This window comes from Dermacentor silvarum, chromosome 1 (assembly GCF_013339745.2).
Source record: "Dermacentor silvarum isolate Dsil-2018 chromosome 1, BIME_Dsil_1.4, whole genome shotgun sequence".
NCBI classification, from domain to species: Eukaryota; Metazoa; Arthropoda; class Arachnida; order Ixodida; family Ixodidae; genus Dermacentor; species Dermacentor silvarum.
The window spans coordinates 155,572,512-155,860,869 of NC_051154.1; the positions used below are offsets into that span (position 1 = coordinate 155,572,512).

The 288,358-nt window shown below is 45.7% G+C and overlaps 3 protein-coding genes across 3 annotated transcripts in view; 1 reads left to right on the forward strand and 2 right to left on the reverse strand.

Moving 5' to 3' along the window:
- LOC119436271 (uncharacterized) overlaps window positions 1-53,442 on the reverse strand; it is an 88,651-nt gene extending 35,209 nt beyond the window's left edge. The window contains exon 1 of the mRNA XM_037703070.2: window positions 52,904-53,442. Within this exon, the coding sequence (XP_037558998.1) occupies window positions 52,904-52,921 (18 nt within the window). The 5' untranslated portion in view covers window positions 52,922-53,442. The remainder of the gene's footprint in view (window positions 1-52,903) is intronic.
- Window positions 53,443-80,916: 27,474 nt separating this feature from the next.
- Window positions 80,917-217,920, reverse strand: LOC119431674 (neuronal cell adhesion molecule-like). Its single transcript, XM_049671745.1, has 7 exons — window positions 217,911-217,920; window positions 148,855-149,166; window positions 109,393-109,677; window positions 99,117-99,404; window positions 88,627-88,992; window positions 86,923-87,051; window positions 80,917-85,252 (listed from the first exon to the last, which is right to left on the reverse strand). Exons 1-7 carry the CDS (start codon window positions 217,918-217,920, stop codon window positions 85,104-85,106), a joined length of 1,539 nt encoding a protein of 512 aa, XP_049527702.1. The 3' UTR covers window positions 80,917-85,103.
- A 169-nt stretch (window positions 217,921-218,089) lies between these two features.
- Window positions 218,090-219,169, forward strand: LOC125947320 (uncharacterized). Its single transcript, XM_049671790.1, has 2 exons — window positions 218,090-218,360; window positions 219,024-219,169. The coding sequence occupies exons 1-2, from the start codon at window positions 218,090-218,092 to the stop codon at window positions 219,167-219,169; spliced, it is 417 nt and encodes a 138-aa protein (XP_049527747.1).
- Window positions 219,170-288,358: the final 69,189 nt, after the last annotated feature.

The following is a 288,358-nucleotide window of genomic DNA, read 5'->3' on the forward strand; positions in this document are numbered from 1 at the left end:
GTGAGTTGGGACTTTTTTAACGTTTAGCAGTCAAGAATACTTTCTTTAACGCTAGCCATATGGTATTGGTGTGCTCGCTGCACTATTCCATGTGGCCAATGCGAAAGGGCGCGGAAGGTGGTGGCTGCTGCGTGGATTTCAGTTGACAGCAAGTCCAAAAGAAGGGATGGACAATATGCTCGAACCATATTCTTGCTTTATTTTTTAGTCAATGGTAAAAAAAGAAACGTCGTGCGTACAGGCGACAGCAAAATGTCGCTATAGATACTCTGTAACTGAGCGTTACCCGTAAGCAGTTGAATGAGATTAAAGCAGACGACTGCTTACACGTGAGTTAGTTGCAGACGATAGCTACTGGTTCCACTGTCGCTGCTGCAGAGTACACACATTTTCACTGTCGTCTGTACGCACGATGTCTCTTGAAATTTTTTTTCAATGACGAGTAGGTTCGGTAAAAATGCTTTTTTAAACTATTTCTTAGTGAGAAAAAAGTTAGTGCCAGCGCGGAAGGTTTAGGAAACTATTGTATAGGAACTGGGTCAGCAGACGGCCGTTGCGGCTTATGGAAAACAATATTCTCGCCCGCAGTGACGGTTTCTCAGCAAAGTGCAGCAGTAGCTTTTCATCGGCACGTGCTACCAATGCTCTTGCCGTGAATCCCGGCTCATGAACAACGTCCAGAACCTCTGCTCTGTAGCGATGGATGGGGCAAACTCCCGACGGCGTGGCCGACCCCGGAAAGGACAAGGCGAAGAGAAAGTAAGTACAGGTCAGTCTCTTCAGTAGACAGAGAGAGAATTGTTGACACCTTTAGAAGGGGAGGAAACTTGAAGCAGTTGGCAGCTACCCTCGGGATTAACATCAAAACTGTGCGCTCCATTGCAGCTACAGATAGGGATCACACAAGAAAGCGCAGAGGATCTGCAAGAAGGTTTGGGCCAGACATCGCTAGCACTGTTTGTGATATAGTGGATGAAAATCCGGCATTTCCGCTCAATCAAATAGGCACAACACTATCTGAAGTGTACGAAGGACTTCAAGTAAGCACGTCTACTATTCACCGACTGCTCGATGGTCACGGCTACACCATGAAGCTTGCCACTCCCAGACCAGCTGATCGTAACCGGAGCGACGCGAAGCATGACCGCAGAGATTACGAGCAATGGCTACAAAATCAAACTTCAAATCTATCCCGAATTTATGTCGATTAGACAAATTTCGTAACCGGAGCGACGTGAAGCGTGACCGCAGAGACTACGAGCAATGGCTCCAAAATCAAACTCCAAATCTCTCCCGAATTTATGCCGATGAGACAAATTTCGTAACCAGAGCGACGTGAAGCGTGACCGCAGAGACTACGAGCAATGGCTCCAAAATCAAACTTCAAATCTCCTCCGAATTTATGTCGATGAGACAAATTTCAATGTCTGGTGTGCCAGAAGCTTCGCCAGGGCAAAGCGCGGAACACCAGCTGTTCGAATGGTGCCTCGCACGAAGGGTGCAAACATAAACATTATAGCATGTATGTCTGCACAGGGATTAATTCTTTGGAATGCAGTAGATAAAGTTCATTGGTTAGTATTCAATGAATATCTTGCTGAACCCTCGAAGCAAGTTCAACAAAATGACCGCACCAGCCACGCCGTATTGATTTTTGACAACACACCGGCCCACCATCGCTCTGAAAACGCCACCCTCGCAAGCATGACACACTCTGTGAAGAATCTGCCACCCTACAGCCCCTTCTTCAACCCTATTGAAGAGATGTTTTCAAAGTTGAAGTGGCATATTAAAGCTTTCCTGAGCGCGCGCGCCACCAAGAATTGCTCACAACTCCACCGGGCATGACAAAGAAAGACCACCGACGGGCCATGCTCATCGAGGCAGCCGTACACTCCATGCAACGAATACAAAGTGCGGACTGTGCTTCATATGACGAGCACACGTTTTCCTTTTTGGATGCCGCACTGAACTGTTGCGACATGTGAAGGCCATCATCTTTAATCGATGACAAAGATTGCCTCAGTGAGTGCTGCTCTGGTTATAAACAAATTTCTGTAATTCAATTAACGTATTTCTTCAAACCAGCAATAGATTTTGTTATGTTTCATTTCAGTTACAGCTCCCGCAGTAGCGTCTGCGTTAGCAGGCGTTTGGTGAGTTGCGCCACCACGGACCCGAGCACACGGGGGTTGGACCCTCCCACGCGTAGCGTGCGTGGCTTAGCCGTGTCTGGGGAAAGGGGAATCCTGGAGGTTGAGCTAATGCCGGGTGTATGGACCTTTCCGGCCCCCCGGTGGAGACAACACACCTCTTTGGCCTCTGCTTCACATAGACGGCACTCCCGGACTGACCCACCCGGGGGAAATCGGCGGTCGCCTTTTCCTGTCCCCCTCTCCGATCTTTTTCTTCTATATTTTTCTGTCCTCACTGTCCTGTCGCCTCTTCTCTTCTGTTACTTCCGCACTTTTCATAGGCGGCTTGGGTTAACCTTGTGTAGGTTTCCTCTCTTGGGTTTTTATATAAGGTTATAGCGGCAATGTACGGCTGGCGCCTGCAGCCTTACACGTTAAGTGCTGCAGCGTCCCCTTGTTGGACTCCGTGGTGGGTGGCTGCCATTGCTGCCGAACAACACTAAACTGTTATGGGAACGCCAGCTTTTCCTCGACTTCTTGATCGTCTCACTCACAAGAGGGGACGCACCGATGAGATTTTGAACATGTTCACTCGACCTAAAGACATTTTCCCGCGATTTCAAGTAGTGCATAGCGAAAGAGCAGAAAAACTAGCAAGAACCATATCCCCATTTGTAGTTGCTAAAAGCTTGACCAACACGCTAGGTCCTGGCTACAAAGTCGCCAAAATAAACAGTTAGGTTAAATATGGGGCTTTTCGTGCAGCACCATGATATAGTTATTAGACATGCCGTAGTGGGCGATAATGAATGAATTGATTTGGACTACCTGGCGTTTTTCACAGTGGACTTCAATCTAAGTATACGAGCGTTGTCAAATTTCGCCCCTTCGAAATGCGGTCGCCGAGAGCGCGGTGAAACCCGCGACTTCGAGTTCAGCAGCACACCCATATTTATTGGGTGTACCGCGGCGAGTCAAAACTCACAAGCAAAGGTGTCTTCTTCTTTCTGGGGTTTTACGTGCCAAAACCAGTTCTGATTATGAGGCACGCCGTAGTGGAGGGCTCCGGATTAATTTTGACCACCTGGGGTTCTTTAACGTGCACTACAATGCAGGCACACGGGCGTTTTTGCATTTCGCCTCCATCGAGATGCGGATGATTCGGTCCCGCTACGTCGTGCACAGCAGCGCAACGCCTTAGCTGACTGAGCTACCCCGGCGGGTAAGCAAAGGTGACCTTGCACGCAGAGGTAACGATGAAGGTACAGTGCTCGCCGATTGAAAGGTAACACTCCGAGGGCATCGCTGCGAACGATTTTTGCACCATCTATGAGCCCTTGGTCCACCGAGTTGAAACATTGTTGTTAACGATGATAGCCAGAGCCTTTGTGACGAATTTGATACCCCGTGATCACACATTGTTGACTGATGGTGCAAAAAGCGCCAACCGTCATGCGGTGCGATTATGACGTTTAAGTTGCTCAGCACAGTACAGTCCGTTCCGCCGGAAAGGAAGTATACGATACAGGGTGTCGCAACTAACATGCCCCACGATTTAAAAATATGCAAATGCCACGTAGCTGGAGAGAAGCAAGGCAATCTGGCTTGCCGTCGCTTGGAGATACTGAAATTATTTTTCCATTCTGCCTAATTGCATAATTAGTATTAATTATTCAACTTATCGAACATAGAAATTAGTTGAAAAGCTTCAATGAGAAAACTGTAGAGCAACATGAAAAACTGCAAATTCAGCTTTTTGTTGCTCAATACGTGCTACATAAAAATGTTTTTCCAAGTGTGTAAGAAGCTCGCGGATAGATGCAAAGTGCCTCGAGCGGCCAGTCAGGCGGAAATTTTGCGCGTATTCGGGGGCTTCTTTGATGCTAGAAAGAACACTTTTATGTAGCATGTAGTGAGCAACAGAAAGATCCTGACTCGGCTACAAAAAAAGGTCAGGCAAGTTTGCACTCGGTCACGCAAAGCTTAGGCGCAGCGAAGCTTACTGGCTGCTACTGCTAGGTATGAACTTGCGTGCTGCTAGGTCTGAACTTGGTTTAACTTAACAACGCATGTAGGAAGGTATTCTCGAGCGATCATTTTCGGAGGTACCTTCCCTTTACCGACATTTCGCGTGACTAGCGCAGGACGCGTAGGCGCCTACGAGCGACAGTGCTCCTGGCATATACCACAAATGCAGGAAGGCTAACCAAGTTTGGTACAGTGCCAAGAACGCTATCGTTTGCCGACGCCGAACGCATTGGCGACATTTCGCGTGACTAGCGCTGGACGCGTCGGCGCCTACGAGTGACAGCGTTCCTGGCATGCCACAAACACAGGCCGGCTAACGAAGGTAGGCACAGTCCCACGAACGCTGCTGCTTGCAGCTGCCGAACGCGTTGGAGGCTAGCCGTTCGATATTAATCGGCCAGTTTATCTGTGTCCTGAGCTTTGCGCGGCCTAGTGCAAGCTTTCGCCTTTTTTTTTCTCCTGGCTCAGCGCGCCTCGGAGGGAAGAGAGACGGGAGTCGGGAAAGCAGGGAGCTGGCGAGCAGGAGACCGCCACGCGGTCTCCTCCTCTTTTGGGCTGCCATGGCTACGCACGACAAATTACGGCTGGCTAAAAAAGCTTCGCTCTTAAAAAAATAAATAAAATCATCTTTTCCAGTTCAGTCAGTGCGCACTAATTACGCGCATATCAGCACAGCATTCCGTGTAACGATAACTTCACAACAATTCGAATAGCAGCGTTAATGTGTTAAGAGCAACTAACGAAACCAGAATTCGCAAATATTTCAGTTTTCCTGTGCGTGGGCGAGGAAACAAAAAAATAATTATGCCAAGCTTTAACGATTAAGTTCTATGACTACCGCCTCCTCTCAAGGCAAATTCCTTTTGCCGTGATATCCATGTCAATCGGTTCGGCAGTCAGTCACATTCGATGCCGAGTTACGTGAAGTCGCGTTACGCGCTTTTCTTCTCGGTTTCCGTCATTTTACATGGCAACAGTAACAGTGGTTGTTTGATTTCCGTTTGTTTATATGCATATTAGTATGTTCGTGAATCACCCAATGGCTGTTGAAAGTATTGAGGTCACGTGACACGGCTTTATACGTGGTCTGACGTGCTTTGTGTGGGTACGAACGCAGACCTTCCTCGAAGCCTGTTCGTTTGATATCCATGTCAGTATGATTGGGAATGACCCATGAGGGCCTGGCGAAAGTTACCTGATGTCAAAAGTTACTTGATGGCGAAAGTTACTTGAAGCTGCGTTTCAAGACCAAGTTCAAGTCCGTGAGTGATTATTTCATCATCCCGCGCGACTTTGAAAATTCGAAGCGGCGGAAGCCCCGTTAGGCCTTGATAGGCTTAACGCGTGAGCGACCGCCTCCCCACTTGCTAATACCCGCATCGCCCCTACCGAACGTAGGAGAAGACTTCATCAGAAGATATGGATCTCCAAATAACCCCCCCCCCCCCCACACACACACACACATCCGAATAACAACGCGGACGAAAACGGGGACACAAGACGAATTTCCGAAGCGGGGACTAGCAAAAGCCAGGGGATCGCCGCCCACAACCAGGCGACGGACGGCTGGCAGTTAGTTCTATCGCGGCGACAGCGAGAGGCTGCCAAGCACAATGGCAAGGAAAAGGCTTCCAACAAGAATAGCATTAACGGAGGGCCATCAGCTGGCAGCGCCAAAGGAGACGGGCAAAACAGTGAAACGGGCATTGGTCGTCGCAACATGCCCCCGGCGAGGGGGAAGCCTCTACCACAATTACCGAAGAATGACATCAAAATAATACTGAAACCCCACAAAGGACTAATGCTCAAGGAATACCTCAAAACAGAAATACCACAAGCGATTATTCGCTCTACCGGGTCGATAATCCCAGGAAGCGGACCGAACCAACGAAAAATTACCGGAGAGGACTTCATACTCGAATATCATCATCGTCTGCACACCCTCACTAGAAATGGCTGACGTCATTCGTCGAATAACATGCATGGAGCTGCGAGGCAAACAACACCCCTTCAACGTGTACGTAGCGGATCCAGATGATAGTTACAAAGGGGTGGTGCACGGATTTCCAGCGCACACCGAATCAGCAGATCTCCACCAACACCTGCGAGTAAGGACCCAAGGAGTTACCATCGAAAGGGCCCGAATGCTTGGAAGTTCAAACACCGCTCTCCTCACCTTCTCGGGTGGCACGCGCCCCAAATGCGTGTACTACATGGGAGTAGAAATGCGGTGTACGGAGTACAGGCCGACAGTCCAAATGTGCCTGGAGTGCATGCAAGAGGGACACCGCTCAGACGTGTGTCCGAACCCCAAGAACATATGCCGGGGCTGCGGACTCGAAAATCCACCCCCACAAGGACACGAATGTGAAGTGCCCCGCCGCCCTGCACACGGCGCACGAGACCCGTCGGTGCCCGAACAAACTGATTGCCGCCAATCAGTCAGGAAGACGACTCGCCAGTCTCGATCGCGGGAGCGGTTGGAACAGAGGACCAAAAAGGCACCGGGGCGCTGGTTCGAGTCGACGGAGGAGGAGGACTTCTATCGACGCCGATCGAGATCCAGATCGCCACAAGGAGGCACGGCGAAGAGCAGTACCCCTTCGAGGGACCCCTCCAGCTCCAGGGCTTCGCAGCGGTCGAATTCGCCACTGCCTAAAAAACAGCAGGTGAACTGGGCGAGGGTTGTTTCTCCCACTGCTCCAAAACAAAACACTGGCGAAAATGATAAACGCATTCAGAAATTGGAAAATGAAAACGCACGACTTAGAGAACAACTCTTAGAAGAACGCAAACGAAAATCACTAGAGAAGCAGATGTCAGAGTTAGAGGCGCGACTAAATAACAAAATAGAACAGCTGGAAACGCCGCGTCAGACTAAAGAAATAGCCGAAACGAACGCGGCGACAGACATAACCTCGGGCTCCGCGCCGTCTCTGACAACTTCAATCGCAAATAACGGGTTTTTGGGGCTGGTCAAGCTGCTACGAGCAGCTTTTTTCCCCACTTTACCCCCGCAAGGCTGTATTTACTTTTTTGTGGAAATAAAGCATACATACATACATACATACATACATACATACATACATACATACATACATAAATACATACATACAACAGTGCAAATCCAAACAATGATAACGGAAAACCTAGCCCTTACGAAAATGGGTATTGAATGTCTGTTGTCGATCCGTTGTACTATTATTGATTCAATTGAAATTACACGGAATTTCAACACCAGTTGACCCACTACAACGAGAATTCAACGAAACTTCCATTGTGTACCGGTCAAGAATTTTTCCGTTGAATAAGTTCGTATTGATTTCTCGTATTTTCATGGAGCAGGTATTATACCGGTGCGGCAGTCACTTTTTACCGCGATCTTGCTCAATCCGGATCAAGAACTTGCGCATCGATAGAGCCTCGTTACCGTCATCGTAACCTGACGAGCATTTAGTTAATAGTTGCATATGATCAGCAGACGATAATGGCCTCAGTCAAAATAACAACATTTTCCATAAAAATGAGTCTTATATAAAAAGTTTTACAGCATATTAGACAAATTTGATAAGTGCCTTGGACCCGCGACACCTGAAACTCGACCTGGGATCGTTTGGACCGTGCTAGCAGCTATCATATCGCGGTCTTTTTAAAAAGTTCATGCAATCCCCATCAGGCTTGATCAATCGATCGCGAACGGAGAGGAAAAAGAAACCAGATGACAAACGAGCACTCATCTCATTCCTTCTGTCTGTTTTCCCCGCTCAATTCGTCAATATGTCGAAAGATCGACAAGCCCAAACAGCCACTATTCTCAAGAACGCCTTACTTTCATCATTCCGTCTAATTAATACTGGCGTCATGCAGCTACTTAAGATCGATCTTAAGTTTCACTTCCTGTTTACGACTTGCTTCAGACTTCTGGTTTCTCTTCCTCATTATTTCAAATAATAGCATCTGCTGAAGCCTGTTTATTTGAACTGCTTAAAGGAGTTTGTTCCTGCAAGGCACACACTAGAGTTTTATAAAGGGTAAACAGGTTTAGCACACCTATATATGGACAAAAAGTGTGCATGCATGAATTGTAGTTACTCTCTGAAACACAGGCACTTTAGGAAAAGCACACAGATGCTCCGAAAGTGTGCCTTTATTAAAATATTGCCAAAAGCAGACCATGCTAATATAAATAAACTACAGAGACACAGCCCCTTATTACGACAGAATGGCTAACAGTGCCCACTCATTGACTGTACAAATAAAGAATGTCCATGATATACTGTACTATACCCAAAAAGTAATTACAATTTCTGGTTTTATTCTAGTGCAAGGCAGCACAACTCAAAACTTGCAAAGACCAAAACCAACTTCTCTCGGGGCCACACTGACTGCACTTTAGTGAAAAACATTGCACATCATGCTTGCAAAAGAGCACTTTATGCTTAATGTCATCACACTTGTTGCTGTCCTCACCAAGTCTTATGCGACATTAATAAATGAATACAGAAGACGGCTTTTGTTTAGAGACATTAAACAGAATATCTGCTCACAGATGCTCTTTTTACAAAATTTTACAAAATGGCACTGATAGTTCAGAACTACTTTTGGTGAGTGCATGACTATGTGTTCAGAAAGATTTAACACTCACACAGTGGTTGGTAGCATGTATCGTTGCCTAGCAACAAAAGTCTGCTCATGGGGTTTAGGTTGCCACATGTTGGGCAGCTATGTTCTATAACAAAACATATATATACCATATAACATTTTGGTTCAGCTTTTCCAAGCATTTGTGACATCCCACTACAAACACACAGATTCTAGAGCCAAGTTTTCATGCATCGAACACAAGTAGAGACTGTTTGTCATTTAAGACAATGCACTTCTTGAGGCTTCTTGCGCTTACGATGCAATGTTCCACAGAAGGAACCACCTCCACAAAATGCAAAAATTTGGCTTCAGAAAGATTCATTAACAATTCTGACTGCACTCTCAACACCTCCACACACACTTGTACGTCATAGCTACTTGCAGCTGTTGAGCTGTTATGTTCCACAAAAATTTCAATGATGCGTCCAAAAATATTGTTAGCATGTGCATAAGAGTTATTTCTTTTGGACTTATCAAGACGGGGTGTGCAGAACGTAAATGGCCCGACCATCATTTTCTGGAATTGTTTCCTGTCCTCCTTCTCAACGCATTTGCCTATCAGCAGTACAGACCCCACAGGGCAAAAATTTTTCCGTAGGGAGTAGCCCTTCATTAGAGTCTTAAAAGAAGACCCTAAGGTGCGATGGATGTTCTGCACACACCTTGACATCAAAGCTTTACAAGAGCTTGCAAAATCCCAAACTTGTTGGCAATCTGAAATTGCGGATACCTAGTGCCATTGACATATCGTCCAAGAGTACCCATTCATTGATTCAAATGGAAAAAGGGAGTATCCCCACAAAGGACCCCAGTTTATGGCACTGTCGACAATATGCACAAGGAGGTGAGAATTATATGTCATGTACTCGACACCGTATAATTCTTCATACTCAAGAAGAAATTTCTTTATCTCTCCCTTAATTGTGGCAAGCTGCTGAAGGCAGATATGCAAGCCCCAAGAAGGTCATGCATAATCTCCACAAACTTCAACCAATGGTTATACTGCCTCTTAAGAATGCGGCCTTTTAATACGACTGGGGAATAAAACAGCAGCCAATTCCTCCAATCCGCAGCCTTTCATTCCTTTATGTCCTTTAAGGACCTTGGCAGCCGCGAGAGCTCCCACGTGGGGGTGAGGCTCAAAAGACATTCGTCCGCTTCAGCAAGATGTTTACGCAGGTGAAATCGTCGGCATTGGCTGGACTTCAGCCACGTAAACATCGTTGCCCGTACAAAACCCGAACAAACGGCATGCATGTAATCGACAACGAAGCCCTCACCAAATGTAAAAAATAAAAGAAGTGTCAGCACACTTGCACCTTTGATTCCACAACTGGGTGCCTGCATGGTCTTGGCCTTTCGAGCTTGGTACAGAAAGGACTCATGTGTTGCAGTTTCCATCTGATTCCAATGCAGGAATAATTGCACTATGACGACCAAGTTGAGATCATAATGTGATGACTTACCACAATGAAAGCGAGCAAGATTGTTTTGACACATAACATTATAATCTCATAAATAGCAAACAAGTCGGTGTCAATGTGCTGCCTGGTGCCATGTAAGGACACTGAGCCGGCCCTTAGCAGACACCGACATGCTGGTAAATGCATGTAATCTAGCAGCTCTGCTTCACCGATGAAGCCTGTAACCACCCCAGCACGGAAGGAATCAATTTTGCATCAGTTTTGACTGCCCTCTGTTTATTGGTACAGGAACAGTCGTGTTTAATGCTACAGATTTAAATATAGCAAGAGATGAAATGACGAGAGAAAAGAAAATGAACATACATCCACTCGCACAAAAATTTGGAAAGGGGCAGCGGAGAGCACCATGAAATAAACAAAATGAAAATGGCAGCTTTATGGCACGGTCAATAAACAAAATATTATCTATCTCAGTCCCTTTGACTGCACCACAGAGTTGGATAACATTTTGTTTATTGACATGCCGTAAGCTCCCATTTTCAAATTTATTTCATGGTGCTCTCTGCTACCCCTTTCCTGATTGTTTGCGCGAGTAGCTGCACGTGCATTCTTTTTTTTCTCTCATCTTTTGACCTCTTGTTATATATTAAACCTGTTGTAGCATCCTTATTTGAGTACAGGAGAGCGCAATAGATGTGACAGTGTGAGGCGAGACAGAGGGCACAAGTGCTACTGACAACGCTTCATTGGAAAATTTTGCTGCAGCAGCATAATGCGCGCATTGCACCCAAGACACCCCAAAACCAGCAACGGAGCAGGCGCAAAAACACGGATTACGACAATAATTTCGAACCACATGTGCACGATCTCTTCATGAAACATGATAACTGGGAAGAATGTGTACCTCGTCAATTGCGCACTAGAGGTACAAAAAACTATACAGAAGTAAATCAGCGGCATAGCTGCGCCTAGCCATAAATCGCGCTTCTTTGTTTAAAGGAGTACTGACACAAAAATTTGAAGTCGAGATAACTCGTGAGATCGATTTAGGTGGACACACACACATCGTCTGCAAAATATCAGCGGCGAATACAGCTTAGAACATCTTTAAAATCAATTTTAAACGTACGTATGCGCAGCCACCCGCAAAGTGCAGCACCTCGCGACATAGACATCAAGGAAAGATTGTAAATAACCGAGAAAATGCTACGTCACGAGTTTGCGCTGTCGTCGGGGCGGGGCTAGCGAGCAAGTTTCTCCCCGCTCCGATCGCCCCGGTGCTTTTTTGTTCTCCCTGGTCGATGGCCTCGTTCGCCACTGACGGCGGCACAATAATTGGCTTATTTGTTTCTGACACGAGATAACTTTTAGACTTAAGTGATCTCGAAAGTGTGTATGTTGTGAAACGTTGCGTGATTTTGGCTCGCAAGCGGTCAGTGCACCTTGCTAACGTGTTTTCTCATCGCTACCAACGCCGTTGGCAAAACTAATTGTACTGTCAGTTATGAGCGTCTTAAATGTGCAGACGTTGATTGTGTTGACGAATATAGGTGATTTATTACGAGCTGCGGACAGATCGCAAGGGCCGTCAGCCCCGGATCAGACGGCCAGCGAGCTAGGCCTACACCGTTTCCCAGCGATTGCCAGCTCGCCCGTGGCGGATCGAATCAAAAGTGGCTGGCCACGTCATATACGGTGGCGACTCCTGCCTGGAGGAAATAGTCGCCGCTGGACGACAAAAACGAGGACGGCGCGACGACGTCGCAAAGCTCGACGAACTAGCAACACGAAGCTCGCTCACAGAGCACTCGCTTGCCTGCGAGCGCGCTGGCATGAACACGTCGCAGTTTTGTGCGATCACATGCTCACTGTGTTTACAATCCCTCTTCTCCCATCTCGTTGCTCTCTGAAACGGAAACTTGGACTGGTCGCTGCAAAGAAGATTCCAAATAATTACCTGTCGCACTCTGAAGCAAACGAGGTTTTGCACCGTGATTGCTGGGTCATTAGCTACTTATTACAGCAGAAAAAAAAACAAGAATGAAACTTTTTGTATCAGTACTCCTTTAAATGTGCCACCGAAGTCACGCTAACGCACATATGAGATCCATAATTCTCTATTAAGAGCGCTTCCAAAAGCTTGCACTCCAGTTTTTCTACAGTCTACAACTCCTGCATTCTTCAATTGCAAATAGTAACTACACTTTTTGAGCGTAGAGCAAGATTCGACCCTTCTCCTTATTTCAAAACACTGGCTCTGGTTCCAGCACTGGCCAGCCTGTCCCAACTAAGCATGCCCGCAGCCTTCAGGAATTCTGTACGCAACAGAAGTATACTTTTGTTGTGCTATAGCGCATGCGACATACTGATACTCGTGTTTCTTCATGCAGTATTTCCTTACTTGACTGCCCATGTCGCGTTTGCATGGTAGTGCCAACTTGCATGGCACAGAAAACAAAATCCGCCCCATTCTTCCCTACGACTTTCCTAAGTCGTGCAAGATGTTATGCACATATGGCACAACCTCAAACAAATGCCTCTTCTGCGGGGTACCTAAAACGTCTACTGCAGGCTCTTTGCACAGCTGATTAAGCAGTGTTTTTGCGACAGCTTAAAGGAGCAGAAGCTAGAACTCAGCTTGCTACAACATTTCTGCTTGGTGACCGAAGCTTTCCGTTATCCTGTGAAGGCAGGACTTCACAAGAGCCGACCTCAAACATGATTTACGATTCCCCTCTTAATCAGTTTCGAATGTGAGGAATTGAAGGGTAGAATGGCTTTCTTGGATCTTGGCATGTAGTCCAGCAGATGTGGTCACTATCATTAAAAATTATGCAAAGCTCTAAGAACTGAATGGAATGGGCCTGCTGGAGCTCAGATGTGAACTTAGCAAGGAAGAACACTTGCTAAAAACTTCTACGACTGACATAGCCACTAACAAGAAGTGTATCGGTGCGTCTCAATTTAAAATGACTGAAAAATTGTCTTTGTGCCCAAACACCTTCACTGCACCTAGGTCGGCTGCATCGAGCTTACGTGGGTGCAGTTTGACTGTGGTGAAATCCAAAAGCGCCTGTCTGTTGTGATTTAGGTGTGCACTAAAGAACCTTACACGATTAGTTTCATAACTGATTTATTTTGCATTTCCAGAGGGAGCCAAATTGGTGAAAAGGTTGCAAAAGGCCCTGGGAAAGGTCGAAACCCAAACAGAACAAGCAGCTGAACCTGTTGTTGCTTGCCCAAAGGTAGATCCGATCCGCCGTCTTAGCTAGTGTCATAAATGCATGAAATGATACTGTGAGAAAAATGCATTTTTTGCACTACCCTTTAAGTTCTCTGCAAGCTCCAAGTCTGGCAACTGTTCCAACATCCACATTCTTTGGTATTTTGTGTGTGTAGCTCTAGGAGTGTTAGCGAGTGCCACTCAGGCCAATCCAGTGGATGCGGAAAATTCTTCTGGCCAATGGTAACACGTAGTATGTGAACTTTATGAGTAGGCAGCGGTAACGTGAACTTTATGAGTAGGCAGCTGACCAATAAACTGTCGTATGTTATTTTAAGGCATCAAACCTGCGTGATTCAAGACCCTTGCTATGAAATGAAGGAGAAAGGGAACTGAAGGCCCACTTTTGTGAAACACATTGATGTGAAACCAACAGATATGCCAAGTATAGCATAGGGGAAGTTATTGTTTTTCTTTAAGTGTAGAAATGATAAAGGAAAATGAAAGTGGACGAAAAAAGATACCGACGATTACAGTACTCCCTAATGTGAAATATGAGCGCAGCCCTATACGTGTTTTCATTTCGCGATATTTTCAGGCAAAGAATTTGAGAGAGACATGTAGTAGAGGCAATTGTCGTATATCTGATCTGCGGGTCAAACACGTCGGCTTTTATACATGACTCGTCTAAGGTTCCAGTGCAATCGGTGGTGCCGCTTGGCTTCCAGAAAGTGCTACACAATCAGAAAGAATTGCTAACCATGACAATCGAAACAAGACCAAAAAAGCGCGAGCGATGGGCTGATGTGAGCAGACGATAGTACAAATCTAGCCGTTCGGCTGAGACCAGATACAAGGCCGCATGGAGTGGACGGGCGGGTCCGCATGAAACCAGTTTCCTGCACGCACGTCACTGAAGGAGCCGCTCTCATTGGTCTGCGCCGTTCGCGGTTCACGCCTTCCATCTTTTGCTGTTTTGCTCAATCGATTGGTTACGCCGCCGCTGATGTTCACTGCAGTAACCAGGCTATTAAGAGCTGCGCTCTAAAAACTTGTCGCTGTAAGTCATGTCAGTAACTGCTGCAGGTTACCGCATCGTTTCAGTCCTTCAAACTGCTATTTGTTCCTAGATATGAAGCTGCCAGCAAATGCTCAATCTCTTGCTCTGCAGAAGTTTATGCACTAACTCCCAAATGATTTTTTTATGTTCCCAGGTCGACATAGGGGGGGGGGGGGGGGCGTCACTGTGGAAAAAGGCACGCTTGAGCAACTGAGCCGTGCCTGTGAAAGTGGCCCTGGCAAATTTGCCAGGGCTCTTTTGCGAATTGTTTTTACAGAGGATGAACTGCGGGGGAGGACACTGCTGGGTGGCAGAAGTAATTTGCACATTGACCAACCACTTAAGGAGGCCTTGGACCCTGTTCGTGTTCAAGCTGTGATTGGTATGTATGTCGATCTCATTGTAGGTGCAACTGCAAATTGCTGTCTTGAATGGCTATTTTAAAAATTGGCAGCTCCTCATGCTGTATTTTGTAAGAGATATGCAAAAGCATAGCTGGGCAGCCCTCTTGGTGTCTATGTGACTGATTTGTTTTTGTTTTTTGCAGTTTGGTTTACTTATTGTCTTTGTTCTATCTACTCATATGGTTCATTCCTTACATTTATATGAGCAGTCATTGTATGTAACACATGCCAGCTGATGTAGTGCTACGTAAGTCATGCCCAGTGCACGCAAACACATCTTTTGAAGTATTTGCACTCTTTCATTTATTGTAGTATACGGCTGCTAAACCTCGGCACTTGTCCTTTAGCTATTTCACTGCATTGACAAAAGGGTGTTCAGCCATGGCAGCGCATGCACGAAGAGTGCACAGCCACTCGTCCACAGTCTTCGCACACACCTAGTGTTGGAATTCGTGTAATATCACGTTTTTGGAAACGCATTGAATGAAGAGGCCATAGCATTCACTCTCCTTTGTTTGCAGTGTTGTGACGGCGAGTGGTTGCAGTCATCGAGTGAGATTTGTTCATGTTTGCCTGTGTGAGCACGCATGGCACGATCCTTGCTAGTTTAATTAGTAAGCGAATGTTTCTACAAACCATACTTCCTTATTAGGATTGTTTAAGCACATTGACAACAAGCACATGCGAGTGGACGCACACAAGCGCTAGCTTCAACCAATGCTTTATTAGCAACGGGCGCACAATTTTATATGCATGCAAAACACGCTTACGTGCACGGTAAAGGGCCTTGTGCACTCTAGATCACGTTCAGAAAATACAATTCTTTTCTTGACAAAGCAATTCAAAGCAAGCTCGTACACTTCTCACTTAGGCTTACTATTTCTGCTGTTTTATCATACAATCTTAAGTGTAGCTCACTAACAAGGCTTGTCAACCTTCGTGTAATTGTGCGACACTTTGCTGTCACTATCACTGCTTCCCCTTTCGTGGGAAACTGCGACTTTTTGTCACTGAAGCTTTGTTTATACCAATTGCCCGATAATTTGATCATTTTTACTCCCTCTTCCGGGTAAGAAAATTGTGTCGGTGACAATTAAATGCATAAACGGTCGAATTTACATTCAACTAAATTTCTATATAGTGAAGTCCCGATTTTACTGACTTTGCTATAACGAGGGTTAACTGTACCTGTAAGTGAATTATATAAAATTTCACTGAGTAGCTGCTATCCCATCAACCTGTGTTTCCGGCTGCAGGCAAGGAGTTTGGCGTCAATACTGAGATGTTTACCTTCATTCTGTCTCCACTCTTAACAACATTATGTGCACACCTGATAACTGCAGACTCTGGCTCAAAGTATAGCTGAATGACTGTGTGATAGGGCAATTTGAAGGCACTGTGCAAAGTTGAATTGCAGATACCTCAAAGCATGAAAGCTGCCTAGTGTATGCGCAGCCACTGAATGTTTTCTCAGGACTCAATTTCTTTTTACGAACTTACCGCTGTATTCAAGAACGCAATTTCAGTTAAACCCCATGTCTGGCTTGATCTGAGTGACGCCTGGCGTGAACGTGCCCAGGGCACTCACGACTTTTCCTCCGGTGCGTTCACGACAGGCGTCACTTAAGTCAAGCATGTGCTTCAGCTAAGTTGGGTTCTTTAATACGGACCTTACAGTAGCAGTGTAGCCTGCGTTTAAGCATATATATATAGCAAGTTCTTCTTTTATTAGACATAGTGCTTGTCACAAACAAGATTAGGTTTGCAAATTCTGATGCTTTAATGCTAGTCTAATGCTGTGTTTCTTTTTCAGACTACACATGCTCCAAGTTTCCTTCGGCCAGCATCTCCTACATAAAGAACAGCCTGTCCTCAATGCTCGCAAGGGAGTTGAAAGAATAATTGACAAATAAACTGCAGAGCCATTGTATGTACCAAAAGAACCCCGATTCATGTGCTTTTTCTTAATCACAAAGTTAGACGTTTCTTTTTGCATAACATTACAGGGAAAGAGGCCTTGTAATGGAAAGCCAAGAAATGCACCTTGAAGATGTCAGTGGAGAATATCAAGATTCATTGATTTCATGTTGCATTCCACTTTACATTTCATGGAAGTACCATAGTTCATCTATGGAAATTTCATAGAAGTACAATTGTTCATCCATGGGAATTTCGTAGAAGTACAATTGTTATTCCATAGAAATTCCATATGAAATCAACGCAATAACTCGTCAATGAAATTACAATGGTTCCACGGTGGCCACTTTTCAATACTGCTCAACAAATCTACAATGAAGGGACAATAGTATTTCAACAAAAATTTTGTTGATTGAGCAACAGAACGTCAATGGAATTTCTACTAGAATACAACAAGAATTTTCATAAGGGCTAACCCACGCAAAGTGAGCAGCCATGAACCTTTCGACACCGCATTTCGACTTTGAAGAGACTTTTGCGTCTCTTCGCCGCATTCTGCGATCCGCGACACTCGTCGGCCCGTCTAGCGCTTACGGTCGGCCTCTCGGGCACGATCTTTGGTGGTGTATTGTTCGTTGCACTATGACGAGTGCTTGTAGCCCCTTGCCTTACCGGGGGTATGAACCATTGCATTTTTTTGCTTGCTTACGGGGGTATGAGCCATTGTTTACGGGGGTATGAGCCATTGATGATGTCAGTTTTCGACGTGCTGTGCTGTAAGCTGTCTGCGTGATTCCAAAGAATGTAAGCGCTGTTCGCTTCGTTTTGTTGAGTACTTCTAGCCTCTGATTCGCGGGGCTATCAGCCATTGCATTTTTTCCTTGTTTTGGGGGGGTATGAGCCATTGATGATGATAGTTTTTGTGTGCGGGCACGAAATATCTAAGGCAGCCTAGCGACATACAGCTCCGCTGTCAAAGACTATACAGCGTGGAAGGCAGGTGGCTGATATATCTGAGAGAACACAGAAGTAATCTCGGCATTGTCATGCACCGTGAAAACAAAACGTATGTGTACCAGCCCAGCGAAAAGCGGTCAATCTTCAAGGCAACAAGTACAGCAGAGATGTTGAAGCAAGGACGCCGAAGAGCGCAGGTTCCAGTTTTTCAACTAAAAGCAGTGGCAAGAAGCTTCCGAAGAAAAAAAGATCCGACGCTCAAACAACTGGTTTTCCAGTAGATACAGCAGGAGTGGACGCCCAAGCACGATGGGGTCAACGTCAGGAAAGCTGGTCACTGAGAAAAAAGCAAAGGTAAGGCGTTAAAACACAAAAGGAAACATCACCCATGAAGTACGTCTTCGACTACCAGGTGCCACAGCGAGTGTGAGAGTCGCAGTGTCAGCAGTTGGCCTCAACACAATGGAACGAAGAGCTAGAAATCAATGCCGGTAACTTCCTCGGACAACTGACAGGCATCTGTCACCTTTTGAAGTTCTTCGCTGGAAAGACCAGGGGAATGATGACAAGCGCTATGCTGCAACTATATATAGGGTACTTTTTCTCGGCTTCTTGCGGTAGTGCTTGTCAGGATTGACTAACGCAAGTAAAACAAGCCTACGTACTATACAAAGTGTTCAGTCCCAGGTGCTCCGGATTGGTCTAGGTCTTCCTCGAAGTGCGTCAACGGCGGCAACTATTGCAATCGCCAGAGACCACCTAATCAAGACCTACATCACAACTGAATCACTAAGAGTGCACGTAAAGCACCTTGCCCGGACTCCTTGCCACCATCTAGCCTCTCTACCTGCGGAGACACCACGTGCCTCGTTTTGCCGAACGGTATCCGCACATCGTGAGGTTATACCGTTTTGATTCACACCAGCCGCGAGACCTTCGACTCCTCCTTGGTGCCTCATTCAGCCAAATATCAACCTGACACTACCTGGCGTTCGGAAAAAAGCAGAAACGTCATCGCCCGCTCTTAATCAGCTTACCTTACTCCTATTATATGAGAACTACCGAAGGGATACACTCACATATTCACCGACAGCTCTCTACCGCCGAACATCTCTACCGCAGCTGTCGTCATTCCAGCAAAAGCCACGACTATCAAGGTGAAAACGTTTCACTTGACAATGTCGAATGCAGCAGAACTCGCAGCGCTTCCAGTCGCACTACACTTTATAAATGACGAACCAACCCACAAATGGTCGATTTTCTCCGACTCGAAGACGGCAATGCAGTGTTTACTGTCAGCCTTACGGCGTCGTCCACATGCACAGTTGGTATTCGAAATCTCATAGGCCATACACCACCTGACTGAGAAAGGACATCAAATAATTTTTTTCAGGACCTAAATAAATGTTACCACCACCACCACCAGTGGCTACCAAGTCACTGGTATTATCGGCAGCGAACGTGCCGATCAAGCTGCTCGTTCAGCGTATGTAGGAGACTACCGCATATCAATCCCGTTTTCTAGGACAGATGCTGCTGGGATGTTCCGCCTACTTGCACGCCAATGCACTACATCAGAGTGGAATGAACCACATTTTATGCACGCCCATTTATACAGCCAGGATCCAACCTTAAGCCTTCGACTTACACCAAGACTTCCCCGATGAAACGCGACCCTTTTGTGTAGGCTATGGTTGGCAGTCGCGTTTACGAATGCCTATGCGTTCCGCTAGGGATGGTCGACACCGCCCGATATGGCGAGTCCGGCGACGCGGAAAAAATTCGGCATGTTCTTTGCCAGTGCCCGCAGTGCAGTGTGCAGAGACAATCGTTTGCCGTCGTGCTGATCCAGTTGGACGACCAGCCTCTGTCGGAAGAAATAATTTTACAACATCGACGCGACTTAACATCACATCGGAAGGCCGTACAAGCGATATTGTGATTGATTGATTGATTATTTCTAATTCGTCTTAGCATTCATTAAATTACAAGCAACTTTCCTGACCAATAGCCAAAGGCTAGTGAAAGGTCCGACAAAAAGTTGTCGCAGTTTCACCTGAAAGGTGAAGCATCAATTGCGATAGCAAATTTGTAGAGAGCTATACGGAGTAATGATATTAGCTTTATCAGCTGTATAAACTTGGACATGCAGCAGCACCGGCAACACGCAGAACTGTTGTCGACGCCGTCGGCGTTTTGCCCGCGTTCGCTCAAAATGCGTGCGGCGTTGGTGACTGTTGCCGGAGCCTCTGATATAAATAGGCACTTGGTGCCGCAGCTAAACGTCGCCTCCCTTCCCTCCCCCTCCCCCACGGCCTCTCGCGCTTCGGAAGAAGGCGCGTTTGCTCTACATATATGGTGATTGTAAAGGAGAAAAGAGACGCCTACTTCTGCAGCCCTTAAGCGAGCACGGCGCAGAACGCGCGTTTGTTCTCCGCCGTGCGTTCAGTCCCCGTGAAAGCGCGCGCCCCTCGCGCCCTTTCACTCGCACATACAGCGTCCGGCGCGCGGCGACGATTTCATCTCCATTGACGTCATACGGAACCTCACGGCGACGGCGACGGCGACGCTGACGGCAGAAATCTGCTTTTGAGTGTCCATATAATTGCTATCGCAATAAAAAGTATAATACAAGCAAGAAAAAAAAAGCTTACAAAAATAAAGCATGACAATGAGTGAAACTGAAGAAACTGATTATTGTGGCTTTTGCCGCATAAAACTGAAACTAAACTGAACTGCAATATGTAATAACCGAAAATAGTAGGTATGGCAAAAAGGTTTTTTTTTTCCTTTTTTTGCAAACAAGGCATACAAAAATCATTAGTGTCACAGTAAAGTTTCTTTCATGTGCGAAAAGGAACACATGGAATCCTGTGTCATGCAGTGTACAAGGAAACGAACTGATTAAGAAATACAAAAAGACTTCTGGATTCAAAATGGTACAAGAAAGCACGACATCACTTTGCGTTATGAGCAAATTGACATCTGGGACGTTGCACTGAGAGGAAACAGAAAATGTAAGTTTGGGATCTGCAATGACTGAATAATGAAAAATAAAATCACGTAAAGGAAAGTAACTGCAGATAATGTTCATTAAGTTCGTTGGAAAAGTTTTGAGAATGTTTTATTTTGGGTGGTATACTGTTCCATATTTTTAAACCAGCAAATTCTAGTACCCTTTAATCGTAAATACTGCTACGAGGAGGAAGATCAAGGTTACCTAATGTAACGTTTCTAGTGGGGCGGTCTGATGCGTGAAACAAGGCAGCCAAAAAGGGATGGCTAAACATTACCAAGTTATATACACTCTCTGCAATCCGTAAGTCGCGTAGCTGATCAAACGGTACAATTCTGACCTGAGAAAACGAAGGGTTTCTTGAAGCGGTGAAAGTAGACTTGTGTCATCATTCTAACCAAGCGTTTTTGTACTATTCTTATGGAATCAATATACGTTCCATAAGTACATCCATAAGATTCAATAAAGTATAATAAGTCACCTTGAATTAAGGCAAAGTACAGAATGTACAATATATTCATTTCAAATTAGTTCCGTGTTTGTACCAAGGCATAGCATCCAGATGTTATTTTGGTGCAAACAGCACTGATGTGCTCGTGCCAGTGCATATTATTAAAAAAAACTACTCCAAGGTATCTATATGAATTAGTGGAGTCTATATGAATTTTTGTCGAGAATAGAACACAATATATATATATATATATATATATATATATATATATACATTGTTTTTCAAGTATTGACGGTGTGCTTGTTAGCCAAAAACCATCTCGCAATTCTTTTGAGCTCAGCGTTAGCTTTATCCTCGAATTCTGCAAGATTTTCGGCTGTTAATACAATGCATGTATCATCGCCATACATGATAATTTCTGCATTGTGTAAGTGCGATGGTAGGCCACTTACGTAAATGAAAAAAGAAAGGTCCTATACAGATCCTTGCGGAACTCCTGTTACTAGTGGCTTTTTCGAAGACATAAACTCGCCAATTATTACTGTTTGTTCGCGTGCCTCCATGTAGCTTGAAAATAGCTCGAAATCCTTTCCACGAACGCTTTATGTATTTAATTTACTCATTAGTATTCGATGATCCACGGTATCGAATGCGCTTTTTAGGTCTAAAAAATTACAGCTACTAGCTTATTCTTCTCTAATACATAGTTAAGTATCTGAGAAAGGGCGAAAACTGCCGTGGATGTAGGATGTTCTGCTCTAAATTCATGTTGTTGAGGACATAACACGTTATGGCTTTTAAGATAACTTCGATACCTTTTAGCAATTATTTTCTCGAAAATTATATTTATGGCACTTAGTATCGAGATAGGTTGGTAATTCTATGGATCCGGACGGCCTGAGTCTTTAAAAATAGGAACTACTTTGGCTGTTTTCAACTCAGTCAAATATAATAAAGAATCTAAGGAATTGTTAAAAAAGTTTCCATAAAATTGTCCTCAATACATCAAACTTTTCCTTCATCAGTCTCATTGTTATTCCGTCAAGTCCAGGAGATTTATTAACTGGAAGACTTGAAACAAGGTAATGTAGCTTCCCAATTTCAACATCATACAATACAAACCTATTGACAACTGAGACGGGTAAACAAGGATTACTGTCCGTATCTGGAAGCTGTCCTGCTAAGGATGGTCCTATGCTATTAAAGTAGATGTAAAAACTCTCCGCAGTATCTTCCTCAATATTTTTCGGAAGGATATTTTCTTTCCGAGCTCTACCAATAACTTCATTCAGAGTATTCCACATCTTTTTTGTATCGCCCACTGTTTGTTGAATTTTGCGCGAGTAAATTCATCGCGGAAGGCCGTACAAGCGCTACTGTGCTTCTTAAGATCGACCGGCCTGTGTGAGCGCCTGTGATTGGAGAGCCTTTTCTGTTACCTGTTGCTGTTTTTATTGCAATAGCAGCTATATGGACACTCCAGGCGGATTTCTGCCGTGGCCGTCATCGTCGCCGCGCGCTTTATACTTTATGTGCGAGTGAAAGCGTGCGAGGGTGAGCCGACGATCGCAGCTAATTCTCCCGCACGCAAGGGAGGGGAGCGGGAAGGAAGCGTACCGTCTTCCAGTCGCGCACAACGCTACGAAGAGGGGGGAGGGGGGGGGGGCGCTGTAGTGTAGTGTGGTGATGCTATGAAGGTTTCTGTAAGCAAATATGAAATCACTACAGCTCGGCATAATTTTCGCCATTGCAAAATAGGTCCTAAAGTGGGCAATTAAAAAGTTAATCGGGTAATATGTTTCACTTGAAATTATACACGGCGACTTTTTACGCGCCTGATTTCCGCCTCTTCCAGAAATGTGCCTTAAAAGGCGAAGCAGCGTCACGGCCCATTCCTAAAAATCTGCTCCAACAAAAACACACACACACACACAAAACGGGGGTGATATATCTTCTACCATTACAACAAACGCCTTTTACAACTCGCACACACACACCATCTCTAAAAGAAAATTTCGCGCCTTGCTGTCAGTCAGACCTGGCATCACGTCTGAGCTGGTTTTCCTTAAATGCGAAAAAGCCTAACTTGTCATTTTCCTCAACGTTATTTTTCGGTTTCAAAAATGTATTTCTTTTTATTTTGGTGGGCACAATTCGTTTACACCAACTTGTGCTTTCAAAAGCTATCAAAAGCCTTAACATAGTAGGCATTAGGCGAAGCCTACAGTCGTAATATGACATGAAGCTTTTCTCTATGGGGCATATCCCAGTGGAAACAGCAACGAAAGATCCAAATGAAAAGTTCTTTCTGGCATCGGAAACGAGTTCCATCAGGCTGTCTTGACAAGTTAAATTTCTACAAAGTCCGATGAGCTCGAATAGTTAAATAACAAAAACTTGTTGAATAATGTCGTTGGAACTCAACATCGTCATCGTAGTAACCGTATAGCGCCAAGACATGAATTACAACGCCGCCTTGACAAATAGGTTCGCATGTTAAACTAACGGTCCACCTTTGAGGAAATTTAACTCTGTTCGACATTAGCTCGAGCGCCAAATCTACCGTTTCACCTTCTATCAAGGTTCTGCAGTCTCTCCTGCGATTACTCCAACATTGCTTTAGGGTCCTTTGCCAATTTAACTTCGTTTTCCGCTCGTACCCCATGCATAAGTTATGGTATATCCGCTTCCGCCTGCGTATTTGGATTCCTTTTGTTACCTATGTCGCTTTGTGTCTTAAGCCTCGAATTGTGGTGCCTATGCTTGAAGAGTGAAACTTCAAAAATTATTTGATTTTCTTGCCGATGGAGATGATAAAAAGCGTACCAATTCTGGAGTGAGTGCGAGTGTGAAATGCGAGTTCTAGGTGAGTGCATTTTCGCCGCCGCATATGTTCCCTGACTATACCTGCACTAACTTGTCAAAACAGCTACGAGCGCCAGGTAAGCTGCTCGTAGCTCTCTTAGGTAGCCTCACTGACGTCATGTTATCTGAAATTATTTACACGGTATTCTGAACAGAATTTTCGACTTCAAGTACAGCTATTGTGTGGAACATCTGTTCTTTTTATCTTAGGATAGGCAATTATATATCGTTATCACTTGTACCCCTTATTTTGTCAGCGCGTTCTTAAGGTCGTAACAGAGCCACCTAATGAAATAAATTTCGCTAAAAGCGAGCGTTTAAGAATAATACGATTTTTGTGACACGTTGAACGTTTCGTGCATCACAGCATCAAGAACATATTTGTGTACACTTAGATGATATATACAAGTGATTAAAATTAGGCTCTACAAAGGCTTCTTTTTATCTACTGCGCTACGCAAAATGCATTAGTGTATCGCTCTTATTTTTCCAAGTGGTCTAAGATTGCCTGCATATAAACTTCACGACGGGCTTAATTATAGACACACATTTAAAAACTTTTGTGAGCAAATTTCGTGGCGTAATTTTATACTAAGTTAAAATATCACCGCCCCTTCCACTCCGTGAAGTTGGTCGAACAGCGAAGCTGTGTTAGCTACACCGAGTGTTGCGTGTGTTACATGTGCATATGTTGCACGTGATGCAGATGCGTAAGCACATGTAGACACAGATCTACAACAGGAACCTATGTTGAAATGTTACGAGGCGAGAAGATGCAGCGACTTCCGACGCTACTCGACGAGTGTCTACTTCTCTGGCGGAAACCTGCCGAGCCACCCCCAGAAGGATCGGTTGCAGTCACGGACACCGCACGCGTTCGGCGCGAACGCGGGGAAACGCGGACGGCGTCTGTAGCATCTCTACGCTTTGCGCGTTATGCGAAAGGACGCGCCGCCCAGTAACACCTTCTCTTATCGCCTCTACTCCTCGCGCCGAGCGCGGCCTCTCATTGGTCGCGTCCGCCACCAGCGTGCCTCCCCTCCTGTGCTAGTCACGTGACCTACACTGCCCCGGCGCGGCTCTCATCCTCTTCTGGTCACGTGACCTGCGTGACACCGGACATACGGCGAAGGGTCGACTAAGAGCAGCCCCGCTGTTAAAGGTGTGGGGTTCCCTTAAAGGAACACTAAAGAGAAACAGGAAGTACAGCTGGAATAAAAGAGGGACCTTCAGGAATGCATGCAGTTTTTGTTGGGTGCAAAAATATGAGTTATTAGCGGAGAAATTCGTAAACAAAGACCAAATATCTCTTCCTCAATTTCCCTCACCCCAGATTTGGCGCTGAAGCAGTGCCGTCACAGATTTCATTGCTCTCAGCGAATCAGAATGCGCCATGATACGTCACCGCTGGCGTAAACGACCGAGGCGCTGGATGCATCATGGCTGCATGCATGGTCGCTGCGTTTGCGTTCGCCGCGATGGATACTGTTGCTGCCGCTGAACCTTGCAACGAAGAGCTCGCCAGGGAAGCAGGACTGCATTTCAGCGATAATCAGTGAAACGGAGCGCGAAATATCCTGCGTGCTCGAGCGGTAGGTGTTTCCGCGTGCGCTGGCGGTGAGCCGCCGGCCGCGCCGGCGAAAGCAGAGCTTCGTTTTCGTCGACGGAAGGCGAAGCGTCCGGTCCGCCAGGCGACGATGTTCCCGACAGAACAAGCGTAGAAAGTTGCGCACGTACTCGGTATGGTTATTTCGTTGCTTTATTTAATGACATTCAGCACTCACCGAGCCGCCAGTTTGCTGCTGCAGGGGCACCGGTAGGGGGTTTGATGAAGGCCGCATTGAGGGAACAGCTGCTCGAGAAAGGACTGGCCTCTTGGGCACGCTAAGATACTTTCCGAGGGCAAGATTATGCACATAATCCGAGGGCGAGAAATTCAGAGAGCACACCATCGGTTTCTCTGGCTTTTTTGCCGTTTTATCATCGGCAGAGCACTGAGCCATTGCGAACGCCCGGGAGCCGGGGCTCTCCGCGCGACACCACATGAAAGGACACAATCGAGTCAACACTGCCGCTGCCCCTGAGCAAGCGCCTTGGGCCATTTATACAGCCCTCAACACTGCACACACGAGGCATTTTCTGGCTGTTTCCCGCGAAGTCAACGTTTTTCGAGCCACGCAACACGCAACCAAACACCGTAGAGCGGAACAGGCGCGCGCAACGATGCATTCACCAAAAACGAAACTACGAAACTATCACTGCCGCATGTATCTCCATGCCATTTTTTCTTATTTATTCAATTTTATGCTAAACTTCTACTTCCTCGCTTGAAACGGTTTAAAAAGTTGGCAAATGCTGTTTATGTACGTTTAAGGTGTATTTAATTTTGCGCTTTATTAACAGCGATAAATCGCTCTCGACCAATCGCGACCGGCCTGCATTTGTAATCTCCGACGTCACGAACACGTAGTGCGGGAATTTCGAAGGGGCGTCAGCACCTATCCTTCAGTGTTTCGCTATTTTCTCGCTAATTAATCATATGTTTGCCGTAAGAATGGTATGACTGTGACTGTGAAACCGCAAGCTCCACTTGCGGTTTCTCTTTAGTGTCCTTTTAAGCAGACGGTAAGCGAAAGATCCACGCGCCTGCAAGCCGCAGCATCTGTGACAAAATGACACACCCGCCTCCGGCGTTCCTCCAAGACCACTAAAGGCTCTCCAAAGAGCCAGCCAAGTCGTGTCGACTAGTCATGACACCTAGTCCAGAAGCCATTTTTGAAGGATTCGTGGGTGCTGACAAGGGAGGGAAGGGGGGGGGGGGCACACTCTTTTGTGATTCGAAGCTATGTGATCCTAAAAAGCTGTGTTTTAACTGACCATGGCCCAACTATTACGCACTTCGCGAGTTGTGGAGTGTCCCCAGGTGGCGTTTTGAGCCTACGTTTTTTTCAACGCCGCTCTGCTTGTGCTGACGGAATCGTTACCACAGTCGTTCAATTTGTGAATTAACGCAGATGACATCTACATCTCGGCTTCAGGAGGGACAAAATGCAAAACCAAAATACACAAAAATAGAAAAGGTGGCAATGTTGACGTCGGGTTATCTTCGCATAAAAGGGCTCAGCGTTCAAAAAATAAATGTGCGTTAGTCGCCTTGACGCGTAATTATTTCATTTCTGGTAGCCATGGATAGCCCAGCCTATTTGGTACAATATAACCCCCAAATTGTTAGGCACCCTTGTTCGACCGGGACCTCTCCTGGAGTCCTCATGACGCCCTTGTAAGAAAGAGAATCATCTCAATCACCTGTTCAAAGAAATCAGTGGAAAAACATGGGGATCACAGATGCGTTTTATGCTTCAATTTTACAGACCACTATTATTGGGTTTCTTGCAATACAGCACTTCAATACGGTCAAGCACGCGGAAGTCAGATCTTCGAGTACTTTGAATAACGCAAGCCTGGGCGTTTAGAATTTCTCTCAGTCTAACACGATGTGGCTCAACAGCTGCAACAGTTGTCCTTGCCAGAGACCATCTCATCATTGACACGCTTAGAACGCAGCCTCGGAACCTTTCCTGGCTCTAGTCTTCTTTTTCGTAAAATAGGCAAGAAGCGGCGTTTTCAAGCATTGCAGTACCTTGCTGCTCCTACCTTTCACCTGGTTGCATTCCTGCCGTAATTTCACAATTTCCTTTGTGGTGTCTCCGGCAACCGCAAGGTCACCCCTTCATACCCGTCTCGTGCTACTTGCCCCCCTTTTCCTGAAGCAAGCCGCTCTGCATCAATGTCTTGATTCGTAGTCCGACAGAATTCGCATTTATACAGATGACTCCTAAACTCTGACCAGCTCCACAGACACGGTGGTTATTCCGTCGACATCAAGCTACGAGTGCAAGATCGCCACGCCAGAACATCGACAAGATACGAACTTGTCATTCTCCATAACACGGTATCTAATGTTCGTGAAAAGTCAAATGGCTGGGCTGAATCAGTTGCAAATCAAACGCAGCTCTACAATCTCACTTGTCTGCTTTGAGTCACAAACCAAATGAGCAACTTCTGTAAGAGATTACAATATATTATCACTAAGGGGTTGAAGAGGACATATCATAACTTTTCAATGGTCACTATGGCATTGTATTTGCATCGGCACTGAACGTTCCCAACAAACTGCCCATGCGGTACATAGGGAATCCGAAAACCACTTGAATTCTGTTATTCATAACAGACGTAGCGCTGCATCTTAGCGTTCTTGCCCGTATCTCACAGTAAAGGAGAAGTACACCGAGTTCACTAAAAGGCGCGCACACGCAATGGATCCCTATAAGAAACTATGACTCTTACCCGGTCTTATTCAACGTGAAGATACCTTACAGTGTCGTCAGCGAATACATGTTGTTTTGAAGAAGCCTGTTCATTCTCAGTTAGAATGGCCGACTGTACCATTTGTAGCAGATGTAGCGGAGAGTAAACTTTAAAGCACGTATTGGTCGAGTAGACAAAGTGTGCCTCTTGTACAGTGCTTTGTTTACCATTTCCTAGTTTTTGCAGGTATTTCTTGTTCTTTAGGAGGGGGGGGGGGGTGCCTCTGGCTCGGGGTGACGTTTACAAAGGCTTGCTCGTTCCTCATCGGAATGTGAGGAATGGAGTCCATCTCCGCCTTCAGTAAGTTGTAATAGGGAAGACTGTATAGGATTCTAGTGTCGATAAGACTTTTGACAAGCCGAATTGTGTCGTTTTCTCTCATGCCCATCTTTGTACTAGTGGCCCTTCTGATCATTCTAGACACCTGTTTTACGAATGTCTGAATGCGCTGGAGGTTGACGGTGCATCTTTCGTTTGACTGAACCCACATGCCAAGGTTGCGGATGGTGATTTTTTTCCCTCTATCTTTGTCCCAGCCATGTATACCTCTAATTTGGGTTGCGCATCCGCTGGGAACGATCGGTTGCCCTTGCCTTTCGATTTCGTCATTAACTCTAATTTTTGTGGGGCGCATTGCATCCCGCGTTCCATTACGTATGCATCGACGATGCTTGCGGCTTCCTGCAGTCTCTCCTTTTGCCCCAGCGAGCCTGTGGTAGTCCAGACCTTGATGTCGTCCGCATATATAGCAGACCGTATATGCGGCTGGTTCTGGAGTGTCCTAGCTAGGCCTAGTAAGGCTACGTTGAAGAGGGTTGGCACTTGTATTAATCGTGATTGTAGGGTGCCGATCTTGATTTCAGCCATGCGATGACTTAGGCCCTGACGTATTTGTAGATTCTTTCCTCGAATTTTCCTCCAATTTCTTGCGGGGCTTTGGGATTAGGATTATCTCGGCATGTTTCCACTGTTGCGGGATGGTGCAAAGTGCCCAGTGCTCGTTATTGAATTTTGTAAAGGCCGTGGTCGAGCAGGCGCTCATATTTGTGGTCATTGCGTTGGTGATTTTGTCAGCTGTCGCTGCCGTATTCTTTGTCATGCACCCGATGGCTGCGCAGACCTCGAATTCGCTAATGTAGGCGTCCAACGCATGGTTGAGCTTCCCTTGATATTCTGCGTCGTAGGGGCGTGGTGCCATGTCTCCTCCGAAAATTTTCTCCTCCACCTCGGTCAGGAATTTCTCCTCCGTGCCTGCGTACGTATGATGCAGGCGTTCTAACGCCTTATTGTTTTCGCCCTTAGTTTTGGTCAGGTCTGTCCACCATCGTGTTTGCACCAGGAACTACTTGGGACAACGTTAGGCACCTTACCCGGCAGGTCATCTCAGTAAGACTCTAGGCCCTGGTATTGAACGAAATCAAGCACATGCGAGTCAACAATTGCAAGAATATCGTAGCCATAGACATTGAACATAACGCCACTCTGAATGCTCTGCACAATTTCACGGACCTCAGTGGGATCAAGGTCCACGCCCACATCCGACTGAACAAAGACATGGTGACTGACGTAATCTACAATGTTGACGTGGCCATTCCTTGTGGCAACTTTCAGATATTGATATTACTGGCCATATTGACGTCATCTATGTTTCCCGTAAGGGCAATTTGAGTTGCGTAAAGGTTGTCTCCTGAGGTGACACTTTACCTTCACACGTGAAGGTCGGACATTTTCGTCACTCTGTTTGTCCATTTATAGCAAGAGCACTCCGCTGCCGTCAATGCCAGAAAATTGCTCATGTGAGCGAAGTTTGCGAAAACGCGGCGGTTTCCTCCTTGCGCAGAGCCACAAAAGACACCATCCTACCGAGCCACTGTTTAGCGACAGCCACCACTGCCGCCGCCACCACCACCCAACTTGTTCAACTCAGGGAGCCGAAATGAAACAGACACACTGAACGCAGCAGTGGATGTGGCTTGTTCCGCACTGCCACAACATTGCTCTCCTAGAGAGCCGGCGCAGATTTGGCACAAAATTCTGATGATTTCCATGGCCAAGATGTGCACGTTCTCACTGTGTTGAGATTAGTATTGAACGCACTACGCGCGCTCTTCAACTCCATAAGCTGGAAGCGTAATGAAAGTTCTAGATACCTGGGAACCAGTCCTTGCAAGCCTTTAGTAATATCAAGGCTTCTGGTCCATTTACACTGCAACCTTTCCAGGAAATGGTAAAGACCACTTCGATTTTTCAGTGAGAATTTCCGGTTTTCGGCAATTTATTTTTCTCAATCGTTTTATCATTCTGATCATTTCAGAATCTCACCTATCAAGCCATATCAGACTGTTTGGTTATGAATCATTCACGCCTTCGACATAGGCAAAAAGAAGCAATGATATCGTTTGTGTAAAGACACAATTGACATATGTTCGTGGCTCCACCTCGCAAAGATAAACCATACGTGTGTGTGTGTCTATGCATCAGGAAGAAGAGATTATATTCTCCATTCATTGGATCTTATTTTTCCCAATCAAGTGGGTTCGACCCCAGCAGGTTAACGAGATAATTACTACACCTGCTTCATGAATAATAATCTGTGACACTAATGCCCATCATCCGCTTTTGGGAAGTGCGAAGACAAATACTGCGGGTGCAAATATTGTATAATTTGCTTCAGACAATGTCCTTTGCGTCTTAAGCGATGTCAACATGACTTAAACCACCACGGCTCATTACACAGCAGCTGCTTGGACTTGGCTTCATCCAGTGGATAACACATATTTAAAATCAAGTTAGCAACCACGTCCAACTTTATCCCATCATAAAGGCACTCCAACAAACCTGTTCATCAGTAGCCTCTTAACAAGCGTATTGCCTCAACATCACTTGCCTCTCAGCAAGCGTATTGGCTTCTTATAGAAAAGACAAGTAAGAACATGTTGGTTCAATCAGTAGAGTACGCTATCTCGCAAGTAATGGAAGCTTCAATACACACCTTTCAGATATCAAGAAGCCGTTCGCTACTTGACGATGAACTCAAGCAGCTTCACGCGATACGCCGGCAAGCTGAAAGGTGATACACACGCACAAAGTCAATCCTAAACCTAAGGCTAGCGAGGCGCATGCAGAATAAAATGAAGCGTCGGATTGATGGACAAGCTGCAGGCCAAGCGGTGGGTAAGAGCTTCTGCCAATCCCTTGGCCCTCGAAAGCCATTGTCTTATGTGTGGAGATCTTTACAGGATACGCGTATTTGCGTCTATCCACAACACCATTACCATTTCTATTCACTGGTCTTCAATCAAAGCCGTCGAAAGTTTATTGTCACCGACGAATATGTATATAGCTGGTGAGATAGTAACCAACGATGCGGCTCTACACAATGTTCTTAAAGTACGAGATACAAATATGGCTGTGGGATTCTTTATTGAGGAGCTTCAAGCGGCTTTGGTTACCTATAGAAGGTCGTCGTTACTCGGTCCCGACGGGCTAACGTACGCTACATTATGCCACGTTGGCCAGGAAACATGACACTCAGTTCTCGATCACAACAAACAGTCCTGGCGTAATGGTAACGTTCTGAACATATGCAAATGTAGCTGTCTGTTTGTTCTAGTGAAGCCAGGAAAGTCTCCGCTTGATTTGTCCCCTATCGCACTTACCAGCTGTGTAAGTAAGGTCAGAGAAATTATGTAGTTACATAGATAGAATGGTACCTCGAACATGCATTCTGACTTCATGGCCGGTTTTAGACATGGCCGCTCGTCAATCGACCACAGCATCGATCTTGCATCTATGTCCTCTATTCAGCCAGCCAAATCGATGAAGCGTCTCTTTAGCTATTTTTCTTGACATGAAGATGAAGGGCGCTTATGACGTCACCCATGAAGTAATTCTTGATGTTCTAGAAACCGCAGAGACTGGTTGCTGTTTCTTCAATGGGTACGAAGCTACTTCACAAGGTCTGCTGTCGTTGCTGAAGATGACTCGACGAATGAAGATTATGCTTCTCGTGGCATCCCAAAGGATGCGGTTTTCGGTACCACTCTTTTCAACCTCGTCCTTGTAAGACTAGTACAAACATTGCCCCAGACGGTTAGCATCTAAATTGTCGCAGACGATAACTGTAATCGGGTGTCAGGCGAGACACATCTTCCACTGCACGGAATACCTTAGAATGCGGCCTCTCTGACAATTACATATGTCGCCGGACAAGAGCTATAGAAGCCTGAGCGGGAAAAAAATTGGCTGTGGCTTAGCTTGGTGTGTGTAGAGAGAGGTACAGTTAATCTTATTGTTTTGCTTGGCTCTCTCTACGGTTACATCTTTATCGTTTAGCTTCGTACGTACGAGTGTTTAGGTTTGGCTGGTATATGCCTCTCGTTAAGTTATGGTTACATTAGAGACCATACATTTTTAAAGTGTAACGCATTTATTTTGAAAGTCTTCATCTTGTTGTTTCTCAATTGCCACAAAGACGGCCCGATGGTCGGCGACGCGGGAGGATGAGGGGTTGTCGTACAGTGACTTGAACACGTTTCGGATGCTATCCTCATCTGAATGCACTTGCCTGGCCGCTTCGTACTTACAACGCTTCTTGAGGCGTGCGGCTCGTTCTTCCTCCGTGTCCTCGGCTCGCTGCCTCCTCTTCGTTTCGTTCCGACGAAGCCTGGCTTCTTTCAGCCTCTCGGACTCACTTTCCATATCTGCCGACAAATCCCACCGAGCCTCCCCTTCTGTATATACGGTGCAATGCCGGCTCCTCCTCTGTTGCAACGCGGTTTCACCGGCTCTTCCTCTGACGTCATGCCAGATGGCGCGGCGAGCGGCGCTGTCAGCTGCAGTGGTTGCTAGGCAACGGCTCAGCTCGCGGTGCGGCCACCGGCCACAGCGAAACAGCGAGAATATGGCCAATGTAGCTCTCGCTGCGAAACACGCAATAGTCACATTCACAGACAAATTAGTGGCACCCTACATCGTGCCTATTAATGATTATACAATCGCCTAAAAGATGACGCCGATTTTGAGCGTAATCGTTGATCGCGACCTGTCCTCACGTCCCTCACATGAAGAGAAAGCTGATTTCCATTGTGCAGCTTTTCAAGTTCATCGCTGGGGAAAGATGGGGACCATCGGTGACTTTCAGGTTGGAGCGGTACAGAGCACTTGTTTGGGGATTTCTCCTTTACAGCCACCAGATGTTGTAGAACACATGAAAAACTAACCTCCGCGCACACCAAAGCCTATAAGCCCATACACTCCGGGCTTGTCTGGCCTTCCACGACGTGCTTATACAATCGCAATGATTGTCATTGCCATGTTCGTCTGGTGACTCCACACATAGCCATCGAAGCGCTCAGAACCCACAAGCGCCACCTCACCCCCTAGCCTTTCTGCCAACGCGAAGACCACGCGCTACATTTTTGAGCATTGTAGTTACTCAACGCTCATCGCTTACCTCAGGCTTCACGTTCGTGACTGGGCCATCGACTGATTTGTGGCGCGCCAAGCAAGTGCCGTAAATTTAGGTTTTCCTAGCATTAAAAAAAGAGGGTTATTTGCCGCACGCAGCTCTGAAATAAGACCATTTGCAGCTCTTATATAAAACATTCGATTGTGTGCATGTACGTACATGAAAATGTTTCGGTAACTGCAAACAATTCCCCCACTGCGGTTGTCGTCCCCTCAATATCGGCATCGATAGAGTTCAAGTTCTCCCATGCGGGAAAATCAACGAGATCAGATGTGCAGTGGGCTACATTCATCAACACCTAGCTGACTGATGGTAAAATATTTTGTTTATTCTTAGGCAGTCTTTTAAACTCTGAAATGGAGCCTCTGTCATGGCCCTCATGAACAGCTTGTATCCAAAATCAGAGAACCTTACAACCGATCTCTTGATAATGGACACGCTCTCAAAATTCAGTGGCTATGCGGCCATTGCGGCACTATAGGCAACGAAAGTGCCAACGAAGCAGAGCATCTTGCCCACCAAGCAGCGTGCGCCCGCGCCATTCTTAAACCCTGATGGAGCTTGGCAACGTTGTCTATACTTGCTGGTCGTAGTGCATTAGAACATTAAAATGCAGCTGCACAATATGCCATTTAGCTACTGCACTCTCTTGAGCCTTCATTGCACCATCGACTACCACCTGGTCTATCTCAATGCGACGTCACTTTACGACTTTACGGCATGTGTCGCATGTGGCTGGGTGTTGCTTTTACAAATACCTACTGCTGTCACATCGGCACGATGGAAAGTGTCTTCTAGAACTTTTGCTATTACGACGAGATCATATTAAATACATACTTTATCTACTGGCCTTGTTTTGAAGATGCAAAACAGACGTCGCGTTCCGCTTTACGCCGGCCGGATAACGAAGCCTTCATGAAAAAAAAGAAAAACATTATGTCACGCACCGTGGGAATAGGTGCACATGAAGCTTTTATAAGCCAGCAAGGTAAAATGGCGCATTGCGACAAAAGATGCGCTGAAGATTCCAACGATGGACCAGCCACCATGGAGGACCTTGCAGAGAAGGAGAAACTGTTATTCCGCTTGAAATAAAACAGCACACAAAAACGAGGACGGATGGAACAAGAGACATACACGCTTGTGGTGTGTCTCTTGTTCTATCCGTCCTCGTTTTTTCGCGGTATTTTATTTCAAGATGAAGCATTACCAACTCGCTCAAGTCACAGTTTTATTACATTTTATTCAGCATTGAGTCGTGTCGAATCACAAGATACGACGTACTTGGCCTTGTAGACGCGTCACAGCGGCAAAGTACAAATAGAGAGATGCAGAGCGAATTTAGGCTACCAACGCGTGCAGTAACTTCCATCTTCATCGTCAGCTAGAATGTGCACGCGCACAGTTTTTATAAGTAAACTGTTGCTATGCGACGCACCTGATACGCTAAGCGTCTCAAAACGCTAACTTGGACGCAGAAGATTCGTAAACGTGCTTTATTCCACCTTTCTAGGGCATGCGGCCCCCGGACAAGCAGCAGTCGACGCCATCTCATCAGCTGCTGCAGGAAAGGTGGTGGGTCGTTCACTGAGGACATGCCGTTAGACGACTTCTTGTGCACGAAGTCGCAGTGCGCCTCAGCATGCCAAATTTCGAGGAATCTTCCAATGACAACTCGGTTTTGACTACTCTGAGTGAGAGAGAACTTATCTGCCCGATCTGCCGCCGATAATTCAAGATGCGTTGCAACATGGTTATCCACCTGCGGAATGACCATGACTTCAGCCCATCACCTTTCCTGCTGATGCCATACTGCCGAAAGCAGCGGGATTGAGAAAATGTCACAAGAAGGACGACGCAACCTGAATAGAACCGGCGTAGAAGCGCTGCCGCTTCTGCGCCCGTAATACCCAAACAACAAACAAAATGAGTTGTTTTGCTATCGTCTTTCGGTTGAAAATAGCTGACTTACTAGACTCGCACGTAGACATCTGCAGTAGATCTCAATGGCATAACTCACCCATGACAATGAAGTAGTCCAAGTCAGGCGCATATCGATATGTAGTAATAAATTATAAGATCTCATACAATGTGATAACTCATTGGAGGAAAGTACGAGGACCGGCGAGGATCTTTTATTTTACAGCGAAAGCTCTAAATGGCTAGGTGAAACGACAAACCGTTCACCACATGTTTCGATAAAGGTATCCATTGGCTGAGGCGTCAGTTACGTCGTTCTCTACGTCGCACCCAAGCGCGCGTGCCATTGGCATCGCCGTTAGTGACGTCGTTCTCTGCGTCGTACCCAAGCACGCGCTCTGCCCGCAACGCCGCCTCCACAGCTCACTGTTGTTGCATGCGTTCGACATCTCGAGTTAGCTCGACGTCGTGGTTAGCAGCATCCGCGCGCCATTGGCGCTTGCGTTCCACTTCGCGATTTCAACGTGGACGTTTCGTTGCAGCCGAAGCCCAAGTGCCGCTCGAGAAACTCCCGCCGAAAGCGGGCGTTGGCCCCAGCGAACGCGTTCCCGCCATTGCCACGGTGACACTGCTCTGCTCGCAACGCCGCCTCTTCGGCTCGCCATTGTCGCATGCGTTCGATATCTCTAGTTAGCTCGGCGTCGTGGTTAGCAGCATCCGCCCGCCATTGACGCTTGCGTTCCACTAGAAACACAAACATGTAACGAATAATTGAGAAACACTTCAATACAACGCCGGGATTAACCCACTGCTAAACACCGGGGCCGCACGTTTCAGCTTATGGAGTGCTTAGGCGGTGACTTTTTCGTAATGTGCTCATGGGGATACGGATGGAGATTGGGGTAACATGTGTTAAGCTTTTCTTTTAAACAACAACATTCAGGAACAAGAAGTTTTTTTGCAGATGCTGCCGTCGTCTTTAAAAGAACAAGGGAGTCTATTTCGCACAGCCTGCCTATTTACCAAGTCAGTTTTGAAGAATTCCACGAACTTCTTACGTATTCATTTACTCAGACAACATATTTCTTGTGCTCTTGTAGCGTGTACTCAGAAGGATTCCATATCTCTTGCGTACTTTAACCGGTTGTAATGGATGTCGTTTTCAGAATCGAAAGTCCTTCGACATTGGCCACGCGTGTCGCTGGCACAGAAAGCAACGAGGATGTTGCTACAGTACCTGAACATGGTAAGCATCTGTGACATTTAGTGCGCGTCATCAAATGTTCACCCAACGTCTGCTCTCTTTATTTTCTGCTTTCTCTCTTTTGGTCCCTTTGTCCCCTTCTCCCAGCGCAGGTGAGCAAACCGGAGGGGCGTCTTGTTAACCTTCCTGCCTTTCCTTTACCCTCTCTCTCTCTCTACCAGCTTCGTTTTCACAAGCCTTATTCAAAGCCCATAAAATCTACAAAATTGATGCTGCTGCTAGCTTGCGCACATGGACTATAACGCTATTAAGGGTCAATTCAACGAACAAACTCGGCATACTGATCCCAAAAAAGGCTACAGCAGTGTCCCACATGCTTTTAGTCACTAGCCTAGCCGTCACCAGCTGCGACCATAAGCGCTTTATCTAGGGAACAATTTTGCTGACTCAGAAAACATGGCTGAGACTTGGATACCCTTTAATGTGGCTGCTTCGAGGCTGGAAGGACAGCTCAAGTCAAATTGAATACACTAGAGAGAGATGCAACGTGTGCGCACTACAGATATTGTGAGAAGTTACATGTTTTTTACTTATTTTGTATTCCTCCCAAAAACATCAGTGAAGTGAATCTGGTGCTTTATGGGCTGGCTATTTGTGAACACTTTGAGCAACAACGGTAGATGGCGAAGCTCATTAGTTGATGGCAGTTGTTACAACACGCTTTTTTTTTTGAAACATTCATTTAGTCAGTTCTGTCAAACTACTTATTTATTCAGTTTTCACTGCGGGACCAGGAAGCGGGCAGTCTAATCCTCCGTCACTGTGACCTGCAAAGGTGATGTCATCTGGCAGCATGTTCTAAACGTAGCGGTATCACGAAAGAGATGGCTAACCTCGTAGCATAAATCTGGGAGCAATATTCTGCATGCATTGGGTATTTGCATAAGTTAGCATCACGGCTCCTATATTCTTGGACTTGTTCTTATGCTGTAGACGGGAGCCTGCATAATAATTATATCAATAGCGTATTTAATCTTACCTAACGCTGTACTTATAGCTAAGGTAGGGGATTATTTCAAGATATTTCAAGGATCCCGACAAACCTTTGTAAGCGTGTGTTGTCTCGGTCATACTTCGAGCACTTATTAGTCTTTCATACCCCCTTCCTTCAACCTGTTTATACCGTATCAGCGTTGGGCCTAACAAACCATCCGAACTTTGCGCCGGCCGAAATATATGTCCCACGCCTTCACGCACTGTCTGCTGTGCCCACGCTAAACAAGGGCGCCCGAGACAATGATAAGTGGGCACAAGCTAATAACCCCTCTCGTCAATTAGGTTGCATGGAACGTTTCCAAAGAGAGAGAAAGAAGAATAAAGGCGCCCTGCCGAAAGCACATATCGCAGAAATACTACAGATATTCTAATGAGCATTACAATACACTGCTTGTGAAGCCAAATATGTGAAAAGGAGCGAAAATTCGTGCTGTGTGGTTGTGGTGCGTTGCTAAGACTGCCATGCGCGGACATATGTTATATCACATTTCCGCTGATGATCGTGCTCACTTAATTGACCCACGCAGATTGAGAAACTGGCGTCTCGCGGGTCCTACAACCTCATGTAACGCCCCGTGCTTCCTGTCTGCGACACCAGCTACAGCTCCAGACCCGTACTTATCTTACATAAGAACGTTTCCTGACTGGACGGTGTTCGGGAACCCGCCACTCGTGATAGCATTAAGCAAAGTAGTTTATAATCGTCACGCCTGTGGTCTACAGCGGAGAGCACTGATGCGATATTTTTTTTAATATGGACGCTGGTGTATAGGCAGTATTTGCTGTAATATGCAACCTCTGAAGTGCTTTTACTTGCGGTCAATCGACGCCGACGCCGAAGGCCTAAAATAACAGCATCCAATATTTCTCGGAACTCTTCTTCTCTTCCAAATTTTCTCCTCGTGTGCAAAGTGTGCACGTCTTCTTTCGCACCGCTGCAGTGTCGCGAAACTTCAAGTGGCCGCCAGAGTGTGCCGATAAGCTCGGAAAATGATGAAACCAAAAATGTCCGTGGAGTTTCGCAAAGAGTGCAAAAGAGAAATAATGAAAAAAAAATGTGAACGATAGCACTACGGGAAGTGGCTGCTTTCTGACGTCCGAGCTGGCTTCCTGAGGACAAAATGGCATTTACGCCCACATGCGAAGCATTGAAAGTGGTGTAAATGTTTAGCGTTGCGCTCTACTCCTCACGTGGTGTTATAACAATACGCAGAAGCGACTAGGTGCGAAACAGCACGCGAGACCAACTGCTTCTGTGCAGTAGGAACAACGCTTGAGCAACGATGAACGCGGGCACGGCTCGTTACAGGCGCCAGACATCAATGGTGTATGAGATGAGACCTGCGGAAAAGCATCGCCCAATGAAAGCATTAGATAGATGTAGCTTTATTATTACTATATGTTCCGCTCAGACCACTCTATGCCCCATGGTGTGATGTGCACACATGCTGTTTAGCTGAAATGCTAATGTGCGTGCGCGCGACGCTCCTGCTGGCTGAGGGAGCCAGAACACCGCCCTGGCTCCGGCAGAATCGAATGCTCAGAGCTCGAGGGTGCGCCCACATGGCTTCCCCGTTTTGTTGGGAGGGGAGGGAGCGGGGCTGTGTTGTACTCCGGCTGCAACTGCATATAGGGCGGCTGCGCGCGGACGCGCGGCCGCATCTTGAGAGTGATCTGCGTTCGGGGCGGAGTCTAGGTGCTTCGGTGGCTCGTAGCTTTGCGAGTGTTGTGTGTTCTCAGCGCTCATTTTGCGTTGAAGCGATAGACAACACGAAGGCCGCTTCGCTCGCTGCTGCTGCCGCGTTTCCTCACGCCAGCGTTTTGACAGCGAGTGTCCGCGGTCATCGAGTGTGAAGTGTTCATGTTTGCTGTGCGCGCTGACACCATGCTTGTTAATTTAGTTAGCAATCGAATGTTTGCAAGTTGATAGGGCAGATAAAAATACTATCGTTACTTAATATGGCTATCTGCTAATTTGCTATCGCAATCAATGCTTCGCCTTTCGGGCGAAACTACGGTTCTTTTTTTCAACCAAACGCACTGCGCGCCTCTTGAGGCCTTCTAGCCCTCCACGCACGGACTGCGCGTGCGCCGTCGATACCCGGACAGCACAATAGTTGCGTCACCAGTTGCCATATACTATATGCTATCGCAATAAAAGAATACCAGATCATATATTGGCAACAGGATGAGGCATGTGTCTACTGCACAAATAATCCGGAGAGACTCTACACATTACAAGCTGTTTTTACACATTACATGATGCTTTCATGTCATAGTGAAAAATTCGTCCGAAGTAGATTCAAGTATATTCGAGACGCTACAAAATGACAAGGAAGTCGGCAGTAAAGTCTGATATCTCTCAGAACGAAGGAATCCCCATTAAATTTCACTTGATAAAATAAAACGTTGATAATTCCAAAACCTAGCACACAAAAAAAAAAAAACATTCCAGCTGCAAGCTGTGTCTGCCTCACCTTCAGTAGTATTTCTTATTCTGACAAAGTCTTATACTGAGTGAAGCAACATGCCTATCAGGGCGAAATCCTTAGGTGTCTATGTTGGCGGTGCCCTTTACGTGCCCTTGGCGGTGACCTTGTCGAAACTTCCCTGTGACGAAAAATGGCCGACGCCCCGAAGAATGCTCGGATTGACGTCACATTTCTCAGGGAGGTTCCTGTAAACACAGTAACGTAGTGGCTTCTGCGAGAAAATATTGGTACATTTCGGTCTGAGTGGGAATCGAACTCGGACCTCCGGGGTGAGAGACGAGCACGCTTATTCCAAATCCGAGGGAGGAGGGAACAAAGCTGATACGAGTGAACCCTTTCTAAACAATAGTCTCGACATCCAGTCACGTCTCCAGAGGAGACTACTAGCCGTAGCAATAAATAAATGAATAAATAAATACAGAAATATATAAATATATATATATTGTGCGTGTGTGTGTGTGTGTGTGTGTGTGTGTGTGTGTGTGTGTGTGTGTGTGTGTGTGTGTGTGTGTGTGTGTGTGTGTGTGTGTGTGTGTGTGCCAGCTATCACGCAGCACGATTTAAAAGAAGAGGTGCGACCTTACGCGAAGCAAACCTAGTGCGTATTGTTGCCAGTGCAGTGGAGTAGCCGCCAGTAATTTTTGCGTTGCTGAGATTTATTTAGCTAATTGCAATTATTTTCTAACTCGAGAAGTACTGGCCTAATTACCCAAGTGTGAATGAGAAAATTGTAGAGCGACATGAAAAACTACCGATACAGCTTTCTGTTGCCCAGCATATGCTACATAAAGGTGTTTTTCCGAGCGTGAAAGAAGCCCGCGAATACACACAAAGTGCCTCGAGCGACCAGTCGCGCGGCAATTCTGCGTGTATTCGCGGGCTCCTTTCACACTCGCAAAAACACATTTATGCGGCACGTATTGAGCAACACAAAGCTGTATCGGTAGTTTTTCATGTAGCTCTACAATTTTCTCATTGACACTTTGGTAATTAGGGCACTACTTCTCGAGTTAGATAATTAATTACAATTAGTTAATTAAATCTCAGCAACGAAAAAATTACTGGCGGCTACTCCACTGTACTGGAAACAATACGCACTAGATTTGCTTAGCGTAACGCCGTTCCTCTTTTTTAAAATCATGCTGCGGGATAGCTGCGACACCCTGTATATATGTATACATATGCATCTATATATATATATATATATATATATATATATGCACACTGTGCAACGACCACATACTAACCTAGTGACACATTCCTTAGCTGCATCCTTCAAAAGAATCACAACATCCTCACACAAAGCAACCGCCTCATAGACATCTTTCCTGAACCACCACGCGCAGTGTACTGGAGAATAACTCACACAACTTATAGTTATTATTGTTTGATATGAAAACAAACATGCCATACACAGTGAGAGAAATGGGGAAGGAGCGCAGACTGGTCACTGCCACCGAGAGGGACACCAAACCTGCCTATGGTTTAGAAAGGAGGGGATAAACAAGAAGTTGAAGATCAAAAACAGTGAAGTAGACAGAAAGAGCAAGATGACAGGCCACAAAGACAAAAGTAAAGCAAGGCATAGAGTGAGCAAGTTAGTAACGTCAAAAGTCGCAGTTCCGCCCGAAAGGCGAAGCATCGATTGCGATAGCAAATTAGTAGACGCTATACCAATTAAGGATATTAGTTTTATCGGCCATATAAACATGCAAACATTCGATTACAAACTACATTAACAAACAAGTTGTCACGCGCGCAGAGGTAAACATGAACACATCTCAATCGATGACCACGGAAACTCGCGGTCAAAACGCAGGAGTAGGGAAGCGTGGCAGCAGCAGCGAGGTAATTGACCTGCGTGGTGCCTCTCGCTACGCGAACTAAGTGTCGAAAGCACAGCGCATACGAAGCTACCAGCATTCAGCGCACTTTGTCCACATCACAGATCGCTTTCAAGATACGGCGCCCATGCGACCGCGCCGTTCGCAGAAGCCGCTGGAGTAGAACGCCCTCCCCCCCCCCCCCCCCCCCCCCCCCCGGTGCCTCGCACGCAACGGAAGACAGCGCGTTTCCTGCCCGCTTTCCTCCCTTGCGCACACAAGATTGAGCCGTGATCGTCGGCCGACCCTCGCAAGCTTTCACTCGCACATACAGCATACGGTGCGCGGCGACTATGTTAACGTGCTTTGACTTTATACGGAACATCACGACGACAGCGACGGTGACGGCGATGGCAAAAATGCACCTGGATTTCCCATATAATTGCTCTCGCAATAAAACTTACACGTAGAATGTTCTGTGGGAGTTATATAAATGATGCGTAAGCATTTGCCATCTAATCACCTGTTGATTCGACGTCGTACGCTGCTGCGTTTGGTATAATTGCGCGAAACACCGCGAAAGAATAGTGTAACAGCGAAACGCGATTGCAACACTGAAATGTTAACTGAGACCAGCGTGAGATGACGACGAAGAGGTGAGTAGTAGCAAGAGAGAAAGAAAGGAGGAAGGAGAGGCTGGAAGGTTAACCAGACTTTGTCCAGTTTGCTACCCTACACGTGGGGAGGGGGATGGTGGAGTGAAAGAAAGATAAAAATAAGAGACGAGTCTTAATCGCGCTTTCACATGCACTAAGGCAGGTGCAGCATATCTCAAGTCGGGCACTCAAATCTGTCACCTTCAGGTACTGCAGAAGAGCTCGAGTGGCTTTCTGGGCTGATGAGCTGTGAGGCCAGGCTCCCAAGACCTTTGCTTCTGTGAATGGCCTATCATACATTCTATTCAAGCCACACTGGAGAGTAATGTGTTGTTTATCCAAGCGAGAACAGTGGCACACAATATGATCGATGGTTTCTTCACACTTGCGTTTATCGCACATGGGTGATTCCGCCATTCCAATACGATAGTTGTAGGAGTTAGTCAAGGCTACTCCTACCCACAGCCGACACAGGAGTATTGCGCCACGTCGTGAAAGGTTTGTTGGTAATTGCTGTTAGTGATGGGTGAGTAGTAGCGATGTTCACTCATGTTATATGATGGTGCGTTTGGATGATGCCGCTGCTTCGTGGAAGATGAGCACTGTCCGATGCGTGTTGTAGTGCGGGACGTAATTGAACAATATCACGTTTGGTAGACCTTGCAAGTAGACGTGATCGATGACACTGCCTCCTGTCGATGCGAGCCATTATCAACTGTGATCAACCATACTCCGGCGGCGGCTGCCTTTGGCGTGGCCGCGGCGGCCCTATCCTGAAAGCTAACTGCGAAGGGACTGAGCACGCCGTGTGCTGGTAGCTTTTTGAGTGCTGGGTTCTCGCCGCTTAGTTCGCGTTGAAGCAAGAGGCAGCACGAAGGTGAATTCGCTTGCTGCTGCGGGCCCTATCTTGAAAGCGATCGGCTTACGGGACGGACGGATGGACGGACGGACGTATTTTCTCGTTCGGTAGGCATAGAAAAGTTTACGTATTTAATAATATCGTCACAGTGGTTGCAATAATTGTCGTAAGCACCATTGCCGGGTTGCACCCACATGACTACTACACTTACAATAAAGTGTAATGAAATTTTTATTTTAGTAAGAAAGATGACTGGTTGTAACCCAGGTAGCGCTGTGTATGTGCACAATGCTGGAATATTCGGTATCTACACATCCTATACACCGGACAGATGTAATCTCCTTTCAGGCTGCGCTTCAATAATCGCATGCCACAAGCCTTCCTAATACCCCTCTGTTCAAGCACGCTAACCTTCACGGCCACTCTTTTGATAAACTAACCCCCATTCTATTAACATCTGGTGCCACTTCGCACAGGAAAGGGAAGTTCGTGAGTAATTATTTATCCCTCAATTCAAGGCCGTATCGTCTGGCGACCACGATAGATAAGGCAAGCTAACGTTTCTGTCGACGCTCTAACAATTTGGTAGTTCAACATTCGTCACAAATCAGTGATGCCCGTTTATACACCTTTTTTGCTACACCTTTCTTTTTTGGCACCTTTTGCGTCCCCGTTTGGTTTCTTTATCATTTTAAATTACTGTAATCACACCCTTCTAACATGACGTTTCTGTGCTGACGATAGTTTCAGTCCTACTGCGCGAAGGTAATAAATGAAGGATTGTTGTGACATTTCCTGATAAATATTATTATACACAGCTGTGTTGCCCCTGTTTTTCCGTTACGCATTTTTTGTTCACACTTTTCTGTTAAAACTTCTTATTTAGGTATACCCGTCTGTAACTGTTGTGTTTTTATCCCGGACGTGTGTTTGCCTCTTGTTGTCACCTCGTTATTATAAATTCTTAGGTTCAACCTTTTGTATTTTCTTTTTGAAACCTTCCTTCCATTTTCATGAAAATGCTACCGAATTGTTCATTCATGTTGGTATTTCCTTTTGTTCCAGTTGCATACAAGCAGTCTGCAGCGCATCTATCACTGTATTGATTAGTGGCCTTGTTTGATGCACATCGTTTGGTGAAGTGCCATTTGATGGCGGTTCGGCGACTGTTCGCCCCCCCCCCCCTCTCCATCTTTTTTTTATAACATGTGTGTAATACTTTAGGGGAAGCTTTATCTCGGGAGCTCCCATGTGCATACACGTGAATGGAGAAATCGTTTTTCTCGGAACCCACTTCTCCGATTTTGATTGGATTTGTTGGATTTAAAGGAAAAAAATTAAAATTGAGTGACTGCACGCCGCAGATTTTTTGTTTATGCCGGCAGCTTTTTAGAAAAATTTATGAAAATGGTAAAATTTAAGAATACTTAACTATCACGTTTACAACTCCATAGCACTAGACTAGAAAACGTTATCACATTTTTTAAACTACGCCTTAATACATCAAAAGCGGACAAAATTGACATATTACACACCGCTCAGAAATATACTACTAATTTGTGAGTCGCACTTTTACAAAACCCATGCAAACATTGTAACAATTTCACGTAAGTCAGATACTTACATATAAAATTTGTCCGCTTTAGCTGCTCTAACAGATGCAGTTTAAACAACTGCAATATCTCGTACTTCTGCGGAGTTCCAAATTTGTAAGCTTCAGTTTTCACATCTTTTGTACTTCCAATTTATTTTCGGGCATTTTTGTAAACAAATTGAGGTCCTAAACTTTCTGTCGCTAACAAATGCAACAAATTTATGCAATTTAGTCAGACGGTTTTCTCGCAACAAAATTTCTGCGTCCCGGATTTCTGTGTGTGTGTGTGTGTGTGTGTGTGTGTGTGTGTGTGTGTGTGTGTGTGTGTGTGTGTATGTGTGTGTGTGTGTGTGTGTGTGTGTGTGTGTGTGTGTGTGCGTGCGTGCGTGCGTGCGTGTGTGTGTGTGTGTGTGTGTGTGTGTGTGTGTGTGTGTGTGTGTGTGTGCGTGTGTGTGTGTGTGTGTGTGTGTGTGTGTGTGTGTGTGTGTGTGTGTGTGTGTGTGAGTGTGTGTGTGTGTGTGTGTGTTTATTTGCATTTTTTCATAATCGCAAGTCTTAGGTGATGTCATATTTTTTTTTATTTACTTTGGTTACATTGATTTGTATTTTCCCGCTATTTTTACCTTAGTTGCTAATCGTATGCTCTACATTTTTATGCATGTACTAACAGGAGGTCCCCCTGACAGTTTTTACTTTGGGACCTCCTTCTGTATTACTATTACTTTGTAACTATATTATTGTATAATAATAAATTGATTGATTGATTGATTGATTTAAAAAAAGCGTAGTCGCACGCATGGATACAAAAAACAACGTCTCGTCTCGCAAAAATACGTGCGCCTACGCGTTTCACGATGTAGGGTGCGAGCTTTCATTCTTTAGTTGTACTTTAAAACTCGACGACCAGCTCTGTTCTTTTATTTCTCACATTTGGTTCTCCTTCCGGGTCGTGCTATGCCACACAACATTACATAGGTAAGTGACGAGACAGATGTACAACTGATTCCTGCAGCTTTTGCATCCGAAAACTGGAACATTCAAGCTAAGCTATTGCATGCGAAATGTACAGAACTCAGGGTTCCTTTAATGCTCACCGAAATCGTGTTCCACTATCATTTTCGTATTACGGTATTACAGAAACCAACCCCTAACAGAACACCATGGTGTTTGAGCCGCCGCTGTGGATAATCAAGCGCTGTACCTTCAGTATAGTTAACGCGTGACTGTAAGGAGGCACTACGCATAAGCACGTTAGTGAATGGAGATTAGTGGTGTTACAGCGCTTTTACACCCACGGATCGCAGAATATAAAAGCGTTCAATGGTTCGTTTAATCGCTTTGTGCCCTAAAGTGTTCCGAGTTCGACAGTAGTGCGGTCAAATAAAACAAAACAAAACTAAAACTGCCTGGCATCTTCAGGCGGGTGGTGACGATGCAACAAAGGCTTAAAAAATATGAAAGAGGTACTCTTCGATCGCATCAGTGTGTTCTCTCCAGGTATACACATTCTTTCTAAAGGCGCGAAAAGCAGACAACACAAAACGAACACGACAAAAACAAGCCCGTCGTGTTCTTTGGGTGGTGTCTGCTGTGAGCGTTGTAAATAACCCACCACTATATATATATATATATATAGTGTTGGTCGGAATGTTACAAATTGCGTGAACTCCCTTTTAAAAGCGGTACCAACAGCTACGACAAAGATAACGCACCACAAGAAACTGCAACTGATCTATTTAAAAGTGCTTTGCAAATCTTGTATTGACATATTTGGCTGCAGCTGTAATAATTCAAAACCTGATTACTAATCAGCGTGAATAATTTATACAAAATTATTGTGGCTGAATTCGGTGACGAGGACCGGGAGCACGGTAGACAAGTCAGTATACAAAAGGAAATTTTTCACTTTCGTGCCCTCTTTCATATATGTACAGTCGCGAACAAAAGTTTGGAGACCACAGCATTAGCAAATACTTTAAATAAATTCAAGCGCGCAGCTCCGCGGCCTCGAATTGGCTTAATACGTTGTATTGGTCAAACACGTGCACGTAGGCGTGCGCTCTTGATTTCAGCCGGAATGCCCAGGCTGCGAAGAAAAAAAAAATAAAATCGTGGAACGTTTGGTCCACAATCTTCTGCTCGCGACTGTACATATATGTATATGTGCATATACATATATGTATAAATACGGGGCTAATTGTTATGTATGTACCAATTAGCCGGTTTGCAATGTGTGAGTGTATGATGAAAGCGAAAAAAGAACGCCGAGGTGCCGTTTTTTTTAAGTCACAACCACATAAAGCGAACAGACAATAACACCAAGGAAAGGTTATATGGGGAATTAATTGCGTACGTAATTGAAATGTAGAAAGTATAAATGAAAGAAATGAACGTGGGCGAAAATACATCGAGCCGTAGGCGGACTACGAACCAACGTCTATATATATATATATATATATATATATATATATATATATAGACGTTGCAGATATCGTGCTATTGATTTTTTATATTGAGCACTTGTATGTTAAACAGCCCCTACGGTGGACTGGTATCACTATGCAGTGTGAAGAAAATAACCGGAACGAGGACAAAGCGTCCACGTCGGTGACGATTTTCGGCTGTGTCTTGTCGTCATGCAGGTCACGATGTAATTCTCTGCCGCATTTAGCGATCGGTATGCCACGGACGCAGCATGGCTTTAGAGATTTCTCCCTCGCCAGTGCGCTGGCGAAGGAGAATTATCCAAACCAGTGCGTCGGCCCGTCAAAGCATACTATTATTTTCATGTTAATGAATCATGCTACATGCGATGTAGCAATACTTGCAATGCTCGTCCACTCGCTCTGGGTAGGGGGGGGGGGGGGGGCGAAACGGAAGCGAGCTCCTGGCTCCTTTCTCCGAAAAGAGTCAACATATGAGCGAGGAAAGAAGGACATTGCGTGGAAAGCCGAGAGTTCTTTCCACATTTCTGCAAACGGTATTTGAGACGAAGAGTGAAATCCTAGGAAACAGTCAAGAATTACAACTGCGGAACATCAAAAATCATAACCTCCAGATAGAGAGCACGAAGTTGCGTGGTCCCGTAACGGCCAGCGGCTTTGGTACGGAGGCAGGAAATTTCCTGGAAGTAAGAGTCGCAGCCGGGCGTTCGCATCCGCGTACGTGCCGGGAAAAGGCAGCAGGTTATTTTGGAAGAATGGAGAGAGATCAGCCGCTATGAGGGCGTGTGCTTGGACGCTCTTCTATAGAACTACGCTCTAGGCAATTTTCCTCAAAGCTCCGCAAAGAATCGCCATCGCGGCTCTTGAAACAAAGCACACGAAGCGTTGTCGCGTCCCCCCTTGTGGTGGAGAAGACTGCCGGTCCCACCAAGGGGAGAGTGGCGCTTCCTTGTCGTTGAAGCGTCGGAACGTGCTCGCCACGATCTTCGTCGCGCGCGCCGTTTGACGTGTGGTCTTGCGCCAGTCTATTAAAGAGATGTCCAGTCGGAACTTCAGCAGACCAGTGCGTGAGGCTGGCGTCATAAAGACCTGTATTCGTTGACACAGCGTTCATAGCTTCCTACTCGTATATTGTAATTATCCCTGCCACGGCGGCCCCATTTCGATGGGGGCGAAATGCGAAAGCACCCGTGTACTTAGATTTAGGTGCACGTTAAAGAGCCCCAGGTGGTACAAATTATTCCGGAGTCCCCCACTACGGCGTGCCTCATAATCAGACCGTGGTTTTGGCACGTAAAACCCCATTATTTAATTTAACTTTGTAAATGACTCAGCGAAGTTGAGCCGCGTGATGATCTCTTGTACCTTTTGAGCTCTTCTGCTACTAGCGTAGCCTAGTAAAACTACGCTCCTTCTGCAATCAGGCTTTTCAAAACGCCGGACCAGGCGGCAGCTGCTGCGGCTGCGGTTGCCTCTCGGATACGGCTCATTGGATGAATAAACGTCGACAGGGTCTTTTCGCTCGTTAAACGTGAAAGCGAATGCATGAAATTACGGCGACAAAACACAAATTTCTTGTCGAAATGCATTACTACCTCTTAGACAACACACGTACGATCAGGGAGTCATCTCGCGGCGTCACTTCGAAATACACGACGCTTTCGGCAGTACAGACGAGCGCACTGTCAGCGCCTAAAACTTATGCCCCTTGTCCCATGGCCCGGAGCGAGGACACAGTGTTCTCTTCCTCGCATGTTAAGGAAGGACCTTTTTGTCATCTGAGCGTTGTGTAACTGTTCTACGCGACTTGCTGCACGCTCATAATTCAATACGTATCCTAACGTGCCCAAGGCACAAGAAGAACGAGGGGTAATGCTACATTCGATACATACGCAAGTGACAACAAATGAGCACAATCACTGCGAACGTTCGATTAAAGACCAGTGTCTCTGTTCACAAACCATTTCCGCTATAAAGCATTTTGTAGCAACAGTTATCCGCCAATAGTGATATTACATGCACTGTTAGTGAATGTGGTCGGCCAATGAGAAACAGTGATTACTAACTGAAAGCATTGTAAATTCCATCCTAGATTTCAGACCACTTTGCACTGTCATATAACTTAATGAAATCTTTTCCTGATATTTGTACGTGTTATTATTATACGTTAATTATTCAAGTATATACGCTAGTAAAGTCAGTCTTAGACTAAACTAGATATACTTATCGCGTCGCTAACAGTTCAGCAACTAGGTTCTATTTAGTGAGATCGAAGACCTCTGGGTTAATAGTTAAAGCCAAATCTTTTGAACATGATCCATGAAGTAGTTATGCATGAAGCAACTTTAGCCACCGTTAAGGAGAGATTTCATCGGTCCTTTTTCTCAAGCATGTTGAAATCAAGCTGAAGAACGATTCCTTCCCACCAGAATAGTTAAGTAAGAGGAAGGTGAAATTGCTCCTGTGGTTGAGACGGCGAATCAGAGCACTTACCGCCTGACGAGTCCCCAGTTTGTGGTCCAATTTTGTATGGTATTAGGACAGTGAAACAAGGAATGGTCTCCGCAAAATAGTCTGTTGATAACGCAGAAACGCTGTCTGAATTAGGTGGCAGAATACAATGATTACAATTACAGCCGGGGAAAGGAAGTGGCCAATGACTGAAAGATAAGATAAAATTCACTGCAAGCCTTCTAATTAAATGCTTCAGGCTGCGAAACTGCCTGCGATTGTCACGCTTTATGAACCGCTTAATTTCCGAGCGATGTCGTACGCTCCTTCAGAGAAAACGCTTAGTCCCGTTCTCAGCGTACATGCCGTCTGCACCTTCTTGTAACATTTACGAAGCGAAAGATGCAAAATAAAAAAAGGGGACTCTCCATCATATATAGAAAGTGCACGTCAAAATTGCTATCTAGGTGTTTAATTTAAAATGTGTGGGCTCGAATATTGTATTGAAACATGTCGTTTCATGAAAGCACCATCGACGTGACGTACTGGCCCCGCGTCCTTGCTGCGCTGTAAAGATAATTTCATAAGTTTCGCCTTTATGCACCACGATAATGTGGAATACTCTAAAATGACGTCCTAGCCCTCCCGAGTAATCGAGTCCTTACTTTTCTCTAAATGGCTTGTCCTTCATCGTGTATTTATAGAGCCACACCGAGGACTTCAGGCAGCTGAGTAATATTTTCTTTCAAAAAACATACCTTTTGTCACGTTACCTAGGTAAGCTAAAAGGGGTTCAGTTCGAGCATGTTAACTTTAACACAAAAAAATGAGAATAATTAAGACTGTCCATGTCTAGCAGCTTCCAGATATCGGATTTAGTTGTAAAAGCCAGCAAACTGTAACATAAGGACAACCTAGTTAATTAAATGATGCCCATTTAACATAGATCGACTGAGACATTCTACTAGGGTGTTCGTCAGTGCCTTTAATACGTGGTTGTCGTAAAGTGCTGTAGCCGCAAAGGTTGGCTGGAAAATTACCTGCGCTTTCCTGTGCAAATTACTTCCGTACATCAACGCGCTTTCGTTATTTGCCCTAGCCATGAAGGCTGTCTGCACAGCTTAGAGCACTGCACGGGGCGATTTTTGCGGCCCGGGCCCGGCCCGAGCCCGTTTTTACATTGGGCGGCCCGCCCGAGCCCGATCAAAACATTTATGGCGAGACCCGGGCCCGGCCCGGGCCCGGAAATAATCTACGTTACCCGCCCGGCCCGGCCCGCCACCCCTTTACCTTAAGCCCGAGCCCGGCCCGAGTCCGGCTCGAAACCGGCCAGAACCCGGCCCGAGACCGAAAAATACATGTTTTTCAGAGTTGAGAAGCCCCAGAATAACTCGCAGAAAGCCCGAGCCCAGCCCGGGCCCGCGTCAAAAAACCCGAGCCCGGCCCGGGCCCGGGTCAAAAAGCAGACGCCGTGCCCGAGCCCGGCCCGAGCCCGTGAAAAAACTGCTCTACCCGGCCCGGTCCGGCCCGTGGGCCGGGCCGGGCCCGGGCTTTCGGGTAAGCCCGAGCCCGTGCAGTGCTCTAGACAGCTACGCCTCCCACCCACATCTCTTCCGGTGGAAATACAAGATTAACTTGTCACCACTTGTATGTCCACTTGAGAAAACAGGGGGCCAAATTCACAAAATTGCTCATTGCCATTAGCCAACCGCCATCATTGCCGCACGTCGAAATAATGAATAGCTAGCATCTGCTCTTGCGAAAATTTCTAGCGCAAGAATTATTTTGTGAATAGAGGCCCAGTTTCCTACTGCATACAAACGTTTCACCACTTAGCTCTTGTGGATTTAGCATCTGTAAATCTACTTCAGCTTTCCCACGCACATAAAATTGGAGCGTGGTATTCAAATGAACTATGTCGTCAATCAGTTCAATTTAGTTTTCGTGACACAACAAAAGAAAACTATATATGATATGAAATTGTTACATTGCTACCAAGGCGTTGCACTAGATCGATCAGATAATACGGTTGCGTGAAGTTGGAGCAAGGTGTCCTTGCATTACAAAGTGTGTCCAATGCTCCTTATCTTGCAACATCGTAGCGAGAAAAGGAGCAACGCATCACAGTGTGTTTTCTGTGAAACTGAATGTCAAATCGACATTTAGCAAATCACATCAAGTGCCCTTTGATCCACTGTAAGACGTAGCGCGAACACGGGAAAAACCTGCTAGCACTCGTAGAACTAAGAAGACTGAAATGACGGAACAACGCGCTCTTTCAACAACATTCACATTACAAAATCCACGTGCCGTTCCCACTGTACGCGAACTGCATTCGCCATGCTGCCAGTTTTTTCGCTCTGTTGAGAGAGGTAACCGATCGCTACTGGAATCGCACGCACGGCCGGAGCAGTAGCAGGGCGCCTGCTGCTCCGCGCTTACCTTGATTTGAGACGTCATGTCGTCTCGCAGACGGCGCTGTGTCCCCACCTAAGCTGTCCGAAATCCAGAATGGCAAGAAACCGCGCGTGCGTTTGCAAAGGGCCATTTATAGCTTTGGCTGGGCAGTGTGGGGGATCCCTCCCCCCTTGCCGCCGGAGCCACCGCTGAGGGAGGGAGTGTACCAGGACGGAATCGGGAAGGGCGGCCTCCTCCGCACTGGACCAGGAAAGAGTGTCGCCGTCGGCTACCGTCCAGCGAGAGCCCTTCCTCTCGCGCGGCCCTTCACGCGTCATCCGCGAGCAACCCTGCAATACTCTCGCTTCGCGTTCCGCATGTTCCTGTTTTCTCTTCCTCACGGGAGCTGTACACATACACGGTACGCGATTCTGTGTGTGTCTTCGGCTCGATGCACAGTTACCAGTTATAGAAAAACCGGCCGCCCACCTCCTATACCGACGCTCGCGCCGACGAGAGACGAAAAGCTGCCTGGAGGAAGATCGCAGTGTTCTCGGCCGGCATGCATGCATATCCTCCAGCCAGCCGTGTTTTGTTTCTGGCGCCGATCCGGCAACCGCCGCCGGTGGTGGTTCCCTTTCATCCTCGCGCGCGCGCTCGCGTCGTTTGCCGCGCGCGACCTTAACCGGCAACGGCGGCGTTAGCGTGGCGCCTCTTTGAGAAGAACGAAGTGCTTGGACTATTTTTAGGACGGCCACTCTGGCGGTCTGCAGTGCGCGTAGCTGACGGAACGCGAGGCGCTTGCCCGCGTTGCCTGAATCGAGCCGCTGGCTCTCCTTGGGGAGCAGCCGGCCACTTAGGGAGCCAGCCGTTACGGACCGCTCTCTCTACGCGTTCGCCGCCCGCACGTCTCGCCGGACCGTCCGCGGCTCGCCTAGCGAACACGCTGAGGTCGTGTTATTCTTGTGCGCCTCCTTCCAGTATTTTCGGCTGCAGTAGCAAAAATTCGCCATTGAGAGAACTCAAGTTCAGCGCTGCGAATGGGTGGCCTCTAACAACGCTGCAGTTGCAAGGGTGAACGTTTAGTTTTTCTTGAATTGGTACAATAAAAACAAAACAAAACTAGATGTTAAAAATACATTGCTGGTTGCATTATTTGCAGGCTTCATGTATTTCCTCCTGTCTACGGCGGTGTTAGACTAACCCCTATTGTGGGCCGTACTTCATAAGCTGGTTTTAGAATATGTTTTCCTACTGTTTCTGCACTGAGAAAAAGTCACTGTTGCTTGGATGCAGTATTCATTCATTCCTGACCATTTGCCGTAGCGTGAGTGATGTTTACTGTGAATCAAATTTATGCACAAGGTGCAGCTTGGCAGGGCTCATTGATATAATCTGAGAGAGAACTTTAAAGTACTTTTATAGATGTATTATCGGAAAGCACCCATTTTCTGACGACGTCATCCGGCCACGTCTCAAAGAGCAATCAAACTGTGCCAGGTAATTGATGCCATTTTCGGCACCCGTTCTATTCGCTATATTTAGTTAATCGGGGGGAAATCAGCGAACACCCCGGAGCCACGCCTTGACGTTTCATCAGGATTGGCGCTATGCCTTCGAAGAGGAAGTGATTACCACAGCACTAATAATGGAATCCGAGCAGCTGAGAGGGGTTGTTTGCCACGGGCGAACTTCAGGCGAAAACCGATGCTCGGCTTAGATTGTCGTCGACTGAATTATTGCGCTGTCGCTTCGCACATTCCGCATTTAGATATGACACGAAAAAGTGACAAATGTTCCCGGAAATGTAAACATTTGTCACTTCCACTGTGCGACACGACGTCGCTATCCAAGCGTTAACGTGAAATAAATGCTGCTGGAAGGTAGACCGCATCGAACAGATCGAATACTGCGGTGGCATGCACTAAAGCAGTCTGAATGAATCAAACGCTTTTAAATGCTTCGTGCAAGTGAGCCGAGCATTTATAAAATGGAAATAATATTATCACTGCGCACAACGCCGACTGACTGCAGCAGAAAGTGATGCATCTTACACCACTGTGCTCGCAGGACCAACGTAATAATAATGAAAAAAAAAAGAAGACGTTGAGAAGAATGTATGAAAGAGCGCTCCCAAGGACGCCGTTCTTTCGCTAAAATTATCTGAGCTCAGTAAAAATCTTAAGTGCTTAAGGGGTCTGACGTAATAGTTACCCGTTTTCTCGGGAATCGTAAAATGCCATCAGGTGGCAAAATGAGCGACCATATACCAGCACAACCATGGTTTTCTGGGTATCCAACACGAGAAGCACACACTGTCCTTGCTATACTTTTAGTACTTTTAGCATCCACCTTGCGATCGCTACGAGCATCCATGCACACATAATGTTTCACACCAAAGCCAACACTGCAGATTGTTTCCCGTAGTATAGATAGTGACAGCTATGGAAGTGCGTATGGTTCAGTTTAATGCTATATGAAAGTGCCTCGCGAACTTTACTGAAAGTATGTATTGCAATTCGGCGTCGCAGCGACGAGAGCCAAATGCACGAGGCAGTATAGTAACTAATATGAGAAGCAGCGCCTAGAAACTGCTAGCTTACACTCAAGCTGACTTTAATCGTTGGGGGCTTGTCCCTCCTACTTGCACGGTCTTTTGTTTACGCTGTAACTGTCAAGGTTGTGAATATATATATATTTACCATCGTTCTCGGAATAGCGCTCATGCACTCAACCAGAAAAGTTCATACCTGATTATATCTTCGGTAAACCTATTTATCTCTCATTTTAGTATTTTTTCGATCTCTCTGAAGTATCACGTTGTGACACATTTCTGTGTGCAGCAATGTGTCAAAAGCCGAAACGTGATGCTATTCTCTAGAGAGCCAAATATTGAGGACCAAAAGAAGATGGAGACTTGAAATCATCCACTGTGGTCGAAAAGGGACGTTGCTGGAGCCAATGTTTCACTGGAGCCAACGCTTCGTTTCTTGACGAACAGAATTTACCGCTGTCGAAACGCTGGCTGCAGCGACATTCATTTTTGGACCACTGTTGACTGCTGTCGTCTAGATAATGCCCGCTGCAAAGAGCAACGAGCCTGTGTGTGATAGGCAACACATGTATCTTATTCGCTATGCTGGATTATTGGTATAGTGCCATTCTGTCACCGAGCAGCATGAAGTCCTGGGTTTGACTACTAGCCGCGATGACCGCATTTTGTCGAAGAACTCAACAAAAAAATTGCCTATTGTGAACATAGTAAAAGGAGCGGAAGAATGCTATACTGACCTGTACAGTGCCCAAAACAGCCAAGCTACTTTCATTCGAAATAGTGATGAACCGGATGCAGAGGCTCCTTCTATAACTAGCAATGAAATTAGAAGGACCTTGGAAGGCGTGACAAGGGGAAAAGCTGCTGTAGAAGATGGAATAACAGTAGATTTAATCAAAGGTGGAGGAGATATCATGCTTTAAAAGCTTGCGGCCCTTTATACGCAATGCCTAACAACTTCAAGTGTACCGGACAGCTGGAAGAACGCCAACATTATACTTATCTATAAGAAGGGAGACGTTAAAGAATTGAAGAATTGCAGACCCATTAGCTTGCTCTCAGTATTGTATAAAATATTCACCAAGGTAATTTCCAATAGAATCAGGGCAACACTTGACTTCAGCCAACTAAGAGAACAGGCTGGCTTCAGGAAGGAATATTCTACGATGGATCATATCCATGTCATGAATCAGGTAATCGAGAAATCTGTGGAGTACAATCAACCTCTCTATATGGCTTTAATAGATTATGAAAAGGTATTTGATTCAGTAGAGATACCATCAGTCACATAGACATTGCGTAATCAAGGAGTACAGGAGACATACGTGAATATCTTAGCAAATATCTACAAGGATTCCACAGCTACCTTGGTTCTCCAGAAATGTAGCAAGTTACCTATCAAGAAAGGGCTCAGGCAAGGAGACCCAATCTCTCCAATGCTATTCACTGCATGCTTAGAGGAAGTATTCAAGCTCTTAGACTGGGAAGGCTTAGGTGTGAGGATCAACGGCGAATATCTCAGAAACCTTAGGTTTGCAGATGACATTGTCCTGTTCAGCAACAATGTTGACGAATTACAATTACGGATAATCGCTACAGAAACACTTGAATAGTGTGATCTGGACCCAAACCTGAGCATAAGGCTGATTCTTTTCGGTGTCCTGACCAAGCTGCCTTTGATTACAATGATAGCTTAGCTCTCATTGTCGACGATCCTGTGACGTTATGGCAACCTTTTTTTGCTTGGTTTATTCAGTCAGAAACCGTTATTACTGCAGCAAAACCCTACGTGATAGATAAAATTATTGCTAATCATTATGGCATTCGCACATCGTCTTCCGCGGCTGAATTATAACTTGTTGTCTTCATTTTTCCGCCGCGTAACGCTCACCAGGGAAAAAACGGGAATGGTCGGCAATAGTGAAGTTCTACATTCCAGTTAATAAAATCATCTCAAAAGCTCCTAGACTTCGACTTGTTTTGAGGGACCTGAAATATAGAGAAGCTGCAGTATCTTGTACTGTTCCTTGCGGTACCGATTGGAGTAAACATTCGCAGATGCGCTTGAAAAACTTCTTTCGCGGAGAAGAAGGACACTTTATTCAGCAACGAATCTAGCTTTATACTTAAACGAAATCGCACATTTATTAGCCAGAACTTCTTTAAGTGGACCTTTGATTTCTATTTTACCGGCTATAGCTTACATCACTGCATCAAGATAGAGAAAATTTTCCCTACAAAAAGATTTCAACAAATTATCGCTGATAACATTTTCAGACTTCCAGCATCTCGGTTTGTGCTGGAATAAAGAGTGATCTCCTTCTCGACAACTGGAAGTTACATACACAAGATAACGCTGTCCGTTCCCGCAATTGAATTTTCATTTACATAGAGCTGGTCGAATGATGTCCCGTCTATGCCACAATTGTAAGGAAACTGGATCAATGGACCACTTCTTTTTATGATGCCGACTATATCCAAAGCATACTATTCAAACGATAATATTACTCGAAGCTGATTTCTGCAAAATTGGGTTAGGAATAAGTATGCCGGCAATATTATCATTTGGGGCCTCGACACAAGGCTATAGTCACAAAGACGTTTTTCACGCAGTGTTTTATATTTTAACAGAAAAAAACAATTAACGTGCTAATTATCGTAGCTTTATGCTACCAATCAGATCGGCATTCATATCACTGAAATTGGTTTCTCCAAATTCTTTATTAACATAGTATTTATTCTCTCCAAAATGATTGAATCCTCTTTAAAATTTTTGCTTCAGTTAGTCTGACTACTCATTCGCATAACAGCCTAGTTACTTTATTATCTCCTTTTGTTTTTCCTTTTAATATGCGTTTCTCTTCTTCAAATGAGAATTTTCTCGTGGTACCACCTGCCGCCTTATTCTTGGCATATCCCCCTTAGTGGGTTCGAGCCATGAAAGAGGATAATAATAATAATAATAATAATAATAATACTAATAATAATAATAATAATAATAATAATAATAATAATAATAATAATAATAATAATAATAATAATAATAATAATAATAATAATAATAATAATAATAATTTCTCCATGAACTCTAGTCCTAGTTATCTTCGTTTATGGAGGGGGTGGTCTCTGGCCTTGCAAAAAAAATATGTGGAGAGACACGTCTTTCTCTTCCTCCTCTTAGGTTCCTTTCTTGTATTTCGCTCCTTACCGCAGCCTTCATTTAAATTATTTCTCCTCGTGGCTGGTTTATGGATAAGCTGCGGAGCATAGCGTCAGCTAATGTTATAAGAGCTGGCGGTGTGACCATTCTCTCCAGGCGCAGTATTCTTCTGTGTTGTTGCATCGGTGGAGCGGCTGAGAGGCAAAATCTCCCATTGGCGTTCTATACCTCCGAGTTCGAATCATCACGGGGCCCGGCAGATCGTTAAAGCAAAGTATTCCTTGTCCCGCTTCTTCATTAAAGGGACTTGTCTTTGTCAGGGAACCATATTAATCGTACATTGATGGTTTCCTGCCATGAAATATACCCGGCTGTTAAAAATAACCCCTTCAGTCACGGCGTACACATTTGTGTACGCGACTTATTTTCGCAATTTCTCTGCAGTGGTGTCAAGGAATAGATCGCGAACATTAAGCTTATAGTAACTTGAAAATTCCGCTTACCTAACGCACCTCCATTTTATTTCTAAGTGCAATGTGTCACTATAGACGACCGCTTTGGTGAAGGCACTACCGTGTTTGACGGGCTGTTCGACGTGAAGCGGTTTGGTAGCAGCTGTGAAATAACTTTTTTTCCTTTCTAGTAATGCTTGCAGCGAATAATTAAATTGTGTATGTAATTCGAGCGGTTTACTAAATTTATTTTATGAAGAAACGTAGTATGACTGACTGATCACTAAGCAGATATTCGATAACTCTATAATTATAATGAGTCATCATAATATGCACAAGGAGTCCTTCCACTACCTAGATTTGCTTTCAATGGAGCATGCAGTACCTTGGCATAAATATTTGTAAATTTCATACATTTATCGAAAGTCTATCATAATTCGTGACTGAAGGGGATAAACAATAACGAATTTATTAGCGGCATATAGTGCTGCTGCTGTGACACCACGAAGCTAAATTTTGAAATTTTACTTGCCGGAAACACGATATGATTATGAGGCATGTCGTTGAGAGGGTTTCCGGATTAAGCTTGGTAACCTGGTGTTCTTTAACGTGCACCCAATGCATGGTATACGAGCATTTTTGCATTCTGCCCCTTTAATAATGCGACAGCCGCCACGAGGATTGAACCTGCGACATCTTGCTTAGCAGCGCTACGCCATAGTCACTGACCTACCACGAATGGGAAGGTGAACAATGTTTCTATAATTGCTGCAAGTAAGAACACCTTGCAGATATTTGTTTACTAAAAAGTGACGTTAGTCAAGCGCAAACACCCAATGTGCACAGGAAGACACGCGTGAGCAAATTTAGCGGTCTAGAGAAGCATATGAAACATCGGAGCAGACTGTACGTGTAGCAGCGTTCAAAGTGTTAACTGTAATGTTCACGACACAGCAAAAAATGTATTACACCTAAATGTTTTATTGTTCAGAATGCGTGTACAAATTTGGTATTACATCACAAAATGTCTCACTTTTTGTACCATGCGTTCCACAACTCTATAAATCAATCAATAAAGAAGCAGAATTCTATCGACGAAGCAACGAAATGTAAGAAGGCTACAACAAAGCCAGTACATGGAATGCCGCTTCCATTCTCATATTCTAACAAAGCGTGATGGAACGCAACCGTGCACAACCCTCCAGGAGCCAAACCTACATAAGGAGCGCCTACAAGCATCGTGCTCGTGAAAGCGGTCGACATGGCCGCTCTCCCATGCAGTGGCCGCTGGAATTAGAAAAAAAAATTATAACAAAATGATAACGCGGAAGAGGATACCTCAACGAGTAAATGCAACACAACATCAAACTTCCCGCGGGAACGGTACACGAGAAAGCCGGTCTCGGAGGCGTGAGCAACACACAAGGAAAACTACGAAGACGCTCTAGATAACCGCAGTATCAGCAGCAGCGGAACTACTGACGTCAACTCGGCTACGACCGCCACAACAGAGATACGTTCTCTGAAACGCGAGCAAGCAACGGAACACGGAAAGTGCGGCAGGGCTTCTCTGCATGTTTTGTCGTGACCGCGGGATGCGATCGAACAGCGGCGACAAAATAAAAATAGGCGGAAGTCCCGTTTTCGGTCATAGTGCTTATCTCGTTCCTGCCCAAGGCCGACCCCGCAGGGCCACGCGAGAGGCAAATTTCCGCACAGCGAGAAGTGGGCGCATGCCGCCGGCGGGTTTGCGATGGAGCGGCACCGCATGAACTTCGGAGGAGGTGTGTGCGGAGGCACGCGCACTGCTCCGTCGCTTCCCGGATCGGTCGCCGCCCCGGCGCGCTTCCCCGGCGGACTTGCGTGGCTCAACGAGGCATCCTCCTTTCAGGTGAGCCTCTGCCGGCGCGACCCGACGGATGGCGTGGAAAGGAATGGCTCTAGCGACAAACTCGTCCAAAGAAATGATGTCCCTCGTCACGCCACCTGAAATTAATGCCCCAAAGCAATCTCCTGCTTTATGATTTTTTGATAATTGTTGTCAGGGGCAGAAGGGGGAGGGGGAGTGAGTTTACTGCCTTTTGTGGAATATGTGACGTCACCTCTCCTGTCAGCTTCTGTGTTGCGCTGTTGAACTCCATGAAATACGCGAAGGCGTGTGCACGACAGTGTGTTTAATCTGCGATGCCGTGCCACGAAATGAAACATTGCAGACAGCTTAAAGAACTGCGGCGTCTGTGTGTCACTGTGTACGAGGTGCCAGGGACAATACCAAGTTTTCCTGGCGCAGATTCGAAGCTGATCTATTTTGTTTTCCTGCATCAGCTTTTTTTTCTTTTTTTTCCCTGCGTACCAAACTTTCCCTGCGACATAGACGTTTATTTCAATGAAAGCGTGGCGGCCTTCCCCATGCAGAAATTGCAGCTATGGTTTAGTGTATTTGCCGTTTACGTCCAACGCATACGTATATAACTGTCAGGCTGATCGGTTTGTAGCCAGATGGCTCTTAGTATCCTCACTTGAGCAGCCCTCTTTCCTGTGCAGAGCCACAACACTTGGAGAATGTCTGCAGTAGAAGCAGGAGCAGCACACTTTGTACAGTTAGCTTGATATTGAGATGTTGGGCCTCCGACATAAGTGATGTGGAAATGTGTAAAGGGTCTCCGCAGCCCGCATTCTCTGAGGCTAGACTTCCTTCACTCGAGAAAGATTACGGGGAATGGAGCAGACAGGCGGGTGCATTAAGGCGCGTGTATCTCGGCGGAAGTGATTTTTCGGGTCTACATAACGATACGTTTATGAACGTGGTAATACATAGAGGACAGCGGGTATAATTATACTTTGACTCGTTTCGTCTTCTAACTGGCACTACTACTACCAAACTTGCACGAGTTTGAGCGAACAGCTGTCTACACGTGCACTAAACATATAAGAGCGTCATGGTAGCGTACTACATGCAGCAACTACTCCAGCGAAAATACAATTACTCCTTCACAACTCTTTTGCAGCGGTGGAGTAAAGGGCCATCGAACATTCGCAGCAGATACTCTATCGAACGCGCAAGTGCTATTTGCATCGACGGCGATTACTCTGAAATAGTCTCTGGGAGTATATACATATTGTTTCACGGCAGCGAAACCATACACCGATACTGTGGCACCAAACGCGCCCTTAAATGCCACGTTTAACGCACCAGTTCACTCTATCTGGTTCACCAGCTCCGTGTAGATAACAGAAAAGCACTCGCACATTCAGGGTGTTTCAGCGAACACTTTCAAAATTATTTAAAGGTTGCCTGTGGTAGACAGCACAATTATAGTTTTTGAGCTGGTCTACTCCAAGAGGCGTACATTACTTGCACAAAAAATTCAAATGCTTAATCGACAACTTAACAAAATTCACTAATTAAGTTTTAAATTTCTGGCCTATATTGCAATTTGCAAATTCTAGCCGTGGAGTTTGTAAAGCGGGTCCACGTGGAGGAACGAATTTTCACGATGACACCAGTTTCGAGATAACAATTCCCGAACTTCGCGGAGAAATGCATTGGCGTTCCAGTTCCAGATTCCCTTTCCTTCCGCATTTCGTTCATTTCACAACAAAAGTAAAGTGAAAGCACTCTTCAGAGGAGACGTTCTGATATCTGGCGCAGGCGCTTAGAAAAGACACAGAAAAAAATGCGCGCGATGCCATCGGATCTCCGCAAAGCACCCTGTAATCACATGATTACTCCAGTTCAATCCCTCCGTTTGCTGCCTTCTCAGGATGCTTTATCTTTTTCACCGCTGATCACTTGCTATCCTAATAATAGTACTCTGTCTTTCCGGGCTTGCAGACTCGCCGCCCCGTAGTACCGCAATCTCTATAGTTGCAGATTGCGTGAAGTTGCCAGAATTTCCAGCGCCTGCAGGCGGCCGCCATGTTCTTCTTCTTATGATGATGATGGTGGTGGTGGTGAGAGAACTGCGGGAACGGCACAGGTGGCAGCGGGTCCCCAGCGCGTTTGCAGTTGGCTGTCGTCTGCGATGGCTGGTTTCCCAAAGCGCTGCGGCCGTCTTGTCATCTCTGAATGCGAGGAAGTGTGTCTTCTTTAATGTGATCACATTTCAGATGACAAAATACGCCATGGAGTAATTTGGAGAGAGCAACCCGTGGCACCGTCTGTTTCAATGGAGCTGCAGCGTCGTCTGCTTCACAGCAGTTGCCACGTCGAGTAGGTGGCTAAGCTTCTTTCTGCGAGACCAGCATAACTCTACACTTGTTTTGAGGGCTATGGGGCACTGTATGAAAAATAGCAGACGAGATATAGTACGCCTTATTTGTTTTTGTTTTTTTAAAGACGATTACCATATTTGTGCCGCACACTACCTCCATACATTGCGCTGCATTTTTACCACGCTTTGTCATCTCGATCGTAGTGTGCTCTTAGCATACGACGATCAATATGTGTACACAAAGCAAGTATGAGCAGAATTTCACATGTACAATGGAAACACTAAGCGACATAACCAATTAGTGGGTAGTACCTTCTGCGCGAGATAGAAGCTAACATTTTATATTGCGAGTGACATATTAAAAAATGTTATCCATCTCCGCGGTAGAGCCAGAAGGGCAGATGTGAACAACATTTTGTTTATTGACGGTGCCATAAAGCTCTATTTTCCAATTTGTTCATTTCAGGTTGCTCACTACTGCCCGTCTTCGAGTTTTTGTGCGAGTAGATGGGTCTGTGTTCTTTCTTTTCTCTCATATTTTGCTCTATTGTTATATATTAAACCTTAAGTAGCGAGCCAAACCTGTTACTCGGCGAAATTATCTCACCAGCGTGCCCGTATTTTTAGTACTTGTTGATATTACAGTTTTCTTGTGATACATTTTTGGTGTACAGACCCGGTGTGAATAAAGTACGATGGCCGTGCGTGTTCGAAAGACCTAAATTAGCGGTCTAGCAGAATGCAGCACCAACCGTCTGAGCAGTTTATCTCGCAGGACACAAATAAAAAATATCGTATCTTTTTGCTCACTAATATATATTGTACTGGAATTTTGAAACGGTGTTCATTGTGTCATATTGACTACTTACCTGTTTTGTTTACTTACCTTACTGACAACGTAATCAACTAATGCAGCACCCATAGGCGGTCCTCTTTCCTGACTGTTACAGTTTGGATCGACCTTCTGTAGAACTTATGCCAATATGGAACACTTGTGTATCTTTATGCTGCGTTAATTATTTAAACTTCAAGGCACTTCATGGCGCCACCAGAAAAATTACATATGCCTACCGCTCATGAACGTCATTTTTCCTCTTGATGCGTTTTTTTTTCACATGAGTTTCCACCTGGCAGGTAAGGTAATTACATAAAAACGGAGGCTCTTTTAATGTTGATAAAGCAAGAGCGACTGGTGAAATGCATTGTGTTGTCAATGAGCCATCCCTGATAGCGGCCAGTGTGGTCAGTCTTTACCAGCGCTGAGCGGCGTTTCGAGCAGGTTCCTGCGTCCTCTTGACCTCGCAACGTGTACTTTACTGGAAAAAACAGGAGACCAAGGACAAGATGGATAACACGGGGGATACTCTTAAGTAATAGGTACAAAGGATATAAAGCACCATCAGGCATGGACACGTACTTGATTTGCGGGGCTGGATGAAAAAGTGAGAGCGCGTCTTCTAAACCGGAAACAAGAATGAAGCAGCCGAACACCCTACTCAGCATCGCATCGCCTGGATATCTTGGACAACACAACCATGTTCACGTGCACTTGGTTAATTAGATTAGTAGTGGGATTAAGGAACATATATTCTTGCCGTAACGAAGTTCCTACACCACGCGATTCCTCGCGGGTGTTTTTTTTTTTTTATTTCCTCATATAAAGTGACACTTTATTGGGCGGTCTGTGTTTTTGTTTTATATTTGTAGCAAGATATAGAGGGTGAGAAATCGCCTGGTACAGGAAAGCGACAGATGAGTCCTGCATTTCGAAGTATATAAATATCAATTTTGATAATAGGCTTTACAGAAGCTTAATGCTTCGTTGTCTGCTTTTCGGCATTTTCGCACGGGACACTTCTGTGGCCACTCTTGTCACTGACGTAAATTGTTGCCGCGCACCTCCATAGCATATCGTTGTGTGTTGAATACAGGTGGACTTGAGAACCTCTCACCTTGAAGTAAACTTAAATTCTGGCGTTTTACGTGCCATAACCAAGAAACCATCAAATAGAAAATAAATTTCACGTCAACGAGGATTACTGTTTGTGGGCAGTTGACTAGGCGTGGCGCGCATGGAGCAAACTTAATTTGTTCGCTTTATCCTAGCCATTTAATTTGTTTGCATTTTGTAAAAAAGGAAAATTATATGAACAGCGTCAAGTAAAATCATCATCAACATATTGTTACAAGGCCGGAGCCGTTTATTTAGAAAGCTCGGCGGCTGAAACACTGGATGAGGCGAGGCCGCCAGACCAATATCAATTTCCTCGTCTTCCTTCTCTTGCACTGTTACTTCTCTTCTTCCTATGTAGAGACGCACCGTTATAATATTTTACACCTGCAAGATATTTTACAAAAGTGCATGCTGGATATTTTGCTGGAAATGCTATATCCCGTGAAAGTTACTGTCTCACGCTTTATGAAATGAGTGGCCTTAAGGACGCTATTACAAAGATATCGCGATCTAGATTTGTGCATAAAAAAGCGAATGAAGATATTTTTACTCACTTTTGCAATGAGCTAATAAAGTAATGCTCTTGACTTTGCATGTCTCTTCTTTTTTTGTTTATATTTTCCCGTCCACTCGCCAACGTATGTAGACGTCGTCTTCATGAGGCTATATTATGTTTTTAACAAGTTTAACAACGTTTCATTTGTGTGCACTGCAGTTTCATGATGAATAGCTACCAATTCGCCCAACTTTCAGTACTTTTACAACTATTGTATACCCAACACAAGATAACGGCTTCTCCGAGTTTCTTATTACCATTGTTGTGATTCAGCTGGCTCTGCTAATTTCCTTATCTGATCAGAACACCTTAACTTCTGCCAACCTTGATTGCATTACACTTTGATACACCACCTGCGATGTGGTTTACGCCATTACATGGCCTGCCCAACTCGACTTCCTTAATATGAACTGAAATTTTGGCTGGACTCGTTTGCTTCCTATTATATATAACATCTCTGCTGCCTCTAATATCATGCCTATCATTTTCCGGTTAATGGCTCACTGTGCGGTCCTTCGGTTATGCTAAAATTTTTTTCTCATCCACAATTCTCCGGCCTCATACATTAGTGATGGCTCAATACACTCATCGTACTCTTCTTTTCGAAGATATCGCCAAGTGGCCATTCATGACCATAATGTGTCAGTCATATGGGTTCCGACCCCTTTTTATTCCTATGGGAATTTTCTTCTCATGAACCGGGTTCTCTTCAGATAAACAAACTTCTTCACTGTTTCAAATAAGCTTAATACTGATCACGCAGATTTCTTGCCTTAGAAGGCTAGCACAAATTTTTCAAGCTTTCAGCACATTATTTCTCAAACCCAATCTTTCATGCTGGTTGAAATGCTCAATGATTTATTGAACGAGAAGAATGGGAACCAAGGGGGCCCGATTTTCGTTAATCAAAGTGACCATTAACTGTTGGCTACGTATGGTCAATGATTTATTGTTGATCATCTCCGATGCTGCGGAACAGAACGTCATCTGCCAACCTACGTTTGCTGAGAAGTTCCACGTTTACTCTTACATCTAATGTTTGTCACCCTTTAATTATGTATACCTCGTGCAAGTGTGCCGTTGATAGCATCAGAAAGATTGCGTCTCGTCTCCCGGCTAGTTTCTCACCCGTGTATTTCGGATTTTCTTATGAAAAGTTGCCATAGTTGCGGGATCTCTGGAGTTTTTTCCTGAGGCCTTCGCGTCCGCATCCTCTGATACTTCACATTACAAAGCTTCCAGTGATACTGATATCTCTACTGAATCATGCGTCTTCAGATAACCTATGAACACCGTATAATAGATACGTTAATATACGCATATAGTATACAAGGTGTTAAATTTTAAGTTTTGCAGAATTTTTTGAAATTGCCTGTGGCAGGTTGCATAATTCTTATCTTAGCTGTGTTATTCGATGAAGCGGACATTCTTAGCACGAGAAATATAAACACATATTAAACTAATAAACAAAAATTCACTAATTATTTCGTAAGTATAAACCACATGCACGCGATCTTGCGCGCGACAGCGACACGCGACGCGATGGAGATGACTGTCGCGTTCGCTCCTCGCCTACAAGTCGTACCGCATGCGAGCGACGAGACGAGCGACGACTTTGAGCGACGTCTTCGCGGTGTTGCCGGTATGACGGCAGCAAATACTCGCCGAAACTGGTGTGACGCGTGCTTTAATAATTTAATTTGATGTGTTTTAGTCTAAAGAGCAGCATAAATATTTCAAAAGGTCTTGCACCACGTTATTATCCTTGCACGTATCAAAATCTAGTCGTTTGCTCGTTCCGTGCGACAATCGGTAGTACTTGACTGATGTATATCCAGTTCCGGCTTCGGGCTATTGGCTAGTCGCTCATAGCACTTCCGGGCGACGAGCGACGAATTCTAGATTTCCAGAACCGAGCGATCAAGCGAGAAGAACGAGCGATTGGTTTTCGCGACGGCCCGTTTCATTGCAAGAAGCCGTCGCTTGTCGCCGTCACGCACAAAATAGCACTCATGCGGTTTGGGCTTTAGTAAATTACTTCACGACACATATTGAAATTTATTAATTGTAGCCGGTGAGCATGTCAGGCGTATCCAATTGGAATGAATTTCCAGAATGACACCATGCAGTTTGGAGATATGCGACATCAAACTCGCCGTAAAAATGCACTGTTGTTCCACTTACATTTTTGCGAAAATGCTGTTTTATACATTGAAGCACAAAAGTAATTGGAACGCCCATGTATTTCATCCCACACATTGGGAAATAATACCTCGAAACTGGTTTCATCCTGGAAATTTTTTCCAAGTGGATACGCCTGACAAGCTCACTGGATACAATTCGTAAATTGCAATACGGGTCATAAAATAATTAACTAAGAAGTTAATTAGTGATTTTTCTTTAATTACTTGAATATGTGTGTCGATTTATCGTGCTACTTATGTCCGCGTCACCGAATAACCCAGTCTAATAACAAGTATTATGCTACCTGCCACAGACGATTTCTAAAAATTCCGTAAAACTTGAAAATGAACACTCTGTAGTATGTAAATTGTACTACCTATTTTTTTGGACTCAAACAAATTGAAATAAAAATTGCCTTTCAGAGATAGTGCTCTTCCACCTTTCAGGTACCATTCAGCAGAGGGCGGAGATTACGTACATAAAAATCGCAATGTGCAGGCATCCAATTAAAATGATTAGTTAAATATCTATATTATTCATTTTAGCGCCCTAGTTGCACTTGGGGATTTGAAGCCAAACACTGTTGAAGTCTAGTGTGCTTACCATAAATGTTAAGGCTGGCACCACATTCATGATATCCGTCCCGAAGTTGTACTAACGTTACATAGAGTATCTAGATAAGATCGTCTCAAATTGCTAGAGGAAGGCTTTTTGGAAACTGTTTACTGCAACGGTAATTTATTAGTACTTTGGTAGCACAGATAACATGAAAGTTGTGCTAGTTTAAGGATTTATGCTATGAAGACACGACCACACTATATCTCGGCATCAATTTCACAACTTCAACGTGGATACTAAAGTGACTAATTAAAAAGGTAATTATTGAATTCCTGGAAATTTGCTATGTGCACATTGCGATTTGTCGTTCAGGTATTGTCCGTCTCTCCAGGTAATCCTTCTTAACAGGTTGAATCGTTCTATATTCGCCTTTCTATTCGTGGAAAATCTCTTAGAAGTAAAAGTAAATATATACGCACAATAAGCGTATACGTTTGCTAGATCTAGATACGTTGCCATATACTAGATCTACGATGGTCATGTAGGTACGGTTCCTGTGGAATCAAAATCCTTCAAATGTTCTTTAAATATTCATGTAAGCTTGATGGGCTCCATGCCTATACGGAATATCTACATGACTGTAATGTATGTAGTAGCAATCACATTTATCCCGATCATTACCGACCTTGGTTTTGAATATCAGATAGTCTAGCACGTGAGACACTTCAGTAGCCATATTGAACGTACCTAAAGCACGCCAACAAATTGGTCTGAAGCGTCAACCTATACGGAAGGGGGAGCGCAACCTGCTATGTGTCTTTACTAGACAATTTTTTCCCGTACTGACACCATCAAAATTACGGCCGATACTCCCTTGCCGAGGATTATTGTGGTGTGAAGCATTATCATCATCATCAGCAAATTTTTATGTTTCCTGCAGGATGAAGGCTTCTCCCTGCGATCTCCAATTTCCCCTGTCTTGCGCTAGCTGATTCCAACTTGAGCCTGCAAACTTCCTAATTTCATCGCCCCACCTGCCGAGTTTTCGGCCGTTCTCGACCGCTCTTGCCATCCCTTGGCACCCATTCTGCAACTCTAATGGTCCGCCGGTTATCGGCCCTGCGCATTACATGACCTACCCAGCTCCATTTTTTACGCTTAATGTGCACTACAATATTCGGCTATCCCCGTTTGTTCTCTGATCCACACCGCTCTCTTCCTGTCTCTTAACATTACACCAAACAATTTTCGTTTCATTGCTCTTTGCGCGTTCCTGAACTTGTTCTCGAGCTTCTTTGTTAACCTTTAAGTTTCTGCCCCATTTGTTAGCACCAGAAGAATGCAATGACTCTACACTTTTCTTTTCAACGACAATGGTAAGCTCCCAGCCAGGATTTGCTAATGCCTGCCGTATGCACTTCAACTTATTTTTATTCTTTTGTAAATTTTCTTCTCATGGTCAGTCTCGCCTGTGAATAATTGACCTAGATAACCTTACTCCTGTACCGACTCTAGAGGCTGACTGGCAATCATGAATTCTTGTTTCCTTGTACGGCTATTCAAATTTATATTTGTCTTCTGCATATCAATCTTTAACCTCACTCTTGCAATTTCGCGGTTAAGGTCCTCAATAATTTGTTGGAATTTGTCCCCCATTGTTGCTGAATAGGACAATGTTATCTGCAAACCAAAAATTGCTGAGATATTCGTCATTGATCCTCCCTCCTAAGCCTTCCCAGTGTAAGAGCTTGAAGCATGAAGTGAATAGCATTGGAGTGATTGTGTCTCCTTGCCTGACCGCTTTCTTGATAGATAAGGTTCTGCGTTTCTTGTGGAGAGCCAAGGTAGCTGTTGAATATTTGTAGATGTTTCCCAAGATGTTCACGTATGACTCCTGTATTCCTTAATTACGCCATACCTCCGTGACTGCTGGTATCTCTACTAAATCAAATGCATTTTCATAATCTATGAAAGCTATATAGTGAGCCTGACTGTACTCCGCATATTTTTTAATTACGTGATTGATGACATGCATGTGATCTATTGTAGAATATCCCATCCTGAAGCCAGCCTGTTCTCTTGGTTAATTCAAGTCAAGTGTTGGCCTGATTCTATTGGTAATTATCTTGGTGAATATTTTATGCAATACTGAAAGCAAGATCATGGGCCTATAATTCTTCAATGCTTTAACGTCTCCCTTCTCATGGATTAGTATAATGTTGAAATTCTTCCAGCTCTCTGGTACTTATTAGGTCGTGTGGTGTAGCGTATAAAGGACCGCAAGCTTTTCAAGCATATCTTCTCCATCTTTGATTAAATGGACGGCTATTCGATCTTCTTCTGCCGCTTTTCCCGAGGTCATGTCTTGCAAGGCCCTTCTAACTTCATCGATAGTTGTAGAAGGAGCCTCTGTATCCTGTTTATCACTACTTCAAATCACGGTAGCGTGGTTGCTCTGGGTAGTGTAAAATTCAATATAGAACTCTTCTGCTGCTTTTACTATGTCGTAAAAATTGCTCACGACATTACCCTGATTATCTCTCATTGCGTACATCTTGCCTTGTCCTTTGCGAAGTTTTCCTCTGACTGATTTCATTCTGCGGCCATTTTTTACTGCTTCCTGAATCTTTCCCACATAATAATTTCCAATATCCCTTGCTTTCTTCTTGACCATCAGTTCTGACGGTTCAGCAAATTCTACCTGATTTCTCGAATGACACACTTTCATGCTTTTTCGTTTCTTATTAGGTCCGTTGTTACCTGGGAAAGCTTACCTACTGGTTGCCTTGGTGCCCTACCTTCCACTTCAATCGCTGCTTTTAAATTACACTAGTCACGGTTTCATTCATTAACTTTATGTTATCTTCATCTTTCTGTTCTAAAGCTGCGTATTTGTTTGCGAGCTCCAGCCTGAATTGGTCTGCTTTTACCCTTACTGCCTCTAGGTTGGCCTGTTTCCTCTTGACTAATTTCACTCTTTATCTCTTCAAATTGAGAGAAATCTTAGGCCTCACTAAGATATGGTCACTGCACTTTACCCTTCCTAACACTTCTACATCCTGCACTATTCGTCATCATCATCATAGTCATCATCACCAGCCTATATTTTATGTCCACTGCAGGACGAAGGCCTCTCCCTGCGATCTCCAATTACCCCTGTCTTGCGCTAGCGTATTCCAACTTGAGCCTGCAAATTTCCTAACTTCATCACCCCATCTGGTTTTCAGCCAACCGATTGATTGCAGTATTGAATTGAATGATTGCACTATTCTGGGATCGGCAAATAATATGAAATCTACTTCATTCCTTGTTTCTCCATTAGGGCTTTTCCAGGTCCACTTGTTGTTACTGCGCTTCCTGAAGAAGGTATTAATTATTCGGCACCTATTCCTTTCCTTGAATTCTACCAGGATATCTCCTGTAGTGTTCCTAGAATCGACGCTGTAGTTGCCAATTGCTTGTTCACCAGCCTGCTTTTCCCCCATGTTTGCATTGAAGTCCCTCAGTACTACATTATACTTAGTTTGCACCTTTCTCATCTCTAATTCAACATCTTCATAAGACTGTTCTATTTCATCGTCATCATGACTGGAGGTTGGGGCGTAGGCTTGTACAACTTTCCTTCTATACCTCATATTCAGCTTTATTACGACGACTGCTACCCCCTCATGAATGCTGTAGAATTCATCAATGATACCTGATATGTCCTTATCGATTAGAAATTCTACCCCGTATTCTCTCTTATCTTGAACATCTCTGGAGCAGAGAACGTGGCCGTTATTCTGTACTGTATAAGCTTCATCAATTCCTCTAACCTCACTAAGGCCAAGAATAACCCAGGCAAAGGCTGTTAATTGCTCAAAGAGCCCTGATAAGCTACCCTCACTCGAGAGGGTTTGCGTGTTAAACTTTACCAGGTTCAATTGCCAGTGGCGGCCTGTATGAACCGAGAGATTCTTAGCGCCCACTGCCACGTCGCCGGTCTGACCACCGCCTTGGTTAGGTGCTCCGCAGCCGCTGGGAACTGAGCGCCATGGGTTAATGGACGAAACATTGCACAGGGTGTTTTCTTTAGACAATATAGATTGTTTATAAAAAAGGTATGACCATGAGTCACCTGTCGTCTTCCCATATGAGCTCTACGGCAAGGCGGAAATGCTATGCCGCTGCTTAAGTTATTCTGAAAAGACCAATTAACAAAATTTTGTTCATAAATTTTTGGTTAGTGCCCTAGGGGCCATTCTTTAAATGATGAATTTGATAACAGTCAAGTTTTAATGCACCCTAACGCTTTTAAATATCTTGAATAATGCACCTCATTCGAGATCATTATTATCGAAATCTACGGTAAATCCAGCCGAGCGCCGCGGGAACGCAGAAAAGGCGGCCCTGTTATATTATATCGGACTTGAACACCCCGGCACGAAAAGCGCGAGGAAGATTGAAACAAAGTATCGGCCAGTCACGGCACCTACTGATACGGCACGCTATGCCTGGCAAGGGAAAGCGTGCCTGTGTCGGGTCCTGACCTGTACATGTCTGGTCAGGATATGCCGCAGCATGCTATCATTCAAACTTTGCCCCACACTACTTCACGGGGCGTTGCCGCCTGACGCGCAGCGGGACGCACTCAGTCTCGATATTGTCTGGATTGGGCCTTCAATTTCGATGATGAATATCTCAAATCACGTGCGATTTTTTGGATTTCTAAAAACTGGGTATGAAATAAATTCAGCCGCCCTACAAGTTTTCCATATAAACAACTGCCCTCAAGTTAAAAATAAAAAAGTCAAAAATTTTTTGTTAATTACACTTTTGAGAGTAGCTTAAGCAGCGGCAAAGTATTTCCGCCTCGCCGTATAGCACTCGTATGCGAAGACGACAGGTGTCTGAAGGTTATACTTTTTTTTATAAAAAATCTGTATAGTCTAAAAAAAGCACCCTGTGTAGTGGCTCTTTATTTACGCATTTGCCGGCTAAACGTTCTGGCTTCTCTTCTATCGTTTGATTAGGGTAGCACCTATCCATGTGGTAGAAGCAATGCTCACCTTCTTTGTTCGCGGCTTGCTTGGAGTCCTCGTGACAGCAGAAGCAGCTGTGGAGAGTGGCCAATGACGCCCGGTGTCCAATAATTGCACAAATGAGCGCACACATCCGCGGTAGCTGCGCCTCTAACGCCTGAAGTGGGCGGAGATTGGAACTTTGTTGCGGCGGATTTGGCCTTCGTGCGCAGAGGACCCAGGATCCCCAAATTATCGTATGCTTACATGGCTCACCTTGAATGAACCTTTACTACATAGATAATAGAGATTAGCTATTTTCAAACTCCTACATTAGCTTACGACTTCACAGGCCGCACCACACCAAGAAATTGAGTTTTATTTAACATTTCATTATTAAGTGCGGCATATATCCTATTGATATTTCAGTATTACAGTCATTATTAGCTTAGATATTAGTGATAATTATTATTAAGACTGTATGATTATTTTGGTGCATTTGTAAGCAGGAAATTGATTGTTCAGGGGGAAGCGGCAAATTAAAAATGGCCTTGCGTCACCTTGCTGAATGATTCTTATTAAAATAAACCATAGCCTCATAACCTCGGCTGTTATGGTTCTCGTGGACGTTTAAATCACTCATTCTCCCTCCAACGGGCAATATGGGACAAAATACGCAATATAGCTGTTTCAATGACTGTTAATTAAAGCTAGACGCGTAAACGAAAAAAAAAAAATACCGGCAGAGTCCAGTCAGGGTTTGACCCGCCGCGGCGGCTAAGTGAGCTAAGGCGTTGCGCGGCTGAGCATGAGATCGCGGGATCGAATCCCGGCCGCGGCGGCCGCATTTCGATGGAGGCGAAATGCAAAAACGCCCGTGTGCTTGCGTTGTAGTGCACGTTAAAGATCCCCAGGTGGTCAAAATTAATCCGGAGCCCCGATTAATTTTGAAGAAGTCGGGGTTTGGTTTACTTAATTTGATTATTGCTAACAGCGGTTTCGCGAATACCCCGGCTGCTGTCTGCATCCTACTGCCCTTGTTTGTTGAGCGTCTTGTTTTTCCAGAGCGGCATAATGCACTGATAGCATCTCTCGCCTCACTACCAAAGGGCCAAAGCAGCTTCCTTCCTACTGCACATCGTTATTTGCTGTCCGTGAATCTGATCGGCCGGGTGGATGGACAGACACATGGAAGAGGACACAAGACACACGAAGCGCCCCCCCCCCTTTTTTTTTGATAGACAGGGAGCAGGCATGCCGATACAATCGCTACCTAACTGTGTGAACACCATGGCTTCAAGGATTTCCCTGGTGCTCTCGTCCTTACTCTGACCTGCAATTAAACTGATGTCCGGTTTCGGTTTGAAAAAGCACATTGTGCGTCCTGTGCCCGTCTTCATGTGTCTGTGTGCGCCAGTGCAAAAACAAGCTCATCAAGAATAGTTCCGAATTCTTACGAACCCATCCACACGTTCAACCTGTTGTGTGGCTCAGAATTACTATTCAGCACAAAGATTCATTCTACGCATAATTCTAGGGCAGCTACGCAATTCAAGGCCATTGAAATAGAAATTGAGAAGGCGACAAAACAACATAACTTGATAGCGAACATAAAATTATACAAAAATAACGAAGCTAGATTTAGGTTGTCCGACAAGGAGAGACTGCTATCTACACTAAATATTGACTTGAGTACCGACAGTAGCCCCGTATACCTTATGAGCAGAGACTGTGTGGAGTGACCACAAATTATTTTCGTCCTCTCAAGAAACACTTCGTCAGAAAATGGTATAACAATGCGTAAAAAAAAAAAAACTTGCACTTGCGCCTGAAAGATGAAGCTTGATAGCGACAGTGAAGTATTAGACAAGTACACGAAGTAAGCTTCGTAGTTTTATCGGCCGTATTAATTGTAGGAAACACAGGATTACTAAGTCAGATAACCAGCATGCTCTCATGCGCGCACAGGCAAACATCAACAGATCTCGCTCGATGACCGCGAACACTCGCTGTCACAACACTGGCCTGATGAAGAGCGCAAACAGAGGGGAGCGAACCATAGGCTCTGACTACGGGGGTGCTACGAGGCCTGAGCCCCTCCGAGGATCTACGGAAGCGCAGAGCCCTACCCCCTTCCCCCCCCCCCCCCCCGGGGGGGGGGGCCCGGCGATGCCGAAGCCGACTCCCTCCATCTACAGTCTCATTACCAGAGTTCTGTTACCCACATCATTCAATGTTTCTTTTGAGTTGCCTCTACCCTATCACCTAAAATTTTATTGTGGCTAAAAGGGTACTGCATCATTGTTGGCGCGCACGTGCACGGCTTCTATTAATATACTTTTGCTTTATTCCTGCAAATCCTGACAACAGGAAGACAAGCGCATTAGAAGCACCAGCGGCAGCTACCTCCTCCGTCTTTTTTCACTTCAACATTTTCTTTAAGTTTCCGCTGCGAACACCATGCACAGACGCCATATTTTTAAATGTATACACAGGACAAACTTTATTATTTTATTTTTAAGAGAAGAAGGTAGCCAACTAACAATTATTTCTAATGGTAAGGATAGCTTATGCCTAGAGAATGAATATGCTGTTGTATGTTAACCTCGCTTCAAATTGCTTTGCGTGCTTTTTTGACAATGAAAAAACCTGCGGACTTCAGTGACCACTTCGGCAGTGTCTTTTATCAACGGCGTGTGAAATGGCTGTGAATGAATGATATGGGTCTCAATATTGCTTCTATTTCCAGTAGGCAATTCTAACAGCTCATGAAAAAAAGCTCCTAGCAATCTACAACATTTATTAGGGACGGAAACATCACCATTTCAATGCAGAGGTCATATATATCTATATAATTCACTCAGTAACCAAAATGAGGCCAAGCCGGATTCACTCGAAATCAGAATCAATAGCAGTCATGCACAGCAGCACTTATACTCGCACTTACAATAAAAAAATAATAAAGAGGCTGCAGTTTCGCCGGAAAGGCTAAGCAGTATTAGTGATAGCGAAGCATAAGGCACCCATGTAAGGGCCGCACCCCCAACATGACATCCAATATTTAAAAAAATCCAACCGAGAAGCAATCGCGTTCAGCACGCTGATTCCGATCGCGTTCAACCGCGAATTTTCCCGCACAGCGTACTTTCGCGCGTAGCTACTGAATGACATGAGGAGGCGATCGCGTAAGGCGGATTTCATACGCGTAGTTGAAAAAATTATATAAAATGGCCAGGTCCCTTGTAAGGCTCGTCAAAATCGCGACAAAAAAGGGCTGTCCTTAATTACTCGAGTCTATATGTTAGTTAGATTGCTCATATGAATTGGAGTAAACATTCACTTACTAACCAAATCACAAGACGTCGTGTAATGCACGAACCTTGTAAACCTGTAAATATCTCACTGTATCACCTCGAGAACTCGCTATCACAACGCTGGCATTATGAAGAACGCCGGCAGCGTGGGCGAACGGTTCGTATACACAGTCGCGCGATTCACCGCGACTCTGTAAGTTAGATTCATCATTATCATCTTCCTATTTTATTGCGATAGCAATTATATGGAGAGTCCAAGCGGATTTCTGTCGTCGCTGTTGCCGTCGCCATCGCTGAGAGGTTCCGTATGAAGTCGAACGGCGATGAAATCGTCGCCGCGCGCCGTATGCTGTGTGTGCGACTGAAAGCGCGCCTCCCTCGGGCGCTTTCACGGTGAGCGAACGCACGGCGGAGAGCATATGCGACTTATTCCGTCGCGCAAAAGGCCGTGGGGGGACGGGAGCGAGAGAGGGGAGGAAGGGAAGGCAACGTTTAGCTGCGGCGCCAAATGCGTATCTATACAAAAAAGTTGCGAGGCGAAAAGATGTAGTAAAGATTCTGGCGCTGCTCGACGAGTGTCTCGTTATGATCTCGTCGAAAACCTCCGAGCCGCCGCCAGAGGCACCGGCAACAGTCACCTCGCCGCGCGCGTTCAGTGCGAACGCGGGCAAAACGCTGACGGCGTCGACAACAGTTCTGCGTGTTGCTGGTGCTGCTACATGTCCAAGTTCACACAGCTGAGAAAACTACTATTCTTACTCCGTATAGCTAGCTCTCTACTAATTTGCTGTCGCAATTGATGCTTCTCCTTTCGGGTGGAACTGCGAATTTTTTTATGTCCACTGCAGAACGACCTCCGTCAGAGATCTCCAATTGCCCCAGTCTCTTAACGTAGACTAGGGGATCTGTAACACTAGGGGTGCGGAAATACAGCCCGTAAAGGAAGACAGTGAGCATGAAGTCAGAAGCCATCCCTGCTCACCCTTTATCATTGCACCCACCAATGATTACCAACAATGAGATGTGCCACGCGGGCTGGGTAAGCGTCAGCCGCGCTCAGTCATTCGCAGCTACGGCAGGGCCAGAGGAGAAGACGCGCGCACTCCTTTCCACGCGCGTTTGATCACGTGACCTTCAGCTAACCCGAATATTGATCGCATGGGAAGATAATGCCCATCAAGCCGCCAGCCTTTTCGGCTCACTGTTGCGTGCTTTTTCTCGCACTCACAGTGTGTGGGTCGCTCATTCATATGGCTTTTGGACTTTATACGGAATATCACGGCGACGATGACAGTGAAAATTTGCTGGAGTGTCGATACAATTGCTATAGCAATAACACGAGAAATAGAAAACATGCGTCGAGCTCGCTTCTACCATGGCTGCGGAAGTCGCAATGTGCACCAGCTCCAAACACAGCACGAGCACCAACGACAAAGCGAACAGTGGGCACGTCGCTTATCGTTACTTCTCCAGAACCCGACTGAAGCTGAGAAGGAAGCGTATTTTCCACTGCTAAGCACCAGCGGAAACATACACTAGGCGCTTGGGGAGACAGCGTGCTTGAAGGGACCAGCCATCTAGAATTGCCCAAGCTTGAACCTGGCGCAGATTACCTCCAAAATAAAGCGCATGACCCACGTATTCTATGGCAGAGGCAGGAAAATAGCAGTTGTGGACCCGTTTGTTCTAGTTGCTAGGCAAAAGAAGACTCCACGCCGCTATCAAGAAGGTACCTCAGCTCACGTGTTTCCATCAGCGAGTGGCATGTACCGCCAGAGGTTCTATGAAGTACTTGGCACCGTGCTGTCTTCGTTAAGCAACAGGTAACCACATGAGATGTGGCAGCATAGGTCGCACATTGAGCAGTTTGTCATAGGGAAAGAAGACGAAGCATATATTACAAAGTTCTACGGTGACGCCCTTGAACCAAGACGCCTGATTTTGCACAGAGATATGCTGATTGATATTGTAAGCCAGCAAACGTCGGCACCATTGCGGACATTCAAGGAGCTCGTGCACCGGTTTTCGGGTTACAAAGGCGAACACCTGCGAAGCCTTTTGCCGGAAACGGTCAAGCTAAAAAAATTACCTGGACGATAACGGTCCCGTCGAGCACATCTGAGAGGTTCTTTTCGTATCTTTGGCGACTGAAAACGTACTTGCGGTCGACGTCTGGACAAGCGCGTTTTAACCACCTTGCAATTTTGCACGCCCATAAAGAACTCTCCCGCAAACTCAATTTGAATAATAATGGCGACGACTTCATTTCCTGATAAAGTGCCCGAATGAACACATTTTCACTGATGGTGAAACCATCGCATCAGACAATGAACTGATGTCTTTAATAGGAAAGAGGAAGGCGCCAACTCACAAGTCAAAGGAAACAACCTGGCTTCGAAAACAACGCAAAAAGATATACTAAGGAACGAAAATGGGATACATAACAGCGCAAGCAGGGTGAGGCCTTTTGGATATGCAAAGACGCTTGGTTGCGATAATTGTAAAACTCCCTAGTCTATGCTGTTATTTTTATATTCCCTAGTATATTAGTAATTTTTATTCGTCATATGCTGTATTAGCTGCTCAATAACGGAACCAACGCTATTCGTATACTTGCTCTCGAGTCCTATCGCGCTTTTGAGATGTCGCTGTGCCCTATTTATTTATAATTATACTTATTTCTGCGCCTTATCATTTATTGCTCTATAATCCGTTATTCCGCCGCCTGCAAATAAATGAACCAAAGGACATAAGGCATGTTTTTAAAAGTACTTATGCTAGTGCGTTAATGAGCCACATTGTTTTACGAAAATAGTTCTAGTCATAAGTTTTGTTTAGAAATTGCTACATATAGTGTGTAATTTTTATATATGTTATGACTTATCTTCTCAGCTGACCTCTAGTCAGGAAAATAGTTTTTGATTGTATCTTGGTGTTTTAAAACTTTCACAAGGGGGTTACATGGCTTTTTTTTATTGAGGTATATTTATGCGACTTAATACGCACAAAACACATATGTCTCCATAACGTATGTAACTGAATCCGCTTGTGCCATGGCTCATCAGAGAGGCCAGTCTGGCGGTGATGCGAGGGCACTCATGCTGTAAAACTGAACGCTCTCCTACTTTGAGGTCATGTAAATACTCATATAAGGCAATCACTTAAGTGAACAATACTTCGAGGTAAGACGAAGTTGCAAATGCAACTGCAACTGCAATAGATGCGGTTGGGGTACATAAAGCTGGTCGAACCCCAGCCCCCCCCCCCCCCCCCCCCCCCCGCCAGTCGGTACTATGAACACTTTCCGCCTACGGACCGAACGCTTCGCGCTGCCTCTCGCGTCAACGCGTATCCGAGACTTGAGATTACGTGATCTGCAGTCACTAGGCGCGCGTGGCAAGTCAACGCTCATGAAGTCAACACCGATCTAGACTGACCCAAGCTTTGCAACCGCCTGAGATTGCCTCCAAGATAGAGATAGGGCGCGTGGATAGACGTGCGCAGCAACGGCCGGGCTACAAAAAGATGCATAAGCTCACCTGCCCGCTTAGCGCGCTCTTGATAATGTGACTTTCAACAGTGGGCGCGCTATAAGATGGTGCGTATCAAGACACTAGCCTTGTTGGCACACCCTCGCAAGCTTGCCATCGCACCCACCGCATACAGCGTGCGGGGCACGATTGTATCTTAACCCACTTCGACTTGATGCGGAACATCACGGCGACTACGAAAATTCGCCTTGAGTGTAGCTTTGATTGATATCGCAATACTATACAAATAACAGGTGTGACGAATATTTACCTTTTCATTATCCATACCAAGCTTTTGAATAGCGATGAAAAGTGCTACATCTGATTTATTTCAAAAATAGAAAGCAATGAAGTTATGTAAAAAAATGCTTTATATGCATATATTTTTTATAGGTGGCAACTCATGCACAATGGTAACTCTCAGCTATTTCTGCTCTCCGGACATGAATCGTTGCTGTTCAAGCTTAAATGACGCAAGCCAAATTCAATTAACCATTAGAGCTGACACAAGCATGGCAGCAACTTCCCCAACTTGTTGAGAAACTGTGGCAAGCCTACAAGCAACTGCAAAATCGCCTTTATTATAGGTTTCTTTTGATGGTGCAATAGAACATGTAATGAATAGAGAACATCAACAATCCACGCAAGACGCATTTATCAGATAGCATATATACACTTTTTTAGTAGGTGGTACTTGTCATAGGCGGGCTAAATACTATATGCATACACAAAAAATAGCGATTCTTTCACAATTACCGAAGACCCGTTCACTTTGAGCGTTCATGAATTGAAGAGCCCGGTGCGAGAGTCGCATTTGCCACCGATGCAGAGAGACGGTGGGAAACACTGCACTGCAGAGACACTGCAGAGAGACACAGATCCACGGAATGATAGCTGGCTGAACCAGCTTTATCTCGCACTAGCTGGAACATGGTAATCCCAGGAGAAAATAGAATAGCCAGCACGCTCCCTTCATTACATGGCAGATATTTGCGAAGTTCTTCAGATTGTATGCCTTACCCTGGTGTCCACTCATCTTCTGCTGGCGCAGATGTAAAGTACTGAATTTCTTCTCGATGCATGCTGACACTGAAAGGCAGCCACTGCTCAAACTTGTTGATGATTGTGCTCACACACCTTGCGGTCCATCAGGGCTTGAACGCTGAATTGAGTTTGTTCACTAAGCACCATCACACATTGTCACTGTCGTAGTTATTCGTGTATGTGAATAAGGACTACACAACAAAAATTAAACAGCAACACTGCACAACTGTCTGCTGTTCGGAGCAGTGGTAGGAGTTGCAACAAGCGCTGATCCACGCCAATAAACACAGAAATAAAACATTTGTTTTTTTTAATTTACACAACTCTATCTCCAAGGTTATTAGTATCAGACACTTGGAATGCCATCTTCAATGTGAAAGTATTCGCACATCCCATTAATAAATCTCACTTCGATACTGGCCTTCACAGTACATGGCTACCGCTCAAGATGGCACATATGACTCGAAGAAATCAGCAGATACACAACAAAATGCCTGTCGTGTGCGCTAAGCATCCATTCTACGTGGCCTCATGTTATCAATAGAGACGGCTTTGGCGCTTCCCGGATATTAACTAACGTCGGAGAACACTGAGACAACATACGTTTCTTGGAGCATTTTCGGCAGCTAATTTGCTCAAATGATGCTTAATGACTTTATGGTTAATAATGTCAATCGAAATTATTCCACCTTGAGCAAGGTGCTAAACATAATTCTACTCTGTACCAATGATATCAGAGCAGTCTCGACAACGAAGGTGATTTCCGATGCTTTCACCCTAGGAAAACTGGTTCAAATAACTAACGTCCACGTTTATGTGTTTTCGGGAATGACTTTAGGAATGTTGTTTAGTGATGCCCACGTTTAGTTATGCACGAACATTATACCTTGCTTATGTAGCAGATATTTCGGCTTGTTGGTGCATCTCTGACGAAGAGCGCTTGAACAAGGGATTGCAATATTTTTTTGAGGCAACTATCTAAAACGGTGTTGTTTTATCAAAGGCTCGCGAATAGTTAGAAGCTACATCGCGCAGCTGCCGGCAGTATTAATTTCGAGTAAGGCAACTTGTTAATAAAACGCTTTAAGTCGATCATGCAATGTGAATGCTGGAAAAACGAAGCTGCCGCCACTATATTGTATACAAGGGAAAGTTGGTCACCTTGCTTCATTTTATGTTTTGTTAGTAGTGGAAACACGAGAACTTATATGGCAAGATCGAGCAACGGATTCACTGCAGCTTTTCTTTTGATGCGTAACAACGCCACCGAGCTGTTGACACAAGGGAAACTGCGAATGTGCAACGGTCACCCTAATTATCATGCTAAAAGTGCCACCGCTTTAGCTTCGTGCAATAAAAAAAAAAGCGCTGCAGCAGACATCCTTCACTGTATTTGTTGATGGTAGAAAAGTGAATATTGTTTGCGCAAATTTAACAATTGACCTTTTCTATAAGAATGGAAAGTGAGGAATGTTTTGCTAACGCTGCACTAAAGGCCGTCGAGGGTCGAGCTCTGTGCCAAAGCCATGCATGGGCCACAAACAACTCACAGAGACAAGTGCAGCCGGTACCGCGATGGTTGTTGACATGCGCGTCATACGCTCGGTCACTCAAACAAGTTGTTGAGAACACTCAAAATGTGGTGTTGCGAACACAAGCTCTCTTGAAACTCGGTTTCGAAAGTGCCTACTTGATAGCCTACACAGAATAGAGTAATTGGACTATAACTTATTGCCAATGCCTACAAGATATCTATGTACTTGAGGTCTGAAGCACAATACAATCCAATCATAATAGTCAAGCAAAAGTATGATTTCCATGAGATACTAATCAAGTAATACGGACTTATGTATGCTTTTTTTGAGGCTCTTATTGGCGAAAGCGTACCTGCGCTTAAGGAAGAATAAAATGTTGATGATCGAGCCGCTCGTTTCGTGAAGATGCCGCAACAATAACCACTAATTTATCAACTTTTCGACCTATGCTGCCTTGCAACTGATACAGCAGCCCAAAATCGCGAATGTCAAACTTAGATTGAGTAAAATAAAAATCCACTTGGCATTAAACCTTCACAGGTCGTCATGTGGTGAATTGTTGTTCAAGGCACCATATATAAGCCGCCTGTATTTGGAAATTATGGTGGAGCGCACACCAACGGGGTAATTATTGCCCTCCTCGTTTCAAAGCATCATTGGACAAACTAAACGTCTTCATAAAAAGTGAATAAGACAAGCCGCGCCTTACATCTATTGTAAACACTAGACGAATTTTCATTCATGTAAACATTTTCATGATCTTACGGATAGGTCTTATTAATTTTGTCAGAACTTTACGTAAGAAGTCTGTCATCTGTAGAAATAGGTCTTGCGTAAATGACACTATCAAAAATGTTCGTCAGTTCATTCAAGCGTGTTAGAGTCCATTTGGCCACTGTTACATTAGGACCCTGGTAAATATGTTCTACGCTCGGGTATGGAATTACCAAATTATACGTTACGCACGTTTACAAGGCGCATAGCCCAAAACACGAATTTAACTTTGCCAGCAATGTTAATGAAGCATACAAAATAGGAAATAAAAACATTCTGAAGAACCAACCCTGGTTCCTATCCAAGAATGCGTTTAGCATGCTTTGGGAGGTGGTCATCTGTAGCAATCTGTTGCACTGTGTGTTATGGGTGGCCTCCGCTTACCACCGTGCTTTACCTGTACATGAAAGCCAAACAGGAATTCAAAAGCCACTTCCTCAAGGACAAGTTTGGAACCCCGTGCAGTGTGTGCGACCACCTCTGGTCGCATAGGTGCACAATATTAAAATGACGGTGTCTGTGTCTTCGACCAGAGGTGCAATGTCTTAAAACAACAGCGTCTCAAAACGCTAGCTGTCGCGATGGAAGAATGCGAGAGAAGGAAAGAATACCGCGCCATGCTACTGCGTGGTACCACACAGTACCAGCAGTCACGTCACTGCCACCGGTAGCATCGCACGGTGGTACCTTACCACTTCGTGGTTTCTACCGCTGCGCTAGACTGCACTATTTTAGGAATCGGCGCGCGAAAATGGGTTAGACAGTCACAAGAAATCGCCGTTAGTTCCCAAAGAACGCTAAACGCATTAAAAATGAGAATGACATGTGACATGCTCAAGATGGAGTGACACTTCTTGTGTGATTTGACACAAATTCTCAGGGAAACGTGGCTACCAGATGGGGCATTAGATGAGGGTAATACAATTTGCACAGCGTTTTACGGAACAACACTACACGGCATCACACAGAACCTAAGCTTCGACGTAGTTATGAAAGACATTCGGCTTTCAGCCTGTTTTCACGCATGGGACTCCTTACTTCACCTGATGATAGAACGATGGCTTAAAATTGTTCCAGATTCATTACTTCTTGGAAAAATCACTGATGTTGGAAATTTGCGCCTGCTTTTGAAGCCACTGAAAGAGTGGTCTCCAAATGGAGAATCCACCTTACACTAAATTTGGGTTAACATCCTGATATCTTTAAACGTCACTGAGTAAAAGAAATGTCCAATGCCCGTACGTAAGGCGTGTCTTTGCTTCAAGGGATCCATGCCCGGTGGGTGTGCACAGATGAAAGTTCTTGTCCCGAAGGGCTTCCGCACAATGGTAGTAGACAGTGGCGCATGATGGCATCCACACAGCAGTGCCGCATTCTGCACATGGAAGCATCTGCTGACAAACGCAGGCAGGAGGATCACACGTATGTTAGTGGCCTTTCCTTTGAGCTCGAAAGTTGCTTGCCGCTATCAGTGGAAAGGACGTATTTACACTCTGGGTTCATTTCGCTCATTTCACTTCCTTCGTCGGCACTGGTTGCAGCTCTCGATTCTGGTTTACGCGAACCTGCGAACGTGAACACAATTGCATGCAAAATAAGGAAGAGTGAAATGTTTCCTAAAATTGTATGCACAAACATTCAATAGTTAACACAGCACCAGAACAATACCGTTGCCGTTAACACCAATACCATACGCCATCTGTGAACATGTGGCAAGGTGTACGGAGCGCAAGCGCGGCTGTCACATGGCTAATAGGATATGCTAAAACGCCGTCCCAAGGAGAGCTATTGATTAGCAGCTGGCGCGGTCACTTCTGGATTCGCGAGCCGCGTTGAAACCCAGACTGAAAACATTGATAGAAAGGAAAATTTGTAAAAAACACTTTAACATATTAACTAGAAAACATTAACAAGTGCGACTGCTCTCCGACAATGCCATAATCTATGTACTCATTACTTCATGTGCAATACTAATTTTTTCTTACCATTTAGCAAATCCCATATGTGAAAAACCTATGTATATGTTATAGAGCTACTACTATCGTGCTACTTTGCTAGTTCATCTCCTCTTTTATTGTACCAGCTTCTACATCTGATACTTCTGGAACATAGTTTTGATTATATATATCCTTTTTATTCCACCCAACAAATATCATAGCATACGAATAATACATGAGGTAACACACTGAAAAGCTTTACGCATGTGTCGACTTCAAACGGATGCATCTGAAAGGGTGCCTAATGGCAACGCATAACGCGCAGAACTACCAGTAAAAAGGTGTCTGCTTTACGTGGAATGATTGAAGGAAATGGTCACTATTGTGGCGACAGTTTCTTTCGTAATTTTATGCTGCCCGCAGACGGCCTGGTTTTTGATGCGACAGCGAGGGCGCTGTTTATATAGACCCATCTACCGGGCCAAGAAGATAAGTGACAACTCAGTCTCTTTCTGTTTTCTTGGTTACATTACATATATAATTTTGTGAAAACACATGCATAGACCACGGAAGACTAAGAAGTACACATTTACTATGAGAAATGGGAAACTCCTAAGTTATTGTATTTTTTTTACAAAAGGAGAAAGATTGCTAATTGTATTTATTCTGCTGTGGTCTAATTATAGAGCGAGGAGAATTGCACAATTAATTACAATTTGAGGAAGCTTTACCAGGTATCTACCCATAAAGTTTTACCCTTTGAGGCAGTAGGTAATGTAGGAGAGCACTACAAGAAATTCATGCCGAATCATCGCCTGTAACCAGTCTGTTACGCAATCAGCATATTACAGAGAATAAACTAAACTGTAACAAATTTGGAAAGTATAATTTTCGCATCACCAAACATCACGGGGTACCTCAGTTACCCGGCTGAGCCTGAGAGTATCTTCGAGCGTGAGCTATATTTAAAGCCTACAACATTTGCCGAAATCTACACATCTCACAAATAATTTACCAGAAAATCCTGCAATAGGTAGCATAGACAGTCTGCGCAATATGTTCCGTGGTTCTGTACAGTAGATTTATTTTATTGCGATAGCAATTATATGGACACTTCAACCGGATTTCTGCCGTCGTCGTCGCCGTCGCCTGTGAGGTTCCCTATAGATAAAATCTGACATGCGCGCGACTTTTGTTTTCTCTCACGATATGGCAACATAAAGTATCAATCTCTCAATTCCTATTCAACAGTATTTGTCATATTGTACCCGAACGTTATCAATAGCTTCAGAACTTACCTTTGTCAAGCTTTAATCTTGTTCTGTACTTTATAAGAAGAGCGATGACGACCAAGAGGAAAGCAAGAACGACGCCTGTTGTTACAAGTAATCCCAGAGGCGAACAGCAAGGCTTCTGTTGCTCGACACCTGCAAAAACATAATGTGCAGTATCAGCTTTCCAGTTATCTTTTTTTGACACACGTGCTCATCGTTTACATAATGAACAACCAAGTAGTGTCCACCAAAAAATAAACACCTATACCGATTCGCACCTTTATAGCTTCTTCTCTCTGAACTCTAGCTTCCTCCAGTTTCCTGATCTGTCCAGCTAGTGCACTAGCGGAAGCGGGTGTCGTAAAAGTAACGCAAGAAGCAATGCTCTTGGTTTCAGATTCCGTCAAAAGTAGCTCTTTCCCACAGTTGTACAAGCGGCTCCTAATCCTGTCCAATAGAAGAAGCTGCTCAGTTAAACAGCCTATTGCAAAGACTTCAGCGAGCGAACCATAAAGGGGAAGCTGGCATGGCGCACCGGTTATGCCAAGCTCTTAGGCATAGCGGTAGTTAGCTAGACTGCTTGTGAAACCTTGCTGTACCTGTCGTGATGTACTACATAACAGGGGACAAGCGAAACTGAGACGCTATTCGAGAACCAAGTATGAAATTGCAATATGTGCGCCTGATATCTGGTGAACCCGGACTCTCAGTTATTCTACGGGCTCTGAACGAATCTGACTTTTACCATGAAAAAAGAGTTGAGAAAAATTTATGTGCGATAGGACGTACGTGGTGTGGTTAATCCTAAGTGCGGGTCTTTTGAACACCCTAAGATTTATTATTTGTCTGTTATCAGTAAAGGCTCCAAGCCACAAGTAGGCTGCCAGAGATGACGCAGTGAGGGTGCTGCCGGTTATTTTTTGCCACCTGGACATCATTAACAGGCACTAAGAAACTAAATATATGCAGGAGGACGCTTTTCCGTTCCACTCCAACCGCGGAGGCCGATGTCACGGCCGAATATCGAACCTAAGACTACAGGTTTAGCAGTGCAATGCGACAGCCACTAAGCCATCGCTGTGGCTGACAATGCAAATTTCCAAGTCATGTGTTAGTATCTGACAGCCGCTCTTGCATGGAAATTCTTAAGAGCGTCTAAATGCTAATCAGGAATTGATTACGCACATACAGGTTCGTGCTTTTCATTAATAGTAAACGGGGACGGAGAACATGAAACATTGTAGCTCTCTCGGGTGTGTAAATATTAGAAAAGTACACAGCTTTACTGCAAAAGAAATCTAGAACATCGCCGCACGATATGACAAATAATATCAGAGATTCAGAGTTTAAAGGGACACTATAAGTAGGTATGTGAAGACCTTACTGCGTCAATTTTTATTTCCTCACGATAAAAGTTATTTCATGGTTGCGATTTTTTGACCCGACAATGCAGCGTACCATATATTATACACCATATTGTTACGGATACATCTTATGACTCCAAAGAATTGCATAATACCTTGTAAAAAGATTCCATCTATCAGAAAAGTTGACACGTTGCTGTCATAAATAAATGCAGTGTATTTTCACAGCAGCTGCTATAGTACACGCGCCTACGAAACATGATGACGTTATCCTTGATTGACTAAATGATGGCTTCAGTATCTGAGCCGCATCCCTCGAGACGCGCGTTGCATGCAACAATAACAAGCGTGCTGAGAGCCTTACCCGATCTCAGTCTCTCTTCCGAAGCAAGGAGCGTAGATGTCTTGAGCTGGACCAGCTTAAACTTGCCGTTTTGGTTGACGAGGTAGAAGGCGACCACGTACTCTGTTCCGGGTGATAAGCTGGACACAGCGAAGGAGGGCGCCTCGGAGGTGGCGTTAAACACGATCCGGTCTAGGAGGGCGTCCCGAATTTCCAGCTGAAAGGAGTTGAGCTGCCGGAAAGTGGACGCCTCTGCAGCCACCAGGTCGGGAGGAAGAGAACCGCCGTTGGCGCCAGCAGCCGTGGAACCGCGCCTTTGGCAATCCACTTGCATGCCAGCATCCGTCACGTTACTCACGATGCAGTTGTACATACTGCTCAGGGGACCTGCAAACGGTAGCGTCCGGCGGAAAATAGCATCAGCGAACTGCAGCGCGGGAGTGCGCTAATATTTGAGTCCACTGAAGAGGTTATAAACTTACACCGCACAAGGACCGTTCCCATTAAAACTATATGCTATGCAGAATATTGTCAGGTGAGCGTAATAGCAAGCAGTGATAAGATTACCACCATTTTATTTCGAACAGTATTTACAGCATAATAGAACCCCTTGATGCATCAATATTTTGATCGAGCACTACGGCTGCGGCAAAAGATCTACGATGAATCCAGAGCTCTCGAGAATTATTGGGGAAAGCTCTCTCAGTTACTCAGATAAATTACTGACCTTCAATTCTAACGACGACTTCCATTAAGTGAATTGTGGGGTGGTTTTAGAAGCACCCCGATTCACCACTAATTTATCTTGTGCAGTAATTCATCCAAGTCATAAAACAAGTCGCGAGATCTGAGAAAATCCGACGTGATGACCCAATTGCCCACCGCTATTGGAGTGCTTCATGATCGCAGTGCAGTAGAGTCCCAAGGTTTAAACATATGCACGGGGAGTGCCAGCAAACTTTAGCCAAGGTTTAAAAGATGCCGAAGCACTCTATAAGAGGCCGACCAAATGCATTTCGTTTGTTATTTTATAATTGTATGTAGCAAGTTCCGGTATTTCTTGTATTCTGCTTGATTTCATAATTAGTCAAAATCAGTTACTACACTTCGCAAGCATTATTTCCAGGGTAGAAGTTTCAATGAGAAATTGTAGAGCGTTCTAGGAAACATCTAATTCAACTTCTACCTTACCACTTCTTACTTAATACTATTTATTGCATGTTAACGAAAGCCCGCGAAATACGAAAAAAAAAAGAAAAGAACGTGACATACCCGCTTCCGGGTTGCGATTGCAGTGCTCTGAAACGTGCCGCGTTTACATAAATAGCGCATTTAGCCTGGTGTGCTACTTGTGTGCTTATCGCTGTAATGAAGTGCTGAGAGGGAAGCCAATCGCTGGCTTAAATCGTGCAGCCAATGTCTTCGTCACTGCCCTGTGACTTTTAAGCAGTAGCGCAGCAGCACACCAAGCTAAATGTGCCGTACGTTAATGCGCGCCAAGTTTTAAAGCACGGCAATCGCGGCATACAAGCGGGCATGTCACGTGATTTTTTACACCAAAGCTGTATATGCTTAGGCGAGACGGCCGTCCGTGCCCAGTCCGTCTGTGGTAGGAACCAGTGCGCATGCGTGAAAAAAAGAAAAACCGAGTTGGAAAGGAGTCAGGAGCAAGTAGAGAGGGAGTGTCCTTGCCTTTCACCTCGAAATATCACGTGTTGATGACGATATACACCCTCGCGCGTATTTCGATTTGCGCCCCCGTACAGCGCTCGACCGCTGGCGCCACGCTGCGCCGCTCGCGCGTACCGCGTTTCTAGGTGGTTGCTTTCGCCGAGGGCGCTCGAACGCAATCATATGGTTCGCATGCTTGCAAGCCTGGCAAGTATGGCTGTGTGGCTGTGTGGTTACGGCGCTCGCTTCGGGATTATACGTACGCGGGTTCGAATCCCGCCCTGGTTCGACTTTTTTTTATATCACGCTTTTTTTCTTTTGTTTTCCTGTCTGTTTGCCAGCGCGGTAGTTTGAACCCCGGCGCCACGGCGGAAGCCGTGGTGCCGGGCGCCGACGCGAAGTGGCCGTCGTTGGGGTGTTGCGGAGCGCAGCGTAGCAGCACCCCAAATAAAAAAATACTGCTCCAGTCAGGTAGACTGCTCCCTCCCTGATAGTGAGATTATATTTGGATCATCAAAACAGTGATGCGTTTATGAATACCACCGATCCCCTAACAGAGTCACCCCCAACCCAGCGTGTTCTCCGTCAACGCCTCCTCCGTTCCAACCGCGGCGGCTAGAAACATGGTACGCGCGAGCGGCGCAGCGCGGCGCCAGCGGTTGAGCGCTGTACGGAGGCTGAAATTGAAATACGCCACCCTCGCAGCGTCAGCGTGGAGTGCACACGCGCCAAGTGTGAGGGAGCAAGAGGAAAGGGAACGTCTGTTTTTTTTCGCTCCCGTTCTCCCTAGGAGCAGCTTGCGTACGAAGAACGGCGCCGCGAACAGCGCCGTGAGTCCGCCCGCCGCCGCCGTACCGCCAATGCCAAGCGTGTCCGTGTCTTCATTGCTCGGCATAAAGGGGCGCGTAAATTGACAAATAATTGTGGTGTTGAGAAACGCTTTAATATACCCGCGTGATTAAGCTTAAAAAAAAACCACCCTGGCCGCCCCTTTTTAGCTTCGCTGGTCAACCATCTTCACAGGGCGTAAGGGCCGAACAATTTGTTGTCATGTTTCGCGGGCTTTCTTTAGTTGGAAATTTATTGTGGTGTCGTATATACAAGTGTCAAAGCATAGTGTTTCCTACAATTACTAGAGGGAACTCTGGCGCGCGATCGTTCCGCCACCATGGGAATGATGGGTAGCTGCATAGATTCGTCTGATCTTCGTGCGGGGGGCTTCAGCCTTTCTTGTGCCTTCGTTTGTTGTGCTTAATCTGGGCCTAAATTGACACAAATTTTAAAGCAATTTATACTTTTTTTTGCATGAAATCTTGACCTGTCCTATGCCAAGTTTTCTTCTCACTAATTTCCATGCTGCGTCCATATTTTACGGCTTCCTCAGTCTTTCCCACGTTAAAATGTCGAATATCTCTTACTATCTTTTGTAGACCAGTTTTGACAGTTCCGCGAATTCTATTTGATCTCTTGAGTTTCACACTTTCATGCTTTTTCGTTTCTTCATTAGGTCATTTGTTACTTGGAAGGGCTTCCCTACTGTTTACCTTGGGGCATTACCTCCCACTTGAATTGCTGCTTCTGAGATCAGCCTAGTTACTGTTTCATTTATTACCTCTATGTTATCTTCATCTTTCTGTTCTAAAGCTGAATATTTGTTGGCGAGCACCAGCCTGAATTGGTCTGCTTTTACCATTACTGCGTTTAGGTTGGCCTGTTTCTTTTCGAATAATTTTACTCTTTCTCTCTTCAAATTGAGAGAAATCCTAGACCTCACTAACCTATGGTCACTGTACTTTACCCTACCTAACACTTCTACATCCTGCACTATGCTGTGATCGGCAGAGAGCGTGAAATATATTTCATTTATTGTTTCTCCATTAGGGTTTTTCCAGGTCCACTTCCTGTTGCTACGCTTCCAGAAGAATGTATTCACTATTCGGAGCCTATTTCTTTCCGTGAATTTTACCAACATCTCTCCTCTTAATTGTGTTCCTTGAATCGATGCCGTAGTTGCCAATTGCTTGTCCGCCAGCCTGCTTTCCCCCCACTTGTGCATTCAAGTCTGCCATGACTACAGTATACTGAGTTTTCACCTTTCCAATCGATAATTCAACATCTTCATACAACTGATCTGTTTATTCATCATCATGACAAGAAGTTGGGGCATAGGCTTGTACTACCTTCATTCTATACCTCCTACTCAGCTTTATTACGACTGCTACCCTCTCATTAATGCTGTTGAATACATCAATGTTGCCCCCTATGTCCTTATGGATTAGAAATCCTGCCATGTATTCTCTCTTATCTGGAAGACCTTTGTACCAGAGGACGTGGTCATTAGTCAGCACTGTATAAGCCTCACCAGTTCTTCCAAACTCTCTAAGACCAATAATATCCCAGGCAATGCCTGCTAATTCCTCAAACAGCCCTGCTTAACTAGCTTCACTCGAGAGAGCTCACGTGTTTAACGTCGCCAGGTTCAGTTTCCAGTGGTGGCTTGTCCGGATCCAGAGATTCTTAGCACGCTCTGCCGCGTCGCAGGTCTGACCACCGCCTTGGTCAAGTACACCGCAGCCGCTGGAGACTCAGGGCCATCAGTTAATTGCAGGGGCCATGAGGGAAGTAGCGTCCGAATACCGCTCCAAGGAGGCGAATTCCCGTTCTGGTGAGGGAGTGCCTTTGTTGAAGTTTAGTGGGTCTTCCTAATTTGGTTGCACCTGGACAAGTATAGCCCCTCTGGCTCTCGGCATTTTTTTTTCTAGTGGCAAGAGCTTCGAGTGACACTCTTGTTTCTTGCGCAGCACTTCCCGTTCACCTCCTTGTACGACCGGCGATGGAATTCGAAAAAATTAAAAAAATATAGTTCAGTAGAAAATTCATGGGTTTAATTAGAAATATATTAGAGCATAATTTTAGTTACAAGTTCGCATTAGATTAAGTATAGATACCAGTAGTCATACAGCCACTGCGTAATTAAGGAGTACAGGAGGCATACGTGAATATCTTAGGAAATATACACAAAGTTTCCACAGCTACATTGGTTCTCCACAAGAAAAGTATAAAGTTACCTATAAAGAAAGGGGACAGGCAAGGAGACACAATCTCTCCAATGCTATTCACTTCATGTGTAGAATAATTATTCAATCTCTTATACTGAGAAGCTTAAGAAGTGAGGATCAACGGCGAATATCTCAGCAACCTTCGGTTTCCAGATGACATTGTCCTGTTCAGCAACAATGGGGACAAATTACAACAAATGATTGAGGACTTTAACCGAGAAAGTGTAAGAGTGGGGCTGAAGATTAATATGCAGAAGACAAAGATAATGTGCAATGGCTTGGCAAGGGAACAAGAATTCGGGATCGCCAGTCAGCCTCTACAGTCTGTAAAGGAGTGAGCTTATCTAGCTGAATTACTCACAGGTGACCCTGATTATGAGAAGGAAATTTACAGAAGAATAAAATTCGGTTGCAGTGCATACGGCAGGCATTGCCAAATCCTGACCGGGAGCTTACCGCTGTCGTTGAAAAGAAAAGTGTACAACCATTGCATTCTACCGGCGCTAACATATGGGGCATGAACTTGGAGGTTAACAAAGAAGTTCGAGAACAAGTCAAGGACCGCGCAAAGAACAGGCCTGCGGGGCACACGCAGCACAGTCACAGCGTAAGCTGGCTGAGCTGCGTAAGAGTAGCTCCAATTTCGGCACCACGCACAACGGGGTCTTCGCGGCAAAGTCTCTTTGCCTCGATTTTGACGAGAACGATCTGAACTGTCCGCCCGGCGTCAACGGCGAGCTGCGGCTTGTAATTATCTCTGCACTGCAGTCTGCTGAGCCCGATGATGCCTGGTTGTAGCCGCGCACGTAGCTCTACGATTCGCTTCTTCAGCAGCGGTTCGTACCTTGCGAGGAGACGCCATAACGTGTACCGAAGAGGTACCCAGAATACGTGGCGCACATCTAACATCGGGATCGCGCCGATTGCCCGCCTCATCTGAATCGCATCTCGCCATCTGCGCCTGCGCGCGCGGTGTTTGCAGGCGCCTTAACTAGATGGCGTCACCATACTGGAGGAGGCTCGGGTCGTTTGCGCCTGCACGCCTGCCTATAGGGCGTGTTTAAGGGCATTTTTCTGCAGCCTGATAGCAAGCACTTGCGTGGCTCAGTGGTAAAGTATCCGACTCCCGCGCAGCGGGCCTGGGTTCGATCCCAGCAGAGACAGGGTACTTCTTTTCGGATTTCCGGCGATAGAGGTTACGTGGCGGCGGCGGCGGCCGACAACATCGCGAACCGAAATGGCTGTTGGAATGAACCCATAACCGCTTACGCTGTAAATTGAATAGGCATAAAGTTAAGAAACAGGAAGAGAGCGGTGTGGATCAGAGAGCAAACGAGGACAACCGATATTCTAGTTGACATTTAGAGAAGAAATGGAGCTAGGCACCCTATTTAATGTGTAGGGTAGATAACCGGTGGATAATTACAGAATGGGTGCCTAGGGTATTTTTTGCGCAGTCGAGGATGGCAGAAAACCAGGTGAGGTGATGGAATTAGGAAATTTGCAGGCGCAAGTTGGAATCAGCTAGCCCATGACAGGGGTAATTGGAGATAGCAGGGAGAGGTCTTCATCCTGCAGTTGACATATTGATAGGTTGATGATGATGACTACTTTTCCCATTTTCAGTTGCTCAAGAAAGTTTCCATTCTTGATCATCGGGTTAATGACATTCGCCAAACGAACAAAAATGTCCGAGGCAATAAGTTTTACTCTTGAGGGACGAATGTTGTCTAAGCCAGCAGCAGTACAGTTTAGTCCTTGTATAACTTGAAAAACTTCGTGTGGAGATATGGGTAGCAGATAAAAATAGTGCAGACACCGTGTGAGAGTAGACCCCAGAGCGGATGCAAATACCTTAGTTTTTGAAACATGCGAAATAAAGGCGTTTGCCATGTCAGAGGTATTTGTGAGTGCACATGTGGCGTCAGTAACTTTTGTGATCGCCGGCTCTGAAGCGTGCTGAGGTGATATAAACATTACTTTGCCAGCTGCAAGTTCTTGTGGCTGTCATTTCAATATTTACAATATGGTTCTGATAACACCTACGCGTTATGTCTCTCAGTAAAATAGACAGTGTCACGAAATTGACAAGTTAAACGGCTGCAATTCTGGTTTCTTACGCTAGTTCTTTTTCTGGATGCTGCGCAGGAGGCCATTGGCAATCCACGGATGTCTAAGAATACCATTTATGAACTGTGATGGACTGGAACATTTTTTGATTGAATCAGGGACTATATCGTATAGCCTACGGAACGGTGAAATAGCGTAATTATCATTTAACACTTCGGCCGCATCAGCGTGAAAGATGAGGCTGCGGAATTTATCCTGCATGAATTCTTGTTTATCTGCAGTCCTAGGCCAATAATACAAACAGTTTTCCAGCAGCAGAAACACGAGATAGTGGTCAGTGAATTGAACGACAATGAAAGTCCGGCAGTTTAGGTTTGTTACATTCGTTAAAATGTGGTCAATGATCGTATTAGTGCCTAAACGAACACTGCGGGTGGCAGTACTAAGTAAACATTCTTGCTGGTTTCCTTGAAAACATTTGACTTAATCAGAACACGAGCTGTCAGTAATATCTATAATGTTTATAATGATGTCACCCACGATTATTATGTTCTTGATTTCATTGTTAGTTCGACTGAGTAGTTCATCGAATTCAATGCAGAATTCAGGGTAGGCTGAAGATGGGGAAGGGCAGTTACATTTGGGCAATGTTTTTTTTTTTTTTTTACCGAAAAGACAAGAGCCATTGACTTCGAGCCAAAGGAATTCGTAGTTATCAATAGAAAAGGCTAAATCATGTCGACGAGTGAACGACAGAGCGTTGTCTACAAATATGGCACTGGACTATAAAACGCAGAAAAAAATGGTTAAGTAGCAATAAAATGTTAGCAGCTGGTGAGTTATGTTTCTAATAAAGCTCTAAAACTATCTTATTGGAAATTATGCCCTAAAGTTAATACTTGCGCAGTTGGTTTATTAATCTTCATTATTCATGCATTTAAGCAGAATGTGCCTAGCTGAATACAGTAGCCAGCAACATGCATTTAGTCGCGTCCACCTAGAGTGCTTCGATATATTTCTAAACATTTGCTAATGTTAGCTCGTACACCCTGGACATATATTTAATTCATGTAAATGACTTCCGCGAATTCTATCAGTGTTAATGTTTAAATTGGAAATAAATAAATAAATAATTCCGAAGTTTTACGTGCCAAAACTACCCTATGTTTATGAGGCACGCCATAGTGGAGGACTCTGGATTAATTTTCAGCACCTGGGGTTGTTTAAGGTGTATACCCAATGGACGGCAATCTGCCGTTTATGCCTTTCGCCCCAATAAAAAGCGGTCGCCGCGGCCGCGATTTGTTCCCGCGCCCTCAGACTTAGCAGTACAACGTCGAAGCCATTGCACCACCATGGCTGTTAAGTAAATAAGTTAGTAATGGAAAAATATGTGCACTTTATGCTCCCTATGAAACACGAAAGCCGTTTTTCAAGGTTTACCAAAGACAATAGAACATGAGAGTCTTGTAACAAATGATGATGACAAGGTAGGGAAAGCCGTGCAATGTCAACATCCCGTGGTCAAACTGTTTATCGGGCACCAGCACGTGCGCAATTTGTTTCTCGGAAGCCACATGCAAGAGTGTCCATTTTTAACGCAGATTGCGGTGGCCTACCACGCGTTCAAATTAGCAGCGTGAATAATATACTAGAGCGTTGCCTAAGATAAAGGTTCTGTACCAAGGCCTCTAAGCGATGGCGTGGTCTACAGATTCGACAACTGCTTTTAATTGCTGCAGTTCTCTCCGGCGACGATAGTAAGCACGGCAGTGCAGTGACTTACGAAATTGACGTCTGAAACTCGGCGCCCTTAAACATACTCAGTGCGGAGATGAAATCCTTCTGCGTGTTTCTAAAATGCGCATAGTATATTTCATAATAAGCCTAGTCAAGACCTGTTTGCAATACATACCGCCTCCACGAGGAGAATCGCGACCTCGCGAACCGTCAAAAATTCGCGAATTTCCCCTGCATTTTCAAGCGAAGCGAGTGTCGTTATCTTCCAGAGTTTTACATATCAGCAGAGTATCCAGACTGCTTGCATATGCTGCGAATGACTTGGGAGAACCAGCCAGCTGGGCTCAAATATTTTTTTAAAGAGGATTGAGTCAGATTACAATCACACATTGATGACAGCACTTTTTCACAATGCATCCTTTTAAAAATAGGTCATATGAAGTCTGACAAATATTGAGTGTCTTTTCTCGCCGCCTTCAATGTTCTTGCCAATGGAAGAATTACTTGAGGCCGCAAGCAAGCATTTCTCATTTTCAATTATAGCAACTTGTTAATAATCCACAACATCAGATCTAAATCGCATACTCAGCCGCTCCTTCAGAAAACTTCTCATACGCAGTGATCGCGCCCTTTTCTTTTATGTCTCTACACTGCATGTGCGCCCACTTTTTCCAAGCCTTTCTTTCTTTCGTAAGAAGTGTCTGCCATTTGTCTGCTGCCTTCGCTAATATATATTCGTTATTGTTAATAGCCGGCGCCTGTTCTGATTTATGAACCACTCCAGCGTATCAATTAGTTTGTGAATACGTCAGTAAGCTTAGAAAAGCTCGTCTGAGCCATCCGTAGGGGCGTGCAATCTACCACCACGTTTCCATAACTTTTAAGTGCGTTCTATAGGTTTGAGCAATAAGTGCTTTGCGGGCGCCTGCAAATTATACATTTATTTATTTTTTATTTTTGTTTCACATACTTTCAAGGCCCGAAGGCGTTACAGAAAGGACTGGTGTCAAAAACAAAAAACAATGCAGTAAGAATACAAACAAAAAATAATAACAAATGACATTCTGAACAGCGGTCTTGAAGTTGGTAGGGTCGGTGATGAGTGCGACTGATGCGGAAAGGCGATTCCAGTCCGTGCTTGTCCTAGGGATGAATGAGTCACTGTACCGGTTTGTGTGGCACAAAGGCACCCCGACTTTGAGGCTGTGGTCAGTGCGGGACGAAATATAAGACGGAGGGGCAAGAAGGGTTTCTTTGAAAAGGGGGTTCAAATGAAAAACTTTGTGAAAAAGGGAAAGACGGGAACATGTGCGGCGTGGCGAAGATCAGGTAATTTAAGAGTTCGTTTCAGTGAGGAGATACTTGCATAGCGAGAATAATTAGACAAGATAAAGCGTGCACTGCGGTTTTGAATGCTCTCTAGAGTGGAAACTAATGAAGACTGAGTGGGATCCCAAATTGCTGAAGCATACTCCAATTTGGAGCGAACTAAAGTTTTGTATAAAGTTAGTTTCAAGGAAGAAGGGGCAGAGCTAAAATTATGGCGCATACATGCATGCTTTTGAAGACAGAATTATCACTGGCCGGCATTAAGGTCGCGTAGCTTTACAAGTAACTTTGCATTACATTACGCAAGCTCAAGTGTGCGTACAGTCTGGTGTCAAAGCCATGTATTATTTTACTTATATTTTTCAATTCACCTTCACGTGTACAGGCTAAAGGCTCTCACACAACGGATGGCTTTCGGCACTGCACTGGTATACCCTGTGTTTACTTGTTAGTTATTGATTATCGGACGCATATTATTTTTGCGTGTTCTAATACAGAACAAAATTTTTGCTTTCATATGCGCTAAGAGACGCCATTACCCCAAAATGTATGTGTTAAGAACCAGGTCAGTGAACAAAATAAAAACAGTTTCAGCTATAGTACGCAGGGCATGTTTGCAGAAAATAGCGTTTTAAAGCTCACCTGCACGGACTATCTGAAAATAGCAGGGTGTCTTCATAGCTCCGATGGAGTTGTTGGCGAGACACTGGAAAGTCCCGTAATCAGTATCCTTCCGCGCAGTGTAGTACAGCACGCTCCGTCCACCTGAACTCGTAAATGACGACAGCTCGTGTTTGGTAGCCGAGTTGTTGAACGTCCACCGGAAGTTCACATCGTTAGGCTCAGCCGACACATCGCAGATTATGTGAACTTCTTCGTGCCGTGAAGCCGCATAGACCGTCGTCTGCGACTGGTTACAGGCAGGAGTGTCTGCAGTGCAAAAGATGGGCAAGGCATTCGGAAATGTCTCACTTGAATTAGGAGCGAGCAAAACCAAACATGCAAACAAACAAACAAAAAAACAAACTCAGAATTCACAGCGTTATTCACAACAGGAGCTATTGATTTAACTACGGGGCCAGGAGTATATCAGGATAGGTGAAGCGTGCCCGAAGTGTATCACCGCAAAGCTTTCTTCGCGGCTCTTGATTACACCACTTGATGGTGCCGTGGCCTTACACATTTAGCAGGGTGACATTTAGTAAAACTGCACTCTTGCGTATTTTTGTACAACTGTAAACCCCCAGTGATTGTATAAAGACCCCTCTGTAACTGTACAAGCTACTATAACCATATTCTTGTGTACCGTTTCATTTAGGCACACCACCTAGCACATTTTCGCCTCAGTGCCGTGTGTTTCGGCGACAAATGACTCTAATGATTAAAAGAGAGAAACTCAAGGCATCACAACAATTTTTACTGACCAGGCTTCATATAATGGACGACATCGGTATTGCCCGCTAAACGCAAATATGAAGGTTATTCACAAATGCTGACTTTAGGGAGCATCTAGTAATCATTTATTTGAAGTCATCCAGTACTCAAAACAGAATGTTTTGCGGGGAAAATATGCGCCTTGTGCCAGTTTCTAGAAATAAGCACTCAAAATCTGCAGCCAAATGATTTCCTCTTCCTCTTAATAGGTTTCCACATTCGAGAAAGATGTACAACTAACCAGTGACAACTGTAACAGCAACACATTTCATGGCACGATACGTCTCACATTACATCATCGACGGCTGCAGAACTCGCAGCTATCCGTGCTGCTCTGGAATTTATTGGTCCCAAATCACCACAGTCATGGTCCATCTTTTGTGACTCGAAGGCAGCTCTCCAGGGCCTGCTGTCCCCTTTCAACCACGGACCTAACGCACAATTAGTCGCAGACATCCGACTACTTCACCATCACGCTACCGACAAGGGGCACAACATCATCTACCAGTGGATACCGGGTCACTGCGGAATTTCAGGAAATCAAAGTGCGGATGACGCTGCCCGATCGGCCCACGATGGTGCCCCTATTGTATCGATACCACTGTCGAGAACAGACGCAGCCACAAAACTTCGTTCCCTCGCACGCGAGCTTACGCAGACTCTGTGGAACACCAGTGACTTCAGCAACGCACGCCTCCACAGACTGGATCCACATCTGCAACTCCGTCTTCCACCAGGGTTACCACGAGCGGAAGCAACACTTCTGTGCCGCCTGTGGCTCGGCGTGGCATTCACGAACGCCTATTCCTTCCGCATTGGAATGGCCGACAGCCCCGCTTGCAACAACTGTGACTGCGAGGAGACAATCAAGCACCTCCTCTGTGAATGTCCCCGCTACAATGTGGCAAGAAAAGCGCTCGCGACTGCGCTTGAAAAACTGGACAATCGCCCCTTCACAGAGGAAAAAGTTTTAGGACACTGGTCTAGACGGGCTTCGGCACTCAAGTCCTTAAGGGCTCTGCTGAAGTTCTTAAGGACTTGTGAATTGTGCGACCGGCTTTGAACGTTGTAGCGCGTAGGGTCGCGTTATTGCGCGAATTTTATTTTATTTTATTTATTTATTTTATTTTATTTCTTATTTTTTATTATTATTGTTTTTTTTGGTTTTTTTTTTTGTTTCTTCTATCACCTTTCATTCCCTTTACCCCTTTCCCCAGTACAGGGTAGCAAGCCGGTATTTACACTGGCTAACCTCCTTGTCTTTCCTTCCCTTTTTCTCTCTCTCTTCATGGCACGATATATCAAAACAAATTCTGGGACTCTACGCGCCAAAACCACAATCTGATTATGAGGCACGCCGTAGTAGGGGACTCTGGATTAATTTTGACCACCTGAGGTTCTTTAACGTGCCCCTAATGCACGGGACACGGTCGCTTTTTCATTTCGCTCGCATCGAAATGCGGCCGCCGCGGCCGGCTTTGACCCCGCGCCCTCATGCTTAGCGGCGTAACACCATATCCGCTAAGTCACCGCGGCGGGTACGGCGAGACATATTCTCAGTCCGCATTCCTCGAAAGGGGTGCCACGCATAAAGTTTCTAGAAAATGTTATGCTTTGAGGACGCACGCCGAGTTCAATTCTACAATTAAAACGTGCCATGTAAAGCCGTTCGTTAAAAGTTTACTAGTGAATTTTTGGTAAATTATTCATTATGTTTCAGATTTCCGCGCAAGTGCTGTTGCCCGCCCAAAGCTACAACGCTTGGTCAGCAAAAATGTCAATTTGTCTGCCCTCCATTGTGTTTATTTATATGAGACAGTGGTTAAAGAGGGGTAGTCGATCAAGAGGGTAGTCATTCTCTGCAACTATGTGTGTGCATTGACTATTCGTTCTCTTCCTCATTCCGACATTCTATTCTGTTATCACCATTGCTAAACAAGCAAGGCCGGAAAGTTTAAATGCGTGGGTTTACTCCCTCGCATTGTCTTATTTAAAGCGAAGCTTTCTTCGTGGAATCGGGCGGGTTTTGGTGCTGTTCACGGTGGTGGTGGTGGTTGGAAATGTGGAGGAGGGTGCGAGCGTTGAGAGGGAGCGGAGTGGCACCGTTTACAAGGTGGGAGAATGTGCGTGTTAAGGGGGAGTAATGCGCGCCGATTCATTGGCACATTCGACGACGTCATGAAACGACGACAGCAGAGTGTACACAACACAATCACAGGGTTGGCGTGATACACCGACGCTCGGTCGGCTGCGGCATTGGAGTAGACGCGAAAGCTCAGGTTACATCGATTCGAACGCGTGGGATCTCTGTCATAGGCGCCGACTACGGGAGGGCTCCGGGGCTCGAGCCCCCTCCGGAGTTTTCCCGGGGAGGCTGAGCCCCCCCCCCCCACCCCCCTAAAGCGGCATTACTGGAGTTCTGCTACCCTCATAGTTTGAGGATTCTCTTGCGTTGCCTATATACATTTGCGCTTTTTTCTGGCTAAAAGCGTACGGCCCCATTGTTGGCGCGGACCTGCACAGCTTTTAATTTATGCTTTCGCTTTATTTCGGCAAATCCTGACAATAGGAAGACAAGCGCATTAGAAGCACCAGGGGCGGCTACCTCATCCGTGTTTCCTCCCTTCAACATGTTTTTCTTAATTTCCGCTGAGAACACCATGCACAGACACAATACATTTAAATATATACACAGGACAATGATTATTATATTTTTTAAAGAGAAGGAGGTAGCCAATGAAACAGATAGCCTATACCCAGAGAATGAATATGTTAATGTATGTTCACCTCACTTCAAATTACTTTTCGTGCTTTTTTGACCCTGAAAAAAAAAAAAATTAAAGACTTCAATGACCCCTTCGGAAGAGTCTTCTATCAACGGCGTGTGAAAAGCACGTGAGTGATAAGTGTCTCAATATTGATTCTCTTTCCAGTAGGCAATGCTAACGACTGGCGACAGGAAACAAAAGTTCTAAATATTTACAACATTTACGCATTAGGGATGGAAACATCACCTCTTGCATACAGAGCCCATAAATACAGGCAGTTTCATCAAACACTTTCAAAAAAATATTAAAGGTTGCCTGTGGCAAATAGCACAATTCTAGTTCATGAGCTGGTCTACTCGAAGAGGTGGATATTACTTGCACAAAAAATTGAAATGCATAATCGAATAATTAAAAATTCACCAATCAGGTTTTTAACATATTAACTTATGGCCCTTGTTGCAATTTACAAATTCTAGCCATGGAATTCGCAAGGCGGCTGCACTAGGAACTAATTCTCAGGATGGCACCAGTTTCGAGATATTAATTCTCGAACATTCGGGAGAAATTCATTGGCGTTCCAGTTACTTTTGTGCTTACCCACCGTGGTTGCTTAGTGCTTATGGTGTTGGACTGCTAAGCATGAGGTCGCGGGATCAAATCACGGCCACGGCGGCTACATTTGGATGGGGGCGAAATGCTAGAACACTCGTATACTTAGATTTAGGTGCGCGTTAAAGAACCCCAGGTGGTCTAAATTATTCCAGAGTCCTTCACTACGGCGTGCCTTATAATCAGATCGTGGTTTTGGCACGTAAACCCCCATAATTTATATATCTATTCATACTTTTGTTCTTCGATACATAAAACGACTTTTCTTAAGAAAGTGACGGGCACGCCAATGCATTTCTCTACAAAGTTAGTTAGAGAATTAAAATCTCGACACTGGTGTCAGCCTGAGAACTAGTTTCAAGTCGATCCGAACTCCTCGGCTAGAATTTCTAAATTGTAACATGGGCCATAAGTTATTTAGCTAAAAACTTAATTGGTTAATTTTCTTAATGAGCCGTATATGCATTTCAATTTGTTGTGCAAGTAGCGTCCGCCTCTTCGAGTAGACGAGCGCATGAACTAGAATTTTGCTATCCGGCCCAGGCCTCCTTTAAAAATTTTAGAAAGTGTTCGCTGAAACACCTTGTATGTAGAATTCAATCAGTAACCGAAATTATGACTAGCCGGATTTATTCGAAATCAGAATAAATAGAAGGCTAGAAGTCGGGCGTAGCAGCGCTTATACTCGGATTCAAAGTACTAAAAAAAAAAAAAGAGTGCAGTTTGGCCGGGAAGGCGAAGCAGTATTAGTGATAGCGATGTAGAAGGCAATTACACGAAGGAAGATTCTTACCGTGTAAATTCGTGTAAGGATCGCACCCCTGTAAGGGCCGCACCCGCAACTTGAGAGTCAATATTTAAAAAAAAAATCATCCAACCGAGAAGCAATCGCGTTCCGTGCGCTGATTCTGATCGGGCTCAACAGCGAATTGTCGCGCGCAGCGTACTTTCGCGCGACGCTACTGGATGTCGAGGGGAGGTGATCGCGGAGGTTTACGGCGGATTTAATCTCGTAGTGGGAAAAATGAGGCCAAATGGCCCGGTCCCATGACAGGCCCGTCATAATCGCGACAGAAAAGTGCGGCCGTTACACGAGTCGATACGTTAGTTTTAGAGGCCACATAAATTGTAGTAAACATTCACCTAAAACTAAAATAGTAAGCATAGTGTAATGCACGGACCATGTACACCTGTAAATACCTCACTGTATGAGGTCGAGCACTCGCTTTCACAACGCAAGCATTATGAAGAACGCCGGCAGCGGAGGCGGACTGCTCGTACAGCCGCGCGATTCACCGCAACTCCGAAAATTAAATTCATTATCATTGCCTTGCTATTTTTATTTCCACTACAGAAAGCATCTGTCAATGATCAGCAATGGCCTCTGTCTCTTAACTCTGCAACACTAGGGGTACGGAAAGACAGCCCGGCAAGGAAGACGGTGCGCATGAAGTTAGCAGCCATCCCTACTCGCCCTTTATCATTGCACCCACCAATGATTACCAACAATTAGATATGCATGGCACGCGGGCCGCATAAGCGTCAGCCGCGCACAGTCATTCACAGCTATGGCAGAGCTTAAGGAGAAGACGCGTGCGGTTCTTCCCATCCGCGTGTGATTACGTGACCTACAACTAACCGGAATATTGACCGCGTGGGAATATAATGCCCATCAAGCCTCCATCATTTTTGGCTCACTGTTACGTGCTTGTTCCCGCACCCACAGGGTATGGCTCGCTCATGTATATGGCTAGTGGATTTAATACGGAACATCACGGTGACGACAACAGCGAAAATTTGCCTGAAGTGTCGATATAATTACTTTCGCCATAAAGCGAGAAACAGAAAATTGTGAGTAAAGGATATATATATATATATATATATATATATATATATTGTACTGTGACATAAGGAGCAGAGTGTATGTGGCTATGGGAACGAGAACGACGACGAGAGATAAACCTTGTTTCGGTGCTCGATCGGCTGTGCTACCTCTCGCTGCTTTATCGTTCTAGTCGCGAACGCTGACTTCCCCAAGTGTTTCGTGACATTTGGTGGAAGGTGCTGGGCCTTTTGCCAAACTGGAACTCCGAAGCCGGACGATCCCTGTCACAGCTCCCATGCCTGAGGAGACCGCAAGCGCTGCCTGGGCATGTAGCACGGTTTTGCCGCCGGCGCGGATGGTACCCCAGACACCGCCTCCGGTCGTCTGTCCTGGCGCGCCACGCCAACGCGATCCTCCCATATTCAATGGCACTGACGATCATGACGTAGAGGACTGGCTGTCACTGTACAACCGAGTGAGTGCCCACAACATATGGACTGAAGCTGACTAGCTTGGTTACGTCCCCTTCTACCTTTCCGGCGTCGCCCATCTTTGGTTCCGGAACCATGAGGCTGACTTTACCACCTGGACAGCTTTCCTAACGATACTTCAGGAGGTCTTCGGTCGCCCTGCTGTGCGCAAACTTCGAGCTGAACAACAGCTTCGCTGTCGTGCCTAACGAAAGGGCGAAACCTTTACGAGCTACATTGAAGATGTAGTGGATATTTGCCGGCGTATCAACCCAGATATGACCGAAGATGACAAGATCAAGAACATCTTGAAAGGCATAGAAGATGACGCCTTCCAAATGCTCTTGGCGAAGAATCCTCAGACAGTCAACGACCTCCGTGACGCTTTGCCAGAGCTATGAAGATCTGCGCAAACAACGGCTTTCTACCCGCCGAGCTCTCGCTCCGGACGTCGCGCTTTCAGCTCTGAATGACGGTGTCAGTGCTACTTGCAGTTCAGAGATCTTCGACCAAATCAAGCAATTTGTACGAGAAGAAGGGGCACGCCAACTCTCTCTTCTGCCAGTCAGTCAAGCGTCAGAGTCGCCCTTGTCTCCCGATCTCCGTCAGGTGATACACGAACAAGTCGCTAACACCGTCCCACTTGCTCATCAACCGCCTCCTACGCCTGTTCCACTTACGTACGCTGCCGTTGTCGCGAATCTAAGGCCCCCGTCTGCAGCTATTCAATCGCGACCAACCAGAGCCTTTCCCTCACCTCCACATTTAGCTGCAACATATGCCCCTACAAGCAGCTACTTGCCGCCGCAGCAGCCTGTGCGCCCACCTCGTCAATATCTCCATCAGTCTCAGCCTGCGGCTGTCAATCCATGGCGCACCCACGACAACCACCCTATCTGTTATTCGTGCGGCCTGCCTGGGCATGTAGCACGGTTTTGCCGCCGGCGCGGATGGTATCCTTCGGATTCTCCGAGAGTGCAAAGCAGCGGTTTCGACTCTCTGTTCCGTTCCGCTCCTGCCGCTCAGCACTTCGAAGCCTCACCTCCTGCTTCCCGCACTTTCAATACCCGTCGGTCTCCGTCACCCCGTCGGCGTACTCTGTCGCCGCTTGTCCGTCGCCCTGAAGATATCCGAGAGGAAAACTAAGGAACGCAGTTCCGGAGGCAAGAACTGCGATCTCAACGAACGCCTCAAGCCCTAATTTATTTCCTGCGAACGTCCTTCAAGTTTATGCAGAAGACATTGGCGTTCATGCGCTTGTAGACACGGGAGCAGCAATATCAGTGATTTCGTACCAGCTTCGTCTTCAACTAAGAAAAGTCGAGACGCCATATTCTGCCGTTTCATTACGCACCGCAAGCGCTGCGCCGATTGAACCCTTAGGGAAGTGTACCGTGCGTGTTGTTATAAGTGGAACTTTATACCGTGTTGAGTTCGTTGTTCTGCCTCGCTGCTCCCATGCCATGATTTTAGGATGGGACTTTGTGTCATCTCATCATGCCGTTATTGATTGTGCCCGTGCGGAACTAGCTCTGTCACCATTCGGCAACCACGCTTTTGAAGATACTGACGACGCTTCCGGTCGTGGGTTCGTCACCGCTGACACCGAGATTACTCCATACTCTGCCGCACTGGTACCCGTTTCCTGCGTTGGGTTTTCCGACTCTACTGTTCTTTTTACGCCGTCTAAACTTGTTGCTCGCCGTCACCTCTTCGTGCTTCCTTTTGCCCTTCTTGCCGTTCGACAAGGTTCCAGCGCAGTTTATGTCTCGAACCTGTTTCCTTGCCCTGCTAGCCTGCCCCACGATGAGTGTCTTGGTTATGCTGATGCAATCGAGCCAAGCTTCCTTTATGATGTGCCTGACGACCCGGCTTCTCCTCAGGTTGACGCTATGGCCCTTCAAGTTTCTCCTCCGACACTGCCGTGTGACCCAACATTTTCTCCTTGTATTGATCCCAACCTCACTCCAAGTCAGCACGCCGCTTTGACTTTGGTTGTAGGTCGAATGACCGCTTTCGCACGTCATTCGACCTACAACCATCTCGCCTATGCCGTACTTCCACTGTTGTGCATCGCATCGACACCAGCAACCATGCGCCTTTACGCCAGAGGCCGTATCGTGTATCCGCCACGGAGCGTGGCGTCATCGCTGAGAACGTTGGAGACATGCTCCAACTCGGTGTCATACAACCTTCGCACGCTCCATGGGCTTCTCCTGTAGTGCTTGTCAAAAAGAAAGATGGCACAATTCACTTTTGCGTGGACTACCGGCGCCTCAATAGATCACCAGAAAGGACGTTTATCCACTACCCCGCATTGACGACGCGCTAGACGGCCTCCAGGGCGCCGTATTCTTCTCATCTTTAGGGTTACGATCCGGGTACTGGCAAGTTCCAGTGGCTGAGTCAGACCGTCCAAAAACGGCCTTCATCACACCCGACGGTTTATTTGAATTCACCGTGATGCCATTTGACCTGTGTAACGCGTCTGCCACATTTGAAAGAATGATGGACAACATCTTGCGCGGCCTCAAATGGCATATATGCCTGTGTTATCTGGACGACATCGTTATCTTTTCACCGGACTTTCGTTCTCACTTACTTCGACTTGAACGCGTCCTCAAATGCCTCGCCGATGCTGGCCTCCAGCTTAACTTGAAAAAGTGTCGCTTCCCTGCCCGACAGCTGGTCATCCTCGGCCATGTCGTGTCGAAAGAAGGTGTACTCCCTGATTCGGCGAAACTACAAGCTGCTGCCCAGTTTCCACGACCAAAGACCTTGAAAGACCTGCGCAGCGTCATTGGGTTAGCGTCATACTTCCGCCGTTTCATCCGCAATTTCGCCACCATAATAGCACCTTTAACGCAGGTTTTTGGTGGTGACCACAACCTTTCGACCTGGTCACCAGATTGCGATGCCGCATTCACGAAGCTGCGTCGTCTCTTGACGTCTCCACCAATCCGGCGCCATTTCGACCCAAGCGCTCCAACAGAAATCCACACGGATGCCAGTTGCGTTGGTCTTGGTGCCGTTCTCGCTCAGAGAAAGGCTGGCTTCGATGATACGTCGTCGCCTTCACCAGTCGTGCATTCAGTAAACCTGAATCGAACTTCGGTAGACGAAGGCAAGCGAAGGCGTTGAATCGGCCACGTCTGGCACCATGACGAATGCTGGGTCTCGATTGTTGAGGCGGTACCGACACCGCGTATCGAGAGGAGCCGCAGTGCCACGCTTTGACCGGAGACACGCCAGTACACTCTGGCGTCACAACAACAAGTGACGTTTATTCGTGCGCCGGAATACAGGAGGGACCGCAGGTGGCACCACCAGATAGCTAGAGAAACATATGTGGGGACCATTACAGTATCCACGGTTCGTGCCATACCATAGGCTCAAGGCACTGTATTTGCGCAAACTGAGTACAGTGTCAACGTTAATATGCAATGTGAAGTGACACGAAGTTTACCGGTCGAGAGCCTACCACACCATGTACGTAAAGGCTATAGGCAATTAGCACAAGGTGTTTTCCTGTGGCACCAATCTTGGTGCTAATTCCATTTAGATTTTTGTAAAATGGAGGATTGGAGGGGAGCAGTCAAAAAGCGAGCTGCCACTAAGGCGCAGCTTCATCGTCTTCGATCAGCGGTAAGTTGAGCCGGGACAATTAAAGGTATTTCTATTATTAAAATGGCAAATTAAGAATGGCTTTAGGATATGTTTCCAAGTCGTCTTTCACTACAATAAAGAGAAAAGAATAGAACCCTGTCGGGTCTCCTTTCACATACACTCCCCAAATTCGTCGTAGCACTTACGTTTGACGGTGATCTTGAGCGGCTTGCTTTCAGTTTCAGCGATCCTGTTGGAAGCCATGCAAGTGTAGGAGCCTGAGCTGTCACGATGAACGTGCTGCAGTACCAGGGACTGGTTGCTCATGATGACGCCCCGGCCGGGAGACAGATCCTTGCCGTTGAGGCGCCACACGACGTCTCCGATTCTGGGGTTGGCGTCAACCCGGCACTCCAAGTACAGGTCGTGCCCTTCGACGATATTCCACTGCCTTGGATGGCTGCCCAATGTCAACTGCACCTTTGGTTTGTCTGGAAAGTGCCCAGGGCAACAGAAAAGAAGCGAAATGAGCGGGTAAGCGATGGGAGAGAATAAGGCTTTGTTAACTGGGTAAAGTTAGTGAATAGAACTGGTACATAGTAATACAAATAACGTCAAACTACACGTAATTTTCTTAGCGCTCATGAGAACGAAGAAAGCCTAAAAGAAGAAAGGCAGACGAGGTCGGCTGGAGCAGCCTGCTTCTGGTCCGCCATTCCAAACTGTTGCCCAAAGGTACCGGCAGAAGCAGAAAAGTAAAGGTGACAGTGGCACACCAACGGGGGGGGGGGGGGGGTTTCGGGGGTTGTAACCCCCCACTGAGGCCGACTTAACCCCCCTCTTTTGTTTAACCCCTTTTCTTTCCTTGCGCATTTGAGTACTGCAACTAAGATGTAAAACGCGCAATCGTCTGCACACTCACAAAAAGCGCATTTCTTGACAATTTCCCGCGAAGAAATTGAAATTAGTGCTATTTAGATGGTATTGGCAAACTGTCAACCCCCCCCTGGCGGAGATCCTGGGTACGCTACTGAAAGGTGATGATGCAATAGTTCCATGAGCTTAAGACTAGTTCTCCAAAGAAGAATAGGCTGAGTGTCTCTAGTAAACTTCCGTGCGTGAAGAAAAAAAATGGCAATTTCGCCCAAAGGGGTCAGCATCGACAGTGATAGCAAGGTTTAGCGCTGCGCCTGGACTTCTCGGATGGTGCTCTAACTATACGCGGGCGCGACATTTTGGCGGAACGCAGCACGCAAGGCCCCTTGCTGCTTGGCAGAAGGAATGGCGCCCTAGCTACCGGGCGTCTCACGACGCTGGCGTGATGAGGAACGTGGCCAATGGCTGTCAGGTGTCGCTCCTGAATTGTGCTTCAGGTCCGATCGACAAAAAAGTCGGCGTTAGTCAGCGCCCAGAAAAATATTCGATAATGTTGGCTTGACATTTACTGTCGGTTCCTCTCAGAGCAGTGCATGCACACTGCCGCCCAGGAGAAACGCTAGGGCACTATGACGTAAAATGATTCCAAGCTGTTTTGATGCCAAACTCCTGATGTCGAATTTACGTAACCACCGACGCAAGCATCGGGCGGTGACCCACAGCGTTCTCTGAACAACCCAATCAAACACTCTCCTCGTTTATAGGAGGTAACCTTTGTTCATTTGAAAACCAATAACATTGCCTACACTCAGCGGTTTTTATCTAATTGGCTGACAAGAGGCGAGGAGCACGCTCCAGTGGAGAGGGTTTCGATTTGGCCGAGCCAGCACAGTGAAAATAGGTAACCGCATGAAGAGAGTGGTGCCGGCTTCGCCGATCGGTCCGCTTCGCCTTACTTAGCTTGCGGTGGCTGGTCGAAAATCGGGGCGGCATGCAACGGAATGATAAGAATGCCGCTAAAACGGACCCTCAGCAAGGAAGAGCTGGCAGAGCGATGTCGTATGCATGCCGAAAGGGCTCGATAACGTTTTACTGTCACGAAAAAAGGTTTATCATGCGCAAATAAATACATGCTCACCGGCAGGTGCGAGTAGCGAGGGCCTGAGCGATCGGCCTGCAGGCATCTTCTATTCCTTTCGGAACGGGACAATCTGTGGCTATTCAGAAAATTTTTCAGTTTTATTCGGCATATTAATGCATTTTTTTCGCGTACACGTCACTTTGACGGCGTGAGTTTTCGCAGTTTTGTGAGGTCGCGTGGCAGACAGGCGAAGTGGGCGTAGCCAGAAAGCATTGGACCAATAGAAGATGGCTAATGGTGAAATGGCGTCGAATCAGGAATGCTTATTTTTATTTTGCGCGGTTTAATCATGCATAATCAGTGTGTACACGTTATATCAGATGGGGAGCTATCGCGGTTTTCGTGACGTCGCGTCACAGACAGGCGTAGTTGGGAGTGGCCCGAAAATGGTTTGACAAATCGTCGAGGCTGACTGCAGAAATTGGAATCAAAATAGTCTGGAATCATTTTACGTTATAGCGCCCCTAGTGTGCCTATATTGACGTGCGCACAACGCTCATGTCAGCACCGGAAGGCAGAACGGTGTCCTGGCTCAGCCATCAATGCGATTGAGCGTAACGTTGACAGTGCGTCCGCTTCGCTTCGTTGTTGTTGCAGCCAAACACACTCCGCGTCTCTGGAGACCCTCTAATATTCCGTGCGCGAGCGGCGCATGTGCCATCGACCGGGGCAGCACGACAACATAAAGTCCCTATATAAGAAAAGTACCGCCATCCTTTGATAAACGCCGCTTCTCTCTCTCCCGTATCTTCGATTGGACGATGATAGCCCGCGCTTTTCACTTCTTTATATTTTCTTTTTTTTCCGCCTCAGAGCCATGTTGAAAGTCCTCTGCGCAGCCGCAGTCGCTGGCAGCGGCGGCAGCGCGCGCACGGCCTGAAAGCTTCAACGTGGACATTCCAGGTGCGCCACCGTCGACTTGGCTTTCGCAAGCAAAAAGTAAAGAAAAAAGCAAGCGCTTTAGGAGAGGAGGCGGCGGAGGAAAGTGTAGATGGCGGTAATTTTCTTATATAGGGACTTTACGACAACAGCGGTGGCAGTGGCACCAACGGCACCAACAGCACTTTTGCGCCTCGAGTGTCCGTGTAATGGCTATCGCAATTAAAAACGATGGAAAATTAAAAGTTCGCACACACTAGAGCACTGTATAGTCCGAAATTTACGGCACCGCCATATAAAACCCGGGCCTGTGACTATATGAATGGGCCCGGCCCGGGCCCACCGGAGGAACCTTAGTCTGTACATGAATTAAAACGTCATTGCCTTGGCGGTGTATTCTAAGGCATTACAATAGAACTGCATGCAGTGATAATAAAACATTGCGAACAACGTTTTTCTATAAAGCGCGTGTACAGCTAACCTGAAAAGACCGGCAGAAGCACAAGCTAGGTTAAACGTTTCTAGCAAAACAGGCATTTTATTATATACATGTGTACAGAAACCCTGTGTACGCTTTATGTTGTAAACCCCGATAATTATGCCCATCTAGTGAAATATGTGACAGCGTCGCCAGAAGGCGAAGCATTGACAGCGATAACGAGGTTTAGCATTGCGCACGAGGTCCTGGCATGTTGTTCTAACAATACGTAGACACAGCACGCGTGACTACTGCTGCTGCGCAGCAGGAACAGTGCCCTGAACAGCGTAGTGACCTGGCGTGTCACTACGCTGTAGCGTGAGGAATGCTGGAAACGGCGTTACTGCAGCGTCGCACTCCGATGGTGCTCGAGATGAGACAGACGGAAAACTTTTGGCGTTTGGCAGCGCTCGATCTAGCTTCACGTCTACTGTCCGTTCCGCCCAGACCAGTACATGCACCGTGGTGTGGTAAGCACACAACTTCTTAGTGGAAACGCTAATGTGTGAGCGCACAAATTAATGCTCATGGCAGCAGTAGAAGGCAGAACGCTGCCATGGCCACGGAAGTGCTGATTAAGCGGAGTACGAGGTTGATCCTTTCTCTTACACAGCGTGAAACACGATGGAGAAATAGCTAGCCTGGTCTCATACTCTGCATGGGGGTGACTTGGCTTCGACACTTCTGCAGCTAAACTCAACCCTCCATGCCTGGGCTACGCATGCCCATCGATAATATGACAACACGATACTGTCGGTGTGAGCGCCCCTTCGCTGTCATAATTGCTATCGAAATAGAATGGCTACTGTCAATAGTCCCTACATCGAAAAAAAAGAAGTTTACGATTTATTAGGTGCAAAAGCAGCTGAATGTTCAAACACGCATATCCAAACTTAGGCACGGAAAAAATTAAAGTCGGAAATGCACTGCCATACCAACCCATCTCAGCGCAAGACGAAACAATTCTCATGCATGAATTGGAGTATCGTGAAGAATGCAGCGAATACTGTTAAGGCGGGAACTATACAGGGTGTTTCAGCTAACACATAACATTTTTAAAGGTTCCTTGGGGCAGATAGTACAATTCTAGTTCAAGAGCTGGTCTACTCGAAGAGATGAACATCACTTGCACAAAAAAATTGAAATGCATAATCGACTAACCAACAAAAACTCATTAATTAAGCTTTTAACTAATTATCTTATGGTCCACATTGCAATTTACAAATTCCAGCCATGGAATTCACAAGGCGGATCAACTTGGAACGAATTCTCAGGATGACGCCAGTTTCGAGGTATCAATTACCGAACTTTGTGGAGAAATGCATTGGCGTTCCAGTGACTTCCTTAGCAAAGCGTCATTTTGTGCATTGAAGCACGAATGTAACTGGAATATTTGTGGCATGTTCCCGGATCGCTGCTGCATAAGGACTGGACTGCCTCTGTTCTCGGCCCTTCGCAATGCACGGCCTTCCTCGATGATTAAAAATTCACTCATCCGCCAGCGTTGTATTGCTAACCTCAAAAGAATAGACTTCAACCCCGGAACGTCGGCAAGAGTGAGTGTCGTTCGTTATACACCGTGAAAAAAGGAGTAGCGCCGCTTCCTGGCGCAGTAAGCTTCTCGCACGTTATCTGTACATATCCACCCCAACTCAGACGCGAAGTTAAGCCCACTCCATCGCCAACATTTAAGAAATAATTAATGGGCGTATTCTTGGAATCAATGCGCCGAAGCATGGGTGAGGGCGACTACACCAACAGCGCACGAATATTCGAAGCTGAATGTTTCGTGACGATCTACAGAATAAGCGAGTAACTAGCCGAATACGTACGTCTTTGCTACAAACTATTACAAAGTACATAAGTTCTACGTTAAAGCCCTTGTGCGCAGCAAGAATAAATCTATCGCAAGTGAGCCCACCCGCAAGGGATCAGGCAGAAAATAATCAGATAGCGACGGCGCCAAGGAATGTTACTGAGTCAGAAGCATGACAAGCCTCTGTTTCAAAGTGTTTGCCAAATGAACAACGACGAGACAAAAACACAGTGATACTATTTTTATTCATAGGAGGCACGTTTTACAAATTTGAAACATATTTCTAGCCCCGCTTTTAGTACAAGCACCGTATACGTCACTCGCACCGTTTGGACAACACGTAATGAGCTCTGACAGTGCTTACATGTCCTCTGAAGCTGTGGCCAAAGCTTCGGGTCGTCCATCCAGTTACCGTTTGCAATATCCGTCGAAACAGAGGTTTGCTGAGGCGCACCAGTCGCATGCGCATCGACTATATATAAACACAGGGGCAGCGGAGGCAAGTAATGGACGCGTCCCCACGTGATCAAACATGGCGGCGCCCGTGGGGTCTTCATGAAAATGGTCTATAATCTTGTCAGTGAACGGGCCCGAGCGTGGCCCGGATCCACAGCTTCAAGCCCGAGCCCGGTCCAGTACTGAAAGCTTTAGGCTCTAGCCCGGCCTGGGCACGTCAAAAACTGCTTTACCGGGCCCGGCCCATGCAGCTCTTTACGACACCCTATCTACAAAGTCGAATAGTCCCTGTGGAAGCGCACCATTTGTGTAAAGCACCGAATTATTTAATTTTTTCCCTTTTTTAAAACAAATTGACAACTTGCGAAGTCTTAAGCATATTTAAAATGACGAAATATTAGCCTGCATGCCTTCATGCAAAACGTCAAGTGTTGTGAGTGTAGGTATGCTAAAAGAAGCGCTTTCCTTGATATGGCCGACCTTGAAAATTTTTCACACTTTCGTAAAAGCATCACAGAGCTTCAACGAAGCTGCTGAATTTTTCGTTAGTGTCGAAACGGGCCTTAATTAGACTGCGATAAATTGTGCTTACTAGCAACACCTTAAAATTTGCGCTGTGTGTCCGAAAACCAATATGCATTTAAGATCGCATCATGTGAAGATCACCAGTGGCCGAATTCACAAAGCTTTTTATTCGAAAGACCTGCTCATGCACATTTCTTCTGTAGGATATAATGATAATAGTCTCGCCGACATCACGATTGGCTCTCACTGGTTCTTAGGAATAGTTTTGGTGGAAGGACTTCTTTGTGAATGCGGGCGCAATTGCTGAGTTCAAGATGAAACCACAGTCTTCATGTGTGACGGCAGTTTTTAAGTGCGAAGCACTTTAGGGGCCCGGGCTGCCGGCCTGTAATGTTATGTCATGTCGTCGTGGTCACACGCCAAAACCAGGTCAAAACAATTGCAGAATTGATCAAAACCGGTTCAAAATAAACTAAAATGATCCAGAATAATGCAAAAGTTAGGAATAATCAAGCATTAAGCGCATTAATTAGCAGAAACTCGCACTTTATGGGCCCGGTCTGTCGGCGTGTAATGTGATCTCATGTCGTCGTGGTCACGCGCAAAAACAAGTTCTCAAAGTAGTGGCACAACAAGTGCAAATTGATGAAAAACTGGTTCAAAATAAAGTAACACGATTCAGAATAATTCAAAAGATAGGAATAATCAAGCATTGAACGCATTAATTAGCAGAAACTTGTTAAAATCGTTTCCAAAATGCAAGTCTGGTACCAGCGCAGCGCAAAAGAGGACGCCACCACCCCACAAGCGCTCGATTCTCCTCACTTAAGCGGTACTCCAGCAGCCGATCAGCGCGCGCCGTGTGGCAAGAGAGAAGGAACAGGGCTTTATAAGTAGTTGGCACGCTCCGGAACTTCCTTTGTGCCATGGACGCCGAGCTACAGGCGCGCATCGAGTGACCACGCTGCCGCATCAATGCTTCGGATTTCTCCAGGTTTCACGTTAGCGGAACTGCATTAGCGCTGAATTTGAACTACACAAGCGCAGGATTTTTCTCACCACGCCAGTTGAAAGACATTAAACAATGTAAAGAATAGGGTTCCACCTTGATGCCCAGCTTGATTTATATAGGTCCGCCGTGCCACTGCGGGTGCCTCCTAAATATTGCGCAGTCTTATAGGTAACATGCTATTCAGTCATGTGAAACAGCCGTAACCTCACAAGCTTCAAACGTGTTCAAAATCGCACGCAGAAAAGCCTTACCGAAAGGGCCTTTATATTGTCGCGGTACAACGCCAAGAGAGGACAGGGAGAGAGAGAGAGAGAAAATTATTTAATGAAAGGCAGGGAGGTTAACCAGGACTGAGCCCGGTTGGCTACCCTAAACTGGGGGAAGGGAAAAGGGGAGAGGGAGATTAAGAGAAGAATAGAAAGTCCGCTGTTGATATCGCCGATGTAGCAACAGATCTCTGTTTTATCACTGATGATCAATGAGTCCGGATCATAGACAGTCACTCAGTCCTGCAGTTTTCAAAAATCGCAGCAGCGCTTTTGTGGCCTTTTGCAGCTGTGATATTCGAGGCCATGGTCCCAAGATCTTGCTCAAGGTGAACGGTCTTCTATGTAGACTATTGAGAACGTTGCAGAGGACATGTCTTTCGTTTTGAAAAGATGGGCAGTAGCATAGTAGGTGTTCAGTAGTCTCATCGACACCGCAGGCATTACACTCGGCGCTATCAGCCATTCCAATCAAACACGTGTAAGCATTGGTGAATGCAACACCCAAGCGTAAGTGGCACAGCATTGTTTCCTCATTTCGCGGAAATCCAAGCAACAGCCGCAGCTGCATAGATGGGTCGAGAGAATGCAACCGATGCTGGGTGAATTCAGTTGTATGCCACTTCTCCAATGTGATACTGTGCGCTAGCTCGCTTAGGTGTTGGGCTGCGTCAGTCCTCGATAAAGGCACTAAAACAAGATTTGCTTCTTCGTGGGCTTTCCTAGCAGCTTCCTCGGCGATGTCGCTGCCGGAAATACCGCAATGACCCGTCAGCCGCTGAAACACGACGCCGTGTCCTTTTGCGATCGTATGGTGGTGCATTTCTCGTATCTCCGAGACGAGTTGTTCGCAGGACCAGCGACGAAGAGCTGAAAAAAGACATTGCAGGGCCGCCTTTGAATCACATAATATTGCCCACCGATTAGCCGCTTGGTTGCTAATATAATCAATGGCACCTCGGAGGGCAACAAGCTCCGAAGCGGTCGATGATGTCACGTGAGAAGTCTTGTATGTGCTGCTCATTGATCGTGATGGTATAACCACTGCGCCGGTCGAGCTGGTCTGAGTGGAAGAGCCATCCGTATATATGTGGATTCGGTCAGAGTAGAAAGTGTGCAAGCAATCGAGAGCTGCTTGCTTCAAGGCCAAGGTAGGCAGGTCCGTCTTTTTTCTTATTCCTGGAACGTAAAGGCGCACTTCAAGTTGTTTTAAACACCACAACGCTGAGGGTGAACGTGTCGAGGGTGTGAGCCCCGATGGTAGGGAGGCACGATGAATGCTGACCACGTTGGAGAATGACGCCTGTGGTCGTCGTTCTGGCAGGGAGGCAAGGGAGCTTGATTGCATCCGTGAAACGTGGCGTAAATGGGCCCTAAGCATGTCGATGGTCATGTAAGTCGTGATCGGATGGTCTTGAGCCGTCATAACTGTTGCTGCTGTTGAGGCGCTCCTCGGGAGGCCGAGGCAAACACGTAATGCCTGTGCTTGCACGCTCTGAAGAGCTCGAAGATTTGATTTGCATGTTTTAGTAAGCACGGGAGAGCTATAGCGTAGGAAGCCGATAAAAAGTGCTCGGTACAACAGTAGCATGGAGCCCACTGATGATCCCCACGTTTTGCCGGCGATTAATTTCAAAACGTGAACCATAGATGTGAGCTTCTTCAACTGGGCAACCTGAGGGCTCCAGGAGAGGTCTCGGTCAACAAAGACACCCAAAAACCGATGATTTCTCTCATAGGAGATACGCTGGCCATTGATGCACACTGGATAACTAGACATCGCTTTTCGCGTAAAAGCGACTAACGCACATTTTTCTGTCGAAATGGTTAGGATTTGTGTGCAAAGATAGCCAGATGCCTGTGTCGCTGCCTTCTGTAACCTTGCACGAACCTGCGGGTGAGTCACCGCTGATGCCCAGATGCAGATGTCGTCGGCGTAGATGCAGACACTCACTGTTTCCGGTAGGGAATCGGCCAGCCCAAGAAGTGTGAGGTTAAAAAGAATAGGGCTTAGAACACCGCCTTGAGGAACGCCACGGCATGTGTAGGGGTCAGTAGTCGGACCATCTACCGTACGTACAAACAAGTACAGGGAGACGTTCTTCAAGAACAGCAGGACAACCTGTTCTAGCTAAACAGATGATGATGATGATGATGATATCCTCAGCACATGGCTCGTACCCACTCCGGGGGATTGGCCAAGAATTGGGCACCTGAACTTTTAGGTACGGTTTTTGAAACTACTGTTACAGTGCAATTTAGTAATCAGAACAGACAGAATAATTTTCCTATACTGCACTTTTTATAATATAAATGTCATGCTATATCTCTAGGTGTGAAAGTATGTATTTAAAATTTTATTCGTTTAGTTGATTGAATGAAATTACAAACGGCATCAAACACGTTCCTGTGGCTAAAGCCGAATACCGAGGCACCGAAAGAGAGTACTATTTCTGATGTTAAATTAACCCCTAATTTAGCGAGCGGAATTTCAAGAAGTCTTTTTCTTTGTAATTTATACCGGCGACATATTAAAAAGTAGTGTTCTATGGTTTCTATTTCTAGACAGAATGGACACAGCGGCGATATCGCCAGACCAGCCCTGTGTAAATATAGGTTTAATGGTGGGACACGGCAGCGTAATTTTGTGATTATTACTTCCGATTGTCTTGATGGACACCAATGTATTTTCCACGGAAATTTTAGGTGTTGAAATTCAGTCCATGATGTTATTGTTTCAATTATGTCTCTACGAATTGAAAAATTCCGATATCTGATCGCGGTTATTTGTGCCACCACTGGAAGGACCGATATTATTGGTCCATTCAGGGATGCTCGCGCTAATGAATCGGCCATTTCATTTAAATGTAATCCGCAGTGTCCTGGTACCCATAATAATTTTATAAGATTCAGCTGGGGGGGAACTAATGTTAGAAACGTCTTTAGAGCCGGCGAATTTGTTGAAGCTGTAAGCGCAGAGCAGACAGAAAGGGAATCTGTTATAATTACCGCGCTGGATTCATGTAAAGGGAGTTTACGCAGTGCAAGAATCATTGCTAAGAGCTCAGCTTCAAATACGGGAGTAAAATCTGGCAGTCTCAAGGCGAATGACCAGCCAAGTGACATCGAGAAAATGCCCACACCCGCCTTATCGTCGTTCACAGAAGCGTCAGTGGCAATTATGTTAATTGTGTGTACGTGTGCAAGGTAATCTTGCAATAAATTATTTAATAACCTGACTGAATGAAACTTAGGGTTCTGTGGGAAAATTTCATCGAATTCAATCTTTAAATTCTGATTTGAGTCATACGATGGAATAACGTCTCGAATTTTTACATTTAAACTGTCTAATTGTTTTTGTACAAAAATAATCTGTGGGGTGTGAAAACGTGGCCAATGAGCTAGAAAGAAGGAGTTTGGATCGTTTATAAATACATACTCGGATCGTCTAATTGAAAAACTGTAAAATTTTAGAAATGTTTGTATCGTTAAGATGCGGAATCTGCTGGGCAATGTTGGTAGGCGCGCTTCCTGATAAAGAACATTGTTTGCTACAAACCTAGAGAGTCCCAGGCACAGGCGCAGGGCTTCACGCTCCAAAAGGACCAGAGGCTTAGTTTTATAAGCAGGGCTTCCAGAGAATAATACACAGCCGAATTCCAATATTGGACGCATGTACATTTTGTATATCATTATGAGGGCGTACCTGCGTAGCCCATACTTTCGGTTGCTCAGTCTGCGTAGTAAACCTAAAGCACGCTGTGCTTTAGATGCTACATTTTCTATATGTGGACTCCAGTTGAGTTTTGCATCATAAATGATACCTAAATATTTAAGAGTCTCAACCTGGGGAATTGGTTCTTGATTGTAAACTATAGAGACTGAAACCGGATCCGTTAGTGGGAACACCAATATTGCGCTTTTACTTACATTTAATGTCATGCAAATTGATTGAAGCCATACCTCAAGCATACTCAAGTATCTCTGCAATTTTTGGTATAAAGAATATATGTCGTTATCGGCCGCGAAGAATGCAATATCATCTGCATAAACGTAAACTTGCACGTCCTGATTGGCTGGAATGGAGCTCATTAATATGTTAAATAATATTGGAGATAAGACTGCTCCTTGGGGGACACCACGAGTCTGTTTGAATTTAGAGGAAGAGCAGCCATCCTTAAAGCAATAAAATTCTCTTGATCTCAAAAATTCTGCCAACCACGCAATAATATATTTTGGGACATTATGATTCCGTAGTACATTCAGTAAAACTGCATGTTCCACGGAGCCATATGCTTTAGCTATGTCTAATGCCACTAAAGCAGAATATTGTCTTCTTTTTCTAGCGAGTTGTATGCGGCTCTCTAAATCAGCATGGGCACACCATATAGAACAGTCAGCTCTGAAGCCTATTGGATTTGGATTCAATTTTAAATTATCCGACATCCAGACAGTAATTCTGTAATGTAGAATCCTCTCTATGATTTTGACCATATTAGAATAAACAGAACAGAGACACGTCTTCTTCGTCGTCAACCAAAACCCACTGACCCACTAGACGGAGTCCGTTAATGCCCCCATCGTCGTTGTCATCTGCTTAGAGCACACGCGTCATTTGTCCCGCGTCATTTGTCTCTCCCTAGAAGAGCATCGTCCCGATTCCATACCAGAAATGTCACTTGCGGAAGTGAGGGTCTCTCGCATAGTCATTTGCTCACATACGGCTTCATGCGTACAACATGCACAAGTTCAGGATGGTGCGAGTGGCGCCTCGTACAGTTGGGACTATCGGGGTTGACCTCGTAGGTGACATCACTCAGTCGCCGCAATACTCGATATGGGCCGAAGTATCGCCTTTCTGTGGCGATACTTCGGCCCAGAAACTTCTGTGACGATACTTCGGCTTGCTGTGCCTTTCTGGATGGCCTTTGTTTCGGCGTAACGATATCGAGAAAGAATGCATGTCTCAGTCGGCCACCGTGCCTTTCATGTATCACGGGCAAACCAAGTTATGGTTTCCTAAAATTATTTTTATACGTCCAATGATACCGTCCAGATCAATGGCGGACCTCAAGAGAACCGTCCAAATGCTTTAAGAGCATTTTTATAGTCTTCCAACGCAACTTGCTAGCACTATCTGGTTTTAACGCAACCTGCTAAAAGCCAAATTTTCTTACCTAAACAGTGCTACAGTGCGACTCTACAATAGCACCGTCAAATTGCAATTGATCCATACTAGCATAACGCTACGGATCCAGATGTCCATAAACATGATTTTTCTGTAGCACCAGAATTTGTCAAATAAAGTTCAAAGTTCAAATACGCTTACGAGAGGTTGAATAGAGCCAGGGGACTTCAGGGTCCGTATCGCAAAACAATTCGTACACACAATTAAGTAATCCGTACGAACAGGTGCCATTCAATCGTGATAGCGAGTATAATATTAGCAAACGTGGCTGGCAACAGCGACATATTCTTACGAAAGGCAAACGTTTGCGAATTTGATGAGGTATTTTGAACATCAAATTACAGTGCCGTGCAAGAGGTTCCATCGAATGCACGTTTACTAGAGTAATAGAAGTACATATTTCTCCATTAGAGTGTCGAAAAAATGTCTTACTGTGCTTTTCAAGTCAACGTACCCTTTGCCTAACCCCGAGGCGTCGACGCGTACGTGTCGACTTTCCTCAGTGTTCATGCTCTACAGGGAACCTGACATTGCATGTGCTTGTGTGAGTGCACCATGTTCAATGACACCAGATTTAGCTACATGCTCGTTATATTTGCTTATTACATCCTTTCGTGTGTTCAAAGTCGTTCCAGGCATCAGGATAGCGTGACCTGTTCTTTGTTACTCCGATGTGACGCTAACGCCTTTCATATAATGTCCGAATGAAACGCCGAAGGTCGCCAACACGTGCTATAGTTCTCAGATGTGTTCGGCGCGCAGCCAGGTAAGGCAAGGCGGTTCTCAAAAACGCTTCGCCACAGAAGAGTCTACCTTGGTGTAGTGTGCCGATACAGAACTCGCGGGACAAGCTGCTGCCGACACAGTGTATCCCAGCCAACATAGGAAGCATCCGCGGTAGACAGCAAACCTTCCACGGCCGCTGCATCAGCGTTCCTGGTGCGGATGAACTGTCGCTGTGTCCCACTTAATGACTTCATGAATTCGCAATAAATCTTAAATCTCTTGACTTATACATGTATATATTTTTTCTTTTTTTTAAGCTTGCTACTTTATTTTTCTTTAATGCCATAGCTAATTACTGCCGCCGCGGCTGTCAAGCCATTATAAAGGGAACCTTTGTTGATATTATTTGTGCATAGTAAATAACCTTTCGTGCTTTTTGAATAATACTATTTATAAGCTAGCTTTAATGCGGTATTTATATTCAAAGTCCAATTAATTCCCTGTACTGCGCAACGGTGAAAGCATGGAGTTCTTTGAGTAAGAATTGAACAGCCTGATGATCCCTCGGGGTTGTTGGTGTACATCAGATTTTACAAGCCATCAAATTGGCATCAAAAATCTTCTGAAATGCCTACGCCATACTAAATGATGCAGTTTTTTGCAAGACATCCTTAACCGCCCCCCTCCCCCCCCCCCCCAAGGTTCTATATGTTGTTAGTACTGCCCTTATATTTTTTTTAATAAATGTAGTAATTGGATAGTAACTGCAGTGGTTACCATCCAAATACATTTTACTGCTATAGCAATTATATGGACACTCCAGGCTCATTTTCGCCGTCGTCATCGCCGTGATATTCCGTATAAAATAGAACGGCGATAACACCGTCGCCACGCGCCGTATGCTGTATGTGCGAGTGAAAGCGTACAAGGGTAACCCGACGATGGTGGCTCAATCTCGCGCGTGCAAGGAAGGAATATGGGGAGGAAGCACGCCGTCTTCCTTCCCGCATAAGGCACCGGCAGGAGGGGAGGGGCAATTTACTCCGGCGACGGCAGCGCGGGCCCTATCTTGAAAGCGATCTGCGATGTGGACAGAGTGCGCCGAGTGCTGATAGCTTCATGTGCGCTGCGTTCTCGCCGCTTTGTTCGCATTGAAGTAAGAGGCCGCACGAGGGTCAATTGGCTCGCTGCTGCAAGCGCGCTTTCTCACTCCAGCATTCTTACAGCGAGTGTGCGCGATCATCGAATGAGATGCATTCATCTTTGCTTGTGCGTGCGTGGCAGTATGCTTGTTAATTTAGTTAGTAACGGAATGCTTACAGTTTTATGGCCAACAAAACTAATGTCGTTACTTCGTACATCTGTCTACTACTTTGCGATCACAATCGATGCTTCGCTTTCGGGTGAAACTGCGGCTTTTTTTCTTTCCCACCTGCATTAGAAAAAGGTTTTTGTATTAGCATTATCACTCTCATTAGCAGAAGTCCAGGACCATGCTTAGTAATCATTTTTATTGAAAGTGTAGTTGTAGCTTTAGTGCTATATAGTTGTAGTAGTAGTAGCAGTAGTAGTTGTAGTAGTAGTAGTAGAAGTCGTCGTCGTCGTCATCGTAGTAGTAGTAGTAGTAGTAGTAGTAGTAGTAGTAGTAGTAGTAGCAGTAGTAGTAGTGTAACACCAAATTATACTGAGGCGCAAAGCTAAACCTGCAATATTTGACCAACGTTGCACCACCAGATCAATGTCCTGTATTCATATTGTTTCTTGGAGGTGAGCTCGCGTTCGGGACAGTACAAATCCGAGAGCGCAAGCCTCGTTGCCATCTTGCTGCAGTGAAAACTGCAGAGCACGACAGGGCCAGGCACTCGACAACGATTGACACGTATGGAACGCACCCGTACGTTGCGTCTTGGAATATGCACTAGTGGGAATCATGTCAAACTGCAATAGCGCCCGGCTGCATCAATCCTATAATGTGTATTCATCGGATGCCGTGGGTCAGACGCTACACTGCCCCCCCCCCCCCCCGCCATCCGGATTTTATTTTTTCTTAACCTATCATTTATATCGTTCTTATCCATTGTTCTGCCCTTCCAGAGTATTGCTGTAACAATGTCATTCTTATAAGTTGCCATCGCCTTCATCCTCTTCATGCTCAAGCCGAACCAACACTTTTGTGAACAATAAGGGAGTCAAGATGAAATGCAATAACTATAGACATTGCGTTATAATGTACAACTTAACGCTGCAAAGATTATCTCTAAATACTAGGGACGGAATTCCTGAAGTTTTTTTTTCGTAAGTGCTCTTCGCTAGTGACTGGCTGCCTTTGCTAATACTATGTCCAGCATCAGGATTGGCTGGAATTTGCACTTGTGAACTGTTCCATCTTAGGAGTTTTTTTGTTGTTTTGTGTGTGCGTGTGTGAAAATTTCGTGTGTGGGAGTGTGAAGTTTTCAATCACAGTCCCGGCTCACGTAGCTACAAAATTCATCGTATAATATACACGTTTGGAGTCAGAAATCTTTATTTTCTGCCGACGATCTTTCCCAATAAAAGCGCATGCCAAAACATCTAGTCGCGTGCACTGGAGCCCGCTGGCCTGTAGTAGTGAAAAAGAACCCAAATAAGCGTAAGACCGAGCGCACGCGATTCGCGACACGAGAGCTTTTCACTGACAAGTTGAGCATACGGAACACGGGCAACTGCAAAAGTCTTTCTTCCAGGGAAACTCCACAGTGCTCGTACACCACACGAGAGAAGCCGAGGTCGCGAGGTCGGGTGTCGGCTATATACTTTGCCGAAGGCGCTGCAAGACGGCACGCTTCACCCCACGTCATTCAGTGCATAAAATGTTTGCCACAAGACCATGGCCCCGCCTGAGATGCATTTGATATTCCGCGGCGCCAGTAACTTGCAGTAAGGCAGCACGGTGGATGTTTCGCCAACCGCATTTGCACAGAAATCGAAATCGGCACCCGTAAACTTCTTTCCACGAAGTGCGCTTTTCAGTTCCGTGTTACGCCTGCCACGGCGTTGCGCCTCGAATGCGCCGCTATGCACTGCCTGCACGGGCGCTAAAACATATGCTGTTTGTGAGAGCCAACAGCCGAGAGTGCACGTCGCTGGAGCCAAGTGTTGCCTTTGATCATCGCAAATCGGACACATAGAAAGGACATGAGAGCTTTACACAAGAGAGACAAGCAAATCGATTTTCGATAAACAGCAAAAGCTGCATCATTTTGTCTTTTTTTTACCAGTATTGCTACTATGGCTTTCCGAGAAATTCTGGTTTCGTTCATAAATCTATTTGGAGCCAAAAATGACACTAGATCAAACACATTGCCGCCACGAGGACACCAAGTCATTCACAACCAAAAGAACTCCCTGTAAGGTAGTATATACTAAGTACTGGCGTCGCTTAATATATGCCGCGGCCACTTGCTGAGACTCAAGAAAAATTGGTTACAAATTGTAAGAAATATCAGAAATCCGACAGATTCTGAGACCTAGGAGTTGTCACAAAATCCCCGTCGAGACACCTCCATTAACCATGAAAATGTACGTATAGATATTGCTGAGTAAGGACTGAAGATCCAGAGTGTTTCACAAGCGGTAGTGAACTGCTCAGCCTTAGGACACCTTTTGCTCCTGCGCTTGCACGTACCGATGGTAACTTCGTTAACCCGCCGTGGTTTCTTAGTGGCTATGGTGTTGGGCTACTATAATCACGAGATCGCGGAATCAAATCCCGGCCACAGCGGCCGCATTTCGATGGCAGCGAAATGCAAAAACATCCGTGTAATTATATTTAAGTGCACGTTAAAGAACCTCCAGGTGGTCCAAATTATTGCGGAGCCCCCATTACGGCGTGCCTCATAGTGAGATCATGGTTTTGGCACATAACAAACCCATAGTTTGGTAACTTTGTTACCTAGCAAAGTTTTGACTTCCGTAACTATGGGGGCCCTCCTGACCTTCACCTTCCGGATGAAAGTACATTAGTATGCTTAGTAAGTAAGTTTGAAAGTCGTAAGACAGTAAATGGCAGCTCTTTAATTGCACTGAAGGAACACCATAATACGGGGCTTCTTCGAATCGTTTATATCAAATGATTGGACAAATAGAAGCAAAAGAAACAATGTTGGTGACGGTAAGCCGAACAAAGCATGCGGCTTCCTACGTTACAATCGGTGAAGCAGTCGGAATGACAATATGTGTGCACGCTATCTAGACTGCACAGGATGTGAACATTTGTATGGCTTTCACCTCCGCACTGTTTGCAAGGAAAACTCATCAACCATCCGAATGTAGCACCAACTTGCGTAGCTCATTTGTACGAAGCTTCCTTGTAGCTTCGTGGAACGGAACTTTGCTGATTTCAGCAGAAATCGCTTGCAATAAATACTGTCCCTTCGTTTCGAGTTGTCCATTGATTTACCTACCTCCTGAAATCTGCTATCCTCCTGGTTAGCTCAGATGATAGAGCGAGACGTTGGTTCCAGGTTCGATTACCGTGTCAGGAAGAGTTTTTATCGAACTGCGGAGCTTTCTTTCTATTAAACTGTCGTTACTATTGGTTGAAGGACAAATTTCCCTCCCGTGAAAATTTCTCCACTTTGCGGATTCCCATAGATTTCATTTGCCATCTCCCTATTGCTTATGTCCCTGCCGATGTTTGGCTTCAACGTCGGTGCCATAAGCTCTATACTTCGCTGAGCCCATAAAGGGACACAAATCAGTCTCAGTTTACTTCTTTCGTAAGTGGAATACAAGCTTACATACGTATACAGAAGGAGGTCCCAGAGGATGTGCTGAAAGGGGACCTCCTGTCAGAAAATATACATTTGTGAGAATATATAGCGTAAAACAGCAATGTAGTAATCACTAAGTGGAATATTAGGCAAAGTAAATGACGTGAAAACTCCAAAATAATACAAAGTCCATAACTATTGCTACAATTATTAGTCCTGCAAAAAGATTTAGAATTGATTACTAAAAACAAAAAAGTAGCTGAAATTTATAGAGTATCCTACTTCAGAATAAGGTTAACGAGGCATACAAATGTGCCGTGTTTGAAGACGATGAAAATTAATATATTTGTCTGTGCCATTCACGCCAGTATGGCATGACTGAGCGAATGGTTTCGACTCTAGCAACTCAGGTTGGATCCATCTTTTTTCTGTTTCTGTTTTTTTTTTTGCATTTTTTGCTCGTGCCTCCTATAATTTCATGGTTTTTAACAGCATGGTGGATATCGATTTCCGTCATCGGGAATATCACTCAGTGTCCATATTTACAAAACAACTTCCATGTCTGTGCTGTGCCTGAATTACAATTGCTGCCCGATCGCTATCATTAGTTGCAAGCACCCAATCGCCAGCCTGTATGAAAACGCCCCTACTCAAGCTATGCTTTATTGAATACGGCTACCGTAGGGGGAGGGGGGGGGGGCGTATAGACCATAGTGGCCCATACACGTTCAAAACGTTCTGCAAACAATTTAAATGAGTCCTTTGAAAGTGATCCTATCAATAAATTAGAGTGTTTCAGTGTGTCGACAAGCATCTTGCCTTTTGCGGATTACCGGTTTACTGGAAGTGTGAACTTTAGCGGCCGGGTTGGTGGCGCCATATCGTCGGGCAGAGCTCAACCACACAAACACGGAGCTATTATTGCAGTAACCAAGTGTATTCGACTTCGCTGCTGGTGTAAATTTTCGGCATCGGCGTAAACGCGAACATGTTGCCCTTTGAAATGTGTTCTTTTTTCGGCAAGAGCACTAGAGAGACACGAAAACGTGTCTATAAGGCATTGTGGTTAGATCAAGCGTAACAAAATATCACTACAAGCGTCCGCTAACCCGGTATTACGCAAACGCCACTGCGTATACCGGCATACCAGACACGCTAAAACTCGCTGACGTTCACTTGGACACAGCTGAAATTTAATTCCTCCATAGCTGGCCCCCGGTCGCAATCTCCAGATTCCCCAAGACCTTCAGCACGCTATGTTGACGGGCCATCTACCATATTAAAGCTTTATCATCATCACTTACTTCACAGTGGGCAAAAAAAGAAAGTGGGAAGCCAGCGCAAGTTATAAAGTAATGATAAAGTAGAAGGTGCCTTGCACTTTTGACCTCAAAATTTATAGTTACAAGAAAAAAACTGAATTTCATGTCTGTTTGATGTTCCAATTGCTGCCATCATCTAGGAGATTTCGCAAACAAGGTAATAACAAAACAGGCGCACGCAAAATAACACAAGTCACACAGCAGAAGCATAAAAATATAGCATTCCACTTCAGAAAACCATGCAAATAAGGATTGATTTATTAATAAATGCTTAGAAACGCCTATTCGTGCCGTTACGCACGCACAATGAAAAGTACAGGGGCATGTTAGCATTTCGCCTCCACAGAAATGGGGCCGCGGTGGCTGGCGATCAATGCCGCAACCTCATGCTCAAAGGTGCCACATGTAGGTATGCTCAAGATAACCATTCAATGGATATTTAAAGTTGGCCTCAGTGACTCAAAATGTCCTGAGAAAGCGGATTGCTCTAAATAAGCGTTACTATAATCGCGTAGCTGGATTCCGAAAAATCAGTAATCCTCCCGAAATTTCTCCAGTAATAGTCGGCATCTATTTGTACTGCGTAACTTATGAAATTCAGAAACTAACTTGTAAGCTTTTGTTTTTTCAATATATAGGCTGATGGTGTTACGTCTTTTCATCAAAGAAGTAAAAGAATAATCGCCAATGGATAAACATTGCGCTTTTTTTGGTAATTTCTCTCCCTCATTGGAAATGTCATATTAAGTAGCATGGCGAATACTCTGTATGCGTTAATAGATAAAGCATGTGCAAAGAGAACATGAAATGATCATTTATCATCTTCCGGAAAAGCTGTTGTCGTCAACGTGATCGTCGTTATTTTCTTCTCCACGAATAACGACAATTTTATCTCCTATAGGCTGCTTGGTATATAGCAAATACTGCCCATTTGAAAGAACAATTTAGGATTTTGTGCTGAGCACAAAGCTGCAAAAATGTCGCAGATAGGAAGTTAATAGAACACTTGTTTAGTGAGCGTCAAGCTGTGGGCGCACAATTGAGCTCGGTTGAAGAAACTTGAGAATCAGATGGTGTCCCTATAAAAAGTGATTCAGGTGCTATTTGTCTTCTCAGCTAACAATGAAAAACTTTTTCGCCAACTTTTTTTTCCTTTGTTCTTCCTTATTGCCCCCTACACTTTCTGTAAGCCTGTAATCACTTGACTCTCTAGTTTGTTTGGAGAATATGGAATACATCACCATGGAGGCTGGCTAAACTCTGCGATGGAGCGCTTAGAGGTCCATCGGAGCATGCACTCCTGTTCTTTTCGGAATGGAGCAGTCACCGGCTGTTGCACAAAAAAATTCCGTTCTGTTCGACATATTAGGGAGATTTAGATTTTGCGTACGCAAAATGAGGGGACGCAAACCGCCGGGCTTAGTAAAGAACCCCACAGGAGTACAAGAGAACGCAAGCCGGGCGTGGCGGTTTGCGCACGCAAAGGTCCCTTTGGGCATCCAAACACTCGTTTTCGTACGCAAAATCCAAAACTCCCTTTAATGCATCTTTAGTGCGTATACTCGTCACTTTGACGTGGGGGATATTTCACAGTTTTGTGACACCGCGTGACAAACAGGCAAAGTAGGCGAAGGCTGAATATATTTGACCGAAAGAGGAAGGCTATTGGTGAATACATTGTATAATGGAAATATTTTTCGCGGTCTGCCTAATCATGAATAATCAGTGTTTACACCAAATATCGGATGAGGTGCACACCACCTGATCTGCTAAATTTCCGCAGTGACTTTGACATCACATGACGCCGGCCGAAATATCTTGGCAAATCGTGTAGGGCTAATGGCAGAAAAGCATAAAATAGAACAGTTTGTAATATATTTAGGTTATAGCGCCCCAAGCTTCTTTCGAGCGTCAAATACAAATGTAGTACCAATGGGGCTTATTCTGCATAGCATGTGACTGGCTTGGCGGGTTATTATTTATGTTTTAAAGAAATAATGGCCGTTGTGTATCACAAGCATACACTGAAGACTGTGGGACACAAAAGACACGCTCAGGAGCCGAAACGTTTTGAAAACCATAATTTGTTCGTGTCGTATCAAACTCACAGTTTTTATTTCAAAATTGTAGGATGTGTGAACGTATAAATATTTATACTCAAAATATTTTATCGTTTCTGACTAGCTTATGTATATCAATTGATAATTTTTAGATATGTTTCTAGAATGTTCAGTGGGCTGTGTTTTGAAATAGAACTTCTTGTTCTTTCCCAAAGTGAATTATTTTCAATACCACGTACAGCTCTGTCTTGGGCTATTGAAATGTTCATTAGGTAGTTTCTATAGTTGTTCGTCATATTAGTATGCAATAATGAAAAGGCGAATGAACACTACTATAATAAAATAGCAGCTTTACTCGAAAGGGTAATACATTTTTTATAACAGGAAAATAAAGTGGGCAATAAATGCTAGAAGCGGTTATTTGCTTCTGGTATTCTTTCCACCAAGTTATAGCTTGTTCCTAATGTATTATTATCCAAAGGGCATCACAAAATTTTGGCGGCCACATCAAGTTTTGGCTTGACTGCATTTATACCTGGCCATTTGCAGTGTAGCATAGTCCCAAAAGCGTCGTAATCCATAAGGGCAGGCATGTACCGGAGTGGTCAAAAGTTTCCAGGCCACAGCTTGCGCGAACACGTTGACTTCGTGCCCTATGGCGTGTCATGTTTCGGATTATAAGAGCCCCAAGGTTTTTGTGAAGAGGGTAAGGGACCCTGTTTATCACAATGACAGCGTCCGACTGCCAAAATTACTCCAAGGTCGTGCCACCTGCTTGAGATTGAACGTGTTCGAGCAAGCTGTGACCAGGAAACTTTTGACCACCCCTGTACCTCTGTACCTCTAAGACCGGCGGGATCGGCGATATCGCAGCTAGCTACACCAGTTTGAGTAGCACTTTACAACCTGTGTTATTAGCTGCACAATGCAAATGAATGCTCGTCTCCCGCGCAGCTTACTCTGGTTCCACTCTTGGCCAGCATGCGATTTTCCTGAGCGTGAGGCTGATATTGCGCGCCCGTATAGCCACATCCCCACGTGCCAAAAAATCACGTAGGGAACATGGCGATGTGGGTCGCAGTGGCATGCGCTGAAACGGTGGGCGAAGGGCTATTATTTGCCCCCAAGACGTTTTTCAAGAACGCCAGTCGGTCGACTGGGTTCTATGCTAATATTGGTATCCGACACTGAGATCAATTGTTCTGAATACTCTTTGTAGCCACAGTGAGTTAACGGCGCTTCATATATATGTTAGAGTCACGTTTATGTTACACGGAACAGCCTTGAACGAAGGGTTGGGGGGGATAGGCAGTTTAAGACGCATCAACTCTTCTACTCCGGCAGCGGCTGTGCGCGGCGCGACTGAGCGATTTAAGCGTAGAGTTACTGTATATGCTCTGGTAGTATATACAGTAACTCTAGGGTAAGCGTGACTATGCGCGCCCTCTTGGAAGTAGTCTGCGGTGGGTGCAAAGCTTAGGCGACCCGAGATCAAGGGTGGGAGGTAGGCGCTCCATTTTCGGCAGCACGCACTAGAGTGCCTTCGCGGCGGAGTCCCTTTGCGTCGTTTTCACGAGAACCAACTGAATTGTCCGCCCGGCGTCGACGGCGAATTGCGGCTTGTGCTGCTCTCTGCACAGCGGTCTGCTCAGCCTGACGTTGTATGGTTTGCAGCCGAGCGTGTCGATCGACGATTCACTTCTACAGCAGTGGCCCCTACCTTGCCAGGAGGCGCCATAACATGTACTTCTGAAGAGTAAACAGAGGTATCGAGACTACGCGGCGTACATCGCATTGTACATGTGGTACAATGCGATGCAACTGCTACATGTCGTGACAGCTGGTGCAATATAACACAACTGCAATACAAAGTTTGCACGTATCGACGCTACGCGGCGCGCATCTCACATCGCGTGACAAGTGGCACGATACGATGCTGCTGCTGCAGATGATGCTGATGATTATGATTTATTGGCATCCCCTTTGAAACGAGGCGGTGGCAAATAGTCACCTAGCCTGCTTGATTTAATGAGGTATGTTGTACATGATTTTCATTCCAACATTTTTGTATACATATCCTTGATCTTTTTTCTTCCTCAGAACTTCTCTATCGACCTTGTACCGCTACCTACGTAACTGCAACATGGCGTGCCACCTGGTGCAATAATATGCGACTGTAATGCAAAGTATGCACGTATCAACGCTATGCGGTGCGCATGTGACATCGCGTAACTCCTCGCGCGCTAGGACACGTGTACAGGGCATGTTTGCGGAGCAGCTAGCAAGCGCTGGCATGGCGCAGTGTGGTAAAGTAGCTCGACTCCCGCGCAGACCGCCCGGGTTCAATCCCGGCGGAAACCGGGTACGTTTTTCTCATTCTTGGTGATAGCTGCGACGGACACCGGTGGCGTCAGTGGCGGACGACATCGCCAACCGAAACGGCTATTGGAATGAGCCCATAATAGCTTAGGCTGTAAAACGACTTTCAAACGACCTCCAAAATCAAAGCGGTTCCATGGCATTTTGTGTTTGTACAGAAACTGGTCTCGAAACATCGAATCAGCTGCATGTAAGCGTTAGAGAGACGAGGGTGGCGATATGGGCTTGTTGGTCGGTCATCATGGAAAGGTATCTCGATAGCGCAGCAAAACACGGACACGAGAATAAACGAAGACAAAGACAAACGCTACCTTCACTTGTCTTCGTGTTGTTTGTTCTCGTGTCCGTGTTTTGCTGTGCTATCCAGATACTATTGCGTGATGTTAGAGAGACGATTCCGAAAAGTCGAAAAAACTGTGATCTGAGCGAGCATAACCGAGAACATGGACAATGAGTGTTCATGTTTCAGCTAATCGTGAAAAATACAGCGCCTAAATTGCAGACTCCGAATATGGGCAATGACATATATTCCAACACAGAATTATAAGCCACGTCACTTAGAAAACCCTGTAAGACGAAATCAGAAAAACATAGATATTGAATTACCTATTTTCCCCTGTGTTATTTAACAACATAAACGGTGCCTTTCTGACTAAATGACACTCGCCATTGCGATCACTGATATACAGATAACAATAACAAAAGTTCTGTACCACAAAACATTGACAATCTTACATTAGAAATGCTATTCCGACACCCTACATAAAAAAAACAGTCAGAATTCAAGTTTCGAAGCTAAAAAGTGAAAATGACCGCGCACTCCTACCAAGCACAAGCTTGCCACCGAAGCACAAAGCACCATACGAACACAGTGGAAACAACCCGCAGAGGTGAGCCGCGAAGTAATGGTGTGAAATTAGTTTCTAGGGAAATAATGCAATCCGGAATGCACTTCCCACAAAGGAGATATTGTAGAGATGCAGTGGTCACTAAATAGACTAGAAAAATATGAACTAAACTCGACGTCCGAAGTTCCCGTGCATGTATTTCTTTTTCTATTTTTGTGAAACATGCACCAAACCTGTTAGTAGCATTCCCGTACTTTCGCCATGAAAATTAACAAATCATAAGCCTGTCCCAATAGCTTGTTTTCTATCAACAAGTATTTGTAACATTTTCTCGTACTTCGGTACTTGTGGCTTCAACACTGCGTTTTGAACCTTTGCGTTGATGTTATGTGCAACGAGGGTGATGCTGAGAGTGCATGCTGTAGATGACGCGAGCGCTGCGCGCCACTTACATTTTGAGACCACTATCACTACAGTAACAAGAAAGGACACGTTGGAAGGAGACGCGAGAACACACGCCGTTGACAACCAAAAGCAGACCACAATTGCGTCGCCGGATGCCGTTGTGAACCAGGCCAGACAAAGCCATGGTCGCACATAACACAAGCTGAGGAGGAACACCCCGTATTGAGAGAAAGGTGCGGTTTAACCACTCGTACGCAGATTTTTCAATACAGCACGCTGTCATAAAATCATTGTGAGAAAGCATTCCATAAGAGATACTTTATGCACCTACGCAATTATTTTACATAATGCAAAACTCGTTTCAAAGATTGTTAGCTGCATTGATGTCAATATATATAAAAAAAGGAAATGTGGTGACTTGAGCCGAGTGCACACTTCAACAACAGCGTATACATACGTATACGGACCGTGTCAAGAGTTCGGAAAGGTATAGATGCTCGACCAGCTCCCAAGCCACTCACTCGGTGTCCTACCGAGCGTGTTTCTAATCTAATGTGGACTAAGGACGAGATTTCTCGCGCTACAGAGTTTCCAAGTGACGACCACAGAAAAGGAAGATGGCTGCATGTCTCAGAGGCAGCAATGGGACATTAGAACAGGCCCTAGCGCCAAAGAAAGTATTTTCGGACGGAGGACGAGTCTCATCATAAAGTTTATTGCAATGACGCCATTCAGCGCTACCACCGCAATTGTTATGACAACCGTGGCTAAGATAAAGGATGAATAATAATTCTATGATCGCCTTCTATTTTCAGTAGGTCAAGTTTTTCTGGGTCACCTCCTCGGGTGAGAACATTGCCTGAACTCCTCTGTAATTCCACCAACTGCTACTTGTTCCTGGGCTAGTTGGTTCATACTTATAGTGGAAAAGACATGAAATCATGTGAAGAGGCATGTTTCATGTCCGGTCGTTTTGTTAAATAGTTTCGCGCCTTTTATATCGTAAGGTGCAATTCTGCCTCTCCTATCGCCAGACACAGACGTCACGAAATATTGCACTTGACACAGCATGCCTCCGTTAAAGTGACACTCAAGGTCGAAGTGCATTTGGCAGCTACAACAACACGAAAAATCATTGCAAAAAAATCAAAGCCCCTTTCTTAAAGAAAGATGGTTGAACGCGAAGCTTTCCCCTATGCAAACTGAATCAGTCAAATTCCAAAGCCAACGACCACGCAACGAACCCAAGAAATGGTGAGCGACCCGATGCGATGCATATTTGATTTGATTGCTTATTTAGTATTGTATTTTTTGAACGTTGAAGTTGAATGAAGACACATTTCGTTCAGTTCCATAGCCTTTATTTTAGGTCCTGTAGCCGTTGATTACACGCACACACTCACACTTTCACGGACTGCATGCCCTTGCCGATACACGGGATCGGCCGTGCTGGCACGATCGCGCTCGCGCTTACGTTCGCGCACGGCAGCTTCTTCTTCTGCCGTGCGCTACACCCGCGGTCTACCCAGGGTGACGGCCGGGAATGCATTGCGTGACGCGCGTAATGCAATGCAGATATGTGCAGTTCGTCTGGGTAGCGTGGCATTGCAGTTCCCATTGTTCTTCACGGTACAACTGCGAATGTAAACTGTAGTGTTCTACGATACGTATGTCGTGCACCGTTGTTCTATTGTGTGGACGAATCACGGACGACTCGCGGACGAATCAGTGAGACATAGAAAGCTTCGCTTTAAAAATTCAGTGCGTACCGATATCAGCTTGCTCCGCCTGTTGTCCGGTATAGCTGCTGAAACCTTTGCGCGCCACTGTGGCGCGTGTCCAGTTGAGTGCAGCTCTCTCTGTAAGTGTTTGTCTCTGCTTAGCTTTACAGTCCTACGAAAAAGCTCGGTACTGTTTGTGATGAAACGGCACATTCTTGCGTGAGGCACGAATGCACAAGTTCTGTATATGCGCGTGCGCGCGCAGCTTGCACCAACGGCCGTTCAATAGGAATACTTAAAGATCCCTCAAGAGCTAGGTATATAAGAGAAATCAAATGCAAAAATAAACGAAATATAATTTGCTATAACAGACCACATGGAATCAGATGGAAAATTTAATTTCATCGCAGTCGATGCTTCCAACCTCTGATCGAAATTTGAAATGGTTGCTTTCACGTACGATGACGACTCGCTCACCTAAATTCCAGGCTGAGTCGCAAAGCGACAAACAAATTTAACTTATATGTAATTTCTTGCTCCAAAAACTAATGCGATTGGCTTACCTAAATAGGCTCACATCATGGCACGGACGCAATGTCGTATATATTTTATTAATAACTCTCGCATGTATAATGTTACAATTCAATCCCTAATATATTTTCTGCTTTTAATGCCTCGTCCAAGTGTAGGCCGCTGATGAAATCACACGCATACAAAAGTTCACCGAAGACCTGCCAATAGTTTACTGTGTGCTTGTTTTAGATTACTGTAAAAAACATCCATCCATCCATTCATCTGTTCAACCGTCCGTCTGTACATATGTACGCACGTGCGAACATACATACATACATACATACATACATACATACATACATACATACATACATACATACATACATACATACATACATACATACATACATACATACATACATACATACATACATACATACATACCTGGCGTCTTTTGTTGCAGCTCAAATTACGCTTACAAGATTTCCGTTCAGTCCAGGTGCAAATCCAGAACGAAAAATATAATGGTTCGAACTGGTTTCGACTGGATCATTATGGTTCACAACAGTTCAGTAAAATTTAGCTTGATTTTTATTTGCCAGACACTTGTAAAGAGCGCATGGCGGTATTATAAGAACGAAAAGTTTTGTTTATCTGCGCAAGGTGATAACATAATTATTTGCTAGAAAGTTTTGTGTTACATGCGCAGCATTTCTTGGCGAACATTGGCTACTTTGACAGTATCTATCTATCTATCTATCTATCTATCTATCTATCTATCTATCTATCTATCTATCTATCTATCTATCTATCTATCTATCTATCTATCTATCTATCTATCTATCTATCTATCTATCTATCTATCTAGCCGCCTACGTCTTTGTGCTCTCATGGTCATTTCGTTAACTTGGTATGTACCAAAATTGGCATACTATGACAAGAGTACATCACGAACATAAGTAATAGGTCATGACATAAATGTCATAACATGTGTGTCATGTAGGTCATGACAATGACCCAGCGAAAAAGATTAACACACAAAAACCACTGAAAAGGGTTCGGACGTGGGTACTAAGTGAAGGAAACACTAAATGATGATGGTAGAAATCAGTCATGAGCGTGACTCAGCATAAATGTCAATGACTCTGCGAAAAAAGATTAACACTCAGAAGCCACGTAAATGGGATCGGACGTGGGTACTAAGTGAAGGAAACACTAAAGGATTATGGTAGAAGTCATAGTTATGACCATGACTCTGCAAAAATCCCAATGACTCAGCGAAAAAAATATTAACACTCAAAAATCATTGAATTGGGTTCGGAAGTGGGCAGTAAGTGAATCAAACACTAAAGGATTGTGGTAGAAGTCACAATCATGACCATGACGCAGCAAAAATGAGACTGACTGAGCGAAAAAAAGAATAATACTCAAAGACCAATGGAAAGGGTTCGGATGTGGTACTAAGTGACGGAAAACGCTAAAGGTTGATGGTCGAAGTCATAGTCATGAGCATGACTAAGGCTTTCGCCTTAAGGTCTCTTAGGTCTAGCTAAAGGGACTCCTGAGGACTCATGACATGAATGTCATGACATGCGTGTCATGTAGGTCATGAACGACCCGCCTACGTCTTGGTGCTCTCATGGTAGTTTCATTAACTTGGTAGGCTCCCCGCACACTGCTTCGCATAAGATCGATTCCCACGGGACGTGAGATCTGCCGGCTTTTTTTATCCTCGTTTCTCCACTAAGATCTGTACTACTGCCAAATCCGTTCGTTTGCCATATTTGTTTCTCAAGGTGCGCCATCCTATGTGACCGCTTGTGACTGACTGAATGACGAACGCATGAGCGTGCATGTGTACGCTGCTAACTTTTTTTATAATTCTTCTCATCCCCTTTGGTCCCTTTTTTCGCATGGTTTTCAGTGCAGGGTAGCTAACCGGGCTCAGTGTGGTTAACCTACATGCCTTTCTCTTATCACTCCTCTCTTTCACACGCACATTATAGCGTCCGCAAACCCAAGCTAGACTAAGCGTCCAACGCAAGACGAAGCTAGGGAGAAGCGAGAGTTACACGCTAGAATTACAAGGCCGGAAGCGTGCACCTCTGATGTACAATTATAATCTAAAAACATCTTTCGTGTACAGCCCGCGCTGACAGGCAAAAACGATCCTCAATCAAGGTGATGTGAGGGCCACTAAAATCTCGCTTGAGCATTAACGCGTCCGGCTTTCGCCGACTAGCAGGTATCACTGAACTTCTTCGTGTTTTCCCTTTCTTTAGCTCGGGTTTCTGCTTTTCTTCGCACGGAGACCGGCTGCTCTCAACCAGCGGACTCTCCCTCCCCAGGGGCCGGCCACACACCAGCAAGAAACCGTGCGCGGGGCCCGGACGCGCTAAAGGTGTGAGCGTGTTTAATCTCATGCGCGCGGCAAGCACACGCCGACAACGCCTCTTCGAATAATCCAGGCGAGGAGATGGATGGTCCTCGGCCGGTGGCGGATTATGATGCGCCCTTACTTGCGCTCTCGAGGGACTCTTCCTGGTTGTGCGTTGTCGGCGGTCCCCACTTTGACACGGGCCTGTCTTTTAGTGATTCCCGTGTACCGGTGCGCTCGGCTTCGTTTGCATGTCTCGCAGCTCTTTGGCACGCCGTGTGTTTGGTCGGTGGATCCCTGCTTCCAGCGGCCCCTGATGTGGTGCACGCGCTGGTTTCGCTATTTGATGTTTTCCTTCTCCGTTTATTTTTTACAAATGAAGCCGCATAGCAGCCGAAGCACTTGGCAGAAAAGAGAGTGCAAGCACAAGCCCAGCAGCGTGATGACCATGGCGACGGCAAAAGCCGGTGCAAAGTGGCACCGCTGTCTCAGGTTGTCGGCGCGCGATGGAGGTGCAACAGAATGTGGCGCGATGATTCGCTCGTCGAGCGCGTCCCCGAGCGCTGCCGCCGTGTGCGGTGAAGAGGATCGTCAAAGGGTCTTTTTTTTCCCCTTCTCTCTCGCTGAAATCTCGCGCGAGAGCACATCCTAACGCTAGAGCGCGTCACGTCTGGCCTTTTTTTCTTCAAGCGGCAAGGCACCCCCAGCAGATCGGCGCTAGCAAAAACTGTCCAGCGCCTCGCTCATCAAACACATGCATTTTCTTGGAAGGCGCGTGACCTGCATTCGGTTTGAAGTGGTCAAAATATATTTATATTTTGTTTTCTGTTCTGAAGAACTCAAAGCCAGACATTGTTGCTCAAGAATGAGGAAAACTGTTTAGGCCGAGTTTGAACTGCCTGACGAAGGCTATTTCGTCTTCGTGGGCACAAAAGACAGTCAGTTGAGACATTTTAACTCTATACCTAAGTGGTAAACGACATTCCGGATCATCTTCAAGCAGAGCTGTGTATATCCGCAAGGAGCTCACGTATGTTGACCAAATAGTGCAGCCTCACGACGACAATCAATATGTGTGTCTCCGTGTTAAAAAGAAGACAGTTTCATTTACGCTGACAGGCGGCTACATATCCCCATCCCGTCGACTTCATCGACAGAGACTAAACGACATACTCACAATTACTCCAGGCCCTTATATAATAATAGGTGACTTTACCGCCCACCATCCACTCTGAGGAAGCTTCACGACAAATCAACGAGGCACGAGTCGAGTGGATCTCGCTGCCGAGCATGGACTGAGAGTTTTGAACGATGGCAGCCCGACTAATCTCCGAGGAGTGACATACAGCAGCTGTTTGGACTTTACATTAGTCTCGCATAGTTTAAGATCAAAGGTGCAATGGCTCACAGACATTAAAACTCACGGCAGCGACCATTTTCCTACGTACATGACTATCAGAGGCCTTGACCGCTTTATCTCCCTTGTGTTCTTAAGACAGATAGACTGGCAAGCGTAACGCATATTGATCGAGCACAAGTGCAGATATGAACATCCCGAGCCCCTTGAACACATGACCATACAAAAGCTGCAGGCTTGTAGGCGGACGTATAGAAGATCTACAAGACGCACAAATTTCGGCGAAGAATTGTGGAGACTTCGGGTGATCCGCCGGCGGGCTGAGAGACGATATAGACGTACTAATTTACGACCTGAGAGAAGCCCGACGCATTCAGAAGAAACTTCAGCGTCAGATGAACAAACTTCAGGACGAACGATGGAAGAACGTTTGCGCGTCGCTGGTACCTCGCAAGCCGTTATCCCCGGTGTGGAGAACTCTTTAAGGTCTTCGCTTACTTCCACAACAGCGTCGTCCCTTCACAGCGCTGGCTCTACATCAAAGTCGTCCAGAGCTTGAGGTCGCAGGAGATTTTTGTGCGAAAGTTGCTGGCAACTTCGTTCTGCTAGCTGACTTCTCGATACATGACGTTCCCGTCGCGAGAGATCAGATCATGGAAGTGCCTTTCTCAATGAATGAACTGCAAGCGGCCTTGGCTGCGTGCAGGCGGTCGTCATCATCCAGTTCTGATGGGGTGACGTACGCTGCCTTAAGGCACCTAGGTTCAACAGCACAAAACTATCTTCTGGGTATCTTTAATCAATCTTGGCATGATGGCATAGTCCCCGACGATTGGAAGTGTAGCCGACTGGTGCCTCTACTGAAGCCTGGGAAGTCTCCGCTGAACTTTACATCGTACCTGCCAATTGCACTTGCGAATTGCATCGGTAAGGTCATGGAGAGGATGTTGCTGACACGTATGGAATACTATGACATTTACCCTGATGATATGGCTGGTTTTCGACGTGGATGTTCTTCAATTTTCAGCGTCGTTGATCTTGTGCCCTACGTTCAACAACAAAAAGCTATGAAGCGTCTCTCTGTGGCACTCTTAGCTGTAAAAGGTGCTTACGACCACGTAACCCATGAAGCCATTCTCCAAGCTCTTGAGACTACAGAACTTGGAGGCCACGTATTTAGGTGGATTAGGAGTTGATTATCACGGAGATCTTTTTTGTCCTAACTGAATTTGGCCCGACAAATTGATATATCTTCAGTCGTAGTGTGTGTGTGTGTGTGTGTAAAAACTTTTTATTTACAAAAGTCCTGAGGCTCGACTATTTCAAGTCGAGGCGGGCCGCTCCCACGATGGCACCGTTAGGCCCAGTCGTGGTGCCCCACAAGGCGGAGTGTTGAGCCCGACTCTTTTTAATCGTGTTCTAGTGGGGCTCGCCGAAACGCTACCACAGACGGCTAATGTATCGCTCTACGCAGCCGATATTTGCATCTGGGTGTCCGGCGTGACAAGGCCACAAGTGCGCGCCAGAGTGCAGAAAGCCGCAACCCTGACAGCAGCATACCTTCGCCGACAAGGTGTGACAACACCCACAGAAAAATGTGCACTAGCGGAATTTACACGAAGACCGATGTCTTTCTACCCGGTGTGTATCGAGGGCCAGTCAATTGTGTACAAAAAAACTCACACGTTCTTAGGCATTACTGTAGATCGCGACCTCACCTGGATTCTCCATGTCTCCTACATGAAGAAAAAACTCATTTGTATTGAGAATACGAGTAGCTGGAAAATCGTGGGGAGTATCGGCGCGCTCCATGTTACAGCTATACAAGGCGCTTTTTCTCTTGTCTTGTCCAACACACGCAAGACTCATATCCTTGTACTACAGATCATACAAGCCCAAGCACTTCGGACATGTCTTGGCCTCTCGAGATGTTCATCGACAGCTGCAACGATTGTTATTGCACAGGAGCACCCGATCACGACTCCTATTGTCGGTGAGACTCTAAGAGCGCGCATTCGACTGATTTACGGCTACCATACAATCATTTAGCCGCTTTGCCAGTGCGAAGACCACATGCTACATTCTGTGGTATCGTGACAAGACATCATGCCTCAATACCATCTGACTTCAAGCCTGCGAAACGTGCGAAACGCCCAGCATCGGCATTGTGGTGTCTCCGGCAAATTCACGTGTGACTTTCAGTTCCTAGGATTACAAAAAAAGGCAGACTTCTCACCACTAGCCCTGAAGCAATTGTCTCTGCTTGTCCTCAACGAGTCTTACTTTAACCGCATACACATTTACATGGACGGTTCCACCATTTCGAACAGCTCTACTAGAGCAGTAGTTGCTCCATCGGACGCCGTCGCTTTGCAATTTAAATATTTGCACAATACCACGTCTAAAACCGCAGAACTTGCGGCTCTTCAATATGCACTCATTTATGTGCTCCAGCAGCCCCCAAATCTTTGGGCGATTTTCAGTGATTTCAAAGCAGCCCTACAAAATATGCAGTTTGCCCTACGTCATGGGTTACATGAGCAGCTAGTGCAAGAAATAAGACATGCTCATCATCACGCGCTTGAAGAAAGACACGACATTGTATTTCAGTGGTTGCCGAGCCATTGCGGAATTGTCGGCAACGACAGCGCAGACAGCCGAGCGTGCAGCACTAGCTGCACGCTCGGCTCATCAAAAACATCAGCGGGTTCCTATAGCACTCTCAAGAACGGATGCTGCGCGGCAACTTCAATCGCTTGCTCGCCACATCACACTTCTACGATGGAATTCACCGGGTTTCACCAACTCATGCTTGCACTCTCTTGACCCTAACTTGAGACTTCTCGTACCACCTGGACTCTCCCGTCGCGAAATAACTTTACTGAGTCGCATGTGGTTGGGCATCGCATTTACCAACGCCTATTCGTTCCTAATAGGAATAGCTGACAGTGTGCCGTGCAATTTTTGCGGGTGCGACGAGACTCTCGAGCGCCTTCTGTGTCACTGTCCATCCTTTGACACTCAACTAAGTAATCTCCAAGCTAAACTCAACCTGTTAGATAACAGAACGCTCTCGGAAGAAAAGATCCTTGGGCCATGGCCTAGGCATTCTTGCATGCAAAAGGCCACAAAAGCCCTTCTCCAGTTCGTGAAGAATACTGCATTGTACGAACGCTTGTAACAGCGGAGATACTTCTATGACTGTCTCTGCGAATGACTGACTCTATTGTTTTTCTTTTCTCTCTTTGTCTGTTCTTCCCCTTTCTCCCTCCCCAAGTGTAGGGTAGCCAACCGGACTCGTCCTTGGTTAACCTCCCTACCTTTCTCTCTTCGTTTCTCCTTCTCTCTTTAAAAAATGTCACCGTTTCGCCCGAAACGCGAAGCATCGATTGCGACAGCAAATTAGTAGACAGCTATACGAAGTAAGGATCAAATAAAATCAAACTATTGCAACATTCGGGATAGTAGTTTTATCGGCCGATTAAAATTGTGAACATTCACTTACTAACTAAATAAACCAACATGATGTCACGTGCGCACAAGCAAACATGAACACATCTCGATGGCCGCGCACACGCGGTGTCAAAACGCTGAAGTCGAAAGCGCGGTAGCAGCAGTGAGCGAATTGACCTTCGTGCTGCCTATCGCTTCAACGCGAACTAATTAAGCGACGTGTACAGAACACACACGAAGCTATTAGCCCTCAGCGCTTCTAGACTCGGTACAGTGCGCAGATCGGTTTCAAGATAGGGCCCGGGCATCCGCGCGCGTCCGCACCTTACGCAGCCGCCGCTGGTGTAAAACGCCCCCCCCCCCCCCCCCCCTCACTCCCTTCTCCCCGGTGCCTTGCGCGCGGCGGAAGACGGCGCTTTTCCTCTCCGCTTCCTCCCTTGCACGCACGAGACTGAACCGCCATCATCGGTTCACCATCGCATGCTTTCACTAGCACATACAACATACGGCGCGCGGCGACGATGTTGTCGCCCTTGGACTTCATACGGAACGTCACAGTGACGCCCACGGCAGAAATGCGCCGAGAGTGCCTATATAGTGGCTAAAACAATTAGAAAATTGGGCTCCAATCCACCCTGTGAGCGTGGTAGGCCAGCAAAGCTGTGGTATCACCTGATCCGATAGACCAATGTGATGCTACATTTTCTTGCCACGCTTGGCGCTTGCGCTGAGCATTTTGTTCCCGAAGCACTGGGTCCTGCCGAGCCTAAGCACGACGCCGTTGTGCATATTGACATTGCTGTTCCCTTCGTCACTCATTGTATTCGCGCTGCTCTTCAGGCGTGCTAACTGTGCGTGGCTTGCTTTCGGCAGGAACCACTGCGTTCTGCCTAGCCTGAGAACGACACTGTTGGGCATATCGACGTTGCTGTCGCATATTGACGATCTGCATATTGACGTTGCGCTAATAATATACAGCTCTTAGAGTGGGTCACACATTCTGCATGTCGTCAAGTCGCGTAGCAAGGCGTTTAAAAGTTTCTGCGTGTAAGTCGGTCAGTACAATGACCGAGGATTCTTTCCTCCTTGAAAGGGCAATTGTCTAGTTCGTCAAGCGCAGTCGACGGCGCTTTTCCTAGCCACACTGTAACGAGGGGAGTCACAGAGGAGATGGCTGAGCTACTCTTCGCAGCTACAGTTATCGGAAGCAGGGCTATCAGCAGTTCCGACGTGAAATAAAGAGACATTCGTGAATTCCACGCCGAGCCACAGCCGGCACAGAATCGTTTCTTCAGCTCGTGGTACTTTTAGTTCAGTGGAAGAGGGAGTTGCAGATGTACATCCAAGCAGTGGAGATGTACATTGGTAATTTCTTTTAAGCTCCGCTGTACCAGTGAAAACTCGCACATGCGCGAGTGGTGCCTTCTGGCTGCATTTGTTCTCCACGGTGGTATCGTTATACAGTAGACACAATCGCGAGCCGATCAGTCGACTTCATCCGCGTTGGCGTTACCAGAAATGCGGCAGTGGTCCGGTATCCATTGATATATAATGATTTCTCCCTCGTCGTTTGCTTGATAGTGAAGAATTATGATGTCTGCGACTATAGCTGCTCGTTAGGTCCGTAATACAACGGTGACAAAAGACACTGAAGAGCTGCCTTCGAGTCAAAGATGAACCATGACTATGATCATTCCTGAACAGTGACATCCAGAGCAGCACGGATGGCCGCCAGTTTTGCAACTGTCCATGACGTGAAATGCAATGCCCTAGATTGGATTATGATGTAGTATGTGGCGCGAACTATATAACACTGCTACCCAGGTGGAGACCTAGCATAAAGAATGCCAAGAACTCAACTGTTAGGTGTTTTTCATATTACATTAGTATGCTCTTGTATAATACACCAAGAGTGTCACTCATAAGAGCTGTTGAGGACTATTAGTGTGTCCTGAAAGAGAGCTTTGTAGGCATAGGTTAACATATATGTGAACAAAACCACAACATAATTGCGATCTTTGTTGCACACAAAAAATAGGGAAGATTATGTTAAATATATCAAGCAAGCCTTTTTTTATGAACGCTATCCCATTCAGGGCACAACAGATGGCCTGTTCACTACTTCAAGCTTTGGGTCCAGCAATAGGTGTCGTAAAAAGCAGTGCGTGCAGTTAGGTGTGGTGGATAGCAACTTTATAGCACCAGGAAATCGCGGCTGCAGTTATCGCTGCAGCCAAGGTAATTGTATATCAGGGTTTTCGTTGTTGAAGCTAAATACAGCCGGGTGCAGCCCGGAAATATGGTTGCCGGCCAGTTTTATAGCGCTCTTTATTACATACGCAATTATTAATCAAACGAGAAGTGGCGCTCAGGTAGAAGCGCTACATTTCGACTAGACAACGCCAACGCCCGCCTATAGGATGTGGTTGGGGTTCATACCGCCGGAGTTGAACCCTTTATAAATGCACTCTCTTCACAACATAAGTTCATGTATCCCAACCACGTCCTAGGCGGGCGCTCGCACTGACTCGTTCAAATACATATGTATATATTAAAGCTCAGTGCAACGCTTCCGCGGTAATGTCGCAATGCATGCCACGATGTTTGAACAGACAGTTTGTAGCATAAAACGACGTAGTCAAGTTTTCCATTTTATTTATTTTATTATTTTTAATTTTTTACACGACGTTTTCCGCTGGGGAGGCCACCACGGGGGGGCCACTCGTTCAGTCACTGTGCTGTGCACGGCCTGTGTATAACGGCGGAACCTACACGCGAACAACTTCGAAACACGCGCTATTGCACAGGACGATTGTGCAAGTGTAGGTACCATTCAGCACATTTTGTGTCAAAATGCTGGGGTCAATTCAGGCATTTAATAACAAACGTCCGTAATCAACCGTGCAGGAGCACGTGCTTCTACAGCAACGTTGCTTCGGCGACTAATGTCACTATGCCAAATGCCACATACTGTGATCCTGAATGCGCGTGACATAAATATATGAAGAAAGATGAACGACTTCACTGGAGGTGAAGTGATAACGCAGTGTGGCGGTCGGCGTCGGGTTTCTATTCTGAGTAAGTTCCTCGAATGTCTTGTTTTATTTTTACTTCAGTAGCCCTCCAAAAACAAACACGTCAGCTTTAAAATCTTCCGTCCTTCTTCAGCGTGGCGCTAGCAACAACATAATCAGCGACGGTAACGCTCGGCAATTCTCGCTCGAATTTTGGTGCCGCCAAGGAAATGCGGCCGCCATTTCCCTGGTGCCACAACGCAACCCGGAAAAACTCGTTTTCGCAGCTTACGCGCTCCATTGGGCTTGACAGCCACACGAAAGAGTTCATTTGCGGCCCTTTTTCTTTGGAGGACTCCGTCCTTGCTCCCCTTGTAATAATGTGGACAAGGCTCGGGATCGAGTTTGAATTTCGTGCGGCAACGGGAAGCTGATGTGCGGAGAAACTTGGCCGTCATTTGAGAGCACATTTCTCAACAGGCCCTGAAACCACCGAGTGTAAGACTCGCATTTTCAAATTCAGTTATCTAATTTTGTCCCGTTCATGGAAGGTTTCCTTTTTTTTTCGTGCCAAGAAAAATAAGGAAAAACATCCTAATGGCGAAGCGTCCCTCGTACAATTAGCAATCCCCGTCGTATGAGCGCTAAACAAGCGCCCTAATCGAACTCGAAGGGAATGGGCGTTAAGGATATTTGAATTGAGAGATATATACTTTTGAAAAAATCACGCAGAAACTCTACTAGGAGTTGTCGAAGTATGTGTAAGCACTGTACCACTTGCTCATCTCTGCGAAGCAAGGTGTCATTATCAGTGTTATGATGTACAAAACACCACCAGTACCACCACTATAAACGATAGCGCTGCGGCGACAAGGACTGCTGCGAACGGCGGCGCAACGTGAATTGATGACGCAAGCAAACTACTGTAGGTGGCGACGCCAGGTGCGCTGATGACGTTCCCATCATGATAAGCCGTCATTGCTCTTTAGCGCCTCATCCATCCGCGTCGAACCATTATGAACCATGATCAACCGTATGTCGGCGGCTACGTATGGCACGGCCGCGCGGGCCCTACCTTGAAAGCGATCTGCGATGGGGCAGAGTGCGCCCAGCGCTGATAGCTTGGTGTGTGCTGTGTTCTCGCCGATTCGTTCGCGTTGAAGCGAGATGCAGCACGAAGGCAATTCACTCGCTGCTGCGGGACCTATTTTGAAAGCGATCGTCTTACGTGACGGACAGACGGACGGGTTTTCTCTTTGGGTAGGCATAGAAATGATTTAAAAAGCCACCGACGATTAGGATCCTCCCTAATGCGAAATTTGAGCGCAACTCTCTGGGTGTTTCGAATTCCACCGATTGCGTAGCTGATTGTTCAGATAGAAAACGTTAACACGGGAACGCATGGCTCGCGCGGAGCACATTCTCTATCGGCGGTGGCGCAAGCGAAGTAGCCAATGCGCAGTGGGTCCGAAGACCATGCCACGGCTTTGTTTCCATACATCGTATCGGTGGACGCGGTCGCCGCATGCCTTAGTAATGACGTCATCGGCGACCGGGTGACAACGCACGCTACTATGGCGACATCTCGTAGCGGGTCGCCGCCGTGGAGCCCGTGTAATGCGGCACTTTGCTTTCCTCCTTACCCTTTCGCCATACTCTCCTCTTCCGCTTTCCTCCTCATGCTTCCGATGTACCCTCCGCCTCTGTTTTCCTCCTCGCGCTCTCTTCGCTATCGCCGTCTTCCATCCTCCACTGCGCTCCGCTCGTTCTTTCTACCGGTTATGCCGACGCCGAGGCTGACGCTCAACGCAGGAACGGGCGCCTAAGAGCTGCGCTCTAAAATGACAGGGCCCCTGTGTAAATAGTATCGATCAGTCGTCACCGATCAGTGGCCAGACCCCAGTAAGTACCGGTCTGATCTTTACCAGGGGTGACAAGTTGATCGCTGTCAATACGCTGTCAAACCCGTCCATAAACCGGCAATGTTTTATTGTCATGCCTTTGACGAAGATAGGTGCTCCTATCGAAACGTTGGCCAGCCTTTCTGAGGCACCTTATCCCTGTTTATAATCCTTATTTCTCATGCTATTGATATAGTCACTCACAGTGTACGTCCAGTGTCCACGAGTCCTCAATAGCGTCATCCGGCATCTCGGGGTTAGCTGCGCGACAGCGTAGCGGTCTGCCGTTATGGCTGGGCGAAGGCGTGAACCTCACTACACTGACGCTGACGTCGTTGGCTGCCGCCTCGGGTCGACCACCCTCCTGCACGGCGCTCGATGTCAGGGGCACACCGTCGAGGTCCCATGTCAGGTTGGCCGCCGGTCTCGACCCCACTGCCTCGCACTCAACTTCGGCCGGGTAGTTGGCGGAAAGGGGACCATGGGCGCCCCTAATTGTGACACTGCGTGGTTTGACTGAAAAACAAAGAGAGCAAGAAGAACAAGTCGTTAGTATCTGGCTACCAAGCAGCTTTGGAGACACGAATATAATGATATTTTCACCGTGACGACGATTCGCTTTGTTACGAAATTAATAGTTAATGTTGAGCCTCGCATCATATTCCGGTGGTCAGATCCTTGTGTAGCGGACCACAATCTATATTAGAATAACAGGTAACGAATAAGCAGGCAGAACGGCTGAAGCAGCGCATACTTTAAATGTAGTGACACCTGTGTACTTTCTTGTACACAGGTGTCATATGAAAAAATGATCAACTCGGTGTCCCCAGTGCCCACCACTGGTACAAAAAAGTGCCGGCAGCCACGCGCTCCGAGTATCGCATTGCAAACGCTGAGCACTGCACATTTATAAAAGGTTTGTTGCCTAGGACGGTAAAGACACACTCAGTGGACTGGGCCACATTAATGAGAAAAATTGGGCTGAAACTTCTCGTATAGAGCAGATGCGAGCCAGTCATCATAACAGACATATTCTTAGCGAAAGTGGCCTGTCAATAGCAAACAGCACTTACAAATGAAACGCTTGGTGGATTCGCTTGTAGGGCTTCCATGTAGGGCAACCAAATAAACATGGAATGGAGCTCTAGGGAGCTGCGCAGGCCTCCGGTGCCACGCCACGGTTACAGCCGCATGTGACGGACATGAGGGATATCGACGCTTCGTCAACGTTGCGCTTTTGTGGCAAGTTGGTGGAATGTTGTGAAAGCTTGGTAGAAGTGCCTCGGAACATTGAGCAGGTGGACTCGAAGTTACTCGGAACTCAGAATATTAAGCAGGTTGCTTAATGTAGTGGCTGGAAGCATATGCACTTTAGTAGAGCCTTTAAGCAGATTGCTTAAGACTCTAGTTGGTCATGGCGCGAAACGGATATTTCGGCACGAGGCCAATGCGAGCCATAGAGTACCTACTGTCTGTATCTCTTCGCATTTTCTCATATTAACAGAGCTGGCATGTTTATTTTTCGTTTTTACAGCGTAAGCTGTTATGGGCTCATTGCAATACCGTTTCGGGTCGCGATGATGCCACCGCCGGCGGCCGCGTAACCGCTGTCGCCGGAAACGCGAAAAAATTACCCGATTCTCGCAGGGATCGAACCCGCGCCCGCTGCGTGGGAGCCGGATACTCTAACACTGAGCCACGCAAGCGCTTGCTATCGGGCCGCCGAAAATACCCTAAGGCAATCGCAAGGTGAGATGACTCGAGCCTCCGCCAATATGGTGGCACCATCTAGGTAAGATGCCTGAAAACGCAGCGTCCTCAGGCGCAGACGACGATATGCGATTCAGACGAGGCGCGCAATCAACGCGCTCCCGAGCTGCCGAGCATCCGCCAGTATGGTGGCGCCATCTAGTTAAGGTGCCTACAAACGCGGCGCGCCCGACATGTAAGTTGCAGTTGTAAGGCTTGATCGGGCTCAGCAGACTGCTGTGGAGAGAGCATTACAAACCGCAGCTCGCCGTCGACGCCGGGCGGACAGTTCAGATCGTTCTCGTCAAAACGAGGCGAACCGACTGCCGCGAAGACCCTGTTGTGCGTGGGGCCCAAATTGGAGCTACTCTTGAGCCGCTCCACCAGCTTACGCTGTGACTGTGTGGCGTGTGCCACGCAGGCCTGTGACTTTTTTTCTGTTTGTCGAAACTTAAGAGAAATAGAAATTTCTTGCCCCCTCCACAGTTCTCGTTTATATGCTATATTTGTGGCAAGTGTTCCACTAAACTGAGCTCAATAATCGGTTAGCCATATGACTGTCTCACAAAGGAACTAAATTCAAACACAACGATGGGTGAAGAGGGTGCTCCATTCAACAAACGAATGAGCAGTGTTTAGACTAGAGACATTTAGGGCCGTGCATTGTAGCGACAAAATGCGACTCTTGTGTCTCAGGCGATGCCTCTACGCCATACGTAACGGCCCTAATACACAAACCTTTTCATTTGTAAGCGGTATATTGGCCATTATCAGCCCACTCTCGCTAATGTATTTCCAAGTAGCGTGAATTGGGGGAGTTGGAATATGTTCATGATCTGTCAGCGCAAGAACTAGACAAAAACGAAAAAGAAGAGACGATTGTGATCGCCTCTTCTTTTTTGTTTTTCTCTAGCTTTTGCGCTGACAGATAATTAGTGTGTGCAACCTTACGATTGATTAGCGGGCACCTGCTCTTAGGAACTATTCTAACGTAAGAACTGTTTTGTGAATATGAGCTCACATGCTGGGCACCGTCGCCTCTGCCGACATAAGGTTTCCCTACGTTATCCAGACTGACTTTGAAACTTCCGAATTCACCTGCGTTATAGTCTTCGAAAGTACAAGTTTTCCTCACAAGAACAGATAACAGGCCAGCTGGAATATGCTCACGATATAGCAGCGAAAAAATAAAAGGCATGGTAAAAAAAGAAAAGACGACAGAACGCCTGTATTCAGCTGAAGATTTATTACAACACACGATAAAAATTTGGAAAGCGCCACTCATAAAAAAAGAAAAAGGAATGAAAACAACTAAAACTGAACGAAGTAAGAAAATCACATCTGCACTCAAACATGCAATGTCAAGGATAATAAAAATCTGAGCACTCATATAAACCGTTTTTCCGGCGAGGACAGACACAGTTTCGAACTAAACGCAATATTGCCGCCGCACTGCTCTCCTCCTGGCCGTGGTAAGTGCGGACCGCAAATTTTGCAGCGGTTGCTTAGTGGCATTGCGAATCAGGTGAGTCTAACGTGTTTCTCGTGTAATTACTGTGATAACAGGTGAGTGAATGTTAACAGGATACCGCAGTGTTGACACGCAGTATGACTACGACATCGATTACAACATACGACATTAATACAACATTTATTTCTTAAGCCCACAATAATGCAGGCTTGAAATAAATACATCAAAATAGAACCGCTAAAATATACATACTATCTGTTATTTTTCCTGTCTTGAGCTAAACACCACACAACTTCCCAGCTATCTGTGTGTCTTGCCTAATAGTAAGCAACCGCAGGACAGTTCTTTGCGGAAATGTGCACGGCAGAGTGGATGTCCCGCTAAGCGAAACGATTTGCGAAATAAACGCCACCAAAGGCTGTGATTTACAGCATAGTAATTACATCGGACAACAGAACCCCCACACGCACACACGCACACAAGAACATAAAAATGCATGCAAGGTAAGCAGTTATGCGGTGTGGCGAACACCTCTTCTCGAACAGCTAAGCGCCGCTGCAGCCAGCCGCACATACCAGAACGACGGCGGAGGAACGATGATGATGATACCCTTTTATTAAGGTCACGGCTTCCTAGCGAAAACTGTCTATACATTGTGAAGCAGATACAAGGCGGGCTCACACGCGACTGTGCGAGCTTATGAATAAGAAACGCCGCCAGAAGCTCACGGTTCCGCTGATCCGGATTTGTGATCTTAATAGACGGGTACAGAAAATCTAATGCGGAAGCGCACGAGTGAAAATGACTCGATAAATATAAACTATCTGTACCTTTTAATAAGTAAATAATCAATTCAGTAAATTCTGGGGTTTTACATGCCAAAATCACGATGTGATTAGGACGCACGCCGTAGTGGGAGACTCCGAATTCATTTTGACCACCTTGGCTCTTTAACATGCAGTCAATGTGCAGTTAGCGCAAAAGATACGCTGCTAGAACCGGCTACTCTCCGGCGGATCCTCTTGAAGAAGGCAAATTCGTGCAAGTATGCCGATAGATGTCAGCAGCTTCTGCATAAGGTGTATAGCAGCTCCCAACGCTAGGCATGCAAGGGAAAGTCCGACAACAGATCAACTACATCTCGCTTATGGTTTCGCCCGTGCTATATATGGTTGTGGCGGATTTTTCAGGAACAAATGAGCAAAAACCAGACAGATGGTTCGATCGCGTGCGGAGGTTCTGAAAAATAGCACGCTGTAAAAGGCAATGCCATGCTTTTTACGCTGAGTGCCGGATACCGTCATGCAAAAGCCTTCGCATCGACTGACGGAGGCTGAAAATCGAGGGAGAGCGACCTGCTTATGGTTTCGCTCGTTCTGCATATGGTTGTCACAGTCTTACAGGGACAGAAAGAGAAAAGGCAGAAAATGTTCCAATATTGCTGGGAGGTTCAGTAAGATAGCGTAAAATTCAAACCAGCTGGTGCCTCCACGTCGAAGCACCGTGAGCGCAGAAGCACCCTAACACGACCTCTCAGTGGTGAAAAACACAAATACAAGTTCAAAGAAATCCATGGTGGACGATTTGCTTATGGTTTGGATCGTGGTTGTCATATGTTCTGCAGAAGGAGATAGAGAAATGGCGTAGGGATTGTTTGATAACTCATGGAGGCTCTGCGAGAGCACATTGGAGTAAAAAGCGGTTGGATGGAAGGTGCATGTTTAATAATATTTGCAGAAACTAAGACGTTACACAGAATTAGCAGCATTGTTGGAAATTGCAAAATCATTTGGGCAGCTTGAACAAGCGAATGATCGGGGAACAACGTTTACACATTGTGGCATATAGCATTGGTGGCACAGTAGCTTCTGTTGTCGCTGTTTATGAGCACAATGACCGGAGGGGATCAGCATGGTTTGGATTTAGTTTTCACTTTGTAATTTATACACAAAAAGAAAACAAAGCAACGGGTACACAGGGGACTTAACCTAGTGCGTTGCAGTTGACTACAACGCGGGCAAGGCCGCAGCAGAACTGGCATGATGCTCAAACGCTCTGGCTTCTTTGTGCAGTTTTTTCAGCGGCTCCATTAAACTAGATACCAGTCAAACCCACCACGGTGGCTTAGGGGCTATGGCGTTTAACGTCAACAATTCACGTCAACATTATATTCATTCATCGCCAAGCTCTTTAGACGATCCAATAACTGACTAATTTTTGAGCCATCGTTGACCTACTTTTACGGCATTTTCGTCATGGAAACGAGCGAAAGTCTTCTCTTTATGGAAATCTGGCCAGAAACACTTTTTACAAAATTACAGATCTATATGTTACTAACTTCGCATGCATGCAAAATTTTACAAGAAATTATTTAAAAAAAAAACATAGGCTTTCTTGAATCGAAGAACATCTTGTGTAACGCTCAGCATGGTTTTCCTTGTGACTCTAGCCTCATCACGTCGCAAAATCCACACAAGTCATCAGTCTTACTCTCGATTTATGCCATCAAGTAGATGTCTTGTTCATGTATTTTGCAAAATCCATTGATACTGTAACCCCATCTTAGCTATTGCAGAAGCTCAATCTTTCCTTATAATAACACTTTTCTTGAAGACAGGATCAGTTGCTTTCTTTGTTATCACTCACAGTATGCTTCTTTCAATTGATGCAATTCTCCAGACGCATCAGTACCGTCCGGTGTACCATAGTGTTTTGTACTTAGGCCTTTGCTTTTCTTGCTTTATGTTAATATTTTACCGCGCTGTGTTTCTGCGAAACTTCATCTTTATGCTGATGATTCACGAACCTCTCCCTGCAACTGACATATAAAAGACTGCTTTACCATTGCCGAAAATATTCTCGCACAATTTTGGCCATTCCGCGTATCACACAAGCATTATCTCACAAGCAAATGTTTCTTAGCGTCATGGAGTCACAATAATTTCGATATTGGCAGGTCTAGCTTATGGGTAACGACATTGATATCAAACGAGAATAACTAATAGGGTTCCCCAATCTTTATGCTTGCTGAATGTCATACAATTGTAGATCCGATGATCCGATGGATGTGTGGTAATGTTCCTACAACGTAGCTCACTGTAAACAAAAATTAGCCTAGATTGGAGTTTTCACTGCTCATGTGCTTTGAAAACTGCCTTGCACTTAAAAATTACTCTGGCATGCTGGAGTAAAATGCGCTACATTACATCGTTTTACTACCACCTATAAGAAAGGTAGTAAAAGGATGTCATTGGCCGACTTTACAACGTACAGAGTTTTAGATCACGTGAATAGAAACCATCCATAGGGAGTTTAAAACCACGTGAGCTAGAACCTTGCTCAAGGTCACGTGATTAAATACTACCATTATGCTCCGCAAGCCCTCACAAGCTCCGTCCCTTCCAGTGAAGCCTATACTCGGCGAGAGGCTTGGCCACGCTATCGGAAAACATGCCATGGCGGCGCATCGGCCAAAATATGTTGACTTTAGCCGGGGTCGAAGAGAAGTACGTACGGCAGCGCGGATCCCGTAAGTGCTTGTTTGGGCGCAGAACTGAACAATTTATTATTGTCAGTTGGCTGAGTAGTGAAAGCTGTGCACGTAGCATGGCCGTATTTGTTTGTTTACGCGTGCATGCAAGCAGTACGCCTGTTTCACTTCCACCGAAGCTCCAGCTACCGTAGCAAGCCAGCCATCGCGACGTTTTGTCGTCTTTGTTTCCTACGCTACGAGGAAATATGGTTCCTCTGATTCAAGATGAGGCGACATATTCTTGAGAACACGACACTCGGTGCCATAACCGGGGGAGCTCTCAGAAATAACTCTCAGGAATACCCGCAATAACTTCGTGAAGGGGGTAAAAAATTGTCCGATTATCTTCCCCAACAATTTTTACATGGCTGAAAAAAATACTCCAGTTTTTACATACAAAAACACGGTCAGCATGGGAGTAAATCTTTAACCCGACTGGTACGTGGTATAAAAAAAACAGAAACGGGAATGCGATACGGTACGAGCGGTTCACTCCCATTTCGCGTTATTTTTGTTTACAGTGAGAAAACATGTTAGTAATTTAAAAATAAATCATGCATGCCACAAAATGTATCAGAATATATTCAGATTAACAAAGACACTGGTGTGCAAGGCAGGTCTTATGTAAACGCAGACCAGCCGCTTATCTAGGAAATCTGCATTTCTATTTCATCTGATAACGAATTGTTTTGGCAAGGCCGGTGACATAGGTGAAGGAGAAGTCAGAAACGCTCGCGTGTTTTAATTGTGGGAAATTGTTAAAATTGTGCTAAATTGCTAATTCGGAACGTCAAAGATGCACTCATGATAGTAAAATTTATTCGATAGCCCCCATTTACGGTTCGCCAGATAAAGAAATTGTGAGTTTTAACGTCGAAACGCTTTGTTATGAGGGACGCCGTACAGTTCAGGGCTCAAGATACGGCCCTTTTCCGGCGGTAACAAAAGAGCTGTACAGAGACAAAACATACGCTCACTAACAATACTGTAATGCCACTCGCATTGTGCGAGAATTCTGTGGTGCTTTTTGATGTCTCCAAGCAACGCGTAAGTGTGAGCAATGCCTGTATTGTGGGAATCAAATTAAGCGACAAATCGGGATTTTCTACACTCTTCTTAAGCTGTGGTGTTTACCGTCCCAAAACCACACAGTCGGTTATGATGCATTCCGTACCGTGTAGGGTTCCGGACTAATTTTGAAAACCTAGGGTTCTTTAATGTGCACTCGAAGCGCGGTACGCGAGTGTTTTTTGCATTCCGCCCCCCTCGGAACACGGCCGACAGGGCCAGGCATCAAAGCCGTGGCCTCGTGCTCAACAGCGCAATGCCATACCCAATGGGCCACCGCGGCAGGTGAATGGTGTCTCTTATGGCCCAGTGGGCAGCTTTCTGCAGTAAAACATCACCACTGAAGTCTTACCTTAAACTTTATACTAAGATATGGAAAGAAGGCATTGTAGGAGCGAGGAAAAAAATTAATGTCTTATGCACGCGTCTTGCACGCAAGGCCAAATGTTAAGGATGAAAGAAGGGAAATTAAGTGAAAAAAGTCACCAAGTGCAAAAGCACTTCGTTAACTCTAGGCAGGCGATAAATAGAGCGCGCCAAGGAAGATTCAAGATGCCACTTTCAGTGTCCAACACATTCTGCCATAACGCACGCGTTTATAATGCACAGCATACTTGCGCTGCGGCAGTCCCAGAGGAAGAACATTTTTCAGAGAAATGCGGCAAAATGAGCGTTCAACAAAAACGAGCAAATGCTTAAAAGAACTTCGTTATTAATTAGATCACGTACGCTTAACGTGCGGTGTTGAGTACGGTGTATGAAGTCACTCACATTTTACGCATCGCTTGAAGTTCCTACAGATTAGGTACGCCTGAGTAATTCGGCACAGCGGGATAGTTTTCTTGTCTCTAGTCCTCCGTTAACGGTTTTTGAACAACATAAAATGCGAAAAACACCCTAACCTAATGACACATAGCTGAAAGATGCCAAAGGTAAAATAGCAAAAAGCTTCAAAATGTGGACAGCCACATTATGGTTAAAATAAACGAGAACGCATGTAGTAAATTACCAAACGAAAGAAGAGCTAACAGAACATGCTTGTTTAGCGTGGCATGACGAACCATCGTGAGCTTTCTCTGGCCTTGGATGTGTCCAGTTCCGTGTAGAACTACAAGAAGATGAATAATACAATACTGCTAACTCTGTAAGAACATTACGCATAACGTACTATACAAAGACTGAAATTACATAGTGAAACAAATTATTTTTCTGCCACTGCTGGTTACCGTTTCATAGATGGTTTACACTAACGTCACCATGCCGCCTTTTTTGAGCACTAGGAGAATGAGAAACTGCGTCTTAATCCGAAGCACATGTTGTTTCCAGCTTGTCATCAGTAGCGCAGTGAAAAGTGTGAATGTGGGTCTGAATATAGCGTCTTTGACGTCACGTGAAAGCTGTTTATACTGTGTTTAGTATAAATGAACTGTTAAACAAACACAAATAGAATAAAAGAGGATGCGAAGACACTGCACTTAGTCGCAGAGGATGTATTTATTTAAAAAAAATTATGACTGATCCAACGCACATGTTGAAACCTCTCTGAAGCGGTTAGCTAAATGCTATAAAATTAAATGAGAATCGTACAATTGACTTTATTGTCATATATGCAACGTATAATATATTGCATTGTTTATGTTCATCAGCTATAAACACCGTACACAATCTAAGCCAAAATGCAAACAGCAGTTCATGCGAAAACACACTATGAGACGTCGACGCAGTGACGTCACTATGACGAAAGTGATGTTTGTCGAGCGAAAAATTGTGAGGACAGATGTAATATGAGAGACGTACGAGGCTAAAGACTGGTGCATGGTTGAGCATTATTTTTCCAGTTTTATTCCTGCGTCAGGCTGGCGCAAAACGTGCTATACGACGTTAGGCACGCGCCTATTCGGCAAGACAGCAGCAGCCGCGTTCAGGAAAGTCAAGGAGGGTTCACTAAGAAAGCATTGCTTTGAAAATTCTCTACGTAACCAGGAGAGTCGAATTGCATCATATGATGGACACCTCATAAAGAACGGAAAAACAAAGGACAATTATAATGCATTTCGGCTACCTTGATTCTTAACATAAGCGGTGTACGTACTGACACGATAACGTCGAAGGTTTCTGTGCGTCGAAATGCTTTTTAGGATAACGGTGACGCTTATTTTTGCAGTAACCAGTATTTTTCTTCGAAGTGCGCTACGGCCTCTCAATTTGGTCCGCATTTTTGCAAGGTCATTAGCTTTTGCTTGGGGTCATGGCATGTACACGCGGGAGCAAAAGTTTGGAGACCACGGCATCAGCAAAACGTTTTGATTACTTCTAGCGCAGCTCCGCAACGTGGAAATGTTTCAGTACAATACATTCCTCGAAAGCGCGCATGTAGGCTCTAACATTTAATTTCAGCCGGCATGCCCAGGTTGAGTATAAAAATATTTTTTTGCGGCAGCATTGGTCTATAAACGATTGCTCTCGCGACTGTACAAATTATTCTCCCAACGTCCGTTTGAGAGCATGTAAAGCTCAAAGACTACACATATATTCGTTACAGCTTCAACATCCGTGAGATGTGACGCATCTAGAACATCAGCTAATTTGCATGTGAAATTTGTCTTCACTGACGGCTGACCGATATGATCTGTGGATCATTGAGGCCTGACATTACTCACTTCTCATCGCCACTGAGGTATGCAGGAGTTAGGGAGCCTACATACAATTACTTGCAGGCTCCCTACCAGGATGCTGCTACGCTCACCGTAGCAATATATGCGCCCACCGCATATCGATGGCGACAAAGACGTGTTCATGAGAGTAACTGCACAGTAGGTTGCAGCAGAACTGACACCATCGCGTGTCCAATAGAACAGTTTTGGACGAGCATACACAAGGCTCTTGAGTGTCCTCAATTCTGTAACTAAGTCAACGCGTCGTGGGCTTTCATTGGCCATCGTTAACCATGAATTCTCACTCGTGAAACGTGATGGGCTGATTGTGTTCCATAATATTTGAAATCTTCGAAGCCCTTGTCACCTATACGCTCACTCTTTTGAGGAAGAAAGAAAACACGGAATGGCATGATATTACTTATATAGTAATCGTGACAACGAGGCACTAACGTATCTTTTTTTCAGGCTATAGGCAGACGGTAAACAACAGTTAGCATTGTTGAATATAGTGCCAACACTTTTGCACATTTCACGCGAAAGTCCATTTAGCAAGACATACAGTATGCAGCACAAAACCAAGTAAGCAGCAAAAAATAACATTACATCGAATGTAAATAATGCGCTTTCAACATGAAGTGATACGTGTACAACAAATGAGCTTCAGTGAACAAAAATAAACATAAAAAGGAAGCAACAATAGGCAGCAACAAAGTAAAGCAGAAACAAAATGTGTAACAAACCATTATTTTGCTAGACGTCTTGCTAGGGTAACCTAAAAAAATGATGCCAAAATTCTTAAAGCATTAATTTGTGGGGTTTTTTTCGCATCACAGTAGCTGGACCAAATTATATTTGGAATGTATTAAATGTGCTTGAGTTAACGAACGATGTGAAGTCTATGCTCATCATTCAAGTATTCCAGCGCCGTGTGCGGTTCGTGCTTTCAAAAAATAAAACGCAGCTTATAGCATAAACACTCACTTCACTAACATAGCATGCTAGTGCACTGGCGCTCTTACGCTTCCTTGACATCTAACTCATAATAATTAAACGCATTTCACGTGGCTGTCAGCGCTGAAATTGTGAATTGTGCCTTATACTACATCAACGAAAGAAATTAGCTGGCAGCGTAACGTTAGGAAGACAACCTCTGCGAGCCATGATCCCTTGTCCCTCTTTCGTTTGCGTTAACTTGGTAAATTGACGCTTTAAGCACGTATTTTGTTTTTCTGCCGCACTTTTTCTTTTATACTGTAAGCGATAACGAAGAAGAGTGCGTGCTTGGCCACGACGCCGTGCCCAGCAGCTGTGTTGCCTTGTGACAGCTCTCAATTCTTGCACGAAACGCATAACGAAAAATAAACACGCTTTATGAAATGTTCAAATAATTGAGGAGCGAATGACGTTGTCAATTGCTCGATAAACTCTCATCTGAACCGGTAGCGTATTAGTGAAAGAAGAGAGATTAGTCATGGCCGAAATCAAAATTTCATAACATTACGGAGCTAATACGGCTCCCTTGTTGACAATGCGTGGCGCAGAACGCTGTCGTCAACAAACAAGTCTGATGCAGTTTGAACTAGAAACAAGTACGGGCTACAAAATGTCATGAAATTTTGATTCTGTTGATGAAGGCGATTCCTTGCCTTGTGAATAAAATCTCCGGTTATTGTTCGAACCATCCAAGGTATATACACATTTCGGAAAAGTCAAGGGACAGAGCTCCCTACTTAGGCTAAAGAACATCGACTTTGCAACAGTTGACAGTCAGCGTTGTGTTCGTCGGGTGTTGCCCCTCGTCGGGCACCACTTTACCTAGCCGTCAAAGAGGGCATTGAGCGCTGATCCCTGTTACTATGGCAGAGGGCCAAGCGGCACAGTAGCCGCACTATTACACGAAACCCAGTAAAGCGTGACATTCACTGCAGCGTTGGTGGCTAAGACGGATGTTTGCTCTTTACTGCGTTCTGCGCTACATGAAACAAGAAATCTTCTCTTTATGCCGATGCTTCAGATGGGAAAGAACTACACAGAAAAAAATTACGATGGATGCTTACAACTTTCTAAGAATGTGAAGGCGAAGGCCTATTTGGACCCATAGCGAAGTGGAATGAAGCTCTGATCCCATGCGGCGACGTATACAAGGTGCGAGAGTGCGCTGCGAGCGTGCTGCCGCCGTTTCCAGAACGTTCTACGGGCGCCACCGCTGACATTTCCCTCCTCCTCCCCATCGCCGCCATTGCCCTTTCTCTCAACACCCTCCGGCGTTGAGCGCGAGGGGCAGAATGCGAACGCTAGCACAGCATTGCATTTACAAACGTTAGCGCTGGCCCAATTACTCCTGTCCAAATTCCACGCACGGCCTCATATTTACTGTAGCCCCAAAGTCGTCTATGTTGCATTATTGCTGCATTACGCTTCACCAAACACGTATTCTGATTTATCTCACAATCCCTGGCATAAAAAAAAAATGTGATATGCCTGTTTCGGCAATATTCAAACTGGCTCAGTCGCATATGTTCGAAAGATTTCCAGATTATCTTGAAGTATTCACAGATGCAACTACATACATCAACCGTCAAGGCACCTCTGCAGCTTTTTTCGGCCCTTCGACTCAAGTAAGACCTATATTTCATATACCCCATCCAGCCTCGTCAACAACTGCAGAGCTAGCAGCGGTTGATGTTGCACTGAAATACGTACAATAGAAGTTAACCGCATCGAAGGTTGTCATCTTACGGACTCCCGCGCTGCCCTTAGCAGATTCCAACGCAATCAGATTGGTTGTCCAGTTGTGCGCACCATTACTGACTCTGCAAACAAAATTTAATCACGTGGGGTACCTCTGGCTGCCCAATGAATACATTCACACGTAGGGATCGCCGGAAATGAAGAGGCTGATGGGCTGGCTTCAATTTGGGCTCATAACGACTGTGCCTGCCCTGAAACTTTGTGTAAGCTTTATGACGCGCTAGCCTGCTGATTTGTCGCCATCTACTCAAGCAGCAAGGGTAATGTGGGAGGGGTCTTGTCAGATGGATAACCGGTGGACCGTTAGAGTTTCAGAAGGGATACCAAGAGAAGGGAAGCGCAGTCGAGGACGGCAGAAAACTAGGTGGGGTGATGAAGTTAGGAAATTCGCTGACGCAAGTTGGAATCAGCTAGCGCAAGACAGGGGTAATTGGAGATCACAGGCAGAGGCCTTCGTTCTGCCGTGGACATAAATATAGGCTGCTTCCTGCTGCTGCTGCTGCTGCTGCTGATGATGATGATGACCCAAATAGCATCCAGACCAGTGCGTCGGAAATGGAACGTTCCCGCCCCGTGTTCGCGATCGAGACTTGCCTCGTCGCACTAGAGCGCAACTACTCAAGCTAAGGGTTGGCTGTGTGAACGTATGCGAACGTTTATACAGGCAAGGACGTGTGGCCAGTCCATCGTGTACGTCTTGCGGTTGCTGCGAGACACTTCAGGACCTGATATTGGAATGTCCCGCTTTCAGTGCGCAGCGCATGTCGCTAGTGAGGGACTATCATCTCCTTGGCCTGCGGTCTACGACACTATACGAATGTTTGTACCTCAGTGGTTGTTCGTCTCGACGCGATCAGGCTCATATCGCTCTCCGTACTTTTCTATAATTAACTAACTTAGGTTCTCGTTTGAGACTCGGAGACTATTTCTTCTATTTAACATTTTTCTTAGTAGCGTGACCTGCAGTGACTGGCCCTACTGGGCCGGTCACTGCAGGTCACGCTACTTTATTTCTTGAGATTTGGCATCTTGTTTTCCTCTTTCCTCCCCTTCTTCCTATCTTCCATTTCTATTTTTCGACCCCCTCCTTTCTGAATACTAGGCAGGCGTTGTGCCCCTTCCGGTGGCAGTTTCCAGTCTGCTACTCGCTTTCCCTTTCCTGTAAAATGTATATATATATATATATATATGCTCAAATCAAATATTAATAATAATAATAATAATAATAATAATAATAATAATAATAATAATAATAATAATTCTAGTTTATTTTGTGATGAGCGGCGTCGGACCCAGCTGCTGTAGAAGAAAACGATGAATGCGCAACCAGTGGCACGAGCGCGAGGCGCGAGGCGGGCTCGCTCACTTTTTCTGTACCTCACAGCGACCTTGAAACAAAAATTTAAGGCTTCCGCCTTAAAATCCGCCTCCATTCGACCTTGTGAAAGTGGATGTACAGCAAAGCTGTTGCGGACGTTACACAAGTACCACTACCCCTACTGACTTTAGACGACGTCAGACAAGCACCACCACGACATGAGATATTAGGCAACCACAAACTGCAGCTGTAACAATTTTATTTGGACAGTGTTTGCCATAATGTCGATTACGGTCGCAGCGCACACTGTGCGACAGATGCAACGGGCAGAGCTCCCACGCATGAAGGACAGATACATTGTGGACACACGTACATACGTCACGCGCGCACGCACGTGTGCGGAACTGCAGCATACATCCTCATTCTTCCTTATGTCTTCATTCAGTCGAATTAAGATGTATAACACTGGTTGCTAATTGAGATCGTGCGACCAAACACAAGTGGAAAATATGAAGCGACCGGCGCCGAGCAATATTCAGACATACGCGCCTTGCGAGCCGCCACCCTGAAATGTCTTTAATTATTGGGATTGGCGCCGCTCGCGTCTGCTTTCGCACCGAACAAGTGCTTGATGATCACGTTAATGACAATTTCATTGTAATCGCAGTATTTGGGGCAGATATTTGGGAAAGTTGCCATTTCGACAAAGACATGCTTCAGCGCGTAAGAAAAAAAAAACGAAGAAAATCCACCTGCATTCCACCCTCTGAAAGTGGGTGTACAGCGAAGATGCTGCCGATGTCAGACAAGCACCACCACCACCACAAGGGACCAACGTCACGCGCGCATGCACGTGTGCGGAAGTACAGCCTTCCTCTTGGCCCTCCACCAAGCGCACATGCCTTATTGACATAATTGAATTTTTCTAAGTAAACTGGGTCATAAAATTTGTAACGTACGACTTACACACAAGCTGGAGACATGATAGCTTCGGATTGTAATTCGAATATACGAGATAAAAAATAGGGGAAGCTTCACACTAGTGCTGCGAAGACTAGGCAAACAGTGAAGCTGGCGACCCCACCTAGCTTTATCTCGGTTCGGCCAAGGTTATGCTTCCAGACTCGGCCACATTTTGCGCAAGATCAACCCGGAATCATCGACGGCCCAGGGAGCAACGAACACTCGGTCATTCAAGTATCTGGACGCGTCTGGGTGCGCAAACGCTTTTGCTCGGTTTGGCGGGCTCGTAACTCCGCATCTTCTGCGACTCGCCGACGTTTCGTCGCCACTTCGGTGGCGCGATACTCGGGATCGGACCGAAGTCGTCTCACTCGCTCTCGAGTAGCGACACGGCGGCTTTTGCGCCGCACTTCCTCTGCTTCGGGAGTGACGCTCTTCTTCGGCCGCCTCATCTTCACGGCGATGTCATCGTTGCGGAGCCGGCGGGGCTTTTGTGTCGCCGCGGCGGCGACGCGGAGCTATGTATCCCGTGGGTCGGCGCAGTGACATCATCACTTAGTTTCGCCTCTGCGCAGCTGCGGCAACCACTCCGCATGGCGCGGTGACGTCATGGCTCGGCAAAGCTAAGGCGAAGCGATGCGGCGTGCGCGATTACGTCACAGTCCACGCAGCTGTGGCGAGGCTCGGCGCGGTCGGCGCAGCTGGCGCGAAGCGTTGCTAGGCGACGCATGGTGACCTCATCGCCCGGCGGAGGTTTTGCGGCGTACCCTCGTCGGACCATCCTCGAGCTTAAACAGCTTCGCTAGTTCACAGAAGTATGTGCCATTGAACTTGGACCCTTCCTGCACTACCCCCAGGATCGGCCCACATTTCGGCCGTACACCACCGGACTACCTCCAGTTTAAACAGCTTCGCTGTTAATATAATTCTGCTATGCGGAAACTGAAAGACAAAGCCCTTTTCTAGCTGCCATTTGAGGTCTGTCTTGTCAGATAAGGGATCATGGCTCACAGAGTGGCCGCGGCCGCTAGGTGGCGGTACTGTTTTTGGATGAGCACAAGCCGATGGAAAATCTCCACCAACTAGAGGCTAACAGCTTGGCTGTAAAATAAAATATGCAGATGCAACACACATGTTGGAATGTATGTCAAGTCAAGCTTTAGTCAGGTGGTGTGTAATAAATCATATACAACTAAAGGTATGTTCAGACTGCGGTCGTAACGTTAGCAAAGTGCGCATCTGTCATAAAGGCCGTATCGCGCGTTACAAGAGTTAAGATCGTTAACAATACTGGTCGTTCACATTGTCAGTTACATACGTTACGCATCTTAAGACCGGCCAATCAAAACGTGAGCTGGCCAGTTGCGTCACAGTGGATTTCAACATGGAGCCTGTAAACAGACTGCGCACACAACTACGCACACAAGCTACTACGCACACACGCAGCCATGTCCGTTGGGCCGTTGCTCTAACTGGGGATACGTCGCGTCACCGGAAATTTAAAACCGGAACTGCGGCGCTCATTGGCTCCGCCGTAACTGTCGTATCTGTATGAAATGTAAAAGTAGAGGGCCTTCCAACAATTACGCTCGCGTGCGTGACGACTGTTGCGCTCTTAACGCTTCATACGATTGTAGTCTGAACAATTTAGTTGCGCGTTTTGCGTTTGCGCTTCCGTTTCTTGCGAAATATCTGCACATTACGTACGTAGTCTGAACGTACCTTAACGCTGATGCATGCACTTTTGTTTACTTTCATACTATACATTGCCTATGTTTATCTATCACTGAGGTCACAACTTTCAATCTCGTACAATTTTTATCTTCTTGCACGGCACCAATCACAAGCTGTACTCCAATGCAAATGCCAAAAACATGCTCAAGATATTATAGCGTTGCCGAAGAGTGTACTCGCAGATTGAGCTCGTGAACCAAACTTCAAGGTGATGTTTCTTGCGCTTGGCATTGAGACAAGAGTTCTAAGTTTCTGCGCATTTCGTTTTACAAAATTAAGTTTGTTTTTTTCTTTACTGCGCAACAATACCTATGTGTTCCATTGCAGGGCACATAAGTCAAGCAAGATTGATGTGACAAATGTCGACAGGGTCTCCTGTGTTTATGCACTAGGCACAAATGGTCACTGGACCTATTGGTGTACCACAGCAGACGGCTATACATACTGGCACACGTGTGACGCAGGGTGACCGCTTTGTTTTACAGCGTAAGCTGTTATGGGCTCATTCCAATACCGTTTCGGGTCGCGATGATGCCACCACCGGCGGCCGCGTAACCGCTGTCGCCGGAAACGCGAAAAAATTACCCGATTCTCGCAGGGATCGAACCCGCGCCCGCTGCGTGGGAGCCGGACACTCTAACACTGAGCCACGCAAGCGCTTGCTATCGGGCCACCGAAATTACCCTAAGGCAAACGCAAGGTGAGATGACTCGAGCCTCCGCCCGTATGGTGGCACCATCTAGGTAAGATGCCTGCAAACGCAGCGTCCGCAGGCGCAGACGACGATATGCGATTCAGACGAGGCGTGCAATCAACGCGCTCCCGAGCTGCCGAGCCTCCGCCTGTATGGTGGCGCCATCTAGTTAAGGTGCCTGCAAACGCGGCGCGCCCGACATGTAAGTTGTAGTTGTAAGGCTTGATCGGGCTCAGCAGACTGCTGTGGAGAGAGCATTACAAGCCGCAGCTCGCCGTCGACGCCGAGCGCACAGTTCAGATCGTTCTCGTCAAAACGAGGCGAACAGACTGCCGCGAAGACCCTGTTGTGTGTGTTGACCAAATTGGAGCTACTCTTGAGCCGCTCCACCAGCTTACGCTGTGACTGTGCTGCGTGTGCCGCGCAGGCCTGTGACTTTCTCACTTTTGTTCTGCTTGCTCTTTGCAGAGTGCTTATCTGCACTTCGATCTGTTGTCATTGACATTATGCAGTGCCTGTTGTAATGAGCAAGCTCAAGCACTCGTGCTGCATTTTATGCCTTCAACATCCGAAGCTCTTGCAAGCAGTATCCGGGTGGAGAAAGAATTCTCTGCACACAAAATGGATTAACAAATTTTGCTTTTCTTTAGCACATTTTAGTTTAATAGAAAGCACACTTTGGTATTGGTAACACTCAGTATTGCACAGTATTGGCACAGTATTGGTACACTATAAGTGCAGTATTGGTAACACTCATACGACTTCGCTAAGAGTGGATAGAACGAGATTGTCCCTATTTGCTTGTTGTACTTATGGCTTCCGATATTTTTGTTCTGCCATGGGCATGGAACCCTTAAGAATAATTTCATTTTAAGATGTATAGCTAGGACAGCTTCCTTCGTGCGAAACGTTTCTCTTTCTGCCTGCAACACCTTTACAAAGGGCGTAATTGTTCATACCAATCCATTTTTCCTGGAAACGAAAGCCTCCATATGAGGTACTTTACAAACACAATTTTCTGATTTGATGGTACCCAAGGTATCACAGACGCCTCAAAGCACCCATTGTGGCGTAAATGTTTTTGCACTGTAAACATATGCTGTGGAACAGAAGGAAAGAGAAGGAAAAACAAGGAAGTTAATCAGGTTACATCTGGTTTGTTACACTACACTGAAGGAGTGGGAATAAAAGGAAGAATGAAAGTTACAAAAGGTGGTGTGCACACACACATTACAGCGTTCACCATATGCGTTCAATGGTGTTCGTACAGATAAGTCACTTTTTGGCCAAATTTCTGAAGCGCACATCTTGCCGCCGTTTCCTGGCTTTGACATTGGCTGCTGACCAATGCCTTGTAATGAAAATGGTGAGGGTTATTAAATGACCGAAGCCTATTTCCCAACGCATTCAAGGGTAAGTCAATAGAACTGTACATGCAACGCATGGAATGTTTCACCCAAGTAGTAGAAAAGTTCCCCCAAAACTTGCTTTATAGCTTTCCGCCACATCAGAAGCTGGCGCTGCTGATGTTCTAAAGCTAGTACACAGACTGGCGGGCTTGCACATTCCGATACGGCCCACTGAGTCTTTTTAATTACTATAAAGACCACTACAAACATGTTGCAAGCATTGTTATCAATGCTTACACATATAGCCAGCCAGTGAGTGCGATACATCTTAGCTTATTCATATATAGTGTATACGCCTGTTAAAAAGACTGATAAAGTCATATGATGTACATATGAGGACCGTTCTTTATATCGTCAGGAATCACATGAATTTCTTTATAGCCCCATATTAAACCACCATATGCTGCCATAAGATGTAGGACAGTTGTCAGTGGGAGGCTTGTGGCACATACAATGTTTTCTGAGAAGGGCGCCTAACTTGCTTCTCCAATACATTTTACTTGGTGCTTGTGCTAAGGTGGGCTAAACTCGTTAACAGTCCCCTTAAAGTAGTATTAGTGAATGCCATCCTTGATCCAGCCCCCGAGGTGGAAAGGGGTGTTTCGTTCTGAAGTTACATACAGCCGAGGAGAGACTCTTTTATGAATGAGTGCCGATTAAATACGCCAACCTTCGGGCCAGATTTTCTAGGTAATATTTTTTAAATGCGGAAGCATTTCTATGTCTACCCAACGAGAATCGTATCTGTCACGTAAGACGAATGCAATGGCTCATACCCCCCGTAAACAATAGCTCATACCCACGTAAGCAAGTAAAAAATGCAGTGGCTCATACCCACGTAAGGCAGAGGCTACAAGCTCTCAGGAAAGTGAAGCGAACAGTGCATACAGTCATTGAAATCACCCATACAACACACAGAAAAGCATACGTTTCAGTAAAGAACAAGCTCAAAACAAGCATCTGAGTCATCAATAAAGCATTGCATACCCCCCCCCCCCCCCCCCAGCAAATGTAGGGGTGCTTGTGCATCAGCTTCGCTGGACATCCAGGTTGATAAGTATCGGATCATGTTTGATCAGGTTGATAACGACCGATTACGGTTGATAAGGGCTCATACTGCTCGGATCAAGTTTCCTAACATTCGTAATGACACTGAGCTGCGTGGAGATGAACAAGTGGCACAATGCTTACGCATACTTAGACAGCTCCCATAGGACTTTATGCTTAAAATATTTTTTCATTCATTACTTTCTCCTTTCGCCATAGAACACTGCCCCGCCGCTGTTACTATGACAGTTGACCACTTGGCGCGACGGCCTATAAAAAAGGCACACAATCGAAGGAAAAATGTATTTACAAACACGAGCCTACTTTCCATGGGCACTAATAGTATCTTGGTTCACACTTGTATCCGCGGCAGTGGCCGGGCGCATGGCATTTTCCTAATCCCCACGAGATCGCCGGCGCCACGCCTCGCTGCGGCGGCTGCATGCCGCTGGCAGCGGAGTGGAAAAATAATAATAATAATAGAGACTTGTACGCTTATATCTAGGTGCAGATAAAAGAATCACAGGTGGGGAAATTAATCCAAGGCAGCCCACTAAGGCATCTTTCATGGCCCGAGTGCATAGCTTTGGGATATTAAACCCCACCGATAAATAAGTCATTAAAAAGGCGTAGAAAACCTGACAAAACTGCGTTAGCTGCATATGTCATGCACCGTGTCATTGCGCTCTCCTTCACTTAAGCGAGAGGTGGCACGTTATCACTAATTCTGTGACCAACTCATTGTTTATTCTGTAATAAAAGGATACGTGAGATTTCGGCCCGTCCACGCTGGTCTTTACATGTTCTTCCTCTGTTGCATTTTATTGTTCTTGTGACTGTGTCAGTCGTTCTTTACTTCACACAATAAAGCACAAGAATTTTTCTTCAGTATTAGTATCAACAAATGTGCTTTAGAAAGTCATATAGTACGTCATCAATGACAGTTTTAGACATGCCCAAAATATTGATTACGCCAAAATGAGGCCATACAAGGAGTCTGCGTGACCGCCCGGCGTCTACGAAAGTATCAAAAACTAAACGCATGCTGACCGCACTAAAAAAGACAATACATTTTGTTCGGACGGCGTCAGGCCATTCGCAACGGGACACTGCGCAGTGTTTTCGTTGCAGTCATGTTCACGGTGGACACGAGAGGGTATTCAGCAGAGAAAATTAATAGGCGCAGACCAGGAATAATGTGTTCCGTTATTTACCTCGCAGGTTACAACGCTTGCCTTGTTGTTATGCACGACGTCATTGTATCGTCACTGCTGTTCAAATCCTCCGATGTAAAATTTTGGTATACTGTGGACGCATAAGGCAGGAGAAAGCTTCTAAGAGGCGCAATAAACAAAACAGAGCAAAATAATACCTCCTGCCGGAACCCTGTGCCCAACAAAAACGAAATACAAAAGCGTGCCCAATATCAGAAAAGTACCAGGGGAGCGGAGCACGCAGCTCATCCGGCGTGGACCACGCGTGCAAGCGACGGCACAGTCAATTATTGCTACGGTCCGTGGGCGCTGGTCACACATGAATCATTGGGAGGTCGTCTGCGCCATGGTGGTGGGCGGCATGCCTCGGCCAGGTGCCCCAATCATCGGCATGCAGGACGGTCTCGACCGGGCCACCGCGGCTACCGCGGTCAGAAGACCTCGGACTATGGTCGTCATGACAGCATAAAAAACGAGAACATCAACGCGGTCACACGCGCTTCAGTCTCCCCGCCGCGAAGAGCAAGTTTCACTAGGAGCGGACGTAAGCTTGAACGAGTAGTTTCAACGACAGTAACCGCATGGAGAGGCTTTGTCTACAGGTATCGGCCTTAAAAAAAAGGCAATGTGTATAAGCTAGTAGTACTATTGTTGGTATAGTGTATGTAGCGGTCATTTTGGAATGAGCCTGGTATTGATTTACTGTACGCAGAAAGAATATAGCCGCCCACAGACACAAAGTACTCCGGTTAAGTGCTGATTTCGCGTACATTCAAATAACAGTCCGACGCCGCCATGTCTGCTGGTTGTGCTTAAGTTGTACTTGACCATTTTTCTGACGGACTTCACTGTGAGAAATTCAATTTTTGTTCAATAACACCTTGCATCACGACAAAGGGCCTGCGCGGTCGGGGTGGTTCGGAATGATTTTCTCCTGCACTAACACCTTGGCGCCACGCGGAGGGCCTGAGCGGTCGGGGTGGTTGCGGATGATTTTCTCCGCCACAGACGCCGACATCCACGCCGATGCCGGCGCCGACGCTGACGCCGGATTTTCTGCGACATGGGGCCTTTAACGCTTTCGCGTTAATATATCGTAGTCCAGAGGCTAAACACTGAAGCAAATATAGAACATTTAGATGTGTCACAATTAAAATTGTATTTATTATTAAAGCTAAATTTTGAACAGGTGCCCATTTGATTACAAAATAGACGCCAGGATTTCTTGCAGGTACGACAACTAGCATATACGGAAGGTTCCGTTTTTGAAGGAGTCACCGTATCTTGTAGATACTTTGACGTCCTGTAAATTAATCCGGGTCTTTCTGGGAATATTTGCTTAACTGCTAAGTAATAGTTTGTTATGATGCTTTTTATGTGCAGCACTAACTTGGTATGCATTGGAAGATTAAGTTAAAACGTGGTTAGATTTAGTTCACTGGGTTTTGGTAGACTAGTAGTGCTTATCTTCCCAACGAAAAAAAAATCCAAGCAAGAAAATAAAAAACTGTAAAAGTTGTTAAAATCAATATAAACATAGAAATCTGTGCCCCTACATGCTGCTAAATATAGGAAATATTCTGTATGAAGCAGCTCTAGTATAACGGTTTCAAAGCCAGGCTACCCAAATATTCACTTTCAAGAAGACTCAGCATTATTTGCATAATTATGCCCCATTGTTGTCCTCATCAAGCTATTACTAATTTAACATATTTTTATGTTCATTGTCGAACTCAAAGTTATCTAGCGACAGAAATTAGCTTTTAAAGTATAAATATGGTTTTACAGCTCACAGGTTTGTCGTCGTAGTATAGTCCTAAGCGCAAACAGTTGAACAAGCACTATCAGGGTAATAACAATGTGTATATTAAATATCTACAATAACCAGTGTAACAAGCAAGTCAGTATCAGGAATGTTGAAGTGAATATTGTACTTTTAATACGAGATTAGTGCCTTAATTGAACGAGAGGAAAGTAAGCAGAATCCCATGAATAAGTCTGTGTGTGTGTGTGTATTACGTTGGATAATATATAACCGAAAAGTAATAAATATCGGGCCGCCTGTATGTGTGTGTGTTTGTGTTTGTGTGTAAAGCAGTTCTGTGCAGAGGCCCCGGGCAGTGCCACGATGATAAACTGGTCCCCTTGGCTGCCAGCTCTGTTGCGATCTGCAGTTGCAGGGATTCTCTACGTGAAATGTCCACGGTATAATGAAAAATATAGCACGCGATGCTATTATCATATAAAGATATGAAATCCACACGATGTCACAAAAAAGAGCATTGAAGGTTGCAAACTATACATCAAAAAGCTCTAGTCATCCTCAAAGGTTATAGCCAGTAAACCTATGGGGTTTGTCGCGTTTCAAGGCGGGCGTATTTCATAGACATTGCGGTAGGATGACCATAAAGACATCCGACAATTTATTGATTTTTCTTTCCATTCTACAAGAAACGTACGACAGAAAGCTACCACGTATACCGGAAGGACAGCGGCAAAATCGACGGGGAGCACAAATGGCATCGGGACGATATGCATCTTGTGGTCAGTCAGGCAGGAATATGAAATCTGCGCAAAAGAGAATACAAAGCAGGAAATATTCCTTCCCTACCCATAATCCTGGACCCGTCATTTGGAGTTTATATCGTGGAATCTCACATGCGATGTCTTTTCGCGATGTTCAAGTCTTTCGCAGAGGCTTGCGCCACCGCGCTCAGCTGTCCATTTCAGGTCGTAAACGAGGAGTCGTAACTTTTTCTCCCTTCAGTGCCAAAAATGAAGGCAAGGGAAAAGAGGAAAGTGGAAGTAAAACTGAGCTCGATCACCTTCCCACTAGTTCTTGGAAGATTCTGTAGGCACCCTAATACCTCCGAGGAAGAAAGAGTCATCTTTTATCCTCTGGAACACCTAGCAGTAAACCGAAGTTTATATACTGGAGTATGAAAATGACGTGAAATAAAACACCGCAAAAGTCTTAAGCACCCTATTCTTTCTTTCCTTTTTTGTTGCTGTGTATTTGCTTGACTGTGGTAAATAAGAACGAAGAACTTTTAGCGTTATTAATTTCATTCAATAAATGCAAAACGCACCAGACGTCGCGCACAATGAAAAGTCTTGCGGACTTTTAGAACACCTATATTCAGCTACGTCCTCTGCCTGGAGCGATAATGAAAGCAAGAAAATATAACACTAAAATGCGAGGCACGTTGTTGAAACGCCATACGGATTTGTACGTTGAAACCGTCCGTGTAATTTTCAATTACTTTGAGTAAAGTGTACACTTTCTTAGGCAAAGCAAGGACATTAATTACAGAAAGAATTAGTGAATGGCACTAAATAGATTTTTTATTGCTGTTGACACGAAATAAATGAGATTATATGACACCTTGAATATGGTACTGGCTACTCCTTGACCCATGAACAAAGTAGAGGCGCTATAGCGTAAAACTATTCCAAACTACTTGTATTCCATTTCTGGAATAAGCCCTCCACGATGGGTCAAAATGCTTTCGGGCCACCCCCACTTAGCTTGTCTGTCACTTGACGTCCGCAAACCGTGAAAGCTCCTCATCTGATATGACGTGTACCGACTTGTTATGCACTATTAGACCAGAGAAAAGAAAAAATAATTATTTCCGATTCTACGCCTTTTTCACCATCAGCCTTCCGCAATTGGTCAAAAGTTATCGGGCCGCGCCCACATCGCCTCTGTAACGCGACGTCACAAATCCGCGAAAACTCACTGCGTCGAATTGACCTGTACGCCAAAGACGCATTAATATGATGAACAAAATAGAATTTTTTCTCAGAATAAGCCGAGACTGCCCCATTTTGAAATAAATAGAAGATGGTTGCCCGCCGATCACTCCGGAACAGGCTACTCGGAGATGCCAGGAAGAATGGATTTATTTGCATGTATTAAATATATGTCCGTAGCAGTATAACTTTGCCGAGCCCTATCGGTACACGACATCGCTCTGCGAAATTAATTTTCTTTGCTAAGGATCCGTTCTAACTGCATTTTTACCCTTCTGTTGCACGGTATCGCGATTTTCTACCAGACACCGAAGGCTAAGCAAGGGGAAGAGGACCAATCGAAGACGCCGGCACCACACTCCTAGCCCGGTTATCTACTTTCACAGCTCGGGTCCGCCAAAACCCTCTCGACTTCTGCATGCTCCTCGCCTCTGGTCAGCCAATTAGATAAGAAAATCCTGTCAACTAAGGCAATGCAAACAAAAGTGACATCCTATAAACGAGGATTGCGTTTCATTGGCTTTCAATTTGACGTCATGTAACGCACCCCGTGAACAAGGCGGCAACGCCGGGCCAAATTCTAAAGCCGACTTATCAGCTTCCGAAAATAACCCCACGAAAGCAAGGACAAATAATAAGGGGCCCTCTGGGCCGGTATTTTGTAGCGATGCCTTTGCGGTAATAATGCCTTTTCGCGCTTATCGCGCTTTGTCAGTGGTCAGAGCGACGGTCCGCTCACGTTATCAACGGGATCAGCTCACCGTGAGCATTGGATGATAATACTAGTATAGAATAAGTTATAAGGCATCGCTACAAAATACCGGCCCAGAGTTGTCAAAACACAACAATATATCTTCTTCAAATAAGGCAGTTACATACACACAAGCACACTTCGGCCAGACACATCACAATACAATTGAGATCGGTATTACCAATACACTGGAAAATAATTACCGACAAGCACTAAAGAGTACAACACGTACAATACAGAATGATTAGGTACACAAAGTGTCCAGTCGTATTCACCCGTGCTGGTCCTGAGCCGGACGATCTCGGCGTAGCTCGAGGCAAATCTCGAAGAAGCAACTTCTTCCGGAAATGCAGACACTCAAGGAATTCGTCGACTAGCGTCGACGGTCAGTCTTCACGTCACATCTCTTCACCGGCGTGGTCTGGTCCCCCTACTGATTCCCGCACAGCGCTTTTATTGCCTTCACCGATGCTTCTCGAACATTCCGACAGAGTCGTGATCCCGTAGCATGAACAAAACCTGGGAATCGTCTAGACATTTCTCGCGTTTTCGACCGCGGCCGTCGGAGCGTCCTCGAGGAGGGTGGTGACTCATCTGCAGGCGCAAGCCGGGTTGTCGTCCTGTCTCTCTCTCTTTGCTCGCCGGGTGAGAGGGTGTTACGGCGCGCTCTCTCTCTCGTTACCGTCGCCTTCGCATATCTTGTCGAAGCTTCTAGTCCCCGTTGATAGCGTCGGCTGCCTGGCGTATGCGCTGTCTCCCTCTGTTGAAGCTGCCGCGGGGACGGCTTGCATCTTCGCTGGCTTGAGCGACGCGCGACGCGAGCCTTGATTTAGCGCACTTTTATGACACGTCAGGAGATGGGACTTTAAACAGATTGAAATAGTTTTACGATATGTGGCCCTAGAAGTATATACAGGGTGTTTCAGCTAACTCATGCCAAGCTTTAAAAAATCCACGTGTGCGTGAGGACAATGCTACCAACTTGGTATTATTCCCCGTCATCTTGAGCAATTTAACCATTAGCTTAGGTAAATAATTAACAATAATTATTTAACCAACTTTTAAAGTATTGCTCTAATTGCAAAATCTTCGAAAGAGAAATTATAGAGCCCCCCTTATCGACAAATATTCACATAATTTCTTTCCGTGAAGATAGCTGCTGTTGTTTTAATTTTTCCAGGCTGCAAATAAAGTGCTCGAGATATGAAAAAGTACCACGTGACAGTTTTAGTTTAGCGTGTTAAGCGTAATAGCGGGCTTAGCGGAATAGCGTGATCGAAATGCGCATGCGGAGAACGCTAAATAACCCATAGCGTTTCGCGTACGCACGCTATTTCCCACATTTAACGTTACCGTCTTTGCGTGGTTTACATAGTTCACGTAAAACATGGCCGCGGTTCCGGCCGCCTGCTTCGAAGTGAATTCGGCGTTGCTTTTGTAGAATTCGCTTCGTTCGTAGCAAATGACTGTGTACACGGCTTTCGCTTAGTCTAAGGCCTTTTCGACGGCAGAGTATTTTGGATAACCTTGCGGAGTTTTGGAGATCTCTTCTCGTTTCCAACGTGTCGAGGCCTATCGAGCGAAACGTCCGGGGTGGCAGCGCCACTTATTAACGAAGTCGGGGGATAGATCCGATGGCGTATGGCCTCTGAGATTAGAAGATCCCGGAGGCCATGGTCGAGATCTTGCACTGCTAGTACTGATTTCGCCGCGGATAGGTAGGCATGGAAAGTACAAATACAACGCGCTCCCGGTTTTCATTGCGCTGCCTCTCGCACTTTTCGGACGCACACGCAAATATTGGGGGATAGATAGAATCACTTAGGTGCATTCTGTATGCGAAATTTAGAGCATAATAGCGTCCGCACGTAAATTGCGCTATCACGCTATACTAAAGCTCCCTTTCTGCAAAGTTCATTTGCGGAACGGTAACGTTATTTCCCTTAACCCCGCTATTACGCTAACGTGAGACTACAACTGTCTATTAGTGCCCTCAAACCTGCCACGAACGAATGATTTATACTGCACGCAAACCAAAGGCATGAACAAGCCTTGAGCAACGGAGATCGATCTTTATACAATGACCTTGGCTTGCAATATTGCCACAATATATCGTCTGTCCGTGAAAAGCCCGCGAACAGTGCCATGCGACTAGCCGCGCGGCACTTTTCATCGCACCGGCTTTCGGGGACCTTCGCGAACTTTCTTTCAGGCTTTAAGAAAATGTTTATGTAACACGTATTGAGCAACATAAAGCTGCATCGGGAATTTTTGAGCAGGTTCTACAGTGTTCTCATTGATACGTTTGTTCTGAATATAATATCTGATGAAGTTGATTAAGTAATAATGCCTAGTTATGTAATTAGGCGAAATTTAAAAAAAAGAGGCTGATTCACTCTAAGCGACGGCAAACAACACTGCCTTGGTTCTATCAAGCTACGTGGAGCTTGCATATTTTTAAATTTTGACCCGAGTTACGTGGGACACATGGTAAATGAGATGTTTGTTGTGTATCCGAAAGCCACATGCAACCTGCAGCAGAGTGTGCCGTTATAATATCATGGTTGTGAATTAATATACACATCACGGCCTGCCAATGTTTCCAGCCGAGTGCGGCTGCGAAATATGTTCTCTTGCATCCACCTTAAACTCTATTCATGTGATATATTCAAGTTTATTTTTTTCCCTTTACGCTATTCTCGCCACGTAATGTACATAGAACGAGACGTAATGGCCCTGTTTCTCTTCGAGGTGCTTGCTTCCCACGGGCAATCTGCTCGGGGCTATGTAACCGTATGTAACTTAATGTAACTTAATGTAACTTAATGTAACGCCCTCTTATCCTGCGTTCTCGAACAACAACAATGGCCATATTTATTTTACAAGCAGTGAAACAACAACACAAAATTACAAACGCCAGAGGAGTTGCAGAAGATCACAAAAGCACACGAAAGAAACATATCATAAAATAGCATAAACGCAACAAATACTCTTAATACGATATGGAACAAGAGAGACCAAATGACATTAGCATTGCCAGAGACTGGAAATATAACATAGAGTGCATATGTGTACATTGTGCACGGTGTATCTTGAACAGGCACAAACGTTATATTCCCTATACCTATGCTAATGCTGATGGACAGTATAACTGGCTTCCAAAACTGACCCTTTCCTATTACTCAGTTTTCTTTAACTTTTTTTTATGTAGGCTAGTAAATGTCGTGGTTATAATGGCGCGGGAATAAGATTTACAGAAACCAAAGAGATTTTAGAGGTAATTGAGTGTTAGTTTCTAACGTTACGTCATATAAACGACAAAGCAATGGAGTTTTCACCAAGCAAGGTTGTTTTCGTAATTATGCCTTCGTCTTATGTAAATTATGTTTCGTAATTATGTCTCAGCTCTAAGTGCAAGACATGCTAATGAGATTGCATACGTCATGACAGAACGCCTCATGTTACTTAAATTTTCAGGTTTTGACGGATATCACTACGCTTTAACGCTTAACATTTCAAAAGCCTGCGCTAAAAACGAGAAAAGTAATAAATTCCTTTAAAAATTGGTAGAATGCTGCACACGACTCATTGCACATTTCATTTTATTCTTTTAATTCGGCAGCTCTACACAATTGTTTTTTCGCAGCCTAAATTCGTGAATGTATAAGCAATTTATAAGGCAAAAGAAATAAGAAATATAATTTGCTATGCAACAAGTGAATAAATGAGCCACCAACACACTGCCTCAGCAAAAAGGGAAAAAAAAGAGAAGCAAGGACTTAGGAACAATAAGCACAAGTAAATATGTGCGCGAATTCTTTATTTATTATTTTTGCTGCATTACTACTAGACGAAACTGAAAAAGAAAAGTAAACAACTATAATGAAATTCTTCAACTTGCGAAAAAAAGTTTTATAATTGTGGTCCTGTGCAGACTTGCATTTGCGCGGATGAAAATTGCGTGACTCAACGAGACGTGCAGGCTTAATGAACGCGCATGAGGGGCAGAAAGGGAACCTTGAAGACTTCAAGTCTCTGAGAGATTGAACGAGGTGTCACAGACCCGTGGGGATGATCCACGGCCCAACGCATCCTCCCGTCTCGTCGCGTTAATCATAACTGAAGCGTCTCACGACGAGGCCGAATCGTCCCAAGCGTGATAATTAGGGAACAGCTTCTTCTCCGGAAGGAAATTACTCATGCCGAACAAACTACGGTAAAAAAACGAAAAAAAAACGGCCGGCAGCAGCGTTTACGTGGTCTCCCGGCTGCGCACTTTTAAACGACATATCTTAGCACTAGCTTCTTAATAGCTAAGCAAAGCGGCCGTAAACCCAAGTGGAAGGAATCAAAATCCACCCAAGAGTGAGGATGGACGAAGTGCGTGGGAACTGCTGTGTAGCTTCTTGCAGCTTTCTCATTACTGCTGATCATCTTATACTACAACAGCGGACGGCTTCTTCTCTGAGGAAGATGACCTGACTTTACGTGTAAACATCAGTATGACGTCTAATCGACTGATGTCTATTAGGAGCTTTGAAGGCCCAAACGACTGCAAAAACGTTTGTCGTAAGGTACACTCTCACATTTTTCGCAAACTACATCTCCGTGCGCTCACACAGGCCTGCCCGAGAGAGGTTGCACCAGTCGAATGTGCCGTAATATCGCAGACTACATAAATGGGCAAAATCTGCAATAAATTAGAGCTTAGCTGCTCATTAGTACACGAGAAAAGCATAAGTAGCTGAACCCAGCTTAAAGCGCCAATTTCGCTCTGTCTCTCTTTTTTTACGACAGAGCAAATATTACCTTTCTTCATTATTTTTGGCACCCCATGACAGCATTGTACTGCCTACATACCAAGCGGATTTTGGCACCACGTTACTGGTTCTTGGCTTTGCGAAAAAGCGATACGTTTTGCCTGCTCCTCTATTATAAAGGTCGTGCGTTGTAACGAGTTAGAAACACATATTAAGCCTGAATTGTCTGTCTAACATTTTTCTGTGCATTTCGCAGGGAAATCTATTACGAATTGCCATCGGACGCGCCGAAAAAAGAACGGTGGCAGGAGAAGGAGCTGTTAAGGCGGAGATTAATTGAGTTAACTTTGGTTCGCGTCCGCTAAATTTAGAAATTCATCCTAGCAAGTGATACCAAAGGTACTTTATTGAAAATACTACTCCTGGTGACGAACAGACGCAGGTGTGACCTATATATATATATATATATATATATATATATATATATGCTCTACAAAAATAACTTACCCAAGGTGCAGGGCTAAAGCAACATTTCGTATTCCAACGGTCTCCAAGTTACAGTGGAATGAAATAAAATAAAATAGTGGAGGCGTCGGCAAAGGCGGCTCATGACAGTTCGGAAACACGCCTTATTACCATGTCCCAGTCCTACACGCCGCGCTTTTTACGAGGCTGCTAGAGAGAACTGTGCGCGTCGAACTGTTTCACAGAAAGCATGAAGAAGCACTAACTCTTTTTAATTAGGCATGTGGCCTCTCCTACACGTTTGTGCGACTATCACGACAAGCACAAATGCCATCTACTCATCGACTGTTCCAAGCACATTAAACTTAGGCAGTTCCACGAACAAGAGCTTGACTTGCTTGATTCACATTGACCTTTCGCATTTGCCGGAGTGTAAGGTCCATGCCCATCAAAAGCAGTGCATCACAAAGCAATCAGAACACGTCAACACTTCTTTGTACTTACTTACAAATAACATTACTTATACATTTGCACGTATAAACAGTACATTCCAGAATAATTGCTCAGGCTAGCTTACATGCCAGAATATACAACAGAATTCGCGTCGCTCACGCCATTTGATTAGGCAAGATTCCTTCGCTTCAGAATCTGCAACAACATTCAAGAACCTTCAAATACAGTAGGCTCATCTTGAGCTGAGCGATAAATAGGTAACAGTGACAATCCGATTAAAAATGGTCACCATCAAAAAGCAAAATAATTTACGCATGATAATGTTGGTTTTACAGCACCGTGTGTAATTGTGTCTCATTCGTACATACTTAGTGTTCCCCTTTAAGATCGAAACATTTATTGAGATAGCAATTATATGGACACTCCATGCGGATTTCTGTCGTCGGTGTCGTCGTCACCGTCGCCGTGAGGTTCCGTATAAAGTCCAAGGGGGATAATATCGTCGCCGCGCACCGTATGCTGTGTGTGCGAGTCAAAGTGCGCGAGGGACGCGCGCTTTTATGGAGAGCGAACGCATGGCGAAGAGCAAATGCGGCGTCTTCCGTCGTGCGAAAGGCCGTGGGGGGATTGGAGGGAGGGCGGGGTGGCGACGTTTAGCTGCGGCACCAAATGCGTATCTTGCGACCGGGCTCAAGGGGTAATGGCGACTCAATAGAGAGTTTTACATTGGGGGATGCAAGCGTTGGGGCCCCCTAATCTAAAACTCTCTAATCTCCCACGCGAAAGGGGGAAAGCGGGAAGGCAGCGAGGGAGGGAGGGGGTGCGGCTTCTACTCTGCCAGCAACTACGTACTCGTACTTTGCACGGCTGCGTGCTGTCGCTCGCACCATATCTTGAAAGCGATCTCCACACGGCTCTTACCTTTGTATGCGCTGTGCTTTCGCCGCTCAGTTTCCGTTGAAGCGATAGACTGCACGAACCTTCACTCGTTGCTGAAACCGCGCTTGCTCCCGCCAGCGTTTTGACAGTGGTTGTCTGCGGTCATCGAGTATGATCTATTCATGTTTGCTTGTGCATGCTGACACCATGATTGTGAATTCACTTAGTAAGCGAATTTGCCCAAGTTTATGCAGCCGGTAAAATACTATCCTTACTCCGCATAGCTCTCTACTAATTTGCTGTCGAAATTGATGCTTCGCCTTTCGGGCGAAACTGCGACTTTTTTTGTGGGGTACTTCCATCCTTAGTACCACTCGATTTTTCTATTCTATTCAAATATGACCTAATATAACGATTAATATATTTTCTTAACTTTATATATTATATCAGTAAATAGCTAAATGAAAAGGAGCTGCCGTTACCTGGAAACAGTCTTTATTTTCATCTGAATAAAGAAAAGGTATGCCAATACCGACTCTTGTGGAACAAGTGGCATAACTTTGGTGAGGAATTTCTGTCACAATTTACTACGTAACATTATCAATTTCTTTAAAAGTGGCGGGAAAATATTGGTGCTTGTACTTTAAATTTATATTGCTCTAATTTATGCAATAGCATACCCTGACTTACAAAGTCAAACACATCAATAATATGTGTATGAATATTGATATCACGCCGTACTTTTTGTTTAGTGATTGCTTTATCATTTCAACTAATGAGCTTACGGCTGTGGTGAGAAAGACCCAGTTCAAGAAACTTTGTTCTTTCAAAGTTATATTGTATTTCTGAAGATCAGTTGTAACGTCGCTTGAAATAAGTTTTTCGAAGAGCGTATTATTAAATGATAAAATACGTATTGGATGATAGTGGTCCGGGTCTTCTGGTACATCTGATTTGTGCCTTATTACAATATTTATGATCTGGACCTGATGAGAATACGTTCACTATAGGGAATATTCATTGACCATGTTTGTAAACACATGACTCCAAATGTCAACATAAATCTTCAGTAAGCTCACAGGTATTCAGTCATGAGCCTTGGCCTTATTCGAATCTACAAGTGCTCGAGCACCTGTTATTTCTGTTATTTAAAAAATACTAGTGTGATAATTTGGGAGAGACATAAAGCAAACTAATTCCATAGCATAAGCTCATTGGTTGCATGCTTTAGTATACTACATATAATAATAAAAAGTCACTAAGTGCATCTTCAAGATCTTTGTCGGTGATTGCATAAATATCTGGAAGTACACTGCACTGTTTGGTTGACTTTGTGTCAATCACGAACTAGCCAATTTATTTTATACTTGCCGTCCACCTTTACAATTAATTCAACACATATCTCTTGTGCTTACGCATTAATGAAATGGAAATTCTTCGGGATGTTTAATAAGAAGCTCGTAAATAATTATTCTCTTTGTTATGTTTAAATTCACGCAGCTAACGTTCATTATGATTAATCGCTGTAAGTATCGCGTTCTTCTTTCAGGGAACAATTGGGGCCAAGAAGTACATTAATCTGCATGAGTTTTTATTGTGTTTTAACATCAGGTGGAAAAAAAAGCAATCTGCATTGCGTAGGTTATACGCCTGTATAATGCCGTCATGGGCTACTCTGATATGCGTGACCGTCATAGCATGTAGACCCTTCTGTTATTGCTGACGTCTTCTAAAAGAGGTCGCCGCCCAAAATATCCATTCCGTCTAGAGCCTCTGATCAAATTATACCTCCTGTCTCGTCTTAGCCAAGAAACATTTAAGGCAGGTTTAAAACAGTTTGGTAACTAGAATAAAAAAAATGCCGTCTTCCAGCTGTTCGTGTGCATTTACCGCAGCGCCTGAGAAAAGCTGCCGAATGATGCTAATGCTTTTGAGGCATAAACCATGCGCTGTGGGCAAGCTAGTAAAAACTACAAATTTTAGACCAGTGATACTCAACTCTAGAAGGTGACACGACAAAAATCACAACCGGGAGTACGAGCTTTGGTTAGAGCTGACACATGAATGAAAATCTCCAAAGTAGTGTCAGGGGACAGGTCGGTCTACTCAAAGTGCAAACGGCTAGCTTATCAAGAAAGGCACAATTTTCTGAACCCGACTTTACGCTCACAGCAGATGAATAATGCAAGTGCCTGCCACTCTGATGCACTTTATATCTAACTGTAAAATTTATTAAAACTATAGTCGCAATTTATCATTGTCACAATTTATAGATAGTCCCGAACCTGATATGAAAGTGCACCGGCTCGCCCCTGTGCGTTCCAAGCTTGAGTCGCTATCACGTGCTATTCGAACTACACCGCTATGGCATTCTCATGGCAATATTTTGTTACAAATTTTGATGCAAGAACACAGGCTATCGCTGTTCAGTTGTTCTTTCAGGCACTTAGAGCGATTCTTAGTATTTTTTAGTTAAAGACGACCTAGTAAGCATCTCCGTAAGGGATTTTTTTTTTCACTAAGGTTGATTGGCATCGCAGGGGCGTCGACAAAAAGCAGCATAGAAGATGTGAAGAGGGCTCCTTGGGATGCTACCACAGGGATGTTGCTTCGCAAAATGCGGAAAGTTCACACGAATAAACCATTTGCTTCCGGTGTATTACATGTTCTGAACACGTCATGAATTCATCATGAATCATGAATATTCGGGACATGTAGTGAGTAGCATTGGACACCAAGCTTTGTTAAAGCAATCGCCGCACTCTTTTCAGACAACGTTAATAGGCCCCATGGCAACAGAAATTCTCATTAGAACTAACTTATCTCTGCAACATTGCAGGTGCATTACTGAATGGGCCATATACCAAAACATCACTGCGTGCATCAAGTTTTGCCAATCGAGCTATGAAGCGGCGGTAGTCGTGCAGTTTATCTTGTAAAAACCGTCGATCATACGTACACAGTGGTGTACGCGGAAAAAGCATTGAATTGCTGTACATTTAGCGGTGTAACCAACAGGAGGCAACAACCAACTCCCCTCTTTTTGTTCATCTTAAAACCCTCTAAGACGGAATCTACTAAAGAGCACAACGTCAATGATGCGAGTAATATCCCCTCAATTAGATTCTATATCATATAATGGCTTGTAAGAAAAGGGTCGTTGATAGCGCTTGCTTGAGCACACAATTTAATCAAGGACAAGCTCCAGACATGTGTATACGCCTTCGCGAACGCAGATTGAGCACAACGCATACTCTCAGATAAAAAGCTATACAGTGTAGCAAGAAAAACGTCTTGCCCGTTGAAAAGCACACAACGACGATATTTGCGAAACTGGTCTGGGCTTCCTAATTAAGACAACGCGACAGAGCATAAATGTTCATTAGGGTTCTTACGGTGCAAAATCTCTTTAAAACTGTAGCCATATACTTTTTTTATCGTTTAGAGGCATCGCCTTGTCGTGGTCTCTACGCAAGAAGAGAGGTCTTATCTACGTGCAAGGTGCCTCGTGAACTACTACGGAATCATGATTATATGCATGGATGTAAGAACCTATTTGAGTGTCCCGAGAGAAAGCGAAATAGAAAGAAATCTTGTCTGGAACGGCTATGCTTGAGTAGAGATTCCAGTGCAAGGGAGCAGAACTTAGTTTCAGGAAAAATTCTGTTGGATGTCGAGAGAGAGAGGAGATTTAATGGATCCTGGAGAGGTTTGTCTGGTGGCATGCCTAGCATGTTACTGCAGATGAATAGGGTGAAAAACGAAATGTTGTGCACAGTTCACAACAAAGATACACAACATACACAGAAAATGCACAAACCATAGCAATTAACACTCAGCTGAAATGTCTCATTGAGACCAGTGTCTCCAAGAAAACACAAAAGTTACTTAGTAGCGCGAGATGCAAAATCAGAGCTAATTCATGGGCCGAAGACATGTCTTCGCTCAAAGGATGACAGCTGGGGACGGTTGAATGTGGGCATTTAGGCACTTTGTAGACATATACACGTTGTAGTGTAGATAGCTTACAACCGCAGATTAAGTGGGCTATATCTTCCCCACTATGAACGCAGGGTACAGTGGTACCCTTATCCGTTTGATTCTAAATAAGAGATTTTTTGTGTTTGCAACATTTAGACGTATACGGTGTAGACATTCCCTGTCGAGCCTGATGAGGCCACGTGGCATGTGAAAATCGCAATTAGGATTGCGTGTGCGAATAGGTCCAAACTGCTTTTCTGAATAAGTCCAGACCACACGCAGTGCTTTCCACGCAAGACACGACACCACAGCTGATCCATCACTCCTACAATATCAGCAGTATCGCTGTAGTGCTGTGTGCTGAACCAGCAGTACAGTCTGCATGCACATTGTCCGCTACAACGCAGTGCGAAAGCACTACACGGCAACGTTGGGCTGTATACTATAAGCTTCGGGGTGTAAGCAGTTGATCTCGTAGATGATCTTGATTTCCGGGATAAAAGGGCAGCACGTGAGTCTGTAAAGATGACCCAGAAGTTTACTGGCTGCGTCAAGATGTAAGTGAAAGCTGCTCGCATGCAGTGCTGCCAGCTCCATGGCAAAGGAATATGTCCTGCGGCTGACCTTTGGGGAAATAGTGAGGCTTTTTGATGGATTGTACACTTATATGGTGGATGAATCAGTTGTCACAGAGCCATCGGTGTAGATAGGGGGACGTTGTTCGTAGCAGCATTATATGTGTTCTAGCGTGAAATACTTCAATGCTGAAACGAGGGTTTTTCCTAGAACTTTGTGCTTGGTACGGTTGTAGTAATAGACCAGGCAGAGAACTTCCAAAGAGGCAAAGGCCCATAGGACCCTGGTTGAGAGGCGGAAGCAGGTCGACGACTTCACGAAGATATTGTTACGGGCCGCCTCCTTGCATTAAGCAAGAAGACGACGATCACCGGGGGACGCTGCGCGTGTTCAGCCATCTTGGCCATCTTGGCCATCTTGGCCATCTCTGTCAACAGTCCTTGTTTATAAATCCGGTCCCGCTTTTATCTATTTGACACCCCGCCACACATTGGTGGAAGGTGCGGAGTATTCTCGCCCGACAACGGAGCTCCGAAGTGGTCGGCGCTGCGGTGCGACCACCATGGCACACCAACCGGAATCTGCTTAATTCTGCGCCGCGAACACCGATTGTAGTAGTCCAACCCCGAGACCCTGGAACGTTCAACGGGACCGATGGTATCGACGTTGAGGAATGGCTCACGATATACGAACGGGTGAGCGATTCCAACCACTGGGACCTGGCAGTCATGCTGGCCAATGTGGTGTTTTATCTTAGTGGAACGGCGAAGTTGTGGTATGACAATCCCGAGGCCGACTTTGGGAGCTCGGATACATTCAAACAAAATCTCCGTGACCTGTTCGGTAAGGCGTCCAGCCGAAAAATCGCTCCGAAGCAACAGCTGTCAACTCGCGCCCAGACGTCCACGGAATCATATTTGTCGTACATACAGGATGTGCTGGCGCTGTGCCGTAAAGCTGACAGTAACATGCCAGAGTCTGACAAGGTTGGCCACGTCCTCAAAGGGATAGTGGACGACGCATTCAATTTGCTCATGTGCAGAAATTTTGCTACCGTCGATGCCATGATCGAGGAGCGTCAGCGCTTCAAGCAGGCTAAGAGCCGCCGACCAGTGAACGATCATTCGCCCGGCTTCCCAACACCGCTGAAATGTCTTCGTGTGAAGAGCGGCCGCAATCTAACCTTTCGCCGCCTTGGGCCGAATTGACGAGGATTGTCCGCCGCGAAATCGAGGCAATGTCTTCCGCTAGCCTCTTTACCAGCTCTAACGCCGGCGACTCGAGCACACCAGCGGTTCCACTCGTCCAAGCTATCGTCCGAAACGAACTTGCGAATCTCGGGGTTCACACCCACTTCCGGGGCCCCGACATCGTTCCCTCGGTATCCACGGTTCGCTCCACGATCTCGGAACCCTGCTGATTGGCGAACTGAAGACGATCGGCCTATCTGTTTTAACTGCCGCCGTGTCGGGCATGTTGCTCGCTACTGTAACAACGGCTGGTCGTTCCCGCAACGTGCTCCATCTTTTGGCCATGCTCGCCGCCTTGATCGCCGCCCTTTTGAGCCACTATCTGCGGCACAACCCTACAATCCTGACGCTGCCACGACATGGTCCAGCCGCTCACTGTCAGCTAGAGGTCACCAGTCGCGTTCGCAACTGTACCGCCGTCCGTCCTCCCGCTCCCCGCCGCCTCGCCGCGCCCCGTCGCCGTGCAACCATGGCTTCTTCACTCCGGAAAACTAAACGATGCAGTGCCCGGAGGTAACGCTGCATCTACGACTCTGCCCCAAAACGCTCTAGTTACTCTGCCGACTCGACGCTGTGTGTTGGACGTTGACGTTGATGGCGTGACGATTTCTGCACTTGTCGACACCGGGTCTTCTATTTCTGTCATGAGCTCTGGTCTTCACCGTCGCCTAAAGAAGGTGGTCACACCTACTGTTTCTCACGTTGTAAGCGTGCACCGCCCGCATCACCATCGCCAGTCACCCAACTTCTGTTTTATTTGCCGTTCTTGAGCAATGTCCTTACGACGTTATACTTAGTCTGGACTTTCTCACAACTCATTCTGCCCTAATTGGCTGTGCAACTGTCCTTACGACGTTATACTTAGTTTGGACTTTCTCGCAACTCATTCTGCCCTAATTGGTTGTGCAACTGGCCTCCTGCAGCTCGAACTACCTCACCTAGCCGATGCCCAAACCACGCCTTCGGCTCATCTCTGCTCTCTCGACTATGTGCACATAGTCGATATATGGTATCGAACCCCTATATATATATATATATATATATATATATATATATATATATATATATATATATATGGTATCGAACCCTCCTGTCGCTGATGGCAATTACATGCTGTCCCCGGTAGCAGACCTTCTCCTCGCCAAGAACGTCGCCGTGCCTAAAACCCTCGTGACTGTCACCGGCAATCGTATCGCCATGCCTATTTTAAACTTCAGCGCCTCTCCTCCACTGATTCCGGCAGGCATGTCACTCGCCGCCATCACTCGCGCCTTGGATCCTCCTCGCCGCCAAATCTGCGCCTTGGATCCCACCAGTCCCTCCAGTTCATTCTTCATTTGCACCACAAGCAGTTCGCCGCGCGATGTCTTTGTCGGAATGATCCCTGCTGACCTTCCTTCTGATCAAGCTACTGACCTTCCCCGCTTTCTGGAGACTTACCATGGACATTTTAGACTTCGACGATCGTTCTTTGAACCAAACATCTGTTGTCCAACATCGCATCGACACGGGGAACGCAAGCCCTATCCGCCGCCGTCCCTATCGTGTCTCCCTCACCGAACGTCGTGTGATCCAAGGCGAAGTTGACAAAATGCTCACAAAAGGCGTTATCGAACCTTCTTCCAGTCCGTGAGCATCCCCCGGCGATCGCCGTCTTCTTCCTTAATGCAAGGAGGCAGCCCGTAACATCTAAGCACCCGCAAGATGGTGTTCAGTGGCTGTTGCAACATGCTAGAGCCATGAAATGATGATAATAAATGAAATGTCAGCTGTCTGTAAAAAATCACGGCCGGGAATTTGTGACTGAAAACATAAGATATGTTCATTCCGTCCGCCTTCTATTTTGAGGTCATAGCGTTGGATGTCTCTCTTCGTAAATGCTATTGCAAAAATGCTAGATAAAGAACATGTATAGTATAACTGATTAAATCAAGCAGGCTAGGTGACTATTTCTCGCCGCCCCGTTTTAAAGGGGATGCCAATAAATCATCATCATCATCAACATATCGCACACAAGCGCAATTTAACTCCTGCATTTGTAAATTTGGTAGAGAAAGGCGTCTTCCTTCTGCTTGAGTTCCCGTTGTCGATCTATTCCTCAGAAGCCCAAGACATATCCGTAATATTCCCGCTTGCATTGTTTCCAAGATTCTCATATTTGTTCCCGAAAGGCCTTACAAGGCAGGAAGGCTATGTCGTAGGAGTCCTTCACAAAGCGCTTTGTACATTCTAAGGAGGCATTCAACAGAGCACCCTCCAGCATTGTTGGAAAAGATGCCGAAGATCTAAGTAAATTAGTCAAGCTTCTTTAGATATCGTACATTTGACGATCATATCTGGCATCCGCTGTCTGGCATCCATCTCAAGATTACCTAGCCGCATCATTGGAATCCGTTCAAAACCGTGCAACCCATATCATTACTTCACATTATTCACGGTACACTAGTGTCACATCCTTGAAGCAAACAATAGGTCTGGCAACACTGAAGTCACGCCGCATCATATCTCGTCTTTGTTTGCTGCACTCCTTCTTTTACAATCCATGCTCAGGGCACCACCTTCTTAAACCACCATTGCGAACTTCCTCTCGCATAAGTCACAGCTCTGCCATAGCACGTTAACCTGGCCGCTCATCTGCCATGACCACTTCCTTCTTTCCTGATGCAATCGTTTATTGGAATGTGCTCCCTGACCACAACGTTACCTGTACTGACCGCAAAAAATTTCGTGAATACCTAACAAATCACTTTGAATAACTTTCTGTTCCCAGTGTACATCGTTCATGAACCCATCATAAACCACTCGTAATAGTCTACCCTTGTCGACCCTTCCACCTAGTGTGTTTTTTTGATCGTGAACGTATTGCCGTGTTGCTTCTTTAAATTCGTAATTTTTGTTTGATTGCTTAAAGTCATGCAAAATCAGCAATGTTTCTTTTTGTTGTTGTTTTATACGTAACCACTTTTACACATGTTTTTATTGCTCCCCCCCCCCCCCCCCTTGTGTAATGCCTTCGGGCCTTCAACGTGATAATAAATGAAATGAAAGGAAATGTCAGCTGTCTGTACAAAATCATGGCCGGGAATTTGTGACTGAAAACATAAGGTATGTTCATTCCATCCGCCTTCTACTTTGAGGTCATAGCGTTGGATGTCTCTCTTCCTAAATGCTATTGCAACACACTTTTCTGGTGACCTTTCGAGCCCTCGACTACACCGGAACTTTTTGATGCAGATGATGGCTTTCTGAAGCCTTGCACGCAAGGCAAGCATGTTGCATCCATAGCTTCAGTAGCAAATGTCGTCTGCATAAAGAAAAATGTGCACGAAGGGCGGCACACATTCATACAAACCAATTAGACAGATGTTAAATAGTGTTCGGCTTAAAACTACACCTCGCGGTGCTCCACGCGTCTCCTGGCACAATGTAGTACCCCGTCCTTTAGTTCTAATGTAAAGAGGTTTGTAAGTGAGGCAATCACAAATCCAGGCGTACATGCAGCCATTAATACTAGTGTACGTCACTGCTGCCCGAATTGACTCATGAGCCACATTATTGTACGCTCCTTTGATGTCCTGGAATACGACTATTATAACATTGGTAAAGGTCTGTTTTGCTTGACGTAGTTATTAAGGGCAACAACGTTATCAATGCTGCTGCGATTATGTCGACGCTGTGCATATTCTTACGGTATAAAAAAGACAGCAAAGAGTGTAGGTAGAGCCATACGACATTCGAAAGATGGTGGACTGTGGTGAAATTAACATGTCGTGAAGGGTGTGTATGTGTGCATGCCACTTGGCACCACTTCTATTTTGAGGGCGGATGGTGAAATATGATCCGTGAGATATAATAGTACCGAGGTTAACAGTAGACTTCTCGCGCAGTGGGAAAACGCATTCCCATTAATAGATGCTATAAAGAAATAGTTACTGCGTGACGATAGCGAGCTGATGCATTTGCTCCAAGTAGAGGCTAATGCTGCAGATGAAGCTAAAAGCAACAAAGCAAACGAAAATTATTAAGCAACTACGAGAAATCGCAGAAGATAACGTAATATGGCGAGAAGAGGTATTCAGAACCGTGATCAAAATTGGTAATGGAACGGTAATCAGTGAATGAAGACCCACCACACGATTCGGAAAAGAGTTACACTGCTTGAATTGTCGCATGCAAAGCGGTGTAGATTGTCCGTTCTAAAACGTAATGTGACTGCAAGCCTCCTTCAATTTTATTCACATTCCTGCACTTATGCTGCCTTTTTGTGCTGTAGCCGGTATGGACAAGCCGATAAACACTTACCTGCACAGCACTGGCCTTTCCCTATACGCGTCTTCCAATCGCTCATGTGGTACCGGAAGTGAAGTGTTTCGACATACCTGTTGGTCAGTCTTTCGGAGGGAGTCAATTTCTAAGACGATAATCGGAAAGCAAAGTGGTAAATTTATATGCAGATGAACGGGATAAGGCACGAAATACATACGAAGAAATAAACATGGTGAAATGGATAAAAGATTTTTGACTACGTTTTCATATTTGCAATTAATGCAAGGTCATAGTTTGAGCTATCAATTTATTTTATTAGGAAGGTTGCTGCTCTTTAGTTATTACTTATATATACTTCAGTCTCGCTAAGGCTATTATAGAAGAGGGGGAATGTTACACTTGAGTTGGAGACAAAAAATCACGCTAGATGGTGGAAAGGAATGCGTGCTAGGTAGCTTACGTGGACTCTTAACGTTTTAACAGGAATAGGGTTTATGCTGCGGTAGTCAGGGGAGAAGGGGGGGGGGGGGCACTTACAATATTTAACGCCACTGACGATATTTAACACCATGACAAATCCAAAGGGCTTGAGCATGAGGGCTTTGGCCCGTGCGTAGCCTTGTTGCACGTGCACTGGTTAGTTGTAGTGCAGAAGTTTGAAAAAAAAATTATTTTATAATTGCAGCATAACAATCACTGACCTACTCTACATTTTTTTCTTGTAGTAAAAAACTTGAAATACAGACAGATACCTTAATACCGCTTTTTCGTGTATGAAACACGGCGACTCCGTGATAGTTCCATCTAAATAATGAACCTAAAATGTTGTGTGTGTCCTTTCATACGGCATTGTTTGCCCATTGATTGATACATTGTAAGGTGCCATGGCCTTTCCATAAACGCCGCGAATGTACAAACGGCGGCACAATTTTTAGTTCGTTGGGTCGTTCTGCGTTCTGCAAATGAAAAAAAAAAAACTGCACAAGTGCTCAAGTTTTTGCCAGCTCGACGGTTGCGCCGCAGTGTTCACTGTCAGATTGACAAAATGAACGATGGGGTGACGAGGTGATCCATCGTAGCTGACTCGCGCACAAGTACACAAAGGACTGAAATACGAAAGAAGAGACAGAAAGACACGAAGGGAGCGCTACTTCCAACAAACATTTTTGTACCTTCAACAAAAAGCGGTACGGCGGTATCTTCTTCGCAAATGTCATGGGCCCGTGTAGTAATCATATTTCACAATAAAAGGAGTGAAAGGTGAAAGTTTATGTACTTTTGACGCAATGGGTAAAAACCAACCCATATTCCAAACACCCCAATGCCGGCTATGCGTAAAACCTGCGTCCGTGTATCAGTTGAAGTACTTGCGATCCATTTGAAACGTCTCAGTAGAATTCGCACTAATGCATTTTTTCGCATTTCTTGCTGCATCTATCATCTCGCGCGTTGTCTAATTGATATTCTTTGCTATGACTTTACAACCCTGCAAGAGTGATTCGCAATCGCACCACTTACAGTGCGCACTAAGGTACAATGTTGTCCCATCGCCAATATACCATTGCAGCACACCCTAACTTTGCCGTTTAAACAGCCTCCCGTTGGTCCAATGCATTGACGGCCAGAGCACAGACTGAGCAGGTACACCACATTTCTTTCGCACAGCACAAAGCCGCGATTGTGAATATTGTAGTGACATTGCTCGTTTTATCATCACAGTAACTGTGCTTTTACAGTCGTGACAGTTTCTTAGGGGTCTAAAACACATCTTCGACATGCATTCTTTTCACCCAATAACTTTTTTTACATCTGTGAAATATAATTTACATTGGAAGGGAATTACATACGAATTAAGATGGGTTTTAGGGCATTATAGCTGGCACTGTTATGTCGCGAACTGCAGCCTTACCATTATTTAGTGCTAAATATATTGGGAATAAAATCGGAAGAGAAAATTCGAGGGGCACTTTGTTATCCTTACGTGCATGAATGCGAAAGCATTGAGACCACCAAATGTCGAGGGTTCGACTCCCACCAAAGGTCGAGGGTTCGAGTTCATTAATTAACTCTATCTTAATTACCTTACACCTAAAAACACCATATGTCGTAGGTTCGAGTGCCGCATTGAACTATATCGTAATTAAACCTGTCTTAATTAACTTCGCCTTAATTGACATTTATTCACTGTGCCTTAATCATCAACTACCTCGATTGGGCTCACTTGACTTTTTGGACCATCGTGATCACGCCAACGCTGACTACGCCGGATTTCCTGCCTCACGAGTCATGATGCTTTCGCATTAATAAGGGAAGTTGAGAAGAAACTATGAACGGGACAGTGAGCAAAGGAACGAAAGATTGTAGGTAGTGATGCAAAGAGACAGGATTACAACAGTGCGGCTTATAGAGGAAACGCGGGTGGCTGGTAATCAGTTGAGACTATATAGGAGAAAGATGTGGTGTTGGGCAGGTCATGTAAAACTTAGAGCAGATAACCGGTGGTCTGTTAGAGCAGCATAATGGTTGCCAACAAAAGGGGTACGCAGTCGAGGACAGTGAACCAATAGGTGGTGTGATGAGATCAGGGAAGTTGCTGGCAGAGGCATACCGACAACCAAAAGTAATAAGCATGTCCAGTTACTGAATGACGAACAATAAAAAGTCCACCGAAGCTGAAAGTAAAATTCAAAATGCGATGAATGACTTCTTTGAGCAAACCTTCTTCGATTTATTGACAACTGACAACCCCCATAACTATGGATGGTTGTGCATTTGATTGGTTGCATTGTTTTTTATTGTTCACGGCTTACTCAATATTAATATAGAAAGCAGAGTTTCTTCTACGCTATGAAAATTCATTTTACTTATAAACATTACATGTCTGTTCCATTCTGGAAGACAAGCGGTTTGCTACAAACCATGCTCGTTTTCCTTTTTTTTTTCATCTTCATCGCAGCAGTTGTGGGGTCACATATACAGCTTTAAGTTCTTACCTGCAAGAGTACCGAATATTAAGCAATGAACGTAAATTCAAAGACTCCGAGCTAAAAAGCCAGCGTTAAAAAAATAAATACAAAGATTGAATGCGAACGCGCGGCAAGTTTCTAGATATTTTCCAGCGTACTGTCAATCTGCTTTGGCCATTTAGGTAAATAATAAGCAAAACGAGTAATAGCGTATCTAAATATACTGTTGAGTCTAGACTAATGAAGGTACTGAAGCTTTCTTTACAAAAATCAGCGCCATTCTTTTGACTATTTAGAGCAGCAACAAAGCGATTCCTTTAGGTGCCCATACCCATACGTATGTTAGATGGTCCAGCAGTCACAATAAGAATCATATCTATGAAGTTTCTCGACAATGATCCCAAACCAATTTCCTCATAATAACTTGATATCCTTTTTGATGAGTGAGTGAAATAATTTTATTTAGGTCTAGAGAAGACGCAGGGGAGACCCCGTGTCACCCGGCTAGTCCCATGTATGAGACCACCAAGCCGAGCTTGACGGCCCGATCGCCGGGCACTCTGGACGGCCAGGGTTTGGTCGTTGAGTTCGGGGCTGCCCAAAAACGCAGCCCACCTATCCTCGCTGAAGGCGGAGCCGATGGCTTCACACTCCCACAACACATGGTTCAATGTTTCCGTTAGTCCACAGGCATCCGTATTGATGCCAAATTTTATAAGATACGTTCTGAAAACTTCGACGTTATCACTTTACATTCATCATTACATCATCTTACCAGGATGCGTCATAGTTAATTTAAATTGTGCAGTTTTATACGCCAAAACCACGATATGACTATGAGGTATGTCGTAGCGGAGGACTCCGGATTAATTTTAATCAAGTGTGGCTGTTCGTACACCCAATGCACGGCCATTTTTGCATTTTGCCCCCTTGCAAATGCAGTCGCCGCGGCCTGGATTTGATCCCGCTATCTCGTGCTTAGCAGCGCAATGCCAATAAGCAACCATGGCGGCTCAGAGGATCAGGCGATAGCATGGAACACAAGTTTGAACATGTTTCCAAGGAGTGGGCATGAGCGTTCAGTTGAGTAGCGCATTTAAACACCGTCATAAATGCGAATAAATTCAAACGGAAAAACGTTAGCGGTAGTGAGTTTCGAACTTACGACCCCACGCTCAGACGCCGAGTGTTACCCACCGGATTAAACCAACGCCTCATAGATGGCAGGCCTGTGCACTCTGCTTTATGATGTCATACTACTTAGACCGAAATTTCCATTGCCGAGCAAGGCGTGACGAAAGCGGTGACATCAAAATCACCGCGACTTACGTGGGAGCGTCCCCATTAGATTTCATGGTAGCATGACGTCACGGATCATCTACGCGTAGGAGGCGTTGACCAAGCGTTTCAACGCGCTCGCTTGCCCGTGAGGAGTTCATAACTCGAAGAACCGCTCAGCGGCGTTCAATTGGACATAAATGATTTCGCATTCACAACTCATAAGAAGCGGTCAGGCCTGATTTTTTCCTTCCTTTAAACACTAATACCCGTTTTTGTGCCCATTATCACAAAAATTTTGAAGTGTACTTAATTTAGAACAGCTGAATGTTACCACAAAGTCGCAGTGACTACGGTTTTAATATTGTGAACATCAGAGCTAAGCTGTCCAAATTTCTTTTCGATGTAATAATAATAATCTTTATTTTCATCAGTTCACTGACTGGAAAGCTGCGGGTAAAAGCTGCTCTTTGTCGAGGCAGCTTGACAAGAGCCCGCAGCTACCTTTGTGTAGTACATACAGCAGTGGCATGTGTTAAAAAAAAAAAGCATAGCACACTTTAGTCAAACAAAAAAAGACATACATAGCAGTAACGCAACTTAGATTCCTAACATATGTGGCTCACGTAGTTTAGGCAGTGTACACTTGTAGGGATCAACACAGGCTTTCACATATTTATTAAGTAGTTTGGGAAGAATGTACGATAGTTTACCTTCTGAGTAATTTGTTCTGGGTGTTTTTACTTTCCATGTGTCTTTACTTCGTGTGTCAAGCGATGTAACGTTTTGCTGTAGGTTGGAAAGGTCATGTAAAAAATGTCTATTTTCTTTGATTTCGCGTCTGATTGCTACAGTCAATTTAAATGCATACAGGTTATGAACGGGTAATATTCCAGCCTGCTCAAACAAGCCGCACGTGTGGGAATCATACGGCAAATTGGAAAGTATTCTTATGTATTTCTTCTGCATCAAGTATAACTTTTGTAGGTTTGTGTAAGTTGTAGTGCCCCATACCAAAAAACAATAGGTAAGGTGTGAATAAAAAAGTGATTTATATAGTAAAAGCTTTACATTATATGGTAACACTGTTTTGCAACGGTGTACCATGCCCACAACGCGCGATAACTGTTCCAACACGCTGTTGATATGTTCGTTCCAAAGCATATTACTTGAAAATGTAACTCCTACAATTTTTATATGATTTACTAACCCTATTTCGGCATCACCGTACACAAGATGTAAATTATCGTTTGCCGGTTTGTTGTTTGGTCTGAATAGTACCGCCTTTGTTTTACTTGTGTTTATACCTAAATTATTGGAACATGACCATATTTTTAGTAAGAATATGTAAGAATATGTAGAATATGTAAGAAATATTTATCATGGATATCATAACTCAATTATCATCACCGTATTCCTTTACAGTCTCTCACTTATGGTGTTACTTAGCAGCAATTTCGCGCCACCCCTCAAGCTAGTGCAACTGCTGTTATCTGCACGAATAGCAATTTTCCCTTACGATTCGCTTATTCTGACAGCACCACCACCCTTTTGAACACTTGCAGAAGACATCGGTTAAATGTCGAGAACCGACGTACGAGTAGAATACCGAGAGCTACGCCACCGTACAAAATATACTTCAATCACTTCCGCATTGCAAGAGGTGAATCGAAGCGAGAACGCGTATATCTGTGGTCGCTTATGATCGGCAAAACGCAGGTTAGCCATGAGGGAAATTCGTGAATGTCTATACGTATCATGGATGCTACTGTAATGAGAAGGAGCTTCGCACATGGATCACTGTACAAATGGAAACGTAAAATTATACATCGATTGTGCTTTCCGAATGGCTGCAATCTGGATTTTAACAACGTATGTGAGATATATACTGAGGGTTACGTAATCGCAGTCTGTAATATGAGTAACATAATACATTAAATGATCGAGAATATTGCTTTGTAAATACAATAGCGCGGAGAGCTTAGTGCTGTACATCTCCTGGTCGTTCCCACACAATGGGAAGACACCTAAACTGCTGGGAGGCTCCTGCTACAGCTTTTCTATGATGTAATTTCAAGAATTTTGTAAACGATCTTGTGGTGAAATAGCAGTTTAGTGTCTCGCTCGCACTTTTAATCGCCTTTATTCGTTGTCATCTGACTGGTAATCTAAAGCATAGATTTGGGTTCAGTCCATATTTTACAGTGGGCAAGTATCAAGCACAGAAATGCGTTCTGCGCTGCATACAGAAGTGAGAACTGTACAGGCCAGTGTTCAAGAGAATCATTGTTACTGTCACGTTCGAAAGAAAGCCGTGGAACAAGACGTATGCGCTTCGCGCTTTCTTTGGAAATGAAGGAAAGAAAGCGAAGAGGATAGGGGGTCCACACAAAAGCTCACCGACGGAAATCACTGTTCAAACAAAAAGAAAAAAAAAGGTAAGTACCAGCGCGCGAAATGCGATGCATGTGATCGAATCCAGCATCTGTGCAACGCTGTGCCGCGAGCACAGGTGAACCTCCGCGCAGCGACGCTCGCACACGGGCGGTGCATCCTTGGCCATCGAGCATTGATCGCGTTCTGCTCCATGGGTTCAGAGGCCCAGGCTGGCGGGTGGCCGGCTTTTCGGAATAAAATTGCCCAGTACAGCATGCGCCACGAAATTCGGTCTTCTGGAGGAAACCAGAACGAAAGCAAGAGTGAAGAAACGTAACGCGATACCATCGGAAAACTTGGGCATCGAGTGCATTCCCCTCCGCCACCGTTCTAACATTTCGACCGCGGAGTTAAAGTTGGAAAGTTGGGCGATCCGACAGCAGAAAGGACCAGCGTGACGCGCATGCGTTTTCCGCTGTCCTAAAAAAGTTGCGCGGGTTTTGGAGAGGCGAGAAAAAGGTAAAGAGGGTGGATGGGTAAGAGAATCTAGGTGAGGGGGACCATCGGCGGCATCTGGCGATCGATCAGAGTTCATCAAGTAAGTGCTCCTTTAACCCTCGGTTTCACCTTCTTGAACTGTCTTTGAGCGATTCTACTTCCAATGATCACGGCATGGTCCACGGCCCCCGACCGATTCGCGTAACTTCAATTAGGTCACGCCGAGGAACGTAACGAGCTCGGCTCTGGCGAGCGCGCGCACCGATTCTTCGTTGTCCCGTCGATTGGCCACGGCACGCACACTCCTTTCGTGGGCTGAAATCCGCCCGCACCAACAAGATTAAACGGGGCTCTTTTGGGATTTGATCCTGTACTCAGCGAAAAGCGGCCTGATTCTGCAGGCGGCTATGACCACTGCTTCGCTTGCTGCACTTAAGCGTTGACGGCTCCACAAGGGCCAAATAAAAGGAAATGATGTATTGACAAGTACCGCATTATCTCTGAAGAACAGGAGACAAAGAGGGGGCTTGAGTGACACTGAGATAGAGTCATCGGCCAGGAAGACGCTCTTCTGCCACAGCGTACTACATGATAACGATCATTATGTGTGGTAAGTCTGAAACTTGGTTATTTCTGTTATACATGTCATTTATGTATGTATAGAGCATTCATTTATTATATATATATATATATATATATACATCAAAATCACGGCGCTGATTCGCTGATTATATATATAATTATATATACAATCAGCGAATATTATCAGACAAGGAGAAGAAGGTGCATCTCCTTTAGATTCCTGTCATAAAAAAATGGCCGCACAGCGAAGTTCACTGAAGCCCATACAGACATTCACTTTGCTTGCTATATATCATGGTAATTGGAAACGAACCACACATTTGCAACTTTTGAAGGAAGAAATGAAGGTAAATTTATTTGTGCAAGGTGCATAGAACATCACTATACTTTTCTGATTTTGAGTTCCTCGGGTAATCGCATTTTTCTAGATTCAAAAGTTGATATGACTTGCCCGGAGAGTTCCCCGGGTAATGGCATTTTTCTAGATTCAAAAGTTGATATGACTTGCCCGGATCGTAATCGGGAAATTGAAATAAATTTCCCGATTACGATGAGCCCGCTGAAAGTAAATGGAAAATTCATTTTTGGTAATTAGCGACTAATTACCACGTATCACCCGTCACCCAATGGTCGCCATCACTGAGGGTATGGCTCCGAAGGAACGGTCTTTTATTTCAAAACGGCTATTTTTTTAATAATACTAAAATTTTCGTACAAACACCCGGTATATCCTACGGCGTACGAAGTTCACCGCAGCAGCATTTTTATTAAGTGAGCAGGGGTGGAATTCAGTAAGCTGCGCTGTTCGTAAGCAATTTCTTAGCCAAAAGTTCTTACGCTGAGATAAAGGTGCAACCGAAGCTGCAGAGCATTTAACTTACAGCTTCATATGGCAGTGAGGAGAAAGCCAAGCTTGGAATAAACTACAAGAAATGAACGAAGCGCGGTCAACTGATGGTATGATCGCACATCATGCATATGTAGTCGAGCCTATATTCTAATGGCAAATCACTACACAGCATTATTCGACAGGTTCCTTTTCCGGGGGTCTGCAACAGCGCCGACAAGAGCAACCGCGCTCACCCGTTCACCGCACCGCTGTCAAAAGAATTGCCGTGGAAGTGTCAAGCATTCTTCTCACATTTCTGCGAGAAGCAGGACTGACGGGCACATGGTAACATATTTAGCGCAGAAACAGAGGCTGAGGCGGAATAACTGCCGGCCAGGCCTGCCAGGATGCACCTCCATCCCCACCTTATTACAAAGCGACTACATGTCTTTATTGCGATACTAACTATGGAATTGACAAAAAAAAGATAAAAAGGTGCATAATAAATAGTTTATATGGCCTCAAGGCAAGGTGACCAGCACCCGTATGTTCATCTGTATAGTACGTGAGCACGATGGACATGTTTGCAGGTGTGGTTCTAATGCCGCGCATATAGGCTCAATATCAGTTATGTCGGCATGCTGTCGGTACCATCTAAGGTGCTGGTCGACGATGTCGTCGAGTGCAAGACTGACAACGAAACGCGTGCTTCCGTTCTCATAGGATCCCTGTCGAGGGCACTGTGAGATAATAAAGCAGCCCTAAAGAAGAAATGCCCAAAGAAGCGGTGGCTACCGACATTCCAAAAATTAGGATAGAAAGCTTCAATGCGTAACATGCGTATATGCTAGTTTCGCTGCCTATCACACTTTGACGTCGTATCCGCATTCACCGCTTCTTCTTGGTTCTTGGGATCTGATCCTGTACTCAGCGAAAAGCGGCCTGATTCTGCAGGCGGCTATGACCAGTGCTTCGCTTGCTGCACTTAAGCGTTGACGGCTTAAGCGTTAAGGTTAACCGGAGATAACTTTTGGTTAACCTCCCTGTCTTTCCTTTACCTTTCTCTCTCTCTGTTCTTGGCTTCTCCTCAGATAATAAAACATGATAATGTCTCGCACGAGGTCAAGAGTTTGTTTTGCAAGTTCAAGCGGCCGCATTCCGACAGAGGAAAAATGCACAAAGGCTCGTACACTTCAATTTTAGAGATCGGTAATAAATCATAGGTTGCTGACGGCAGGTCCTGGAGCCCCCAGCTACGCTGTCTGCCATGCCCAAGTGGCACCTTATTCACCCTTTTCGCGGAGCACTTTGTTTTAGAGAAACGAGATGGCGCTCACGGCGGCGCGCCATACGTCTCCTCAGCGACCACGTACGAATACGAAACCATTACCGCTTCTACCGTGCTTCTGTGCGATCAGCTGTCGGAAATGCAAGCTGAGTTTTCGCTAACGCACTGTGCTCCCATCATGCTAGATTGAATCATGTGGATTGAAGACGTGTGCAGTAGTTGACTGCAAGAAAATAGTGACTGACATGTTAAGGAATAGAATGAATATGTGTGGCCAAGTTTGCGGACCGCTGCTGCAACTGTCCGAACGTGTTACCGGCACTTCGTGATGTGCGGCTTTCCTCGAGGATACAGAAATTTGCTAATCCGCCAGCCTTGTATCGCTAACCTTCAAAAGAAAGGGCTTCATCCCCAGAACGTCGGAAAGAGTGAGTATACACTTGTTAAACAACGACAAAGGGAGTAGCGCCGCTTCCTGTCATAGTAAGTTTCGCGCACGTTATCTATACACATCTATCCCAAATGGCACGAAAACTTACGGCCACTCTATCGCCGACGTATCAAGAATAAGTGAATGGGCACGCACTTGAATATATGCGCACTGTATAGCACAATAAATGAAGGACTAGACCTATGGCGCACGAATGGTCGAAGCTGAATGTTTCGTGATGGTCCACAACAGTATGCGAGTTACTAGCTGTAATATATATTTTCTACAAGGTATTTCAATGTACAAAACAGCTACGTTTAAAGCCTTGTGCGCAGCAAGAACAAATCTATCGGAACTGAGCACACCCGCCAGCGATTAAGCAGAAAATAATCAGATAGTGGCCGCACCGAGGAACTTCACTGAGTCATAAACTGACAAGCCACTGCTTCAAAATATTTGCCGAAATAAGAGCAAAGAGCAAAACACACTAATCCTGACTGAATTCATAATCTGAAAGCTTGGATAGCTTGGAATACATATTTAGCCCCGCTTTTAGAACAAGCACCATATACGCTGCTTGCGCCGTTTGGACATAGCTTAATCAGCTCCGAAAACGGTTTTGCATGTTCTCTGAAGCTGTGATAAAAGCTTGGTGTCGTCCACCCAGCTACCGTCTACGTTATCTCCCAAAACAGAGGTTTTCTAAGCTGCGCCGGCGTCATACACTTCCATTGTAAACAAGGAGGCAATGGAGGCAGTTGAGAGCAAGAAATGGATGTGTCACCACGTATCAAACATGGCCGCGCCCAGGGCATCGCCGCGAAAAGGGTCAATAGAAGCCAAGGGTAATCAGTCAACATCACCACAATGATCAGCACCTACGTTTCCATAAATTTACGAGTCTCATGTGAACCCACGTTCAACTGCACGTCAGAATACTGCACAGCACCGTACACGAAGCACATAAGGTAAACATTCTAGCTGGTTTCTGATAAAATCAGTTCAAGTCATCGATCTTGCACACTGATGCACTTTGTACGGAGCAGTGACTGCAGATATACATGTAGTAATGAGGACAAGGTGCCGGTCGTGGTATCCACGAGGGGAGACAGATGCCTCTATGGAAACATGCCAAAGTGCGCTCACAGTACTAAGCGAACGGGTGCTCAAAATCAACAGTGCGTGAAAATTCTGGATGTGCTTTGGATGTTGAAAACATCATCAGCGTATATTTATGTTTACTCCAGGACGAAGGCCTCTCCCAGTGATCTCTAATTACCCCTGGCTGGTTTCAAGTTGTGCCTGCAAATTTCCTTATTTCATCACCCCACCCAATTTCCTGCCCTCCTCGACCGCACTTCCTTCCCCCTTGCGCCCACTCTGTATTTCTAATAGTTCACCCATTATCAGCCCTACGAATTACGTGGCCTGCCAAGCTCCAAGTTTTCCTCTTAATGTCAACTACCACTACCCCCACTTGCTCTCTGATCCCCACCGCTCTCTTCCTGTCTCTTAACCGTTATGACTAACATTTTTCGTCCCATCACTTGTTTGAGCGGTCCGTATCTTGTCATGGCCACAGCCGACGCCACAGCCTAGCCACAGGCGGAGCCACAACCGATGCCACAGCCGGCACCACAGTCAGATCAAAGTGCACAGTGCACCGCGGTAGAGTCGAGAATGCCGACTCCCGATAAATTGCCCGAAGTAGACCGGCAAGTGGTTGTGATGCTTCGGTCCCTTGTAAATACCCTTCGTATACTGTTAAGCAAGCTGCATACTCCGTCAGCACGAAGTGCAGTGCAAGTACTGGATACTCTTAATCCAGTGCTTGCAAGTCTCGAGTAAGCCCCGTGGCTCACCCACCGCCTCCTATTCACGCAACGACCACTGGCCCTTGGTTCATGTCAGATGTCTTCAACGTACATCACCTTGTTCAAGCTTGTTTGTTAACCTCCAAGTTTCTGCCTCATATGTTAGGACTGGTAGAATGCAATGACTATGCCCTTTTCTATTCAACGACAGCGGTGAGCTCGTGGTCATCATTTGGTAATGCAAGCCGTATGCGTTCCGACCTATTTTCGTTCTTCGGTCAATTTCCTTCTTATTATCTGAGTTCCCTGTGAGTAATTAACCTACATAAACGTACCCATGCACAAATTCTAGAGGCAAACTGCCAATCAAGAATTCTTGTTCGCTTTACAGGCTATTAAACATTACCTTTGTCTTCTCCATATGATTCTTCAACCGCACTTCGATTTTCTTGCACTTTAGCTTTTCTTACACTTTCGATTTTCTTACATCGGTTTACTTACACTTCTACTTCTTACTTAGGTCCTCTATCAATTGTAGCAGTGTGTCCCTAGCGTTGCTGAACAGGACAATGCTATCAGCAAGCTTAAGGTTGTTGAGATATTCGCCGTTGACCCACACTCCCAATCCTTCCTAGTCTAATTGCTTGAGTACTTCTAAGCCTGCAGTGAATAGTGTCACGTAGTAGTAACGGTGAAGAAAACAGTCGCAAAACAGTGAATGACGAGACGAACTTTATTGGGCGAACCTGTGCCCACAAAAGCAAGTTGCACTCGAAGCACAACGATAGCGGTGAACGCAGTTGGCGTTCGTCGAAATCTGATCAGCGGCGAAACGCGTCGGCTTTTATACATGAGTCATCGAAGGTTCCAGAGTAATCCCTGGTGCCTGCGGGTCTTCCAGAAAGTGCTAGACAATTTGCGTCACTCATACAATCAGATAACATAAGCGTCGATGACAACAGAAAACGGGTAGAAGCATCGATAACGTTTGAGAAACTTCCGATACATGCAGGCGCGTCCTGCGCCGAGCGATAACGTTTAACATCTGTTAGCCCGTAAAAAGCGGTCACCGGTGAAAGATAAACAATTACACGTGTCAATAGCATTGGAGAGATTGTGTCTCCTTGCTATGACCCCTTTCTAGATTAATATTTTCCACATTTTTTTTTTATAATTGAAACATGTGAAGCGGGACTATCACTGAGGCAGAGTCGAAATGAGTCTGAGCAGTAGCGGATACGTGTGCTGTGGCTGAACGTAAATATGGAACTTACACATAAATGAACGAAGTTTCTCGACTTGTCAGCCGAATCTCAACTGATGTTGCAGTTGATATAAGGAATCAAAAATGAAATTAGGCTGGTCATATAACGCGTAGAGCAGACGACATGTGGTGTATTAGACTAACAGAGTGGGTGCTCAGGAAAGGTTAACACAGTAGGCAACGGCAGAAAATTAGCCTGTGCGCAGAAATAAGCAGGCATAGGATATAGTCGGCACATGCAAGGAAAGGGTAATAGGTATCTCTGAGCAAGGCCATGACTCCCAAGTTATGTCGCAAGTGGACATAAAATAGGCTTATGGTAATTACGATAGTGATGCTCATGATGGTGATGGCTTCTATGGATAACGACGTCAAGACCTGCGAGCGTTCACTCTTTGTTCGGCTTGTGGGAAACCCGTGGGGTAAAATTAATTTAGAGGCAAGTGATCCAACTCTTCGACTTATGTTAGGTTCGGAAACACGCTCATAAACGACCGCCTTAGGGATAAAAATATTACACTGTTTCAGTGGAATTGACGTTTGTCCTAAGCAGATGTATTTTAGCAGTTTCTACTTCGCATAAGTGCATTATACTCTAATGTAACAGATTGATTCACTCGGCCACGCACCGCTCAATCATTAGCCGTTACCCAGGCTATTGTACGGCGATGGTAGCAGATGGTGCAATTCGTATTACAAATGCTCGGATTGTCGCGGCAGCACGCTACTGGGTCATGCAATCGCACATTTGCAATCACGTTGCTAGAACGGGTGCTCGATTCATTATAAGAAACGGGAGAGGCAGCTTGCACTCATCAACTCTCGTAACATTTTCGCGTTCGCTAATAATAGCCGAAAAAGTTTTCCTCAGATAACTAATTTTCACATGCAAACTGCGCCGCCCTTCTTTGCCCACAATGAGCTTTACTTCTGTCTGCCACGTGACCCAGATATTAGGTAGCTACCCAATCAAGAAGCCTCCATCGAAACTTACGCCAGGCACATAGATACATGCAACGTGTGGCTCAAACTACAAAGCCACTCTCTTTCCCAGTGACTAAGGCAGAATATTTTCGTCCCTTGTCTTCACCTCGAATTCCGTTAATTTAACTTTCACCACTTCTTATTTCTGGGGTTTTACGTGCCAAAACCAGTTATGATTAAGAGGCACGCCGTAGTGGAGGGCTCCGGATTAATTTTGACCACCTGGGGTTCTTTAACCTGCACTACAACGCAATGCCCACGGGCGTTTTTGCATTTCGACTCCATCGAAATGTGGCCGCAGCGGCCGGGATTCGATCCCGCGATCGCGTGCTCAGCAGCGCAACGCCTTAGGTGACTGAGCCACCATGGCGGGTAGCTGTCACCACATACCCAATATATTTCCATGCAAATGAGAGCCTAAAACTTTAAGCCGCATTCTCCAGTACAGGCTGGCCAACTGGGAATTAATCCTGGCTAACCTATTCCCGCCTTTCATCTCCTATTCCTCTTTCATCTGCGAGGTGTCTGCAGCAGTAAAACCTCACATAGAAAAGTGTTTCGATCCTAAGCAGGAACCATGATGTACGCTAAGGAGTGCAGTCAAGAAGTGCTGATGAAGCAATATTATTTAGTTAAACCTGGTCAGCCTGCGGAAAGCATTTCCCAGCGTTTACTACATGGACTAGGAGCTAGATGATTACAGGATGCAATCAAACGCTTTATCAGGCCAGATAAGAAAGCGATAAAGCGTTGTCGATGAATGCAATAGTCTACAGTAGTTCATACTAGCTTAGAATCAATGTACATAGCAAAAACCACGCGAGAACAACGCAACAAGCATGATCAAATATGCAGGAATGCGTAGGCGGATGGGTTCTTTTTAGGTTTGCAGCGATAGCAGAAGAGGCATATGGCGGTCTAGTTTGATTCCCAAATTGTCATTTAGTCCAAAATAGTTACGTTGTGTTAATGAGATTGAACATTGATCTGCTCACCATTTCCTAACAACGTGTAAGTTTTGCACGCTAAAACTGCGTATCTGCACCCGATATTCGTAAATTTCTCTTCAGTAATGGCGTCTTCTTTTTGGCCGGTGCTCGGCGTTCGTCACTCATGAAAGCAATTCGTTCGACAACTAGTCATTACCAGCGGCGACGCCAAATCATAGCCACATCTTGCATAAGATAGCTATTTTTGAATGTATACGACCTGAATAATATATTGTTACGTGGAAGCACAGCAGGGAAACTATTTACAAGGTGTATTTACAAGGGGTAACAAGCACTGGCGAACATGGAAGCCAGCTAACATCCAGCAAAGCATGTCGTCGTCCTCAGATCACCCATTGGCCGCTTATGCTTAGGTCCAATGCACTTAATCCAAAGGTCGACATCATCTTCTTCGAGTAGCACGTAGTATGACCCCTGGCGGCAGAAGCACTGGCCCGGCGCCACTAAGGACCTACATATAATGGTAATGCTTGAGTCTCTAAACGTGGACGACGTCACGGGGGAACGGAACAGAAGATGTAGTGGGACTGGCGCACACAACATAAACATTAACCCGCCGATTTAGAGTCACTTGATGGGTATGAGCTTATAGACTCTTTCTTTATTAGATACTTAATCGAGATGTTTATGCCTACAGAAGGCGCCGGCTGCCCCTTAGGTCTCAAATGTGTCAAGAAAAAAATACGCATTTTCAAGTGTATGTCGGGAAATTGCTGCCATAGTTTGCAAAACTGATGTCAACATTGTTAGCGATTTCACTAACTTACTTACAACGTAACACAACAGTCGTGTACGTGGCTTTACACTCACCATTGCGTTGTCCTCCTGGGCACATCCGTCCCAATAATTTTGGGTATGCATCATTGCGAGCACTTTATTAGAGAATGCCACTGCAGATATATCTGTGCCGAATGTACCATCATGTCAATGCTAATTGCTGGGTCTGCGTTTCCTTATGCATATGTTTTTTTTTTTAAGTTGAGTCAATACATCCACACGTATAACGCTGGCACAGTACTGCGACATGCTGTAAACAAGCTTCAAAACGCTAAAGCACTCTCAGATAACCGATAATTCTTAGAACTACTCAGCACGTAATAGCGAACTCGTCATACTGTGAAGTAATTGGGTATCAAGTTTGGGCAGTTAGCAAACTCTGCTCTCCGCGATAATATAATGTGGGAGTGTGGGGCTGGCAGACATTCTTTCGAAATAGGGGTGATCTACAAAGCTATCCTTTTAAGATTACTGAGAGTGAGTCACAGACAGACACTAATTGACGACACTTTATATATTAAGTTTGGAGAGGGGGCTATGATAAGCAGTGGAGATGAAGCCTCCGGATTAATTCGCACCACCTGGGGCTCTTTAACGCGCTCCCAAAGCACGCAACACGAGCGTTGTTTGATTCCGCCCGCGTGGGAATGCTACTGCTGATGTCGGGAATCGAACCCCCATCTTCGTACACTCAGCAGCATAGCGTCATAGCCATCAAGCCACCACTACGGCTTTCTCCAAACAGCACCGACAACCTTCAATCACAATTCACGTATGTTTAACAATTATTTTATTCTCAGGGGTTCTTCAGGCACTGGATTTTACAACAGCTGCACTACCCAATTCAATGAATAGTCACTAAGTCACCATGTTGGCTTTATGTCTACGTCAGCGTTATGAACCGCCATCCTAGATTACCCAGCAATGTAGTGGAAGTCCAAGGGCGTAATGAGGTACAACAGAACTGCACCTTCATTTGCATCTGATAAGAATCATATATCTAAAGCGTCCAGAAGTAGATTATTTAATTTACGTTATAAAATTCAGGACAAATTATTCCTTGCAGCAGCTTAAGATCACACTCAGTCATTTGTTTCTTAATTTTGACAAATGAAACAGTGACTTCCCTAAGGTACGAGAAATGCCTCTTCTTCCCATTAAGTCCTTAGAAAAATGCATTTGGATGAAGTTTTAGAAAATTATCTTAAAACATCGTAATGTATTTATGTTCATCCATGTTTTAAGTAACACATTTCCCAATGAATTTGCACGGCATTTTCACCTGGGGCAGATGTTAAGCGCTCTAAACTCTTTGTCCATCAGTTCGTTATGTCACGCGAAAGACGACCGTTGTCGTCAGCGCTTTGCATTATCATTCAATAGCCAGCTATCCAGAGCACGAGAGAGGAGGGTCGTGCGCACGAAGCGAAACCCCACTGTCTTCTGACGACCAATGTTGCATAAATTATTGCGGTTTCCTTGCCTTTATTCTGCGCCACAAAGGCACCTGAAAGTGTAATTCACGCTCGCTCATGTCAAAACTGACAGTCCTGTAGTAGAAGAATTTATCTTCAATTCGGCGATAATTATTCAGCCGATATTAATTTAATGACAAGTAAGTTACACTTTGAACAATAACATTCCGCTGGTGTCTTCGTCACCCATTTTTCGCCAACCTCGCCGTTTCGAACTGGCTGTCACTTTCTCTCGTACAATAATGTTGCGTCTATTGGCTGTACTATAGTTCGCGCTAGTTCAGTGCACCGCCAAACTTTGTCTAGTTTTGTATCGATCTCACTGCATGCAAGAGCTCGCGTTGAACATATCGTGAAGCTTGCGAAAACAATGACCTTATAGCAGGTCTTCACCATAGCTCTGAACAACCGTAGTGGGGCTATGGCGTTCTGCTGCTCAGCACGGAGTCGCGGGTATGATCACCGGCCACAGTGGCAACATTTCTGTGGGCTATATTGCGAAAATACTTCGGTATACTTATATTTAGCTACCCTTTCGGGAATCCTGGCTGGTCAAAGTTAATCAGTAAGTCTTCAGTAGGCGTCTGTCACAGCTTTCTCTGCAACTTGAATACGCAAAATTATGGGTCTGTATTCACAAAATGCTCATACGTTATAATTGTTCGTAAGAAGAAATTTCTGCCAATTCTGATGCCAGACATATTATTAGCGAAAGTAACCCACCAGGGGCAGACAGCACTTAAGAACGAAAAGCTTTGTGAATTTGGCCCCTGTGCTTTTATGTGCCAAAACCACCATCTGATTATGAGGCATGGTGTAGTGGGAAACTCTGCCTTCGATTTGACCACCTGGTGTTTAACGTACACTCAAACCACGGCACACGAGCGTTTTGCATTTCACCTCCACCGGAATGCGGCTGCGGCGGCCGGGATCGAACCCATGACCTCGTGCTCAGCAGCACAACGTCTTAACCCCTGCAGCTACCACGGTGGCTCAATTTTAAGACGTTAATTAACACTAGCTATTATTATGGGTCTGGCTGGCCATGAGCAATATGGAACCGTCTCTTTTATGGATCACTCGTATGCCTGAAATGTGTCCCCCCCGTTGCTCTTCCCCCAACCCTCCTTTGAAGAATATGTGGTATTGGTGTTATTAGTCACGACGTTGTAAAGAAAGAAAAAATAAAGAAACTGAAAAAAAGAAATTAATGGCTTGCCTTCAACAAAGAGGGCTGCTATAGGCCTCGAATGCGTACAAACTCCTTGCCCCATGAGTGCAAATCCTGAGATCCGCCGAGCACAAGTACCTGTTTGAGCCCATGGGTCCATCACTTGCGTGACCTGGAGTGCGTGCCCAGTCGGGTGAACATAGGAATGCGGACGACGTTTGATGACCCTCGCGGCGATGCAACGTTGCTGCAGCAGCTGCCATGTCCTGTCGTCATCACGGCCCCGACGCCGAAAGGGCTGCGCGCTCTCTCTAGCGTCATTTTAAAGGGGCGTAGCCAGGAGACGGCTGAGTGGAGGGTCGTAACGGCCAGACTGCGGGAAGAACTCCGCCAGGCTTTTTGGAGGAAAGTTATGCTGCACAGCGTCTTGTTGGCTCTATACGACGTATGTAGAGATCTGGTGCACGACGCATACGAAAACAATCTTGAGGCCCTCTATTCCCACGAGGCTGATTACACATCGCCTCCCAGTTTCCCGGCCGAGCTGTGCGCCCATTACGTGGAAGGTTTATGCCCCAATTGATTATAAACACTTCGCGTTGCTCGACTAACTCAAACACCAAAAGAACGTCCTTCTACGGGTGACGATGGCATTAACACTACGATATTTAAAAATGCTAATGCTTACAGATCTATCATAATAACAAAAATGTTTTCTGGACACGACTACATTTTCTTGGCAAAGGAATGTTGGCAAAGGCGTTGTACTTCACAGATCAGGTAATATGAACTGCCCTACCAACTGCCGGCCTATTTCTTTAACCAGTATAGTTGTTGTGAATGGCCTGACCCCAAAATTATTTTCTAACCTTGCGATCTTTCTAGACACTATTTCATTTGTTTCAAATCGGCGCAACGTTGTTTTTGGAAACCATGTTACTTCAAAACCCAGTTCTATTATCTTTCATCAATCAGTTACACCGGATCCTTCATCAATCATTTCATGCCGACTGTATACCAGAATGCATTTACCAGAACTTTTCGAAAGCATTTGATAAAATTAGCCAGACATTCGCTTTTTAAGCTAGGTCAATTAAATCTCGCGGAACCTTTCAGTATAGAATAAGTGTTTTCTCGTTCACAGACCCCATTTTGTTGCTGCTAACGGTCACAATGCTCGTTTCTGCGAAGTTCCCTCCACCATTTCAGAAGGTTTCATCTTAGGTCCTCTTTTGTTCGCAACTATATTAATGACCTCCCCAAGCATGATAGCCTCTAACGTTTATCACATTGCCGACAACTACGTTATTGCTAGAGAATTAATGAACAAAGACGACATTAACTTATAGCAATCTGCCTTCCGCGCCATACCTTACAGGTGAATAAATATTTAGTGGAGCTCAACGTTCACAAGTGCAAAGCCGCGCTTGTATCTAGAACCACTAATAGCTCATCCATGTACTATGTTTTTGATTATCAATCCTTGGAATCTGCTAACTCTCGCATATGCCTGCCAGTCCCCATAATGGCTAATGTAGACTCCCCGGGAGGTTTCTTGGTTTTTCCGGAAAGCTTGTTTTTAGAAAAGGCCTAAGTTGCCATTTAATCTGTTTTCCAGAAATGTAATGATGTCGACCTAGCGAAAATCAGGGCGAAAGAAAGGGGCAGCAAGCTCAACTTGCAAGCACTTGCGCAACGAATTCAAAGCAGGGGAAAAATAGGCGTTCACATGTTCTTTTCTGCCAAAACACACAAAGTTGATGTCCTGTTCCCGGTTATTGTTTCTGAAAAGAACACATTGCAAAAGGCAATGGGTTTGTATATGCAGGACAAGTTGAAGCTACTGAGTGTCGACGATGCGTTCCTGATCAAAAGTTCTCTCGAGGTCATTGAATTCTTTAAAAGTAGCGGGCGCCACGAAGTGAAAGTGTTTTCAATTGATATAAACAATTTATATTACCCCCTCCCCCATAATGAATTGCTTGAGGGCATAAGAGAAAGCAGTGAGAGTTTTCGGCAACTAAAATTTCAGCAGAATGCGGGCGTTATTGTAAAGGCTTTGCTAGACCATCTATGCCTGTACTAGTCATCCACGTTAGTTGAATGGAATGATGGGGTTTTCATGCAAAATCAGGGACTGTCCATCGGTCGGTCTTGTTCATCGGATCTCTATTAACCGACCTCTATATGGCCAAGGCTGACGAGGTTCTGACTAAGCATTTTTTGTTACAAGTACCCGCAGGAAGAGAATTTTTGAGTACGTTGATGGTTTTTCTCATTATCCTTTAGTGTGATTCAGTTGACTTTAGCACTCTAGCCGCGTAAACGCGGGTTACGATCAAAACGTGTCTTTTGCCGCTGACTATGACCCATGAAATAGATTTTTAGACATAAGATTGCAATACAGAGCTGACCATGTATGTTGGCAGTACAAGTCCTTGCGCGTCAAAACCACTGCTACCATACACCTCCTGTCATAGTAAACAGGTTCAGCAACCAATCATTTCCAAGTGTTTCTTGAATACCCTCTACAGGACCCGTCACTATGCCATAGATGCGAGCTCCAATACTCAGGTAGACCGCCTTAAGCCTTCGAGCTACCCGGAGGCGTTGCTATAGTCTCTGTTGCAGAGAAAATTCGCAGAGGAGGAGGAAACAACTTTATTTTGCTAATTTGGCTTAGTGAGGGGTGGGTACCAGGTGATGCCTCACAGCCACCTCCTCGGCTCTTTTGATGGCCCGAAGTTGAACCTCCAGGTTCGGGTTCATAAGTATCGCTTCCCACGCTTCAGGCGACGGAGCGGCAGAGAAAATTCGCAGAGAAAGGAAAGTTCGACAGCACTGCAAGAACTGTGTCCGAGAGAACACAGAACAAATCACAGTGATCGCGCTAGTCTCAGTCATCATCGTCAGCCGACATTTATGTCCACTGCAGGACGAAGGCCTCTTTACCAGCTCCCATTACCAATGTCCCCAATTACCCCTAGACAATTTTCCTAACTTCATCACCCCACCTAGTTTTATGCCATCCTCGATTGCGCTTCCCTTCTGTTGATATCCACTCTGTAACTCTAATGGCCCACCGGTTATCCATCCCACGCATTACATGGCCTGACCAGCTCCATTTTTTTTTTCGCTTAATGTCAACTAGAATATCGGTTAGACCCGTTTGCTCTCTGATCCACACCGCTCTCTTCCTGTCTCTGAACGTTAGGCCTAGTATTTTTCGCTCCATCGCTCTTTGTGCAGTCCTTAACTTGTTCTCGAGATTCTTTGTTAACCTCCAAATTTCTGCCCCATATGTTATCACCAGTATAATGCAACGATTTATACTTTTATTTTCAACGATAGTGGTAAGCACCCAGTCAGGATTTGGTAATGCCTGCCGTATGCACTCCAATTCGGTTTTATTCTTCTGTAAATTTACTTCTCATGATCAGGGTCCACTGTGAGTAATTGACCTAGATAAACGTACTCCTTTGCAGACTCTAGAGGCTGACTGGCGATCCTCAATTCTTGTTCTCTTGGCAGGCTATTAAACATTATCTTTGTCTTCTGCATAATAATCTTCAACCCCACTCTTACACTTTTTCGGTTAAGGTCCTCAAATTTGTTGTAATTCGTCCCCAGTGTTAGTCGCAGTAATCCAGTTCAGACACCAAGTGTCCCACAGACTAAAAAATTGCAGCAGATCGAATGAGCTAGAGTCTATATATATCCAAGCTTTGTGTGTGTTCATAAAGGGTTGAAACACGAGTTTATGCTTATTGAATGACCGCACAAAGTGACACGGAAGATTTTATTCAGCCATTGTAGCGAGCCTAATGCAATGCACGCCACGGTTGCCGCGGATGCGGGCAGGTGAGTGCCATCTGGTGGTGGTGCAAGGAAGCCAGAGGAGCACTTCTTCCACTGCCACTGGTTGGTCTATTCGGCTAGAGAACAGCCACGCAGCACCCACGCTCACTGAAGCCCGGCGAAGTTCGCAAAGAAAAGCTTCAGTTTTAAATAGATCGGACAGCACGCATGCGTTCGAGTGGTGTTTCCCGCCCCGCACAAGTTCTCTGCACTAGCGAAAAGAAGCAGTCCTGACAAAAACAGACAAAGGCGTCCAAGATCAATCACCGGAACTGCTAGGTGGTTTGTGCGAGCGAGATGGTTTAGAGGATCCCTTTGGTTTGGGGCGCACGCTACATTGGTCAAACTGGCAGGTGCCCGAATGGCCACCTTCGGGAGCATGCCAACAACGTACGGAACAAAACAGACTGCTTTTTCGCAATACAATGTTACAGATGCGGCTTTACCACAGTGTTGAAACACACAGTGAAAATTTATAAGAGGTGGTAGTGGTGGTGGGGGTGATGAATTGTAACAACAGATGGGTTTAACCTGGCGATCAAGGCCGGCAATTGCTCCGCCCGAGCGTCGCTTACAATATCGCTGCAGGGTTTCACCATATGTCCATCAAACCAGTCTCTCTTAAGAATTCGATAAGGAGACGTGAAGTTTCTTTGCGGGCAATAACTGATCCCTCGGGAAATATAAGGTGTTGTAGGCACGCATGCGGAAGGTCCTTTTTTTTTTTGCAGAGTCTCCAGGAGAGCGTCCCTTTCATCTTGGAATTTCAGGCCCGACCACAGAAAGTGTTCAATGTCTCCTGTCTCGTCGCATGCAGTGCAGTTCGGAGAATTGATTCGCTCCGTCCTAAATAACCAGGTCGGTGTACTAGCACATCCTGTCCTTATTCGAGATAGAAGTGAGGCTTCCTCTCGGTGAAATCTCGTGATTACGCAGGGCATATGTGGTGGAAACCAAAGCAACCTTAAGTGATTTCGAATGTCCGATTTTTCACTTGATTACTCTTTGGAGCTTTGACTTTAGGAAGATGTTAGAGCGCTGTGTATGCAAGCGCAACAGCTTTTTCATTGCCAGAAATACCAATGTGGGAGGCAATCCACTGAAACTTTACAGTGAAGCCTTTGTTGTTGAGTTCTTTCACGAGGGCTAGTGATTTGCGCGGGAACTTGATGAATGGCAGACCACGGTAGAGTTGTTGTAAGGCGGCCTTTGAGTCCTCAAGGACAACCACATTCTGCGCAGGCAAAGCCGTTAGTTTGCGCAGAGCAGCAGCTATTGCCACGCCTTCCACAACCATCGACGAGGGTATACAGTCCAGACGGCCAGACCACGTAATTCTCAGAGATTTGATATAGAATGCAGCTGCACAGGGGTGTTCGTCTGCTTTGACAGAGTCATCTGTGTTTACTTGTAGGTGATTCAGGTAAGTCGTGTTCAAATGTTCCAGGACTAGCGACTTGGCTTCTGCAGATGCAATGCAGCTCTTTGACTGCAATCGTGGTACACTTAAGTCACATGTGATGTCCTCAAATGTCCAGGGTGGTTCTATCTTTTCCTTCTGTCTCGAGCAGCGCAATCCTAAGACTGGAAGCGTGTTAAGTGCTGCATAAAAATGTGAGCGCCCAGAAATCGGACGTTGGTGACTTGTCGAATCTGGTATCCGCCTGATTCAGCTTCAAACGTGTAGATTTTCTTTTAGTTCCAGGAAATAATACGAATGATGATTTCTCTCCTGATGGTGTTAAAAGCGTGGCCAAGTCGCCCTGAATGGCATTTACTGCTCCCTAGGCTATTCGTGCAAGGTGACGATGCTGGTAGCCGGAGACCCATATGCAGATATCATCGGCATATATAGATATTGTGACTGGTGTTCGATGGTTTAGTAGTCTTGGTAGGCTAGCCATGGTGATGTTAAATAATAAGGGAGATAATTTATAAGCACAAGGGTGTTAGAACTCGGGTAATAGTCAAAGAGGCACAAATAAAACGAGAGGTGTCAGTAAGCCTACTCTGCCGTTATCTGAAAAAGAATTGGCGTTCTTGGAAGGTGTTGGCTCGTGCGATAAGTGTTTCCAGTGATTTGTTTAGTCTGTTGTTTGAGCTCCTGTTCTCGGGTTAATCTGCTCCCGCTCCTATCCCTTCTCTGGTGATACTGCTTTCTAGCAAACATGTATAAAATCATTGTTTTTCCGCATTAAACACAGTTGGAAGTAAGCGATTGTCCATGTTTATTTTTATACTGTCTTCTTTTGCGTATTTATTCTTATTAAACTACGGATTACCAACTAGACCAAACTGCCATCCTGCTAATTTAATGGTCGCTACATGCCGGATATATTATAAACAACATGTATAGCAAAGACGACCGCATGATTGCATATTTTCATCGTGACATTTTCTCCTGCGTCGTAGGCACACACGCACGCTGAAATACGCAAGCAGAGAAAGAGAAAAAAAAACAATGGTGGAAATCTTTAAGCTCTAAACATCTAAAATTTCCAAAATCCAGAAAAGTATGCACGAGAAGGGCCGTTTTTCTATGCTACTCTGAAATATGCCCCCTGCTTGCGGCGCTTCGAGCTACGCGCCAATTAAAAACTGCACCATGAAGTTACCACGTGTCTATAAGAGACACAACCAAACACAACGTCCGGTTTTGCCTTAAATGCAGCAGGGCAAAAAAGTCCGGACAAAATCGGTATATCGGTCCAACAAAATTCAACGTCAGCCTATCGAAGCGACAAATTGATTATACCCCACAAAACCCAATGTATAATTTTTGTTACGTCAGACTTAATGACTCCTAGTTTTTACTTAAGCCCGGGAAACTTCAAGCAAAGCCTATAATAGTTTTCACATGGCTGGAGTGAAGTTTCAGTTGTGGATAGTTGAAAAAGTTAATTGCTAATTATTTATTCACTCCACCTTACTTTAACTCAAATAACAGTTCATAGTTATTATATTGCGAATTATTCTCTCCATGCTTAGAAATTTGGGTAAACGAGTTCTGATTTTCCTTGATGCTAAACGGCGTTTGGGCTTTGCATGCAGGGTTAAATTTTCGTGGTCGCCATCTATCATACAAGAGAGCACACAAACTATGAAGACGTATACCTGAGGTGCAGGCACATCATACCAATGTGCCCAGGATAAAACTGGAATTTAAGCTTATATCATCAGGCGCTGGTGATTGCATTGCAAAGAGATAACAATGGTCAGAAGTAGACAGCGAAGAGAGAAGAGTCTGAACAGTGAACAGCGCGTACGTGACCCCGAAATGGTGCTTCTAGTTAATTCGCCATCAATGTTTACAGTTGTCCCCCCCCCCCCCCCCCCGCTTTTTTTTTGTTTACAAGCAAGGAGACATATTTTCTCATGCCACGTACAGTCTGTTTCACACTTGGGGGAAATCTCGGAGCGCATTGCATCGCGATGCGGCGAGCGCTGGAGTCGGGTGCCGGAAGCAGCTCGCGCAGGCGCAGACGCTCGAGGCGCGTTATCTTGAACCGCGTCGACTGCTCGACGCGGCTGGCCTCTAACCGTGTCGACAGCTCTACGCAAGATAACGCGCCTCGAGCGTCTGCGCCTGCGCGAGCTGCTTCCGCCACCCGACTCCAGCGCTCGCCGCATCGCGATGCAATGCGCTCCGAGATTTCCCCTAGATGTGAAACAGACTGTACATTGCTTTACTATTGGACCGTGAGTATTCTTCAACGGGTTATCACTGTTATAAAGTTATTTCTGTCCACAAGACGAGGCTACTGCATGAGGAATTTCTTGAATACGCAATGGTCAACGTCTCCACGATGAGCGCAAAGAGCGGCGAACTAGCGCTGGCTCTGCAGTGACGGCGCATCACGGGTATACAGGCTAACCTTCCCCGGTAGCCTCTGGTGGCCTTGCGCTGCTAACCTACCTTGAGGCATCGTCCTGTCAAAGTGCTTCCACGACTGTGACCGAGAAACTCACCGCTACGACGACAGGCTCATGAAGGTCGCGATTGTTGGCCCCGAGCACACGATTCACATCTTTTCACCTTAAGCCCCGCAGGCTTGCCGGAGCGCAGGCTTGCCGGAGAAGGACGCATTCTCGAAGATGCTCGACAAGGAGGCCCAAGAGGTGCCTGACGAAGCACTCATCATCCTCGATGGCGACCTCAATGGCCATGTCGGGGAGACAGCGGACGGAAATCGCAGCCACGGCGGCAAGGACTATGACCTACGCAACAACGGCGGCGACCGCGTGCTCGATTTCGCTGATGCCCACGACCTCGTGATCACCAACGGGTGGTTTTGGGAGCCGCACTCACATCTTGTGACCTATTACTGTGACGGCATGAAATCGCAGATCGATCCACTACATCTTCGTGCGTTGGCGTTACCTAAATATTGTCACCGAGGTAAGGTCCGTGACGACGAAGCGTAGGGTCATCATTACGACCTTCCTCGTCCGGCCGCCCGGAACGACGCGCGAGGACGAACGGGTCATGCCCGCATCAAATGGTGGCAGACGCGGGAGAGGGAGACGCAGATTATTCTGTGAATTTGCCTGTCGGACGTGAAGAGCGTACAGCAAACATGGCGGGAGGCGGAAAAGGCAATCCACCAGTTGATCCAGGCCCGGGCCTGGGACCCCCTTCATTAAGCGCAACGCGTGGCTGTGGACGTAATACGTTGAGGCAAAGGTCCGCGAAAATAGAAGGCTCTACCACGCCTTCCTCAGCAACAAGACTTGAGCAAACTTGCAGTTCTATGCGAAGTCAGGAGAGCGGCGACAAAAGCCGTTGCCGGAAAGAAGACGGCCCACTACGCCGAGGTCTACGAGGAGCTGGACACGCGAGAGGATGAACGGCATGTCTGCCGCCTCGTCAAACGTTGGCATCTACGAACGCAGGACAACGAATTGTTCCACTGCATCCCCGATGAATTCGGTCAGATAATCGCTGACAAGAGAGCCACTGAGGAGTGATGGGGGCACACTTCAAGAAGAGCTAGAGTGAAGAGTTCCTGCACTCACCCATCCACACCAGTCTCCTCCAGTCCCCGGCCCATTACGCTCATCGCCACCAAAGAGGCCACTGAGGTTCTAAAGAGGATGAAGCTCGGTGATGCAGCAGGACCTGGCAACATTGTAGCAGAGCTCTGGAGCGCCAGTATCTGTAACCCCTCTCCTTGATCACCAGGTTCTTCAACCACATTGTCGAAGAGAGAAAAATGCTCGCCGACTGGAAGAAAAGCACAGCGGTGCCCATCTTGATGTGACGGGTAGCCCAGCCGACCACGCCAAATGCAGGCTGATCCACTTACACACATCATGAAAGTGTTCGAAAGCGTGCTCTACAGGTGGATCCGGGACTTCGTCCAGCTGACGGTAAACCAGGCTGGCTTCGTGAAAGGATGCGAAGCGACTGATGCAATTCACGCCGTCCGACGGCTCTCCAAGAAGCACCACGAGAAACAGCGGCCACTCCACGTCACATTCCTTGACCTCGAGAAGGCATTCGGCCGGGTCCCGCACGAGCTGACCTGGTGCGCGCTCCGCCGGCATCAGGTGCCCGATGAGCTCGTCACCTGGTTCGAGCTCCTCTATTCCAAACCAAAGAGTCAAGTTCGAAGCACCGCCGGAGTGTCTAAGCCACTGCGCATCTTTGGTGCGTCCCGCCCAAGTTCCGCCCCCTCGCCGCTGCTATTTGTGCTCGTCATGAACGCCATCACGCGAAATCTCCAACGAACGGCGCCTTACACATTGCTCTAGGCAGATGACGTCCTTCTCGCCGTACACGACAAGGTTGATCTGCAGCTGCTCGTCGAGACCTGGCACAACAGCCTAGCGAAGTACGAACTCAGGTTAAAACTTACGAAGACCGAGCATCTGACGACGGACGCAAGCGAACATCGCACAATCAACATCAGTGGTGTAGACCTGCCTCGCACCGAGCACTTCGAATAACTAGGCTCGTCGACCTCGGCTGACGGCGGCGTGAAGCATGAAACCAACACACGCGTCAACGCTGCCTGACTGGAATGGCGCACTGCGATGGGCATGCTCTGGGACCGCTGCATGAACGATTGCTAGAAGTCAAAGATATTTCGCGCACTCGAGCAACTTGTCGAGCTCTATGGCTTTGAGTGCCGGCCCGCCACCAACGAGATCGAGCGCAGCATTTTCGTCATGGAAAAGAAAATGCTGCGCTGGATCAATGGTACGACTCGCTTCAAACATGTACGAAACGTCATCCACCGGTGCTACGGCGTTGCCCTGATCACCGAGAAGATGCGCGAAGCCTGTCTCTGATATTACGGCCACGTACTCAGGTGAGATGCCGGCTCGCTCACGCGCATCAACTACACCCTCGAAGTACCCGGAAAGCGTCTGAGTGGCTGGGCGAAAAAAGCGTGGGGCAGACCCGCTGCACACCGATCTCGCCGCTGAAAAATTCACCCAGGCAAGGCCCGCGACCGAGAAAAATGGAGACATAGGTCTCAAAAAGCCCACCTCGCAACAGAACGGGAAGCACAAGGAAAAAGATATAGCGTATTACAAATTCACCTTCTGCGCTCTTCTGTTTCATTCGTAACATGGAAAGAAATAAAGTTCACAATTTATTTGCGTATGATCGCCAGTTCGTACAAAGTAAATAGACCGGCTCGTAAATTATGGTGATAAGAGACCATTTATTACAAGGATGTCAAATTTTCATATTTTACAGCCTTTGAAGGCAAAATCAACATTGATATTTGTTCTGGATTCGAGTTACACAGATGGAAATTAATTGTCATGAAAGACAAACTACACGATTTTCGTCATTTTTCTAAAAGTGGCAATTGCAGCCTAAATTTGGCTTAAAATAGTCACTAAATATTGTCTTTCTTTTTGCACGAGCAGGCCTTGCGATCGAAATTTGTACAGCGTTCAAGTAAGCGGAACGCATTCGCTTTTTCTGTAAATTTATTGTAATCATACGCAACGTATAATCTTGTCCAGTGTTTATGCACTGCACAGGTCCCAAGGTAAATATGTTGCAGTGTTTATATTTACGCAATGTACTTTTCACAAGCTACGCCGAAATTCAAACACCTCTTTATGCCAATGCATCTGCAGAGTGAGAAGTCGATGCAATGATGTCACGAAGACGAAGCCATGTTGGATGTTTTTCGCATAAAGAAAGGTGAGAAAAGGCGTATACAGAGAGAAGGGCGACAGAGAGAAGTGCCGTAAGGTTGGCTGTTATTCACCCGTTTCGTTCCTGCATACTCGGCCTCTGCTACAGCACGCACGCACGTACTACGCGACGTGACGCAAGGGCTAATCGTCTCAAAGAGCCAGATGACGTTGACACGAAAGAATTGCCTGATGCTTAAGTATCGGGCTCTACCAAGCTTCGATCCCACCACCGGATAGGTTCCTTTTTCATACTTTCACTGTGTGAGATACTCAGCAAGAGAAGTGTACCTAGCAGCAGCAGCAGCAGCAGCAGCCGGTGAGCAAAATCTGGCAGATTCAGAAGCTCCACTTCTAAAACAGCAGTAGCCGGCTGCCATCTGCTACCGGAATGGGCCAAACGAGTGCCTAATCTTCAGGAAGGACGTGATATAAATTGAAGCAGGGAAGGAAAGATAGTGAACAAATCAATATGGCACATCAAAAATACTATAGTACATCTGCGACGACAATACAGCTTACAGCATGCCGTAGGAACACAGAAAAGGTCATCGCAGGGCACGCTAATTTATCAACGAAAAAAAAAGAAACTGAAGGAAAGAAATCAGAGGACTCGTGACTCACTGCTCAGACCATATAAATGCAGAAAACAATAATAAAACCTTGTAAACGGAAAGCCCAATCAATTGCTCCTATAGTAAAGGGAGGAGAACGCGCTGAACCTCGTCGACCCAGGGCAAGCAGACGATGATAGTCCCTCAAGAGTCCCTATTTCCGATGATAGTCCCTATTTCCATGCGCTGCGCATGGAAATAGGGAGATGCATTGTTCTATCTATCTATCTATCTATCTATCTATCTATCTATCTATCTATCTATCTATCTATCTATCTATCTATCTATCTATCTATCTATCTATCTATCTATCTATACTGCAGTGCTTTCGTGAAAAGGATCAACTTGCACAGTCACGAAGCCCCTTTAAAGCCATAAGGAAAACGTTTAGGCAAATCCATCATTCCCGTCTGGCTGAACTGCCCTGCTTGCAGCTCCCGTAGGCACTAGTACCACAGTTCCCTTTAGTAATTATTGTATGAAACTATATCATTAAATGTGATTGAATGATTGAATTACTCTGCTGTACGGTGAGACATGCTTAAATAGCATACAGGTGCATCATTCTGATCGAGTTATCGCATGATGCAAGACAGGCCTATAGTATCCGAATTCTTTTTATTTCATTGCTTGTTCTATACCGAAAGAGTCCAGTCTAATTAGATTGCGAGCGCGAGGTGAATAATTTTGTAAATGCACGCGAGAATCATCGATTACTCTGTAATTTACGGCGAGATATGTATACGCCAATAGAGGACGGACTTGACCCGCAAGTTTAGATTCCGACTACACCAACGACTTTACTCGCTGCTATAATTGGAATTTGAGCTTTGAGCCGACAAAGAGTTCGATTCCTAACCCACAGTTTTGCGAGTTTTGGTTCTTCACATTTACTAAAACGTGATAATATGAAGCCTTTTTTTCTCAAGTGGAGACGCAATCAAAACATAGCTAGCGCAGGGACAAGGGCATGGTGCCTTAAACGTATTTCATTAGGTACAAAAGCAAAAGACAAAAAAAGAAGAAAACGCATGAGCTTTCAGCAGACGTGTATAATGCCGCTGCGCCACCTATAAATGGAGACCCCGGATAAAGGGCAACTTTGGCGTTTTTTTTTTTTTAAGCCTATCAGGCTACTGTCATTTTCAAATGGAATTGAAAGTCCTGTCACCGCTAGGGTGGTTCAGTTTGCTTAGAAACCCATCAATAAAACTCATCACTAATAATAACCAATAAACGAGGTACCGATACCAAAACGGGTGGCTGCTTCCTGTGACGTCACGATGAGTCGATGACACTACCGTAATGTAAACACGCAGAACGCGGGCTAAACACGCAGTACACGTGGTGCTAACGCCAAAAACCGAAGCTGACCATTTCTTCTGACGACACGGGAAGCTTTTCCAGCTCTTTGGAACTTGACAGCGACGATTTCAACCACGACACGAGCCCTGAAGGATAGCCGTTTGCTTTTGACCCATCGCTGCCGCGCCAGGCAGCTGGCGTGCCCAAGCTCAACGCATTGTTCTGTGGCAAGACGAAGAGAAGCACCTGCTATCACGTCTGTCAAAACGATGATTGTCGGCCGTTGTCTCGTAGAAAAAGGAGCCAGCTTTGTCGTTTCTGGGCGAAATGGTGGCGTAGTCTCTGACGTCACAAACACAGGGTGGCCAGTAAAATGCCATACGTTCGCGGGCATTAGTCGGGAGCACGCAACCAAACTTCAAAATTAATTTTCAGGAAAACTAAATGACTTGCATTTGTATCGTTTGGCAGAGCTAATCAGAGTGCAAAAGAGAACGTATATTCAAAATTTATTGAGGTCAGTGGACCTAAAAAAATCGCCGGAGTTGTCAATTAAGAAGACGACAGACGTCGTTTCAGAAACGCACCAAAAGGAAATTCATGATACGGAGGCTTAAGACATATGATGAAATAGGAATGCACATAACAACGTATTATAATTTCAGCTAAAATAAAACGACCGCAAAAGCAGAACAGTTCATTTACCGCTAACGATGCAAGGAGCGATCAGACACACTAAGCATCACTACGGGAAATGTAATGATTTTGAGCACGCCAACCGCCCACGGCATGAATTCTACTTATTGTCCTCTCTACCAGACTGAATGCATGAAATCCTGAACAGTGTTATAATCAGTATAATTTATGATACAAAATTATACAAGCCTGGCGATAAGCTATTTAAGGAAAGATACAGCAGATATACGTAGGACTGTAGAGGTTTTAATCTAGACAGAATTTTCCCTTTTGTTTTATTTATCTATAATAGGATGTGGATGGGCGCCTGAGACTTCCATGCCCAATATTTCGAGTACTTTTCAGCCGCAGAGTATTCCGATGGAAAGGGAATATAGGCGAGAAGATATTTTATTATTTGTAACAGCTCTGTGGCGCACATGTGATTCTCGAACACACTTGCGATGCCATTTGCAAGGAACAGCTTACCTATTGACACTATTTCACAAAGTTAGCAATTATTCGAAAGTTCAGGGTGTACATATGTAAAAGTTATTCCTCTCAATGTTCTGGAGCACCTCGGGTCCTATACAGACTTCGGCACGAGGCCGTACACAACAACCACACTCACATGCTCAGTGTTTTCAAAATGTCAGCGAATCTAAACAACTTCTAGATGCTTACACCAAATTCTACGATGTGCGGGACAAGAGTATTTATTAAAGACAAATCAGGGCACCTGCGAGCGTTGGTGAACAGAACGCAAGAGCTGAGAGGGCAAGAAGCTAGGTAACGAAACGCAGCACAAGTCCCGTGATGGTCCTCGGCAATCGTGGCAAACTGTGACTGCTTTCAAGGAAACGCGTCACGTCAATTAAGTCGCCCAATGTAGCGTCTCGTAGCTCGACAGAGAGATCACTATGAAGTGATGTCGCTGCAGAACTTTTATCAAAGGCGCCGAATTTAGTAAGTTTTCACTTTCGTGCACAAACCTTAGCTACGTACGAGTTTCTATAGTGACAAAAGCAAGTGAGATAGCCATGGAGAGTATTTAAATTATGATAGGCACTTGAAAGCGAGGGAGACATGCAAACGGCCACCCAATGATGAGGAATGAAAACAAAACGATAATAATAAATTCTAGGGTTTTACGTGCCAAAACCACGGTATGATTATGAGCTACGCTGCAGTGGGGAACTACGGATTCATTTCGACCACCTGGGGTCCTTTAACGTGCAACCAATGCACGGTACACGGGCGTTTTTTTTTTATTTAGTCCCCATCGCAATGCGGCCATCCCGTGCCCTTGGGGTCAGCAGTGCAACGCCAAATCCATACGCCATCTCAGTGCTCGCTGTGTGGTTCATAGATTCTATGAATAAAAATAATAATCAATCAATCATTTATTCATCATGCCCAAGAACCACCATGAGGTCTAAATAATGATAATAAGAATAGCCCTAAGGACATACGCGTGGTGTACAGATCCAACGTTATCAATTTGTTATCGCTAAAGAAAGGTAAAAAACGTCTATATTTGCAGAAACCTTCTAATGACAGGTAGAGTACGCAGTGAATGTCCCTTGAGGTAGGTGGAGCGGTTACGAAATGTTTCAAAGTACATGCCTCAAGGGAAGATGCTCATTCCAGGAGAGTTGCACCGGCCGTTGGTCAATCTATGACGTTACAAGACCTCTTATACATTTTATATGTGGTATATTTCCCTAAAGCGGAAATACTTAAATTAAATTTTGGGGTATTACGTGCCAAAACCACGATCTGATTATGAGGCACGCCGTAGTGGGGGACTCCGGAAATTTGGACCACCTGGGATTCTTTAACGTGCACCTAAATGTAAGTACACGGGAGTTTTCGAATTTCGCCCCCATCGAAATTCGGCCGCCGTGGCCGGGATTCGATCCCGCGACCTCGTCCTCAGCAGCCCAGAACCATATAGCCACTGAGCAACCACGGCGGGTAAGCGGAAATACTCTAAAAGAGTCATAGTAACATGGGAGCTCGTAGAACATATATTAAAGCAAATGCGCAATCGATAAGGGCCACATGGCAGTGGCGAAATTCTGCCGATGATCCTGAACAGCTGCCTCGTCTATCGGTTATGACCACGATATACAGTTGGACCCCATAGCAGCTGTGCAGCGCTCTTTGCCTCTCCGGGTAGTTAATACGAGAAAATCAGACGGTCACAACACATGATTGCAGACTGCGGTCCAGGACGGGTTTCACGCTTCGATCTTCCTACTTGGCGCAATCCGGCGCCACTTCACCTCTAATAATCCCTTCCAAGTGCACACATTATGGTTGGAATGCCGTAAATGTTTGGATAAAGCAGCATGAAATAATCCGACATTTATTTTTTTATAGCGTGAATTTACTAAATTTTTTCGTATGCACTCCGTTCCTATGGCCTTGTAGGCGTGGGCAGTCTACTTACAGCTTTCTTTTCGCTGTACGCAAAATGTTCTCTTGTCATTGTTCTTCTATCACCTGACAGCCGCAGCGAGCATGTTCTGGGCATGCAGATAGGATAACCAGGAAGTTCCTACGACTTTTGCTTTTGTTTTTTCCCCTGTGTGTGTGCACTTACGGTACACACTGTCTTACGCGAAAATTTGTACGTAAGTGAGTTTTGCATATACGACCACAGGCTTCTACAAATGTTAGCCATTGTTGCGACGCATTTTTGCCTCTTTCCAGACACTTTGAGGTAGGTAGGTAGGTAGGTAGGTAGGTAGGTAGGTAGGTAGGTAGGTAGGTAGGTAGGTAGTAGGTAAAATGAATAATGAAAGGCAGGGAGGTTAACCTGGACTGAGCCGGGTTGGCTACCCTACACTGGGGGAAGAGAAAAGGGGAGAGAAAGATTAAGAGAAGAATAGAAAGTCCGCTGTGGATATCTGCTCTATCAATGACGATAACTCATTCCGGATCATGGACGGTCACTCAATCCTGTAGTTTTTAAAAATGGCAGCAGCGCTTTTGTGGCCTTTTGTAGCTGCGATATTCGAGGTCATAGTCCCAAGATTGTGTTCAAGTTAATGGTTTTTTATCCAACCGATTTAGAGCTGTGCACAGGTCATGTCTTTCTTTTTCAAATGATGGGCAGTAGCACAGTAGGTGTTATATGGTCTCCTCGACACCGCAGGCATCGCACTCCGTGCTTCAGCCATTCCAATCAAACACGTGTATGCATTGCTGAGTGCTACACCCAAGCGTAAGCGGTACATCATTGTTTCGTCACTTCGCGGAAGTCCAGGCAATAGCCGCAGTTGCATAGATGGGTCGAGAGAAGGCAACTGATGCTGGGTGAGTTCAGGTGTGTGCCACTTCACTGTCATACGGTGAGCTAGCTTGATTAGGTGTTGTGCTGCGTCAGTCCTCGATAAAGGCACAGAAACACGGTTTGCTCCTTCGTGTGCTTTCCTAGAAGCTTTGTCGGCGAGGTCGTTGTCGGAGATACCGCAATGACCCGGCAGCCACTGAAACACGACGTCGTTTCCTTTTGCGATCATATGATGGTGCATTTCCCGGATCTCCAACACGAGTTGTTCACAGGAGCCGCGAAGAAGAGCTGACAAAGACATTTTAGGGACGCCTTTGAGTCACATAATATTGCCCACCGATTAGCTGGCTGATTGTTAATATTGTTGCATGGACGTGTTAGTGAGGAAAACGATGACCGGTGAACGTGCATGCGGTCCCGGGTTGGAAAAGAGGAAGATCTTGACACTGGCTTCATCAACCAGCTGGCCGTTCTTGCACTCACCTTCGTGACCTACAATAAACGACCCCCTTCTTCCGTAAGGGTGACAAACGGTCTCCTTCGCGCGTAACAATATAATCAACGGCACCTCGGAGGGCTACAAGCTCCGAACAGGTCGATGATGTGACGTGAGAAATTTTGTATGTGATGCTTATTGAACGTGATGGTATAACCACTGCGCCGGTGGAGCTGGTCTGAGTGGAAGAGCCATCTGTATATATGTGGACTCGGTCAAAGTAGAAAGTGTGCAAGCAATCTAGAGCTGCTTGCTTCAATACCAAGGTAGGCAGGTCAGTGTTTTTTCTTATTCCTGTAACGGAAAGGCGCACTTCAGTTTCTTTTAAACACCACAACGCTGACGCTGAACGTGTCGAGGGTGTGAAGCCCGATGGTAGGGAGGCACGATGAATGCTGACCACGTTGGAGAATGACGCCTGTGGTCGTCGTTCTGGCAGGCGGGCGAGAGAGCTTGATTTCATCCGTTAAACGTGGCGAATAAGAGCCCCTAAGCGTGTCATGGAAGTAAGTAAGTGAGTACGTACGTACCTACCTACCTACCTACCCACCTAAGTAGTACGTACGTACGTACGTACGTACGGTAGGTAGGTAGGTAGGTAGGTAGGTAGGTAGGTAGGTAGGTAGGTAGGTAGGTAGGTAGGTAGGTAGGTAGGTAGGTAGGTAGGTAGGTAGGTAGGTAGGTAGGTAGGTAGGTAGGTAGGTAGGTAGGTAGGTAGGTAGGTTTATTACCCTACCAAATTATGTTCTTTTTATACAAGCAGTTTCTGAGATGTTCCTATATTTGAACGCAAAATTTCATCTGATCTGTATTCCGCCAATTTGAAATCTTTTGTTTCTCTACTTCTGCCTTTGTATTCTCTTCTTGTAAGTATTTTACGTCCTCTCGTAATCTCTATAGTTATTATGACATTTTTATTATGTTTGTATGTGTGTGTACTGTTTCTCGTGTGTATTTCTTTTTCTGAGTGCGCAAGCACGAAGACCCCCGAGGTTGTTCCTGAGCACATTAATAAATGACCACTGATTCATTTATTTAGTCATTATTATTATTATTATTATTATTATTATTATTATTATTATTATTATTATTATTATTATTATTATTATTATTATTATTATTATTATTAAACAATTAGGTGATAGCTACCCGCTGGAGTTTTTTTTTTCTGTATCCACGCGCTATCGCAAATTATGTGACGTTCACTGGCATCGAAATTGAACTCAAATTTTAATCACTGTGTTACATTCGTTGCAAATGTAGTTTCATTTTATCACTCTTGGACATCGCTATGATCTCTAGAATGCTAATTGTTCAAACTTTTGAAGCAGACAAAGCCTAATTTTCCTTAATTTTCACCGTTACATTATCTTTGAAAGAAGAGCACATGAGAAACTTTTCACGAAAATTGGGCTTGCCGCACTCTGTGAACTCTTCTTGCGTGCGTCTTTCTGTACGCACGAAACCGTAATCCGACGCGAAAGCTTGCATCGCCGGTCAGCTTAAAGGGCAACAGCAATTGTGTAAGCAGCAAAGCTATATATGGCGGCCGAGTCTTAGAGGTAAGGGGAGGAAGGGAGAAGAAATAAAAAATAAGCGGTCTGTGAGCGAGAATCTCGGACGCGCGCTTTCACATACCCACGATGAGGCACCGGGCACGTGGAATCGGTGTAAAGAAAAAGGAGCAAAAATGTAGGCACGTTAACCTGAAAGTATAGCGCATGTGTTCAGGGGCAGCATGAGAGGCATTGTCAAGCGCAATGGCAAAAAAAAAAAAAAAAACGCAGGATAGATACATGCTTGAGAAACCCAGGACCTGAGACACAAACAAGCGCCGTTTTCTCGGCGGTAGTAGAAACAACCAAGCGACTAGCAGCGACCTATCACTTTTGTCGCGAAAAACTTCGCTGCCGTTTACTGAATTCCAGTGCTGAGAGAGCTTTCGCGACGCTCCGGCAACGCGGCATTATTGAACGACCGCGACCGCTCACCCTGCCAATGTCGGTCGGTAGAAAGACCGCCTTTTTTTTTTTCTTCGCATTACTTTTCTTTCGTCTGTGGCGTATGCGCTGGCCCTAGCCTCAACGGAGCCCTTCCTTCCCTTTGGTTCGGACTGAAACAGCGGCCTGCTGCCACAGGACGGCGAACACCTGCTGTGTTGTTCTCTCGTCTGCACCGCCCGGTCTGGTCCCGACTCGCAGCCAGCCCACGCAGCCAGACTTTTTACGTTCGCGGGCGAACCCCTTCCCTTCCCTGGAAGCACAGCGTAATCATTTCCATTCGCGGCCCAGTGCATAGCTTATACTTTCGCTGCCGGCCTCTATTGATAGATTTTACCGCGAGCGCCGGAAAACGACAGACGCGCCTTTCAAGAAAATATAACAGTGGCGCGCTTCGGAAAAAGCGTCCGTGCATAAATAACAAAAAAAAGCGTTGTCTAATTTCTTAACCATCTAAAAATTATTTCTCCGTGATTCAGCGTGCCAGCTTTCTTCAAGATGTCTTCGAGAAGCACTCACCACAGTGGTTGAGTGGCTATGGCGTTCTCCTGCTGAGCACAAGTTCGCGCGTTCGATTCTGACCGGCGGCGACTATACTCCGATAAGGGCGGAATGCAAAAAAAAAATGAGTCTTGGTGCCCATTTGTGGTGAAAATGATCCAGAGCCTCCGGTGCAGCGGGCTCAGATGATTTTTCCACAGGAATTCTGTTGTTCTGGCGGCAAGCAGCAGGAAATCTCCAAGCAATTGGTAGGCCCTTGATTGTTATGGCACTTGAAGTTGCACCGAAGGCGACGGTACGTAGCCATTCTGTGACGACCCCACTGTGCTTACAGGTTCTTGAATGTCCTGATGTAGGAAGCCGCTGAATGGATACAAGCACGTGGGCTCAGTGAGCGGGAACGCTCTGAAATTGTTCTGCATATCAAGGAAATTGTAGTCATACGATTGCAATAAACATGAAGGAAAGGACCCGAGGAACTATAAATGACGTTGATATATAGACGATGAGTAACACGAGAACAACGTGAGAGCAGGAGCCAACGTTTCGACAAGTGGACTTGTCTTCTGCAAGGCGACATATGCTCTCCTCGGCGCAGTATATATAGGTAGGGTTCTTCTAAAGGGGAGAGAAGGTAAGGCGACTTGCACACCAACAGACCAAACGCAAAAATCACCCTGACAACAGTACTTCCCAGGATCGCAAACAAGCACAGGCCACTTATTCAACAATCAGAGACACTCGTAGCTCACGCACTATAGGGACATGTAAGCTCAATGATCTTCCGCTGGACATTGGAAACCAACACGAAAACGTCGATGTCATCCACCACGTTGAAATACACCAGGACCCAGGCATTCTGCTCACCCGGGACGGACTGCACCCCAATTTTTATGGCATCAAAGTAATTGCTAACAACATCCAGTACAGGCTCAGGAACTCATTTAAACCGACGCAGCCAACAACACCAGTAAAACATCCGTCCCAGTTAGATACAACACAGAAACACACACCTGGAACCGTCAACGTCAGCTCGCACGCGCGTTCCACCGAAGCTAGAACCCAAGAAGCATCTACACAAACGGTGGACACGGAACCAACACCACCTGAAGAACACCCGCTCACACGGAAGCCCACAACCACCCGCGAAGCCTTCACGCAAACAGCTACATACACTAATATAAGAAGACAGATACACAGACAGACATCGGTGCACGCCTCGACAAACCAACAAAGAGTAAAAAGACACCACCTAAAGATACCTCACCCCGGAGGTCTGCCCGAGCCAAACAGAAATGACTATCACGCACTACGGATAGCACACACAACACCAAATCTCACTCTTTTCTCCAATCGCGCAAACTCGCCGCCAAACAGACAAATTACAGATTTCACCTAAAAACCTACGCTAGCTGCATAAAACACAGGAAAATCCCAAAAGGTCTTAGAATTAAGGTTAGATGTGCCATTGGCTCTTTACCCTCCAGGCAATTATTGAAGTGGAATACTGTTCTAGAAAATGCGTCGCTCTCTTTAATTGATATTCTCGAAGAACACTGCCGGGAACAATTTTCGATAATTACCAATCAGCTCGACAGCATGAATTTATCTGAACCAGAAAAAAGAGAACTTGAACAATTCGTCGAAACTCGGGAGGAAACCCTACTAGCTAAATACCAACATAAAGGTATTGGAGCGCAGATCCACGTAAGAATACTATGACCCCTACAGCACATAGCTCCACCGATAGTGCTACGAGCGAGCATCCAGAGCACTGCAGCAACGTAGTAGACATATCACAGAGCTTAAATCCCGATGAAGTTAATCTCCTCAAACGTGGTCTAACGTTTTGTCCCACGAACAACGCAGTAAATGAGTATGAACTCCAGAGAGATATAACCGAGTTTTCAAGACGCATGCGCATCAAGGAATTCTTTCTCAATAGGCCCGACGTAGGAAAACATGATAAAGACTCTCTAGACCCCCTAGCACGACACCGGAAGCCGAACAGTGCCCAGTCTTTGATCTATACATAAAACCAATCTCAAAGGAAATTCTAGAGTCAACAAGGCATTGCCGCAAGCGCAAAAATTTGTTCACCACTGAACACAAAATTCTTAAAGAACTCGCGGAAAGAAAGGATATTGTAATAAAACCAGCAGACAAAGGCGGCAGTATCGTAATCTGTCCAATAGAAAAGTACAAAAAAAGAAGCCTTCAAACAACTGAGCAACCACGCCCATTACAGAAAACTCGACTCTAACCCAACTTCGGTTTACAGCAACCTTGTCCAAAGTACAATAGCGCAGCTGCTGTCCCAGGAGCTAATCACCCAGTCTGAATATCGTTTCATGTTGCCCAATAACAAAGAAGCCGGCCGCTTTTATCTCCTTCCTAAAATACATAAGGTTCCCGTAGAAGAAATATTTACAGCTGAAATAACAGGCAGGCCTATAGTATCAAATAACAACACACCCACCGAGTCACTATCTAAATTCTTAAATCACCATCTGTCAAACATCCCAACCACCCTACTATCATTTGTTCAAGATACGCCCCACTTCCTGCGAATTATTGACTCGATGAACGCTAACCAAATTCTCTCCGACCATGCATGCTGTTCTAGTAACTTTAGATGTTTCTGCTCTTTATACTAACATACCCATGCGGGAAGGAATTGAAGCCATGTCGAAGTCCCTCGCAATCAATCATCAAGCGCACGCTCCCGAAGTTTACCTGTCACTTCTAGAGTTAGTTCTTACGCTCAAAAATTTCGAATTCGATTCTATTCATTACCTACAAACTTTCGGCACAAGCATGGGAACACCGTTCGCTCCCACGTGTGCCAACATTTTCATGGCACAGCTTGAAGCAAACCTGATAAAATCATACCCTCTAAAACCTCACACCTACTTGCGTTACATTGACGACATATTCATAATATGGGAACACGGCACAAACGCGCTAACCAACCTAATTAGCCATTTCAACCGCTTTCACCCGAGTATTAAGTTTACTGCTCACCACTCTCCTAGACAGATCAACTTCCTCGACACGACGGTTTACATAGAAAATGGAAAACTGAGAACAACACTCTACCGGAAGCGTACGGATAGCCAGCAGTATTTCGACTACACCAGTCATCACCCACGACATTGCAAGCGAGGAATTTTTGTCGGGCAAGCGAAACGAATAAGAAGAATCTGTAGCGCCGACAACGATTATATCCACCACCTAAATGACCTTAAAGTAACGCTAGCGAAACGAAACCATCCACAAATTCCTCTCGACCAGGCTTATGACGTCGCGTCAAGATTAGAGAGGCAGTCGGCATTAGCTCAGAAACAACCTATACCAAAATCTGATAGATCACCAGCCTTTATAACAAAATATTCTAACGCCCACCCAAACATAAACAACATCCTACGAAAATACCACCGAATATTATCAAGTAACGAGCGTCTGAGAAAAGCGTTCCCGGATGTACCAAGGGCTACCTATCGCCGCAACAGAAAGTTTAAATATATGTTAGTGCATTCAAAAGTCAGCCAACATCATTCCCCCGTTATAAAAGCATGTTCTCGCCTCAGGTGCAAATCCTGCAAGCGCCTTCAAAGTGACCTAAAAATTAAAAGTACCACAAATGGCTACACACACGAAGTGAAAACTAGCTTTACTTGCACTAGCTCCGATGTAATTTATATGCTTGAGTGTTCCTTCTGCAAGAAGCAATATATCGGTGAAACGGGACAATCAATGAACACCAGGCTAAATGGACATCGCGCGAACAGAGCTAAAAAGCTTCCCAATGTCGTCGCCGAGCATTTCAACCAATCAGGTCATAACTTAGACGAACTCTACATACTACAGTCAAATTTTCGTTCTGCGCGAGACAGAAAATATAGAGAATCGTACCTCATTCATAAGTTCAATACATTGCAACCAATAGGCATGAACGTTTCAAAGGGAGCTTTAGAATCTATTCGCTATGCTAAATTGAAAAGCATAGACAACAGCACTTAGTTATTGTTCATTGAGTTGCTTAGTTCTTTTTTTTTGTCATTCGATTGTCAATAGTATTCCAACCTCCCTTTGCTTTCACTCAATCCTTTCGTTCTTTTATCTATGTATCCACGCCCCCCCCCCCCCCCTCCGCTTTACCATTTTTTTTTTTTGTGCACCCGAACACCATTTTTCCGCCGCTACTTTTATTCTCCCTGGCAGACACCATAGTTCAGTGACCTCCAGCGGAGCAGACCCCCGCCTTGTCCAGACCCCTTTCATGAAAAGAGGAACCTGCCATGACACGTTAACCTGCTAACACACGGCGCTGCCTCAAACTCCTCCACCGACTGTCAGTAGTGCATTATATTTCTTTTCAATTCTACACCCTCGCCGCTAACACACTCTCGCTCGTTACCTCACCCACCTGCCTTACCTTCTCTCCCCTTTAGAAGAACCCTACCTATATATACTGTGCCGAGGAGAGCATATGTCGCCTTGAAGAAGACAAGTCCACTCGTCGAAACGTTGGCTCCTGCTCTCACCTTGTTCTCGTGTTACTCATCGTCTTGAATCGCCATCTCCCGCATTCCCCTTGTTTTCCGTTGATATATAGAGACATTGGTTGGGCCTAGTTGGTCTGTCATGCGAGGAAGAGTACGCGGCTGGAACTAAAAGATATACATAAGGCGACAACGTAATTTGTACCTGGAGCCACCGGCAACAGAGCTGTCGCACTACACCCAGACGGTATGTGTCTTTTTTTAAATGTATGATATTTAGGAGATTTGGCACCTTTGGATGACGCTGGGTACTCTTTTTCACATACAGCAAATATATACTAAATATGAAATGACGAGCCGGCACTGAAGAAAAGGAAGGTATTTGTCCTACTGTGGTTAATTAAATTACGCGCGTGCATGCATGCCTGTGTGTGTGTGTGGGGGGGGGGGGGGGGTGCGTGCGTGTGTATGCGGGTGTGTGTGTATGTGTGCGCGTGTGTGTGTTACAGCACAAAAATTACACTTGCACAATGGCAAGCGTAATCTTTTTCCTTCTGTTCAGCAAGCAACTTCAGTTTCATGTACCGTATCATGCTGCAAAATTTAAGCCCCACACCTGAGGAAGCCTTAGGTACGAATCTGTAAAGAGCACAAATATTATTTCGTGGACCAAATGTTCGTCAACGGCAATGGTTCCTGAACAGTTCTAGGAGGTAAGGGAATAGGAATTAAATAGGAGAGGAGCTGAAAGGAAGGTGCTAAGCAAGGACGTAGAATGAGGAAGGCAGTGACTAAGAGAGGGATAAATTCACAACGAATGAAGCGGCCAAACCCAAGTGGATGAGTCACCCCACTGTGGCACACACTGATGCGAACATATTGCGCCATACCCAATGGGGAGGTTCTTGCGGAAGCGGAGCTTTCGAAAGTTATTCCTATCCTGAAGCCACGGAAGCAGCCAACAATTTACGCCTCCTTCAGACCCATATCTCGGCTTAGTTGCGTGGGGAAGTTATTGGAAAAAAAGTTATTCGTAATTTCGTTCCTGGAAACCAGGAAAGTTTGGCAGGAGGAAATCAAAATAGGTGCGAAATGAATAATGCAATTGCGTTGGTATCATCAATTGAAGAATCAGTGTTTGAACATTAAGGCAGCTTATGACTCCGTGAATCATACAGCAATACTTGACGCTTTGGAAGCTCTTGGTATTGGAGGACGGCTTTACACATGGATTGCGGATTATCTTCAAGGACGCCAACTTTTCATGTGTACTCCGCGTGGCCCCACGGCCTTTTCTGCTGTGGACAACGGAGTACCACAAGGAGCTTTGTTAAGCCCGGTATTATTTAATTTAACTCTCATCCATCTGAGAACAAACCTGTGCCGTGGCGTCAGCATCACACTGTATGTGGTCGGCATTTGTATTTGGAGCGCGTCGCGTTCCCACAGTACCACCGAACAACGGCTACAGAGAGCGCTGACAAATATATAGGCATATACCTAAGTTCAAGTGGTCTAAAACTGTCCCCCGACAAAAGCGTTGCTATGGCTTTCACGCGGAGGCGTATAGCGAAATAGCCACTAGTGCTGGGTGGTAGCATCCATCTATACGTCCAGACACGAAAGTTCCTTGGTGGGATGATCGACAGCAATCTCACATGGTCGCCTCAAGCGAAAAAAAACTTAGAAAATTTCCGCAGCGCCGCATGTATTCTGCTTCTTAGCCGGGTCACAGTGGGGCAGCAACTACCGATCAATGGCGCTCCTCCATAAAGCCTACGTTGACAGAACAATCCGCTACTACCTCTAGATCATGCACAAATTGTCTTCTTCAAGCAAGAGAAAACTTGAGGCAGCACGAAACAACTGTCTTCGGGTATGTCCTGGCCTTCCGAAGGGATCGTCCCACTTGGGAAGAGTAGCAGAAGCTGGATCCCTGCCTCTCGAAGTGCTGTCTTCGCAGAAGACACTTTGGTTTCATCTCACACATGTCCATCATACTAAGACCGACTTTTTCAAGAATATTTCTAGAACTAGTGCTTTGTCTAGCTTTGGCCAGGTCATCGGAAGCATATATATCTCGATTCCTGCTCCGGTGTCGCAGATTATGCCACAATACATACCACCCTGCACACTGTCACCACTGGGAACAGTGCCATATATCTCTGAAATTAATGCAAAAAAAAAAAGAAAATGCCAAAACAGGAACCCATCAGACTGCTCTGGAAAATATGCACAAAAAAAGCAGCTGCTACAGTCATTTTCACGGATTTGCTATATAACACTTCGTGCGGATATTTTGTACCCTCTACAGGACAACGATTCTCATTTCGTCTTGAGCGAGCGACATCAGGTACGTCAGCTGAAGTATAAGGCAATAAGGAGGCCCTTATGTATGTATTTCGACAGCCGCCGCCGAGGAGCTGGGGAATATCCGCGGATTCGAAAGCAACCATACAAAGTATGCGGAAGAGGCACAAGCGATGCAACAACCAACCTGCAGCCTATATTATTACATAACTTCACCCCAAGGACAACATTACTGGGCATTGCATCACCTTCCCGTAGATATCTGGTCATTCGGCCGGTATTTCTGGAAACGAAAAAGTGGATGAAGCTGCCCGAAAAGGACTTGAATAGAGAAATTTTAGAGAAGCTCACGCTTCGAACATGGCAGAAAATTATGCCTAATAAGAATAAGATCGCCTCTGGAATCTGCTGCTTCTCCAGGATAACTTTTAATGAGTAAGCATGCTTTGGCGAGTACCCCAGCAAAATGTGTCCGTCCCGTGACGCCTTATATCTGCCGAATAAATGCATAATTGGTCATATAATAGTGCAATAGTAGATAGTAATAGTTAGATAGTAGTAGTCAAGGTCGCAAGAAAAAAGTAAAATAAAGAAGTTAACACATTAACAAGTAATCGATATAATAATGTATTAGTAGGTGATCGGTAGAGTTAAAAAAAACTGGTTAGTCGCCGTCATCGCGTCAAGGTCGTAAAAGAGGAAAAGAAAAAAAAAGAAAAAAAAGCTGTGGTGTGGCAAAAAAACTGTTGTGACGGCGTTTCGGCTTAATTGATGCGCCATATCTGCAAAATAAACGCATAATTGGTCAAGTTACCACATGTGATCATTATAATAGTGTAATAGTAGATCATTGGTAGCGATTGGTAGACATGCATAAGCTAATTAAATAAGTAAACAAAAGCGAAGTAGCAGCCGAGTCAAAGAATGCTTACGTATTAGTAGAGAATTCTCAGAATTTCCTGTCGATTTTTTGCGATCGACTGACACCATAGTAAGATCAAGAATTGCCGGACGACTTCCTCGCCACTTAGAGACATTGTACTATTGGCTTCTACTAAATGTAGCATTCGCTAACAATTATCTTTATTGCATAGGCCGTACCACTGACTCCTACTGTGATAACTGTGACCGCTTAGAGACAGTAGAGCACATATTACTTGCATGCCCCGCGTACCGTAACGAAAGACGCTCTTTTGAGCGCCAAATGGACATTATTTGTCACGATCCGCTAACGTTACCAAGTATCTTAGTTCCAATGTCCGGTCCTTCAACAGAGCGACGGGGATTGAATGTATTATTAAAATACCTATCAGAAATTGGCCTTCTCGAAAAGCTTTCAAGATTCACTTTATGACATAAAAAATATGAATTCATCCATCATTTCACATGTAAATATGATTATCATGTTCACTCGCGCATTTCATATTTAACTTTATTCTCCTTTTCCCCCCATTCTTATCGGGAATATCTTCATTTCCTTCAACCTCCCTATAAAGAGTAGCATGTCAGTGGTTCGATACGCGCCGGCAAAAGTCTATCTTTTCTGAAAGAGAGCTTCTCTTCCTCTTCCAGTTTCATTCTACTTTTTTCCATAAAAGGGGACCTCCTGTCAGAAAATGTAAAATATACAAATAAAATGTTGCAATAAAGAAACATCAGTGTGATTGTATTCATTGAGGGGAACAATGAAAAAATATTTAACACAACAGGAATAACAGTGAAATCGAGCACAATAAAGCGTAAAACACTGTTTATAAACTAAAAAAGAGAGAAATGAAGATAACTAACTGGAGAAAATATGAATCATATTGTGTGCGTCATCTAATCAGTTCACCTATTGCAGGAAATGAAACAAATATTCTTACGTCGTGAGCACTATTCGCTTAAATGCCGGTCACTAGACCACAAAACAAGGAAAGAGAAAACAACACAGCCGTACTTTGAGCATCCTCGCTTTGAAGAATACAGTGACATTTCGGTGTGTGTCCTGTTCGCGGGCGCAGTTTTAGTACGAGGGTCGATCAAATTTATTCCAGCGTGTCGCCGTGGGGATCGAAATTGTATTTCCGCATAAACAAAGCGAGCCTCCGGTACTGTTTAGGATATATAAATTATCGGTGCTTATGGAAGCTGTCACATAAACGTTACATATAAGAAAGAGGACGCATTTGTCCTCATAGACTGACGCTAGGTTATACAAATTCATTGTCATTTCCTGCCAGACGCTTTATATTTTTACAGTATTTCTGTGCTCATATGCCCTTGCAAAAAGATGAAAATTTCTCGTATATTTGTCTATAAAAGCTGATACTCAAATGAAGAAGCACGACACTTTTCTCGCAATAAAAATTTGCGCGAAGGTTCAAAACGACTCGTCCATTCAGTATGATAGCATATATGGTTAATCATACTTGGGCAAACAATAGGCTAAAAGACCACAATCCCTTGCCATGATTCTAATGAATAGTATTCACTCATTTTAAGTTAATATGCTAGCTTGGGTTAGCGTCCGCACCGCGAACAGCTAAACAGAGAAAGACCAGGTCCCTTTATCTCGCCGTCTTCTACCATCCTCTTGACGGACCATTTCTGTTGCGTTGTTCGGTGTATATCATTTTGCATATTGCACGCATCAATGACCACGTCACAACTATCACGGGGCTATTGTATTTCTTTTTCACGTATGCAAATGTCTGCACCTTTTAGCATGCGTTCCTGGGTGACAAAACGAAATTGGAGTTCTGTGTCGGCATTGTGAGAGTATTTGACCTGTATGGGTGAGAATGGATGCTTTTCGACTGGAACTCCATAGCATGGTTTGAAGATAGAAGATAATTAAGGAAATAATATGTTTTATTCAAGGCATCAAGCCCCCATGTTCGTTTGCTTAAAATATCCACATAAACATAATGAACGAGAAGCAGGGGAACCGAGGGGCCAGATTTTTGGTAGTTTTTAGTGAGGAATATGTAATTTTTTCAGATTATAGTTTTCTAGAAGAGAAATCATCAATGTTAAGGCATGGTAGCATTTACAAACATAAATATTGATGCGTATCATGTTTAGAAAGATAACGTGTTATTTTTTTATTTCAAAATACGCAACAGCGTTTTCCAGAACAATTTTCAAGGGTGCAGTGGAAGTGCGCATTAATTTTTTCGTTCTTTTATTATTGTTTTGACAAAAGTGAATCTATGCTAAAATTTATTTAGTGGGCAAAAAGTGGTTTTATGCTGTCGACCAGGTGCAACGTTTCCAGCCTTCGAGGTTTTGGCTGGCCAGCTGTTTGCACTGTTGTGCTGACCGAAAAATTAAGGCATATTTTTGTAATCGCCATGAAGTAGAAGTTTAGAATGGTGAGCATCAAAAGAAAAAATATATTCTGCAGAGAGTTGTATCTTGGCATCTACGGTGTTGTCGCAGCTGGCAACAAGAAAACGCCAGTGACAAGAATATGGGGATTGCCGACAATCAACCCCCCCCCCCCCCCCCCCATCGTACCTAATATTAGAAAATAATACAGTAGGACGACGTCCTGTGTCCTCGTAAATTGTTAATACAACGCATGCGAATGACACCTCACAGGACTCGTATCGCTTCAGTCTATGCTTTATTCCACTTTAACACAATGTTCATTGAGAATCTGAGCTGTACCTCTGTGGAGTTAATTATTAAAGAAGACATACGGGAAGAGGGGGGACACATACTAACACGCTGAAGAAGTTTAAATAAAAAGGTACTTCATACTTACACCTACTTCCGGATCACAGTAAATACAGGCGTATTTTTTAAAATGAAATACATCGTACACAAATGCGACGGAAACATATGAAGGATGCTGTCGGAAAATACGTGTTGCACTGTTGAATGCCACACACATACCGAGGAGGAAGACACGCTGTAGCAAACGCGTAAAGGGGAGACTGGAGCGCCAGCCCCTTCTCACTCACTTACTCATAAACTATAATAACTAAAATCCAGCAGACACTTCAGACTGCTTGCGTGTGGGAATGCGACGGCATTATACCGTTTGTAGAACTCGGAACGTTATGAACGCGCTCATTGTCTACACTCATGACGGGGCGCCACCTCCTCCGCATTGTCTGCGCCCTCACGTGCCCACCGTCACGTGCGCACATTTAGTCAGCGAGATGGTTGCGACGTGACGTGTGTAATCACGAACGCACTAGGCACACCCAGGAGAGTGGAGCCGCCGTGGCGTGGGGCTCGTCTCGTACCCGGAGGCTCAGGTTCGATTCCCACTCTTACCAAAAGGTACCAAATTTTCTTTTCGAAGCTTCTGTTACAGGGACGTCCCTGAGAAATGTCACGTCAGTCCGAGCATTTTTTGACCTGTTCTTAGTCTTTGCAGCGTCGGCCATTTTTAATACCATCCTTCGGTCACGCCGACGGATTTTCACGTAATGGGGCACATAATGCTTTTGCATTAATAACCATAAAGAAATCACAATTCGCGTCTTGTGTTTCCATTTTCAGTGCTGTATTGTTTGCTCATCTTACACTTTATTTTCTTGTGTGCTCTTCTAAGGAATGGCAGCAAACCGCACCCTCCCGTCTGGTCAACTTCCTGCGTTCCAGTCTTATGCTCGCTCTCCCTCTCTCGTAAATGCCATGGTGCTAAAAATAGGACACGGGCACGTGTTAGCCCTTAATCTAGCTTACCGCAAATAAGAGATAAGCTCTCCGGATGGGCGCTGGCTTGTTTCACAAGCCAGATGCTGTCATCGTCGATTGCAGTGATCTGGCGCAAAGGCAGACCACTATGAATGACCGCCTGTCGTGATACGCCATCGGTGCGTCGGCACCACCATTCTTCGCATGGAGGGCATGCAGCTGTACAGATTGTGTCCGGCGCGGAATTAGTAGCAAGCTCTGATAACCGTTCTTTAATTACGCGCTCATAAATAGTGTGTAATGATGTTTTTATTTGACGACTGCAGCTTTGAACTCTGCATCATCATCAAAAAAGCTTGCGTTTCCTAAATACCTGTAAATGAAATAGAATATAACAAGTTGGCTGCAGCATCCTTTGGTTTTGTTATAAGCAAGAGCGCTATTTAGCTTCAACAATTCTACAGCTGTAACCGAACATTATCAGTCAACTTCAAATGAACCTGTGTTTTGGAATTCTACTTCTGTTACGAATGAAAACGATTGTCAAGAATACAAACCTGAACCCCAATACAGTTTCAAAGTCTGGTTTCTTTCTTTTTTTCAATCTGGAATTAGAAAACACTGATTTAAAATAACAGCAATGTCATTCTATTCCTTCCTGTCCGAATACATTTTTTTTGTCGTTTCGAGGATACCCCACGCACCTTTCAAGACGGGTGCGTTAATTAGGGAGCGTGCATCTATTTCCCCCGTACTGAAAATGCGAAAATTTTTGCCAAGATGTCAGAATCCTGTGTTAGAAGGCGTGAATTTGAAAGCATGCAGAGAAGAGTGCTGGCGCTTCGGTCATCCGACTGCTTGCGTCATAACTGCGTTGGCAGATCATTACAACAGTGGAAGCTCCATTCGTAGTATACCCTGAATAATAGTACTATCACAAATAAATAAACTCATTTATTACAGACGCTCCTCTGAAGCCACAACTTCGGAAAAGAACATTTGGCATGCATCTTCTTTGTCGCATGACACGAAAAAACTACGTCTCTCAAGAACAAGTGATTTTAGAAATGTTAATACTAAATGTCTTAAGTCCACTAAAACCAACTCTTCTGACCTCGGTCCAGCTATACGTAAGGCACAGTGACGTGGGTGATCGCTGCTAACGACAATCCTAATACATAATAATGATCTAGCGCTTATAAAACAGAGTAACGAGAAGGAGAAACAAAACTGTTACGCAGACGGCACAGAAGAGCGACATTTAAGCCGCGATTCTGTATCATCCATCGAAATTGTTTTGCTGACTGTCAATTTCGAGAGACTTCTTTGGCTAGACGCCTGTAGAGGCTTTTCTGTTTACTTCCGTCGTTACTGGGCAACCGCATCGTCGATCAAACCTAACCCGCACGACCGTGTCACGTCACTCAGCTCGCGCCTCTGGCAGGAACCTCATTCATCTGAGCGGCCAGGGTGCACTCGTACAGCGGCGCCCCGCTGAATTGGGTTCGGGAGGTGGACTTCCTTCTTGCGCGCTATTTCGTTTTCACCCTGAAGTAGAAGTTCCAGCTTTGCCGAGTTTCTCCCTCAGAGCAGATTGCTTTGACCGATTGGGTGCCGAGATCTGAGAAACGACCTCCGCAGCCATTGTTGGTTTTCCCTCTATGCGTCATGTGTGCGGAGCCGAACAAAAAAGACGTGCAGTTGGAAGCAAACGCTGCCGCTAATACTGTGAGCTGAAAGTGGTTTTCCTACTCTAGCACTCATCGTGTAATCGCATCACGGAGCACTGCGCAGTAGATTTAGCTTAGAAAACGAGAACGAATGATATTCGAAATAGTCCGGTTATTTCAGCTCGCTATATTTTTAACCACCACACAGAAAAGCATGTCTGCGGTGCAGCGTTCTCAGGATTTGCTTTATTTTGTACACAGAAAAAAAAGCGATAGAGAAATCTACTTATACAGATGCGTTAAACAAAGGCATACCAGTTACAAAAAAAGAAAAAGAAACAAAATATATTGCAGAAAAATAAGTCACATATATCTCTGTTATTATTTTAGCATATACAATGATAAAATTCTAGTTTCATCAAAGTTGTCTTCCCAACAAGTCACGTATCAGACAAAATAAAAATGTTTACCGAGCCAGCCACTCTGATGTGATCAGGCGTATTCGCGGATAGTACACTGGTATTTCGCCGACGATTCCGTACAGTTCAGAGGCCCGCCGTCAGCGTACGTGATGTGACTAGATACGATATAACAGGCGATCATAGAGCCCGAATTGCTCTAGAAACAAACAGATTTCAAATTTGACCAGCCAGCTTAACATTTGACAGATCATTTGAAATGTAAACTCTAGTTTCAAACTATAATCACTTTTCACTTTAGTTACTATGGTGCGTTTCCTTCAATTATATAGGCGAGCGCAGATACTAAGGACTGGAGAGTGTTATGGTTGAGTACAAGTCTAGCAGTGCGACCTACGCAGCCAACGGAAAAGAAGGGTCACCCGGTGGAATGCAATAAGCATTACTCTATTGCAGATTGATGCTTAGCCCAGATACAGTGAGCCGGATTTAACGATTGGATTTTGAGTTATGGGAATATCGTCTTCAGTGGATTAAGCTATGTTTGTTTTCATCCAATATATATTATTGTCAACCTCCACAGTTGGTGTTAGTGAGCTTGAAACTGGGGCCTAATTCAGAAAAGTTTTCATTCGTAAGAACTCTTCACCATTGGCTCTCCGTGTTCGGTAACATTGCCACAGGCATCACAGTAACTTTAAGATGGCTACCACACGCATACCTATGACTGTACTGGTTTGCAACTGTTCCTCTGGTCCCTGTCTCGAAGAGTACCTTTTTCAACGAAGCTCCAACTACAATGCAAGAGCCCCTACCGCGCTTTGCGCCAGGTCACCAACGTCCCCTATGAGAATTGAACCGGTCAATTCTATGGTGCCGCCTACGTGGCAGCAAAATAATATCATTCACATCGGTCTACTAAATACGTATAACTGATGGTGTCAGGATTCTGGCACTATTAGTATCAGGATGTGTTAGGTGTTTTTTTTATTGATATGATATAAGGAGATGTTGACGCACAAATAAGGCGCCGGCTACTCCTTAGCTCTTGCATGGGTCTAACCTACAACGTACAGGGTTCAACATACAAGAATACATGTCAAATAACCTTCTCCTACAAGCAACGTTTGCACAGCAACACGACAACGTAAAAAAAGACAAAAAAACATTGTATATACAATGAAGAAGTTCAATCACTCCACGGCACTGCAGAAGAAAGTCTCAAGAATACAAATAATAATGGTACCTTACAATACAGTCCCTAATCAGCGGGTGGTGCACACATCGTGTAAATCAGTATCACATATAGTCAGAACAGAATAATAAACATAACATAATCCACAAACACATATACATATACAGCGACATTCAAATAAAAGGAACATTATAAGCGTTCGCCACTTTAATAAAACTCGCGGTGCGACGCTTCATTCAAAATGTTTCTCTATTGTGAATTACAGTATCGTCAAGTGCGCAGAACTACTTAATGACGTTACATTTAGAATTCTGCGAGAGTTAACAAGAGTACATATACCTTTTTTTACATAACGTCACCAAGCTCCAGTAAAAATTCAACAAGACGCATTCAGAAAACATACAATCACGACTCTCATCTAATTGATGCTATCAACGATTCATTTTCATTATTTTATCACCATTGTCGATCCGTGCTGGGAACTACGAGGTTGTCTTTGAGGCAAGATAGCTTGCGTTGTTGTGCACGCTAAAGAACCCCAGGTGGTTAAAATTAATCCGGAGCCCTCCACTACGGCGTGCCTCATAATCAGAACTGGTTTTGGCACGTAAAACCCCAGAAAGAAGAAGAAGCAACTGCGTGGGCTTGTGCTCAGTGTCGGGTACTCTTTTTTTATTTTTTTCAATCGCATAGTTTGCCACGTGGCATATTATTTAAACAAACGCGGGCAATTCATCTTCGTGAAGAAGTTGCATGAGTGGCCTGTGGAACTTATCGTCCAAAATTAACTATTCGTAATCTGTGGGCTCGTCTGTCCACATCACGGCACCTCTAAGCACTTTTTCTTCTGCGCTCTTTCTCCCAGGACAGAGCCACCGCAAATGTCAAGCATTCGCTCATCCGGGGGTAAAGCACTTCGGGGACTTCACAAGAGCTTCAGGTGCTGGGCCTCAGATGCAGGTTACAGAAGGGGTAATGGCCTCCCCAGCCCGAAGTCCCTGGAGAGAGACTTCCTCCACCCGAGTTGAATTACGAGGAAGGGAGCAGACACATGAGAAGATTATAGCACGTGTGCCTCTCGGAAAAGAGATTGTCGGACGACGAAGATGGAACGAGGTGTCCGAAGAATAGGAAGAAGGTGGGACGTGAGGTGAAGAAGAAGGGTGGGTGGTCTTGTCGGCTATATTATTATAGGGGTTGTGACCATGAGCCTGCACCCAATGGACTTTGGTTATGAAATGCAATGGCAAGTGCAGTCTATAAATCTCTTGATATAAAGACGTTTTTAAAGCTTGTTTTAACTGATTGACAGGGTTTAGCAGGTCGGTATAGATCTCGACAACGTCAACGTTTGTCAACTAGAGAACAACTATGGCCCGCCGTGGTTGCGCAGTGGCTATGGTGTTGGGCTGCTGAGTACGAAGTCGCGGGATCGAATCCTGGCCACGGCGGCCGCATTTCGATGGGGGCGAAATGCGAAAATACCCGTGTACTTAGATTTAGGCGCACGTTAAAGAAACCCAGGTGGTCAAAATTTCCAGAGTCCCCCACTACGGCGTGCCTCATAATCAGATCGTGGTTTTAGCACGTAAAACCGCATAATTTTTTTAGAGAACAACTATGATCGAATCGTGGATTAAAAGTGCGGTTGTTTTAGCTGTCTAGCTTCCTCGCACTGAATGACAACTTCTGTAATTATACTCAGTTGCGCATCTTATCAAGATCAAAACACCCGCCATGGTAGCTCAGTGGCTGTGGTGTTGAGCTGCTGAGCATAAAGTCCCGGGTTCGACCCGAGCACCGGCGGCCTCATTCCGATAGAAGGCGGTGTGCAAAAGCGCTCGTCTACTGTGCATTGGGCGCTCTTAAAATACTCCATGTGGTCAAAACTATTCCGGAATCCCTCACTATACGGCGTGCCTCAAAATCAGATGGGGGTTTTCGCACATAAAGCCTCTGAATTAATTTAAACCAACTTAATGAGAATTAAACGATGCAAAACCACAAGTATTTCATGATGTGTACTTCACATGAGAAACTAAAATTTTCGGCAGGATCAAGTTTGGAAAGCAGCAAGCACAGAAAGTAATCACTGAAAAGTTCGCAGACGTCAATAGAATTCACTCTCAGGTTATTACCTAGGAATTTCATCACCTGAGATGACATTCCTCTATCCCTATTTTTTAAAGCGAAGTTTCTTTGCCTCTTCATTCGACTTTTCCACTGCTGCTGTCTAGCACGCCTCGTAGGGAGGTGGTTCAAAGCGTGTAAATACATGGCAGGAGCACGGCAGAGAGGAAACGTGACGCGACAAACTCGTTTGGGCCTTTACATCGCGTAGTCACGATGCCCTCTGGAGCTCCCTCTTGACTGCTGTGGTTATATGTGCGCCCCGAAAAAGCATTGCAGAATCTGCAGCGCTTACCTTTGTACTAACGCGCAACAGTTCAGAGAGGAGGTAGGTGGAATGATAGAGAGGAGGTAGGGAGAGGTGGCAGAGGATGGGTAGAACCGACGCATTCACGAAACGAGAGAATAACAGCGTTGCCACTGTTCGCTCGCACCTAGCATATTTGAGGGGGGGGGGGGGGGGGAGAGAGAAAAAGGGCCGCGTAAGAAGGCCAGAAAACGCTACTACTACACGCACCAGCGGTTGCCAACAAACTGGATAAGTTTAAGTTCAAGGTAGGGTACAGTACGTTTCTGCAATTTCTAAAAAATAAACACCGTGTAAATTTGTCAAGCGCATAATTGACGTAAGGAGTGCCGACGCAATGCCCCATTAAAGCACCGTATCGTCTTGGCGACACTACGGAAGCGGTTGCATGTCAAATCAACACCTCTGTGCCTCCCGCGGTAGCTTTGCGGCTATGGCGTTGGTCGAGATCGCGGGTTCGATCCCGACCACGGCAGCCGCATTACGACGGAGGAGAAAAACAAAAGCGCTTGTGTACTTAGCTTTAGTACACGTTAAAGAACTCCAGGGGGCCAAACTTAATCCGGAGTCCACCATTACGGCGTGCTTCATAATCATATTGCGGCTGCGGCACGTAAAGCTCAATAATTCAATTAATGTTTAACACTTATGCCACGATGCGTTCTGCCGTGTGAGGCAATGACAATGCTAACCTTCTCGGAGACCTCACTGTGTGTATCAGTCTACTGTGCAGACAAATCGCAGTCGTGCAATGCAAGGTGGCGTTTAAAGGGACACTAAAGAGAAACCGGAAGTAGAGCTTTAATGGTAGATTATCTTCAATCGCAGTCATACCAATCTTACGGCAAACAGATGTTGCGAGAAAATAGCGAGAAAATGAAGGATAGGTGCTGACGCCCCTTAGAATTTCCCGCACTACATGTTCGTGACGTCGGAGATTACAAACGCGGACCGGGCGCCGTTGGTCGAGAGTGGTCGATAGAGCTGTTAATAAAACGCAAAATGAAATACACCTTAAACGTACATAAACAGCAACTGCCAACTTTTTAAACAGTTTCAAGCGAGGAAGTACAAGTTTAGCGGAAAATTAAATGAGAAAAAATGGCATGGCGATACATCCGGTCGTGATAGTTTCGTAGTTTCGTTTTTGGTCCATGCATCATCGCGCACGCCTGTTCCACTCTACAGTGTTTGGTTGCGTGTTGCGTGGCTCGAAAAACGGTGACTTCGCGGGAAACAGCCAGAAAATACATCGTGTGTGTAGTGTTGAGGGCTGTATAAATGGCCCAAGGCGCTTGCTCAGGGGCAGTGGCAGTGTTGACTCGATTGTGTCCTTTCATGTGGTGCTGCGCGGTGAGCCCCGGCTCCCCGGCGTTCGCAATGGCTCAGTGCTCTGCCGATGATGAAACGGCGAAAGAGCCAGAGAAACCGATGGTCTGCTCTCTGCATTTCTCGCCCTCGGAATATGTGTGTAAGATAAATAAATAACCTTGCCCTCGGAAAGTATCTTGGCGTGCCCCAGAGGCCAGTCCTTTCTCGAGCAGCTTTTCCCTCAATGCGGCCTTCATTAAACCTCCTACCGGTGCCCCTGCAGCAGCAAACTGGCGGCTCGGTGAGTGCTGAATGCCATTAAATAAAGCCACGAAATAACCATACCGAGTACGTGCGCAACTTTCTACGCTTGTTCTGTCGGGAACGTCGTCGCCTGGCGGACCGGACACACGCCTTCCGTCGACGAAAACGAAGCTTTGCTTTCCGCCGGCGAGGCCGGCGGCTCACCGCCATCGCACGCGGAAACATCTACCGCTCGAGCACGGAGGATCATTTCGCGCTCCGTTTCACTGAATATCGCTGAAATGCAGTCCTGCTTCCCTGGCGAGCTCTTCGTTGCAAGGTTTAGCGGCAGCAACGGTATCCATCGCGGCGAACGCAAACGCAGCGGCCATGCAGCCATGATGCAGCCAGCGCCTCGGCCGTTTACGCAAGCGGTGACGTATCATGGCACATTCTTATTTGCTGAGAGCAATGAAATCTGTGACGACACTGCTTCAGCGCCAAATCTGTGGGGAGAGAAATTGAGGAAGAGATATTTGGTCTTAGTTTACGAATTTCTCCGCTAATAACTCATATTTTTGCCCTCAACAAAAACTGCATGCATTCCGGAAGGTCGCTCTTTTATTCCAGCTGAACTTCCCGTTTCTCTTTAGTGTCCCTTTAACATCAACTCCCTACTCTCGTATTGTACTAAATGCTGAACAAATTAAACATTCACCGTAGACATCACCACTAATTATCGTCAATCAAAACAAACAGCGCAGACACCTTCGGTTACATCGATTCCCACAGTGCGGGGGATCCGCATAATATTTTTCTTCCAAATTTCTTTACAGAAGATTTAGCTGGCATCTTTGCTTGGTATGCGCAGTAGTCTTTTTCATTTATGGTAAAAACCAAGCAATTGTCTTAATCAAAGTATTTCCAGTTTAATATATTTGATGTCATCATCTAGCGTTGCTTCACAGCCAGCGGCATCTGCAAACCGGAAATGTGATTTCCTCATGTAATTGTAGTTGATGCTTTCAAGCGTCAAATAGCCCACGTGATCCCAGCATTAATTGGGCATTTCGACATGCGTAATGCGCAAAAATACTTCTTTATATAAATACAATTGGTGTTTCGCGTGAGAAAGTAGCACTTCGCTCATGAGACACAAGTACTATAAAGCCAGAGATTACTCCTCCTTACCGGAGCTTTCCAAACATCCCGTAAAAAAAAAAACATAATTTCACTTTAACTCATTACAAATACGCTTCATCATTTCACTTCCACGATATTTTCACGTTGTAGTAACGGCAGTAACAGTTGTTGCAGATGACTTCGTAGCAGTTGTTAGCTGATGAAAGAACGTCCACCAGATAAAGATAATCAATGTGCGTGTGAAAATATTAATTTTGATTTCTAACCTAAGGCGAAAGCGAAATGAAAGTCAAGCCCTCTAAGGTGTTCCCGTCATGACTGTTTTTTTTTTTTTCTCAGCTGACTTTTCGAGAGTACTCGGCTTCACCTACATCCCTGACGTCTTTTTTTGCATAGTGATTTCACAGTGCCTTAGAGAGATATATTCCGCAGACACCTGATTGGATTAGCCACATGCACGCGAAGTCAAAGGCCATGGCCAAAATTGCAAGGCCACTAGGACAGGCCGGCGCTTCGCACAGCCGGTATAAGTAATGAAAGGTAGAACAACGAAACCATGCTGGGCAGCGCATCGTGCAAGCTTACGGTGCAGGTCGACAGTGACAGACGATTTGATGGGCTGGGTCCCGGTGCCACTGGCCGCGGCGCACGTGACCTCGGTGCGGAAGTGGCTGCGCTCCAGTCGCTGCAGCTCGATCCACGACAGCGTCTTGTCGCCTTGCAGCTGCGTCACCGCGCGGTTCATCGCCGAGTGGCCCACGTGCCACGTGATGGTCGGAGATGGATGGCCTGCGAGCAACGACAGGTGACAGCGTCGTCATTTACTGAACGCTTTCTTGCTGTCCCTACCACCACGAAGAGAAAATGCCTCGACTGCAGGCTTCTGCGCTCCCATTTGCTAGGAATAATCAGATATGAAGGAAGATTGCGTTACATGATACTAGAAGGAATTCGTTGCTGGCCCTCCCTTTCTCTGTGCCTCTATGTAATATAGATCAAGAAAAATCATGCCACCAAGCGCGTGCCGAGCGGCGTCAACAGGAGTGTCCCCTGGCTAACGGAGAGAAATACACACGTGGACCGAGGTACCTTTATCAGGCATTACATCAAAGTGGCACTTCGTATTCGTGTTACGGTGTCTCCTTTTGTTTGTTTCTTAGCCATTCTGCTCCGAAACGGTAGCCACAAACATGGTATTGTAATATCCGTATCTGAATATTTTATGGAGGTGTTTGTTGACAGCGCTCGGAGATAAACGTCCATTTCCAGATTGACCAGCATCGTGTAATTTGGGGTGCGCGAAAGAGGAATGGCGTCCATGTGACCGGTGGCTCTAGCGGTTGGAACCTCTACTGCACACACCGCATGTTATTGTCCTCTATACAGGGTACAGAGACGATCGTACACGAGTGCCCACAGCTCGCGTTGATAGCCTGCTTGTTAAGGAATAACAACCATATGTCATGAAACAGGCGTTTGGCTGGGGCGGAATCTTATAACGGTTACGAAATTGAACCGGTTCGCTCGCCCTCACGTGATTGGTCAGAATTGTGGTTGCGTCAGCGGCCGTCAGAGACAGCGGGGCGGTACCGGAAATTTTGAACACGTCACGCATCTGTCAATCATTTTCAAAGCGAACCATATAAATATGAACTAAACAATAGTTCATATTTATTGAGCAAGAAGAAACATTCCGCAATTCCTCGATTAACTCGTCATATGATGACGTACACTTCAGAGGCGGCACTCTCTCGTTTATTGGTCACGTCCTCCCCGTCTTCCACCTCCGGCTTGGAAGTGGCCTATTTAGTGACGTAAGCGGCGAAGCGAACCGGTTCGCATTCGGAAGCGTTATAAGATTCCGCACCTGGGCTCAGTCCTTGGGGGTAATCGTGGCCGGAATGCGGCGACGGCATGAAAAAGCTGCCGTATCAGTGGCCTTTGCATCGATTGTAAGCTCGAAAGCACTGTTGCTGGCCACTATTACCCCTGTTATATCACCTCGGCCACTTTGTGTGTGGCATCGCTGACGGACAACTTCTACATTGATATTTCCACGCTTTGCTCAAGGTGGAACTTCTTCCCAGAAAGACAAGCAACACTCAAATCGCAACGAATGCAGCCAGCACTGTCTTCAGTCACGGAATCGAATAAAGGGCACTTGAGTCCGCCCACTTATGCACAGATGCGTCATAGAATCTTCCGGATGCGCTCACCGCGACGAGGTAACTTCTAGAAGGTGGAAAAAGCATTACTAACGCGCCTACGTACTGATACAGGGTAGGCCCGTCTTTCAGGAAAGTACTACGGCTCTGCTGCGTTCAAGAACCATGCGTTACTTGACAGCGCCAGCGCACTGTCGCGCGACAATAGAAACAATACAAAGCCGCTTAGCGAATGCGAATGAAACTTGCGTGGCACTACAGAATGGCGAAAACGTTCAAGAAACTCCGTACACTGCAAGCACGTCTTGCGCCGAGCGACAACTGTGAAAACATACCCTCGTAAAAAGTAAAACAACGGCGAGTTTCCCAATGACATCAAACACTGCCGGTTCAGAAAAACCGGAGAGCACAAAGGACCTTCTTCTGCGTCTTTAAGCCACTGGCTGCCGAGAATGCCAGCCAAGCTGTTCCAGAAGTGGCTGTGGAACGCGTCTGCATATCGAAAAACGTGTCCCACGACACCAACCGAGGTTCGGCGAGCGGCGGCAAGACGACGATAGGAGCGGCCATTTCAAGCCGACGACAAGCGCATTGTTTGCTACGACGCAACAGCCATTCATTCCAAAGTGAACCGCAATGTGAAAGACCTCCTCAACCTGTTCCACTCCTATAGCAGAAGACGCCATTAGGTTTTAGAATGATTGACATGAGAGTGGCGTTTGTGCTTTTTGTAGTCCCGACGAAGAGAACGGCGTCACTGATGGTATGCCCGAAGTCTGCTGTTGTCGCTTGCGTTCGATTTCTCGAGTTTGCTCGGTGGCATGGTTAGCAACATTCGCCCGCTTTGGCCGCTTGCGATTCTTCGAGATTCAATTGCATGACAATTACATTTGTCCGTTACGTAAGACAATGAATGGCTCATAACCCCTTATGGAATGGTTCATGCCCCCGCAAACGCGGCCTCCCCATTACGACGACAGAAGAGAAGTGAAATTCTACGCTGGAATGATTAGCGGCCACGCAGCCAGCTGTGGAAGCAAATGACGACGACGAACGCGGGAGCAGTGGCACGAGCGCGTGCCGAGCGCAAGCCACCTGTGCAGCTCTGAGAGCAGCTGGCTTTTTTTTTTTAGCGTTACAGCGCCGGCGCAGGCTAGCGTATAGAAGCTTCGCTTGAATAACTGGAACACCCATGTATTTCATCCCACAGTTTCGGAAATAATATCTCGAAACTCGTGCAATCATGGAAATTTATTTCAAGTGGATACTTCTTGCAATCTCACCGGATACAATTCGTTAATTGCAATATGTGCCGTAAAGTCATTAATTTTCTTTAATTAGTTGAATATGTGTTTAGATTTCTTGTGTTAGTAATGCCCGCCTCCTCGAATATTACAGGACAAGAATTATGCTATCTGCCATAGGCGATTTTTAAAATTTCCGCAAAACTTAAAAATTATCACCCCATATATCGATATTTGTTAGCCTTTCTGCCCATACATTTTAGGATACAGACTTCGCTTCTATATCATTTGTGCCGTTTCTGTCTTCCTGGTGCCGTCACCTTTGTCGCGATTCCACGAACAACAAATAGTATACCTTAATTCAGCACGCTTTAGTCGTGCTTAACGGCTACTATTTAGGAGTTTTTCACTGTGCACGGTGTTGGCACTGTGCACGGTGGTAGAGGCTAAAGTCTGTGTTTAAATACAATTATACTAAGACGTTGTTTTCTACTGTGGCTCATTCTTCTACCCAGGCAGGTCCACTATGCTTAGAAAGAAATATATTTTCTTATCTTCTAACTGGGTGATAGAATGTTTCTCTTTTTTTTTCAGACAAATGAACATGAAAGACATTACCAGCAATGAGATGACACCTGCTCGTACTTAGCACTTTAAAAAATGAATGAATAAAGAGTCGAAAGCCACATGGGAATGTGATTATCAAATGTGGAATATCAAACGAAACGCAAGGCAATTAATCAATGAATTATGCGCTGTGGTGGCGTAGTGGCTTTCGCGTTGCGCTGCTGAGCCCGAGGGCGGGTAATCAAATCCGGGCTACAGTACTTCGCTGGGGGCGAAATGCAAAAACACCCATGTACCATACATTGTGTGTACGTTAAAGAACCCCAGGCGGTCAAAATCAATCTTGAGTCCCAGACTACGGCGTGCAGGATAAATGGTGGTGCATGGTGGTTTTGGCACGTAAAACCTAAGAATTTATTTTAAGTAATTAATTTAGTTTATAATAAAATTTTAATGTTTATTATACTTACACTGCGTTGGTTGTTTTTTGCCGTAATAAGTGTCGAAACAAATAATAATGTTCAATTGAGTGTCCAGAGGGGTGTCATGTGTCTTCTTCCAGGTCAGTGTCGACAGGTCAGTGTTGGCTCAGCGTGGACACTTAGCTCCGTGACACGCAATCAAATACAATGGCAATACTCAACCACTTTCACGAACAGTCGCCTTCATTTACTGGCCCCTGACTTCCAGTTTCTTCTACCACCTGGACTAACACAGTGCGAAGAAACACTCCTCTACCCTCGCTCGCCTGATGTCGCACTTAATATAGGTGGTCGTGTTTTCTGATTAGGATACCCGACAGGCATCAAAAGTTGCGTGCCTGCGTTGAAGTAGCTGAACGTTACAGTACTGGGAGGCAAGTGCTGTTAACCAGGCCAGAAATACCGGACAAACGACGATTGTCAGAGCAAAATATATTAGGACAGTGTTCACAGCCCAAGTCCCCGCTAAATGAAGCGAATAGAATAGTTCCCTTGCTTCGGTCCATGAGCACGCGAGATAGGCAGCGGTAGTGAAAAATGCCACCTCTGATTTGGGTACGCGAAAGAATAAGTGCCGCAACTCATCAGTTTTCTTGCTTTTGTCTTTATATTCCTTTTGCTCTTCTCCCATGCTGGGTAGCAAACTGGACCCCATTCTGGCTTACTTCCCTGCCTTTCCTCTTTCTCGCTATGTTACCTAAGCCGCAACATGGAGTGAGGCAGTGTTGTTGCGAGCAGTCTTTCAGTGCGTACACACTTGCGATACAGCCCCCATGAGACATTTTTGATCAAAGGCTAATAAGGTCCCGCATGAGTTTGTTTGAGGACGTTGAACGCAAACAAAACCCCTTGAGTTAAGATTTGCGATCAATCCTGGAAAAGCAAAGAGGAGCCAGCAGGACAACCTTTGCGAATGCGCTTATCGACAAGGTTTCCATCTTTGGTTCTTTCCTACTTGTTATTGACAAACTCGACCATTGTCGAACATATCTCACTGTTAACTTAAGGAAGAGTTTTGAGAACAGAACCAAAAATATCCCATCAGCTCGGTTGTTATTTCACGATGCTTGGCCGCTGAGTCGTCAACAAATCACTGATGCTTTCTTATTAAAACCACGAAGTAAACAATTTTCTTTCTAGAGTAAAAAACAAGCAGCTGCTTCAACAGGCAACCTTTTCCTTTCGTACAGCAGCCGATAATAATCTAAACGCCAAGAAACGCACACCAAATGTAACATTTAGGCTCCAGAAAATTACGAAGCCACCTTCTTGAATCCGTCGCCGCACACCTCTGCTAACCTGAAAAAGAAATCACGTGGCAGTTTGGTTATGCAGTTCAGAGGTGCTATGCAGGATGCGCCGAGTTTTGCGAAACTCGGGATCTTCACGAGCTCTGGCGACGCCCTAAGATGAAAGAACTAATGGTAACGAGACAAAGTTTGTCCGTCGGTGCGCCTCCAGTTTCATTGGTTTATCTAGATTCACACTGGGTGGCTATCATGTCTTGGTAGATGCCATATGGGCGGTCGACAAACTGGGGCTCACGTGATCATACGGTCGGTGCATGGTCGGGCCTTCTTTCACTTGTTTGTCGTTCCACCGAGTGCATTACAGGCACAAGTAAGTTATAAAATAAATTCATTTAGTACAATAATATTAGTCACATTAACGTGGGTTATAAGCATTTTAAAGTTTGCAAGATGTACACTGAATGTGTATTAGACTAATTTGTAGTTTAATACGTTTCGCGTTATACCACAAGGGGACGCTCGCCCTCCTTTTTTTCCCTCTTAATTGGATTGGCGCGGCTCGCTACGTGTTTGCGCTAGCATTTCGGAGCACAGATTGGTGTGCGCTTAGTTTTCGCACTAAGATTTCAACAGATCGCTGGTTGCTCCTTCTACAGTGGCTAGAATGGCCACTGAACTCCTTCTCTTTCCTCTGGAATGAATTGGTGCTTCTTGCTACGTGCTTGTGCTCCCATTTCCGAGCACAGATTGGTGTGCGGCTGGTTTTCACACTAGTCTTTCAACAGATCGCTGTTGCTCGGGCTAAAGTAAGGCTGCGAAACGAAGTGAGCGTCGGCTAGCACAGAAGGGGTTTGCCGCGCGCTTAGGGTGCAAGCACGCAGTAATGACGGAAATCAATGGGTCAAAAAACTACGCTTTATTTTCTTTTACATTGCGATGCACCTTCATGCTGGCTAGCGCCGAGCAATGGCTTCTAACTTTCTTTAGTCTTTATAGTCTTTATACTGAGTAGCCCGAGTGATCCGTGGCTTCTAACAAACACAAGAAAGTGTCTTTTCAGCGCACGTGGCCGTTGACTGCCACCACATTCATCCCAGGTGGAACTCTAGCATCGGTGCATTCATACTGTACCCGTCGCTGACGACGTGGCACTTCACTTTTTGACAATAACTATCGTTTGTTTTGCGTGTGAACGCCCCTGATGGGGTCCGCAATGTTCACGTTGTGGTTTTCTGTCCCCGAGGCCGATTGAGGCATAGCTCCGTGAGCATCCACTAAATTTGAGATTCAGTTGCATGCGTCCAATTCGTCACTATGAATAACGGTCCCCGGTTGAACATTGGTTGCAATTATGGCGCCTAGCGTTACCGCCTTTCGTCGGTCGACCTTGAAAAGTCGCAGCATCCCTCTGGTCGCGCTGATCATGCCGAAGACCCATGGGCCACAGTCTTTAACACCGCCATAATTTTGGCGGCTCGGTGAAACGTTGTCGCCCGTGATTGGGCGGCCTCGATTATACTGTTGCTCGCCGCGAAGAAGGCACTCGTCAATTTGCGCTATCTTCCCGGGGCCACCGAGTGGAGGTCGTGCCAGCAGTTCGTCCCTCGCGACCTCATGGAGGTATTTCCTGCAGTCGGCGATGATGTGCTCCGACAGAGGAAACAAGTCGCCGGTCATCTCCTTCAACAGCCATATGTGCACGCGTTTGCTCACGCAGTACGTGAGCCAAATCATTTGCCGCCTGGAGGGGTGGTCGTTCGGATGGCCGAGGCGGACCGTGTTGGCGAAGTAACTTCCTTCGCCTCTCTGCCCGTGCAGTGCAGCGGTGCCGTATAACTCCGAAAACTGCTTTCGGCACCTGTTACACCAGAAGGCAGCCCGGCGTCCATTCTGAGTCTTCCTATATAATGTGACCACTTCGCCTTCGCAGGTTCGTTAGTCCGGGTTGAACCCCAGGTGCTCGCAGGTGCCCCATACTCCTATGACGACCCCGGAACTGGCATGAGGCTGAGCCGCGGTGGAAGAACAGCGCTTGAAGCCGGAGGGAGCCGAAGCGATCGCACGAACTTTTCATCCACAGCCTAGTCACACCAGTCTGTGCTCGGAAAGCATAATTTGCCCGCCACGCTGTCTCTGCAGACGAGGGCCTTCGCCTAACTCGTCACACAGCCAGCGCACTCACGTTTTGGAAAGGCAAAAATGACGCTGAAACTACGTCGGACATGTAGGTGAACGGGTCCAGACGGTCATACTGACGCTTGCTGCCGCTGAATGCGATGACACAGGCTGCTGCTGCCGCCACCATGTTCCCGAGTTCAACTTGAGGGGGGTTTCGCGATGTACGAGTTTGGCACGAGTTCCCGTGTCAATCAAAACCATAGGTCACGCCCTGCGCGAGCCATGTAACTCTTGTGCGCGCGCCCACCACGGTTGGACCACGCCCAACTTATTTTCCGGCAACAGCGACATGGTGCGGAACTGAGAGGCATCAACAATTTTGATCGCCGACAGAAAATACGCACAGCACACTGTCATCGGTGATGTACTGAGAACCACTATCAAAAACAAAGCGGCGACTTTCGCTGGCTCGTGCATCTATCTGCTTGCAGTGATGGCCCCACAGCACTGTTCATTGTCTGTATTGTAGCGACGTAGCGCACAGCAAATAATATTCGGCACGACACTGTAGCTGCCTGCAAGGCGTCGAGGATGCTGAGCAGTGCGTAGTGTTTTCCAACGTCAAGGTATCGCAGCTGTTGTTTGAGATGGCTGCTCTGTCATCGATCGGTGATGTATCGGACCCGCAGTGTCGCCAACACGGTCAGCGTCGAGAAACGCTCGCTTTTTTAGACCCAGTGCGATGGCATTTCTTCATCACAAGCACGGCACACTAAACAGTTGCAACCCCTTCCTGCGTTCGAAGTCAAATTTACTAACTGCACACAAGAGCCATTACCCGCCAAAATGCGATTGCTGCGCTGTCGTTACTATATTCACAGCGATAGCAGTTAGCTCAGCAGCACAGGCAATCGGCAAGCACATTGGAAAGAACAACACACTCAAATTCTGCGTACACGCGCATGGAGGCTCCTTCACTAGGAAAGCGAGGACAAGCGATGAATTCTGTCGCTGGGCAGAGCGCTCTTCTTTGCAATGCATCGCGGAGGCTTCGCACACGCAGGTAAACGGGCACATTTTCAATGTGCTGCGTCACTACGGACCCTAGAATAACCGCACAGCCATTTTGCCGTGCCAGCCGTTGCTCCCGTCTCTATGCGTAGAGTGTCGTTTCAGTTGGTAAAGCGGTGGCCTCAATATCGGCCTCAGTGGAGCACCTGCGATGGACAACCATGCCGCAGCGCTGCGTTGCTATTGCACTAATAGACAGGGAATGGACAGATCATTGTCATGACTGACTTTTTCGAGGATAGCGCTGCAGCGCCCCTTGCGACTGCTCACCGTATGAACTCCCTCGTGCGGGCGACCCTCGAGAGTGTATCCGCTTGTAAGCTTTCGCCTCACTGTCGCCACTCGCGGCAAAAAAGTTCAAAGTTTAATAATTCGCTCGATCTCCGTTTGTCATCAAATATTTATAGCATTCCGAACGAAAAACCGATACTTTAAAAAGTAATATGTTCGTTATTTTATTTCTTGTATTTTAAATTATTCGACTGAGGGAAAGTGTAGGTGCAAGAATGCACCGCATGTGCCCTGTTCGCGTTCGACGGAGGATAGAAAGATAATGCCCGAAAGAGGAGGCACGCCCCTGACGCGCCCGAGAAAGGCGTGGCAAGCGGCTGAAGGCAAGTCTGCAGCTAGACAGCGGGACAATGACGGTATGGCTGAATTGCGATAATACGTTGATAACAATACGCGGCGCTGGCGCGTTTTGCTGCGCAGTCCTCTGTGCTTGAAGCGCGGAAGCATTGTGCCGCGCAGGGTGCGCTCATGTTGTCAAACGCGGATTTATCTCGACATTTACTTTTGCCTGCTGTTTTTGCAAGTTCCTTGCTATCTCCGTTCACTGAGTGCCATCGAGCAAACTCGGGTAAAACTCGTGCGAACGAGAAACTCGGCGCATCCTGCATAGCGCCCCAGTTAGTCTGCAGGCTGCACCGTTGATTGTAGTCGCCATTAATGTAGGCTTCTGCTTGTTTGCTTGCTACACTAATGCAAGGAGCATTTAAGAGCGACTTCCAGCCAGTTTGCTTCACTCACATTTATAATTTACACTGAAAAAAGTAAAGACGAATAAAGTAAGACTTTGTATCGTTGACACGTATCTCATACACTTACATTACCACAAGTGTGTCTGCGGAACAAAAGTCTGATATAATGACAGGAACCGTTTGCTGATTCCCGTGGAAATCGGAAGCACATGGGCAACTCGGTGACATGCTCTCTGCTTGAATCTCTAGCAGCGTACAAAGGTATTAAAATGCAGTTGCCGCTGTGCTAATGAATTAGAGAATAAAGTTACCACTTTGATGGCTTCAGCTTAGCAACTCTCTAAATTGATAAGCATGGAAAGTAACCTATTATCTATCTATTTATCTATCTATCTACCCATCTATCTATCTATCTATCTATCTATCTATCTATCTATCTATCTATCTATCTCTTTTTAATAATAATGGTATACAAGGAGATGGTGCTTGTGAGACGGCGCCGGCTACTCCTCTTAATTCATAGATGAGCCAAAAAAATAAAAAAAATAAAGAAAGAAAGGCGTCACACAAACAATAGAGAAGAGACAGGAGTATGAACAATTCTAAAGTTCACATACACACAACAAAAGCAATTATTTCAGAATATTTCACACGCGTTCAAGTGCTCATGTTGACGTACACATGGCGGTCCTCGTTGGTGGAAAACACAGAGCACACAAACACATACAGAAAAACCACAGAAGCAAGATAATATCAGCGATATTATAGATAGCTCATAAAGATATATATATATATATATATATATATATATATATATTTGTGTGACGCCTTTATTTCTTGTTAGCTCATCTATGAATTAAGAGGAGTATATATATATATACGTGCTTGTAGTTAAACTTAAAACAGATGCGTATTTTCCACTTTTCACGAGTTCACAGGTACGGACGCCGTGCGACCGGCGGCGCCATTTTGGCGCCTTAATTCCGAGCGCGACTTTGTGATGGCCGAGGTTGAAGAGAGCAAAGACGAGCCTACGACCGAGGTGACCCGGCTGTGGGACCTGTGCCCCGACGTGGAGCTCGACAGTGCCGAGACCATCACGGCATCGGTTCACGACACCATTCTGCGGACGTTACGCCAGTTCATCGAGAGACTTCTGCGGGACGCCAAAGAAACGGGCACGGTTCCCGACTGTGCGAGTGCCACCGTCCGGGATGGGAAGCCACTGTACAGCCGCAACCTCTGCAACATTGAGATTAGAGTGTCTAGATTGGGTGAAGTCCAATGCAGGCTCCCCACTGAGGCCTTTTTTATTGAAAAGTTGGTGACGCCACCGTCGCTTTCTCACGAATGAGCGGCTCCGCTCGCCGGCTGGACGCTTGTCGCGTCAGAGACGCTACCGCAGCTGCATGGAGGTTTCACAGGCGGATACTCGGTGGCGGCAACACTGATATTTTTTCCCACCTATCTATTGTAAATAAAATGCAAAACGAGCGGCGGAAAGAATGCAAACGACGCAACAACGACGGTGCGTCGAGGAGACGACAGCTACTCAGCCCGTGAGCTCGCCTCAGCCAATGAGCGCTGCCAAAACAGCCGGAGCCAACGTTTATTGGCCGGAGATTCAGAATAAGGCGACGGCAGCGCCGCCACAATTTCAACGTTTTTTGCTTCACCCTCGGCGCTTGCCAAGGCGTCCGCTGGACCCACTCCCCCATTCCAGTACACTCTATCGAGATGCAGCAGCCCGTGTTGTTCGACTGCCACGTGGAAAGCCAGCGCCACATCAAGCGCCTCCGCTGGATGTACTTCGTGGGCATGAACAAGGAGCTGAGCAAGTTCTACTGCCGGGGTCTACCCGGTGGGCCAGTGGCCTGCATTGGTGGTGGTGGTGGTGAAAAACTTTATTGAGTGATGACAGGAGAGAGTTTGGGACGGCCTTAAGGGCCGGCCTCTCACAAAATCTAGGAGGGGTCCCCAGTCCGGAACCCCTGTGGCTTCTGCTGCAGCACGCGCTCGGGTTACTAGGGCGCGTTGATCCTCCAGGGTCGAGCAGCCAAGCAGGGCAGCCTCCCAGCTCTCTCGGGTTGGGGGGAATGGGAAGGGGTGTGGCGGGACCGCCGGGTTTGATGGGCAGGCCCACACCATGTGGAAGTGGTCCACGAACGGATGGTCACAGTGTGGGCAGGCCCCAGAGAATGCCGGGTTAAAGTGTCTGATTATGGCCGGGAACAATACCGTGTTGGTGTAGAGACGGAGGGGCCAGCACTCGTCCGCCTTGTTTAGACCCGATGCCGGTTGGGGGAATCTGAGCCCGGCGTAATATTTGTACAGGGCCGTGATTTCTTTTAAGGATGTAGCCGGATTTGGCGCTGGAACATCAGGCGATGGAGGGCGAGGCGTATCCCGGTAATTTAGTGCGCGGGCTGAGGCATCGGCAGCCTCGTTTCCACCTAGCCCTGTATGGGCAGGGGTACAGATGATTGTACGCGGGTTGGGGCGATCTAGATAGTAGCATCGTTTAAGAATTTGGGCTGCGCGTTCAGTGATGCAACCCCGGATGAGATTTTGGCACGCACTCCGCGAGTCGGTAATGATAATCCGAGATGCGGGGTCCGCTGCGGCGAGTGCTATGGCGACTTCTTCCGCGTGTGTGATGTCGGGTGCTCGTAAGGTGAGCCCTTGAATAGGTACGTTTTGGTGAACAACAGCGGCCGTGTACTACCCGCCGTGATGCGGGCCGGATGCGTCCGTGTAGAAGACCCCCGTGCGTGAGCCATAGCGTTGCTGTAGGGCGTTAGATCGCGCTATACGCCTACCATCGTGGGTCCCCTTAGTCATGTTTTGGGGCAGAGGCGGAATGATCAGGGCACCACGCCAGTCCTCAGGTATCGTGGTCCGCTTTTCTACCATGTAGGTGTAGGAGATGTGTAAACGGTGTAGGAGGTCTCTCCCAGCCTGCGACGTGCCAAGTCGCAGGCACTGGTTGTTGAGATGAGCCTCTTTAAGTTCCAGGTAAGTGTTTGTCATGCCCAGGTCGGCGAGACGTTGGTTAGATGTCGAGATGGGGAGGTCAAGGGCACGTTTGTAGATTTTGCGGAGTATACAGTCGAGTGTATTCTCGTCGCATTAACGCAGACGCAGGTAGGGGGTCGAATACAGGATCCGGCTGGTCACGAATGCCTTGGCGAGGCGCAGAGCATCCCTGCTCCGGAGGCCTCCCCGTTTATTCGAAACCCGGCGGACCATACGGCCCACCTGATCCCCTACCGTACGCAGTTTACGCAGGGTGGTGTCGATCTTGCGGTGTGTCTGGATGAAGAGCCCAAGGACTCTGATTTCATCACGTTCCGGGATAGGCGCGGTACGCAGGGAATGTTCGATTTGTGCGGTGTCCTTTGGTTTGGGGCGAAGATGCACGTATTCCGATTTGGTAGGTTAGCATTCGAGACAGCAGCGACGGGCGTAGTCGTCTACTACCGACGCTGGTTGTTGCAGGCACGTCTCGATGCTGCCAAGAGATCCCTGGGTTGCCCATAGCGTGATGTCATCAGCGCACAGAGCGTGCTGCACGCCTGGGACATCATTGAGCAATGGGGGGAGGTGAGCCATGGCAAGGTTGAACAGGAGAGGAGAGAGGACCGCTCCTTGTGGTGTTCCCCGCGTACCGAGGGGGTACGGGCCATGCTCCTTGTCTTGAATACGGAGGTATGTCTGCGGTTCCATGAGGAATTGGCGAACATACCTGAAAGCATTATGCCCACAGTTTGTCTGTGAGAGGTGGGTAAGAATGATGTCATGAGTGACGTTATCGAAAGCTCCCTTGAGGTCTAAGGCGAGGACTACCTTGTCGTCACTGGGGTGTTCAGCTGGTTCGATAACGTCTCAGTGTAGTTGCAGGAGAATGTCCTGTGCAGATCGATGTGGGCGAAAACCGTACATGGTGTCCGCAAAGGTGTGTTGGGCTTCCAGATATTCAGAGAGCCTATCTCGGGCCATGCTTTCCATAAGTTTCCCCACACAGGAGGTTAAGGAAATGGGTCTGAGATTGTCAATGTTAATGGATTTGCCTGACTTGGGTATGAAAGTAACCAAGGCCGTTTTCCAATCAATTGGTAGGGGCTCACGCCCCTCCCAGATCCGATTGAAATAGTCGAGGAGGTGAAGGCACGCCGAGTCAGGGAGGTTGGCGGAAGCCTAATCTGGAAGCCTAACCGTCACTCGATCCCTGCCTGGTGCCGTTCCTCGTTTCATTTTGAACAGGGCCGCCTTCAGATCGTGGAGTTGGAAGCAACGATCCAGGTCAGCTTTCTCCGTGCCTGCATAGGAGTACGCCGGTGCGAGGGGGTCCTGTTGGCGACCGCCGAGATATTTATCTCTGAGCGCTTGTGCCAATTTCTCCGCGTCTCCCGCGTATGCGTGAAGTGCACGCTGTAAGTGTTTTTGCGTTTCTGTGCATGTTTGGCTATATATGATCTATGATAGCCCTGAAAAGACGCCGGGTGTTACGACTTGACATGTGCGTAGCGGCAGCGTTGCAGCGTTCCACCCAGTTAGAATCGGCGAGCTGAGCCGCGTACTCGTCCGCTTTTTGGGTGAGGGCTGCGATTCGCAGTTTGAGTTTTCGGTTGTGTTTCTGTCGGCGCCAGTGGCGGACTAGGCTGTGCCGAGCCTCCCAGAGGTGCAGGAGGTGGTTGTCCACTGCAGGTGTGGCCTCTGAGAGTTGAACCGTCTGCTCGGTGTGACGAAGTGACGACACGAGGGGTTGAGACCAGGTGGAGTAGCCCTAGTGGGATATGGGGATCGAATTGGTGTACTCCAATCGGAATTTAGTCCAGTCGGGAAGTTTTGCCTGTTGGTAAGGACGGGTAAGGGGGTGTGTTCGGATTGTGGTGAGGATAATGCAGTGGTCGCTGCCGAGGGTTTCCTCGGTGTTGAGCCAATCTGCGTGTCTGATGTTTTTGGTCAGTGTGAGGTCGGGACATGTGTCGCGAGTCACAGAGTTGCCAATGCTTGTTGGATGTGTGGGGTGCGTCAGGAGGGTGAAGCCCATGGTAGAAATCAGTTCCGCCAATTTTCTACCGCGTCGTTCCTCCCGATGGTAACCCCAATGGGTACTGGGGGCATTAAAGTCACCTACTATGATAAGTGGTTCCCTGCCGGCAGCCGCGCGCGCTTTGCTAAAGATGTCGGTGTAAGTTATGTTGGGCAGTTTGGGTGAACTGTAAATGTTAAGAATGTGTATGGATGGGGCTCCTGCTTCCTAAGTGGGAGGAGGGTCACCATAGCCCACGAGTGGATCTAGAATGCGACCCGCATTCTAGATCCACCAAGTTGGCGGTGTAATTTCGGTGCACGCATATTGCGGTTTGAGCGTCCCTTTGATACACGGTATAATTTGTAAGGGCGGCGTGCTGGCCTGGCTCCTGGAGAGCCACTACCGCGGGTAAATCGGGATAGGCTTCTAGGTGGAGCCGAAGAGCAGCCCGCTTAGTACGGGCTCGAAATCCCCGGCAATTACACTGAACGATTGTAAGAGGGTCCGAATTAGCGCGGGTGCAGCGTGATTTAGGGCCGTGGCCCGCCATCTTGGGGAATAGAATTTTGGGTGGCTTCCAGTAGAGCAGAGAGGTCCATAGGCGCTCCGCTGCTCGTTCTGGGGCTATTATCCGGGATTGCAGTCAAACTGACAGGCTGCCGATCAGCCTCGGCCATATGAGGTAGTGGCCGTTGCATCTGAGATTTATTCACCCGTTTAAGTTTGGTGGTGGGTCGACGGGTGCTGGAAACGATTTGGGGCAGCTGGGCCACTATCATGGCCGGGATGCGGTCGAATACGGTTTGAGTGGCAGCAGCGAGTCTATCCTCGATAGTTGTTACTATGGAGGCCATTTGGCCCTCCAGGTTGCTGAGACGCTCTTCAATCGGAGCGAGGAGTGCGGTGCAGTCCCTTTGTTCAGAGGGGGCACTGTCCATCGCTTCCGGTGCTGGCCCGGAAGGTGTCGAGGTAGGAAGTGGGGGCGAGCGGTTCACGAGCACCTCCACTGCCTGTGTTAGCGAGGCCACTTTGGCCTTAAGTTGCTGAATTTCGATTTGTTCCCGTGAGGGGCAGGTCGCTTTGGGGCAGGTCGCTTGCGCTCCTGCTGTGGCGATGGCTGGGGGTGAAGCAGCAGTGGAGGAGGCCACTCAGCCGGCAGAGGGAACGCATGGCGTGTGGGCGTTGTGATCTGCTCGCGGAAAGTGGTGTCAACCTGGAAATTCATTTCAAGTGGATGCGTCCTGCAAACTTACCGGCTACAATTCTTAAATTGCAATATGTGTCGCAAAGTAATTAACTAAGAAGTTCATTAGTCAATCTCTGGTAATTAGTTGAATATGTGTTTCGATTTCTCGTGCTACTAATGTACGCCTCTTCGAATAACCTAGCTCAGCAATAAGAATTTTGCTACCTGCGATTTTTTAAATTCAGTAAAGCTTAATTGTGAACACCCTCTCTCTCTCTCTCTCTCTCTATATATATATATATATATATATATATATATATATAGAGAGAGAGAGAGAGAGGGTGTCACACAGCTAGTCACTGTAGTTCATTCCTTTGCATCAACCCTTGACAAAAACGGACAGATAGACATAATTTTCCTTGACTTACGTAAGGCATTCGATACGGTTCGTCATGATAAATTAATTCTAAAACTTGAAAATGCAGGAATCCCTCAGATGTTTATCTCTTGGATTTCTGCTTAATTGTCTAACCGGAAACAACTCGTTGAGATAAATGGCGAAAAATTGGGCTGCCTTCCGGTCACATCGGGTGTTCCCCAGGGCAGTGTGCTCGGTCCTCTTCTTTGTATTCTATATATTAATGATATTGTTAACACGGCTGAAGTTGGTGTGCAAATTCGAATATTTGCCGATGATTGTGTGCTCTTTAAAGATATTGTTTCTCTCCATGATAAAACTAGTTTATGTTGTAGTTTAAATAATATTCTTGCATGGTGCAGGTGCTGGGGAATGACATTAAACACAGATAAAAGCGTACTACTGCGAATGACACATAAGAAATCACCGTTGCTTTATACATATAAGTTAGGTCCATCACCTCTTCATGAAGTCACTAGCTATAAATACCTAGGAGTGACCCCTAACAATACACTATCATGGAATGATCACATAACCAACACTTGCGCTTCAGCCTTCCGAAAACTATGCCTGTTGAGACACAAACTTAACAAAGCCCCATTTAACGTTTAAATGCTATGCTACATCTCCCTAATTAGACCTAAGCTGCAATAGGCTTGCATAGTTTGGGTTCCGTACACAAAAACTAATATCAATAGTCTTGAGAGAATTCAGAGAAAAGCAGTCAGATTTATATTTAACAAGTTTTCCAGATGTGATTCCCCCACCGAACTTATGGAAATTAACAACATTGAACCACTCGAACTTAGAAGAAAGAAACAGAGACTTGAACTCCTTAAACTACTTCACACCAACAATTTACCCCTTGACCCATCTGAACATTTATCGCAGTTATCAACCAGAACTACACGCCACCGCAGACATGATGCATTAACCCCTTACTTTGCAAGAAAAAACACATATAAGTTTTCTTTTTTTCCTCGAACTGTAACCGAATGAAATTGTATAATTGAACCCGCTTCCTAATCTTGTAATTTTATGGTTCTGTTTCTTTTGTCTATCTGATTTTCATTGTATGTACCATATGTCGCCCTCCCTGCTTGGACCACGTGTCAGCAGTATTTAATATATATAACAATAACAAAAGCAAACAAAAGATACAGTTGTCTGTCTGTCGGTTGGTCTGTCCCCCCCCCCCCCTTCTAGGTGCCGCACGTTCTCTACATTTGTGCGGCAGAAAAAAATCGTTAATTAACGTAGAAACTGATGGCCAATACTTTTTATTTCATATCTCGCGACCGACCCGCGCGTTGTGTCCCGAATTCGAGACCACAGGTTTAAAGAAAAGCCAGCAGAAACCACATAGTTGAGTTTTTGCCCACATATGGAGGCAATGTATCTCCCCTTTATTATTACACGTTTAAGAAGCATCGGCCAGACGCTGCCAAAATTAAATATGTGGCAAGTAAGACGTGGCCCCTCGAAAAAGCAGTGGTGTCGCCACTTTTTTTTTATGCGCCGTGTTTCCCTCTGCAACTCTACACTCACTTTAAGCAACTCACTGCAACTCTCCACTCACCTATTTATTACACAGAAATGAAATCTATAACGCTGGTTAACTTTGTTAGCTCACTTCGTATCCTTACAACACTTGCAGCACGCCAATGATTAGGCAGACTACCCGAAGCAACATTCAGACTCTGCTTTTGAGAGCGGGCGAGATCTATAACGACAATAACGGAGGTGAATCCATGGTCACTCTAATAAATGCGTATACATAAGCACTTCACAGCGCTTTAATGTCAATAACAATGTGCAAACCCAATATTAGGATGCGTAGATACTGCTCATTCTCTGACATTCCCCCTACAAAGTGTTTCAGTTTCATTGGTCATTGCTCGAGGAATCTGCCAGTGCAAATTTAAAAAATCTGCCTTTTCAGCGTTTCAGTGCTTGCAACGCCAGGCTCTCCTCCGAGAAGCACGCGCAAAGTGGCGTGTCTCATCATATCTGCCTTTTTTTTTCTATCACGCACAGCGTTCCAACACTTGCAACGTCATACTGTAGCCCTCACGAAGCATGTGCAACGTGGCTCGTTCATTGCAGTCAAGCAAAAAAAAGCGCTGACGAAAGTGTAACAGATCGCTTCTGCAAAAATCTGTAAGTTTGACCGGAATGCCGAACTTATGGTTTCCTCAAAATCCTATTCAATGAAAGAAAAGTGTTTATGCTTACCTCCGCTTTAGTTTCTTGCTTTGAATGTAACTGCTTCTTCAGCTGAGAATTTTTTTTGGTTCTTATTGTCTAGTGCAGTGTTAATTTTGTGCTTTTATACTGGACTACGGCTGTTTTGGGCGCTATATGGTAACGTAGTACACGTGTCAATATGTCATGCACGTAGTCCTTCTTTTTGTAGCATATAATAGCGATAAATTAAAAAAAAAGAACAGCGGCCATGGCCCATCATCTCATACACTGTTCATACATGTGTGCTTGTGACCGTCATTGCACTCGCCATTCTGAACTGTGTTACTGTGTCCCTCATTGGTGTCACTAGTTCGCTAATCAATTGCTGCTATTTTCACATCTTGCTGTAATAAATGTCACGAAAGAGAAAAAAAAATACAGCGTGCGTGGATCCCTGGTTTGATCAGCAGCTCGCAAACTGAAAGTCATAACTTCGAATGTTTGACGACAAACAACACGAGATACTCAGTGAGTACAACATTTAAGATTATGTAAGTGGCTAGAGCCGTTAAATACCGAATGCATCCTGGCACGGAGTGCATTTTCTCTGCCTATTTCACCCGATGATGGTTGATGATTATTGCAATGTTATTTTTGGAATATGCAATCGTAGTATAATAAGTAAATTCTTACTGTCCTGGTGTATGGCTCCACATTTTAGCTGGATGGACATTGTAGCACGCATGTAGAACGTGGTTGCAGGTACGGGTGTGAGAAACACTACATATTAATGATCAGTTTACCAGAACACAGTCCCACATATATTTTATGCTCTTTGGAATGCTGGTACACATTATTTTAACAAAATACGGATTTATATATATGGAACACTGTTCTAGATGTTACATGGTTTCATGTGGGGCACCTGCACCGGTTAGGTAACCAGATAAGAAAAGCGCTCCTAGGTCGGTATTTTGTAGCGATGCCTTTCCGGTAATAATGTCTTTTCGCATTTATCGCGCTTTGTCAGTGGTCAGAGCGACGGTCGCTCACGTTATCAACGGGATCAGCCGGCCGTGAGCGGTGGATGACAAGTATAGAATAAGTCATAAGGTATCGCTACAAAATACCAGCCCTGGGAAGAAATTAAGGGTTCATCTTCAATTGCTGGTATCTTGTAGGCTGGTACAGTTATGTCTGTTTTATTTCAAGTAGGGTAGCAAACCGGACCTTCCCCTCTGGTTAACCTCTCTGCCTTTCCCCTTCCTTCTGTCTCTCTCTGTATTATTTGAAATATGTGCACTTGTAGTCATCATAACCTGGCTATACATAAGACATAAGCAAAGCAAAGACTCAGCTTCGTATTTGGAAGGGCTACTTGGCATTTTGCGGTAATGTGCAAAAAAAAAGAAGCAGCGGCAAATTGATGAGAACACAAATTGGAGAAAAAAGTATAAATTTTCTCACAGATGATATAAAGCGCTCATGCTGCAATTCAAGTTGCAATTTACTGTAATTCAGCAAAGTTTCAACGACTCATGTAACCGGTAGTCCCCCCTGCACGTTTTCAAGATGCAAGGCTTCAGAAAAGACCAATGGAACACTCTTGAAGACACACATGATGCAATTACGTGGGCAGCACACACCGTGAACATTGCGCGCCAGCAGCACAAGTGTGCCATTATTTACTGCAGGTAAACAAAACTGAGCTCCAAAAGAGGAAGCTTTTATGGAATCGCCTTGCTATACACGAGCGGTGTGTTCGAATGCGCTTTGTTTCTTCTCTGAAAACAAAGACAGCGCTTATTTTTTAAAATCTTCGTTGTTGTTGTTCTACGAAGAGTGCTTCGCATTCGAACCACGTAACACTGTTTGATTTTGATGGAAAGACACGATGCTTGGAGAAATAATAATGCTGAAAATTGAAGGAAACAGCAATGAAGTGCAAAAAACTATTCCAAGAAAAACTAAACGGTGAGGCGTGAGAGCAGTTGAAAGCGCATGCGTGGAAAAAGAAAATAACAGTAAAAGCACCACTCGGTAACCGTTTTCTTTCGTTCTTCCTATTTATGGCTCAGCGCGCGTATAGAAGCCGCCCTTTACTGGCGTCGAGAAAATTTGCGGTTGCTGCCCGTCTGTATGACATGCATTAAACAACGCATCTTGCCATTCTTCTGTTATATATATATATATATATATATATATATATATATATATAGTAATCCCCGGCGGCAAGTTCTTCTTGTCGTAAAATTTCAGTTCCCTTTACTTTGTCCTTTCTTCATTAAGTGCTCGTATGCATTTCTTGGTTTGAATATGTGTGGGAGTCATATGGTTGTACCTAACGAAAACAGCGCCCCTCGATTCCCTTCTCGTTCATACATATGTATATATTAGCGAACCTCGATCGACGCGCTGCGGTGCCATGCGTGCGGTAACCAAAACATACTGTTAGTCTCGAGGTTCTTGCCCTTGTCGCTTTGCGGCTTTCACTCCTTCTTCTTGCCTTCCGCACCTGCATTCCAACTGCTTTGCTCAGCAGACCACATCGCTTTCGCGCACGGGGTTTATTTAGTGTCGGTAATTTACGCACAGAGCAAAATTATTCTCCCCTAGCAGCCATAGGGTCGTGATGGCTAAAACGAAGAAAGCACGCAGTGCGCTGTGTGAGCCACGTAAGAAGAAAACGAAAGTAGAGGCGTAGAGAAACTCGTCAGACCGACCAGATCCGCAGGCGTAGGTCGGCTCGCCCGTGGGTGGAACGGCAGAAAACACGTTCCCAGCATGCAGTGCACAGCCTGCGACATCGAATTAGCAACTGCTGGCGGCGGAAATAAGAAAGGCGCTGACGGCGACATTCCGGGACCGCGGCGGAGCGACGGCAGATTCGCATTCCGCAGTGCCGTAGTCGGAGGCCATTTCGCAGGCTTTAAGGCGGCTTGGATTCCATCGGAGAGACGCCGACGTGAACGCAAAAAGTATACAAGAGCGAGAAAATGGCGGAAGGCCATAGGGAGAGCATGAGGACTTAACCATAAAGGAGCACTAAGACAAAGAGAAATCGCTTAAGGGCCTACGGCGGGCATAGCTTAGGCGCGAATGGTTCTGTCGCAATAATAAAACACGTGTCGAGCAATGGCCTACTCTACGCCGTTTTATTTTGCATGCCACACACCGGTAATTTCCGGCCTTGCAGCACGCGAATAAATCCTGAATCATACACGAAGAACAACGTCATATAATCTATTCTTTGCAAGCAGACGAGTGAATAAAGCACATGGCATGAAGTTTGTGTACATTATTTCCGCAGTATTCAGTGGTGTGAAACCCTCTTCTATAAATGAACCACGGGCGGAGCGCCATCTTTAGGGATATCCAAGCTGTAATTACGCAGTTACCTTGAATTATGCTATGCCAGTACGTCAATTCAAGCAAAGTTAGGCCGGGAGAACTGGGTAGCCATATGGAGAGATTTGAAACAAGATTTCGGCCACGCAGTTTGAACAAAGGTATAATGGAAACCAACAAGTAAAAAGAAATGACACCTTGCGGTCGTCGTTAGACGAGGGCTATTGTGTGTCGGCAGCAGTGCGCTACATAAACACGCACAACAGAAGAATAAGTGGACAGGAACCGCGCACACTCACAACTGAGTTTTATTGGGTGATTAGTGAAATATCTATATATATACAATGAACAAGAAAGACGTCATCACGCTCAGCCGTCATCGAAAACGCTGCCGTCACAATCTTGCGTCCACAAATTGCACCTCACAATCAGCAAGTATATAACAAAATGATCGCTAACGCATACACTTCCTTTCTTTTTTATAACATATACCTTAAACAACTGCCTCTAAAATGGCTCTCGGTCTCTCTCTCTCTCAGAAAACTAGGCTACAAATTAGCAGCGCTAACTCTATAAAGCCTGGCCCACATGGAGCGAACTTTCATGGCGAACTTCGTGCGCCCTGCACCAGCGCGGCGGAACGCCAGCCTGCCGCCGCCGTATACTGCACCCACATGCGGCGAAAAACAGGCGGCCCCCGCCGCCAAGATTTCAGTGTTGCTAGAAACAGCGTGATTCCATTGCCAGTAAAATGCAGTGAAAAAATTGTTTTGTATCTACAACTCAACCATTATTCTGCTATTGAACCAGATTGGTCGCGCCTGGACGACTCTGATCACTCGATCATTGTACGCGATGCGCGTAGCTTTTGTCGCCATGTTTACTCTAGGCTCTTTGGCTGGCTAGCCGAGTCAAATGCCGGGGCAGGAAGTCGGACGTGAGCACGCCCTGATTGGTCCCCGCTAACAGTTTTCATTCGCCGCTTCCGGCGAGCCTTTGACCGCCTACGAACATATCTAGCACGCCTTGATCGACAGCGAACAGCCGCCGGCCGCTGGGCGAACGCCGCGCGCGGCCATTCGCCAGTTTTTCGCAAGAAAATCGCTGTATTCGGGTCGGGTTTAAGATTGCTATTGGACGCGAGGACTTGCGGTAGCGCATATTTCAAGAGCACGCCGCTGACGTGGTCTGCATGAGGGATAACGAGACGCGCACTTCATAGTTTTGGCTGCCGGCACTCAAATGAAGCACCACGTAGGGGCCCCCCTGGACATCTCTGTAGGTGAGTTCCAAACAAGGGTATTTTGTAAGGGCCAAATGACTGGTCCTAAGCACTTTACACCGGCTATGTCTTCACACGGATTGTCAACGAGCGGTTGCACGTGCGAATGTATGTTATCGTGCGACATTTCCATTTCAGAATGGTAGCTTGCTGGGCTAGTTGGTTCATTGCAACTTGTGTAACAGCGCGAAAAATAACAAGGAAGGGACGACGATAGACACAAATGATCTGTCTGTGAATTTTCCCTCTGTTTCTATCGTCGTCCCTTCCTTGTTATTTTTCGCGCAGGTAAATTACACAAGTTGCAATTTCCATTTCGCTGAGGAGTGCCACCGCCTGTGCTACGGTGCCTACATGTAGACTTTCTGCCATGAGGCACGCGCTGTCATGCAGGTGCGATCCCTAGCCTGTGCGTTTGGTTTCTTTTTTTAGTCGGAAATATTTTTTTGGAGATGGACTGTGAAAGTTAACGTAATTCGGTCTGTTCAGTTAGATCATTTATGAAGAGGTGGAGATTACTAGCTTGGCAAATTGAAATGAAAGCCCGGAAGTTAAAGCGTGGCCTAATAAATGATTCCGGAGAGGACAAAGTCGCTCTTATGAAGGGTGCGATCCTCATTGGCTGCCGTTCAGGCACCTTCTCCTCGTGATATTGATCAGCGAGATAACGGAACCATTGCCGTAGCAGTAGCGGCAGCCCTCACGTAAAACTAGTTTAATGAATACATGCTCAGTTCTTTCTCTCGCTTGCTTCATAACGCATAACAACAAGTAACAGTGTCACGATCGGTAAGGGAGGCCTGCAATGGGAGCGAAATACTGTGCCTTGATGTCCGAACAACTCGGTGCTCATAAGTATGGTAATGACATGTTTCGTCTTAAGTAGTAAAAGAAGGTAGAACAGCCGTATTCTGCATCTCAGCGTGCCTTCCTTAGTTTATTCTCTTCAACACTATTATGAGAGTCTCAGTCATAATGCAGTCGTGGGAAACAACGTGCTCTATATAACACGGGCACCTCTATGTGTGCTTACCATGGCCTCCAACAGCTGCGTGAAAAGAAATTGCGCAGGATGTGTAATGTGAATGTGCGGTGTCGTTATCGTATATAAACGTGTCACCCCACCATTCGCATGAAGCTACATCAAGGAGATTCTCAGCATCAGTTAGATTTTTTCCCAAGACAGTGAAGCAAGGAATTTCTCATCAACAATGGTGCCTTCACTATTTCTCGATCCGACGAAATGTTTGGCTGTTCAGCTGCTCATGGCACATTGTTTACGGCGTATCTAATGAAGAATTTTTTCTCAAAAGCACAAATTTAAGCCACCCAGTAGTACATGCAGTCCTCGCAGCACAATCTACAACGCCGTGCAGAATTCCCAATGGAGAGTCGAAGCAAAGCAATAAATTACGACCAGAGAAAAGGTGACGCGCCAGAGGAACGCGGCTGCGATGTTTCCACTTCGTGCAAGAAACTGTCCCAGCGGTAGCTGTCGCCGCTTCATGCCAAAACACTCCATCTGCGCTTATTTCCTAAGCTTAATACCGAAGCTTCATCCCCAGGTTCATATAGGCGTTTAGTTTTACTGCTCTTTTTCTATGCTTCTGAAAGCACATGCTTCGCCTCGAGGCTCAGCCTTCAGCAGCGAGAGGCCAGGCGATTGCATTTTGCTTGGGCGTCCCGTTCAGGCTGCCGCTTTTCTTCCCAGCAGTTCGCCCAAACACTAAGCTTGCCGCTGGGCCTGGCACTGTTCTTAGGCCGAGCGCAGCCCGGAGCAAACGTACATGCCTCGGTAGTCTCCATTTTCGCATTCACTGCCATTCCGCCTCTAGGCTAGGCGCTCGGTTTTCTATTGCATGGTATGTAGTTACAGTTGCTTCGTGGCTGCGCCGTCGGCTACTGGAGTTCCGTACTCAGACAAACAGCAACTGTGCGGTATAGAAGCGAAGCCCGCGTCTCTTGCTTCGGTGTAAATAAATAGAAAACGAGGCATCTTGGGCTTCAGATTTCGATATTGCGGGATATCGCCTGAAAATAAATATAGCCAAGTATGCGGACCAGGAGACAGCCGCCGCGTTATAGCTCGAATGGTATAGAGCACCGCATGCGTCATGCCGCAAAGGTTGTGGGTTCGGCGTACACCTATAGCACCTTGATGTCCTTTTTATAGTAATAGCTTAAGCTTTATTGCAAGTGTAACCTTGTGTAGAAATTTGTGCCTTTATAATAAAAATATTTATCATACGCTTTGCTTCGTTTCGCTGTCTTTTGAATATCTATGCGCGTACGTGAACGCCAAGATGCACCTGAGGAGGTCCATTTATTATCGTGGCTGAAAGAACTTTTTGGCGCGACCGAGACGGTCGCTTTTCGCACGGGGGGCAATTGACACAATGATGTGGGGCTCCCGCACCGCGGGATGGCGCGCGCAAAGGTCGGCACCATGAAAGACGACGAAGCGCGTAGGCTGCACGCTCTTCTTGTGGCCCGCCATTAAAGAGAAGCGTTTATTTTTCCAAGACTCCGTCTTCGATCTAAGTTACAATATACAGTAGAATCTCGTTAAACGGTGCCTCAAGTGGCCGGAGAGGTTTGTTCCGATACACAGGAATTCTGTTTACTGAGAAAGAGCTAGGCTCAGTGCTGCAGTACAATATGCCGTGCACCGTCTTATAGCTGTTGTCAGTAATGTCGAGTATTAAGCAGGGAATGTAGCAGCTAGTTCAAAAAAACGAGAACAAGGTGCTTATATATAGCTTCAAACATTTTTCTGGAACTACAGTCGCCGACAGATAATGTGAACTCCACCAAGACTATCTACAGCTCCGAATAAGCACAAGTAAAAAATTACAGATTCTCCAAAATTAGGTGACCTAATTATTCTCCAAGTGGCAATAAAAAGAATTGAACAAGAAAAAAAAAGGCTTCGAAATGCGCTGCTGCATGGACATACGCTTGCATGCGACCTAGTCACCCTGTACTTTGACCATCGTCATATTGTCACTATAGATATACTGATGTATAGTCAATGCATATAACAAATCTGCATCCTTTGCCAACTTAAACTGAGGTCGGTCATGCTCCTATAGCCGAATAAGAGCTTTTTTTCTTTTCTTTCTGTCATTTCTTTTTTGACAACAGTCATTTTCCAGCACTTTCCTCGCTTTATTGCCGCCTTCGTTCCCACAAATGTCAAGAGTCAAATCGGCGCTGTTTGAAGCTTCTTGATTTTGAACGACACCGACCTTAGTGGCGTAGTGGCTTTGACGTAGCTCGAAGGCGCAGGATCAAATCCCGGCTGCGCCAGCCGCATTTCGATGTAGGGGAAATGCAAAAACGCCCGCGTACCATGCATTGGGTGCACGTTAAACAACCCCAGGTGGTCAAAACTATTCCGGAGTCCCCCCTCCTAATTATATCGTAGTTTTGGCAAGTAAAATCCCAGAATTTAGAGCTTGAACGACAAAAATTTATAACTGCAGCGAAAGAAGTTGCCCGCGACTGCGTCCCTATTAAACACGTAACAAAAGTGGCGGAGACTGTACGCTGGGCACATGTCGCGCGTCCAGCACGAATGACTTTCAACGCCGAAAAAAAATCCAATTCTGGTTTTCTTCGAAACAAATATCCTTTGGAGGTTGTTTCTGCAGTTCCGTTTATAGAGAGTTGGGAATATTTTACTTCCGATTAACAAAAGCTTGACATTATTCAAATAATAAACCGACCAAGTTCGTTTAAGCGATTTCCATTTACCAAGAGTCTACTGTACACACACCACACCATTCACTGTCCACTATCCACCATTCACTATCCAAAAGCCCTATCCACTTTAGCCAAGAAGGTGTTGCTGAGGGTAGGGGCTACCCTAGAGCCTATGCACACCCCTGACTTCTGGATGTATGGGTAGGGCCTGGATAGGGGTGTTAATACAACAGTCTGTAGTATGGTTTCCCGTGTCTTTCGTTATGTCGATGATTACCTGATTTTTGTAGGCGGAAGTGGACTTGAAGAACTGTCTCTTCAAGTGAAGGAAGCTTTTTGTAGGTTGGGGCTGGGCCTCAATTTTACTATAGAACTTCCCCACGAGAATGAATTGCAATTTCTGGACATAAACTTCTGCGTTTTGTGTTATTCCATACATGTTGGTTTTATCGACCAAGGTCCCATGAATCCCCCCTCAATTTTTCCTCGAGGCATTCAAAGATTGTAAAGAGTGGAATTACCTTGTCGTGCATAGATGCAGCACTACAGAAGTCATGCCCCCACGTATTAACGGAAAGTGTTAGTTTCCAAGTGACTATAGGCTGACGAATGCTGGATACCCAAAATCTGGAATGGGAGCAAGCTGTGATAAACTAGTAAGTTAAAAGTAGTGGTGTGCACACACCCCGCACTAATGACAAGGAAAAAAGAGCGCATGCTGTGATTCCGTACCAGCACAATGTTCCACACAATTTGAAGAATGTAGCGCAGTGGTATGGGGTCAGCCTGTAGTATTCTCAGTCCCTCAGAAAATGTCGCGTTTATGTGCTAGAGTAATGAATGTGATTGAAAGGGCATCTAACCGCAGCCCTTTTGTCTGCGAGATTGAGCATAAGCAAGGGTCAACCTTTGTCCCCTGTGCCTGCGCAGTAGTGTATGAATTTCCTTTTTCTTGTGGGTGTGTATACGTTGGTAAGACGGCTAGGTGTAATAATGTTCGGCTGAAAGAACAAAAAAATAGCACTTTAGATGGTTATTCCCACGTGGCTAAGCATTGCAATGACTGTAAAAAACTAAACAAGGAAACTTGCCTTCCACTTCTTAAAAAACTAGAATTTTGTACCGTCATTAGGACCGTAGTACTAGGGAGCTGTTTGAGGCATTTAAGATAAAAACTACACGTGGGTGTGTAAGCCAACCATCGGTGTCACTAGCTGATTGCGAGATGGGGTTTTTAGATTCTAATGTGTGACGTTAACTTATCCATGGTTGTATGGCCAATCAGATGTATTAATTCTTCCACTGTATATATGTCATTTTCACCCATTAAACATTCAGTTGCGAGTCTGCGCACGTCTTGCCTTCCTCGTCTTTGTCCGTGTGGGTTAGCGCAGTTAAAATATACCATGCATGTCAACCAACTAGCCCGACTTGGAGCTCCACTTCAATGATGTTAAGAATCGCGCGTCCTTTTTTATTTTGCAAAGTCAATTAGTTAATACAACTCATTACTAAACTTTTTAATTTTGTATTCCCTAATAAAGTGCCAATACGAAAGCTGTAGACCACATTTAAGAATGGCCGACCGAAGTGTTTGCAACTAACTACCATTGATGGAGATACTTGTACTACTCTTTAAAGAAAGCCCGATAAATACAAAACAAGCTCGTGATAGAGCCACGATTTCAGCGCTTCCAGAGGACCGCTCAAGAAACGAAATCTGCTTGTCTCTGCAGAGCTGTCCGCGACGAGCTTAGCGTTTTCGGTGGCCCCAAGATACGCGCCAGCAACTCTCGCTAGTAAGATGTGATCGCGAACAAACAGAAGAACATGACAATTGCATTTTACTTACCGATTAAACAGTTCTGCGGTCAACACTTACTCAAGCCCAAGTTTCTTTTTCCTTTCTTTTTTTTTGTTTTTTTGTTACCGTTCAGGCTTCATTCCACAAGTGGAGCGAATTATATGTTTATCATGGAGTGGTATTTGGATAGCACAACAAAACACTGACACTAGAAGAAATGACCGACGGATACAAGAGCTAGGAGAAATAGGAGAAAGGCCTCAAAGTTATACCAGTCTTGGGGCTGTGGAGAGAGACCAAATGCATCCACTATAATGAAGACTTACTAGACGCTAAGCAGACGGGGACGTTCAAGAAGGCAAGGTACAGGGCTTCAGCTATAAGTGAAGACGAGCAGACAGACATCCTGGCGTTCATGGCTGCAGACCCTCACGTTAGCTTTCGTAATGCATGTGCTGACCTAGGTGTCAAAATCAACTGTCTGGAGGATCATGTAGAAGGCGCCATTTCATCCGTATCATCTTCAACTCCACCAGAAGTTAGAGGAGAATGGTTTCCAAAGCCGACTGGACTTCAGCAACTAGATTTTGATCAAATACGACGATGAGCCAGGCTTCCTCAACAATGCCCTGTGGAGCAACGAAGTAAACTTTTCCAGAAACGCACAGGTCAATCTCTATAACGTCCATTATTGGAGCGAGAAGAACCCGCACTGGTTGGCACAATCCCATCACCAGTACCGGTGGTCATTTATTGTCTGGTGTGGAATTTTCGAAGAACGGATTATTGGTCGCCTCTTCAACGACCACTCGCTCAACGGACAGCGCTACCTCGACTGAATTTTCAATGGTCCAGTGGACAGTTTCCGCAATTACCTTCCCCGGAAGGGTCTTCGGGACGCATGGTTCCAGCATGATGGTGGACCCCCCACAGAATTAATCAAGCTCGAGGCTGGCTTGGCATGGCCTTCCAAGGACAACGCATCGGGTGGCACGGACCAGTGTCATGGCCTGCAACCGTGGCTCTAGAAAGTGTGCCACGTGCCTCAAATTAGGGTCAATATACGATGTGTGTATCCTCAATACCTGCCCGATGCGCACAACTTTGCCTGCTGATATCCGTATAGAGAACATAAAGTTACCTATATATGTACCGCATCGAGTATAGAGTTATCTACGCGCAACCCACTTCCAAAATTTGTAGTTATGTTCACTTTTTGTCTGATATGCTTGTCATACTTATCTTTACATGTTTTCTGTGATGAAACCCACTTTCAGATGTTGTGCGTTTGGGTGTGTATTATGTAATTCTTTGTATTTCACCGATAATAATACTGTTCTCGTGTACGTGTTCCGAACTCAGTATATATATTGCGTGGTGCAACTCGTCCGCGCGTTTTGTATCTGAATGTTACAGCATGTAAAGGACTATATATGGTCTTAATTTACTTCCTTTAGCTAACTCTGCACTACATTTTCTGAATATGGGATGCTAATTTTTTGCGATGTTTTTCTGATTATTGCTATTATATGACAAGGAGCTACAGTACCTATTAGAGGGTGACTTAATGACTTTCTTTAAATTGGTTTCGATTAAATAAAAAAGAAAGGGTGCCTGATCAACTGTGGGTGAATATGGGTTGGAATGCCTGTATCGAACATTTAAACCAGAAGCTTGTTCCCGTTAAAGCGTCTTCGTGAGACCCTCACTAAGGCATCTATTTCTCTTGTCGAAATGTTGGCTCCACACAAAACCTTCCCTTCTATATGCACGGTCTTGATCACTTCAAGTCTACGTTTTCTTGCGAACTTCTCTCTTGTTTTGGAAACTTCGTATGAGCATGTTACCTTGAGTGCTTGGTGGGACTGATAAAGTAGTCCCAACCAGGCCTTACACGCTACTTCAGAGAGGACGGGTTGAATTGAAGGGAACGCGTGAAATGTCGAAGAATGGGTATGTCTACTAAGTCGCGCTCGGCAGAAAATACTCAAGCGGTACAAAGCTCCCAGCGTAATTTAGCAGAGAAGAAAGGCGTACCCGTTCTCGCGAGTTCCCCCTGATTTGTACCACTGCCTGACAGTGACAGCGCTAGATTATCATCCTCCGGAGGCCTCGATCGTGTCGACTTTCGTGGACATAACGTTTGATTCATTTCGAAACTTGACTGGAATAGATGGGCAAAAATATTCGGCACTCAGTTGAAGTCATGCAGCACCGTACCATAAAAACAGTCGAATCATCTTGTTGCACTGCTTTTCGAGAAACTTGACAATGTACTTCATGTGGAACACTATCGATGACGTGAAACATTTGCGAAAATAATTTTGAATTGCGCTGCCGTCCTAGATTAAAAATCAACGCAACGACTCATCACCCGATTTTATACTTTTATCTTGTGGTTGAGATAAAAGAAAGACATTTTGTATGAAAATCCTGGGGAGACGGTTCTTTGTCTACGACTATGAACATTCTGCGGCGTGCACGTGCGGATGCCAAATACAGCGCTTTTCAGGTTAGTATAAGACAAGTTTGCAATTAAAACCTAATTAAGTAAGATGCATTATTTGTCACTACGTTGATTTTGGGCTTCAGAAGGTTAAAAACATGAACAAAACGGTGAGTATATCAACTAAGTGACAGGTGACGCCGAGATTCAAATGGTAGAGCACCGCACACGCTATAGATTCGGCTCCCATTGTCGTCAAAAACGTTCCTTTTCTATTACGTTCTGCGCACTTAAATAAACTGGAAATAATGTGATTATTATTCTTAGGATACTTCCCGCAGTTTTCGGGTTGTTTGTATGTTTCTATATCTCTAACCGTTTTCCCGCCCACGTGGTTCACTCAGTAGTCTATGGACTAATCAGGCCTAATCACGTGAAAGCCATAGTGATGGTGATTGGCGTGAGTGTCGTTGGAGTCTCCATGTTGTGGAGATTGCGGTAAAATTTCGCGCCAACGGGTCGAACGTTGCACAGAACGTGTATGAATTTCTAATATGTAATGAATAGCAAAATCGGTGCGCCTCAACCGACAAGTGTACGATGAGCAGCTACGGTGAAAGAAGGCATTAAGCACGTTAGTGGTAATGGCAGCTTGCTTGCGGTTTTTTTTTTCTGACCCCGCATACCGTATACGAAGCGCAAGAAGGGCGTAAGTGCATACATGCTCTATTATAGTTTCGCTGTCCCTTTGTCAAAACATGTCAACGAATATGTCAACGGAAAAGCTACGGCTGACGAACGCCCTCTGGACACGTCCAGGGGCGGTATTTTGTAGCGATGCGTTATGCTTTATTCTACACTAGTCTTATCATCCACCGCTCATGGCCGGCTGATCCCATTAGACAGTTTTAGCAGAGCGTTCACGGTCCGCTCCGCTCAGACCGTCGTGTCCGAACGATTCGAGCAGTGCCGCTCAGCGGAACGCTAGCGGGAACGCTAAGGCGCGTGCGCACCAGGCTCATATCGGCAGCGGAACGAAGAACGCGGCCCACGGTCCGCTACGAAGCCATTTGAGCGGAGCGTTAGGGTGCGTCTACTGGTTGCTTTGCCGTTTTACAGCCGCACTGAGCGCGTGTGGCCGGCGTCTCTGGCAGACGCGCTTGTCAAAGAAGCCAAATCAACGCAGTTCACGCAGCCAGCGGTGTGCGTGAAACGTTAGCGGAGCGGAGCGTAAGCAACGCTCTGCTAAAACTGTCTATTGATAACGTGAGCGGACCGTCGCTCTGACCACTGACCAAGCACGAAAAGCGCGAAAAGGAATTCATCGGAAAGGCATCGCTACAAAATACCGGAAAAGGTAATAGAAGGGTACGACCTTACACTACAATTATAATTTATTACCATCAGTGATAATGTCTACGCCGCTAGGTTTTATTCGCACTGGGGAAGCGCAGGAAAACAGTTAACTCACGTCTTCATCGACCTCTACATAAGTGCTACACTATACCATAACGACAAAACGACTGAAACAGCAACAGTGATGCCACAACGGGAAAGTTACTGTCACCGAATGGGAGCAAGAAAGTTTGGGTCACAATATGCGGTTACGCTTTCGTATCCCTTTTTTTTTTTTTTCATTATACTACCGCGCTGACCCTGAACCTCAGCCACGACGGCCCTATCATGTTTCGATCTTTTTTGTTCCCCGAGGCCTGCAAGTAATTAATCAGATCTGCAAATCTACGGCAAATAAAATGATTGTAGTTTTGGCCTAAATGGGCCATAGGAAATGGGCGAACAGGAAACATTAATGTAGACAAAGAAATTTTATGCAAACGTCCGTTCGATTCGAACTCGCGTTAGGCTCAGGCGGCTGTTTGGAAGCTATAGAAACAATAAGCAGGGTAGCCAACCTGTTTTGTCAACCTTCCTGTCTTCCCTTTTTCTCCTTCTCACTCGACCATGCCAGTGATACGGCTGCTGTGGGAAATATCAGGTGCCGAATGAACAAAGTTTTTTCATTCGAAAGTGGTGTTGCCAGTTGCCGGTCGCCTACACCAATAACATGCGCAGCATTGAAATTGACTGGCATCTGTCCGCACATTCAGTTCAAGCTTAAGAACATTTTTCTGCATTGGTTCCCAGGGTTTATCCGCGTTCACAAAAGAGCTGTTCCGCTAAAACTGTTCTAACACTCGATGCGACCACGAAAATGCTTGCGCAAAGATAGCTTAAGGCCTTCGAGTGAGTTGAATTCGGGATAATATATGAAATGATGTTTGTCACGAATTTCAGTGCTCCAGAAACGGACAGAGACAGAAAGCAAATATGTAGAAGAACATTTATCCCAAACAGAAAATTATAGTATTGAAGAAAAGCAAACAGTAAACTATCCTAACAAACTATAAACTCTATACACACACGACACACTCCAAAAACTAGCTATACAGATAAATAAACAATCGCTCACTAGATATTAGTCCTCCGCTCGACTAACCCACGCGAAGTCACAAACAAGGGAGCGTTCTGACCGTCGCCAGTCGTGTCGTACTCCGGCTCAGCGTTGAAAAAGACGTTGGCCTGCGTGGTTCCGACGCAGCGTGGGCGACGATCTCCGTCGAGAGCGACACGCAAATTGCTTTCCCGTTTCTGGGTCTTCCGGCCTGCAGTTTCGGAATCACTCGCGAAAACCTTCTGCCGTAAGTCGAAATCTTTGTAGTAGTGCCTTCTTAACCTTGTCATAGTTTAGGGAGTCGGAGGCGGTCATCCTCCCAAAGACACTCAGTGCCTCGCCTACCAGGCAAAGACGTAAGGCTGTGGCCCATTCGCTCCGGTCCCAGACTTGTCCGAGGGCTATCCTTTCGAACCAGTGCAAGTATGCATCCAAGTCATCACGCTTTTCATCGAAAGGTGCCATTAGCACGCGGACAGATTTTGTTGGCTTTTGGAGACTGCGAGCCGGAGGACACTGACACCAAACTCTCGTCATCGTGGTGACACTACGTTGCTTGTGCAAATCTCAGTTTCAGTTCTAAAATTTTGTTCTCCCTAGCATGCATTTCCCGCGCTTCCGCACATTCGGCCTCGCGTTCTTTTTGAAAGATTTCTCTCTGTTTTTCAATAAATTCAGGGCTTCGTCCTTCGAAAAATCTAACTCTTTCACTAAGGCTAGAGTCTTGTCCCAATCCATTTCCGTACCACAAAAATTCGTGACGGGGCAGGAAAAATCAATCCTGGCAGGCTCGCCAATTGTCACGAATTTCAGTGCTACAGAAACGGACAGAGACAGAAAGCAAATATGTAGAAGAACATTTATCTCAAACAGAAAAAAAATAGTATTGAAGAAAAGCAAACAGCAAGCTATCCTAACACACTATAAGCTCTATACACACACGACACACTCCAAAAACTAGCTATACAGATCAATAAACAATCGCTCACTAGATATTCGTCCTCCGCTCGACTAACCAACGCGAAGTCACAAACAAGGGAGCGTTCTGACCGTCGCCAGTCGTGTCGGACTCCGGCTCAGCGTTGCAAAAGACGTTGGCCTGCGTGGTTCCGACGCAGCGTGGGCGTCGACCTCCGTCGAGAGCGATGAGGTTGCGTTCTTGCGCCGAGACCCGCGTGGCACAGGACGCGGTCTGGGCCAGTCGGCCGTTGTGCCGCTGACGTGGCGTTAGCGATTGCCTTCGTGGCAAAGGGCGGCAACTGGTTACGGTAGCGTGGCGCTGGACCGGGGCCGCAGAACACAGCCACGGCGACGCAGTCGGGGCTGAGGAGCTGGAGTTGTCGCTGGCCAACTCGCGAATGTCCCCTCTTCGGTCCATAGTCCCTGAAGCTGCTGCCTCCCGTCTCCAGAGCACAGCTGGAGATGCAACTGGTTGTCGACCACGTCACAATGATGATGATGATGATGATGATGATGATGATGATGATGATGATGATGATGCCTCAACACTTGGCACAACCCACTGAGGGGGAATGCCAGCTCATCATCGCCAGCGTCACCTTTTTCTTCATTTCTTGTTTTTTCTCGCGCTTCACGCGCTTCACGTGCTTCTTCCTGTGGGTCCCTTCTCTGTTTTTTCGGCCAGCGTCTTTGTCTTTTTTCACGTTATCATACGTCTTGCCGATGACTCATGACAGTTGAATTCGGGATATTATATGAAATGACAATGAACAAGCATGGAACCAAAGCAGATAGGGGAACCACAAGGAGAAACAAAAAATGGCCTTAAGCTGCGTGAACAGCGACCGTAGGTAGGTAGCGCTGATTGTGGTTGAAATGAAGAGGATGGTACCGCATGCTTCCAGCTATTCTATTTCGTTTAGGTGTAAAATAAGAATGTGCGTGAAAAATAATAATAAACAGGAAACGCAATACGCACTAAAAAGAGACACTTTAGCACTCGCAAAGGACGGACAATTACTTGTAAGTGACGAATACCAAGTTATTAACTAATAAGCAGTCGTAAAGCCTTCGTCATTCTTCACCAACTGCGGCAGAAGGGAGCGTTCAGATACATAAACGATATTGTGGCCGCATACACTGCATGACATGAAGAACACAAGACGGCAGAAAGACAGTGGCATGATGCGCGCCAGTATAAATTCCACCGCTAAATGTTCGAGCCTCCATGTTTCCGATTCCACTAAACGAAAGCTGAAGGAAGTATGGTGCACAAGTGCGCAACGTTTGTTTTTGGCCAGCATCGTCGTTTGCCAAGAAAAATAACCGCAAAGAAAGATTTTTTTGTGAACGCACAGCCATTTTATTCTATCCAACCACGGTTTCGCGTGTGGCGGTGGGTCGGCAGAATTAGTCTGTCAGTCGGTATATCGCATAATATGGAATGGCAAAGCAATTTTCATTGCCCGGGATTGGCCCCCATAAGCACGCCAGTAAGCACGCCGGTAAAACATTCAATCGTAGAATAAAACATGTACGAATAATGTCGGGTCATATATGTGTTTAAAGCACACTGACATCCTAAAGAAACTGTGATGATATTGAACGGCTTCTTTGATTTTCGTATATTTGGTCTACGCCATTCGTAAGCACCTGGGTATACGCCAACGGATGCCTTTGGCTTATATAGTGCAGGATTTTTAACAAAAAAGTAGGGTCAGCGAGCGCACATGTTTCCTGCGTAAAGAAACAATAGATCACTAATAAAACCTGCACATAGAGCCAGTTTTTTTTTCTTTTTCTTTTTTTTGGACTACATATATATATTTATATAGGACGGCTATGAGCGTAGCCAACGTGGCTTTCTTGTAGAGCCGTTGTAAGGCTAGGTAGATTTGCATACTTTGTCGCTAATGACGTGAGTTGCAGAATATTATTTAAGAAAAATTGGTTATTAGCTTTTATTGCGAAAGCAGTTATATGGACAATCCACGCAAATTTTCGCCGTCGCCGTGATGTTCCGTATGTATTTAGGTATATGTGTGCAATATGTTCATCTAAGCCGCGGAGGCTTAGCGGCTATGGTGTCGCGCTGCTGAGCCAGAAGTCACGGGATCAAATCACGGCCATGGCAGCCGAATTTCGATGGGGGCGAAATGCAATAAAGCATGTGTTCCGTACATTGGGGGTGCGTTAAAGATTCCCTGGTGGTCAAAATTAGTTCGAAGTCCCGCACTATATACGGCGTGCCTCATAATCAAATCATGTTTTTGGCACGTAAACCCCAGAATTCAAAATTAAACCGTATATGAAAGCCTAACTATAAAACCACCAAAGTTGCTCAAACAAGTTGTGATGTTCTTGGCTGAATTAATTCTCAAATAAATTTTTTAAATTGCAACTTGCATTAAAAGTCATGAAAATTTTCATGCACGGTCCATGCCTTCAATCTCAAATCTTCTCAGACTGTTAAATGAAAAACAGTATTAGTGTTCACATTCTGAAAGTGATTAATTTCACCGGCACCGCTCTTCACGGGCAGCACAGTAGCGAGCGCCTATGCGATGCAATTGCAGGCCCTATACGGTGTGCTAAAGCTTTTAAGAGTGTCAGCAATTTTGGCACAGCCGCGTATATGGCACATAGTTGCACCGGCGTATAGTTATAACACCGTGCGAGGAGCTCAAGCTCATTGCTAAACATTGCTATCACTGTCGGCTACTTCGTCCTTTGACCAAAAGCGCCAATTTTTTTAACACGAAAGTGTTTTATGCCGGGGTCCACCAAGACTTCACTGACGTATTTCCGTCACGGAAATACGTCACACGAACATACACGAACATAATACAAAGAAAGAAACCAGAAGAAAAAGTTCCACAAACATGCAAAATTTGGAAATCGAACCCACGCCCTCTCGGTCCGCGACGATAGATCGCCGAGCGTTTAACCCATTGCGCCACAAACGCATTTGCAGAGAGCTACACAGACGCGCCTTATATATCTAACACTCCTCCGTGTACCCGCGCTCTTGCTCGGGGCGGTGCCGCCGCCTACGAGCAGAAAAGAGAAGTACTGCATTATGACACTAACGCGCACCGACAGTGAACGCTTCGGTGGTCTCAGCACTACGACGCCTCGATGCCAGCATTCGAAGGGACGCTGGCATCAAGAAGCACTACCAACGCGTTCTCGCAGAAGCACTACTAGGTGGCGTTCACCGTACTCAGCACAGCGGAGCGTGGCCTCCGCAATTAGCTCTGAAAATGTTTCTGAAGTTGATCGCGGAGGCTGCAATTACGACGCGCTGTACGCGCTGATTTGACTCGGTGACGATTCAGTTACGTGCTTTGTCTTGCGCGTTGTATTAGTGTGTCAGTTACGTGCTTCGTCTTTCGCGTTGTGCTAGCGTGTGCAGCGTAGTGCAGCTTCCATATGCACGACGGTTGCTCATGGTCATCGACGTTGGTAGTCGTGATGGAGGAGACGTGCCACCAGGCGTCAGCGTGGGTGCATCAACGCCTAAGGGCGCTTTAGCCACAAAACACCAATAGACATTATATATCAATGTGCAATAAACATTACACTACTTCTGTGAAGACACGTTTCACTTTCGTGTTCTATACCGATTCCTATATAAGAGGGATCAACCACATTTTTTATTAAAACCGTTGGTCCACTTGTTTATATGGCGTATTTACGGCAAACACAAGTGAGACAGCGCTTTTGTTCTTATGTAGCAT

Bases quoted from the DNA above. Each gene is read 5' to 3' on its own strand.
- LOC125947320 (XM_049671790.1), top strand. From the start codon at position 218,090: ATGCTCGACAAGGAGGCCCAAGAGGTGCCTGACGAAGCACTCATCATC. The intron at 218,361-219,023 runs GTGCGTTGGCGT...CATCCACACCAG, and splicing joins GATCGATCCACTACATCTTC to TCTCCTCCAGTCCCCGGCCC.
- LOC119431674 (XM_049671745.1), bottom strand. The intron at 109,678-148,854 runs GTGAGTGACTAT...GGCACTTTCCAG, and splicing joins GTGGACACTGGACGTACACT to ACAAACCAAAGGTGCAGTTG. The intron at 87,052-88,626 runs GTAAGGCTCTCA...ATGTTTTTGCAG, and splicing joins GGAAGAGAGACTGAGATCGG to GTGTCGAGCAACAGAAGCCT.